Source organism: Cervus canadensis, chromosome 21 (genome assembly GCF_019320065.1).
Source record: "Cervus canadensis isolate Bull #8, Minnesota chromosome 21, ASM1932006v1, whole genome shotgun sequence".
Taxonomy (NCBI): domain Eukaryota; kingdom Metazoa; phylum Chordata; class Mammalia; order Artiodactyla; family Cervidae; genus Cervus; species Cervus canadensis.
The window spans coordinates 4425765-4707697 of record NC_057406.1 but is presented as its reverse complement, the minus strand read 5'-3'; the positions used below and the strand labels follow the sequence as shown (position 1 = coordinate 4707697).

At 55.9% G+C, this 281933-nt stretch overlaps 3 protein-coding genes and 1 pseudogene across 14 annotated transcripts; 3 read left to right on the top strand and 1 right to left on the bottom strand.

The window, feature by feature from the left end:
- The first annotated feature begins 53509 nt into the window (after positions 1–53509).
- Positions 53510–104383, top strand: PRR5 (proline rich 5). Of its 5 annotated transcripts, none has more exons than XM_043440638.1 (9): positions 53510–53562; positions 80131–80253; positions 88572–88652; positions 90528–90576; positions 92007–92064; positions 96720–96811; positions 97131–97271; positions 101827–101962; positions 103436–104383. In XM_043440638.1, exons 2-9 carry the CDS (start codon positions 80141–80143, stop codon positions 103912–103914), a joined length of 1149 nt encoding a protein of 382 aa, XP_043296573.1. In that variant the 5' UTR covers positions 53510–53562; positions 80131–80140; the 3' UTR covers positions 103915–104383. The 5 variants fall into 5 exon arrangements, with proteins under 5 accessions (XP_043296573.1, XP_043296576.1, XP_043296574.1 ...); XM_043440641.1 differs by lacking the exon at positions 53510–53562 and adding an exon at positions 59739–59878; XM_043440639.1 differs by lacking the exon at positions 53510–53562 and having other exon boundaries at positions 79833–80253; positions 96725–96811.
- Positions 104384–113924: 9541 nt separating this feature from the next.
- ARHGAP8 (Rho GTPase activating protein 8) lies at positions 113925–161556 on the top strand. 7 transcript variants are annotated; one of them, XM_043440633.1, is made up of 13 exons: positions 113925–114045; positions 127185–127304; positions 129315–129470; positions 132003–132090; positions 137485–137616; positions 141285–141371; positions 143474–143572; positions 144847–144957; positions 153409–153482; positions 156266–156343; positions 156988–157116; positions 160429–160532; positions 161155–161556. In XM_043440633.1, the coding sequence occupies exons 2-13, from the start codon at positions 127202–127204 to the stop codon at positions 161479–161481; spliced, it is 1488 nt and encodes a 495-aa protein (XP_043296568.1). In that variant the 5' UTR covers positions 113925–114045; positions 127185–127201; the 3' UTR covers positions 161482–161556. The 7 variants fall into 7 exon arrangements, with proteins under 7 accessions (XP_043296568.1, XP_043296567.1, XP_043296570.1 ...); XM_043440632.1 differs by having other exon boundaries at positions 114002–114071; XM_043440635.1 differs by lacking the exon at positions 113925–114045 and adding an exon at positions 114898–114992.
- A 12759-nt stretch (positions 161557–174315) lies between these two features.
- Positions 174316–255889, bottom strand: PHF21B (PHD finger protein 21B). Of its 2 annotated transcripts, none has more exons than XM_043441624.1 (13): positions 255414–255889; positions 254455–254520; positions 192575–192667; positions 191106–191456; positions 190131–190271; positions 186217–186268; positions 183879–183955; positions 181574–181628; positions 180466–180488; positions 179357–179515; positions 177777–177852; positions 177356–177459; positions 174316–176342 (listed from the first exon to the last, which is right to left on the bottom strand). In XM_043441624.1, the coding sequence occupies exons 1-13, from the start codon at positions 255465–255467 to the stop codon at positions 176124–176126; spliced, it is 1470 nt and encodes a 489-aa protein (XP_043297559.1). In that variant the 5' UTR covers positions 255468–255889; the 3' UTR covers positions 174316–176123. The 2 variants fall into 2 exon arrangements, with proteins under 2 accessions (XP_043297559.1, XP_043297560.1); XM_043441625.1 differs by lacking the exon at positions 255414–255889 and adding an exon at positions 254682–254863.
- Positions 255890–274133: 18244 nt separating this feature from the next.
- Positions 274134–274245, top strand: LOC122424131 (annotated as a pseudogene).
- The last annotated feature ends 7688 nt before the right edge of the window (positions 274246–281933 follow it).

The following is a 281933-nucleotide window of genomic DNA, read 5'->3' as shown; positions in this document are numbered from 1 at the left end:
CCAGTCCTGGATTTCTTGACACAAGAGAAGCCGTCTTAGGCCTAAGCTGTTCTGTGATCTAAGCTTAGACACAACGCCTGTCCTTGCAAAGGAACTGCCCTCAGGAGTTAATGATGGTAAAGGAATATAAGCACAAACAGCTATTACCAGGTCAGGGAGATAACCGTATCGGAGACAATAAATCAGAAGTCAAGACTCCAGTTCTGTTTCAAAGGTAAAGATTAGCCTCAAGCGCATTCTTGAGCTGCTTTGCAGGATCCAATGCCCCTTGAGCCCTCAACCACCCGGTCAACTGGAACCCAAGGAATGTCGGTGCTGACCTCTGCTCTCCCCCGTGACTTCAATCAACCAGAGCCTGGACTCTGTCAACCTTGCCCCAATTCTAGACTGCATTCTCCTCTGCTCAAGCCCGTTCATGAATGTGCATGTACCCTTAGCTTAAAACTTCCCCAATTTTGTTGTTCAAGGAGACACTGCTATGGGAATGATCCCTAGTTCCCAAGCTCTCCTTACTTACAAATAAGAAATCCTTTGTTTTCCCCATCCTTGGCTTCGATGTTATCTTGTGAAAGCTCAACAACCCCAAGAGATGAATCATTTTGGGAGAACAACGGGAGGCATCACTAAGTCCAATTTGTGGACTCAGTTAGACACCTATTCCAGAAATGTCCACTGAACCTTTCTGTGTGCCCACTAGAGCCTGCTGTCAGCACTGGGGACCCGGCAGGGAAGGCCCAGCCCAGCCCTCTGGGGGACAGAGATGACGCCCAGACACACAGCTCTGCTGTACCTAATGGAGGAGCCAGAGGAATAACCACAGAGCAACATGTGGCTAATATTTATTACAGACCAAGACCAGAGGAACCTCTGTGGCTCTCTGATCAAAGGTCTAGTAAAAGGAAGGAAAGAGGGCTTCCCTCGTGGCTCAGTGGTAAAGGATCTGCCTGCCAATGCAGGAGACACGGGTTCAATCCCTGATCCCGGAAGATCCCACAGCTTCAGGGCAGCTAAGCTGAGCCATAGTTGCATGCGCCACAACTACTGAGCCCACGAGCTGCAACTACTGGGCCTGTGGGCCCCGGAGCCCGTGCTCCGCAACAAGAGAAGCCAGCACAATGAAAAGTCTGCACACCCCAATCAGAGAGCAGCCGCTGCTCGTCACAACTAGAAAAAAAGCCTGAGCAGCAGTGAAGACCCAGCAGAGCCAAAAGTAAAAAGAAAGAAGCGTTTCTTTAAAAAGGTGGGGGAAGAAAGAGAAGGGAAGAGGAGGGAAAGAGGGGAGAAGGAGAGAGAGGGGAAAGAGGGAAAGAGCTCTCTGGTGAGAGGATGTGAGGGAAGTCCCTGACACAGCCAGTGCAAAGGCCCTGGGGTGACTGCCTGGCAGACAGCAAGGGCTGGGATGGAGCCAGCAAGGGGTGAGGGTCAGGGAGGGGAGGCCAGGAGCCGGGGGTCAGGCCGTGAAGGTCTCTGCAGGCCCCGGTGAGGACTTGGGAAGCCCCTGGAGAGGGCCGAGGTGATATGACCAGGTGTGTCTTGTGCGTCAGCAGACGGGCTCTGAGCACGCAGAACATGAGCAGCCGCTGCATTGGGGTGAAGTCAGAAGACAGGACCACGGGGTGGGCCCTGGCTGAGGACACTGAGGCCCCCGGGGATGAGCGGGGAGGGGAAATGTGGTTTCCTAAGCAACAGAACAGCAGACCCTCTGGCCCCAGACGCTCATTTCCGCATGAGTGGGAACCAGGCTGCAAACCCTGGCAGACACGATGATGCTCCTGGAGGCCTGATTTGCAAATCATGTTTTAATTACTTGGAAATGATCAGTTCTGTAGCTCTGAAGCCCAAGAGACTCGGACTCCCGCCTTCGGTGGAAAACCACAAAGTGGCCGTGACAAGGAGCAGGAAGGGAGAAAATTAGAGCCGGGAGCGCCCGGCCTGGACGGCTCCCGGGACTCGCATCCTCCAGCTGCCCCCAGAATTTGGTAGAACTTCTGCCCTTTGAAACACAATGCAAGCTGAAATAGGGGGTCCTGACAACCCAGGAGCTACATTTGTTCCCACAGACATTGACTGAGGCTCTTCTTTGCGCCAAGGACTGTTCCAGCCAGCCTGGCAAGCAGCCCAGCCCAGCCGCCAGCCTTATGGAGCTTGGCTCTAGCAGAGAAGACAGATAGTGGAGAATTCCAATCATGGTGGGGGCCACAAAGATAGACAGATCCTCGGGGAAGACTCTGTGAAGAGGCCAGCAGGCCAGGAGAGCTGAGGTCCAGTGAGGACATGGGAGGTGAGATCAGAGGGGTCAGCAGAGCCGATCCCATGGGTCATTCAGTTTGCGTTTTCTCATCCATTGCCAGGGAAGGGGCACTTTTATCCCCATTATACAGATAAAGTTGAGACTCTGAGAGATCACATGACCCTTCACAAATCTCAAAGCTGGTACTCACCCCTAGGACTGCTCACTCTATATCCAGCCAGCCCACTGTCTCTAGGGACCTAGAGGGGACTTTCTCTTTGTCCCCCTTGGCCACTTGGAGAAGGGCCAGACATGTCCCACCAGGGCCAGGAGAAGACTGGCATGGTCATCCATCACCTTCTCTCTCCTGGACAACCACAGTGGGCTCCTCCCTGGTGCCCGCGTGTGGGCAAGCCCCTGTCATCAGCGGTTATCATCCCCCGAGTGGCTGCAGGGCTCTTTCCCCTGCGTGAATCAGATCCTTCTCTACACCTTCCACCTGCCCCATTGCCCTTGGGGGCCTGGCAAGGACCATCTTCCAGTCCTGACCTTTGCTGACCTCTCCCTGGCCCCATCTCCCCCCTGCACTGGTCTCCTCTGCTGTAACAAGTTCCCACAAACTTGGCTCAAAGCAACACTTAAGAGCTCCCAACTGTGTAGGCTGAACATCAGGGTGGAGCAGTTGGGTTCCCAGCTCAGGATCTAACAAGACTAACATCAAGATGCTGGCCAGCTGTGCCCTCATCTGGAACTCAGGGGCTCCTTCCCAGCCCGCCCGATTGGAGCAGAATTCAGATCCTCACAGCTGTAGAACCAAGTGCCCATTTCCTCCATGGGCAGCCAGGGGCCTCTCTCTCCTGCATTCATCCATCATCAAAGCCACCCATGGAGAATCTCCCTTGTGTCAAATCCTTGTCTCACTCTGACTCTTTCTCACCAGGAGAGCCCAGTCTCCATGATGGACTCACCTGATTAGGTCTGGCCCACCAATGATACTTTTCTTAAAGTCAGATGATTAGGGGCCTTAATCACATCCACAAACCTCCTTCACAGCAGCACCTAGATTCATATTTGGCTAAATAACCAACAGAAGGTGTGCATGTCCCAGGGCTAGGAACTTGGAGGCCATGTCAGAATTCTGTCGTCCACATTGCCCCTCGAGGCAATGTAACCCCAAGCCCCACCCCTCAAGTGACCCTTGAGATGCTAAGAGAAGAGCCAGCTTCAGATCAGCTTGTGAAGCCTCCCTCGTGTCTGTGTTTCACTGCAGAATAAATCACAACACTTACAACCCTTCCTATTTCTCAGCTGCCGTGAACCTCCAGGGCATCCCTGGTGGCTTAGTCGCTAAAGAATCCACCTGCAATGCAGGAGCCGCAGGAGACACAAGTTTGATCCCTGGGGTGGGAAGATTCCCTGGAGAAGGAAATGGCAACCTGCCCCAGGATTCTTGCCTGGGAAATCCCAAGGACAGATGAGCCTGGCAGTCTACAGTCCATGGGGTCACAAAAGAGTCGGACACAACTTAATGACTAAACCACTACCCACCATGAGGCTCCAAGCCAGCCAAAAATGACCTCTCCCCTGCAGGCCAACAGTCATTACACAAACCAAGCAGAACCTTCCCCAAGCTGCGAACAATCTGCCCGAATGTTTCCTTGATGGTGGTGTACTAGTTTGCCGAGGCTGCCATCACAAAGTACCACACTCTGTGTGAGTCAAACAACAAAAACGTTCTCACCGTTCTGGAGGCTGTGTGTTCAAGGTCATGGGATCAGCCGGGTATGTTTGCCTGAGACCTCTCTCCTTGGCTGTCTGTCCTCACGAGGCCATCAATCTGTCTGTGTCTTAATCTCCTCTTCTCGTAAGGACACCAATCGTATTGGATAGAGCCTGCCGGTATAACCACATTTCACCTTGATTACCTCTGTAAAGGCCTGATCGCCAAGTGTAGTCACATTTTGAGGTTCTGGTGGTTGGAACTTCAACTAGGATTTGGGAAACACACAATTCAGCCCATAGTGCATGACATACGCCCCCTCATTGTTGTAGAAGTCTGTCTATGCTAGAAATCCCTAAAGTGCATATAAATCATCAATTTTTATCACCAGTTGATTTGCAATAGTTGTGAGAGAGAGCTATCACACAGGCCAAGATAGAAGAAGCGGGCTTACGTTATGAACAGACCATTGTAGAAGGCTAAGAATCTTCCTGTTGGGAGGAAGAAAAATACTTTTTTTATTCCACTTACACAGAGAGAGAACTTGCAGGCTTGATTTTACAACTTTAACTGTGCGTCAGAATTTTTGCAGAACAAAAACTCTCTGGTTAGTTACAGGAGCTCCATAAACAGGGAGGTGAGAGGTCCGGAGCCTGGAAAGGCTGCTGTCTGCTTCCATACCCACCCGTTCATTTCTGGAGTGACTTTATCTCATAGGGACAAGAAAACAAGATAAACCACATAGAAGGTTCCATCCATGACCAAGAAGACTGACGATGTATCAACACTTGGTATAGGGCTGTAACCCAGCAGGACCGTACGGGACCGCCTGGAGTAGACCCTTCCCCCACGTCCGCTGCCTGCCTCTTGTCTGTAGAAAACACTTAGCTTCCTAGGCCATCCCGGAGTCCCAAGAATACATTTAATAGAGAAGTGAGAAAACGCAGAAGCAAAGGAAAATATTCAAACAAGACAAGTTAGTAACAGTTAAGCCACTAAACGGGCTTCCCCAGTGGCCCAGCGATGAAGAATCTGCCTGCACTGCAGGGGCCGCAGGAGACCCAAGTTTGATCCCTGAGTCAGGAAGATCCCCTGGAGGAGGGCATGGCAACCCACTCCTGGAACAGAGGATTCTTGCCTGGAGAATTCCACAGACAGAGGAGCCTGGCGGGTTACAGTCGATAGGGTTGCAATAAGTCAGACGCAACTGAAGCGACTATGCACCCGTGCATGCAAGTCATTAAGCAAAGTCAAGAACTTTTTGTTCCTCCTCAGGGGCTATAGATAATATTCTGAGCCACATCCTCTGAGCTGTCGGGCATGTGAAAATCCCACCAGTAGGAAGAAATTGATTGTCTGCTGGCCACAGGCACGTTGGAACTAGAAGATTGTTGATGCTGGCACCTGATGACCTCACCACCAGCCAATCAGAAGGATGTCCACACACTGATCACACCCCCCACAACCCCCTTCCCTCTCTCTGTCTTTAAAAACCTTCCCCTGAAAACCTTCAGAGAGTTCAGGCCTTTTAAGCACAAGCTGCCTGGACTCCATGCTTGGCACCCACAATAAAAGCTGTACTTTCCTTCACCATGGCCTCCTGTCGGTTGAATGACTTTACCGCACACAGGTAAGTAGACCCAAGTTTGGTTCAATAACAGGACAAGACACAGGAATCCTCCCAAGCCCACCGCGGTGACTGACCGTCAGCCCAGTCACCCAACCGCATGGGACCTGGTGACGGAGTGGCAGGTGTCACAATGTCAGAACACGGCAGAACCCTCAAAGCAAACAGACAAATAGAAGTAAGAACATACCAAGATAACCAGACTGCCTGTCACTGCCACCCAGCAGAGAGCCAGGCAGGGCATTGACACCAGCTTCCCAACATCAAAATTCAGCAGCCAGGTACCAGTCAATACTATCAAAAACACACTCGTGCACACATACACACACACATGAGATGTGCTTCTGAAGCCTTGCATTGTCAGCATCCAGAGGGGAATTCTTGTGGCTTCTCCGTGGAAGCTCCAACGATTTAAAATACCCAAGAAATTGTTTATGTCCAAAGAAGTCTGCAGACTCAAGGGAGTCCAGACTTATGAAAGGTGGCTCACCAAATAAAAACCGCGACAGGTGTTTAAAAGAAAAACCAAGACCCAGGATTACCAAGCATGCTGGGTTCCCCTTTGGTAACGTAAACATCCCAATTTCCTTCCACGGTTATCAGGTCTGCAAAGGTTGTCACATACTTTCCTGTCCGAAAGTCAAGAGCAGCAGCAATTTATGTGAAAGACTCCATTTCATTTACTCGGGAGATTAGGAGTACACGGGTGGCTCTTTCTGTTGTCGTGGTTGTTCGATTGTGTTTCATCTCAGGGGCGAGCCACCGCGATTCCCTGTCCTGACAGTGAGCTGGGATGAGCACGCTTCCTCCAGCTGGAGGGAGGTGAGCTGTCAGCTTTGATTTCTGAGTGTCGAGCAAAATAACCAGCCCTGGAAGCTGCAAGATGCTGTGCATGGGGAAGCCATGGTTTATTTAACAACAAATATCCGCTGTCTCCTAAACACCAGGCACAGTTCTTGGGCCTGGGGATGTGGCAGGGAGCAAAATGATTCCACTGCTGTCCCTGGGGAGCTCATGTACCTGTGTGGGAGGCAGACCTTAAACTAGGGGCTGTCATGTGCTATCGAGAAGGAGTGAGCTCCAGGAAGGGGGAATGTAGCTCACAGAAGGGAGGGTGAGGTAGGGACTGCGTTCTTCGCCTTTAGTTTTTAACAATATAGACTTTTGTTTTGGCTGCCCCGGGTCTCGGGTTTTGCATGTGGGATCTTTGGGCTTCCCAGGTGGCACACAGTTCAGTTCAGTTCAGTCACTCGGTCGTGTCTGACTCTTTGCGACCCCACGGACTGCCGTACGCCAGGCCTCCCTGTCCATCACCAACTCCCGAAGCTTGCTCAAACTCATGTCCATCGAGTCGGTGATGCCATCCAACCATCTCATCCTCTGTCGTCCCCTTCTCCTCCCGCCTTCAATCTTTCCCAACATCAGGGTCTTTTCCAATGAGTTGGTTCTTCGCATCAGGTGGTCAAAGTATTGGAGTTTCAGCTTCAACATCAGTCCTTCCAATGAATATCAGGACTGATTTCCTTTAGGATGGACTGGTTTGATCTCCTTGCAGTCCAAGGGACTCTCGAGAGTCTTCTCCAACACCACAGTTCAAAAGCATCAATTCTTCAGCGCTCAGCTTTCTTTATAGTCCAACTCTCACATCCATACATGACTACTGGAAAAACCATAGCTTTGACTAGAGTGACCTTTTTTGGCAAAGTAATGTCTTTGCTTTTTAATATGCTGTCTGGGTTGGTCATACTGGAGAGGGGAATGGCAAACCACTTCAGTATTCTTGCCTTGAGAACCCCATGAACAGTATGAAAAGGCAGATGGCACTAGTGGTAAAGAATTCGCCTGCAATACAGGAGATAAAGGAGACACGGGTTTGATCCCTGGGTCAGGAAGATTCCCTGGAGGAGGGCATGGCAACCCACTCCATTATTCTTGCCCAGAGAATCCCCATGGACAGAGGAGCCTGGCGGGCTACAGTCCATGGGGTCGCAAAGAATCAGACATGACTGAAGTGACTGAGCATGCATGTAGGATCTTTAGTTGCTGCATGTGGGATCAAGCTCCTGAATCGGGGATTGAACCTGGACCCCCTGTATTGGGAGCTCAGGGTTTTAACCCCTGGACCACCAGAGACATCCCGGGGACTGTTTTAGATGGAGAGGATTTCACTTTCATGGATTTCTCAGGCAGCTTTGCATAGTACAGTCAAGGATTCTTGATGCAGGGCTTGACGGTGCGGTAACAAACTCAGAAACTCCTGGTCACCTCCCGGACTGCAGGAGTTGACAGTCCATCACCATCAAGTGTGGGGAAATTGGGTCCCAGAAGACAGGACTGAGCCCTCCCGCACTGGGGGAGCTGACCACAGAGGCCGAATGGGGTCGCCCAGCCCAGGCCCACTGGAGCCCTGGGTCTTGCTGTTCCTGGGGGTCCCTCCCTGGGCTGGGAGAATCACTCCCCCTCCCCTTCCCTCCCCCTTGGGAAGTGGATAGAGCTAAATTCCCACTTAACAGCGGGCTGCTTCTGGGCCTCATTACCATGATGCAAATTAATATTTATTATGCAATTATTCATCTTTATAATTGCTAGTATTTCAAAGGGAGCACGGAAGCCTTAATTAGACTACTTTGAATATTATTCAAGTGGAATGTCACAAGGAGCTGTGCCCCTGTCCCCGTTGGTGTCACGCTGCCATCTCCCGAAGGTTTTCAGAACCCGGGGCCACACACACTCCGCCTCCCTGCCTGGAAGCTGACTTGGTGTTTTGGGCCAGGTTTTGTATCCTGACTTCTGGCAACCTTCTGGGGGCATCTGAAGCCCCAAACAAGACTCAAGGGACTTGTGTTTGTGCAGGGCCCGTTTAAGACAGGCGCCGAGAGCCCCGGGGCAGAGTCACAGAACCAACCCCACCTCTGAGCCCTCACCCCTGCTGGTCCCGGGGCCTCCTTCCTTCCCTCCTCCCCTTCCGCTATGCAGCGAACATTTCTCAAGCCTCATGAAAGTGCCTCTTGCCCTCTTCGGTCCGCAGGACACTTTCAAATATTGGACTTCTGGGTGACGACCTAAGAGGATCATGGGGTGGAAACCCGTCTTTAAAAAGCCAGGTTTGGGAATCTGAGACAGCCCACCCAGCGGCCACTGAGCCCCCCGCCCACCTGCCATCTTGTCACGGTGGGCATCCAAGCAGACCACGACCATGGCCCTGGCCGTGCTTCTGATGTCAGTGGGAGAGGAGAAGCTTGCAGACCAGTCAGGAAACAGAGGCAGGGATCAAGGAAGATGGTGGTCCCTGAGCAACGAGTCTTCAGGGTCAGAGGACCAGGGAGGAGGGATGAAGGGAAGGGGGTGGGGGAGGAGGGAGCGGGAGGAGGGAGCGGGGAAGGTTGCACACGGTGCCTGGGTGCCTGGCTGGGGTGTCTGAAGCGACAACATGGGGACAGGCGGTAAGCTCAGCTCGGAAAACACAGAGGCGCCCACGGGCCTCCACGTGGGGAGGCTGGGTGATGGATGTGGGTCACGGGAGGGTCCCGGCCACGTGCCAGACTAGAGAGTCACCATGGCAGCAATGCCAGGAGGCCGGGGAGGGAGCCAGGGGAGCCCACAGAGAGGAAGGGGAGAGTGGCCAGGCCTCAACAACAGAATGAAAGGAGCTTCCAGCCAGGAGAGGAGCTCAGATGCAAATGCAGAAAGGAGGGGATTACACTGGAACCCGGTCCCCCAAAACAAGGATGTCTTCTAACCCCCAAGGCCTGTGAACGGACTCTGTGTGGAAGTAGGGTCTTTGCAGGGGATCCAGCGAAGATGAGGTCAGTAGCGTGGGCCCCGCGTCCTGACAAAAGCGGGGATCTGGACACAGAGGGATGACAACGTGAAGACCAGGGAGGGGCTGACCCTTGACAAGTCAAGGGACCCTGAGCCACCGGAAACGGGAAGAGGCCAGAGCAGATTGGCCCTCTCCAGCCTCAGAAGGACCAGCCTTCAGACAGCTGGCCTGGGCTGCTGGCCTCCAGGCTGTGCGACAACAGAGCCTGTTGTCAAGCAGCCCCAGGACGCTAACAGTGGGGGATCAGGTGTGATGCTGAGCGGCTGGACGGTGGAGGAGGGGGGTCGTGCCCACCTGCCACCAGGAGGCCACTCCGCACCTCTCCTGCAGGAAGAGTAGACAGCCTGGGGGTCACAGGAATTGCATCAGCAGGGGGTGAAGAGGCACCCCAGCCCAGGAGGGCACCCCCAGCAGCATCCCCACTGTGGCTTCCTACTGTATCTGCCCACAGCTCAGATAGCTCACATCCAAGGACCCCAGCACAGAAAACCACTAAACAGGATGCAGTTCATCTATCCTGCAGCCCTCAAGGCAAGGGAGCACCACCCCCAACACAACACATACACACACACACACACACACACAGAGGAGCCTCCCCAGGGAGAAACTGGGCCCTGGGACTCCCGGAGAGGGAGGGGGTGCGGTCCTGAGCCGGCCAGGATCTGGGCTCCGGCAGGGCCAGGAGGCCACCCTGGATTGAAACCCGGGTTCTCACAGCCAGCGGCTCTGGGACCGAAGCCAGCTGCCACCCACCCCCATCCCTGGCCTCAGATGCTCTATCTGCAAAGTGCGCGTTCGAACCCTCACTCTGAGCCTTCCCCTCCCTACAGTCCAGTGGTTAAGACTTCACCCTCCAGTGCAGGGCGTGCGGGTTCGATCCTGTCAGTGAGCTAAGCTCCCACATGCCTCTAAGGCCAAAAAACCAAGACATAAGACGGAAGCAACACTGCAACAAATACAGTAAAGACTTTCAAAAAACGATCCACATCCAAAAAAAAATAATCTTAAAAAGAAAACCCTTGCTCGCCCTCCTGGATCCCGGAGGCCAGCTCACACCGTCTCTCGGGCGGCCCCAGGTCTGTAATGTCGGGATCGCCCGCCTTCCCCCATCCTGGAGAGACTCCCTGCGGGATCCTGGTAAGCCTGCCTCATTTCTCGATATCTCCTGAGCTGCACTCGCCTGGGCCAGTGACACCTGGAGCAGGGTGTTCCCAATGCCACCTTGTTAAAGACTCTCGAGGCCAGCTGGGGCCACCCCAGCCCCGGGTTGCCTGCACACCTCAGTCACTGCCCTCTGCCCTCTACCCTGCCCTCTACACCTTTACGTCCCATCTCAGCGCACCGCCGGGGCACCCACCCGTGCCCATCCTCCCAGAGCTCCCACAGGCATCGGCACCTCACGCCTGGCAGGGCCCAGAGCATGACGTGTCCTTTGCTCCATCTCAGGGGCAGAGTCAGACAGCAGGAGCCTCTTCCACAACTCGCCAGGCTCCCAGATCAGCCCCAGGCAGCCTGCCACTGCAAGACCCAGACTACCGGCCTGTTCATATGCGTGTACAGTAATCTGCAAAGTCCGGCGATTCGCAGGACAATCAGAGGAAATGAGTCCCTTCTCCTAAAAGGCTTCCAAAAGCCAAGACTCAGGTCCTGGTTCCTTGAGGGCCAGTAGGGGAGGTCTTAGGCAGTATGGGGGTAGGGAGAGGAGGAGGAGGGGGTGTTCTCTGTACCCCCAAGTGCCAGACAGATGGCCTGGCCTCATCCTCGGTGCTTCACGCAAAGGGAGGGGAGGTGCCCTGTGAGATGCTCACCTGCCTCTCTTCTGAGCTGTTCGATCCCTGATCCAGGAAGATCCCACATGTCCTGGAGCAGCTAAAGCCCGTGAGCCACAGCTACTGAGCCCACGTGCCTAGAGCCCGCGCTCTGCAACAAGAGAAACCACTGCAAAGAGAAGCCCGTTCACCCCAGTGAAGATCCAGCACAGACAAAAAAATGAAAATATATCTAAAGAAAATCGGCCTCACTTCAGTTCAGTTCAGTCACTCAGTCATGTCCGGCTCTTTGCGACCCCACGGACTACAGCAGGCCAGGCCTCCCTGTCCATCACCAACTCCCGGAACTTACTCAAACTCATGTCCATCCATTCGGTGATATCATTCAACCATCTCATCCTCTGTCGTCCCCTTCTCCTTCTGCCTTCGATCTTTCCCAGCATCAGGGTCTTTTCAAACGAGTCAGTTCTTCGCATCAGGTGGCCAAAGTATTGGAGCTTCAGCTTCAGCATCAGTCCTTCCAATGAATATTTAGGACTGATTTCCTTTAGGATGGACTGGTTTGATCTCCTTGCAGTCCAAGGGACTCTCAAGAGTCTTCTCCAACACCACAGTTCAAAAGCATCAGTTCTTTGGCGCTCAGCTTTTTAGTCCAACTCTCACATCCATACATGACCACTGGAAAAGTCATAGCTTTGACTAGACAGACCTTTGTTGGCAAAGGAATGTCTCTGCTTTTTAATATGCTGTCAAGGTTTGTCATAGCTTTTCTTCCAAGGAGCAAGTGTTTTTAATTTCAAGGCTGCAGTCACCATCTGCAGTGATTTTGAAGCCCCCCAAAATAAAATCTGTCACTATTTCCACTGTTTCCCCATCTATTTGCCATAAAGTGATGGGACCGGATGCCATGATCTTAGTTTTCTGAATGTTGAATTTTAAGCCAACTTGTTCACCCTCCTCTTTCACTTTCATCAAGAGGCTCTTTAGTTCTTCACTTTCTGCCATAAGGGTGGTGTCATCTGCATATCTGAGGTTATTGATATTTCTCCTGGCAATCTTGATTCCAGCTTGTGCTTCGTCCAGCCCGGCATTTCACATGTTGTACTCTGCATATAAGTTAAATAAGTAGGGTGACAATATACAGCCTTGACATACTCCTTTCCCAATTTGGAACCAATCTGTTCTTTCATGTCCAATTCTGACTATTGTTTCTTGACCTGCATATAGGTTTCTCAAGAGGCAGGTCAGGTGGTCTGGTATTCCCATTTCTTTCAGAATTTTCCACAGTTTATTGTGATCCACACAAAGGCTTTGTCATAGTCAATAAAGCAGAAATAGATGTTTTTCTGGAACTCTTGTGCTTTTTCGATGAGCCAACGGATGTTGGCAATTTGATCTCTCTTTCCTCTGCCTTTTCTAAATCCAGCTTGAACATCTGAAAGTTCTTGGTTCACGTACTGTTGAAGCCTGGCTTGGAGGATTTTGAGCATGTCTTTGCTAGCGTGTGAGACCTGTGTAATTGTGCGATAGTTTGAACATTCTTTGGCACTGCCTTTCTTTGGGATTGGAATGAAAACTGACCTTTTCCAGTCCTGTGGCCACTGCTGAGTTTTCCAAATGTGCTGGCATATTGAGTGTAGCACTTTCACAGCATCATCTTTCAGGATTTGAAATAGCTCAACTGGAATTCCATTACCTCCACTAGCTTTGTTCGTAGTGATGTTTCACAAGGCCCACTTGACTTCACATTCCAGGACTTCTGGTTCTAGGTGAGTGATCACACCATCGTGATTATCTGGGTGGTGAAGATCTTTTTTGTACAGTTCTTCTGTGTACTCTTGCCACCTCTTCTTAATATCTTCTGCTTCTATTAGATCTCTACCATTTCTGTCCTTTATTGAGCCCGTCTTTGCATGAAATGTTCCCTTGGTATCTCTAATTTTCCTGAAGAGATCTCTAGTCTTTCCCACTCTGTTGTTTTCATCTATTTCTTTGCATTGATCGCTGAGGAAGGCCTTTTTATCTCTCCTTGCTATTCTTTGGAACTTGCATACAAATGGGTATATCTTTTCTCCTTTGCCTTTAGCTTCTCTTCTTTTCTCAGCTATTTGTAAGGCCTCCTCAGACAGCCATTTTGCCTTTTTGCATTTCTTTTCCTTGGGGATGGTCTTGATCCCTGCCTCCTGTACAGTGTCACAAACCTCCATCCATAGTTCATCAGGCTCTCTGTCTGCCAGATCTAATCCCTTGACTCTATTTCTCACTTCCACTGTATAATGGTAAGGGATTTGATTTAGGTCATACCTGAATGGTCTAGTGATTTTCCCTACTTTCTTCATTTTAATTCTGAATTTGGCAATAAGGAGTTCATGATCTGAGCCACAGTCAGCTCCTGCTTTTGTTTTTGCTGACTGTATAGAGCTTCTCCATCTTTGGCTGCAAAGAATATAATCAATCTGATTTCAGTATTAACCATCTGGTAATGTCTGTGTGTAGAGTCGTCTCTTGTGTTGTTGGGAGAGGGTGTTTGCTATGACCAGTGCATTCTCTTGGCAATATTCTATTAGCCTTTGCCCTGCTTCATTCTGTACTCCAAGGCCAAATTTGCCTGTTACTCTAGGTATCTCTTGACATCCTACTTTTGCACTCCAGTCCCCGATAATGAAAAGGATATCTTTTTTGGGTGTTAACTCTAGAAGGTCTTGTAGGTCTTCATAGAACTGTTCAACTTCAGCTTCTTCATCATTACTGGTCAGGGCATAGACTTGGATTACCATGATATTAAATGGTTTGCCTTGGAAATGAACAGAAATCATTCTGTCTTTTTTGAGATTGCACCCAAGCATTGAAAAAGCAAGAGAGTTCCAGAAAAACATCTATTTCTGCTTTATTGTCTATGCCAAAGCTTTTGACTGTGTGGATCACAATAAACTGTGGAAAATTCTGAAAGAAATAGGAATACCAGATCACCTGACCTGCCTCTTGAGAAACCTGTATGCAGGTCAGGAAGCAACAGTTAGAACTGGACATGGAACAACACGCTGTTTCCAAATAGGAAAAGGAGTATGTCAAGGCTGTATATTGTCACCCTGCTTATTAAACTTATATGCAGAGTACATCATGAGAAACACTGGGCTGGAAGGAGCACAAGCTGGAATCAAGATTGCTGGGAGAAATATCAATAACCTCAGATATGCAGATGACACCACCCTGATGGCAGAACGTGAAGAGGAACTAAAGAGCCTCTTGACAAAAGTGAAATAGGAGATTGAAAAAGTTGGCTTAAAACTCAACATTCAGAAAACTAAGATCATGGCATCTGACTCCATCACTTCATGACAAATAGATGGGGAAACAGTGGAAACAGTGAGAGATTTTATTTCCTTGGGGTCAAAAATCACTGAAGATGGCAACTACAGCCACAAAATTAAAAGACACTTGCTCCTTGGAAGGAAAGCTATGACAAACCTAGACAGCATGTTAAAAAGCAGAGACATTACTTTGTCAACAAAGGTCGATCTAGTCAAGACTATGGTTTTTCCAGTAGTCATGTATGGATGTGAGAGTTGGACTATAAAGAAAGCTAAGTGCCAAAAAATTGATGCTTTTGAACTGTGGTGTTGGAGAAGACTCTTAAGAGTCCCTTGGACTGCAAGGAGCTCCAACCAGTCCATCCTAAAGGAGATCAGTCCTGGGTGTTCAATGGAAGGACTGATGTTGAAGCTGAAACTCCAATCATTTGGCCACCTGATGCGAAGAGCTGACTCATTGGAAAAGACCCTGATGTTGGGAAAGATCGAAGGCAGGAGGAGAAGGGGACGACAGAGGATGAGATGATTGGATGGCATCACTGACTCAGTGGACATGAGTTTGGGTAAACTCCAGGAGCTGGTGATGGACAGGGAGGCCTGGCGTGCTGTGGTTCATGGGGTTGCAAAGAGTCAGACTCGACTGAGCAAATGAACTGAACTGAACTGAACTGAATTTTGGACTCTTTTGTTGACCATGATGGCTACTCCATTTCTTCTAAGGGATTCTTGCCCATCATAGTAGATATAATGGTCATCTGAATTAAATTCGCCCATTCCAGTCCATTTTAGTTCACTGATTCCTAGAATGTCGATGTTCACTCTTGCCATCTCCTGTTTGACCACTTCCAATTTGCCTTGATTCATGGACCTAACATTCCAGGTTCCTATGCATTATAGTTCTTCATAGCATCAAGCTTTACTTCCATCACCAGTCACATCCACAAGTGGGTGTTGTTTTTGCTTTGGTTCCATCTCTTCATTCTTTCTGGAATTATTTCTCCACTGGTCTCCAGTAGCATATAGGGTACCTACCGACCTGGGCAGTTCATCTTTCAGTGTCCTATCTTTTTGCCTTTTCATGCTGTTCATGGGGTTCTCAAGGCAAGAATACTGAAGTGGTTTGCCATTGCCTTCTCCATTGGACCACGTTTTGTCAGACCTCTCCACCATGGCCCGTCCATCTTGGGTGGCCCTCCACAGTGTAGCTCATGGTTTCATTGAATTAGACAAGGCTGTGGTCCATGTGATCAGTTTGGTTAGTTTTCTGTGATTGTGGTTTTCATTCTGTCTGCCCTCTGATGGATAAGGATAAGAGGTTCCTGATGGGAGAGACTGACTGAGGGGCAAACTGGGTCTTGTTCTGATGAGTGGGGCCATGTTCAGTAAATCTTGAATCCAATTTTCTGTTGATGGGCAGGGCTGTGTTCCCTCCCTGTTGTTTGACCTGAGGCCAAACTCTGGTGGAGGCGATGAAAATAATGGTGACTTCCTTCAAAAGGTCCCAAGCACACATTTCCACACTCAGTGCCCCTGACCTTGCAGCAGGCCACCACCGACCCACGCCTCCATGAAAGACTCATGGCCCCTCACAGGCAAGTCTGGGTCAGTCTCTTTTGGGGTCACTGCTCCTTTCTCCTGGGTCCTGGTGCACAAGGTTCTGTTTGTGCCTTCAGGAGTCTGTTTCCCCAGTCCTGTGTGAGTTCTGGCAGCTCCATGGTGGGGTTAATGGTCTTCTAGGAGGGCTTATGCCATGCCCAGGTCTGCTGCACCCAGCGCCCTGCCCCTGTGGCAGGCCTCTACTGACCCATACCTCCACAGGAGACACTCAGACACAGTTCTGTCTCAGTCTCTGTGGGGTCTCCTGGTGTGCACAAGGTTTTGTCTGAGCCCTCTGAGCGTCTCTGGCGGGTATGGGGTTTGATTCTAAAAGCAATTCGCCCCTCCTACCAACTTGCTGGGGCTTCTCCTTTGCCCTTGGACGTGGAGTATATTTTTTGTCTGGATCCAACACTCTCTTGTTGACAGTTGTTCAGCAGCAAGTTGTAATTTTGGAGTTCTCACAGGAGAAGATGAGCACACATCCTTCTACTCTGCCAGACAGTTTTAATCTGAAAATCTGCCTAAAATAATAATAGGTGAATCATAGAAAATTGCGGTTTTATAGGCCAAAAATGGTCATTATGTCAGCAATTTCATATAGACCAATTTAATAACAATAATAAAAGTATTTTGAGCACTTACGACATACCAGACATTATTTTAAGTTCTTGACCTGTATTCACATGTTAGGAACTCACAATAGCCCTGTCAGTTAACTTATGATGAGGAAATTTGACCCAGGGATGTCAGGTAAGTAACTTGGGACCACTCCTCTCACATACACCTATCAGAATGGCTAAAATTAAAAATACTGACAACTCCAAATGCTGGTGAGGATGTGAAGAAACTGGATCCCTCAGACACTGCTGGTGCAAACATCATAGTACCACTGCTCTGGAAAACAGTTGGGCAATTTCTTAAAAATCTAAAATGCAACTTGTGTATAACTCAGCATTTTCATTCCTGGGCATTTATCTCTGAGAAATGAAAAGTTACGTTTGCACAAAAACCTGTACATAAATGTTCCCAGCAGCCTTATTTGTAGTGACCAAAAAAAGCGGAATCAGCCCAGATGTTCTTCCACAGATGAAGGATCAAACAAACAGGTTCATCCGCCCCAGGGATTTCTATTCAGCATTAGAGAGGAAGGAACTAGTGGTGCAGGAAATGGCTAGGAAGGATCTCCAGAAAATTCTGCTGAGTGAACAAAAAAGAAGCAATCCCAAAAGTTTGCATGCCATGTGGCTCCATTTAAGCATGTTGAAATGACATAATTTTGGAACTAGATGACAAGGCAGCAAGTTCAGGGATCAGGGATCGGGGGAGGGGGCTGTGTCTGTAAAAGGGTGAACCTGGAATACCCCTGTGGTGCTAAGAATGTTTATCGGGTGTCCTGGCTCTGGCAGCAGTGCCGGCACCTACACAGATGATTCAACTGTACAGAACTTACATACACAAAAATGAGCGTGAGGAAAGTCGGGACATCCAAGTAAGATCAACGGAAGGGGACTTCCCTGGTGGTCCAGTGGTTGAAAATCCCTTGCAATGCTGGGAACTCAGGTTCAGTCCCTGGCCCAGGAACTAAGATCCCACATGCCTCAGAGTAACTAAGCCCTTGCTCCACAACTAGTGAAAGCCTATACACTGTAACAAAGACCCAGCACAGCAAAAAAAAAAAAATTCAATGGAGAAGATCAGCGCCCACATCCTCATTCTGGTATCTCGCTCTTGCAAAACGTTAACATTGGCAGAAACAGAGCAGAACGTAAACAGATCTCACTGTATTGCTCCTTACACGCAAATCTACAATTATCTCAACTTTTAAGCCAACACTTTCCAAAATGGCCAAAACAAAAGCTGCCACAGCCCAGAAGAGCCTAAGGAGACATGACGGCTGCACGTGACATCGCGTCCTGGATGAAGTCCTGGAACAGAAAGACATGAGGGAAAAACAAAGAAAACTGGAGTAAAGAATGGACTTAGTTAATGAGACCGTTACCAATGTGGGTTCGTTAATTGGAACAAATGCACCATGCTGCTGTAAGCCGCTAATTGTAGAGGAAATTGGATGCCAGGATCGTGGGAACTCTCTGGGCTACCTTCTTAATTTTACTGTAAATCAAAAAACGGCTCTGTAAAAATAAAGTCTAATTTTTAAAGATGCCAAATGATTACTTTACAAAAAGGTTTGGGGTATCTTCTAAAGCTAAATAGAATTCTACCCTATGGCCCAGCAATTCCACCCCTAAATATAGCCCCCAAAATGATGAGATCATATGCCCAGCAAACAGTATACATAAGAATGTTCACAGCCTCTTTTTTTCCAAAGGAGCCAAAAACTGAGAACAAGCGCAATGTCCATCCATGCGAGATGGACAAATAATCATGGTATATTCATGCCATAGATGACTACCACGAAGGGAAAAAAGAATCACTAGGTTACAGGAAAAGGGTAGATCTTTGGAACAGAGAGATGAACAAAGGAAACCACACAGAAAAGAGTCTGCATGACTGCGTGATTCCCGTTGTGTAAAGTGGGAACAGACAAAACCTTCCGCCGTAGCAGAACCGGTAGCCCCTCACCTAGGCAGGAAAGGCACTAAGTAGGGAGGAGACATTTGTGCAGCTTGTGCTTTAATAACAAAATGAATAAATGAGTGAAAATGAAATTAAACGAAGGAGATCTCAGCAGCACTACCTACAATAGCTTATGTACCATAGGACATGGAAGCCACCTAAATGTCCAGCCACAGAGGAACGGATCAAGAAGACGTGGCACACAGATGCAATGGAATTTTGTTCTTGCTGTTCTGTCGCCAAGTCGTGTCTGACTCTGTGACCCCATGGACTGCAGCACCCCAGGTTTCTCTGTCCTTCACCATCTCCTGGGTTTTACTCAAACTCATGTGCATTGAGTCGGGGAGGCCATCTAACCATCTCATCCTCTGTCGCCCCCTTCTCCTCCTGCCTTCAATCGTTCCCAGCATCAGGGTCTTTTCCAATGAGTTGACTCTTTCCATCAGTTGGTCAAAGTACTGGAGCTTCAGCTTCAGCATCAGTCCTTCCAATGAAAATTCAGGACTGATTTCCTTTAAGATGGACTGGTTTGATCTCCTTGTTGTCCAAGGGACTCTCAAGAGTCTTCTCCAGCATCACAATTCGAAAGCATCAATTCTTTGGTGCTCCGCCTTCTTTATGGTTGTAAGGGATTTGATTTAGGTCATACCTGAATGGTGTAGTGCTTTTCTCCACTTTCTTCAATTTCAGTCTGAATTTGGCAATACGGAGTTCATGATCTGAGCCACAGTCAGCTCCCGGTCTTGTTTTTGCTGACTGTGTAGAGCTTCTCCATCTTTGGCTGCAAAGAATATAATCAATCTGATTTCGGTGTCGACCATCTGGTGATGTCCATGTGTAGAGAGTTCTCTCGTGTTGTTGGAAGAGGGTGCATTCTCTTGGCAGAACTCTATTAGCCTTTGCCCTGCTTCATTCTGTACTCCAAGGCCAAATTTGCCTATTACTCCAGGTGTTTCTTGACTTTCTACTTTCGCATTCCAGTCCCCTATAATGAAAAGGACATCTTTTTTGGGTATTAGTTCTAGAAGGTCTTGTAGGTCTTCATAGAACTGTTCAACTTCAGCTTCTTCAGGGTTACTGGTTGGGGCATAGGCTTGGATTACCGTGATATTGAATGGTTTGCCTTGGAGACGAACAGAGATCATTCTGTCGTTTTTGAGATTGCATCCAAGTACTGCATTTGGGACTCTTTTGTTGACCATGATGGCTACTCCATTTCTTCTAAGGGATTCCTGCTGACAGTAGTAGATATAATGGTCATCTGAGTTAAATTCACCCATTCCAGTTCATCTTAGTTCACTGATTCCTAGAATGTCGATGTTCACTCTTGCCATCTCCTGTTTGACCACTTCCAATTTGCCTTGATTCATGGACCTAACATTCCAGGTTCCTATGCATTATAGTTCTTTATAGCATCGAACTTTACTTCCATCACCAGTCACATCCACAAGTGGGTGTTGTTTTTGCTTTGGCTCCATCCCTTCATTCTTTCTGGAGTTATTTCTCCACTGATTTCCAGTAGCATATTGGGCACCTACCGACATGGGGAGTTCCTCTTTCAGTGTTCTTTTTGCCTTTTCATGCTGTTCATGGGGGTTCTCAAGGCAAGAATACTGAAGTGGTTTGCCATTCCCTTCTCCAGTGGACCGCATTCTGTAAGACCTCTCCACCATGACCTGTCCATCTTGGGTGGCCCTACACAGCATGGCTTAGTTTCATTGAGTTAGACAAGGCTGTGGTCCATGTGATCAGATTGGCTAGTTGTCTGTGATTGTGGTTTCCGTCTGTCTGCCCTCTGATGCCCTCTCTCAGTGCCTACCATCTTACCTGGCTTTCTCTTACCTTGGACATGGGGTATCTCTTCACGGCTGCTCCAGCAAAGTGCAGCTGCTGCTTCTTACCTTGGACAGGGCATCTCCTCACAGCTGCCCCTCCTGACCTTGAACGTGGAGTAGCTCCTCTCGGCGGCACTTCTGCGCCATCCGTCACAGCCACCGCACTGCTGCGCCTCTTGACAAAAGTGAAAGAGGAGACTGAAAAAGTTGGCTTAAAACTCAACATTCAGAAAACTAAGATCATGGCATCTGATCCCATCACTTCATGGCAAATAGATGGGGAAACAGTGGAAACAGTGGCTGACTTTATTTTTCTGGGCTCCAGAATCACTGCAGATGGTGGTTGAAGCCATGAAATTAAAAGACGCTTTCTCCTTGGAAGGAAAGTTATGACCAACCTAGACAGCATATTAAAAAGCAGAGACATTCCTTTGCAAACAAAGGTCCATCTAGTCAAGGCTATGGTTTTTCCAGTAGTCATGCATGGACGTGAGAGTTGGACTATAAAGAAAGCTGAGCGCTGAAGAATTGATGCTTTTGAACTGTGGTGTTGGAGAAGACCCTTGAGAGTCCCTTGGACTGCAAGGAGCTCCAACCAGTCCATCCTAAAGGAGATCAGTCCTGGGTGTTCATTAGTAAGACTCATGTTGAAACTGAAACTCCAATCATTTGGCCACCTGATGCGAAGAGCTGACTCACTGGAAAAGACCCTGATGCTGGGAAAGATTGAAGCTGGAGGAGAAGGGGACGACAGAGGATGAGATGATTGGATGGCATCACTGACTCAATAAACATTGGTTTGGGTGAACTCCAGGAGTTGGTGATGGACAGGGAGGCCTGGCGTGCTGCGGTTCATGGGGTCGCAAAGAGTTGGGCACGACTGAGCAAATGTACTGAACTGAACTTCTTGATGGTCCAACTCTCACATCCATACGTGACCACTGGGAAACCCATAGCTTTGACGATACAGACCTTTGTCAGCAAAGTGATGTCTCTGCTTTTTAATATGCTGTCTAGGTTTGTCATAGCTTTCCTTCCAAGGAGCAAGCATCTTTTAATTTTGTGGCTGTAGTTGCCAGCTGCAGTGATTTTGGAACCCAAGAAAATAAAATCTGTCACTGTTTCCACTTTTTGTCCATCTACTTTCTGTGAAGTGATGGGACCAGATGCCGTGATCGTCGTTTTTTGAATGGTGAGTCTTAATCCAGCCTTTACTCTTCTCTTTCACCCTCACCAAGAGGCTCTTAAGTTCCTCTTCACTTTCTGCCATTAAAGTGGTATCATCTGCATATCTGAGGATGTTGATATTTCTTCCAGCAATCTTGATTCCAGCTGTGCTTCATCCAGCCCAGCATTTCACATGATGTACTCTGCATACCAGTTAAATAAGCATGTAAAAATATACAGCCTTGACATACTCCTTTCCCAATTTTGAACCAGTCTGTTGTTCCATGTCTGTTTCTAACCATTGTTTCTTAAACATACGACGGACTATTACTCAGCCATAAAAAGGAATGAAACTGTGCCATTTGCAGAGATGTGGATGAATCTAGAGACTGTCATACAGAGAGAAGTAAGTCAGAAAGAGAATAACAAATATTGTACATTAACTCATATACGTGGATATGTGTGGCTGATTTAGTGCTTCCAAGGTGGCACTAGTGGTAAACAACCCCCCATCCAATGCAGGAGATGTAAGAGACCCCTGGGTTGAGAAGATCCCCTGGAGGAGGAAATGGCAACCCACCTCAGTATTCTTCCCTGGAGAATCCCTGGACAGAGGAGCCTGGCAGGCTGCAGTCCATGGGGTCACAAAGAGTCAGACATGACTGAGGTGATCTAGAACCTATTGTGAGGAACTGGCCTGTGCGCTCACGCAGACTGGGCGGACCCAGGGTTTGCAAGCTGGAGGCCCAGGCCCGGGGGGCTGAGAACCAGCGATGCCATGTCCAAGGGCAGAAGGTGGGTGTCCAGCAGAGCGGATCTGCCCGTCCTCTGCCAGCCACTGGCGAGGCCACCGCCTCCACTCAGCCCACTGCTTCGAATCTTAACCTCCTCTGGACATGCCCAGAAGCAGAGTCTGTCGGCCACTGGGCCTCCCAGGACTCGGGCACTTTGACACATGAAATGAACCATCAGAACACAGCAGGAAGTGGCAAAGCTGAGCAGCAACCCAGACGTCCGGCCAAGGTGTCCAGAAAGGACTGGGGAGCCTGGCCCAGCCTCGCCGGCAAGCCAACACCCCATCTCCACTCTGCTCCAGATGGTTCCCTGCTGGGGGCTGCCCGATGCATCACAGGGCATCTGGCCGCTTTCCCAGCCCCTACATGGTAGTGCCCAGAGTCCCCTATCCGACTCGGACACCCAGAATGTCTCCAGACACTGCCAAGGGTCCCCTGGGGGCAAAGCGCCCCAGCTGAGCTCTCCTCTCTCTGGGAAGTCGGCACGCAGCCGGGGGGTAAATGCCAAAGAGGAATAATAATGAAAGCGGCACTGATCAATGCAACGGGGACCGCAGAAACAGTCGTTCTGAGACTCAGAACCGCGACAAGAGGCATCGCCGCGGTGGTCATAACAGCGCCGGCAGCCCTGCACCGAGGCCGCGGCGCTAAAGACAGCGTCGGGGGACGAGGGCCACGTGGGGACATCGCCGCCAGGAGTGGAGGCTCTGGGGTCCGCTTCCCAAGGGAGCCCGTCGGCATCACTTTCCTGCATAAAGGCCACCTCTCTAACGTCCCGGAGTGAAGACCCAGTGGAGCATCTCAGCACACTCCTGGGACTTCCCCGGGGCCACCGGGGGTGACGTCACGCAGCCTGGAGCATCTCAGGCACACGTCTGAGGGCCTCTCTGACCCTGCTTCCCCGAGGCCAGCCTGGGAAGAGCCCCTGAGACCCCGGCCCGGGCTGGCGGCTGTGGTACGTGCCCAGCCCTCCGAGGTCCGCGTTGCGCAGGGCAGGGGGCCACTCTCTCCTGAAGACTTGGAGGCCCTCAGACCTCCAGCCTCCCACCGCAGGCACAAGCCCGTGACCCCCAGGGCTCTGAGCTCACCCCCACCACCCCCCCACAAGCCAGCCAGTGCGTTCACTGATGGGAGGGTGCGGAAAGCAGTCCAGGCGCAGAGAACAGCGAGTTCAAGGCTGAAGAACAGTGGGAGATGGGCTGGACGCGGACAGAGGGGTCTCCCCAAGGCCACCAAATGCCAAGTGCAGGAGCAGGTGGGCACAACATGCCAAGGGCGCACGCACCCCACTTTCCGAAACCATCGGCCACGAGGACACACTCAGACCACCCCCAAGCTTTCGCCTCACCTACCCTCTCCCTTGGGCCAAAAAATAGGAGAAGAAAAGAACGGGCAGGGAAGGCTCTGACCTCTGGTTCCAGAATATTCCACCCTCCACACACTCCCCTGGAGGGGATAAAAACCAGGACAGGAACCACCAAGGCTCAACTGAGGTCAAGGAGGCGGTGTTTCCCCAGAGGCCTGGTCCACACGGTCACTTCCTGTTCTCATGGGCCTCGGACCTCTGCATCTCCTCTCACCTCTGACCCTGCCTCCACGCTCCACATGCATGCACGCTCATGCACACGTGCGCACACACACACCAGGTATGCACATGTGTGCTCACATGCACACACCACACTGAGACACAGACGCCTTCACACATTCACATGCGCTCACAGCCCAGATGCACAAACAAGGCATGTGCGGGGGTGTGTGCATGCGCGCGCGCACACACACACACACACATACACACACACGGTCACCCCAGGCTCATGGGTGCAGCCATGAGGAGGGGTCAGCAGCTGTACACGGCCGACAACTGACGTTACGGTGCTGGGATCCTGCCCTTTAAAGGACAGTGAGGGGAGCCCCGTCCTCGCAGCCCACCTGGGGCCAGCCCCCCAGGTTGCCACACCGGCCCCTTGCCCCAGGGTCCCCGGAGAGGCTCAGAGACAGCTCCCCACTAAGGCAGAGCTTCCTGGCCTGGCCACTGACCCGGCGTCCGAGGCCTCTCACGGCTCCTCTCAGTCCCTCAGCCCGAGCCCCCAGCTGCCTGCTCCCTCGGGCCCACGGGGAGGAGGGCAGGCCAGATGCTCGCCCACCACGAGTGCAGCCCCAGGGGCAGAGAGCAAGCATGGGGCTTGAGTCCCTGGGCACAGAGGGACCAGCCGGGACCAGCTGGGGGGCTCCCATGGGGGAGTGAGGTGAAGATGTGGGGAAGGGGGGCAAGGGATGGTCTTTCTCTATGGTTCCCGAGGAGTGGGGACTCCAATGGGCTGATGCCCTTCAGGCAGCCCGCCCACGAGTCCCTTTAAATGTTGGAATTCAGTGGGATTCCCGACGGAGAGGGGACCGTGAGAATGTGTGTCTGCGTGAATCTGTAGTGTGTGTGTGTGTCTGTGAGCTTACGTCTGTGTGCATGTCTGTGTGTGTGCATCTCTAGGCGTCTGTCTGAGGTCGTATTTCTGTGGGCTGTGTGTTTGTGTGTGTGTGTGAATGTGCGTGTGTGTACAGAGGTGCCACTTCCTCGGGACACCAAACGGAAAGGTCCGCGGAGATGGAGCCAGGATGGGGGATGGAGCCAGGGTGGGGGATGGAGCCAGGGTAGGGGATGGGGACTGGGTGGGACCCGGGGTGGACCTCAGGGGGTCAGGACCCGGTCAGTGGGGAGGAAGTGTGGGTCCCGGGAGGGAATCTGCTTCTCACGACTCAGGTCCTCACCCACAAGCCTCATGACACCCAATAAATGCCAAATGGCAGGAAGCAGGCTTGACCCCCACCCACGCAGGGGTCAGGCAGGGGTCAAGTGGGCCCATCCTGCCAAAACGGAGGTTCCCACAGCCCCCAGCGCTGCGGCGGGGAGGAGGCTCAAACGGAGTGAACGGAGGACCTGCCAGGCGGCCCCAGGGGTTTCTGTCATCAGCCAGGGACCCTTGGCTGCCCAAGCGACCCTGGCTGGCCGCATGACAGGGGCGCTGGGCTGGGGGGTGGGTGGGGCCTGTTTGAGTGGTTGCTAGGAGGTTTCCATGGCAACTGATGGGGGTGGGGAACCTGGCCGCTTCCCACATGCCCGTCCACTAGAGGGAGCTGGACCCAGGGAAGAGCCACCGGGATCGGCCACCCAAGAGGGGCTGGGGGCGGCCAGACCCCCCAGACCTATCGTGCCGTCGATGTGCAGGAACCCTGGATGAGCCGGAGGCAGCGGGGGGAGGACAGAGAGTTAACCCAGCGGGCAGGGCAGTGCGGGCCGGACAGGGGCCAGGGTGCTGACACCCTCGGAGGACACTGGCTCCACTGAGGGGTCCCCACGTGCCAGCACCGGGCTCAGCTGGCCCCGCCACCCTGTGATCTCGTGAGCAGGGGACTGGTTTCCCCTTGGGCCGCAGATGAGGAAACAGCCTGTGAGGTTAAGGGCGTCTATGTGCATGCTAAGTTGCTTCAGCAGCATCTGACTCTGTGACCCTGTGGACTGTAGCCCCCCAGGCCCCTCTGTCCATGGGATTCTCCAGGCAGGAATACTGGAGTGGGTTGCCGTGCCCTCCTCCAGGGGAGGTTCCCGACCCAGGGATCGAACCCGCGTCTCCTGCAGCTCCTGCATTGCAGGCAGATTCTTTACCTCTGAGCCGCCAGGGAAGCCCCGAGGGGTGATGGGGTGATGGGGTGATGGGGGCCGACCCCAGACAGAGCTGCTCATTTTGTCTCCAGTGTGCCCAGTGCTGGCTAGGCCGGGCGCCCCTCTCCTGCCGGCTGTCCTCCAGGAGTGAGCTCTGACCGCCCCCACCAGACACCAGAGTCAGAGGCACAGAGAGGCCAAGGGCCTGGTCCCAGGTCATGCAGCACGGCGGGCAGGGAGCGGGCAAGCTGTCAGGGTCCACCTGGTCCTGAGACACAGTCCAGGGGACACCTGGACAGAAAGTCGTGGAATTAACCCCTCAGAAACAAAGCTGGCGGAGGAGAAGCTGAATACAGGGGAGGAGGGAGCCCCGCAGAACAGGGGGGAGGGAGAAGAGCCGGTCCTCAGTTCCTGGGAGTAAGCCATGCCCCCTATGTCGCCCCCCTACCCAGGGTTACAGATCGTCTCTTTGCTGTCTCAAGAAGGCAGGCATAGAAAACTTATACCCATCCCACGGGGAAACTGAGGCCCAAAGGAGCCAAGAGACTGTCTGAGGTCACCCAGCTCGAGTGGCCGAACTGGCTCTCTCCCCAGCTCTCCTGCCTCCTGGCCCCTCCAGCTTCCATAACACCCTCATGACTCACCCCACCGTCTCTGTACGCCTAGCACCATGCCAGGCCAGAGGGGGTACCCAGCCAAGTGCAGGCCTTGACGGGGCAGACACTGTGAACGAGGAAGGAAGGCAGCTGTCACCACTGGCGGATGGGGAAACCGGGGCTCAGGGCGGGGGCACAAGGGAGGTGGCGGAGGAGGGAGGGGGCCAATCCCCTGGCAGAGCCCCTGGGCCACACGGGCCCCTCACCACCATGCAGGCTGCGGCTCATTCCAAAGCCCCTGCCTGGAGGAAGAGCCTGGCAAAGCAAGCGGCAAAGCAAAGCCCCAGGAGACGGCTGCCAGGTGGTCAGGGGAGAGCCCCTACCACTGCCTTCCCTTCCCCTCATCTGCAGGTGGGGGTGCTGAGGCTTCTGCTCCCTCCAAGGAGACAGTGTTGCTATGGTGACCACCGTTACCTGGCAACCAAGCTGCGTTGTCCTGGGCACCTGCTGTCTCTCCTCCTGCTCTGGGGACAGGCCTGTGTCCAGCAGCCCCCACATCTCGGAAAACGCACCTGGTGGGGACAAGCCAGGTAGACTGGGCAGCAGGGGACACGCAGAGACCCTCCCGGGTCTTCGAGAATCAGAAGTGGAACCATCTCACACAAGGCTTTGGTTGTTTTCAAAACTGGGAATAATTGTATTGATTTATGGAATAATAAAAATAACATTGTAAAAAACAAAAACCTTAACACAGAAGAAAAGTATCCCAAGAAAGGTAAGGTTCACCATCGTCTCATCTTGGTGGTCCTTCCCGGGCAGCCCTCCCTGCCTGCTATAGGAAGGGAGAGGTGGGCATGGTTTTAACAAGAGACCACGCACTGCACAGCTTACCCCGCCTGCCCACTCAGCGCCACTGGGGTGCCTGGGGCAATGTAACTGAACATTCCTACAACTCCCACTCTGGACCCAGCCTGGGCATTGAGCTCCCGAGAGCTGAGCCCCTGTGCCTGAGTGGGGCTCCCAGGCTCTGGGCAGGGAGACCCATGACCAGCACACCCACAACCCTGACATGAAGAAGGGAGTGCCCCCTCCACGCCTCTGTCCACACCTCTGCCTCTTCCTTGAGTTCCTTTCCTCTTCTCTTCCCACTTTACTGCCATTTCCTAATCCCTTTCATCTTCCTAATTTCAACCAAAATGCGGCTTCTTACAGGAAGCCCGCCCTGATTTCTTGGTTCAGTGTGCTTTCTCTTCCCTTTGAATCCGGACAGGCCGAGGGGAGAACAGGACTAGTCTGTCTATGGGTTCCCTAAGCAGGCCTTATGCTGCCAGTGCTGCCCCACGTCTGGGCTGGGGGAGGGCCCCAGAGCCCACTCACAGACCCTCAGAGTGGGGAGGGGCTCCAGAGAACAGGCTGGGCTGGGAAGCTGCCGGTGCTGATGGGGTGATGGACAGAGGCCCCCACACCTGGGGCCAGGTGGGACCCAAGAGGATGGAGCCCGGGGCTGGCCAGGGTCCTCCGCCCTGACTGGTGTGGGGACTGCAGTGGGTTGAGGTCTGGTTGGAGAAGCAGGTAGGGTGTCCACATCCTAAAGCCCGGAACCTGTGACCGTGACCTTATGTGGAAAATGCTTGCTAAGTCATGTCTGACTCTTTGATAACCCGTGGACTGCAGCACGCCAGGCTTCCCTATCCTTCACTATCTCCTGGAGTTTGCTCAAACGCATGTCCAGTGAGTCAGTGATGCCTTCCAACCACTTTATCTTCTGTCACCCACTTCTCCTCCTGCCCTCAATCTTTCCCAGCATCAGAGCCTTTTCCAATGAGTCTGCTCTTAGCATCAGGTGGCCAAGGTATTGGAGCTTCAGCTTCAGCATCAGGCTTTCCAATGAATATTCAGGACTGATTTCCTTTAGGATGGACTGGTTGGATGGATCTCCTTGTTGTCCAAGGACTCTGGCAGGAACCTATGACCATGACGTTATTGGGAAAGTACTTGCATCTTGGCTTATCTGGTGGGATATGAATCCCATGACAAGTGTCCTCGTAGGAGAAGACGACGCAGAGGAGGGACGTGTGAAGACAGAGGCAGAGACGAGGAGATGCAGCCACAAGCCAAGGAGAACCCTGGGCCACAGGAGCGGCAAGAGGCAGGATGGACCCTCCCCGGGAGCCTGGAGAGCAGGTGGGGCCCTGAGGCACCTTAATTCTGGACTTCTGACCTCCAGACCCTGAAAGAATGAATTTCTGTTGTTTGGTGGTGGTGGTTTAGTTGTTAAGTCATGTTCGATTCTTGCAATATCATGGACTGTAGCCCTGCAGGTTCCTCATCCATGGGATTCCCCAGGCCAGAGTACTGGAGGGGGTTGCCATTTCCTTTCTCCAAGGGATCTTCTCCACCCTTCACTCCACCCAGGAGTCGAACCCAGGTCTCCCGCACTGCAGGCAGATGCTTTACCAACTGAGCTATGAGGGAAGCCCCTTTTCTATTGTTTAAACCCACCCCACCCGCAGCCCCAGGACACCCACACAGGGTCCTTATGGGGCAGCAGCCTCCGTCCACCCACGCCCGGTGGCCAGCGCCTGCCCCAGCTCCACCCCTGCGAATAGCGGGAAGGCAGCGGGTGGGTGAGGGTGGGCAGGAGGGGTGTCCAGCCTGGCTGGGAGTGGGACAAGGAGGGACCGATGCTGCTCCTGAACAAACACCCCACTGCCTGACCCCCGCACGCATGGCCACCGCCAGGGCTGACACTCACCAGCACCCCCAGTTCATTCTGCGGTCTCACCCGGAACACGGGGCCCGTGGAAACCACAGATGAGTGACTCGACGCCTCCAAGGACACGTTGAGTCCCGGGGACGCTGGGGGCCCCGGGGGAGGCGGCGGCTCTCAGGGACACGGTCCCCACCACCACCACTGCCTGCCCAGGGCTGCAGCCAGAAGTCTGGGTCCGAAGTGCTCAATGCGTCAATGGGGCAGCAGCGTCCCCTGCTGGCTGAAGCGCCCTTCGCACGCCCTGCTTTGGCCGGAACAGAGGGCCCCAGTAACTCTGTCCGCCAGACCCCAGGGACCCCGTTCCCTGCGATGGGGACGTGTTCTGTGACAAATAGCAACATCACCGCACCTCCTCGTCAGTGTCTGGTGAATACGGAGTGCCGGAGCTTTCCTGGCCCTATCCATGGAGTCCTCCTGGCTCCACAGAAATGGGGACCTGAAGGCAGGAGTCGGGATGTGGGGTTCCCTGGACCTGTTCCCTCATCTCTAAAATGGTCTTGCCCCGTCTCCCACATCAGGGAGGCGCTGGGAGCACTCAGAGGGCAGCGGCTGAGGGCTTGGTGGGCGGGGGCTCTGCGCCTTCCGAGGCAGGGGTGCGAGCAGGCTGGCTTCCGGGTGGGCAGCCTGGGCATTCACGCAGGTCCCAGTGCTCAGAAGGGCCAGGCTGCTTCATGTTCTGCTGTCGCCATCTTTAAATGTAACCATTTCCGCACAAGAGGCCCTCACGCTCACGTCAAACCGGGCATCCACACGTGACTTCCTGGACCTGAGTGTGCGGGTGGTTTGGTCACTCAGTCGTGTCTGACTCTTTGGAACCCCATGGACTGTAGCCCGCCAGGCTCCTCATCTGTGGGATTTCCCAGGCGAGAATACTGGAGTGGGTTGCCATTCCCTTCTCCAGGGGATCTTCCCAACCCGGGGATCGAACTAGGGTCTCCTGCATTGGCAGGTGCATTCTTTACCACTGGAAGCCTCTGGGAAGCCCATGCCCTGAATGTAAGACCCACTCTTTGGCGCCCTTGGGCTGGTGGGGGCAGCCCTCCTCCACCAGAGGCTGCCGGCTAAGCTGGGGCCGCGCTGGGTCTCCCATGCTCCCCATAGAGATGGCTGCCCCCACAGGAGCCTCCCACCCATGGGACCGTGTCCAAGCGCCTGGGGTGCCTTTCTGGACCTCTGGGCTGGCAAGATGCTTCCCCTAGACTCACTCACCCTGGGCCTCCCTGGGGGCATTGCTGAGATGGTGCACGTGGGTGCCCAGCTCTGCCCCCAAGAGGCCCAAACCTGGGATTTCATCATCCACACCTATCCTGGATGGTGCCCCCCTGCCAGGCCCAGGTCTTGAGGAGCTCCCCCCCGCCCCCCTCCAGCCGGGATGGGTCGTCAGCTCCTGGGTCACTCGGCCACAGGGCGACTCAAGATGGGATCCGTGGGTCTCTGCTGCCACCTCCCGGCCGACAGAGGAAACACAGCACCAGCCGGGGCGGCGGGCGGCGGTTGGGACCCAGCAGCGAGGTGGACCCGGGACAGCAGGTGAGGAGGCCCGCCGAGGCAGGGGGGCGAGCGCCCCCTCCCGGAGTCACTCTCCACGTCACCGCTCTTTGTGCTCTCCAGTAGACAAGGGACCAAGGGGAAGGGAACGTGGCTGTGCCCCTGGCGAGTGGCAGAGACCCCTGGGACCCCCCCCCCAGGTGGGTGCCCAAAAGCCAAGCCCCAAGCCCCCCGTGGAGACTACTCAGAGGACAGTTTGGCTTGGACCTCAGCGTCCCCATCAGGTCCTTCCTCCAAGCAGACGATCCTCATCCTCTTTCCAAGGCTTTAGACACAGCTCCCAATCCTCCTTCCTACAGGGAGCCCTCCGGTACAGACAAACAGAGCCACCACGGGCAGAGACCCCCAACTCTGCCCTCAGGGATATCCGCAAGTGTCCGGGGGTCCTTAGAAGTGAAAATGGACCTCTAGTCCCACCCGTTCAATGTACAGATGGAAAAAAAAAAAAAAAAAGGTGACAAGGAGGGTCAGGAAGGCAGGGGAACGATGCTTAGCAAGCATTTTGCCCCCAGTTGTTTAATCGCTGAGTCGTGTCCGACTCTTCTGCGGCCCCGTGGACTGTAGCCCACCCGGCTCCTCTGCCCGTGGGGTTTCCCAGGCAAACCCAGATTCAAATCCCGGCCTGGCCACCTTCCATCCACCTGCCTTCGCCTCCATGCCCATGCCTGTAAGACAAGTGGAAGGTCCTACCTCTTAGGCTGACCTCGAGGATTAAAGAAGCTAATATTTACAAAGTGCTTGACTGAGTGAGTGTGTGTGCTCAGCTGCTGAGCTGTGTCCAACTCTTTGCAATCGTGTGGGCTATAGCCCGCCAGGCTCCTCTGTCCATGGGCTTTCCCAGGCAAGCATACTGGAGTGGGTTGCCATTTCTTTCTCCAGGGGAATCTTCCCGACCCAGGGATCAAACCCATGTCTCCTGATTGGCAGGCAGATTCTTTACCACTGAAGCCACTGGGAAGCCTATGCTTGAGTGAGACTCAGTGTCAAAGGCAAGCTCTGTCTGGCTACGCATGGTAGTCGGCGGCACAGTCTGTTGGGGGTGAGAATGGCCACAGCACCCTCTGCCCCCAGTGACACCCAAGCGAACACCCCCTTCAAGGCACATGTGCTGGTGGGGTGCCAGGGAGCATCTGAGACCAGCATCCATAACCCACAGGTCCACCCTGGAGACGGCGCTGAGCCCCCGTATCCCTGGGAGCCGCCTCCTGAATCCCTCTCCCTGCCTCCTCTTGCCTCCCAGCGCCCCACCCAAGGTCGGAGCATCTCCCTGTCCGACCTCAATTTTAAACTAGATAAGAGTCTGTGCTCTCAGCTTAAACACCCTGTGGTCGCTTCCCCCGTCCTGGGGTAGAACCTAAACCCTTCTCTGGGCTGCAAAGCCCGTGGGTGTTCCCGCTCCTTCACCCCACCCGGGTGCCCTGCTGCAGGGTCCCTCCCCAGGCCTTCACATGGGCGGTCCCTCTGCTGGGGCGGTCTTCTCCCCCTGCGCCATCACCTCCATCCGGCTTTAGCAGAGCCTCTGTGATCCCCACCTCTGCTACCCCCAACCCTGCAGGCCAGGCCCCCAAGGCAGAGCCACCAGCTTCCCGGGGAGAGGGGTCCTGTTGGCATTTGCCCAGTGGTGGCATCCGAGTGGTCATCTCCTTTACCCACCTTCTCTCAGCCACCCTCAGAGGCAGCCCCTCCTGTGAGCCCTGCTCTGGGGGTGTTGATGATGGGGAGGCTGTGCCCGTGTGGGGCAGTGAGTGTACAGGTGATCTCTTCCCACTCAGTTTTGCTGTGAACCCAAAACTGCTATAAAATGTAAAATCTGGGGATTCCCTGGCAGTCAGCGGTTAGGACTCCACGTTCTCATGGAGAAGGCCAGGGTCAATCCCTGCTAGGGAAGCTGAAGTCCCACAAGTCATATGGCCTGGCCTCCAAAAAAAATAAAATAAATAAAAAATAAAATCTACTAAAGTATTTAAAAAGTCAGACCAAGAAGTGCCATAAAGAAGACATAGTTCAGTTCAGTTCAGTTGCTCAGTCATGTCCGACTCTTTGCAACCCCAGGGACTGCAGCACGCCAGGCCTCCCTGTCCATCACCAACTCCCAGAGTTTACTCAAACTCATGTCCATTGAGTCAGTGATGCCGTCCAACTATCTCTGGGGTCCAAGAATGTGTGAGGGTCCCCATCCCACATTCGGGGCCACCCAATGACCTACCCATCCAGTGATGTCTGCATTGTAAGCAGGAACACCCCAGACGGAGTCTCAGGAGCGTCCTGGAAAGGGGAGGTCAAGGCAGGTCTGAGCCACAGGGGTGGGGTCTAGGTTCAAGTAGAGACTGGCTGGGTGGGGCCCCCATTCCTGCCATCCTAGATCAGGAGGGGCAGACACAGCAAGGGGGCAGCTTTCTGAGCACTTCCTGGGGAGCCAGCAGCCACTTCGGGATGAGGAATTTGCCCAGAGTTCAGATAAATGGGTTTTCAGGAAGTTCCTGGAAGAGTAAAGTGCTTGGCAATTTTATCTTCCTGGGCAAACGTCTGGCATGGTGGTACTAATGCCTTAGTTCTCCGTCTGATGGGCCATGTGCTTGCAGATAGTTTGTTCTCAAGGCCCAGGGAAAGGGCTCAGTGACCAACCGGCAAGAGCCAAAGCTGCAAAAAGCAGGAGTCGTGGGCGTGAGCCACACGAGGCCTCATTGTTCCCGTCTGCAAGATGGAGTGTGGGCCTTCACGGATCCCCAAGGCCGTTCCAGTTCTACTGGTGCCTCTGTTTAAAGATGGGGGAGTGTGGGGCCTGGGAAATTGTTCATGGCAGGCTATGGTGGGGCAGAGACAGGGGCAGAGTTGAATCCAGGGGTCCCAGCGCCCTGCCAAGCCCCCTCCCCATGTCCCTCCCCCACCAAGAACCCGTGCTGAGAAGAGCAGGAGTCCAGGAACCCAGGGGCAGGGCTGGGGAGTGGGGGCTGACTGCTGGAGAGGCGACCCCCCTCCCCTCCTCAGCCCACCCCCATCCCTGTCTGCTCTCCCTGCATCTTCTCGGACCTAACCCACTGCCCCAAATCCCTTCCCCACGCTGAGGTCAGTCTTCCCAAAACCCAAATCGTCCCTTGGCACTCACCAGCTCAGAACTCCCCTGTGGATTTCCACTGCCTGCCAGATAAGGGACCTCCACCTTCTCCAGACTAACTGCCTGTTTTGCAGACACTGATCCCAAAATTCATATGAAAAAGCAAGGGTCCCTGAAAAGCCAAATAATCTAGAAAAAGAAGAACAAAGTCAGAAAATTCCCACTTCCTCATTTCAAAGCTTACGACAAAGCTACAGGTATCAAGACAGTGTGGCAGGGACTTTGCTGGCAGCCCAGACTCAGGCCCCAGCTGAAGGCTGGATCCCTGTTTGCGGAACTAAGATCCCTCAGGCATGGTGTGGCCAGTGGAGTTCATCATTGCTAACACTCATGTGAGGAAGTCCACATGAGGAAGCCCCAGAAAATTTCGACAGTGGGGGCTCTGAGGAGCTTCCAGGTGGGCAAACACATCCAGGTACCAAGGGTGTGGTGCACCCCAACTCCGAGGGGACAGAAGCTCACAGACCCCGCCCTGCGTATCTCTTCTCCTGCCTGTCCATGTGTATCCTCTGCCATACCCGCTCATGACCTGGTCACTGTGTTCCCCTGAGCTCCGGGAGCTGTTCTAGCAGACCGTGAAATCCAAGGGGGAGGAGGTCGCAGCAGCCTCTGATTTATAGACTTGCAGCCAAGTCAGACACATGTCGTGGGCTGTAACCTGGGGACTGACAGCTGGTAATCAGCATCTGAAGGTGAGGGGCAGCCTCATGGGGCTGAGCCCTTGACCTGCGGGGTCTAACACCATCTCCACGTAGTGTCAGAATCGAGTTAAACTATAGGATGCCCAGGGGTGTCACATAATTGCCTGGTGTGGGGAAATCCTGCCACACACATCCACGCACAGTGTCAGGAGCAGTATGAATGCGTCAGTGGTGTGAGCGTAAAGGAGACACTTGGGAGGAAGCTGTGCGGAGGCAGGGGTCATTGTGCCCATTTCACAGAAAGGCAAACTGAGGCCCTGCAAGCTGAGTGGCTCCTTCTGGAGCCAGGATCCCTTGACCAGGACTGCCACTCACTCATCTACAAGAACCAAGGACCCCTCAGAGGGCACCCTGCTTGAATCACCACCGTTGGGTGTCTCTTTCCATCCATCAGTGGCTGCAAACTCATTTTCAGAGTGTTCCCAGGGCTCCTCCTGCAGATGTTTCCTGAGCACCTACTGTGTGCCTGACACCTCGCCCCACACGGAAGGGCCAAAGAGCAACCAAACCCATGCCGTGAGCTTGGATCCCCTGGCGGCCTGGGGAATAAGCCCACGGCTGAATGGCTTAGTTACATGAAAGTCACTTCCTTCTCACCACGAGGCCTGGAGGGAAATGCAGCTGATGACTCCATGAGGATGGGGAGGGGCGGGGAGGGCTTCCTCCCTCAGTGGAGGAGGGGATGTTTTTTCATCTGAAAGCCAGAAGGAAAAATGGGCACATCTAGCTAAGGGGAGCTGGGGCACGGCGGGGAGAGAGGGCAGGAGGAATAACACATGCTGGAAACCTGGAGAAGTGAGGAAAGGAAGGACTGGGATCAAAGCAGGGTCAAACCCGGGAGGTCTGAGCATCGGACCTGAGACGAGGGCCCCAGAAGACACTTGCTGAAAAGGCTGGCTTCGAAAGGATCAGAGTGTTATCTTAATTTTTTTTTTTTTAATGATTCCTTGTGACCAGGGTGTCAGGGCAAAATAAACACAACCGTTACAATTGTTTGCAAACTGCTCATCTCCCCCACCCAGACCTCTGAGCTTCCTTAGGCAGCAGAATCTGTGAAATGGACTGACAGACAGAAGCCGGAAAAGTTGGCTTGATTTGAGCGGAGCAGACCCAGCGGGGGAAGCCCAGAAGGGGCTCGGACCAGGGGGTGGGAGATGTAGGGAGGAGGAGAGGAAGCAGAGTCTTGGAGTGCCAGAGACAGCAGCAGATACTGAGCATGTGAGCGATGGGGAGAAAATTCTCAGATGTTTAGCTGTGACCATCTCCCTCCGCAGTGCGGCGCTTTGCCAGGAGACCGCAGTAGACAACCTGCTTCACAGTTACTTTGGTTATGACGCAAAACAGGTGCTTCTTTAATCAGTGGTGTCGCTGCCCCTGGTCCACTGAGTAACTGCGTGTATGTGGTCTCCCACAATCAAAGTAATACCCATTTCGTTCTCTCTCTCTCTTTTTTTTTTTGCCACAAAGCATGCACGCAACGCAGGGCTTGTGGAATCTTAGTTCCCTGACCAAGAACCAAACTAGCTAGCACCCCTGCAGTGAAAGCATAGATGCTTAACCACTGGACCACTAGGGAAGTCCAAGAATAGTACACATTACTTACCAGATGATGGGAACATGCTAATTTGGAAAACTAGCTAGAGCAGCAACTTCTCTCCTTGTCAGGACCCAAAGCCCACCGCGGAGAGCAATAGGACGTGCTACTCTGAGGCCTTTTCTCCATCTCTGCATTGCTTGCACACTCTCAGTGACGTCCCATACGATATTTTGAATCTGAGTGGGTTTTAATTTACTATGATCGCATAAGCACTTTTCCATGTCTTTAAACACCATAAACCGGCTTCTAATGGATGCGTCATATTCCAGAAAAGGGATGTGTAGTCACCTCATGATTCATTTTGCTGGGCTTTGACATGGCGCCTGTCTTCTCCTCTGATGAACAGGGTGAAGCTTTCCCTAAGTTTCAGAATATTTCCTTAGCGTGGGTTTCCAGACATGGAATTATTGAGTCAGCTCACTTCCTGAAACAGACAACCAAACAGGCCTCCAACAAGATTGTAGACGTTTACATTCTCTCCTGAGTACTCATTGGAAGGACTAATGCTGAAGCTGAAGCTCTAATACTTGGGTCAACTGATGCAAAGAGCTGACTCTTTGGAAAAGACCCTGATGCTAGGAAAGATCAAAGGCAAAAGGAGAAGGAGGCAGCAGAGGATGAGATGGTTGGGTAGTATCACTGATTCAATGGACCTGAACTTGGGCAAACTCTGGGAGATGGTGAGGAGCATGAGAGCAGTCCATGCTGCAGTCCCTGGTCCAAAGATTCGGACACGACTTAGCAACTAAACAACATTCTCCCCAGAGGTACCACGCTTCCCCTGTCAGCATCCCTCATATGCACACGTGTTATCACCTGTGATGTTGTCGACTTGAAACAGGAAGGAGGTCCTCCGGCCTGAGAGCCATTCCTCGGACAACCCAGGAGGATGCGCGTGTGTTTCTCTGCCCATGATACTCGCGCCCTGGGCATCATCTCCTCCTGGCCTGTCTGGGTCGGTGTCAGGGGGCTGCCTAGGGGCCTGCGGGTGCATGCTGCCTGTTCTAAGAAGTCCATAGATCCAGATCCACAGCTCTGGCTTCCTAGCCCATAAATGAGGGCACTGGGAGGACCACAAGAGGATACATGGACCACGGGCCCAGGCGCTGACTGGCCACCTCATGATTGCCTCTCACAGCCGGGTGCCCTGCAGGCCCGCCTTTGGGGGGATGCGCTGTTCCCTGGTCCAGAGCTCCTCCTGCCTCTTCCCAGAACAGCAGCAGATCAAACACGCTGGGCTCCTGGACTTCATTAGCATCATTTATTTCTCGGCGCCTGCAGAAGTTTCCACTTAACAAGAGAAACCTTTTTTAAATTACATGTCCCTTCCGGCAGCCACGTGGCTTGGAGGCTGAGGTCAGATGGGATTTGTCAGGGTCTATGGGTTTCAGAACCTCTCCCTACTTCGGAGGCCCAGGCCCCCCCCGGGGGAAGCCCAACTCCACTTCCAGATGGAAGGAGGCCAGGGCCAGAGCCCCGCGGCCAGTTCCAGGAGGCCGAGAGCTCCCCCAGCCCCGAGGAGAGCCGGGGGCCATCTCAGGGAGGCCCCAACCACTCATCCGCTCCGTCACTGGCCCTGTTTGCTTCATGTCCTCAGCACTGGGGCTGGCCTGGGGCTGGGGATGGAGAAAAAAGTCAGACAAAGTGACCTCTCGCCAGGCAACCATCAGGCTCTGGAAGACAGATGGGCCCCGGACCAGGTCATCACATTCAGAAAATCTGTTTCCTGAGCGCTTACTGTAGGTTACAAACTGCACAGGGAGAGTCACATGGTGAGAATTCTATGAGCTGGGGACAGGCAGGCGGGATGTTTCTGCTTCCGGGCTTCCCTCGGGGCGGCCCACAAAGGCCCTGAGCCCCTGCGGCAGGATCGGCCAGAGGAGTGTGTCTGCACCTGTCCTGGAGGCACCCAGGGGGCGGGGTTCCTGTAGGCGGCCTGGCAGGAAGCAGATGTGGGAAGCGGGCAGGGGCGGGGGCCACGGTGACCTCCGCAGCCCACCCGCCACGGAAGCCAGGGCGAGGACACTGCACCAGGGGCCTGGTGGGCCTCGCTGGTCAGTCTCTGCCCCCTTCTTGACCTGCTCCAGCCCAGTGGCCACGATGAGGCCACAGCTGGCGGACACAGAGGCTGCGGGCACCTTCCAGAAGCGGCCAGTCCTGGAGGACGAGATGGAGGTTTCTAAGTAGAGACGGGGTGCAGGACGCAAATAGACAAGCCCACCCCAGAAACACCAAGGCCAGCTTTTAAAGAAAATGAAGTAAGGAGACTTTCCTGGTGGTCCGGTGGTTCAGACTTTGCGCTTTCACTGCCGAGGGGCCAGGTCAAGCCCTGGCTCAGAGAAAGCCCAGACGCAGCATCCCAGAGACCTCAGGTCAGCCCCCCAGATTCAGAGGCTGTCATCTCAACCCTGAAAAGCCCACAGCCGGGGTCTCCTGGTTCCGTCATCCATCCCTACCCCCTCCCAGTGCCCCGGGATATGGTCCTGGGCCCTCGGGGAGCAGGGCTTGGCAGAAGCCCCTGCGCACAGACACCCCCTTCCCCCATGATGGACTCACCTTCTCCCATGTCTCCTCCGGGAGCTGGACACTGTCTGCCTGTCCCCATGTGCCCTGCTGCCTGGGGACAGGGGGATGGGAGGGAAGGGGGATGACCTTCAGGTCTTGAGAGTTGCGGGGGATGGGAGGCTTGAGTACAAGTTGCTTTGGCTTGATTAACTGATGTCCTCCTCACCACCATCCTATGAGTAGAAGGCCCCTGAGCGGCCACGGTCTACATCTTGCTGACCTGGACATGAGTCAGGCATTCATTTCATTCCCATTTCAAAGATGAGGCAACCGAGGCAGAATGAGAACCCACAGCTTCCACTGTGAGGCCCTGGCTCTTTGCACTTAGCCATGCCTCCTCCTGGCATTGGCTTTTCGTCTTCTGCATTAAATGTCTGTCAAAGTGTTTCACACCCAATAACTGGTCTAGGACAGGCTCAGCAACTATATAGAGTCAGTAAGGAAGTGAGTGGGAGGCTTGGGGCAAGGGCTGGTGCTGCAGCAGCCATCATTCCTGCCCCCAGGAGACTTTTTTGCTCAAAACCCAAAACATCGGGATCAGACAGAAGCTATTAGGTCCAAATCACGGAGCTCTGGAGGTCCCAAAGGTGGAGGGAGGGGAGAGGTATTGGGCCCACCCTGTAGCAAAACAGCTCCTCGGAGCCAGGTCACATGTAAGCAGAGGCCAGCTCTTCCCGGGTCCTCCAGACTTTGGGGGTTCACCCCACACCCACACCCACCCGGAAGTATGACTGTAGCACCTTCTCAGGCTTACCACCGCCCCTCCCTGCCCCCACCCCACCCCATCTACCCACACAGGGCACTGGTGAGAGTGGGAGCTTGACTGAGACTTGGGGGGCTCCCAGCGGGGCCGCTGCATTGCCCGCTGCTCAGCTACTGGGGTCCCTCCTTGGGTATCCAGTCCCGCAGGCCCTCCTGGGCAGATCTGCACCCAGGCATCCTCTGCTTTCTTCCTAGATTCTCACCACAGCGTCTGCACACTCCCCCACTCTGTGTTACGTGGAGTCATTCACTCAGCCAGAGGTTCCACCGCATCAGGATCTGGGACGGTTGGAGATGTCCCCTACCCACAAGCTCACAAGTGGAAGCCGCCACAGTTCCATGGATGCCGGCAAAGACACAAAATGCCTGGATCAGACACAAAGGATGGCCTACGACTCACGGCAGCAGCGGGAGCCAAGCGTCAGCATCGTCATGGGCCAGTTCCCCAAGTTCCAAGCTCCACAGAGGGCCACCTGCATGTTCCGTGGTTGTGTTCTAGGAGAAGAGCCCCGGCCTCAGGGAAGCTGAGTCTGGGGGCTGGAGGGGGCAGTAAGCATGCCTGGCTTTACTCTGGAAGGACAAAGGGGCTCTGTATTTCCAGGCTGTTCACTTAACGCTGTGTCGCATAGCATCCTCCCAAGATCCACTTCCACTGGGAACCTGCGAACACGGTAATGGTCTTATTTGGAAATATGGTCGTTGCAGACGTAATCAAGCTAAGATGAGGTCCTCCCCGACTGGTGAAGTGAAAGTGTCAGTCGCTCAGTCGTGTCCTGCTCTTGGCGACCCCATGGACTGCAGCCCATCAGGTTTCTCTGTCCATGGGATTCTCCACGCAAGAACACTGGAGTGGGTTGCCATTCCCTTCTCTAGGGGATCTTCCTGACACTGGGATCGAACCCAGGCCTCCTGAATTGGCAGGCGGAGTCTTTACAGTCTGAGCCACCAGGGATGAGTTCTTAATCCACCATGACTGGTGTCCTAGTAAGAAGAAGGAAGCCTGGACACAGGAACACAGAGGGAAGACAGAGGCAGGGGCTGGAGGCATTCTGCCACAAGCCAAGGCGGCTGGCCGTCACCAGAAGCTGGGAGAGGCAAGGAGGATTCTTCCCTAAAACTTTTGGAAGGAGTATGACACCTCTTGACACCTTGAATTTGGACTTACGGCTTCCAGAACTGTGAGAGAATAAATTTTTTTGTTTGTTTTTAGTCCACCCAATTTGTGGCCATTTATTATAGGAACCAGGGGAACTAATACATCACTACCTAAAAGCCTTGAAGAGATGGTCAGGAACCAAGGACAGTGGTGTCTTGCTCACAATACACACAGAACCACAGGGAGCCCACAGAAGGTCATGTCTAAGTCCCATGATGCTTTTGTTCATCAGAACTTAAGACCCACCCATCTTTTCTTGCACTTGGGATGAGCTGGGGGGTGGGCGGGGCGGGTGTCTCATCTCTGCCCCAATTGGTTCACCACGGCATTTTTCCCATCTTCATAAAGGAAATTTTTCACCACCTGATAAGAAAAATTGTAAATGCTTTTATTGTATCATTGCTACATACAGGATTTCCACCAAAGACTGTTTCAAGAAAAGCTGCTGTGGATTTCAACATTTTTAAAGCTGGAATGTCTGGGCCCAGCCCGCTTAACTGGCAGCTCAGAGAAGGGCAGGGGCTCGCCCAAGGCCAAGAGTGAGTCAGAAGCAGCGTTAGTCAGTTCCCCAAACGCCAGCCCTGAGCACAGCCTCCCGAGTTCGTCCCCAGTTTCCGCTGATCAAAGAGAGTTCAGAGCAGAAGACGGGAGGCGGGACAGAGCAGGAAGCGTGGACGTTGCTGGGGCCCCGGGCGAGTTGGGCAGGGCTCACGCCTCTGCCGCTGGGGACATAAGTGCCCTATTAACAGCATCATTCTGCCGTCTCCTCCCCTTTCTCCCTCTGACCACGGAAAACTCAGCCGCATCTGTAACACCCACCCCTCCCATCCACACCTCTTCTGTCAAGCTACGGAGCGTAGCCTCGAGCACTGTCGGGCCAAGGTGTTACCCTAAACGTCCTGCTGACAGGGGGCCACCTCTTCAGTGGGGAGGCAGGGACCTCACCCCTCTTCCTCCACAGACCGGCAGGTGCAGCACTCTGTGTGTGTGTGTGTGTGTGTGTGTGCGTGTGTGTGCGTGTGTGTGTGTGTGTGAGAGAGGCTGTGCCGGCCCCAGGGACCACCGCCTCTGCTCTCCTCCACAGACCGGCAGGTGCAGCACTCTGTGTGTGTGTGTGTGTGTGTGTGTGTGTGTGTGTGTGTGTGTGAGAGGCTGTGCCGGCCCCAGGGACCACCGCCTCTGCTCAGCCCACCCACCCGCTCATCCCACAGGCTCAGAGCCCCCACCGGGGGCCAGACACACTGTGCCAAAGGCTGCCCTGGGATCTGGGTTAATCCCCAGGTCAAGGGGATGTCTGCCCATTTTACACACAAGGAGCCAGAGGCTCAGAGGGGCAGGTCTACAGCCAGAAAGTAGGCACGCAGGTAAACTGGGGGTGGGTGGGGTGGGCGAAGGGTGGGGGGAGGAAGGAAGGGAGGGGGGAGTCACTAGACACCCTTTCAAGAGATAACTCAGCATATTCTAACACATCAGCGGATCCCATAAGGGTATGTATCTTTCCTGGCCTTCGGGCAAGTCCACAACTCTGTAAGTTGTAGAAAACTGACAGTAAAACAAAGATTCTTATCCATAAAGATGCAAATGAATTTCACAAGGTGGAAGGACACTGGATCCCCTACTCTGGGGAAGCAGCGAGCTTTGCATCTATTAGCAAATTCAGTTCTGCCTTCCGGATTGCTTACATGTGTCTGCTCTCGGCTTTTCCTCTGAACTGATTTTGTAACATCTTACTGATGGTTAGATAGCATCACTGACTCAGTGGACATGAATCTGAGCAAACTCCGGGAGATAGAGGAAGGCAGGGAAGCCTGGTGTGCTGCAGTCCAAGGGGTCACAAACAGTCAGACACAGCTCAGTGACAGAACATCTGATCCCCTCACAAACTGATCAAGTAAATACAATCACAGGTACATGTTCATTTAACATCTGTAGAGAATCATCAGCTTACACTTTAGCCCAGGGATCGCAGACTCCAAGTGTGCCTGGAGGGAGGACCCCTTACCTCCCAGGCAGTGGCCCCACTGGACTCTCCGGATTCCAAAAGCCAGATTCAGTGGGCCCTGAGAGTCTACACTTCTAACCACATCCCTGGTATTGGCGCCTCAGACTTTGAGGACCACAGTTCACCCCTGAGCTGACCCTGATTCCTCCATTTGACCCACCCCATCCTACTCTCTTCTCTAGGGTACACCTCTCAGCCCCCTGACAGGTCCTCGGAGAGCAGGCTGAGTTCCCGGGGTCCCCACACGCCCCCAGAGGCTCTCTGCGGTGGATGGAGCCCTGAGCCTGCTGTTGGCACTCAAGGCCCAATCTCACATCCAGGGCCTCACTCCATCTGGGGGTTTGGGGTGGGCAGTGACTAAGAGGCAGATAGGGCTCCCGTCCGGGGACGGGAGGTCACAGCAGGGCCCTCCCCAGGGCCCAGTCCCAGCAGAGGCGGCCCCGGGCGAGGTCCTCGGTGAGCAGGGCCGGGCCCCGAGGAGCAGGGGCCTCCCCACCGTTCTCGCAGCCTCAGACCCCTGAAGCCGTTCCCACGACCCCACCACAGCAGCACTAACCTCCCCAGATTCCTGAGACTCTGAGCCTGACCCCCAGGACTGGCTTGGAGGGGCCAGCCCCTCTCCCTATCCATACAAATAGGGTCGGGACCCCAGAACTCAAGCTGAAGTCCCCTCTTGTATTTAACTGTTATTCTGGCCACACCGCGAGACATGTGGTATCTTAGTCCCCTGACCAGAGATGCAACCTCTGCCCCCTGCAGTGGAAGCATGGAGTCCTAACCCTTGGACCACCAGGGAATTCCCATCCCCGCCCCGTCTTTTTAAAAAGTGCATTTTGTTTATTTATTTGGCTGTGCTGAGTCTTAGTTGTGGCATGTGGGATCTAGTTCCCTGACCCGGGATCGAACCTGGCCCCCTACAATGGGAGCTCAAAGTCTCAGCCAGTGGACCATCAGGGAAATCCCTGCACTCCCCTCTTAGAATTCTCCCGAGTGGCTTCTGCTGGTATCTACGAGGACCTTCCCATCTGCTGAGTGCAGAGGAGGACACGGGGGTCCCCAAGATGCAGCCCCCTGCAGGCTGAGTCTGGGTGGTTCGCTGGGCATCTCTGCCCTGGGTCTTGGGTTCCCCCAATCCTCCCAGACCCTCCCATCCCTCAGTAGGGGGACCCCCTCCTTAAGAGGTGAGTGATTTGCCCCAGGCCACCCCAAGGAGGACTGGCAGAGGAGAAACGATGCCCTCAAGTCGCCAACTCCTTCTGGACTGGACCACACCGCCTGGGCTCTCTCAGCAGACAAGCAGGCGTGCATGCGAGGGGACTGCCAGGAGCTGAAGGACATGTGCCAGCAGACAGACCGGGCACAGAGAACGTGCAAGGCCTCCGGCAGCCCAGGCACAGATGCCCAGTGGAGCTTCTGGGCTCACCCTTCCCTTCTCCAGGAGAACATGTGTCCACGGCCTGGGGACGGAAGCTGGGCCAGGAGGAAAGTGGAGCTAGATAAAAACGGAGGCAGAAAAGGAAGGCTCCTGGAGGGGCTCGCTGCCCACCTAAAACCCCCATAAGGCCCTTCAAGTGCTAAATAAGAAGACTGTGCTATTTGAATTAGAAAAGGAACACGTAAACCTCTACTCCGGTGTTCAGATACAATAACGTTAGATACAATAACTGAAAATAAGCTGAATAAAGCTTTACAAGTGCAGCCAGCTGGTCTGCCTAAAGGAAATGTTACCCACCGTGAAAAAGCACAAGCGCCTCTGCACCCACTGTGGGCATCTCAGCAAAGCCCCCTGGCTCCAGCCCCAGGAGCCTGCGCCTGCAGGGCACCAGGCCTGCACCCAGGCTGTTGCTCTGGGTGTCTCCCCAGGCACCCAGCCCAGGCTTCCCACCATCCTGGTTTACCGGGGACAGGACTCCTGCAAAGACTGACTCCCTGAGACAGGCTGCTTTGAGCCACGTTCCCCAGCAGGCCTCGCCTCTGGGCCCTGTTCTGGGCCTGAAGCCCGGCTGTAGCAGGAATCCCCCACCCTTGATGTCTCTTAGTGAGTTTCTGTCCACTCGTGCCCTTACCCCTTCCTCAGCTGTAAGTCCCCAGCCATCTGCTGCATTCAGACTTCAGCCTAGTCTCTCTTCCCTGTTGCAGTAGTCTTGGAAAAAATCTTCCCTGCTGGGAAGATTTCAACGTTTCACAAGTGTCAGAATCATTTCTCTTCAACACGGCCCACTCCCCAAGTCTGCCATTTCATGAGCGCTGAGACAGTGGACTCGGGGTAAAGGTCCATGGCCTCAAAGCCCGAGGTTGCTCATGCGCTGACCCTCCGTGTATCACCTTCCCAGGTCTCCCTGGTCCTGTTAGCTCAACTGCCTTGGCTTTCTCCCTCAATTCAGTAACCATTCTTTCATTCACTCTAAGCCTTGGCTAAGCTCCACCACGGGGCGAACGTCCACGTGGGTCATCTGGCTCTGCTCTCACTGAAATGCCACGAGACCAGTCTGTTGATCTGTTCTTGGCTTTGAACACTTGTTGTTGTTGTTTAGTCACTAAGTTGTGTCCAACTCTTTGCAACCCTGTAGACTGCCAAGATTCTCTGCCCATGAAATTTCCCAGGCAGAAATACCAGAGTGGGTTGCCATTTCCTTCTCCAGGGGATCTTCCCAAACCAAGGATTGAACCTGCATCTCCTGCATTGGCAGATGGACTCTTTACCACTGAGCCTCCTGGGAAGCCCTTGCACTCATTCATACTTTAAAACAAAACAAAACAAAAAAACTTATTTTAACAAGTTAGAATTATCATGCTAACAGAACTTGGCAAGCCCTTTATAAGAAAATGACAGGGACATCCCAGGCGATCCAGTGGTTAAGACTCTACGCTCCCAATGCAGGGGGCCTGGATGTGATCTCTGGTCAGGGAACTAAGATCCCGCATGCCCAATGGCACAACCAAAAAAGGAAAGAAAGAGCATTACAGACCAGGGTCACTCATGAACATACATGCAAAACTCTCAACACAATTTTAGCAAATCAAATCCAGCAATATATACAAATGATAATAAATTGTGACAAAGCAGGCTTTTTTTTCCAGAGATGCAAGGTTGGTTTAACAGTCAAAATCAATGATTCATATCATTAACAGAATAATTTTTTTTAATTGTATGATTTCAATTGATGCACAAAAGCATGGGCTCAAACTCCTTCATGATTTAAAAGAATTTAAAAGAATGTTTTTGATTCTTAGCAGTATAGTAATAGGAGGGAACTTCATCTACTGAATAAAGAAACTGCAAGAAAACTTCCAGCTAACGTCACAGGGGAAGTGGGGAGACTGAGGCTTCTCCTGAAAGGCCAGGAAAGAGACGAGGTATCCACGGTCACCACTTTCACTCCACGTTGTCCTAGAGGTCCCAGCCCGTCTGTGTGCCAGCAACACGCCCATCAGCCTGAAAACGCTGCATCATCTCCCAACACCCCCCAAACTGAGGCCTCTGCTCAGCTTCTTGCATTGGGGTGCGGGGCGGGGGCGGTCCCAGGAAGGCTGAACTGGGGAAAAAGGGCCACAGACACTGTTTCTGCAGAGTTTTTTCAAGGCAGATTTAAACTGGGTCTGGGTTTCCTGCAGAAGCCAGGCTTATTCTCTCTGGGAAATCAGAAAGCAGCGATTGAAGACAGACCCTTGGCAGGACTGTGGGGCTGCACTAAGCCCGCTCGCTGGCCCCGGGTGCTTGGCTGAGTGCGGGGGGGCGGGAGGGCTGCCAGTCTTCTCAGAGAGGGGCACAGATGGGGGGCTGGGTGCTTGTGAAAGGCCTCAGCCCAGACCCTTTCAGCCCCGAGTATTCCTTCTCACTCCCCACCCACATGGGGGAGGGCCAGCACCGCGGGTCAGAGCTGTTTCAGGGAGGGGTCCGGCCCACAAGGCTGGCAGCCCGGGTGCCCTGAGCCCACCTTCTCAGGAGCCCCTGCCTTGGTTCCATGCCTGGACTGAGCCCAAGACCCTCGAAGGCAGACACCAAGGCCTGTGTGATGTTCCAGGTGCCAGCCTGTGGGATGTGTTGGTCCCCGAGTCCCAAGCCTTGTTCTGCCCTGGGGCTGGGAGGACAGGGCTGGCAAGCTCTCACTGGACTCCCAGGAGGAGGTGGTACCCTATTTCCAGGACCCTTTCTGGGCTCCCACTATTACAGATGACTCATTGGAAAAGACCCTGATGCTGAGAAAGATTGAGAGCAACAGGAGAAGTGGGCGGCAGAGGATGAGATGGTTGGATGGCATCACCAACTCAACGGACATGAATCTGAGCAAACTCGGGGAGATGGGGAAGGATAGGGGAGCCTGGCATGCTGCAGCCCACGGGGTCACAAAGAGTCGGACATGACTGAGCGACTGAACAACATCAACAGTATTACAGTCCTCAGCCACCAGCTGGCAGGACTGATTTCCAGGTCTGGTTTGCCTGCCCCCACCTCAGATGTCCCCAGGGCTCCCCCCTGCATCCGGGCCCAAACTCAGAACCTAACGTGGACGAGGCACTTAGAGAACACTCCTTGACTTGACCCACGCTCAGCCCCTGTGACCGTGGCCGGCGGGCCAGCCCAAGTCTTCAGAGTGACCGAAGCCAGGCGGAGGGAGGCCTGGCTTTCAGCTGGGGCCAGGGCTGGGAGCAGATCGCTCCTCCAGGGCTGGAGCTGGAACCAGCGGGTGCAGAGCCAGGAGGCTGCAGCTCTCTGCTGGAGCCCCCACCCCCCGGCCACCTGGCAAGTCTGCCCACTGCCCAGGTCGGGTCATCTCCCCCAGCCAGCCTGGCCCGGTCATCACAGCTCCAGCTCGGCTCCTACGTCTCACATCTTGTCCCGCCCTGTCCCTCTCAGCCTGAAAATCGAAGAAGGGGGCTGTCAATGGTGACCCACGGAGAGGGTCCTCACTACCAAAGCCCCACCCCCCGACCAAGGTGGCCAGGAGCACCCCAGTGGGAAAACAGGGTGAGTGGCTCGCTTGTCGCCTAGAGGGAGGACGTGCCTGGGAGCCGTGGGTGCTCGTAAGAAAGGACTTCAGCGCGCTGGGCGTGTGCTGGGTGATGGGTGGCTCTGAGTCCCAGATTAGACCTTCTCAGGAAGGGTGGGTGGTGCTGTGATCAGGAAGCTTGGTCAACCTTCTCTGCAAGGAGGGGAGCCTGGCGCGAGGAGTCACTCCTGCAGCCGGGAAGGGAGAGGTTTGGTCATTTTGTGGCCTGGCCGATGTTCACACTGTCATCTGTGTTCAGTGATCATCGAGCTGTTTTTGATCAGCTTTGTCTGGTGCTGGTGTTCTGGGCAAGTTTATGTTCCGTGGGAGCGCAGGCTGTTTGTTCCGGAGAGGGAGGGGTCCGCAGAGAAAGGGGACAGCTGCATGGAGCACGGCCCCCTGAACATTCAGGAAAATTCCTGAGTACACCAGAGGCTTCAAAACTGCGGACACGCATGGTGTTTAATTTCCTCCATAGTATTTATGTGTATAATGGGCTTCCCTGGAGGCTCAGATGGTAAAGAATCTGCCTGCAATGCAGGAGACCCGGGTTTGATCCCTGGGTTGTGAAGATCCCCTGGAGAAGGGAATGGAAACCCACTCCGGTATTCTTGCCTGGAGAATCCTACGGACAGGAGCCCGGCAGGCTACAGTTTTATGTGTATAATATTCTTGTACCACTGTAAGCACCTCATGAGAGGAAGATTAATCCTGAAGCACCAAGCCAATCTCCCATCCAAGAGCCGCTGGACAGGGATCCAGGCCGGGGTAGAGCCAAACTCAGCTTCAGGAGACCTGACTTCCTGTCCTGGTCTCACTGCCTGTACTAGTTTCCTGTGGCTACAGATGGTCAGAGGCTTAAAACACAAATTTATTCTGTTATAGTTCCGGAGGCCAGAAGTCAACAGGGCCACATGCCTTCTGGGAAGAATTCATCTTGTTGTTACTTTTTCTAGCTTGTAGAGGCCTCCTGCATCCCATGACTGGTGGCCCCTTCCTCCGTCTTCAAAGCCACAGGGGAGCATCTTCCAATCTCTCTCTCTGTGCCTGTTGCCATAGCACCTTTCTCACTCCTGCCTCCTCATAGGGTCCTTGGGAGGGTATCAGGCCCACTGGGTAACCAGAATCATCTCCCCAGTTGAAGCTCCTGAATCACATCTTCAAAGTTCCTTTTGCCATGAAAGGTGATACCTGCACAGGGGTTAGGACATGGACCTCTTTGGGGGCCGTTACAAGCCTGGCACGTAGTGTGATGCAGGGCAAGTCACTGCACGATGCTGGCCTCCATCTCCCTGTCTGCCATCACTGGATAGGTGTCTCCAAGGGTCTTTCCCATGCAGAAGAGGCTTAGAGAGCCCTGGGAGTCCTTGGGCTCTTTCCACATCCCACAAAAGCCCAGACTCCCCTCTTGGCCAAGTGGGATGTGTCAGAAGACTCCAGAAGGGGCCCCAGATCCACAGGGGCAGTGTTGGAAATAGCAAGACTCACCCATCAGACAGCTAAGCTTTGCACAGGGCTTTAGCTTTTTTTTTTTTTTTTTTAGTATTGATTTTTATTTATTTATTTGACTGTGCTGGGTCTTAAGTGCCATGAGTGGGATCTTTGATCTTCGTTGCAACATGTGGGAGCTAGTTCCCCAACCAGGGCTCGAACATTGGGAGTGTGGAGTCTTAGCCACTGGCCCACCAAGGAAGTCCCAGGACTTTAGATCTGCTAAGTAGGTCTCTTCCAAGCCAGGCGGTGAGCAAAAGCTCACTAAATGATGTTCAGTGATTCAATCAGCCAATGAGTAAGTGAAAGAACAAACATGAAACTGACAAGTATGACCCTCCCCCACTGCACAGACAGGAGCCTGAGGCTCTGCAGAGTCTGTGTCCTTCCACACCAGGGCTGACCCGGCACACGGCAGGGCTGGCCTCCTTCGGAAGGCAGAGAAGGAAACGGAAGGTCGGCGGCCGCCGCAGGGCTGGGCCTCACCTGAGCCGCCTGCGGTTTCCCACGGCCTCACGTGACCTGCAGATTAGCTCAGAGGAGACGCGTGTGCGGGCTGGGGTTTCCTGCCAGGCGCAGGGACACATGCAGTTCTCACCCGGCAGCTGGAGGACGTGGATGGGGCTCTGGGGGTCGACTGCTTCTGGATAACCTGGGTCCCCTCCACGCTTACCCTCCAGTCCTGGGCCCCTCAAAGGAGAAGAGCTCAAAGTCCCCCAAAACCAGATACAGACTTTAAACCAGGGGGTCCTGGGTTGGGGCGACTGGCTCTGTCGTCACTTACTGACATGTGGTCCTGGATATCTTTTAAAGGCTTTATTTTTTTGGAGTAGTTTTAGGTTTACAGCAAAATTTAGGTACAGAGATTTCCCATGTACTCTCTGCCCCCACACTGCAGAGCCTCCCCTAATACCAACATCAGATGCCAGGGTGGTACATCTGTTATAATTTGTGAACCGACACTGACACCTCCTTATCATACGAAGTCTATAGTTGGCCTTAGGGACGGACATTCTTCGGGTTTGGACCAACCTGTAAGGACATGTATCCACTATGACAACATCATAGAGAAATTTCACTGAAGGAAAAATCCTCCGTGCTCCATCTGTTCATCCCTCCTCCCCTTAACCCTTGGTGACCTCTGATCGCACTGTCTCCATAGTTCTGCCTTTTCCAAAACGTCATCAAGTTGGACTCACACAGTATGTAGCCTTTTCGAACTGGCTTCTTTCACTTAGTAACATGCATTTATGTTTCCTGACTCTTAATGGCTTAATATTAATAGTTCCTTTCTTTTTAGCACTGAATAACATTCTACTGTATGGCTACACCACAGTTTATCCACTCACTGAAGGCCACCTTGGTTGCTTCCAAGTTTTGGCAAAATGACTAAAGCTGCTATAAACATCCGTATGCAGGTTTTGCACGGATTTAAGTTTCAGTTCCTCTGGGTAAATACCAAGGAGAGTGCTTGCTGGATTGTATGGTAAGAGTATGTTTAATTTTGTAAGAAATCTATAAACTGTCTTCCAGAGTGACTGCACCGTTCTGCGTTCCCACCTGCAATCAATGAGGACTCCTGTTGCTTCACGTCTTTGCCAGCATCGGGTGATGTCAGTGTTCTGGATTTTGGCCGTTCTAATAGGCATATAATGGTATCGCATTGTGGTATTGTATTTCCTTAATAATATTGGAGGCAAGGTGTGTTTCATCTGCTTACTTGCCATTTGTATATCTTCTCTGGTCAGGTATCTATTAGGATCTCTGGCTGGGCATGTTTTATAACCTCTATGTTCCTGATTCCACGTCCATAAAGTGGCAAAAATAATACCTATCTGTTCTAGTTCTGGCCCCAGGAGAAGATAGAATTTGCCCCAGGTGGTCCAAATAAGTACCGTGACTAAAGGGACTGCTTACAGAGGTGTGGCCGTTTCAGGAGCACCCAGAGACCGGTGATGGCAGGAAGCTGCTACCATCCTTGGGGCTGGAAGAACTATTAATAGCAGAGGAAATAATGTTTCCAGCAGAAGCTGGTGGGAGCTAGTCACAGAGGGCTTCCCAGCCAGAGTTGTGGTCATGGAGGTGAACAGATGGTGTCCATGTACAGCACATGGCAACAGGAGGAAAGGTCCCATCCTTTCTCCCTCCCCCTCTGATCTCCAGCTGTTGTCTCCACTGGCCAAACCCAAACAGGCATCAGCAGGGGATGCAGTCCACAGGACTGGCACGGAGTCTGGATCTAGGGGTGGCAAGGGATGCCACAAGTGACAAGTGACTGGCACTGCTCCTCGTGGGGTCATTCATCCACGCGTTCTTTCAACAAACATCTATCTGGCACCTTACAAGTGCCAAACACTGCCCTAACCACCAGGAACCCTTTGGAGGAAGAAAAGAGACAAATCCCCACCTTGGGGAATTTACATTCTACTATCAAACTATGGGCTTCCTTGGTGGCTCAGTTGTAAAAAATCTACCTGCCAAGGCAGGAGGGTTTGATCCCTGGGTCAGGAAGATCCCCTGGAGAAGCAAATGGCAACCCACTCCAGTATTCTTGCCTGGGAAATCCCATGGACAGAGGAGCCTGGTGGGCTACAGTCCATGGGGTCGCAAAACAGTCAAACACAACTTAGTGACTGAACAACAACAATCAAACTATATAATAAAGAAATAACCACTGCAGAATGTAATGCCAAGTGCAAGTACTAAGAAGTCAAAGGAAGCAAGGCAAAAGAAGAGAACGGTGGGGCAATGTTAGATAGTTCAGCAAACATGCTAGAAATTCCCAGGACACATTCCACGTGTTTGCTCCAGCTGGTCCCTCCGTCCCGATACCCCCTCCCACCTTTGGGGATGCCAGGGCCTGCTGCCCAGACAGAGGTGCTCATCCCAGGGCCCTGGAGCACCCCTTCAGCACACTTCCTCTCCCGGGCTTAGTCACTAGGAACGACTGCCATCCAACGGGCCCCGTTATGCCACTATTTCTGGGGGTTGGGTGGCTTAGCTGCAACCAGCACAATGATGGGAAAGATGTTTCAGTCCTGAACATGGACATAAATATTTGCATAACTGCATTTCAAAACTTCACAACAATCACTACAGGTTAAAACATACAAGAACCGGTACCCATCCTCTGCCAGCCCACCCCAGCCAGGCCGCCTGGGCCTGGCAGCACTCAGCTTCCAACTAGCACTGCCTGTTACTCTAACCCTGCCAGAGAATTCCTGGTGCAGGAGTCCCTCCCACCACCCAACACTGAAAGAGGAGACAGAGTGAGTGTCTTTAAGTGAAGGGTGAAAAGAAGCCCTTTCAGACACTCTGGGGTGTGGAGCTGGGGCGCTGGGTGTAGGGTGCTGGGTGTGGGGTATTGGGGTGTTGGCTATTTCCACCGGAAGGGAACTTTTCAAACGTCCTGGGAGCTGGGGAATCACCAGGAGGGCTTGCTAAATCCCAGGTTCCCAGGCTCCATCTCCAGTTTCTGTAGGTCTGGGTGAGGCCGAGAATTTCCAATTTCTATTAAGTTCCAGGGTGATGCCCACGAAGCAATCGGCCACTCTGTGACGACCGCAAGCCCTGGGATATTTAGATGCTGGAAGAGTTTGTCTGTCCCATCCTTCCCCTCTCTGCTCCACCCCACGCCCCCACTCCACCCCTAGCAAAACCCCAAGCCCCAAGGCAGGGACTGAATCTGAGCCTCTGATCTTTCCTCTCAGCTCCCGGTGCCCCGCGCACAGGTTGCGGCTTGGGGAGGGGGCGCTCAGTGGGCGTTCGAGAGCGCCAAGGAGAGACGGATTACTGGCCCGAGAGCCGATGGGGCCGCCCGGGTGGCCGGGGACGCCCCCTTCCCCGGCGGGCGCCGCCCACAGCCTGCGCAGTGCACCCGGATGGGGGGATCCGGGGAGGGCACCCCCGGCTCGCGGCTCCCAGCTCCGGCGGGTCCCGGCCCCCAGGCCACCGCAGTGGGTGGGCGTGCCCGCGGCCCAGGCGGCCGCCTCACGCCGGCCTCCGGCGGCCCCGGCGGCCCGGTGGCCGCGGCCGCGTCGGGCGCCCTGCGCGGGCCCGGGGGGCGGAGCGGGGCGGGGCCACCGCGGCCCCCTCCCCCGGCCCCGGGCTCCGGCTCTGCGCGGCGGCAGCGGCGGCGGAGGCGGCGCGGGGACCAAGGTGAGCGGCGGCGATGGGTCCGGGAGGCCCCCGCCGCGGGAGGGGGTCGAGGGAGGCGCGCGCGCCCCTCGGAGGGCTGGGGGGGCAGGCGTCGCCGCCGGGGTGGCGTGTGCGCGCGCGCGCGCGCGTGTCGCGTCGGGTGCGGGGACATGGGGTGGGGTGGGGGTCGGGCTGTCCCCTTGGTTGGGGGTCCAGCCTCTCCCACCCCGGTCTCCCGGGACCTCCGAGCTCATCTTCTCTCTCTCTGGACGCGCCCCCTCTCCACCTCGCCCCACTCCGCCCGGCTTCTCTGTCTCTGAGTTTCTCTCTGTCTCTGTGGGTGGGTCTCTGCGTGTCCGTCCAGCCGCTTGTCCAGCTGTCTCTTTCCTGATCGCCCTCCCCACCCCACCCCGTCACTGTCCCCTCCCCCTCGCAGCTCTCCCCTCTCTTTCCACTGCCCCCCCCCCTTAACAGAGCAAACAAAGATGGTCGAGGGAGGGAGACACCTCGTTTCTGAGCCCTGTCCTGGCTCAGCGTGGGGCCCCACCCCTCTGGCCTGTGGCCGGGGCCTGCCGCCACCTTCCTGCAGGGAGCTGGCCTGCAGAGCTGTGGGGGTGGGCTGGGGGCAGCAGGCACGTCTGAGGGCAGAGGCCACCCACCCCCCACAGCGGAGCATGTAGAACCTTGTGCCCACCACCTGGGGAGCCCCCTCCCATCCCTTGAGAGGTGGCACTTGAGGCAGACCTGCCCGATCACAGTCAGATCTGACTCTGGACCCTTTGCCCTCGGGCAAAATCAGATCATTCCCTGGACCCGGTTGGCATGAGCAGCGCCTGACAGCTTTCTAAGATTCTTTTTTTTCCAATGGAGCCGAGGTAGGGGAGAACTTGCTGGGGCGGGGGAGGGTCCCTGGTCCCCAGGTCCTAGGGTGTGGTCCAGCCCTGCTCAGCCAGGCCACTTCCTGAGGGCGACCTCCATTTCCCACTCCGTGGCTCGGGGCGGCAGTCAGAGCTGCAGGCAGCTGCCATGAGGACCCCGTGGGATGGCCATCGTGTCCCGGTGATTAGGTATGCTCGTGGCGAGAGCAGGGCTGCACCCCGGGATCCCAGAGGCCAGTCCCTGGACTGCATCTGGAGGGGGAGGGGAGCGCCCTGTGACCTCTTAGACCTGCTGCAAGGCCCAACCCAAGACTTTTCCTGGAGCTCTGGGAGGAGAGGCTGGCACCTCTAGACTGTCCCCTTTAACTACAGTGCCTGATACAATGCTGACTCCTGGGCTCCTGTCCTGACCTCTGATGGGGCACCAGGCATCTGCATTTTACAGTTCCCCTCCGCCCTTCTGATGCACCTTCAGGTGTGAGCGATGCTGGGTGGTGGCACTGGGTGATCAGACAAGGTCACGTGGCTCCCTCTGGCTGGCAGGCGGTGGGGCGGACCCAAGGGGAGCCCATCCTAAGGGCATGGCCTTGCTGTGTCCCTGGGCAAGCCACTTGCCCTCTTTGAGCCCAAGTCCGATCGATCAGAGGAGGTTCAGGCCTCCTCAGCGACTTTACTGCTGAATGGGCTGGGGTTCTGAGGCATTGTTTAAACGGAGGTGAGGGGGTGCGATAAACCCAAGCAGGCCTGGGTCAGCGTCCCAGGACCCCCGCTGGCTGGCTGTGTGGCCCTGGGCAAGTCACTCGGCTTCTCTGGGCTTCAGGTTCCTTATCTGGAAACTGGGAACCACAGCATTACCAACTCCTGGGGGGTGGTCGGGGTCCAGAGAGGCACCACGCCCTGGCACGGCAGAAGTCCACCTCGGATGGGGGGTTGTGGGGGGCTGGGCGCCCGTCGTGCCAGTGGCTGGGACTCCTTGTGTCTCAGCTGTCCTCCCTGTCTGGTGATGGGAACAGTCACATGGACGTAATTTCTCAGCAGCAAGAAAAGTGGTCTGTGCAGAAATGTTTGCTAGCTAATGGGGTTTTGGTTTCTAATGGGTGGCTTAAAGGGCCTGAGGATGGCCACACGGACTTGCCCGGACGGCACCAGGCAGCACTTGATGGCATCCAGCTGGGTGCCCGTGCCAGCTCTCTTGCTCAAGGCAGGCACTGGGAGACAGCACGTTTGTCTGCAGGGCGACCCCTGGCAGAGTCAGGAGAGCGGAAACCCAGACAGGCCAGGGCGGGGGAGGAAGGAGAAAGCCCTGAGCCTTCGCCTGCTGCCCCCAGTGGTGGGCATTCGTGGACGTGAACAAAATCATCTTCGGGACTTCTGTGAGGGGAGTGGAGCTCTCGAGATGCTCAGAGAGAGACAGGAAAAGTCATTCATTCATTCATTCATTCCCCAGAGCCTTCTCCAGGCCTGTTAGGTAGCGAGGGTCCCCAGGGAGGCAGAGAAACCTACCCAGAAAGGGGGAGGCCACAGACGCGAGCTGGCTGGGGATCTGTTGGGTCAGACGGGCTGTCAGTGGTCCTCCGGGTGAAAATCGGGGTCAGGACACCCTACGACAGGACTCACCCCAAGGCCCAGGGTGGCCCTCAGGGATACGGATACTGAGAAGAGCCAGGGTTAGAGTCAGGAGATGTGAATTAGGGCTGTGGGCTGTGATAAAGACCTGGGTTAGTGGGACAAGGAGGTGACTTCCTGGTGACAGTATAACCTTTTTTTTTTTTAACCACATCCCTCTTTTGTCTCAAAGTCAAACTTCAGTGGGGGTAGCACCTGGGGGGGCGGGGGCTTTGAATTCGGTGTGAGCAGAGTTCTGGTGACTCAGGAATCCTAATGTCTCAGGGGAGCAGCCTGGGGGGCACTGCCCACAAGACTTGGCTCTGACCCCAGAGCCCAGGTCCTGGGTGGCCTGGAGGAGGAGCCAGCAGGGGCCGGCGGAGGGCTGCAAAGGCTGGAGACCCGAGAGCCAGGTCCACCCGGCACAGTTTATAGCTGTGTGGCTGCGGGAAAGTTGCCTAACCTCTCTGAGCTTCAGTGCTCTCATCTGCGTAGCGTGGATTGGAACACTCAGCTCAGGTGAAGGCCTGGATTCTGGAGACAGGCTGCTTGGGTTCAAATCTCATCCTCTCTTCTCACCAGCTGTGTGACGTCTCTGTGTGCCTCAGTTTCTTCATCTGTGAAGTGGGGTGCCCGTGAGGACAACGTGGCTTCAGGAGAGGGCCCCAGAAAGACAGGGTGCCCTGTCCCGGGGTGGTCGAGTGGACAGTGACACGGTCCTGCAGTGACGGTGGCTTGTAGCCAGGCTGGCCCGGCCTTGGCCCTGGGCTTCCTATCAGTATCAGTGTGAATGTTGGCATTGGAACCCACTTCTGGGGTCACATGAGACATGTGCAGGGCCCCTCAGTACCCGGCGTGGGGAAGCCCTCAAGTGATGCCGGCCCCCATCTCTACCCTCTGGGGAGAGCAGAGGGGACCGAGGACACGTTTGCTATTGCGTTACTGCCGACCAAACCCAGAGGCAAGTGGGGAGGGGCTGGGGCCAAGTCCCTTCTGAAAGGGTTATCAAGAAAATCTATGTGGTTTGTTGCAGCGACAGGTTTTGCCCTCCGGGATTCTGACTCCAAAGCGTGGACTCGCCTCCAGAAGGAAGCAGGGGTTGACCCTTCCCTGAACACTTACCTGTGTGCCAGGCCCTGTGCGGAGTCTTCCCCAGGCACCATCCCAGCCACCATCCCAGCCAACTCAGAAGGCAGTCCTGGCCATGCCCAGTTAACAGATGGGCAGACTAAGGCTCACAGAGGCCAAGAGCTGCCCGGAGACCCTGGCAGCAAGAGGCAGGGCTGGGGCTCAAACCCCTGGGTCTCTGGCTTGAGGTATGCTTGCCGCTTTCCACGATGCTACATGCCTTAAGGCGAGGGAACATCACCAAGACGCCTCACCGTCAGGAGCTGCCACTATGGGTTCACCAACCCCAGCAGGGCTCCTGCTAATTTCTAGAAGGTTCTTGAAGTTTTGCTTTCTGTGCCTTTGGCTAGACTGGTTAAAGGCCTTCTTTGTGTTGCCAAAGCAGTCTCTCCAGCAAAATCAATCTTCCTAGAGCCACTTACACCCATTTCAGTCTGCAATGGCTTATTCTCTTTGCCTCAGTTTTCAAACCTGTAGAATGGGAATTTTTATATCTGCACTACTTAGCTTCCCCCAGTGAATAGGTAAAACCATGAAATAATAATAGTCAACATAGCCCTTGACAGGTATCTGGAAAGCATTTTCTGTATTTGCCCTCATTTAACCCTCTGAGACTTCATGAGGTCATTGTATCAGATGAGGACAGCAAACCAGAGAGGTCAGGATCTTGTCCAAGTTCACACAGGTGGTGAGGCTTTAGGTCTGATTAAGATGGACTGAAAACCAGCTATTGAGGCCACTCCTTGGTGGAGAGACATGAAGCTCCTTGCTTGGTTGTCCCCAGTGATGGGGAGCTCACTACCTCATGAGCTCCTGTTGATTGTCAGTGCAGGACTTCAGTAGGTGGTGGTGATGGTCCCTGCTACAGGAGACTCCACACGGGAGAAGAACCTGAGCTTGACTTTGGCCGTGCTGGGTTTGCTGGCGGACCCAACTGTGGAGAGGTGGAGAGGGTGTTTCCAGGTCCTTCTTCCCTCACGATGGTGTCCATCTCGTCCGTCCCACAGACCCGATCTGAGGCTGAGTGAGGAGCAAACTTTCAGCACGGGGCGGACACAGGTGCCCAATAAATTCTTGCAGTGGACCAGCCCTGTTTCTAAGGAAAATTTAAGTTATAAAACCCACATAGCCGTGTTGTACAAAGTCTGGAAAATAGGCCCCAGTTTTACACATAAACTCTGTCCCCTGAGCATCATCATTTTGTATATCATTTCCAGTCTGGTTTAAATAAACGCATCTTGACGTAGAACTATTTTCTCATGATGTCATCACACCACACGTAGCCCCGATCCTGTTCTTCTTCACTAACTATAATCCTACAAGTGTTTCCCCCCTCCCCATTCCTTCAAAAGTCCATTAGTTCTAAAGAGTGGCGATTTACTGGCTGCATGATATATCCTGTGGATATTCGTCGTCTGACTTGGACCGTCCCCCTTTCGGTGGCGTCTCCATGTGGACAGTGATGTGAAAAGCAGATGTGGACCCCGAGGTCACACCCCAGAGGTCCAGCAGGACGGCAGGTCGGCCCTGCCAAGCTGTGTGAGCTTGGGCAGAGTCCTGCCCCTCTGAGTCTCAGGTTCCTGCTCTGCTATGAAACAGGGGTGAGAACCTCACGTCACAGGGCCTCTGGGAGGCGTAAATGAAGGGCTGTGATGTCAGTTGCCTGGCAGTGGCAGGGTCTTGAAATATGATAGCTGTTATTCCAGTTGCTGTTATTATTATTATTATTATTTAGGCCCTATCTCCCCAGTTAAATTGTGGAGCCCTGCAAGCAGGAGCCGGGCTCCGTACTTTCCTGCCTCCCACTCCTAGACATACTCCTTCGTATCTACTGATTTCATTCCTGACATTCAGGCCCCTTCAAAAAGAATGAGTCTCCATGTGGGCCAAGAGCTGGGAGACGTTTCACTTACAGTCTCACCTGGTCCCCCATGAGTGGCGATCATCGGCCCCATTTTAGAAATGGCTCAGAGAGGGCGATGGCCCTGCCCAAGGCCACACTGGGGGAAGAAGAGAGCCAGGAGTACTTCCTGGAGGAGGTGGCAGCGGCACTCGGCCGGCAGCACCGGCCGTCTGACCAGGCCAAGGGGCAGAGTGCTGGTGTTCTGGGGGTGGTGCAGAGGGGCCTCGGAGCTCTCCAGGGCAGGGCGGAGCCCAGCACAGTGGGGGGCAGAGTGTGAGTGAGGCTCGGGGGCATCTGCTAAGCTGAGCTGAGCTGGCCTGACGGGACACCAGGGCAGGAATGAGCTAGCCTTCTGGGCTCCTGACCCCACCTGCACCCCCCACCCAGCCACGTCCTTCTGTCCGGGCAGGAACGGGTGCTCTGCAGGATCCGAAGCTGCAGGCACCTTCCTGGGGCCTGCTCTGTGAGCACTGATAAAATATTTATCAGAGATGCCGGCGGCCGGGCTTCCCTGCACAGGGTACCGCTGGGGGCGGCTCACCCCGGGCCTGCCGCCTCGTCGAGTTCCGCTGAGTCACGAGGGAGCCCGGTGAGCCGCCTGCCCGCGCCCTCCTCAGCCCCTCTGCCCTTTGGCCACACGCAGGCCTCATAATACGTAAGCCATTTGGCTGCCCACAGGGCCCCGGGCATCCAGCGAGGTTAGGGCTGAGAGTTTCAGAGCTCATTCGGCGGCCAGGGTCACGGGCAGAGGCCAGCCGGACGGGGTCCCCCTGCACCCACCCCTACGGGCCCCAGCTCCTCAGTCCCCACTGCACCTGGCAAGGTAGGTCCCCGGCACCCCCACTGAGTGAGAGACCCCGAGGCACAGGGCAGGTCTCCCGCGGTCAGTGGCCGAGCGCAGATACGGCCCTTGGCTGTTCGGTCTCTCCCCCGAGGCGCCGCGGCAGGGCCTGGGTGTCCCGCCCGCCCCGAGGTGACACCGGCCGTGACTTCGGGTTTGTGCTTTCCATCTGCAGAGTAACAGCACCAACAAAAAACAGTAGCAGATGGCTCCTTCTTGCTGTGGGCAGGACAGGGCTTTCGGATTCTTTTGTTCGCTCATTCATAAAATACATTCTGGGTGCAGTGGCCAGGCCTGGGGACCAGTGGGGTACACTGGTCCCCCACTCCCCCTTGGAGCCAGGGAGAGTTGGATTCTGGGCCTGGGCCCTTGTACTGCTTGCTTACATGCTGTGTGACCTCTGGCGGGTCGCTCCGCCTCTCTGAGCCTCCGTCTCCCATTTGTGAAGGGGGTGGGGGTAGCCCTGCTTTCTCAAGTGAGGATCGCACCCGTGTCCTTGTGCTCCATCACATCTTCGCGTCGGCCTGACGGCATCCATTGGTCTTTGGGATGGGTCTGGTTTCCAGAGAGATCCCGTCAGGCCTTGCAGCTGGTTCTCCCAGGAAATAGCCCATAGCCTGTGCCCCGGGGCCTTGCACATCTAATGGTTGAAGGTGGAAGATTCTTCCAAGCCCGGTTCTAAAGAATACTGGCCCCTGGAGCCACACTCACTGCCCGCAGCTGTGGGAGGGAGCCCTGTGGGTGGCTGGGGTCATATCCTGGGGTCACTCCTCCAGGGTCACTGCCTGGAGGTCACCTCATATTCTTACTTGCTGTCCACCTTTCCCTCCTCTAGACTGTCCTCCCGCCCTTCTTCTTTCTGGAATTCTTTTCCTCCCTTCTTCACCGGGGATTCTTCTTGGCTCTTTAAGCTCCTGCTGGAAGATGCCCTCCTCCTCCAGGAAGCCCTTCTGACTGCCCTGTGTCCACTCCAGGCAGAGTGGGTAGACACCCCTCCCCTGCTCCGGTGCCCTGGAATCTTTGCTCCTGTCTTTGATCCAGCACTGGACCTGTTCCCGAGTCTCCTTCCTGCCAGCCTGGGGCTCCAAGGGCAGAATTCTGCTTGATTCATCTCTGGGTCCCAGGGCTCAGCTTATGGCTGGCATAGCCCAGGAGTGTCTGAAAAACGAGGGAGTGAGTGACAGACATCACGGCAGGGGTTTTAGGAATGCGTTGTAAGAGACAGTAGGAAACCTGTAAGGTATGCTCTACGTGTGAACTCGCTGTGTTTCTGTGGGGGACCCCTGTTTTCCTGGTCTTCACAGATGATGGATGTTCCGCTAGAGAGCAGATAATAAGGACTTCAGGACCAAGACTCGTGGGGCAGGGTGTGCAGAGCCCTGGGGGTCAAGAGGGCTGGGCCCCTCCTGCTGGAGCTGCATGACCCCGAGAGACTCAGTCCCTCCGTCAGGCCTCAGGTCCATTCTGCAAGCCCAGCCTTTATTCATGGAAGAGAAGCAGGCAGGCTTGCGTTTATGGGGTGCTCGTGGTGGTATCCAACACAGCCCGGCAAAAAAATAAATAAATAAAGACTGGAAGGAAATGCGCCAAGATGAGGGCAGTAACTTTCTCTGGTGGTTTGTTTCCTCTTCCAACTATTCCGTGTTTTTTCTAGTTTTCTCAGGTTCTTCCAGGGACTTTACAAGTGTGTTGAGAACCTTGTGATGAGCCCTGCGGGGCGACAGAGCCCCTGCTGCTGGGACACTCGGTCTGATGGAGAATTAGTCCTTCGTCATCAGACTGACCTGACGCAGTCTGATGGCAGAGGCTGCCGGGACTCAGACCCAGGGTGTATGGACCTGTCACAAAGAGAAGCCCAGAGGAAGCTCTTGGCCCGCCCTGGGGTGGACGCAGGGCAGTCAGAAGGGCTTCCTGGAGGAGAAGGGCATCTTCCAGCAGGAGCTTAAAGAGCCTTGTGAAGCTGGGACCTTGCCAGGGGTGGTGGTGCAGGGGGAGTTGCTAGGGAGGCAGGTGTACTGGGGCTGGGAGGGCTGTTTGGCTGGAGACCTGGACGAGGGTGAGGTGAGGATGGTGAGAGATGCAGAGAGGGGCTAGACCAGATCCTGAGTGATGGGGGCAGGAGAGGGTGTGTGCCCCTGTTAGAGTCACAGTTGGCTGCATCCCCTGGGGGTCCACCCGCCAGCCCCCCCAGAGGGGAGGCTCGGTGTGCTAAGGAGCCCGTGTGACCCTTACCTCTACGGGGACCCTAGGGGGCTGGCCCGGCTGTGGCCCCACTTTACAGAATGGGGAAACTGAGGCCAAGTGCAGTAAGTGACCAAGTTTCAGATCCAGGTCTGTTTGTCCCCAGAGCCCACCTTGGAACGGCTGGCCTCTCACCTGCAGCCCTTGCTCTGGGCTTCCGATTTGTCATTTGTAGAGTGGGGATTAGAACATGACATCTTGGACCAAGTGAGCGCCCTTTGTAGAGCTGATTGTTAAGTCCAGCCCTTGACATTCACTGGGTCCACGATCTCTGTTGTCTGTGGTTGGAGCATCGCCCAGGGTGGCAAATTAGGGGGACAGACGTGAGCACGGGAGGCACCTTGGGGACAGGGCTCTCAGGAGAACCCTCAGAAACGGGACATGAGTTTGATGTCACAAGACTGACTGGAACGAGCTTCAAGCAGCCAAAAAGGACGTCAGCTCGGACCACCCCAGATGTGGACCGGAGGGAGTGTGGGCAGTGTGCCCTTGGGGGGCGGGAACAAGGCAGGCGGGTCAGAGAGGGAGCCGACTCTGCACGCTCTGGGTCTAGCCAGCTGAGGCACGGGGAACACGGGGGCCCACTGAATCACAGCGGGGGCCGGGCCCGTGCAGGTAGATGCCCTCTGCTCTACCTGAAGGTGCAGAGGAGAACCAGCCAATATGGAGAAAAGGCCTCCGTACCGATGGTCAGGGTCACCGGCCATCACCTCGGTCTTTCGGCTGCAGGCCTTGGTGCCGGGCAGGGTGGGTGTGAGGGTGTCACTGAGCTCCGATGAGTTTCCTCTCTGCGTGTTTGCTGATACAGGAGGCTCTGGCAGAGGCTGTCGGCACCTGTGGGTGGGCCAGACGGGAGAAGGGACGAGAGAGGCCTGCCCAGGCCCCAGCCAGGGCCCACCTTTTTCCTTCCATTGCTTCCGTCAGGAGAGGGTGAGGGTCCCCTGCTCCCTGTGGGTTTCAGTGGGGTGAACAAGGCAGGCAGAGGAGCCAGTGTAGGCTGCCGCCCCCTCCAGGGGCTTGGCCACGTGCCCAGTGTGGGCCTCAGTCCCCGCTGGAAGAGTGAGGATAACTTCCCTCCCTCCCCCACAGCCTAGCTTCCTCCCAGAGCAGTTACGAGGTCAAGTAGACGCTGAGGCCGCCACAGGGTACAAGATGTGGCCAGGGTCAGGTTCAGATCGCACGCTTAGCTCAGGGACTGGTATGTGTGTGTTAGATTCTCAAGAAGTACTTACTGACGGAAAGGAGGAAAGCGCAGACGGCCTTTGACAAGTTGTGTAACCCTCGCAGCCTCCATGTCCTCAGTGAAGAGGCTGCCAAAACCCCCCCTCAACCCAGGAATGTTATGCAGACAGGCCTGCTATGTGGAGAGTACTGAACTGCTAGCCAGGTTGGAACTGCAGGAGCCAGCTAAGGAAGGAGACAGGAGCATGTCCTTAATAGTGAGGGATCTCAAAAAAAAAATAGTGAGGGATCTTGCTCTCCGAGCCTCTGGGGAATGTGCCACTGCAGCAGGTGGCCTGGACAGTCCTGCCTTTGAAACGCACTTGTGTGTGGCGGGGCGGGGCTTGTGGAGAAGACGTTCGTAGGGGAGGTCACTCTGAGCAGGGTTTTGCGGGATGAATAGGAGTTGGCCAACCAGACCAGGCTTAGGGAAAGTTATCCCAAAGAGTAAAGGGCAAGCATATGGACATGCACTGGACCTGGCCTCTGAGGACTGCACCTTCCACCAGGACATTGACTGCTTCTTTCATTTGTTCGGGAGGCTGCAGGGAGGCTCTTGGCTCCCTTCCTCTGCCCTCGGCCAACCCATGAGCTGACAGCCTCCCTGGGAGGGGCTGGGAGCTTGTGACTGGCTGCTTCCCTGTTGTCTCATCTCTGTGGCAGAGCCCAGCAGAGCCCCCTCCTGCCCCCTGCCTCCGAGGCTGGGGAAATCCCGTGGGCCCAGCCAGTGCAGGAGGCGCCAGGCGGCGTGCGGTGGAGGCGGCAGTCTCCCTCCCAGACAGACTTCTCACCTCGGTCCCCACCCGCTCTGCCACCCGCACAAGGAACCTCAGAGAACGAGCCCGGGCCTCTGTGACTCAAAAACAGAAACTGCCAAGACCTGAGCGAGGAGCCGCTCGGGGGTCAGGCCGGGGGGCTGGGCAGGGCCGCCCTCCCACGCCCAGCACCCCACAGGAGGCTGCCAGGGGGCATAGATGCCAGGGCACTGTGTCCCTGCGCCCGCTCCAGCCCGGCCCCCTCGGGCTGTGCCCCCCTGCCTAGGTCTGGTCACTTGGGCGACCCTATGAAGGCCCGGGACCCCTGACGCTGCAGTTTCAATACACTCTCACCAAGGCAGCCAAGTCAACAAGATTCATTACTTACAGATCCCAGAAATGGGGTGGGAGCATAATGGGGGGGGGGCAGCCTGTCCCATGAGCAGGACAGAGGGGGCCGGAGGGCACCCCTGTGTCTCGGGGGGACACTGACTTTTCTCAAGCTCAACTCTAAGTGCCCCCCTCTCCCCGGTGAAAGCAGAGTAGGAACTTGGGGCAGGAATCCCGAGCTCAGGCCCTTATCGGATGGTCCAGATTTGGGGCATGAGCAGGGTGGTCACCCTATAGAATACCCAGGCCACAACTCAAGATCACCCGGGGCGCTTCCTGAAACCTTCCCCTCCCACCCCCCTCATGCACCCCGAGGCAGCACCGCGGTGCCCACGCTCCTCCCAGCCCCTGGAGCTCTGGCTCCCGCCTCCCCAGGCTGCATCTCCGGCCTCCGCTCTCTATGTTGCGTTCCCTCCCCTGTGAGGCCCCTCTGCCTCTGCCTGGAGAGAGACCTTGCCCATCGGAGCACCAGCCACGCCCCCCCAGAAGGCCACCTCCTGCCTTTGCCCTGCCCGTGGGGCCATGTGCTGTCCCCTCCAGAGCCCAGAGCCCCTCTGAGCACAGGGTCCTTCCCCTGTCGATGGCTCAGCCGGCGTTCTCATCGACGCCGTGGTCAGCCCAATTCCGGCCACCCACTCTGCACCCCAGCCTGGCCCTGCTGGGTGAGGTCATCCCTCCAGGCCTGTTTAAAATGTCACTGCCTCTGGCGGTTCGTTGGAGCTCCCCAAGGCCGTCAGGGTCCTCAGGGGTCCCAGAACCCTCCACCTGTTGCCTCCTCTGTTACTGGCCTCCTGTGACTCTCCAGGGAAGGGGGAACGTGGCAGCCTCTGGGGCCAGGCTCTGGCCAGCATTGGTGCTCATGATTACTAATGACTTGACGGAGGGGTGGGGGGTCCCCCCAGATTGACAGTGTGAGGTGTGTGGCCTCCAGGTCAGAACTGGGCTCAGTCTCAGCACTTCCACTTGCCTGCCAAGCAGCTGCCAGGTCCGTTCCCCTGGGACCGCAATTTCCTCCTTGGAAAAATGAGGGTGGAAATTCTGACCTGGGTGGGCTGCCCCAGGAGGCAGGGAGTAGGACCCAGTAGGACCTCAGTATTTGAGCCTTTTTGCCACACGTCAGGATGTCCCTGTTCTGTGAGTGACCCTGCATGCCCCACCCCCTTCTCGAGGCCTCAGTCTTTCCGTCTGTAAAATGGACAGATGGGCCACATAAACTCCGGGGACCTTTGGGCCTGGCTTCCTGGGGCCTTCCTTCCTGTGTGCAGAGGGCCTGGGAGGCAGCATTGGAGCCAGGTCACCCAGCATCCTTTCTCAGGAAGCCCCTTCTCTTACTTCCTCCTGTATTTACAGTATTGACCGGCTTTTCTTGCAGGCAAGGAGAGCCAGGTGGGTTTTGTTAAATGCCCTTTCTGAGCTGCTATGTCAGTTGCCAAACTTAAACTAAATTCATCGACCATAGGAACGTATAGGAACTGCAGACGCGGGAGGGGAATGTAAAGGAGGGCGGACGGCTCAGGGACCCCAGGGGCCTGGGACAAGTGTACCTTCCCTCCAGACACGTCTGGGAGTCCCTGCTCCCCTCCACCCCTACCCCCAGTCCCTCCCCAGGAAGCAGAGTCTGATGGCGGCTGCCACCCCGCTGTGCGGGCCACAGGGAAGACGCCCTGTGACGCCCCACTGCCCTGACCTCACCCCTCGTGTGTCACAGGGACCGTCAGCCCCCCTCCTGCAGCTTCGTCAGCCCTGTCCGTGAGGCAGGAGCGGCAGTGCCTGTGTGAGAGTGTCTCGGGACAGCGGGACTGTGCATGTACATCCTTCAGGCCCGTGCCTGGCTATTAGAAAATGTTGGTAGTGTAATACCCGTGGTTGTGTTATGGCTATCATCACTATCAAGATGTCCCTGCATTAAAAAACAAAACAAAACACATACCAACAGATCACATGTGAGGTATGGACTGATGTTTGTTTTTTGTTTTTGTTTTTTTTTGCCAAGCCCAGCAGCTTGCAGGGTCTTAGTTTCCTGACCAGGGGTCAAATCTGGGCCTCCTTCAACGAAAGCACTGAGTCCTAACCACTGGACCACCAAGGAAGTCCCTATATGAGCAGGGACTGTGAACTTTTTACTGTAGGATCAGTTACTAGTTTTATAACGCCCTTAAGATGAAAACAGAGCCTTTCTGGATAATGAAACCGAAGGGACAAGCCTAGAAACTCTTGCAAAGGGCTCCCTGTGTGATGTTGTGAGCAGAGTCTCAGTGCTCCTGTGGGCTGGCTGGGTCCAAGGACTGAGTGTCTGGAGCCGGACACTCAGGCTCTCCTAACTGCAGGGGAGATGGAGAGGGGCCCCCTCAGCTGGTCTGCAAGGAGGACTCAGTGAGGCCCATAACCGTGAGATGACTGAAGTTTCATGTGTTATCTTCAAAAGCCATGAGGATTTCACCTCAAGTCTGTAATGGAGCCATGCGGTGGTGGTGTTCAGTTGCTAAGTCGTGTCTGATTCTTTGTCACTCCATGGACTGCAGCACGCCAGGCTTCCCTGTCCTTTTTTTCAGGACACCCCTGGTGGCCCAGTGGCTAAGACTCTCGCACTTCCACTGCAGGGGTGCGGGTTCAATCCCTGGTCAGGGAACTAAGTTCCCACATGCCACACAGCCTGGTCCAAAAAAGAAAATAGTGTTTTCCTCCCTCCATTCCAAATCTTTGGGTAACGGAGATGCTCCATACGATGGGCCATGCTCACTCCTTGGCTTTGCCTTAAGAGGGGATCTCAGCCCTTTCAGAGAAGCCCGTGAAGCCTCTCTCCCCACACCCTTCCAGTAAAAGGTACACTCACATTCAGGAGTGATACAGTTTCAGGGCTTCACAGATCCTGGAAAGCTTCAGGACCCTTGTCAAGCTCCAGGACCCTGTCTTGACAAGCTCTGATCTGGGGTGACAGAGGGGAATGCATCTTCTGGACCAAGCTCATGCGAGAATATTATTTCTCGCAACTGGGCTTTTGTTAGGCATGGAGCAGCAGAAAGCTCAAATTTACCGTGAAGTTGCCTCTTCTGTACAGACCCAGATATTGTCAGCGTGACCCAGACAGGAGTAGGCCTTGGTATCTAATACCCTCCTAGACACGCCAGGCCCTTGAGTTGGTGGGCACTCTTACACAGACTGCGGAACGCATGGCAGGGCAGGGAAGTCAGCGCTGAGGTGGCGTGGGCGTCTCCATCCCATTTTACACCTGGGGAGGTGCCCAGTACGTGGGTTGCTGCTATTGTTGTTGTTCAGCTGCTGAGTTGTGTCTAATTCTTTGCGACCCCATGGACTCCAGCACGCCAGGCTCCTTTGTCCTCCACTATCTCCTGGAGTTTGCTCAAATTCACGTCCATTGAGTCGGTGATGCCATCTAACCATCTCATCCTCTGCCGCCCCCTTCTCCTTTGGCCTTCAGTCTTTCCCAGCATCAGGGTCTTTTCCAGTGAGTCGGCTCTTCACATCAGGTGGCAGAGTTTTGGAGCTTCAGCAACAGTCCCGGGTTTTATAACATCTTGTCTTATCCCTGCTTTCTTTTGTCTTTGATTATGTTAAATTCATGTTATGGTCTCTTTCCAATAGTCTCTTGGCTGAAGTGCTAGGGATTTCACCCCGACATTTGTCGTGTTTGCTTTCCTTGCCTCATGGTGGCCTGTTTCCCTGTGTGTTGTATAATTTGGATCGTGAGTTTATTTCCATCCAGGCCTTATCCGTGGAAACCCCGGGGGCCTGGCTTGTGCACCTGCCCCTGGAGAGCAGCTTTGTCGTTGCTCTGCCTGGAAGCCTAGGGCTAGCACAGCCTGGAGCCACTTCTGTGTTCATCAGTTTAGGCTCTCTACACTTGCCTAGCCCACCCCTGTCTGAAGGCAGACCCTTGACTACAGATTTTCAGGAGACATGCAGGCTTTTTCCTACCTCAGGTTCAGGTGGTCAGAGACAAGTTTTCTTGTCCTCTCTGTCACCAGGCAGATCTTTCTCCCAGTCGCCTTAGGGGTGCCGCCCTCGAGACCTCTGGCTTTCTGTGAAGGGCTCAGTTGCATCTTCCGTTATCCTGCTTGTTGGTGTCATATCTCTCAACTGCTGGTTTTAACCTCTCTGTCTCAGCATGTGTAAGTGTTAGTCGCTAGTCATGTCTGACTCTTTGTGACCCCGTGGACTGGAGCCCGCCAGGCTCCTCTGTCCATGGGATTCTCCAGGCAAGAGCACTGGAGTGGGTTGCCATTCCCTTCTCCAGGGGATCTTCCCAACCCAGGGATCCAGTCGGGGTCTCCTGCATTGCAGGCCGATTCTTTACCGTCTGAGCCACCAGGGAAGCAACCCCCTCCCTACCCCACAAGGCTGCCGCTCTTTCATTTAACATCTGGGTTTTTAGTTGACAGTCTTTTCCTGTGATCTAACTGTTATGCTAACTAGAGTACAACTCTCAGAGTATAATAGTCAAGAAAGCAGACCCTGGAGCCGGACTGCCTGGGCTTGAATCCCATCTCCACTGGCATGGGATGTATTCCGTTTCTTCACCTGTGAAATGGGGATAGCAGGGAGCTGGCGTTGCTGCAAGCGCTAGAGGGTGTTGACAGAAAACAGTAGAACACCTGTTGTTTTGCAAGCAAAAACAGGTGTATTCGGGAATGGTAAAGAATTGCAACTCAGGATGTGCAGCCTATGGCAAACCACAGGCAAGTCAGGGTACCATTCTTTTATAAGAGAGAAGGGGAGTTTGGAGGAGCTGTTATAAACAAAAGATTCCATTGGAGGAAACCGGGAGTTCCAAGTGTAGTGGCTTTTCATTGGCTGAATTGTCCCAGTTTCTCATTGGCTGGGCTGTTGCCAGGCAAGGAGAAATTCTTCCTTCCTCCAGCTGGGTCATAGAGTAGTAACCTTCCTGTTGGAGATGCAAAGCTGTGTCTCTTACTGTTTTGTCTGAGATTGACCGGGAGTGCTAGGGTGTGAGGGCTCCCCCTTCTGGCCTCCTAGCTGCATGTTAAATGAGGTTTCTGTTAAGATACTTGAGATCACTTCATATTGAATTATTGTATATTGCAAGCATTATGCTGGCCTTCAGTAAAATTAATATTGTTGTTGTTCAGTCGCTAAGTTGTGTCGGAATCTTTGCGACCCCACGGACTGCGGCATGCCAGGCTTCGCTGTCCTTCACTATCTCCCACTGTTTGCTCAAACTCACGTCCATTGAGTCAGTGATGCTATCTATTGTTTTAATTATATAATAATTATTAGATTAATTATGTAAATTAATATTAGATATTATATAAACATACTGATAAGGAATATCTTAATGATAATACTAATATTATTATCATTCTGGCCTGTGGTGATTATCCTCACTTGTTTACAAGCTCAGTTCTGTGTTTAGATGTGTATAATTTTTTATGTAGCATTTCTAGGGGATGTGTAGGGAGGAGTTTTCAGGTTGTGCAGTTCTCTAAATTGACTTTTAAGTGGTGAATGCAAAATAGTAACCATACTCTCCATGTATCACTACTTCTTCCCAGGGGCTTTCAGAGCCTGCATATACCTGTCTCTAGTTCTCCTACTAAGTTGCAGACCATCTTTGGAGTCTGATGGAATCTGGCTCAGCCACATACCTGACAGCTCTGACTCATCTTGCGTCTGTGCAAATCCCCCAGCCCTTATCTGGCCAACACCCTGAGGGCCAGATGTAACGGCGGAATTCCTGTTATTTTTGAATGATGACGCAGTCTGTTGCTGCCCTGTGGAAGGCATCCGGGAGGCATCCTGGGGAATGTTTTTGCACAAGATCTCCACCACGTTAGGTAGACAGAGACTCTAAATAGCCTCACTTCTGGTCAGATCAGGTTTTGTGGCTAAATAAGCCCTGACAAAAATCTGAGTTTTCAAAGTTCTTTGCATTTCTGAATCTCAGATGGAGTCTGGCAGAGGTGGGGGCGGCGACTGGACCTGACTCCCACTCCAACAAGTCTTCCCAGGTGGCTCAGTGGTCAAGAATCTACCTGCCAAGCAGGAGTCACGGGTTCGATCCCTGGGTCGGGAAGATCCCCTGGAGGAGGAAATGGCAACCCACTCCAGTATTCTTGCCTGGGAAATCCCATGGACAGAGGAGCCTGGCGGGCTGCAGTCCATGGGGTCGCAGAGACTTGGGCATGACTGAGCACCTGAGGACCGGGTAGCGTGAACAAGGACACGTGGGGATTTGTAGCCAAGGAGCGGGGGAGGGTGAGTGGATGGGAAAGCTGGAAGAGGAGACATCCAGGAAGGGGGACTCCTGTTGACCCGCTCCACTGAATTCTAGCTGAAGGCCCGCCAGGGTGGTGAGGCACGGGGAGCTCAGACAGCAGGGGTGGGGGTTTTCACTAAACTGACTCAGAATTCTTGCTCAAAGTGGATTCTGCAAGGACACAGTGGAGCTCAAGGTCAGCCCTCATCCAGCAGAGAGCTCCAAGGAGACTGATTAAAGCTAGGTCGAGAGGGAAGTCTTCGTCTGTGTCCGCTGGGCATTTCTTTTCACCTCTGCCTGGAGGAGCGTCAGCCTCGGGGGGCATCTGATGGAGGAGGCAGGCCCAGCCCCGAGATCCTCACAAGGACAGAGGGAGGGCAGCCTGGGGATTGTTGGCCAAGTTGGGCTGAAGGGAGAAAGGTCCTGGGGACCCGGGATCTAGGGGATGCTGGAGCAGTGGGTGTGGAGAGCAAGAGGCCAGCTGGTGATAATTGCTAAGGTTGATGAGCACCTACTGTGTGCCAGGCCCACCCGGAGCCTCTGACATCGCTGAATGCATTTACAGTCTTGGGATCCCTGGGGGGGAGGTGTTCTGATTCTCATCTTCTGAATGAGGAAACTGAGGCACAGTTAAACAGAGGAGAGGTGATCAGCCCAAGACAGTCAACTGTTAACTGGTAAAGCCACCGTCCAGCCCAGGCCAGCTGGCTCCAGAGTCCACGCCCCAAATCATGGCTCTCTCTTCCTTTTACTATTAATATCATCAGTGAACAAGAGACAAGTTTCAGGGAAGGGATGGGGCATCCAGGGCCAGGCAGAAGCTGGGTAGAGGCCCGGAGGTGGGAAGCGGGCAGAAAGACGGGAACAGTGGTCGCTTTGTCTCCTGGCGGGGGTGGGGGTGGGGGGGCTCCAGGAGGGGGTCTGGAGGGGTTTTGTAGGAGTTGCAGCAGAGACCAAGGAGCAGCAGCGGTGGTCTGCGGGAGTCTTGGCCACCTCGCTGGAAATTTGGAGCTCATCCCGCAGGCCGGGGCCTCCGCTGAAGCCTCGGAGCCGATGGGCAACTCACGTCTGGGTGGCAGAGTGGCTCTATCAGCCAGCAGCGGGGTGGAATCCTGTAGACTGAGAGGCCAGGAGGTCAGGTCAGGGGAAGGGGAGGTGGTGAAGTCTGGAGCCCTTGGGGCTTCGGGGCCCAGAGGTGGGCTGGTTCCAGGGGCAGGGCCTGGACCTGTGCTTGCTGAACCAGCAGGGGCTGAGGGGCAGCGGGGGCCCGGGGTCAGTGCGGGAGGGGCGCTACCTGCCTGGGCTTTGGGTGGGGAGGGTCCCAGCCTCCCCCAGGAGCGGGCCGGGGTTCAGTCCACAGCCCACCATGGAGGAAGCCAGGACTGGGACGGGGACCCCAGCCTCCATCCTGGCCTGTGACCGGCCAGGTGATGTCAGGACCTGGAGCCTCCACGTCCACTGCAGTGGGGGAATCAGGCCACCCTGCTGGCAGGGAATCAGGTCCCCAGGTGGGGACCGTGGGCCAGGCCAGCTGGGGCCAGCCCTCAGTAAGGGGTCCCTGTTGCTGGAGGAGGGGGCTCCCCTTCACACCTCCCAGCGAATCTCAGCAGCAGCTTCTCCTGCATTAAATGCGTCACCTGGTGGACGGAGCCACATCCTTGCAGAAGCAGGAGGATGGTGGTCGGGGGGATGCCCCCTCCTCTGGGAGCGAGGCCTTAGATTCGGCAGAGTCCAGCTTACCCACCGTCATCGCCTCCTCACTGGCTCTGTGGGCTTTATTTACAAAGTCAAGGATGCAGGCTCCCTCCACAACCCTCAAGCCCCTGGAACTAGTCATTCCTGGAAGAAATAAGTGAGGAGACCTTTCCGGGGCCCCCAGCTACCCCCGCTCCAGTCCACGATCACAGGCTCCTCTCCTGGGCTTCCCGTCGTCAGTCTGAGCTCTGGTGGCCTGCGCAGTCCTTGCTCTTTCCAAGGATTCTTCTAAGAAAAGGCTGCTGGCCAGGAAAGTGCCGGGAAGGAGAGAAAACTGGACGTCAAGCCCAGTCCACCCAGCTCTGCCTGGCGTGGCCCCGGTCCACCTGGCTGCACCGTGGGGATGCGGCTCGGAGCAGCATGTATCCAGGTCGGGAAAGGCAGAGTGGCCCCCCACTCTGTTGGCATTCAGGGGCCACGATGCCTTGGCCAGAAGTTACCTGTCACCTCCCGTCTCCTGGAGTCTCTGTGCTCCTGTTAGAGAATCCAGGAGTAGGGGACGAATGCGTCTCTGCTTTGCTGGGTGTTGGGCCCCGACCTTTCCAGATTTGTCTGTGAGGTTTCCCGGGTGCAGAGGTCAAAGGCAGGGTCTGGGTGGCCCGGGGTGCAGGCTCTGTCTGGAGAAGGCGATGCCCTGGTGTCTCAGGGCTGCCTTCACCAATTGCCACAGAGTGAATGGCTTAAAACAGAAACTGACTTTCTTATAGTTCTGAAGGCTCATTTAATCCTCACGCTCACCCTGGGAGGGACATTCTACTGGGGAGCCAGAGACTTGGGGGCATAGGGGCTTTCAGGGGAGGTGACTGAGCAGGGAGCAGACCCAGTTTGGAGGACTGGGAAGCCTGGAATCTCTCCTGCTCTGCTCCCCTAACTGTATCACTATAGACCAGAATCAGGGTTCCACAAAAAACCCAAAGCTCGAATGCTTTGTCCACCTGATGCGAAGAGCCCACTCATTGGAAAAGGCCCTGATGCTGGGATAGATGGAGGGCAAAAGGAGAAGGGGGCGGCAGAGGATGAGATGGTTGGATGGCATCACTGACACGACAGACAGGAGTTTGAGCAAACTCCGGGAGATACTGAAGGCCAGGGAAGCCTGGCGTGCTGCAGTCCATGGGGTCGCAAAGAGTTTGACACGACTGAGCAACTGAACAACAAGGATTGCACAACACTCGCCCGGGAGAGACCTTGAGAACCGATCGTTGAAGATGGGAAACTGAGGCTTGGCAGAGTCTCCAGTGGGTGCCGTTTTGGGATCTAAGAACGGGGACGTCTCCTGGTCAGAACCCCACCCCCACCCCACCCCAGGCCTGGGATCCAGAGCAGAAGGAGGAGGGGAGGGTTCTCAGGGCAGAGGACAAAGGCCACTGGTGTGCGAGGGGGCTCCAGGCGGGTCCTGGTGGCAGCGGTGTGGGGGCGGGAGCTCTGCTGGGAGAGAGAAGGCTTGAGGGGACCGTGAACATGTCAGGAGATGTCAGGTGGCAGAGCTCAGATGGATGGTGAGCTCCCCTCCTGACAGCAGAGACCCTGGTTTTTTTGCCCCCTGCTGTGTTCCCAACACCTAGTGCAGTGCCAGGCATGTAGGAGGTGCTCAATAAATGTCTTTTATTAAAGCACTGGGGAGGTGGGCTTTGTCCCTCCCAGCAGTACAGCATCCCTGTCCCCACAATTCTTAGCTGACAACTTAAGCAAGCAGCTCACCTCCACTCACCTTCACTGTCCCCATCTCTGAAACAGGGGTAATAATAGCCAGTACTGACTCTGAAACCACCAGAAGGGACACTTTCCCTGGAGCATCTTGGACTGCAAGGAGATCAAATCACTCCATCCTAAAGGAAATCAACCCTGAATATTCATTGGAAGGACTGAAGCTGAAGCTCCAATACTTTGGCTACCTGATGTGAAGAGCCAACTCACTGGAAAAGACCCTGATGCTGGGAAAGATTGAGGGCAGGAGGAGAAGGGGGCGACAGAAGATGAGATGGTTGGATGGCATCACCGACTCGATGGACATGAGTTTGAGCAAATTCTGGGAGACAGTGAATTACAGGAAAGCCTAGAGAGCTGCGGTCCACGGGGTCGCAAAGAATTGGACACAACTGAGTGACTGAACAGCGACAACAATGAAGCCAGAGAGAAAAGCTCCCCACGTCTGAAGACTGAAGGCGATAGGAGAAGTGGGCGGCACAGGGCGAGGTGGTCGGATCGCATCCCCGACTCAATGGACATGGATCTGAGCAAACTCCAGGACGTAGTGAAGGACAGGGGAGTCTGGCGTGCTGCAGTCCGTGGGGCCGCAAAGAGTCGGACACGACTTAGTGACCGAACATCAACAACCTTGAGGGCAGGACCCACCCCCACTCTGGTGGTGGTGCCCCCACCCCAGGCTGGGCACAGGGGCGCCTCCCCTCACCCATGAACTATAGTACATACTGCTTCTGATGGCCCGATGCCCATCCAGCCTGAGGACTGGTTGTCCAGCCTTGGGACAGTCACTGAGAACCGTCGCATGGCAAAGCCTTCGGAGATGGCCAGTCTAATCACAACTGAAGCTGGCCTCACCACGGGTGACGGGGGCTCAGCCCCGACTCCGGTCTCTGCAGTGCGGCTGTCACAGCCAGCAGGAAAGCCACCCTTTGGCGTGCACCCACGACTGTGTGAATGGTCTCGTCCCACCTCCCCTCATCATGGGAGGGCTTGCCCACCTCAGAGAAAGGAGACACGGGCCAGACACTCTCCTCAGGGCTCTCAGTGCCTGGATGAGGCCCCTCCGGGGTGTCCAGGCCCCCAGGGTGCAGAGCCCTTGGCCAGTGGGATTCCCCAGCGAACTGGAGGGATGTTCCCAGCCTGCTGTGGGGAGCACCAGCCTTCGCCACCAGGGGGCGGAAGTGCCCCTCCGAGTGGACTGGGTGCAGCCGGCTGAGGTCAGCGCCAGCAAGAGGGCGACAGAGCTGGTGGCTGGCTCTTCCCCGCTCCTGTCCTCACCCTGGTGGCCGAGAAGCCTGGAGGCCTGGGTTCCAGAGCCGCACGGACTTCCTGCCGTCCTGCTCCCAGGCGTCAGGCTGTCCATCTGTGAAGTGGGCACATGACTGAGCCATACCCAGGGGTTTGCAGAGTCCCTGAGATACTTCCGAGCAACCCCAGGCCTCACCCCCAAAGATCCTGGGAGGGCTTTCTGACTCCAAGTCCCAGTGCCTTGAGCCCATCCTAAAGGTCTTTGCCAGTGCTAGCACCTTGACCATGAAGACAAAACCTCCAGATCAGCCATACCTCAAGGATCAAAGACACCTGGGTCACCATCTCCTGCCACAGCTGCAGGGAGCATGTGGCCCCTGAAGGGCTTTGTTGTTGCTCAGTCACTAAGTTGTGTCCGACTCTTTGCAGCTCTGTGGACGGCAGCACGCCAGGCTTCCCTGCCCTTCACCGCCTCACGGAGCTGGCTCAAACTCATGTCCATTGAGCCGGTGATGCCATCCAACCATCTCATCCTCTGTCATCCCCTTCTCCTCCTGCCCTCAATCCTTCCTAGCCTTAGGTTCTTTTTCAATGAGTCGGCTCTTCGCATCAGGTGGTATTGGAGCTTCAGCATCAGTCCTAATGAATAGACAGGGTTGATCTCCTTGCAGGGGAAGGGTTTTATGGGGTCTCATTCCCACATCCCTAAACCCCATCCATCTTACCGATGGGCAGACCGAGACCTGAGAGGTCACCTGACTTGATGGCAGGTCCAGTGGACCCCAGTTCTGGCCCCCCAGCCCAGAGCCCCCTCCCCCAACAGAAAGAAAAGCCCTGTGGGTCCCCCTTAGTGACCGGGGTCCTGTACAGGGTACTGATCTCCTGCTGGTGGGGGAGGGGCTGGGATGAAGTTTGGCTCCTGAAGGAGGAGAGGACATGGTTGATGCCATCAGGCCTGGCACAGTTCTTGCAGCAAGGTTACTCTGACAGCCACAGGGGTACATGAATGGGTACCCCTGTCTCCCATTCCCTTGAACGGAGGGCGTTCCCGTCCCTAAGTCCCAGGCACACACGGGCGCAACCCAGCCCCACCGCACCATACAGTTGCTCAGTCCCCAAGCCCTTACCTGGCACGGAAGCCTCCATAAGTGAGTAGAGGGCCTGGTGGGCACCCAGAGACCCCGTGCCTGCCTGCAGGGTCAGCAGCCCAGCCAGAGCGGTCACATGGGGCCTCAGGCCCGGGAGGCCCGGTCATCTGACATTTCCCAGGAAGCCAGAAATCAGGGCTTCTATGTCAGTGTCTCCATTGTGAAACCCTGGCTGTGGGCAGTTTGGGTTTTTTGTTTTTCTCCCCCACACCGCGAACTGTGCAGAACATGTTTAGGGCCCGGATGTGGTCTTCGGCCTCCCGGTTGTCCCCTGCTTTGGGGGCTGGGATGGTTTGTCTCCTCCTAGCCTCTGCCTCAGATTCTGGCCCTGGGGGCTGCCTGCTGCCCTGGCTGTCCAGCCCCCACCCACCCCGGGCCCCTCCCTGCCCGTCACCAGCCCAAACACAGAAGACCCCTGGGTCTCCACTACACCCCCAGCACTGGGCTGTTGCAGACAGATGGAACAGAGGTCTGCTGCTAGGCTCGGGGGGAGGGGGGGCAGTTAAGGCACTTAGCACCGACGGGGCAGGGCTTTTAAATCCTTCAGCCAGCCAGCCCCACCTCCGGCATTTCTGGCTGGCCACTTTCCCCAGCCTCTCCTCTTCTAACCCCCCTCCTGCCCCGCTCCTTGGACTGCCCTTACCACCCACATCCAGAACCGTCCAGCCACCCTCTGCACGGAGCTGGCCCCTCGTGCCAGTGGCTGGGTTCTTCCCACCTGAGTGCACCGAGCAGACAAAGCCAGCCCCCTCCCCCGAGAGCCTGCCTTCAGCTTGGGAACCCGCCCTTCATCCTGTCCGCAGGGATGTGAACGGATCCTGGTGGTTCTCTGCGGCGTTTACACCAGGGGCAGTGGTTCTGCCCCTGTCCAGTGTGGCCACTTTGTTTTCGTGTATAATTTTATTCGTTTGTTTGCCTCTGCTGGGTCTTCCCTGCTGCACAGGCTCTTCTCCAGTTGCTGCCAGCAGGGACTCCTCTCTCGCGTGCACAGGCTTCTCATTGCGATGGCTTCTCTTGTTGCAGAGCCACGCTGTGGAGTGTGCGGGCTTCAGTAGTTGTGGCCCTTGGGCTCAGGAGTCGTGGATCCCCAGCTCTAGAGCACAGGCTTAATAGTTGTGACTCAGGAGCTTAGTTGCTCCGAGGCAGGTGGAATCTCCCCAAACCAGGGATCTACGTTGGCAGACACATTCTTTACCACTGAGCCACCAGGAAAGACCCAGTGTGGCAGTATTTACAATGCACTGAATCCCTTCCCACCTGTGAGACAGATGTTTATCCATCCATTTAACCAAATATTTACTGCATGCCTATTGTGTACTGGGTTCAGGAATGTAGTGGTGAACCAGTTATCACAGTCCTGGACCCCTGGCTTAAGGCATCACATGGAAAAGTCATCAGATGACCAGAGGGTAACCCCTGAGCCCAACCCAAGGTGAAGGCAGTCAGAAGCGGGAGCCAGGAGAGGCGGGACGGTCCTCCAAGGATTCCAGGCTCTGAACTTGATCCCCAGGGCAGTGGGAACCAGAAGGAGCTCTAAGTGCAGGAGGGCGCATGGTATGCCAAGGATCACCCCGGTCACCACCTGGAGGACAGGCTTGTCCAGTGACCTGGGTGGCCCCAGGCAGACCAGTCAGGGAGTGTCTGTTGTCCTGGGCTGGGGAGGTGATAGAGGTGGAAGGAGCAGACAGGGTTCACAGTTGTTTCTACAAGGGCGTGGAAACCACCAGCTCCTTCCTGGCCTGTCATTCACTCTGGGTCATGCAGGTCTCAGCCTTGGGGTTCATGGGCTCTGGGGGAGTCAGAGGTCTCTGATCCCTTGATTCTGAGCTCAGGACCAGGGGGTTTGCCGGGCAGGACTCTGCCTCCCGAGGATGAGGGTAATGTCTGGTGTGCAGTATGTGCTTGGGAAATGTTGGTTGATTTTTTCTGGACAGTGTCTCCTCCCCAGTCCATACACCTCATATGAGGCTCTCCTTGCTCCCGGAGCCACAAAAGACGCTCACTGGTTGCTCAGCCTGGGCCTGGCAAACCATCCCACCTGGGGCATTCAGCAGAAAGAGCCCCGGCCTTGGGGGGAGTTGAGCCAGATCTCCCCCAACCCCCGCCATCACCACCTCCTCCACACCAAGGTGCAGATTCCAGTCTCTGAGTGGGGACGGTAATGTGGACCTACACTGTGTCGGGCTGAATTACCAAGACCAGCTGGGTGGGGGGAGGGTGGCGACAGGGGCTTTGGCTCTCTCATTGAGTGGGGTATCTCATACAGAGAGCCTGGATAGGGGACCTGGGAGGCCCCCGGGCCTCTACAGCACCGGGGGGAGGAGGTCTGAGCACCCTTCCTTCCCATACTGAGGCTCTAGGCTCTGCCCCCCTCTCCCCCAGTGATGCACGCGGGACTCATTTATAGGAAGATGTGAGGCAGGGCCTCTGGTGATAAAGGCCTTGCTTCGGGAAAGGCCGTGGGGACACAGGAGGGCAGCGACACTGTCTTGCCCTGTCTGATGGAGAGGGAAAGGGCCAGGGAGCCCCATGGGCATCCCAGAAGCTGGAGGGATGTTGTGCCATGGGCTCAGGAGGCCTGAGTTAGGTCCAGCTTTGCCGTTTGTTCATTGTTTGGCGTCGGGCAGGTTCTTTCGCCTTCTGAGCTTTGGTTTTCTCAGCTGGAAAATGGGCTGAAGACCTCGACCTAGTTAACCTTCATGAGAACCAGGGAGGAGTCTGTGTCCACATGGCGGGGTCTTGAGAACTCTGTCTGGGAGCAGCCTTTAGTGGGGAGGGATGGCGAGGTAGGGGGCACTTGGTATACCAACTGCCGCAGGGGTCCAGGACCGCACACGAAGCTGAGCACCGTCGGGGTGTGGCCGCAGGGCCTGTCGCGGGGTGGACGATTGAGGTCGGATTGTGCAGTCGTGCGTGTTGGTTTCTGGTGGGCACTCGTGGCCCTTGGAAGAACAGAGGGGACCCAGAGCACGACCCCAGGAGGGCGGACTCAGGCGCTGAAACCTTTTACCGCTAAGGTTGTTGCGGAGGCGCCGGCCCCGCCCCTAACTTGTGGCCCCGCCTCTGAACACGCCCTCCCTTGAGGCCCCGCCCCCATGTCGGTCCCGCCTCTGCAACGCCCTCTCCGGAGGCCCCGCCCCAGCTCGAGGCCCCGCCTCTGTACACACCCTCTCACAGGCCACGCCCACGCCCCGCCCCCGGCCCTGCACCCCGCCCCCTCGGTCCGGCCCCGCCCCCGGGCCCCTTTTGCGCCGGGTCCGCGCCGTATCCGCCGAGCTCCGGGCGCTGCGCGCCGCGGCCGTTCGGAGAAATGATTAACCCGGCGCGGCGGCCGGCGCGGGGCCTGGGGCGGAGGCGCGGGGCCGGGGCGGGCCCCGGGAGGGCTGCCCGGCTTCCTGCTTTCGCCCAAGTTTCCTCGTAGAGGGCGCAGCGCCGGCCGGGGCCCGCGGCGCGGCGTGGCGCAGGGCGCGGCGCGGAGCGCGCGTGGGCGCTGAGCCCGCCGCCAGGGGAGGTCACCATGAGGACTCTCCGCAGGTTGAAGTTCATGAGTTCGCCCAGCCTCAGTGACCTGGGCAAGAGAGAGCCGGCCGCCGCCGCCGCCGCGGACGAGCGGGGCACGCAGCAGCGCCGGGCCTGCGCCAACGCCACCTGGAACAGGTAAGGCCGCGCCCTCCCCGCCGGCCCCCGAGGGTCCCAGAGCCGGGGGGCGGAGGGGGGCCTGGAGCTAGGGACTGTGCCCGGGGGACAGCTCTGCGCCCGCCAGTGTGCGGTGAAATCGCTCCGCCGGAGTTGTGCGAGCGGGGAGGGAAGTTTAGTGCAACGTGTTTCTAGAACGGAGGGACGAGACCGCGGGCCCGGGGCTGGTCCCAGGGGCATCCCCGCCCCACCCCGCAGCTGGTGGATGGTGGGGTGGGCCTGGATCCCGCAAGCCTGCCTTCCCCCGGGGGTCTTCCTACGTCTTCGCCCCCCGCTCCTGCTCATGGCAACCTGGGAGGTAAATAGAGCAGGAAGTATTTATCCCATTTCGCAGATGAGCTTCGCGGGCGCTGTCGGTGGGTTGCTGTGCTTCCTGTTTCTGCGTTTAGGTCCCTTCGGTCTGGAGTGGGGGCGGCTGGCTTTCCCTTGAGCGCGGGGGGAGGGCCCCCGCCCTCCCAGCTGTCAGCAGGGGTGCAGCAGCAGCTGCCTGGCATTCCTGAGACGACCCTCCCCCAGCGAGCCCTCCCCAGACGAGCAGGGGCCGTGGGAAGTCCCACCCCCACCCCACCAGCTTTGTTTGAAGAGCGAGGCTGAGGGAATCCGGAAAAAGAGACGATTTGTTTAGTGGGATTTCCCACCGTGTTTGCTCAGGGGCCCTTTTTAAAAACAGATAATTTCCACCGAAAGAAAAGTGGGAGGGGAGGAGAAGAGAGGGGTGCAGACTGTCCAGGGGGGGCTGTGGATGCGAGGGCCCCAGCAACACCACCACACGCGCCCTGCCAGATGCTCCACCGTCTGTGGTCTGGGCCACCAGGAGACCGACTGTCAGCGTGGACACTCGCCTATTCCTGAGCGTGGCGGGAAGCACAGGGCTGCCAGCCTGAGACCATCCTCTGTGCCCTTTGCTTCTGTCCTCTATCAGGTTGCGAACGGCTTGAGAGTTAGGGACCAGTCGGCCTCAGTTTCCCCATGGGTCAGCAGGCAACGGGCGTTTCTTCTTACAGGACTGGTGTGGGGACAGGGAGGGAGGGACTCCCCTCGGGGCATCTCCCGGTGACCGCGTGCAGCCCTAAGAGGCAGTTCCTCCACCCGCAGCTCTGAGAGAGAAACAGTCCCCCTTCTCGTCTCTCTGCCCTGATCCAGCCTGAGGAGACAGACAGACAGACAGTTCACATTCCAGGTCTGCCTCTTCCCTGCTGCGTGGTCTTGAGAGTCACTGAGCCTCCCTGGTCCTCAATTTCCTTGTCCTTAAAATGCCCACCTCCCAGGCCGTTGTAGAGATTAAAGGTGAAGATCTATATTCAAGCCCTCAGCATGTGTCTAGCACATAACAGGTCCTTGGTAACTCACGACTCAAGCTCCAATTCACGCTGGGGACATGTCAGGCTGGGCCTTGTAGGGATAGGTTTTGGGGGGCCTCTCACAGGTTCCCAGGTGGCCCTGGTGATAAAGAACCCGCCTGGCAATGCAGGAGACCTAAGAGACGCGGGTTCAGTCCCTTGGTCAGGAAGATGCCCTGGAGAAGGGAACGGCTACCCACTCCAGTATTCTTGCCTAGAGAATCCCCTGGACAGAGGAGCCTGGCTCCCGTCCGAGGGGTCACGGAGAGCCCGACACGACTGGAGCAACGGAGCACACGGGCGTGCTCAGGAGTTTGCTGCTTCCTGAGCTTTCACCACCAGCCGCTTTCTCCCGCAGTGGTCAGCGCTACTTGGGGGTCTCCAGGCAGAGATGGGGGCGCCTTAGAGTCGGCTCTGAGTCTTCCGGAGCTCGGGGCTGCCTGTAGGAAGAGGCCATGTGGGGCCCCCCACTGTTGTTGTTTTTTTTTTTTTACCTAAAGGAGCTTTAGGACCTCAGTGCCTTCCTGGGTCACGTCCCTGGTGGACTATGGGTGTGGCCCAGCCGGCAGCCAGCTTCCCCCAGGCTCCTAGCCACCCAGCCTTGGACCCCTGCAGCTCGGCCTGCCCCACCACACTCCTGCAGCCAGGCCCCTGGCTCACTTTGCCTGCCGCCATCCTAACCCAGCGAAGGAGATGTGATTACTACCCCCCCACCCCCATTTAGAGGGGCACACCCAGAGGACCAGGAGGCCTGCCCATGCTGATGCCGCAGAGCACAGCGCCTGCTGTCCTCCCCCTGGCAGAGAGAGCCCTGAGTCTGGGCGGGGCAGGGTCTTCCCCACCAGTGCTCCGCGGGGACCGCTGGGGGGTCAGGGCCTCTCTGACTGCGGCCTGCCTGCCAGCCCATCCTGATTCCTTGCACTGTTCCCCAGGACAACAGCCTCGGAGCACGGGGCAGTGTGGGACCTGCCTTGCTGAGCTGTGAATGCCTCATTTTGAGTCCAAAGTGAACCCCCTTTTTCTGTGTGGCCATGTTAGTTTCCCAGGACAACTGTAAAAAAAATGGCACACACTTGGTGGCTCAGAACAACAGAAAGTTCTCTCCCAGTCTGGAGCGCAGGAGTCCAGAATCAGGTGTCCGAGGGGCCTCGCTCCCTCCGCAGGCTGCAGGGGAGGGAGTGTCCTTCCTGTCTCTTACAGTTCCCCGTGGCTTCTTGGCCTCTGGCCACACCACTCCGTTCTCTGTGTCTGTCTCCACCTGCTCTTGTCCTCTGTGTCTCTACATCCAAACTTCCCTCTCTTTCCTCTTATACAGACACCAGTCGTTGGATGTAGCGCCCAGCCTAAATCCAGACCAGTTTTGTCTCAGAGTCCTTTACTAATTACGTCTGCAAAGACTCTGTTTACAAATAAGATCTAGGGCATTGGGAGGACATGAATTTCTAGGAGACCCACTGCAGTGACCTGGCCCAGTCCTCTGGCTTCCCTGGGTCCCTGTGCCCTCATCTGGTTGTGGGACAAAGCACAGAGCACGTGCCCATGACGGTGGCATCCACCTGGCTGTCCCTTCCTTCGTCCATTCATTCACCCACTGGTACTGTCCCAGCCCCAGGCGTGGAGTTGGAAGTCGAGGAAGGGAGTCAGGAGGTAAACAGGGCCGCAGGTAAACCCACGAGGCCCGAGCAGGTGGTGGTCAGTACTGGGAAGAGCATAACCATGGGGGAGTGTGAACGCTGACCACACATGGCGGAGGACCACGCTCCCTTCTCCCATGGGTGTGCAGGGGAGCGCTGGGTGCAGTGCTGGCCGACCGGGCCGCACTCACAAACCAGAAACTAGAACAGAACCATCGGAAGCTGTTTCCTAAGTCCCTGAGGCTGCTTTCCGGGGCAGGCTTGTGCCTGGTGCCTGGCCCAGGGCTGGCCCTGCAGAGGGGTGGGCGCCTCACCTGTCACCCCCACCCTCAGACTCGTCCCCTCCCCAGAGGCAGCATGCTGTGTCCCTCTCTGTCCCCGTGCTGGCCCCAGTTAGCGCCTCGCCCGGTCTGGACCCTTCTGTGTGTGCGGGGCCTCGAGCTGCACAAAGGTCATGTTCCTGAGCTAAGGGGCCAGCTGGGGGACAGGCAGAGCCCCCCAAACCCTGGCCTGACTCCTGCATTTGGGCCAGAGGGTATAGACCATTAAGGAGCCCTACTCCTCGCCCGAATGCCTGAGCCAGGCGCCTGCCTGCCTTCCGGCTGGGGTAGCCCATGCAATGCACAGGCGGGGCCCTCTCGCTCCTGCAGACCCATCTCCAAGGCTAGATGGTGGTCTTCAGAAAAACTGAGGCCAGAGAAGGAGAGGGACTTGACCAAGAGCCCCTGCTAACACTGGGTCTGAACCCTGGTCCAACTTGAAGCCAGGGCCCAGGGCTCATGTCCACTGGGGCCAGGCCGGGCAGGGGTTGGCGGTGAGAGCCCAGAGCCTGCAGCCCGCCCTGCTCCTCCGCCCATCCCTGGTCCTGGAGGGGCGAGGCGGGGGGCAGGGAGCGCAGAGCGTCCTGGGCCCTGCTCTCCTCCTGGGCCCTGAACACTGCGTCCCTCCGATGGGGGTGCCCACCCCCAACAGGTATCAGGCCCCGTCCCAACCCTAGGTGCGGAGGGGGCTGCCTTCCTTCCCTGCAGCAGCCTGCAAGGTGGGACTCCTGCCCCCATCTTCCAGATGAGGACACTGAGGCTCGGAGGCAAGGGCCTCCTGTCCAGTTCTAAGTCCAGTGCTCTTGCCACCACTTCATGGGGGTCTCTGGGGGGCCGAAGGAGGCTGGCTGAAGCCTCCAGGGTGACCGGTGGTTGGGAGGGGGAGGCCAGTGGGGGCTGGTGTTTGGCATCCCCTTCGCCCCCACCTACTCAGTCTGGGGCACCAGGTAGTTAGGAGGGTGAGGGGCACACCCGGTGGAGGCCTGAACTCCTCTCTTGTTTCCTGAGGCTCCAGAGGCGGGTCCAGAGCAGAGCAGGGCCCACGAAGGGGCAGGCCTCCACCTCCAGGCCTCGCCCGCGGCCCCAGCCTTTCCAGGAGTCCCTGGAGGCGTGTTGTGTGACCTGCCAGGGCTTTGTCGCCTGCTTACTCTCTGCCAGGGTTTCCTGCACGGACAGATGAGTGACCCTGAGAGGCGCGGCCAGGGTCCTGCCCTGCTGGGGTCCCCCTGCTTGCGGCCCCACAGCGGCACCCGCCCACGCCAGGGCAGCCACGGCAGGCCCCCCAGAGCCCCACAGTCAGCCCTTCCTGCCCCAGCCTGAGCACGGGGGCCGTGGAGCCTCACCCGGGGTCCTGGGCTTCTCCCCTCGCCCTGTGCTCCGGTGACAGGTGCTGAGACTGGTGCCTGCCGTCCTGTCTCCCTAGGTGGGCGGGAGGTCTGGCGAGGGCCTCCGGGCAAGAGGAGGTGATGGGTCAGCGTCCACACGGGCCCCTGGCCACCTGCGGTTTCCAGCGGGCCACTGCCCGTGTCCTCGCTGGGCCTGCACGCCTTCCTCAGGGAGGCCATGGGCTGGGGTTTCACTTCTGCTTTGGGGGAGAAGTCCCACAAGGGCCTTGCCTCTCCACTCCCCTCCTCTCTCCCCCCAACCCGCCGTCTCCTCTCTATCCCAGCAGGGCTTTATTCGTGAGCCAACTCAAAACTTTAGTAACACTGTGGAACGTCAGCTGCAGAGAAACGGGAAGGGGCAGGACCTTGCCTGGCCTCCACCCCCATTTGGAGCAGCCACGTGGGGTGGGAGGACCGTGGGCCCCGGGCTCCTTTCTGGCCCCACCAGGCATCAGGTTGTATGACGCTGGGCGTCCCCTGGCTTCTCTGAGCCTCACTGCTTCCTTCTGCAGCTTGGGCTGTCATAGTCCCCACCTCATGCCATGGTGAGAAGGAGATGGAGAAAAACCCGGGGCAGATGGTGGAGCTGCAGTGGATGCTTCTAGGGGCACCCCCTGCCCCCCGACCCCCACAGTCGATTCTGATGATGTTTGACACACATAACCCCACAGGGCGCTATCTGTTCCCCAGCGTCTCCTCCAGGGGCTGTGATTATATGAGTCCCATTGTATGGATGGGGAAACTGAGGCACGCGTGGTCCGGTGTTGGCAGAGGTGTGCAGCCGGGGAGCCCAGAGCTGGGGTGCAAACTGGGACCAGCCTGGGGGCTGGAGGTAGGCAGGGTAGGATCAGGGTCCACAGAGCCGGAGGCCGGGCTGGCTGGGGAGCTCAAGGGGGACCCCAGGGCTGGGCGGGGCGCTGCTCAGATACACACAGAGCCGTGTGAGGCCTGGGCTGCTGGCAGCAGGCGATAATCCAGACAGACCTCTCCTCTTGCAAAGAAGATAGGGTCAAATACACTCCCCACACATCTGGGAGGGGAGAGGGTCCTCACTTCATGGTGAGCCTGCAGGAGAGGGGACAGCAAGGACAAAGGCCTGAGGTGGACCAGGGGTGGCGGAACCAGCGGGTGCTGGACCCTCGAGGGCCTCGGGAAGACTTCTCCCAAGAGCCAGTCTTCCCATCCAAAGCCACGTGGTTAGGGTGGCCTCTGGGCGGCAGACCGGAGGGGGCTGGGGTCCCTCTGGAAGGTTCACTGGAGGAGGAAGAAGGACTTGGAGAGGCTGCTGAGAACAGCAGGACCAGGCCCGGGAGGCTGATGAGGCCTCCCCCAGGCCGTCCCCTCGGCCTGACAGAGGCCTGGGCCCCAGGGAGGACTCAGCCAGGCCCCATGGGGCCCCACGTGCCAGCGCCCCGGGCTCCCACCGCCGGCAGGACTGGGAGGGGCTGACCCCCCGCAGCCCGACCAGGCGCGAGTCCCCGGCTGTTCGGATTTCAGGGTGACAGCTGCAGTCCGGCTTCCTGCGGCCGTTCGACTTCCCATCAGACTCTTACTTTTTTTAGCCTGTAAATGGGGAACAGCCTGACTGTGTCAGAGCCGTAGGCCGGGTCCACACGGGCCTCCTGACGGAGGCGAGTGCAATCTGAGCCGGGTCCACACTGAGGCTCGGGCCTGGCCAGGCTTTCATCCTCCCGGCAGCCTGGGGGCAGGCACACTTGTGACCCCCATTTCTCAGGCAGGAAACAAGTGGGAGGGCGTGTGGCCCTGACCATGTGAATAAGCAGCATTCCAGCAGCAGGCCCCGGGGTGGTCGGGCCTCAGGTCAGGGGGCGAGTCACCTGGCCTGGTCCGTAGGCGTGTCCCTGCACTGCTCAGAGCCGCCTTCACCCACCCGGGGCATGTGGATCCTGCCCCTGCCCTGCCCCTTCCAGGGTGCGAGCCGGAAGCCGTGCCCACTGCTGGCTCCACAGAAAGCAGGGGCAGCTGTTGGGTGCGCTCGGTGGCCTCCTGGAACCTGGCCCCTCCGAACCTCCATTTCCTCATCTGCAAAATGGGTGGCCTGTCCACGTTACTAGGAGCGGCGGGGCTGGGAGAGCAGACAGGGGCCCCGGGAGCTTGGTGGCCACCGCCTGCCCCATGGTATGCACAGCAGCAGGCGTCCAACTGTCCCTGAACACCAAGAAGCGGTCTCTGGTGCTGAGCTTTACTGCAGCAACCGGATCCTGAGCTGGAGGGCGGTGGAGCCACCCAGACCTGGTTCTCTCCCTTGGGAGCTTATGGCCGTTGGCAGGAACTACAGAACTAACATGGAAGTAAATGACAAAGTGCCAGGACGTGAGTCTGCATGGGAAAGGGAGGATGTCAGGAGGGCTTCTTGGAGGTGCTGGCCTCTGAGCCAAAGCTCCAGGGTGAAGAGCTACTTGTCTAGTAGATAGCATAAGGACCCCACACACACACCCCAGGTAGGAGAAATGGATACAATGACCCTAAGGTTTGGCACCAGTACTTTGTCAGACTGGGGTGTGGGGTGCCTGGTGGGGAGGAACCATTCCAGACGAGCCTTGAATGCCACATTCAGGCCTTAGGCTGTATCTGCAGGGCCCTGGGTTGGGGCGGGTGCAGCGAGGAGGCCGACTGTGCAGTCAGAGGTCGGGTGGGTGTGGAGGAAAGACACGGTGCAGCAGAGATCTGGGGGTGGAGACGGGCAGGGCTTCAGGGCCAGCTGGATCTGGAGGGCCGAGGAGAGTCAGGATGAATGTCACTCGCCGACTCATGGAAAAGACCCTGATGCTGGGAAAGATTAAAGGCGAAAGGAGAAGGGGGCGGCAGAGACGAGGTGGCTGGATGGCGTCACCAGCTTAATGGACGTGAATCTGAGCAAACTCCGGGAGACGGTAAAGGACAGAGGAGCCTGGCACGCTGCAGTCCACGGGGTCGCAAAGAGTTGGCCACGACTTACGGACGGAGCAGCAGTTACAGGCTCTCCTTTGAGCCGGGTGAGAGCATGTAGTCACTAATGGTACAGGGCCCTCTGCTCTGAGGTTTGCAGATAGTGGTGGGAACCAGTCCATCAAACAAGTCCCGTATAAACACGTAGCTACACATTGATGGAATGTAAACACGGAGATCACCTGGGACCTGAAGGACACGTGCAAAGGCCCTGTGGTGAGGGCAGCCTGCCCAGGGGCCAGGTGCGGACGGCACAGATACCCAGGTCAGGGGCCAGCTCAAGGGCACCTGGATCACAAGGTGGTGACATTTGGGGGTGCAGAAGGCCATCAGAGGGTGTTACCTAGTCTCTGGCCTGGGTGCAGAGGGTTCGGAGATACGGGAAGGGAGGTAGAGTGTATAGAAGTACCCAGGAGCTCCAGGAGAGGTGACTGGTGACAGGCCTGGAGCTCGAGACGGGATCTGAGGCTCTGGGGCGCATGGGGTCCCCCAGGGGCAGCCGACCTGTGTGCTGCAGGCCTGCCTTCTCTGCCAGAGGCCGTTGCCCAGCTTCGAGCGGTGTGGGCGGGGCGCCACGGGAGAGGGAAGGCAGGCTGGGGCTCAGGGCCTCTGGTTGTCAACCCTCCTCTCCCCCTCCACCACCCCCCGCAGCATCCACAACGGGGTGATCGCCGTCTTCCAGCGTAAGGGGCTGCCCGACCAGGAGCTTTTCAGCCTGAACGAAGGTGTCCGGTGAGTGGCTGGCTGTCCCGTCGTCCGGGCCCGGGTCTGGGAGCCGTGAGAGGGCCGTGTTAGGAGGTAGGGGGGGAGGTCCCAGGCAGGCCCCCCGGTCCACCAGCCCCAGGTTCCGCCCTTAGAGCTGAGGTGGGCGGTGACCGCCCTGTAGGCTGTGACCCCAGTCATGTCCCGTGGCCTTCACACTGCCCCCCCAACTTGGCCCAGGACTGCTTTGCAGGGGAAACCGGGAGGGACTTGGGCAATGGCTCAAGATGACGCCCACATTCCCAGCTGCCGTTGAGCATCGTGAAGGATATTTATTCTGTTGAAAGAGGAAGGACCCACCTGCCTAATGACGGGAGTTTTGTTCCCAGAAAGGCCATTACAGCCCAGTTGAACACCGCTCATTTCCTGCCAACAGTTGAGACCTGAACCTGGGTGCAGGATCTGGGACAGACCAGTTCGAGGGCATCTGGGAAGGCCAAGGTGTTAGTCCTACGTTGTAGCAGAGGAGGCTGAAGCTCAGAGAGGTCGAGAGATTGCCCAGGGTCACACAGCTACTGCAAGGAGACATTTCCCACCTCTGTGCTCTTTCTCCCTCCTGCCCTGGCCTGTGCCACCCTGTCCCTGCAGCCAAAGAATGTCTGGGGAAAACAGGCAGCAAAGCTCCCCATCAGCTCAGGGCAGGCATAAACGACGGATTGGGACATGGTCAGCTCACCCCAACCCTGAAGGCCTAAGGTGGCCCTTCAAAGTGTTAGTCGTGTCTGACTCTTTGCAAACCCATGGACCGTAGCCCACCAGGCTCCTCTGTCCATGAGATTCTCCAGGGGATCTTCCCGACCCAGGGATCAAACCTGGGTCTCCTTCATTGCAGGCTATTTACTGTCTGAGGTACCAGGGAAGCCCATATATGTTCTTGTTTTTTTTTTTTAAGATACAATTTATCCTTTTACAGTGTACAGTTGAGTGGTTTTTAGTCCATTCAACAGCTTGTACAACTATCACCACTATTTAATTCCAGGACATTTTCATCACCCCTCCACCCCACCCCCCCCACCCTGCCACGAAAAAGCCCAGACCCCTTAACAGTGACTCCCTATCACCCGCCCGCACCACCAGCCTCTGGGAGGTTCAGTCCAGTTCATCTGCCTGGGTTTGCCCAGACGTTTCCTATAAATGGAGTCACACGATGATGCACGTGGCCTTGGCGTCTGCTTCTTGCCCTCAGTCCGATGCGCCTCCCCGCCTGGGGCTCCTCTGGGCTGGAGCGGGTAGCAGCGCCTCATTTCTTTTATGGCCAGATGATACCCCATTGTATGACAAACACGCCCTTTTGTCTGCCCAGTTCTGTCTTGAGGGGCGTTTGGGTGGTGCGCACCTTTCGGCCGCTGGGAGCATCCCCGTAGGAGGCCTTGCGTGGACCTCTGTTCTCATTGCTCCTGGGTCTGCACCTAAGGGTGGGGTTCGGGGTCTACACCGAACCTCGGGTCTACACTGAACCATTTGAGGAGCTGCCCAGCCGTTGCCCACAGCAGCTGCGCTGTCTTGCGTTCCTTCTTGCCATGTGCGAGGGATCGGTTTCCCCAGCTTCTCCCCGACACGTGTTACAGCCCAGGGCCTTGATTCTAACAGCGCTGGGGTGGGTGTTGGGGTCTGGGTTGAGTTCCCCTGGTGACTGACAGTGGTCAGTCTTCCCCTGACCTGCCCAATAACGTCTTCCCCGGCGTTATCTGTCACTCGTCTATCTTGGAGAAGCATCTAGCCACATCCTCTGGGCTCTGGGCCGAGGGGGTTGGTCCCCCGCTGCAGGCAGTCCCCACCCCACCCCCCACGCTCACCAGCACCGTGGGGTCTCTGACTCCTGCCCCCCACCCCCCACCCCCACAGGCAGCTGCTGAAGACGGAGCTGGGGTCCTTCTTCACGGAGTACCTGCAGGTGGGTGCGCTCTGCTTGCCGTCCGGCCCGGGGGCGCTTCCTGAGTGGGCCGGAAAGGACGGGGTAGGAAGGGGGTGTCTGCCTGGCCGTGACTCAGCTTCCCCAGCCAGCCAGCTCGGGTTGTCGGGGGCGGTTACGCGATCAGAGGCAGGTGAGGACTCAGAGCCCTGCCTGGCGAGGGGCTGAAGGTCACTTGTGTGGTGACTGGCCCGCCTCTTCCTGGAAGATCAGGGTTGGTCCCCAGAGTCCACGCTCGTCATCTACAAGCCCGGGGCCGTGTCACCCTGAGCCGCGGCGCCCGTGTCACCGAGGTCACCGTTTCCCAGGTGCCGCAGAAGCCACAGGCCTGCAAAGACAAGGAACACACTGGACCCCGGGGCCCCTGAGGTCGCACAGGCAGGAGGGCCGAGGTGGTGCAGGCAGGGGTCTGCTCTTGCAGGCTCAGGTGCTCAGCCCCACCGCCCCCAGGAGAGGGGAGGTGAGAACCAGCCTGGGCTCCTTCCCATCCTGTGGGCTTAGGGTTGGTTTTTTAGCTTAGCAGCTGTATTGAGGTGTAAAGTGATGCACTGCACGGCCTGTCCACTGAAAAGTGTGCAGTTCAGTGGTGGTCAGCATACTCACAGCTCTTCTCGGGGGGACAGACAGCTGTCCCCACTGTCTGATCCCAGGGCTTTTTTGTCACCACAAAGGGAGACCCTGTATTCACACGCCCTTCCCCTCTCCCCACAGCCCCAGGCCACCACTAATCTATTTTCTGTCTGGATTCGCCTGTGTGGACATTTCACATCAGTGGGATTGCATAGCCCGTGGCCTTTTACCCTGGCCTCTCTCACTGAGCACAGCGTTTTCGAGATTCAGCCACGTTGTGCCTGTGTCAGAACCTCGTCTTCCTTTTTTTTTTTTTTTTTCTCGTCTTCCTTTTTTACGGCCAAGTAATGTTCCCTCGTGGGCCGGGACTGTTCATTGGTCCTTGGCCCCGGATTGTTTCCGCTCTCTGGCTGCTCCAGCTGTTGCGAAGACCTCGTGGTGTCGTTGGAGGGAGGTTCAGGGGGCTGCCCTGTGAGCCTCAGGTGGACGGTGGCCACGCTCACTCAGTCCTTCAGTCACGGGGCCCCTCTTGCCTGAAAGACCCTCCTTCCACCTGGGGTTCAGGGGCGGCTACCTGCCCACCCACTCAGCCTGGAGCAGGAGCCCCCAGCCTGGCCCATCTTTGGGGGGCAGGTTGGGGGTTCCTTACCCCCTTCTGTCTCAGGACAACCTGGTTGGGTCAGTCACCCGTGTCCACTAGGAGAGCCGAGGTCCCAGCTCTGGAGCAGACAGGCTGTGGGTCGTCAGCCTACCCCTCTGGGCCTCGGCTGCCTGCTGGGAAGTGTTGGGGGCCCCAGGTCCCACTCCGGGGCGGTGACGGCATCTCCACATGTGCCTTGCAGAACCAGCTGCTGACGAAAGGCATGGTGATCCTGCGAGACAAGATCCGCTTCTACGAGGGTGAGTCTGGTGGCCTCGGGGCCAGGAGCGGGTGCCAGCTATGCTGCTTGAGGGCGTGACTCCTGGGCACCCTGGCTTCACCTGGGCACCACCTGGGGCTCTGGGGAGGTGGGGTGGCCCTCCCGGGCGAGGGGCTCAGTGGGGCAGGAGTGATGCCAAGATTGTGGCGCCAAGATCTGATCTTGGGAAGGAACCTTCATGGGGCCCCGTGGGAAGGAGCCTTCATGGGGGCCCTGGAGGTCTGAGGGATGTTGGGTAGAAGGTCTCTGCTTCACCTCACTGCCCACGAGGCCCTCTGACCCCTGTGAACCCCGTCCCAGCAGCCTGGGAGAACCCCCATCAGGATCTTTGAGGATCAGAGGGGGAGTGGTCTAGACCTGGGACGCAGCAGAGCGGGGAGCCCCCAGCTTGAGGAGCAGCTGACCTGGGCTCCCAGCCAAGGTTTGGGGCCCCTTGAGGCCTCTGGGTCATTGTACCCATTTCATAGCTGGGGTCAGGGCAGCAGTGGCCCTCAATTCACCCAGAACCACAGTGCAGGTAAGAGGTGGAGGTGGGATTGGAACCCAGGGCATCCAAGTCCAGGGATTGGAACCCAGGGCATCCAAGTCCAGCGCATATCCCCTTTTCCCTTTTAGGGATCAGGCCAGGAGTGACAGCTGGCCTCTCTGCCCACGGCGGCCCTCAGCGAGGAGAGGGAGGCTCCTGACCGGGCCCAGAGCTCTGGAAGGACAGGCCGAGTCCCAGAAACCTTGGGCTCCCCCATGTTTGTGGGCTGGCGGGTGACAAATGCAGTGCATGCCTCCCGGTAGGGGTGACTTGGCGTAGAGATAAATCGGGTTATGCAGGGAACCCAGCTCAGGCTGATTATGTGCTGTTGCGGGCCTGCTGTGTGCCCCGCCGCATGCGGGGCAGGCCCCTCTGTGCCAGACCCGAGCCCCACACGCACTCCCCTTTGCTGGACTCATCCCAGGAGATTCCATCGCCCAACTCCTGGGTCACCCAACAGACCCATGCAGAAGGTTCCATCGTTGTCACTGAACCTTGGGGACACTGAGTCACAGAGGGGCTGAGTCACTCGCCCGGGCTACACAGCGCCTCCCTGGCAGCCCGGCACCCAAATCGGCACTCCTCTCTCTGCTGCTCCGGGTTCCCCCTCGCATCCTCACTGACCCTGGAAAGCAAAGGCCTTAGCCCATTTCACAGAGGTGGAGACTGAGGCCTGGGGGGCTCAGCATTACCTCAGAGCTGTGTCCTGTGTTCCTTCTGCACCAGCTCTGCGTCTGTCGGGTGGAAGCGGCCAAGGCAGGAGCCTGAGAAGGGCCGTGAGAACCGCAGACGTGGGGACAGGAGGCACAGGCCACTGGGGATCGGGTCAGGCTTCCTGGAGGAGGTAGCACCTGAGCCGCCAGGAGGATTTGCTGGTGGAGGGGCCCTCCCACACGCCTCTCCTGACTCGGCACATTCCAGCAGTGCCTGCCCTCCCACCAGCTCTGGCCCAGGGGAGCCGGGCCCTTTGGAGAAGAGGCGCTTTGTGCAGCTTGGTGGAGTCTTGCCCATGGTGGCCGTGGCCGCCAGGCCACCCAGCAGGGAGCACTAACCCCATCCAACCTCCCCTGGCCTCGGGGACAGGCACAGAGCCCCAGGCTGGGGGCCAGAGGGCCTGGCCTCCAATCCCCAGCCAGCCACAGACACGTCGTTTCCCTCTGTCCCCACCTCGGCGCTGGGGGTCAGACGGGCTCCATCAGTGCCCTCACTACAGCTCAGGCCCCGGGGGGCCTCCGGGGAGCTGGAGGTGGACCTGGGCCCTGCCTGGCAGGGGCTCACAGCCCGGCTGGGCACACAGACGTGGGCCAGACAGCGACAGTCCAGTGTGATCGGTGTCAGGAGGAAGGCCCTGGGGAAGGGAGGGTTGGCTCTACCTGGCAGTCAGGGAGGGCTGCATGGAGTCAGGCCTTGAAACGTGGTCTTTTCAGGAGGACATGTGGCCTCCTTCAGCCCATGCAGCGGCAACAAGGGCCCAGCCACACCCCGAAGGGCAGCCTTGGGAACCCACCCCACCCCACCGCTTCTACCCCAGTTTAATCCCCAAAGACTGCTCCCTGTGGCCAGCCATGTCCGCAGCCCATGCCTCTGCTGGGAGGCCGGCACCCCACTCGGGGCAGCCCCATGACCTTGCCACCTACCCACTCCAGCCTCCAGTGAGGCCTTGAACGTTGTTCCCAAGCAGACTGATTCTGGAAATGTGGAAAGCCCGCAACAGCCTTGAAATGGCAGCCTCCCTCCAGGGAACACATTCAAGGTGACAGTTCCATGGGCTCAGCTGCAGCTGGGGTCATTTCTCAGCAGGCAGACACTCAGGGTCTCTGAGGGGTGCCCCGGGGTCTTGCGTAGGCTCCAGGCCTTGGACTCGACCTTGTCCTGCAGGAATCCTGGCCTGTTAGAGGTCAGGCCACCCACCTCCACTGCAGTGACCCTCACGTGCGCACCTCTGAGCCCCTGCGGTGGCCTTTCCAGCTGCCCTGGGGCCACTCGCTGCCTCCGGCTGAGACCCGAGCCAAGGTCAGCCTGGCCCATCTCTGTCTCAGGGCCCTGCACGATCAAACCAGAGGAAGGCAGGCAGGCTGACCAAACCCCCATCCCAGAACCGGCTCAAGGGCTGTCCAGGCCCTGCTGAGTGGTCACGAACCACACAGGCCCGCCAGTCAGCGTCAGGCTAACAGCGAGCGCCTGCTGCGTGGCAGCACTCAGCCTACTGAGCGCGGACGCATGGATCATGCCCATTTCACAGAGGACCACGCTGAGGCTTGGGCTGATGGGGCTCCCCCGGGGCCGGGCTTTAACGCCACGTGCTTGCCTCACCGCTGACAGCCCCAGTGCCCCCCGCCCCCAGCCCCCGGGCGGCAGAGTGCCCAGCCAAGAGTTGGGGCCGAGCCTCCTGACCCCTGATCTGCGTGCGGCTCCGCCCGGGCCCACGCTCGGTTTTAACAAGATATCCTTTCCGCTGCGTTTCCGCCAGACTCTCGCCTGGCGCACGCCCAGGGCCGCCCCACGGCCGCCAGGGAACTGAGCAGCCTTTCTTCTCGCCAGCGACGGCGGGGACCTCAAGGGACCTTTGTGTGCAGTCCAAGCTCCTCGGGGTGGGCACCCACCGTCCTGGGTTCCATGCAGCCCGCCGTGGGGCCCCCGGGGAAGACCAGGAGCTGGCCACCAGGCAGACGGGTCATATGCAGAGACCCCTCCTCCCCCTGGTCACCCTCCCCCCGCCAGGCTGCCCTCTCGGAGCCTGGCACCTCCACAGACCAGGGGACCTTACAGGTTGGGGGGAGACCCCCAGAATGCAGGGAAACGGAACCAAAAAGGCAAGGGCTCTTCACCAACCTGGTTCCCAGGGAAACCTCCAGGAGCCGGGCGTGGGTGGTGTGGTCTGGGAGGCTGGCCAACCTGCAGTCTGCGTCCCTGGCCACTCGGCTCCCAGGGACACCCACCCACCACGCCCGTGTGTCCCTAGCCGACAGCTGGTCTGGCTTCCCGGTGGGGGTCCCGGCCAGCAGCAGAGGCCTCAACGGCACACCTCGGCGGCCCGCTTGTCGTGAGCCGGCAGCCTTCACCCCAGCTATCCGCTTGTTCCAGGCAGAAGCGCTAAGGGTTCAGCATTTGGGCATTTCCTGGGGATGCCCAGAGCCAGCGCGGGGCACCTCAAAGTGTCCTCCCCTGAGGGTCTGTCCACCCTGTGGCTGGCGTCGCTCCTTCCCGTTGTCCAAATGTCTGCTTCCCGCACATCTGCCTCTGCGGTTTCTGTGCCGAGGGTGTCAGCGCACCAGGCAAAACCCTCCTGAATCAGCTCGGCTAGCACCTCCTCCAGGAACCCTCCCTGCCTGACTCCCTCCTACCTGGGACAGGTTTCAGCTGCTGAAGGCCGTCATCCTGGCTCCCCAGGTCCCACCCTAGGCAGCCCCAGGTGGCGGGGACGCGGGCCCTGGAGGGAGAGACCCTCTCCGAAGCCCAACTCTTCATCTGCCTGGTGGGGTCACTCCCCACCCCCCCGCCCCCCAGCCAGGATTGCTGCTGTTTGTGGTGGGACTCAGGCAGTTCAGGGCTCAGCTGAGTCCCTGGTGCCAGGCCTGGCACAGTGTAGGTGCCCTGAGAGTGTCTGTTGGGGGAGACAGACAGACAAGGTGTCGGGGGGCAGTGGATGAGACCAGGGTGTGAGTGGAGCACGCGGTGGCTTGTGTGTGGCGGAAACAGGAACACGCACCCCCCACCCCCTTACTCTCTCTGCTCCAGGCCCTGCTTTGGTTTCCTTCTATCAGCTCTGGGAGCAGAGTATTAACAGCTCCCCCATCCGGGCCTTTTTTTTTTTGGCTGCACCGTAGTTTGCAAATTTTAGTTCCTCAACCGGGGATCGAACCCACACCCCCTGCAGTGGGAACATGGCGTCCTATGCCCTGGGCCACAGGGAAGCCCCCAAGTCCCACTGTTTTCGTGGGAAGACTGAGGCACCAGGAGGAGAAGCAGGGGGTCCCGGCTCCAGAGCCCCGCGTCAACTCCAGGGACCGCGTCCTCCCCTGGGTGCGAGGAGGCGATGTGTGACCTGGGAAGACGGGAAGTGTCTGCCGGCGCCCTTGGGGTGGTGGTGACGGTCCCCATGCCCACAGGACAGAAGCTGCTGGACTCGCTGGCGGAGACCTGGGACTTCTTCTTCAGCGACGTGCTGCCCACCCTGCAGGCGGTCTTCTACCCCGTACAGGTCAGCGGCCCGGGCCTGGGGGTGGGCGCCCCTCCGCGCTCCTGGGCCGTCTGCGCCTGCGCACATCGAGATGGACGGAAAGCAGCCCCGTCCCCGGGACCCCAGGAAGCCCTGAGCGATGCTCAGCAGCCCACACGCAGGAGGGGTCTCTGTGTGTGTGACGGTCACCCCTCCCTCTCCCGAGGAAGCCACGTGGGGCCCTTTCTCCTTGGAACAAGAGTCATCTGGGGAGGAGGGCAGGGTGGACGGGGGCCTGGGGGTCCCGGGTCCACCCGGCGTCTGCGGGCTCTCGGTGACGGCGGCGGCCGCGTGTCTGCAGGGCAAGGAGCCGTCTGTGCGCCAGCTGGCCCTGCTGCACTTCCGGAACACCATCACCCTGGGCGTGAAGCTGGAGGACGCGCTGGCTCGGGCCCACGCCCGAGTGCCCCCCGCCATCGTGCAGATGCTGCTGGTGCTGCAGGTGGGTGGGGCCCCGGGCGCCGGGCAGGCTCCCCGGGGACAGCCCGGGTCTCTGACCTCATCCACGTGAGACCCCCCCAGCGGGGACCCTCAGGAAGAACCTGGGAGGGAGAGGAGGCGGCCAGGGCAGAGGGGGAGGCCGGCCTGGGACCCTGCGGGGAGCCGGGGTGTGTGGACAGTGTCCCCGGGGGGCAGCGGGGCCGGGCCTCAACAGGCCCCCATCCCGCGCTGGGGCTGGGGACCACCGCCTCCCGCTCCCCACAGCAATTCCAGACCTTCCTGTTGGACCTTTCTGCAGACCGCCGCACCCCGCGGTGAGCGCAGCTCCCTACAGTGAGCCGGCTGACCTCGCTGTCACAGGTCGGGGGGAGCACCGTCAGCCACCCCACCTGACAGGCTCCCAGGGAAAGGAGAGTCCTTGCTTGCCCGAGGCTGACGGGCTCCAAACCCAGCTCACTGTTCTGAACCCACACACGCACGTGCGAGCCTCCTAAATTAAGGCCTGTGAGGCTGGTCACTGGGGAGCCCCAGGGCAGCTGGTTGAAGACTGCAGAGCAAGGAAGGGGCTGATGAACCTGGAGGGCTGAAGGGTCCAGGGGCTGCTCTTGGTGGGAACTGGTGGTCTTCCTGGCAGTGAAGTAGGGTGCCAGGCCTGCAGTTGGGATTTCAGGGGGTTTTAGGTCCAACCTGGCTGGGTTTCTGTTGATGAGCGGGGCTGTTGATCTAATTTTCTGTTGAAGGCGGGAGAAGGGGGCAACAGAGGATGAGATGGTTGGGTGGCATCACCGACTTGATGAACATGAGTTTGAGCAAGCTCCGGGAGTTGGTGATGGGCAGGGAGGCCTGGCATGCCGCAGTCCGGGGGGGCACAAAGAGTGGGACACGACTGAGGGACTGAACTGAACTGGCGGGGATGCCCCGGGTGGGGGCGGGGCAGGGAGCAGCTGAAGGGACTTCGCATCTCTTGGCCTGTTTCCTCATCTGTGTGATGGAGTGGGACCACCTCCCTGGGGGGAAAGCTCAAGGATGATGGGAAGAAACCAGTGCCGTGTCCTCCATGGTGCTTGCTCTTGGGGGCAGGAAGTGACGACACTGGGATTTCCAGCCAAGGAATAGGGCATCACCTTGATCCCAGGCTTCCCTAGTGGCTCAGTTGGTAAAGAATCTGCTTGCAATGCAGGAGACCTGGGTTCGGTCCCTCGGTTGGGAAGATTCCCTGGAGAAGGGAACAGCAACCCACTCCAGTATTCTTGCCTGGAAAATCCCATGGACAAAGGAGCCAGGCGGGCTACAGTCTGTGGAATCGCAAAGAGTCAGACGTGACTGTGGGACTAACTTTCATGGATTTTTTGATCCTAGGAGGGCTTCCCTGGTGGCTCTGATGGTAAAGAGTCTGCCTGCAGAGCGGGAGACCCGGATTCAATTCCTGGGTTGGGGAGATCCCCTGGAGGAGGAAATGGCAACCCACTGCAGTATTCTTGCCTGGAGAATCCCATGGACAGAGAAGCTTGGCGGGCTATAGTCCACGGGGTGGCAAAGAGTCGAACAGGACTGAGCCACTTCCCTTGGACCCCAGGAGCAGCCCCTGGGTGGGGGCCGGGCCAGGGCAGCGCTGACCCCTGCTGGTCCCTATGCCATGTGCAGCTTCTGGGCTTGGGCCGGTTTTCCCCCAGCGTCATCCTGCCCCGCCTGGCTGCCATCCGCACGCCAGCCTCAGCCCTTTGCCCTTGCCTTGGCCTCTACTTTGAATGGCCTTGTCCCAGCCCCGTGGTGAACTTGACCCCAGTTTTCAAGCCTCAGCTGGACCTGGTCAGCATGTGTTGGGGGCCTACTGTGTTCTCTAAGCTCAGAGTTCCCCGGTCTACTGAGCTCCACGTGTAGAGTCACAGTTCCTTCTCACGGGGCCCCGGAAGCTGAAGAGCAGTCGTGTCTGACCCTTTGCAACCCCACGGACTGTAGCCTGCCAGGCCCCTCTGTCCATGGGGATTCTCCAGGCAAGAGTACTGGAGTGGGTTGCCGTGCCCTTCAGGAGATCTTCCCGACCCAGGGACTGAGCCCGGGTCTCCCACACGGCGGCAGATTCTTTACCGTCCGAGCCACCAGGGGAGAAGCCCTGCATCTGAGCTCACCCAAGTAACGCAGCCCCGGGGCCCCGTTTCCTCACTGTGCGGTGGGGAGCAGAGACCAGGCTTCACAAAAAAGTCCTGGGGATGAAGGGACACACAGTTTGTGCAATGGCCAGCATAGCTCAGCGGTTAACATCCTCACCCATGGCGCTGTGGTTGGGGGCGGGGACAGTTCCTCCATGTTCATCTGGATGACTTCTGGGGACATCCGTAGGGCTTCCCAGGCGGCTCAGTGGTGAAGAATCCGCCTGCCAATGCAGGTCCAATCCTTGAGTCGGGCTGTAGCCCGCCAGGCTCCTCTGTCCATGGGGTCGCAAAGAGTTGGACACAGCTGAACACACATCACTATGGCATCTGTGATAAGATGTTCCTTCTTTCATTTCTTTGTTTTGTCTGTTTATTTGTGGGGATTTTTGTTTGTTTGTTTTGGGTTGGGTTTTGCCATGCAGAACCTTAGTGCCCCAACCAAGGACTGAACCCATGCCTCCTGCTTTGAAAGCACAGCGTTTTAACCACTGGACCCACCAGGGGAGTCCTCCCCTCTTTCATTTCTGATATTAGTCATTTTTATCTTCTCTTTTGTTCTTCAGTAGCTTGGCTAGAGGCTGGTGGATTTTATTGATCTTTTCACAGCTTTTGGTTTTGTTGGTTTTCTCTACCCATTTTTGTTTTCCATTTCACTGACTTCTGCTCTATTTCTTTTTTCCTGCTTACCTTGCATTGAGCTTGTGCTTCTGTTTCTAGTTTCCTAGGGTGGAAGCGTAGACGATTGATTTTAGACTTTTAATTTTCTAATGTATCCATTCAGTATTTTCAGTTTCCCCCTAAGTGCTGCTTTTGATGCAGCCTATAAATTTGGATGTTACATTTTCATTTAATTCAAAATATTTAAGAAGAGGTCTTGAGATTTCTTCTTTGACCCATGTGTTATTTAGAAGTGAGTTGTTTAATCTTCGTGTATCTGGAGATTATCAGTTATTCTGTTTCTGGTTTAGTTCTTCTGTGGTCTGAGAGTAGACATTGATTTGTGTCGTTAGAGATGTGTCGAGGTGTGTTTTATGGCCCAGAGTATGGTCTGTTTTAGAGAATATTCCATGTGAGCTTGAGAAGAATGTGGATTCTGCTGTTGGACGAAGCTGTCCATAGATGCCGATTGTATTGGCTGACTGATGGTGTTGCTGAGTCCGTCTGAGTCCTTCCTGGTTTCCTCTGCTGGATCTATTTCCGAGAGCAGTGCTGGAGTCTCTAGCTGTGGGAATGGATTTCTCTGTTTCTCCTTGCAGCCCCATCACTTTTGGCCTCCGTAGTTTCCTGTTCTGTTGTTAGGTGTGTACACATTAGGGATTGTTGTATCAACTGGGAGAATCAACCTCTTTATTGTTAGCTAATGATCTTCCTTATACCTGCCAAATTTCTTTGGTCTGAAGTCGGTCCTGTCTGAAATGGCTTCTCCTGCTGTGGTCGGTGAGCTGTTAGCCCATATAATCTCCTGCATTCCCTCGCTTCTCGTCTGTGTGTGTCTTTGTCCTTTAAGTGGCTTTCTCATAGGCAGCGTAGAGCTGGTTCTGTTCCTGTTTGAACCGTCATTTAACGTTAACCTGGGTGTGTCTTGTTTCTTAACTGCTGCCAGTCCTTTGAGAATGATCCATTCATTCAGAAACATCCTGCATTTAGCAGCGCTCACTAAACCCTGCTGTGTGCCCAGCCCTCTGCCAGGGCTGCTGAGGACCCAGAGCTTGCCCCCCGACAGCTCACAGCTGGGTGGGCAAGACCAAGGCTGTCCTGTGGGCAGCCTCATTCCTCAGCCTTGGTTCCAATGAAACGGGAGCAGGTGGAGAGCCCTTGAAAGCTCCGAGTGAGGGGAGGTGTTGGGAGGAGCTGGATGGGACCCAGCAGTGCGGGAGGGGGATGGATGGTGCTATCAGATGGACGGGGCTTGACCGCCCAGCTCGGATGCAGACCTGAGCCTGGGCCTGGCCCCTGGGGGCAGCCTTGCCTGCCTGCAGTGCTCCGTGGGACAAGTGGGTGGGTGGCGGGGGTGGGGGGCAGCGATGAGCTTGGCCCCCGGGACTGCCCAGAGCCTCTGGGAAGCCAGCTCACAGAAGGGGATACGCAGCTGTCCAGGGTGGGGGTTCAGGGTACCTGGCCTGATTTGGCCTCAGAGCCTTTTCCACGGGCATCGCAGCCTCCCAAGCACATCGGCTGCTGTGTGCAGCGGGCCCCCACGAGGGCATTGAAGCAGGAAGCCGCTCAGAGGTTCCAGCTGGAGGGACGCCTGGAAAGGGAGGGTGTAGTGGCCCCTGCCGTGGGGGCCAGGACTGGAGAGGGGGTGGATCGGGCCGTTCGTGGTGGCCTCTGAGCTGCGCCCGGCTGGGCTGGGAGGCGGGGGACAGGCTGAGCAGTGACCTTGCCGCCCCCTCCCTCTCACAGGGCGTGCACGAGTCCCGGGGCGTGACAAAGGACTACCTGCGCCTGGAGACGCTGATCCAGAAGGTGGTGTCGCCCTACCTGGGCACCTACGGCCTCTACTCTGGCGAGGGGGCCTTCATGCACTCCTGCATCCTGGGTAGGGGTCGCCTGGGCCTGGGGTGGAGGGCGGGGTGGCCCCTGGCCCCATCCACACCTCTGCCTGGGAACCCGGCCTCTGGTGAAAGGCCACACTGAACCAGAGGTGCAGACGCAGCAGGTCTGCCCCGAGTACCCACCGGCCGTGTGACGAGCAGGTCACTGGGCACACGGGGTGGGTCGCCTGGGGGTCCCTCCTTTAAAGGCTGCACTGGTGGGCAGACAGCGTCCCTCCTTTAAAGGCTGCACTGGTGGGCAGACAGCATTAGTGGCGTTGCCGTGGCTCCTCTGAGAGCCCCCCAGAGGCCCGCAGATCCCCCACAGAAGTCACGTCCGTGCTCAGTCCTGAGGTCGGGGTTTTACAAGAACCCAGCACATGCAGTGGCCCAGAGCCCAAGAAATCCCAGCTTGTTTGGGGGCTCCCGGGGGGTGTGGAGGGGTTATGGGGTGGGCGTCCTGGGGCTGCCTGGCCCCGTTGGTTCAGGCAGCAGTGTCAGCTTGGCACCTGCTGGGTGCCAACTTCTGCTCTTGGTCCTGAGGTCCCGGGGGGACCACACCCCATTGTCAAGGGTGCTTGCCACCAGGGGAGGCAGAGCAGTGAGGAAACCATCCCCAGATGAGTGTCCAAGGTGACCCTTGCCAGGTGACATGAGGTGACCCACGCCATGCGCGAGGAGCTCAGGAAAGGCCAGGCCGGGGGCTCAAGGGCAGGAGGACCCAGGCCTGGGATGAGGAACGTCAGGAGGACCCCGGGGCCAGCTGTAGGAGGGTTCATCTCTCGTCCAGAGGGCCCACCCACCTGCAGGTGTGAAACCTGCCCAGCGGCATGCCTCCGCTTAGGTGGGCCCCAGCAGCTGGAGGAGAGCTTTGAGCCGCCCGGGACCCTGAGACCCCTGCCAGGCCAGGAGGGAGCCTGTCTCCTGTGGTCCAGGAACGGCCCCTGGGCCGCTGGCCACGCTCAGCCCTGCCCCCTGGCGGTCGCTGCGTGGAACCGCAGGCCCTGAGCCGGGCGGGGTGGGGGGAGAAGCCTGAGCCCCGGCCCCCATGGCCGTCCTCCCCCACCCCGGGGTCTCCCCCGCCCCGGCGCTCAGAATAAACCCCAGCCCTGCCCTCATCCGCTGCCCCAAAGGAGCATCTACCGCTGCCAGAGCCGTGGCCTCCCCCTCCCCACACGCAGACACACAGTAGGACTGCAGCTCTGAGGGTAGGGGCTCAGTCTGCCTAGGAAAGTGCTGGCTGCTTGGGCCTGGTGACTTCCCGCGGGTGGGGACGTGTGCAAACGGGCGATTCCGCCCCGCCCACCCCCCCACCCCCCGCCAAGGATGGCCACAGGGTCCGCTGGGGCGGAGCCCCGACTGCCCTGCCTGGAGCGGCCGCCGGGTGCAGAGCCCTGCGCGGTGGGTGCGGGAGCCCGGGCTGCCCCGCGCCTGGCCAGCCATGCCTGATGACGCCCTCTCCCTCCGTCTCTCCGCAGAGAAGCACTACCTGCGGCGCTCCCGCTCGGGGGACGTCCTAGCCAAGAACCCGGTGGTGCGCTCCAAGAGCTACAACACGCCGCTGCTGAACCCCGTGGCGGAGCACGAGGCCGAGGGCGCGGCGGCGGGCGGCGCGGGCATCCGGCGGCACTCGGTCTCCGAGATGACGTCCTGCCCCGAGCCCCAGGGCTTCGCCGACACGCCCGGCCCGGGGCCCGCCGGCGCCTTCGGAACCTCCCCGTCGTCGCCGCCGTCGGGGCCCTGCCCCAGCAGACTGTACCCACCAGCCCAGCCCCCCAAGCCCGGTCCGGGCGCGGCCCGCGGCTCCCCAGCCTCCTCCAGCCCCGAGAACCTGGTCGACCAGATCCTGGAGTCGGTCGACTCGGATTCGGAGGGGATCTTCATTGACTTTGGCCGGGGCGGCGGCTCGGGCACGTCTGAGTTTGAGGGAGCGGGGGGCCGGCAGAGCGTCGTGTGATTCCGGCCTCGCGATTCTACCGACCTGGTGTGTGTGTGCGGTGCGTGAGCGCGAGCGTTTTCTACTCTCCCGTCTGGACCCCTGTCGACCTCGGCCACTTTGGCCTTAATGTCTTTGTCAGAAAGACTTGCCACCTCCTAGGTTGCCCCCCAACCCCTGGCACCTTTGTTCTGGGGCATCGGGGGCCCAGCAGGTGCCTAGCCTTGCGTGCGTGTCTGGGCATGGCCCGCACCCCAGCCCTCCAGCGTCCACACCACGGAGACTGTGAACCCCTCTGCTTGGCCAGGCCCCTGGAGAGACCCCAGGGTGGGTAGCTGACCCACCTTCCCTCTGCCACTCGCCTGGGGCCACAGCGAGACCACCTGTACACCACCCTGCCCCGGACCCTCTGAGCAGCCTGCCCCTGCTCTGCCCTGGGCAGCCGTCGGCAGGGGTCGGGTGGAATAAAACCTGTCTACCTGTCTCCTGAGCTGTGTCTGCGACGCCTGGGCCAGCAAACTTCCTTGCAGGGTCCTCAGCCCCCGGCCACTCACCAGCTCACCAGGACCTCCCCTTCCTGTTCTTGGAGGGGGCAGGTTCCCCAGGTTGGGGTGAGGGGAGACCCGTGTCCCATTCCAAGGGCTCCCCTCTCGTGGAGTCAGTTTTTGGTTGGAGGTGAGGGCTGGGTGATGTACGAACAGATAACAGGATGGACCCAGAGCAGGTGTGATGGGTACTGCCACTTGGATCCTGGAGGCAAGCGTCAGCCCCTGAGGGTCTGCACGCAGAGCTCTAGGTGAGGATGAGTGTCTCCTGGTGGGAGAAACAAGCCAGGGGCCCCTGCTCCAGCCCAGGGGGCGGGCAGGGCAAGCGCTCAGCTTCACAGTCTGATCTGGGGACATCCTGACCACGCGGGGCCTCGTGACTGCTCCAGCACTGAGAAGGTCCCTGGAACAAGTGGCCGAGAGAGCAGCCTTGGGAAGCAGGTTTGGGAGATGGGGCCGGGAGCCTGTGCCTGGTCCGAGAACCAACCAGGATGTAGCCACCCAGCCCAGCTGGTGGGGATGAGATCGCTAGAGCAGCCCACTTGGCTCCCAGCTCCCGTACGGAACCCCGGGCTGGGCCTGGGACCTGCTTGGGATGGGGTGAGCGCATCATGGGCCGGGTCCCCTCTAGACCGAAGGACCAGGTGGAGGGCGGTGGTTGAGGTGGGGAGCTGGCTGCCTGTGGCGGGGAGGGCCCCTCAGGCCCTGTTCTGCCCTCACCTCCCCAGCGCTGGAGATCTGAGCGCCCCAGACCTGTCTGATCCCTGGGGGCTCTGACACCAGCTGGCACATGGCCCCACGGATCAGGTGTGACCTTTCTCTGTAGGAGCCTCTGAGCTGTTTGACAGGTCTCTCCACCCTGGGAGGAAGGGCACCCCCAGATACCTGCCAGACGCGGCAGTGGGGAAACGGAAGCCCAGGGTGTGTGGGTGCTGAGCCTAGGTCCCACAGCAGCTCAGGGGCACTCAGGCGGGGCCTCCAACCTGGGCTGCCCCCAACTCCCCCATTATGGGGCAGGCTGCCTAGGTGGGCTTTGAGTGTGTCCATGTTTTATAGCCAACCTTGTTGGGGAAAAGTTCGAGGTTCTCTGCATCAAAGCGTCTTGCTATGAATTGGTAAATTATAAATGAAAAATGAGGACCAGGGAACTCAGATTCGAAGACCAGGTATTCCTGGTGCCTCTAGATCCGCAGAACTATCATATGCAGACGTGTGGGCCATGGTCCAAGGTGAAACCCAGGTGGCCTTCCGAGAACCAAACCCGACACCCAAGGTAACACCACTGACCATGTATCACTTTGGCCTTCAGGGAGCTCAGGCCAGGCTTCGGCTAGCTGTGGCCAAGGCTGGCCTGTGGTCCTGTGTCTGCTCCATCACCTGCCCGCCTCCCACCCCCGAGCCATGGTCTCCTCTCCCACCTCTCCCCCACCACCCGTTTCCCCACCGATTCACAACACTGATCAGTCTGAAATTCAGGCCTAAAAACAGGGACTGCGGGATCAGAAGCTTCCACGTGGCTGTCATTAAGGGCAGAGTGGAGATAGACAGTGGAAAAACTATTAATATATCTGCCTGGAGCCTGAAAGAGGCGCAAAGGTCTTCATGAGCTCCTGGGAGATCCTCCTGCCGAAATGAGTTCATTGTTAACTTGTCTCCCCACGAGAAGGCAGCCCCGTGCGCAGGAAGGCCCCCTACCCTTTTCCCACTGAGTCCCCGGCCACAGCTCAGTGCCCGGCACATGTAGGTTCCATGGTTAACTGAAGGTTGGTTAGCAGGGGACCCTTCTTCAGTGGATCATCTGTCTGCATCTCCAGGGCTGGGGTTCAAGAGACCAGCGCACTGTTTTTGTGTTTTGTTGGTTGGTTGGTTGTAGGTTTTCCAGGGGACCCGCCTGACCACTCTCCCCTTTGCTCTCAGATGCAGAGTCTCAGACCGGCCCACACCTGCTGATGCTGGATCTGCGTTTCAGTCAGATCCTGGGGTCCGCGTGCCGTGAGCTACACTGGATACCAGCTGCACTTGGGTTCCAAGCACATAGAAGGCCCACACTTCCCCGTCTGGGTGGTGTGCTGTGACCAGCTCTGGCCAGCCAGTTCTGAGCCAAGGGGCCCTTTGGTGCTGGATCTTTTCATTGCCAGGCAGAGATCCTCCAGAACTCTGCTTTTCTCTCCGTGGAGATTGGCAGTATCCAGATGGGGCTGCTAGAGTAGGCTGGTTCTCAGGGGGTTGCGGATGGGCAGCGTGCATGAGAAGTAGACCCAGGTTGATGTAAGCCCCTGAGATGGGGGATGTTTGTTACTGCAGCATAACCTGGCGTGACTAACTGATACATTCCTCTTTCCCAAACACTCTAGAGGAGGGTGGTCTGTGGGTGGGGAGAAGGCTGATACTGGGTGATGGCATTTTATATATTTATGTGTGTTGCATACCCCTCGTGGGCAAAGCCAGGACCTGGGGTTCTGATCCTGAATTGGTCATGACCTTGCTATGTCATATGGGCCGAGTCACCCATCCTCAGATTCCCGATCTGTAGTGAGGGTCTTTCCAGATGTCATACCCTGTGACTGGCGATGTTTTTCTGCTCATCTGTGCACTGTGGACACACACACAGCAGGGGCTGTAAGATGATGAACCCCGAGTTCCCAGGCATCCTTCATGAAGAAGCTCTGTGCAGGGGACAGGGTGTGCAGCCCAACAAGCACTTAACGGGTTTTGACCTGAAGGCGATAATGGGTGAATGAACGGATGGTTTCAGCCCCGAGACCCCTTCCCCTCATTGACAAATGTGTTTGCAGAGAGCTCAGAATTGCTTTAACGGGCTGTAAAACACTATGAAAATGTAAGGTATCATCAACATCATCACAAAGAAATTTCTCATGCTGACATTACTCTTTTCACCGTGGGAATTTATGTCAGCCTGTGTTGGGCAGGGGAAGAGGGACAGGGTAGCCTGAAATAGGAGGGTGCAGGGCCAGGCAGGGCTCTTATTTGCAAGCCACGGAAGCAGATTCTGGCAGATTACACAGAGAAGGGGTTTGTTAAAGGATGTTGGGGGCTCCTGGAGTTGTCGGGGCTTCCCATGCAGCACCGTGGTAAAGACCCACCCACCAAGGCAGGAGATGCAAGAGACAGGGGTCCCGATCCCCGGGTTGGGAAGATCCCTTGGAGGAGGAAATGGTAACCCCTCCAGTATTCTTGCAGGGAGAACCCCATGGACAGAGGAGCCTGGCGGGCTACAGACTATGGGGTCGCAATGAGTCGGACTTGACTAAGCGACCGAGCGCACACATGTAGCTGCCAGGAGATGGGGAGGGCCAAGCTAGAGGCTTACTTTCCAGGAACAGTGCCTCAAACCATCGCATGTGACAGGCCTGATGGAAAAGCTGCCCCTACAGCGGCCACTGCACAGGGATGCTCACACCCCACAGAGATACTCCCATTGCAGAGGGAGGCTGCTAAGGCACAAGAGATGCTCCTACCGCTCAGAGATGCTGCTATCGCAGAGAGATGCTCCTACCGCTCAGAGATGCTCCTACCGCTCAGAGATGCTCCTATCGCAGAGAGATGCTCCTACCGCTCAGAGATGCTCCTTCCACACAGAGATGCTCCTATCATACAGAGATGCTCCTACCACTCAGAGATGCTCCTACCACTCAGATATGCTCCTATCACAGAGAGATGCTCCTACCGCTCAGAGATGCTCCTACCACAAAGAGATGCTCCTACCGCTCAGAGATGCTCCTACCACTCAGATATGCTCCTATCACAGAGAGATGCTCCTACCACTCAGATATGCTCCTATCACAGAGAGATGCTCCTACCGCTCAGAGATGCTCCTACCACACAGAGATGCTCCTACCACACAGAGATGCTCCTACCACTCAGAGATGCTCCTATTGCAGAGAGATGCTCCTACCCCTCAGAGATGCTCCTTCCACACGGAGATGCTTCTACCACAGGGAGATGCTCCTACCGCAGAGTGATGCTCCTACCACTCAGAGATGCTCCTACCACTCAGAGATGCTCTGACCACTTAGAGATGCTGCTGAGGCAGGAGATAGATGGGCCCTAGGCTGAATAGCTGGAGTTCGTCCCCTGTGGACAGATATTCCAAGATGAAGAGGAGGAGCTGAGCCCTGCCCAGATGAGAGACCACATATTTCTCATTCTCGAGGTCAAGGAGACATTCCCAACTGTTCATGTGCAGGAAGGCTTCTTGGAGATCAAAAGGGAGCGCTGTCAACCTATTCATAGGCTTCTTCGCTAGAATCTATCTTGGCTAAGAGATGTGTGTGCAGGCAAAGGAGGACACTGGGATAAACCGAATAAACGGAACCAAGCGAAGGAGATGCTTAAACGGAACCAAGCGAAGGAGATGCTTCCAGCTACCACGAGGGCGCTACTCTCTCTCTGAGCTCACCCATGTGTCTATCCACACGTACTCTTTTTTTTCCCCTTCTAGTAAACACTTTACTTGTTTCACTATTTTCCATTTCTTGGTGGAAATTCATTTTCTTTTTTTTTTTTTTATTCATTTATTTGGCTGCACCAGGTATTAGTTGCAGCATGTGAGATCTAGTTCCCTGACCAGGGATCGAACCTGGGCCCCCTGCATTGGGAGCTCAGAGTCTTAACCACTGGGCCAGTAGGGAAGTCCCGAAATTCATTTTCTGCAAAGCCATACGGCCGGGGCCTTGTCACTGGCCACCGGTCTAGTGGCTGGGACTCAGTGCTCTCACTGCTGCGGCCTGACTTCAGTCTCTGGCCAGAAACCAAAATCCTGCTTCAAGTTGCTGCAGGCTGAGGCCCCCCTGAAATCACTCCCACCATATGGAAATGCTCTCACCACATAACAATGCTCCAGTTATCCTGGGCCAAACCCACAACTGTCACCAGCACCAATAGCAATCATGTCCCGGGTACTTAACCTCGTATCCACTGCAGCACCCCCCGCCTCCCCACTCCCTGCCCGAGTGGAACATCTGAGGCTTCCCTTTCCCATAAAACATTGCAGGGCTGCCTTCTCTCTCACGGTGTAGCTCACATTGGTGGAGTCTAGTCAATGTCAGGGTCTTGGTTGCCAAGGACTCTGGGTAAGCCCCTAGGTCTGGCCCCCTCAGGTGGAGAGACTAATAAGGTGGGGAGTCCGCACACAGCAAAGGCATTTGAAAGGTGCAGGGTGTCAGAGGACACAACCAGCCTTCCACCCTGATACCGAAAGGCATCAGGAATGGGACCTGCTCAGTTGTAAATCCAAAGGGTTTCGAGAACTAGGTGCAGACAATGGCAGCAGACACAAGGGGCGTGTACTCAGCGTGCAGTCAATGCCAACAACCAAACGCATTTGCTTAAAGTTTGGACCAGGGCACGTGATAGGAGGGGAGGTGGTCGGGAAAGCTTGCTCGGGTTCCTGGCTGGGCTGCACAGCAGCAAATAAAGCCCCTCACCTCGCCCGGTCTGTGCCCACAAAGGGGAGGGTTGGGACACGAACCCCTGGATGCCTTTTGGCTCAACTTGGATATCATGCCCAAGCTCACACTTAGTGGGGAAACTTTGGTTTCATGGTTTTAGTAGGATTCAAAGCAGACCACATCTTGGCTCAAGCAGCTGGCAGGGAGAGTTAAATTTGGGAAAAAAACAAACGAGAAGCGCAAGACCACCTTCCTTTCAAGCTCCCATCCCCCCGCACTTATTAACGTGGAATTTGCAGCTCAGGGGAAAAGCAACTCTCCGACTTCATAAACATTTGTACAGAGCAAATTTAATAAAGCTGGGAATAATACCGTTCAGATGTAATTCCTTCATTTTGCATTATTATTCATTCTTTTCTATCGCAAAGCATTTGAAATGCAAGGAGACATTGTTACGGCTACAAAAGGGAATGACTAACTGGTGGGTGACTGATTAGACGTGCTGGGGGGAAAAAAAAATGAAGAAAGAACCAAAAAGGGAGGCACTGTGGGTCTCACAGTTTCTATTTCTTTTGCCTTTTATTATGAATGGCGGGATACACCTGCATTCTTTCCCCAGAATCATTCTGTATGATTGCTTTGTTGTATATGTTTTAATATCACTAAGCTGTGGTTGTGGAATTTGTATGAGATTTTCACAAAACACAGAAGCGAGGAGGGCAGCATTCCCCCCGACACATCTTAATACCATGAAATTACATTGCTAGTCATAGACCAGCTGGGGAGGGGAGGGGGGTGTTTTCTCTTACTTCTGTCCAAAGGCGCTTTTTGAACCAGAAAATTGTCCCCGTTTCTTGAGACTGATCTTACCTTGATAATAAAATATGCTTATATTCCATAAAAGGAAAAGAGAAGGCAGCATAAACACTAGCTGAAACCCATCAAGCATGTAAGTCATGGGGCATCTCCTCCATTTCCTTGTCATGTGTTGAGAGGGAAGAAGAGTTTTGATCTAGAAATAGACCCCCTTCCCAATCCATCCAGGGGCTCAGATGTGCACGTGACTTAGAGGTCAGGCAGCACCATGGACCCCTCCGTCTTCTCACCACCAAAGTCCTTTCGGAGCAAGGAAGGTACAAATAATAACATGCAAGTGTTTCCCTGGTGGCTCAAACGGGAAAGATTCCACCAGCAATGCAGGAGACCCAGTTTCAATCCCCAGGTCGGGAAGATCCCCTGGAGAAGGGAGAGGCTATCCACTTCAGTATTCTCGCCTGGAGGATCCCCACAGACAGAGGAGCCTGGCGGGCTACAGTCCATGGGGTCGCAAAGAGTCGGATACGCCCAAGCCACTAACATTTTCACTTTCACTTTTTGGTCTGTATGAGGTGAGCAAGCCCACATGCCAGGATGGCCACAGGTTCTTTGCACAGAAAAAGGAAGCTGCTTGGGGGACAATAGAGAGAAACTGTTGTCATTCATTCATTCATATTGACTGAGAACAGTGACTACCATGTGTTGGACGCCGGACTGGACACTTGGACTGTCAGCAAACAGCCTCCTAGTGCTGGCCTGCCTCAGAAAGGTAACAGCTAACGTTTAGAGCCAAGTACTGGTTCCCATTAAAATTAACCCGTATTCACTTATTTCATGCTTACCATTAGCACAACTGGCGCGAAGTTGTGTTTTGCCTTATATTAATTTCTATTTATTTGTCTGTGCTGGTTCTTAATTACAGCACATGGGGTCTTCATTGCCCCCACGCAGGGTCTTTTAGCTGTGGCATGCAAACTCTTAGTTGTGGCATGTGGGATCTAGTTCCCTGATCAGGGATGGAACCTGGGCCCCCTGCATTGGGAGCTTCTTAGCCACTGGACCCCCAGGGAATTCCCTAAGCGGTCTTGACCTTGGGGAGGATAAAGTTTTGGTCTGTCTAACCCCCTTCCTATCTCTGGAATGGTCATGTATCTCAGGCTCAGCCACCCAGGTCTTCCCTGGGTTTTGTTCTGCTATCGCTGTAAGGAGAGAAACTCTTTGCAATTTGGTTAAAAAGCATAACGATGTTTTATCAGAGGATACTTTTGGTCATAAGAAATAGAAAGTCCAAGCTAGTTTGAACAGTAAGAAAGTCTCTTGGTGCCCAAGGAAGTGTGGGCCTCAGCCAGGTTTGATCCAGGGGCTCTACAGGGTCGCCGAGAACCCAGTTCCCCGCCATCTCTGCTTTATCCCAAGCCTAGATCTCTTTGTGGCCCCAGGATAGCTGCTTGCTATCCCAGGAGCACCATGCTTCTTCATCTAGGGTGGGGGAGAGGAAAGGACAGAGCAGGATTCTTTTCTTCCCCAAACTTCCAGGCAAAGTCCAGCTCATCCCAACTGGAGTGTCCTAAACTGCTCGCTGAGCCCTGGGGAAGGCCCGCGTGATTGGACCCCGCACCAGCCTGTGGCAGGTGATACTACAGTGGGGCCTCTGCAGCCAGATCCCCCCGCCCCCTTGAATGGGGAGGATCAATACACCCGATCGTCTTGGCGGCTGTACACTGGCCACTGGGGACCACAGAGCCCCTACCTGCAACCCCAGAGCTGCCAGCAGCCACGCCACCTTCCATGCATGGCAGTCTGGGGCTGTGCCCATCCCCTCCCCTGAGAGGACGAGGGGAGGAGGAGGCAGGACAGCATCTCAGGAAGGACCACCCCCCACTCCCCCACCCCCCGCCCCGAGCTGCTGTGTTGATACAGAGGGAAGGGGACAAGGACAGAACCAGGACATGGGTCAGGAGCCTGCTGCCCTGGGCCACGTGAGAGATGCTGGCGGCCTGGGCCACTTGGACCAGTGTGGGTGGAGAGAAGTGGTGGCATTGTGACACGTCTTCAAGGAAGAGCTATGGGGGCTCACCCTAGGACCACTTGAGGAGGGTGAGGGAACAAGGGGAGCCAAGGATGCGCCCTCGGTTTGGAAGGGGCTGGTGGAGAAGGAGGTGGGACGCCTGGGAGAGGAGTCCAGATGGACATGTGGAGCTTGAGCTGCCTTCGAAGGCCTGCACGTGGAGACGTCAAGTGGGCGTCCAGAAACAGGAGTCTGGATTCAGGAGATTTAGCTGATCATCCGGTATTGGCTGTTTTGAAAACAGGAGGCTGGGGAGTGGGTACAGATGAAAAGAAAAGCAGACTCAACCCTGAGGTGGTGCTGACCTTCGGAAACCAGGGAGACTGTGGGGGAGGCGATGGAGACAGAGCTGCAGCCAGAAAGGTGGGCGACAGGCACCGGCCTGATAGAAAGATCCACCTTCAGAATGCCGCTCCTGAACTGCTCTCTGGATGAGAGTTGAAAGCGTTAGTCGCTCAGTCGTGTCCGACTCTTTGCAACCCCATGGGCTGTGATGAGGGTGAGCCCACCAGGCTCCTCTGTCCACAGAATTCTCCAGACAAGAATACTGGAGTGAGTTGCCATGCCCTTCTACAGGAATCTTTCCCACCCAGGATCGGAACTCGGGTCTCCAGCATTCCAGGCAGATTCTTGTCTGCCTGAGCCACCTCTGGATTCGAATGCAATCCTATCGGAAGACCAGTCCTCCCCTTGCCTGGGGCCCCAGACTCTTCAATGGCACCTCCAGGGATATGGGGGCTTTCCTTGAGTATGTGACACCTGCCTAAGGGGGTCAGTAGGGCTTCCCTGGTGGCTCAGACCGTAAAGCATCTGCCTGCGATGCGGCAGACCTAGGTTCCATCCCTGGGTCAAGAAGATCCCCTGAAGAAAGAAATGGCAACCCACTCCAGTACTCTTGCCTGGAAAATCCCATGGACGGAGGAGCCTGGTAGGCTACAGTCTATGGGGTCGCAAAGAGTCGGACACGACTGAGCGACTTCACTTTCACTTTAAGGGGGTCATGGCATCATCGACACGATGGACATGGGTTTGAGCAAACTCCGGGAGTTGGTGATGGACAGGGAGGCCTGGCGAGTTTGCAGTGCACGGGGTCGCAGAGTCGGACGCGACTGAGCGACCCAACACCGGCAAAGGGCTGAGGCAGAGGCTCTGCCCATGCGCAGAAATGCAGCCCTGGCTCGCGGTGACCCTGGGTCACTCCAGTCCGGAGCTCCAGGGAGACGGCGCCGGAGGGGCGGCGCGAGGGGCGCGGCCTCGCGGGAGCCACTTCCGGGGCGGGGCCAGGTGAGTCGCCGGGCCTCGCGGAGCCCAGGTGAGGCGCCCGTGGGGCTGCGTCAGGTAAGGCGGCGGGGTGCCCGCGGGAGGGAGCCCGCTTGGGCCCGGGCGGGCAGGCGGCGAGGCTCTGAGGCCCGGCCCATTGCTCCGACGGGCACGCCGAGGTGGGGCGCGGTACCCGGGGGGCCGCGATCGCCCCAACCCGGCCCGGCTCCCGGCCCCTCGCCCACACCCGCACACCCCACCTCCAGTTTTCCACGCGCGCGCGCTTCCCCCGCGCCCGCCCTTCTCCCCTCCCGACCCCGCCTCTCCTCCCAGCCCCCTCCTTCACCCCCGTCCCCCGCCTCCCTCCCTGCTCCGTCGCTTCTCCCGCCTTTTCTTGTTTGGGTTTGTTCTGGTTGCTTGTTTGGGTTTGTTCTGGTTGGGCCGTCTCAGCCCAAACTTTCGCCGACCTCCCCGTTTTTCCTCCCCTCATTCGGGGTCCCCGATCGCCCACACAGCAGCTCCCTCATCCCGAACTTGGGAGGCATGACCTGCTTCACAGATGAGAAGATTGAGGCAGAACATGTGGAGTCTCTTCAAGCTCAGGGGCTCCAGCTGGTCACAGGGGAGGGACCCCCCCCCCCAAGACTTAATACGCCCCGAAGTTAAATCAGCCTCCCAGTTTCGGAGAAAGCCCCTGGCTACCTTCCCTTTTCGCAAACCCTGGCCCAGGGCCACTGTCCAGGGCGCTGGCTTGGGGGTTCCCCAGGGCCTGGCCAGTTGTGTGGAGAGCTCCTGGGGAGAAGGCAGCAGGGTGGGCGGGGAGGAATTCCTGAGTCTAGGGCTGGGTGGGGACCTGATTCTGACTGCCTGGAGCTCCCAGACTGGAGGTTTTGTGGCAGAGGGCTGTGTGGATTCCAAGGAGTAAGGTGCCGCTTGTCCGTGAAATGCAGTGTTGACGTTTGTCCTGGTGAGAACTCGAAATCTAAGACTCACCACCAGGTATCTTTTGGTCGGTCTCTGTCGGCGGTTTTAGCCTCTTGTTTGTGAGTTTCTGCTTTAGCTCAGTGACTTTAAGCCATTTCTCAAGCCAGCGGCAGAGCAGGGGCTGAGGGCCTGAACCCATCTGGTCCTTGTGGATGGCCGCCTCCCCAGCCCCCGCCCTAGGGGAACTCAGAGTCAAGCCTCTGTGTGACATAGGGAAGCCAGAGGCTTGTGGGAGGTCTGGGAGGGCTTCCTGGAGGAGGTGACCATCGAGTTGGGAAATGGGTGAGAGGTAGGCAGGATAGAGTGCAGCACACGGAGGTCACACAGAAGCTGGGGGGCTGTGGCTGTCTGGCGATAAGTCACGTGCGAGGTGGGGCTAGACATACCTGGGCAGCATCTGACGGGTGGTCAGGTGCAGGCGGTAGGAATGCATTTATTTGGATGATATCACTGAGTCACTGAAATGCAGCCTCCATGAGATGCTTGTTCATTTGTTGTACTCGTTTGCTATTAGGTTCCACAAGTAAGTGAAAACAACGTATTTGTCTTTTGTTCTGATGTACTTCGCAAAGCAGAATGCCCTCCTGGTCCATCCGTATTGTGGCAAATGGCATTATTTCATTCTTTATGGCTGAGTGGTATTACATTGTGTATCTACACCACATCTTTAGCCAATGAGCACTCTAGTGAGATGTTTTGAGGTCTGGAAACTTGACTAAACATCCCATGGATCTTGGCATCTCCCTGACAAGCCAGTGCCATGTGAGGCTGTGCTGGGCACACCATGGATGGTGGCTTTCAGAAAGGCTTTCATGGATGGTTACAGAGAGGACAGCAAGAGCTCCACCACCCTGGAGGTGCCTGGCGGGCAGAGCCGCCTCCTGATCTTACCCTCTTTCACCAGTGGGGACGCCGAGGCACGGAAGCAGCTGGATGGGGACTCAGCCTTTTGACCTGTAAAGTGATGCCCTTGACCGTCCTTCCCTCAGAAGGTCACACTCACCTTTGCTGGGGCTCTCAGGCCCTCCCTGCGTGCTTTTCCTTTTTTTGGCTGCCTTTGGTCACGCGGGATCTCACTGCGGAGCACGGACTCTGCAGTTGTGGTGTGTGGACTTAGTTGCTTCACTACTTGCAGGATCTTAGGTTGTCAACCAGGGATCGAATCCACATCCCCTGAACTACAAGGCGGATTCTTAACCCCTGGACCACCAGGGAAGTCCCCTAACTGCACACTTAATTGCCTTATTCTTCACTCACACATGCCTCACAGGGGCTGTTACAGATGAGGAAACTGAGGCAGGGAGGTTCAGGTGACATTCTGAGGTCACATGGCCAGCCAGAAAGTGGAGAGCCAGGCCTACCATGCTGTGACAGAAGCGTCCACGCCCTCCCCAGCGGCAAGGGGATGGGAAGGGAGAGGAGGGGCACGTCCCAGGGCCCTGAGGTCTGCCTCCTGGGGTAAGACATTCCAAGCCTTCCAGTGACTTCCCCTCTAGTCCGCGTGAGAGTAGCTTGGAAAAGAAATGCTTTCAGTTTCCTTTCAGGTACGTTAACTTTTCCTTCAATTCTTTTGGTTGAAACTGATGCTCAAGGAAGTTGTGACGGGTGTATCCAGGGGCTTCCCCGGCCGCCTGGGGCACATCGCCGGTCCCCTTCTGGGCCCGGCACTGTGGGCAGGGGTGCCCTCAGACATACCCTGGGAGCCTCAGGCTGCTGGCAGCTGGATCGGGCCTCTGTCCAGTTTCCCAGGTCCCCGCCAGGCAGGAGACCTGGATGAGCCAGGCTCCCGTTTTCTCCCCTCCCAGGCGGGCAGGGTGTCCTAAGGCTCGGAACAGGCCGGCTGTGCTCTGGCCAACAGTTGCCGCTGGCGCCTGCCTCCCAGAGCCCTCATCCCGGCCGAGTGACCGAGAGTTGCTCGCCAGGAGCTGGTCACCCCGCGCCCTGGTTTCCCCATAAAATACAGGCAGTGCTGTCACCTACTCCTGGGGTTCCTGGGAGGAAGAAACAAATGTAAAACAGGGCGTGGCAGCTTTATCCATGTTTACCCCTCTAAGTCGCCTCCCTCCCCCCACACCCAGGGAAGACTGTAAGGACCGAGCTTGGTTGGAACGTGTTCCCCAGCCGTTCTTTCTGCAGTGATCCTGGTCAGAGCAGGGCGCAAGAAGTTGGATGGTTGGAGCCAGTGGCTGTTCCATAGAAGGAACTGGTTTGGCAGGTCAGGAGTCCAGAGCCTTCTGGGAACCTGCCCACTCCCTCCCCCTACCTGGTTATAAAATGAAAACAAAGGAAGCCTCCTGGGGACTGGGTCAGGCATTTACCATCCACAGAAAGGCTGCGGGTGGTTGAAGCCAGAGGGCGGAGGATTTGAACCTGTGGGGCATGTGTGGGGCTTCCGGAAAGCACCTCCTCAGGGGCCATGACCCCTTGGGGTCAAGTTCTAGGGGCCTCTGCGGGCCTTGGCCGCTGTGAGAGGCTCTGCCCCCACCTTTGTCCCTAGAGCTCCCAGGTCTGTGCTATTGTAACAGCTTGCATTGTAGGTGGGAGGGCTGATGGATTTACTGAAGAATTTGAGATGTTCCAAGGGCTTCCCTGATAGCTCAGTTGTAAAGAATCCGCCTGCAATGCAGGAGACCCCCGTCTGATTCCTAGATCGGGAAGATCTGCTGGAGAAGGGAAAGACTACCCACTCCATTATTCTTGGGCTTCCCTTGTGGCTCAGCTGGTAAAGAATCCACCCGCAATGCAGGAGACCTGTGTTCTGTCCCTGGGTTGGGAAGATCCCCTGGAGAAGGGGAAGACTACCCACTCCAGTATTCTGGCCTGGAGGATTCCATGGACTGAACAGTCCATGGGGTGACAAAGAGTCGGACATGACTGAGCGACTCTCACTTTCACTTTCATGAAATAGCAAGGAGAGATAAGAAAGCCTTCCTCAGTAATCAGTGCAAAGAAATAGAGGAAAACAGGAGAATGGGAAAGATTCGAGATCTTTTCAAAAATTACCAAGGGAACATTTCATGCAAAGATGGGCACAATAAAGCACAAAAATGATAAGGACCTAACAGAAGCAGAAGATATTAAGAAGCGGTGGCAAGAATACACAGAAGAACTGTACAAAAAAGATCTTCACGACCCAGATAATCACGATGGTGTGATCACTCACCTAGAGCCAGACATCCTGGAATGTGAAGTCAAGTGGGCCTTAGGAAGCATCACTACGAACAAAGCTAGTGGAGGTGATGGAATTCCAGATGAGCTATTTCAAATCCTGAAAGATGATGCTGTCAAAGTGCTGCACTCAATATGCCAGCAAATTTGGAAAACTCAGCAGTGGCCACAGGACTGGAAAAGGTCAGTTTTCATTTCAATCCCAAAGAAAGGCAATGCCAAAGAATGTTCAAGCTACCACACAATTGCACTCATCTCAGACGCTAGCAAAGTAACGCTCAAAATCATCCAAGCCAGGCTTCAATAGTACGTGAACCGAGAACTGCCAGATGTTCAAGCTGGATTTAGAAAAGGCAGAGGAACCAGAGATCAAATTGCCAACATCTGCTGGATCATTGAAAAAGGAAGAGAGTTCCAGAAAAATATCTACTTCTGCTTTATTGACTATGCCAAAGCCTTTGACTGTGTGGATAACAACAAACTGTGAAAAATTCTTCAAGAGATGGGAATACCAGACCACCTGACCTGCCTCTTGAGAAATTTGTATGCAGGTCAAAAAGCAACAGTTAGAACCAGACGTGGAACAATGGACTGGTTCCAAATTGGGAAAGGAGTCCATCAAGGCTGTATATTGTCACCCTGCCTATTTAACTTATATGCAGAATACATCATGCAAAATGCCAGGCTAGATGAAGCACAGGCTAGAATCAAGACTGTCAGGAGAAATATCAATAACCTCAGATATGCAGATGACACCACTCTTACGTCAGAAAGCAAAGAGAAACTGAAGAGCCTCTTAATGAAAGTGAAAGAGGAGAAGAGAAAAGCTGGCTTAAAACTCAACGTTCAAAAAACTAAAATCATTGCATCTGATCCCATCACTTCATGGCAAATAGATGGGGAAACAATGGAAACAGTGACAGACTTTATTTTTGGGGGGCTCCAAAATCACTGAAGATGGTGACTGCAGCCATGAAATTAAAAGATGCTTGTTCCTTGGAAGAAAAGCTATGACCAACCTAGACAGCATATTAAAAAGCAGACATTACTTTGCTGACAAAGGTCCATAGTCATGGACCATATTCATAGTCAAAGGTCCAGAGTCAAAGCTATGGTTTTTCCAGTAGTCATGTATGGATGTGAGAGGTGGACCGTAAATAAGTTCTTTTATTTTTTATCAGGATCTCAATAAGGTTAATCTTGTCTTCTGGTCACCACCTGGCTTGCACAGCCCTGGTGACCATTACCGAGCACCTGTCTCGAGTGCCCAGCCTCTCAGAGTGATGGCTCACGTGGACTTCATTTGCTCCTCACTGTGGCACTGGTGGGGGGCAGGGTTTGTGCCCATTTCACAGGTGGGGAAGTAGGCTCTGCGGGGGCCCCCTGATTGGGGTGAACCCATTCCCCGGCTCTTCCACTGTGCTGCTTGCTCATAGTGCCAGCGCAGGGGCTGGGGGTCAACACTGCAGGGTACAGAGGGGTCTCTGGATGGGACACAGAGAGGGCAGAACCAGGTCCCTGGCTCTGGAAAGTACGGGTGGCCTGATCGTCCACCAGGACGTGGGGAGCTTTTCTCTCTGGCTTCATTGTTCTTGTCATTCAGTTGCTCAGTCATGTCCAATTCTTTGCAACCCCGTGGACTGCAGCACTTCAGGCTTCCCTGCAATTCACCATCTCCCAGAGTTTGTTCACACTCATGTCCATTGAGTCAGTGATGCCATCCAACCATCTCATCCTCTGTCGTCCCCTTCTTCTCCTGCCTTCAAACTTTCCCAGCATCAGGATCTTTTCCAGTGAGTCGGCTCTTTGCATCAGGTGGCCAAAGTATTGGAGCTTCAGCTTCAGCATCAGCCCTTGCAGTGAATATTCAGAGTTGATTTCCTTTAGGATTGACTGGTTTGATCTCCTTGCTGTCCAAGGGACTCTCAACAGTCTTCTCCAGCACCATAATTTGAAAACATCAGTTCTTCAACACTCATCCTTCTTTTTGGTCCAACTCTCACATCTGTACATAAGTACTGGAAAAACCATAGATTTGACCTTTGTCAGCAAAGTGATGTCTCTGCTTTTTAGTACGCTGTCTACGTTTGTCATAGCTTCTCTTCCAAAGGGAAAGTCTTTATTTGACCTGGCTAAACTATAACCCGATCTTTCTATACAGAAGGATCTGAAGGTGGAGGGGAGGTTTATCCCTGTGGATCCCACCTCCAAGGGGACCAGTGAGGAGGCAGATTTGAATTCAGCCTGAATTATTGACTTGGACTTGAGCCAGTGGTCATAACAGGAATCATATGGATCACTCAGTCCCTGCAGTTGCCGTGTGTTGCAGGGAGAGGGGACAGCACGTGCAAAGGCCCTGAGGCAGGAACAGCCTGGCCTATTTGAGGCCCAAGCCTGAGGCCTGCGTGGCTGGAGCAGAGACAGCGGGGGCGGAGTGCAGAGGTATGAGCTGCGCTCCTGAGGGCCGTGCAGGTGAGAGGCGCACAGCTGAGCGAGCCCCTGGGTACCAAGGGCAGGGCCACAGGGATGCTGGGGAGGGGAGCGGCCCCCAGCCTTGAGGTTGGTGTCTGCAAGAACCACAGGAGGGGGTGGGCGGCCCCAGCAGCGCTCAGCAGACCCCCACCACCACCCCCACCTTGTCTTTTCAGCCCAGCACCCCTGGGACTTGCGGGCAGGCCTCTGACCACGTCATGCAGCAGGTCACAGCTCGTGTGGACCTTGCTGTTGCCACCTGTGGGTGTCCCACCCAGCTATCAGGCCGGGTCCCCGTGGCTTCAGGCCCTGCCGCCTGCGAGAATCGTCTACACCTGCCTTCTCCCCAACGTCTGGGACCCAGTGGTGTTTGTGATGAGCAGTGGGTCATGGGGATCTGTATCCGTAAATCTGTGACATTGCTGAGACAAAAGAGTGAAAACTGCTCTTGATGGGGTGTACCCCGAGACCCTGGGGTCCCAGCTTAGTGGTGGCCCCCTTCTCAGCCCCTCCCCTCACGCCTGGACTTGCACCCCTGCCTCGATGGGACCCTGCGCCAGCCCCTTTCTCTCTGGGTGCCCTCCCTGCAGATACGGGGTTAGAGCTGGATGGCCTCGAGCCCACCCCCGCCCTCCCCACAGAGCCTTTCATCAGCCCCCCACCATCCTGAGCGGAGAGCAGGGTTGTGCAAACATGGGGTGTCGGCTGTCACTCCATGCACCCCACAATCTGCGCCACTCACATTAAATCTGGTGCTAATTTGCCCGAGGTGAGTAGGTGATAATTTGTAACTACAGCATTAGGATAATTGCTGCGAGGGTCTATTTGTGTGATGTGCAAATACATTTTTATAGCAACGAGCCATTTTGCGTGAATTATGATCAGAGCCGCCAGGTGTTCAGAAGCCTCTCTGGCATGCTGGTGCCCCTGGTCTGCAGCTCTGGCTGGCACAGCCTCGCGATGCTGGCGGGACCTTGGCACCCATGTCCCCCAACCTCGGGCTGTGATGCCCGGCTCGGAGGGAAAGGGCTTGGCAGCGAGAGGCCCAGGGAGGAGATGAGGCATGTGTGGACTCAGGTGCAGGGTGAGGGGGCCGAGGGTGATGGAGCTGGTGCTCTGGAGCCTGCTACCAAGCAGAAAGGGTCCGTTTGTGAGGTTTGCTGTTCGGTCACCAAATCACGTCCGACTCTTTGTGACCCTTTGAACTGCAGCACGCTCGGCTCCCCTGTCCTTCACCATCTCCCAGAGTTTGCTTAAACTCATGTCTGTTGAGTCACTGTTGCTATCCAACCATGTCATCCTCCGTCACCCCCGTCTCCTCCTGCCCTCAATCTTTCCCAGCATCAGGGGCTTTTCCAGTGAGTCCACTCTTCGCATCAGGTGGCCGAAGTATTGGAGCTTCAGCTTCAGCATCAGTCCTTCCAATGAATATTCAGGGTTGATTTTCTTTTGGATGGACTGGTTGGATCTCCTTGCAGTCCAAGGGACTCTCAAGTCTTCTCCAGCACCACAGTTCAAAAACGTCAGTTCTTTGGTGCTCAGCCTTCTTTATGGTCCAACTCTCACATCTGTACTTGACTACTGGAAAAACTATTGCTTTGACTAGATGGACCTTTGTCAGCAAAGTGATGTCTCTGCTTTTTATTAAGCTGTCTAGGTTTGTCACAGCTTTTCTTCCAAGGAGCAAGGGTCTTTTAATTTCGTGGCTGCATTCACCATCTGTAGTGATTTTGGAGCCCAAGAAAATAAAATCTGTCACTGTTTCTACTTTTTCCCCATCTATTTGCCATGGAGTGATGGGACTGGATGCCGTGACCCTAGTTTTTTGAGTGCTGAGTTTTAAGCCAGCTTTTTCACTCTCCTGTGTCCCCTTCATCAAGAGACTCTTTAGCTCCTCCTCACTTTCTGCCATTACCGGTATCATCTGCATATCTGAGGTTGTCAGTATTTCTCCCGGCAGTCTTGATTCCAGCTTGTGATTCATCCAGCCTGGCATTTCGCATGACATACTCTACATAGAAGTTAAATAAGCAGGGTGATAGAAGTTAAATAAGCAGGGTGACAGTATACAGGCTCCTTTCCCGATTCTGGTTGTAAATGTTAATCATATCCACAAACACCTTCACAGCAACATCTAGGCTGGAGTTTGACCAAACAGCTGGGCACCGTAGACCAGCCAAGTTGACGTATAAAGCCAACCATCACAAGGCTGGCGCAGAACCCTCAGCTCCAGGGGCCTTCCCGACCCATCAGAGCCACCTGGGGCTCCTGGGCCTGGAGAGAAGCTGTGCAGGGCCTGGTGGGAGGAGGACGCTGGCCTCCCTGAGGATCGCCTGGGCAGCCTGGGGCGGGGTTGGGGGGGTCTTCCTCCCCACACAGGGTGGGGTCCCCCTGAGCACATGCAGCAGGCGGCCGAGGCAGGCCCCCGGGCCCTGATCCAAGCCCAGGGAGCAGCCCACAGCAGTAGGTGAGCCTTCTATTTCCCTCAACTACGGGCCTGCGGGGCCAGCTCACCCCGACTGTTACCCTCCCCCAGCCCTCCGTCACCACAACAAAGCACGGATTGTGTGTGACACGCTCAGGCCCCGGTGCACAGACTTCAAAACGGATAACGCTGCCTGTGCTGTTTGAGATAGGCGGCCGGGTGAAGGTTTTGAGCTTGAAAAGGGAAAAACAGGAGTGACGAGCACTCTGGGTGTTGCAACAGAGTCTGGAGGAAAAACAAAGCCTTCTTGGCCTCGGAGGGTCGGGGGCTTCAGGCTGCGCTCCCGGCTTGGCCGGAGCTCCCCCCACCCCACCGCGCGGGGGGCCGAGGGGGAGGCCTGGGGCCCCTTGGTGGCTCACCCTGGTGTCAGCGCCTCCCGCGAGGCTTTGAAGCTAGAATGTTCTGGATGTGTTTCCTCCCCTGGTGGGCGGGCCCCCAGGAAGTGGCCTGTGTGTTTCCAGTCAGGCGCCCCCGTCCCCGGCTCTCGCCCGCTGCCCTCAGCTGGCTGCTCTCAAGCTGTTGGTGACAGGCTGGCCTGCCGAGGCGGACACGCAGGGCTGGGAGCTCGGGCGCTCAGGGTGGGGTGCGGACAGGGTGCCCCCCTCCCATCTTCAAACCTCGGGAGGTGTCAGTGGAATGAGAGGGTGGCCCCGAGACCCCGCAGGGCCGGCTGCAGCCCCCCATGCCCCTGTGCTGGGGACCAGGTTTGTAGTTCTCCAGGCTCCCGCCAGGGCTCCCAGCACACCGCCCGCCTGGGCGGGTCCAGGGCTGTGGGTCTAGACGATTGAGTTTCTTTTCTCACTTTCACTGCAGCTGGTGTGTGTGGGGGGGATGCCTGCCCGGCCTGGGTGCAGGGGCTCAGGCCTAGGGTCACCCCCACTGCCCTCATAGGCCCCCCCAGCCTGGGGAAGGCAGGATTTGGAAGGTGGCCCCGTGCTCCCAACGTGGAGAAGGAGGGCGAGGGGCCCAGGTGGAGGCCTCCTCTGCCTGGTGCTCCATGCCCTGCATGATGCCAGGAGAAAACCCAATCCTGCGGGCACACTGCACCCGCAGCCCACCCCGCCTCCAGAGCCACGGCCTCTGAAGAAGGCATGCAAGGCAGGCCCCAGGCAGGGGTGCAGCGGGGGGCTACAGGCAGAGGTGGTGGCAGGCCCAATCGCTGGTGTAAGTGTGGGCTCTTGGTGGGGCTGGTCTAGCATCTGGACTGCTGGTGTTAAAAGAGGCATCACAGTGAGGGCCCACCTCCCCAGAACTGCAGGCACAGAGGCGCCAGGAGGTGTCGAGGGACGGGGCTTATAGAAGGGTGTGCCAGTGACCCGTGAGCCCTCACCCCTGTTCCTGGGGTCTCTGCCCCTCTTTCCCTCCCCTCCCCCTCTCACGGGCTCTCCGCCTGTGCCCTGCCCAGGGTCTTCCATCTGCAGGCAGCCGGGCTCTTGCAACACCTCGGCCCAGAGAGGGCGCCACCCTTGGCAAAGCCACACAGCCATCTGTGCCGGCAGAGCGCCCCCCGGGGAGCAGCTGGCGGGGTTCACAGCGGCAGGGGCGTGGCAGGGAGGAGGCTGGTTGAAACTGGACACCAGGAAACAGGCCCTGGTGATGTGGGTGACGTGGCCCCCAGATGGTGGAGAGCTCTCAGAAGGGAAACGCCAAAACCCCAGGCTCACCTGTGTCAGGAGAGAGAAACTCTGAGACAGGAGTCCTGGGAGGCGCCCTGTGTGACCTTGAGCCACTCTCTGCACCTCACGGGCCTCAGTTTTGCTCTCTGACAAATGGGGTGATGGAGCCAGGCAAGGGCTTTCTCCCTCCTGCCCTCCTCCCATCTCCAGCTGTTTTTAAGAAAATTGTTCCGAGTGCAGAAACATAAGAAAGCGTATGCTTTTCCCCTTGATCTGGAAATTGGTGCCATCTGCTGTGGGCTTTCTCTGTCTGCCTTTCTCTCTCTCTTAGCTGAACTCCTGGAAGGTGGTACAGCCCTCCTGCCTCCCCTGCTCAGATGCTGAGCGTAAAGACGTTCTCCGACCTAACCCGACACCATCCTCACCCCTGAGAAGCACCGTTCGCACCGACAGCTCCCTTCACCGTCTGTGGACACGGGTCGTTTCCAGTTTGGGGCTGTTTCAGCCTGCAGCTCAGAACCCTCCAGCCCGCATCCTTTGTCACACAGATATACACATTCTGCTGGGTGTGTGGAGCTGTGGAGTTTGGGGCATACAGATTTTTTTTTTTCATTTTAGATTAGATTGCAGTGTTTGGACATTGGCGCCTGTCGCAGACCAGCATGGACTCTGATGTCTCCCCCAGAGTGGGCAGGTGCGGCCTCGCTGAGCTGGCTCTGAGGGGTCCCCCTCAAAAGGGGGCTGGCCCCCCCTCCTTGCCCCCCACCCCGACCCTCTGCTCTTGGTATCTGTGGCCAGGGTCCTGAGTCCCTCAGCACTGCCCTTCAGGCGCTGGCTCCCTCATCTCTGCCTCACTTCTCCCATCTGTAAGATAAGGTGGAAAACGGCACTTAGCTACCAAGTGGGGATTTTTTTTTTTTTTAAGAAGTCAAGTTTAAAGCTTTTTTATATTCATAAAACATTATTTTAGTTCATATGACTTAACCTTATATTAAGGGTAATATAGGCTTTTGCAAAAATGAAAAAGGGACAAATGTGGGAAAATTAATGGATTTATAAATCCTAATTCTAGAACTCATTGAAACCAGCTATTTACAAACAAAGTTCTAGAGACTTCCCTGGCAGTCCAGTGGTTAGGACTTGCCAGTTTTCACCGCCGGGATCCTGGTTCAATCCCTGGTCAGGGAACCTAAGATCCCATAAGCCGTGAGGCACGGCAAAATATAAATAAATATAGCAATGTTCTGTTTCTTTTCACTACTCAAAAACTAGACCAAACTGTATGTGCCATTTTCACCTAGCATTGGTTCATTTTTAACAACACCTTTACTAAGATGTAATTCACAAAATATATAATTTACCAGTTTATAGCTCTGTGACTTTTAGTGTAATTACAGATATGGGCAGCCATCACCATAGTCAATTTTAGGACATTTTCTTTACCTCAAAAAGAGTCCATTCTGCTCTGCTATCACCTCCCTAATCTCTGCCCCCCACCCCACTTCCTAGTACCCAGTAATCTACTCTCTGTCTCTATGGATCTGCCTGCTCTAGACTTTTCTAGAATGAACTCATTCTGTGGACTCATGTCATCTTTTGTGGCCTGGCTTCTTTCATGCATGCTAAGTTGCTTCAGCCGTGTCCAACTCCATGTGACCCTACGGACTGTAGCCCGCCAGGCTCCTCTGTCCATGGGGACTCTCCAGGCAAGAATACTGGAGTGAGTTGCCGGGCCCTCCTTTCACTTAGCATAATATTTTCAGGAATCATCCATGTCGTAGCAGGTGTCCATACTTCATTCCTTTTTATGTACCATAATATTTAGTCGTTTGGATAGAAATGTAAAGATTTGCACATTTTGAATCAGCATCCGGGGCACAGAATAACCAGGTGAAACTCTTAGCTGGTGGTGATTACATGCTGTGCAGCCAGGCGCCGCTCTAAGTGATCTTTGCCGGCCTCAGTCGCCCCCTCTGTAAAGTGGGTACAGGAGTGAGTGTGTGAATCTGTGAGGCGGTGGTGAAGAAGGAAAGATGCTGTTCTCTCTCCACATCCCTTCCCCCCTCCACTGCCCTCTGCCCTGCTCTCCTGGGACGTGGGGCTGTTGGCCAGGGGGTGCCCCGTCCACGTGCACTCATCAGTGGGCAGGACCTGCAGAGGAGGAGGTCAGATACAGGAGCCCAAACACGGGGTGGATGCCACCATCCAAGGGTCCAGCTCCCAGGACCTCACGTGGTTCCTCGAGAGGCAAGTTTCCCACGGGCCGGGGGTGAGGGGGTGCGCTGGGCAGGCTGATCGCCGAACACTAAAGAGACCTGAGGTCCAGGCTAATCGGAGGTGGCTGCTTTTTCTTTGTCAAGGAGGGAAATTGAACAGCAAGCAGGCCATGTGAAGGGCGCTCCTTTATTCCTCACGCTCGGCGCCCTTGCGTTAAATGTTCACCGATTCCATGTGCTTCTCCCTCAGGGTGTCGGAAGGACTCCATGCCCAGATCCTCAGGAGGCGGCGTCCGGACAGTGCCTCCGGGCCGCCCTACGCCCCAGCAGAGCATGTCCAGGCTGGACCTGGAGGAGCTGGCCGAAATAGGTAAAGTATGTTCTCTTCCAGCCCCGTCCCGGGAGGAGATTGTCGGTTTCCTCTCTGGGTCTCTGTGTCCTTTCCTCTTCTTTTTTTTTTAAGATTTATTTATTTTGAGTTTTGGCTGTGCTGGGTCTTCACTGCGGCTCGCAGGCTTTCTCTACTTGCGGTGAGCGGGGGCCACGCCTCGTTACAGTGTGTGGGCCTCCCGCTGGGGTGGCTGCTCTCGTGTGGAGCACAGACTCTAGGCACGTGGGCCTCAGTAGTTGCGGTGCAGGGGCTCAGTAGCTGTGGGCACAGGCTTAATTGCCTGGAGGCACGTGGGATCTTCCTGGAGCAGGGACTGAACCTGTGTCCTCTGCATTGGCAGGAGGACTCTTAACCACTGCACCACCAGGGAAGCCCTTTTCCTCTTCTTGTAAGGACATGGCATTGGATTTAAGGTCCACCCTAATCCAGTGTGACCTCACTTTAACTCATTTCATCTCTAAAGACACTGTTTCCAAACGAGGTCATATCATGGGTTTCTGGGTAGACTTAAATTCTGTGGTCACACTATTCATCCAGTGTATCTGGAGACTGAAGTCTACCCTCACCCAAAATTTGAAGTTCCCGCTCTTTTTCCAACTGAAAACATTTCTGAAGGAACCTGGATTTTTTTGTATGAAGGAACCTTCTGTACTAAAACTAAACTTTGGAAGGCAGCCCTTTCTTCCTGCCTCATAGCACAGGGACCCCAGCTGCTGCCCTTCACCCCAGCCACGGCTTCCTGCCGGCCACCAGTGTCCGCATCTCTCAGGAAGGGCCTCAGTCAGAATTCAGAGCTGGGAAATCAGGCTCAGGGCCACACCTTGCTGCCAACTGGCAGTGTGACCCCAGGGTCGTTCTCTCCTCTGAGCCCCAGTCACCCCCGCTGCCAGTGCGGAGGACAGTGTCCAGCCCCCGGGGTCATTTTACTCTTTCCATGGTGCTGTGTACTGAGCACGGCAGAGGTGGGCACATAGTAGGGGCACAGCGAATGGGTGTGCAGTGGGTGGGTACATAGTGGGTACACAGCAGAGGCAGGCACATAATGCGGGCCCAGTGAGTGGGCGCATAGTGGGTGCACGGCAGAGATGGGCGTGTAGTGGGTCCACACAGTGAGCGCGTAGTGGGTGCACAGCAGAGATGGGCGCATAGTGGGTGCACGGCAGAGATGGGCGTGTAGTGGGTCCACACTGAGTGAGCGCGTAGTGGGTGCACAGCAGAGATGGGCACATAGTGGGTGCACGGCAGAGATGGGCGTGTAGTGGGTCCACACTGAGTGGCGCACATGGGCACATAGTGGGTGCACGGCAGAGATGGGCGTGTAGTGGGTCCACACTGAGTGGGCGCATAGTGGGTGCACGGCAGGGATGGGCACATAGTGGGTGCACAGCAGAGATGGGCGTGTAGTGGGTCCACACTGAGTGGGCGCATAGTGGGTGCACAGCAGGGATGGGCACATAGTGGGTGCACAGCAGAGATGGGCGTGTAGTGGGTACACAGCAGAGGTAGGCATGTAGTGGGTGCACATCAAGTGGGCATGTGGTGGGTGCACAGCGAGTGGATACATAGTGGGTGCACAGCGAGTGGGCGTGCAGTGGGTGGGTACATAGTGGGTACACAGCAGAGACAGGCACATAATGCGGGCCCAGTGAGTGGGCGCATAGTGGGTGCACGGCAGAGATGGGCGTGTAGTGGGTCCACACTGAGTGAGCGTGTAGTGGGTGCACAGCAGAGATGGGCGTGTAGTGGGTCCACACTGAGTGGGCGCATAGTGGGTGCACAGCAGAGGTAGGTATGTAGTGGGTGTACATCAAGTGGGCACGTGGTGGGTACACAGCAGAGATGGGTGCATAGTGGGTGCACAGGGTGGGCACATAGTGGGTGCACAGCAAGGCGAGGTTCACGTCCTGTTAAAAGGCTTCAGGCGGCTCCCTCGCTGTCCTCCTTCCTGGGGAACGCAGTGACCTCCCCTAACCCTGCCGTCTGTCGCAGAGCTGCAGAGAGATGAGGAGGAGGCCGCCGCCCTTCGTGCAGCGAGAAGGCCCTCGGCGGCCCCCTCCGTGGCACCCCCGGCTGGCCCGGACCCTGAGCTGAGCATGAACCACCCCTTCTATGACGTGGCCCGACACGGCATTCTGCAGGTGGCAGGTGAGGCCCCGCGGGGCGGCCGGAATCCGCTTTCACTCCCGGAGTAAAAGCTTAGCCACCTTAAAACTCAGACACGCCCCCGCGCTGGTCCCGGGAGGTCGCTGAGCCTTTACTATGCATTTTAACCGATGGATGGTGGAGGGCATGTCACGGTTCGCGGCACGGGACTCGTTTCTTTCTGCAGGAACGGGGCTTCTCCGTCTCAGAGACCGTGAGCGATGTTGTGTTGTGAACCAGCGAGGGGAGGACGGGGTCGTGAATTAAACTGGTCCCTTGTAGAGTTTGCGTTTTATTGATAGTTTTCATTTCCTCCCATATGACATCATTTTGAAGCCTGTTTTCCATACGCCGGCCTGTGTCGCTGGCGAGCGGGAGGGCCTTGACTCATCCTGATGGGGGTGGTTGACGCAGACGCCCGGCGGCTGCTCAGTGGGCGGGAGCCCGGGGGTCCTGGAGATTCCTCAGGGCTGCGGGGGCTTCAGGGCTGTGACGGCCTCCTTCATAGGAGGGAACGTTAGGGGCAGAGGAGGCCGGCCTGGGGGTGCTGCCCCGGAAGCCAGCCAGCTGTGAGCAGGAGCTCAACTCTGACACTCACCTGGTGTCTCTGGATCCCGGTTTTTCTCACCTGCCGATGAAACAGCACACCTGCACGCACCCACCATCCTTCTGGGCATGTGGTAATTAACGGGTCACCTTTATTGAGCACCTGCTGTGTGCCAGCTCAGCAAGGCTTTATTCCAATTATGGGTGCAGGTCTTCCTGTTCCCCCCAAAGTCAGGTCTCTTATCCCCATGTTGCCAAGGAGCAGAGAGGCTGGCCCAGGGCTGCCTGACTCCCCAGTGGGTCTCCCCTCTTGCCTGGTTCTGACTTGTATCCTTTATAATAAAGCTGATTAAAGTCCAGCACTTTCCAGAGTTCTGTGAGCCAATGAACAATCAGTTGTGAGGGGGGAAGTGGGAACCTCAGAATTTGTAGGCAGCTGGACAGAAGTACGGAGGCCTGGTGACCCCTGACGTATAGCTGGTGTCTGAAGTGAGGGCCAGTCTGTGGAGGAAGCGCCCTCCTCACCTGGGAAGTCCCTGCAGAGATGGATGTGGCTGCTGGAGCCCTTGAAGGTTTTCAGAGAGGGGATCGCAGAGCTGAGCTAAGACCCCCAGCACCCTGTCACTGACTGTCCTTTCCCCTCGACCGTGGACCATGGACCGTGGACCAGTGGGGACCATGTCTGGCCTTTTCTCTCTAGAGCTGGGCGCACAATGAGCCCGCAGTGAGTGTGTGTTGGCCTGGCCTCCCGTTGACCAATCACTCAGCACATCCCCGAGACTCTCCACTTGGTCTGGTGCCTATACTGACATCTCCGCGTGGAGGTCGACCTTCTCTTTCAGCACCAGGGGCATTAATTCCCTATTCCTCCAGTCGCCACACAAAACAGGTCACATCTTCAGGAGCAAAGTGGTCCCTTTCCTCCCTCTCGCAGGTGAGCACAGGCTCAGGTGAGCCGTGGAGCCTGGCCACCATGATGCTAGAAACATTGTTTGGAAAACACTCTGTACCTCCAGGCACAGCCATCGAAGGGTTTGTGCCCAGACGGAAATGCCCAGCTGGCAAGGGAAGCAGATAAATGCCTGGGCCCCCGACAGCCCTTTCAACAAGCGCCTTCTAAACAAACAGAAGCCATGACCAGAATTCTCAAGGAACCTGTGAAAAGGCTGCTGTCTTTGGCAACCAAAATGACTCTTGCATTCTGAAGGTCGGAGTGGCTCTCGGGCTCCTGGGAGAAGCGGATGTGCCCTAAATAACAAACAGCCATCCCGGCCGGGCGTGAGAGCTTGACGCGTTGCCTTTGAGAGCTGGGGCGGGGTGGTTGGAGGAAAGAAGATGCTCTGCTGTCATTTCTTCTTACTTTAAGTAAACATCTGACAGCAGCTGTAAATACTTGTTTACAGTGAGTTACAGTGAGTTCAGAGTCACGGACAGTTCTGGAAGGGCACCTTTCTGCTTTCTGACAACCTTCCTATGGGGCTTCCCGGGTGGCTCAGCGGTAAAGAATCCACCTGCCCATGCAGGAGATGCGGGTTCGATCCCCGAGTCGGGAAGATCCCCTGGAGGAGGACATGGCACTCCACCCCCCGTACTCTTGCCTGGAGGATTCCGGGGACAGAGGAGCCGGGCGGGCTACAGTCCATGGGTCGCAAAGAGGCGGACACGACTTGAGCACAGACGCACAGTCTTCCTGTAACCAGTCCTTCCGGCAGTCAGGAAATGACTGTGGGACCTTGTCTGAGCCCCGGGCTCAGCAAGTGTGTGCTCTGGGGCGCAGGCGGTGGTGACAGCGACTTTGGCCGAGGCACCCAGAGCCTCAAGTAGCAGCACCCACCTGGCAGGTGATGCCGCCCCCTCACCCCGGCTGCCCGCGCCTCTGACGGGCAGGCTGGACGGAGGCCGTCTTTGGTGATGGCTGGAGGGCGTGGCGGGAGACCTCGGCCTCTGGTGTCAGGCCAGGACCCGGGCTCACACCCGTCTGCCCCTCAGGGGAGGACCGCTTCGGAAGACGAGTCGTCACGTTCTGCTGCTGCCGGATGCCCCCCTCCCACGAGCTCAACCACAGGCGGCTGCTGGAGTAAGTCTGTCCTGTGCCCTGCATGCCCCCCCTTCCCCCCCGTCCCTCCTCCGTAGGCGCCACCCTCCCCTCCCCCACGTGCGTCCCTCTCCCTGGGCAGGTGCCTCTCCGTCACTCTCAGCACAGAGTGGATGCTCAGGGTCAAAGGCTAACAGACACTGACGGACTCTTGGGTCCCTGAGGGGGTGTCGTCAGTGCCAGGGGACAGTCCCCCCCGCAGGACCGATGCCTGACCCCCGTCCAAGCCACGCAGGCGGCCCTCTGTGTCCACTCGGGAGGCAGCCCCTCCCCACTGCCCCTGACCCGCGGTGGCCTCGTCCTGCATCCTGTCCCTGTTCTCTGTGCGGCCGCACTGGCCCCGGGGCCCCCTCCCTGGCTGGACCCCGAGAGCGTCGGGAGAGCTGGCGTGGTCCCCTTTGCAAAGCTCCTGCCCAGAGTCGCCCCAGTGAGCAGGCGACCTCGGGTCTGGTGAGAGGCTCCACCCGGGGAGGAGAAAGCTGAATGCTGAGGCCACCGAAGCTGCTTGAAATCGAGCGAAGTGCCCTCCCGCCCAGCGGGTCCTGCTGGGGGCCAAGTCCCCGCCCAGGTTACCTGCCAGGCCTGTGTGACTTTCCTGGACACCATGTCCCTGGCATTTTCTGCTCAGCCGTCAGATTCTCCTCTCCGGCCACGTGCCAATGGCTCTTCACTCACTTGGTCAAGCCCCGGCCCGGCGCTGGGCGTCCCTGGGAATGTCTGTGTCCCCTTGTGAGGGACAGAGGAGCGAAGTCTGGCCCAAGGCGGGCTCGCCCACTGCTGGGACGGCTCGGCGGCCTTAACTCCACCATCACTGCTTCCAGATCCACTTTTCTCTTGACTGAGAAAGCCCAGCCACAGCTCAAAGCCGCCACTGTGGCCTGGAGCCCCAAACTCCCAAGTGAACGAAGGCACAGTTGGATTGTAGACGAGTCCAGAAGCCTTTGGGCTGCTTGTTTCGTGAGAATTCCTGGGACCCCAGGCATCCACTAGTTTGTTAAAGGATCCTCCACCAGCTGCTGCAGATAGAACAGCCCCTGGGCTCTTTCAGGCTGTGTTTGCCAGGCTCCCAGGGAAGGCGGCTGTGGTCCCACCACCGGCTCAGAGAAGCCGTGCCTGAATTCCTGGAGCGCCGGGGCAGATTAATCACGGGCTATGCTTCTAGATGATGAATGTCTCAGACCACTCGAGGTGAGAGAACCTGGCCAAACCAGCTGGACGTCGCGAGGCAGATTGCTGACGGGGTCAGGAGCGCTCCATCTGCAGCTCCAGTGCAGGTGGCTGGACGAGGGCTTCTCAGGCAGGTCACGTGCGCAGGCCGGGAAGAGGCGCGCCCTGCAGCCTGGAGAGTGGTGGCGGGATTTGTAGAGCTTATCCTGTGGAGCGCGGTCAAAGGACAGAAGCGGGTCTGCTTTCCAGTGAAAAGAAAACGTCTGTCTGCATGTTCAGTGGTGTCCAACTCTCTGTGGCCCCGTGGACTGTAGCCTGCCAGGCTCCTCTGTCCATGGGATTCTCCAGGCAAGAATACTGGAGTGGGTGGCCACTTCCTCCTCCAGGGGATCTTCCTGACCCAGGGGATCTAACCCACGTCCCTTGCATTGGCAGATGGATTCTTTACCACTAGCACCACCTGGGAAGCCCAAGAGAAAGCGTGCTAGGAGCGAATCTGAAAAGGAGGAATCACTTGCTTCTAGACAGACAGCCGGACAGCAAGGAGTCTGAAGCGGAGGGGCTGAGTTAGTCCTGGGTTTGAATCCCAGTTCATCCACTGTGTCAGTTTCCTGTGGCCCTTGCAACAAATCACCAAACGCTGAGTGGTGTAAAGCAGCACACTGATTCTCCCCTAGTCGCGGGGGCCGGGAGTCTGAAGGCACGGTGTCCTGTCAGCGGGGCCGCAGGCCCCCCAGGGGAAGCTTCCAGCAGGCCCCCCAGGGGAAGCTTCGCCTCCAGCAGGGGAACATTTCTTGCCTCTTGCAGCTTCTGCTGGGGTGGCTCTCGGCGATTTCACACCCTCCCGGCCGCCAGGCCGCATTGCTCTCTGCTTTGCGTCTGTCTTCACGTGGCTCACTCCGCTCTGTGACTTTCCCTCTTTTGAGCCATCTTACCAGGATATGAGAGGTTGCATTTAGTGCCCCCCCAGTCCCCCACCACCCCCCCGGATAATCCACACAGTCAAAGTCTTTGGCAGTCAATAAAGCAGAAATAGATGTTTTTCTGGAACTCTCTTGCTTTTTCGATGATCCAGCAGATGTTGACAATTTGATCTCTGGTTCCTCTGCCTTTTCTAAGTCCAGCTTGAACATCTGGAAGTTCACGATTCACATATTATTGAAGCCTGGCTTGCAGAATTTTGAGCATTACTTTGCTAGCGTGTAAGATGAGTGCAATTGTGCAGTAGTTTGAGCATTCTTTGGCATTGCCCTTCTTAGGGATTGGAATGAAAACTGACCTTTTCCAGTCCTGTGGCCACTGCTGAGTTTTCCAAATTTGCTGGCATATTGAGTGCAGCACTTTCACAGCATCATCTATTAGAATTTGAAATAGCTCAACTGGAATTCCATCACCTCCACTAGCTTTGTTCGTAGTGATGCTTCCTAAGGCCCACTTGACTTTGCATTCCAGGATGTCTGGCTCTATGTGAGTGATCACACCATCGTGATTATCTGGGTCATGAAGATCTTTTTTGTACAGTTCTTCTGTGTATTCTTGCTACTCTCTTTTTATATCTTCTGCTTCTGTTAGGTCCATACCATTTCTGTCCTTTATTGAGCCCATGCTTGCATGAAATGTTCCCTTGGTATCTCTAATTTTCTTGAAGAGATCTCTAGTCTTTCCCATTCTATTGTTTTCCTCTATTTCTTTGCATTGATTGCTGAGGAAGGCTTTCTTATCTCTTTGTGCTATTCTTTGGAACTCTGCATACAAATGGGTATATCTTTCCTTTTCTCCTTTGCTTTTCTCTTCTCTTTTTTTCACAGCTATTTGTAAGGCCTCTTCAGACAGCCATTTTGCCTTTTTGCATTTCTTTTCCATGGGGATGGCCTTGCTCCCTGTCTCCTGTACAATGTCACAAACCTCTGTCCATAGTTCATCAGGTACTCTGTCTATCAGATCTAGTCCCTTAAATCTATTTCTCACTTCCACTGTATAATCCTTAGGGATTTGATTTAGGTCATACCTGAATGGTCTAGTGATTTTCCCCACTTTCTTCAATGTAAGTCTGAATTTGGCGATCAGGAGTTCATGATCTGAGCCACAGTCAGCTCCTGGTCTTGTTTTTGCTGACTGTATAGAGCTTCTCCATCTTTGGCTGCAAAGAATATAATCAATCTAATTTTGGTGTTGACCATCTGGTGATGTCCATGTGTAGAGTCTTCTCTTGTGTTGTTGGAAGAGGGTGTTTGCTATGACCAATGCATTCCCTTGGCAGAACTCTATTTTTTTTTTTTTTTTTTAATTTGCCCTGCTTCATTCTGTACTCCAAGGCCAAATTTGCCTGTTACTCCAGGTGTTTCTTGACTTCCTACTTTTGCATTCCAGTCCCCTATAATGAAAAGGACGTCTTTTCTGAGTGTTAATTCTAGAATGTCTTTGTAGGTCTGCATAGAACTGTTCAACTTCAGCTTCTTCAGCATTACTGGTGGGGCATAGACTTGGATTACCATGATATTGAATGGTTTGCCTTGGAGTCGAACAGAGATCATTCTGTCGTTTTTGAGACTGCATTCAAGTACTGCATTTCAGACTCTTGTTGGCTATGACAGCTACTCTATTTCTTCTAAGGGATTCTTGCTTTGACTGTGTAGAACACAATAAACTGTGGAAATTTCTGAAAGAGATGGGAATACCAGACCACCTGACCTGCCTCTTGAGAAATCTGTATGCAGGTCAGGAAGCAACAGTTAGAACTGGACATGGAACAGGCTGGTTCCAAATTGGAAAAGGAGTCGATCAAGGCTATATGTTGTCACCCTGCTTATTTAACTTATATGCAAAGTACATCATTAGAAACGCTGGGCTGGATGAAGCACAAGCTGGAATCAAGATTGCTGGGAGAAATATCAATAACCTCAGATATGCAGATGACACCACCCTTATGGCAGAAAGTAAAGAAGGACTAAAGAGTCTCTTGATGAAAGTGAAAAAAGTTGGCTTAAAGCTCAACATTCAGAAAACAAAGATCATGGCATCCAGTCCCATCACTTCATGGCAAAAGGATGGAGAAACAGTGGAAACAGTGGCAGACTTTATTTTGCGGGGACTCCAAAATCAGTGCAGATGGTGACTGCAGCCATGAAATAAAAAGACACTCCTTGGAAGAAAAGTTAAGACCAACCTAGAGAGCATATTAAAAAGCAGAGACATTACTTTGCAGACAAAGTTCTGTCTAGTCAAGGCTATGGTTTTTCCAGTAGTCATGTATGGATTTGAGAGTTGGACTATAAAGAAAGCTGAGTGCTGAAGAATTGATGCCTTTGAACTGTGGTGTTGGAGAAGGCTCTTGAGAGTCCCTTGGACAGCAAGGAGATCCAACCAGTCCATCCTAAAGGAAATCAGTCCTGGGTGTTCATTGGAAGGACTGATGCTGAAGCTGAAGCTCCAATACTTTGACCACTTGATGCGAAGAGCTCACTGATTTGAAAAGACCCTGATGCTGGGAAAAATTGAGGGCAGGAGGAGAAGGGGACGACAGAGGATGAGATGGTTGGATGGCCTCACCAACTCAATGGACATGAGTTTGAGTGAACTCCAGGAGTTGGTGATGGACAGAGAGGCCTGGCATGCTGAAGTCCATGAAGTCGCAAAGAGTCGGACACACCTGAGCAACTGAACTGATCTGGATAATCCAGGATTAACAGCTCTGATGAGCCTTGTCTTAATCACGTCTACTAAGAGCCTTTTCCAAGTAAGGCCACAATCGTGGGTTCTGGGGATTTGACATTGGAAGTCTTTTGGGGGCCACTTTCAAGCCATCACATCCACTCCCTGGCTGTGGAGGGAGGGAAAAGTTAGGTAAGCTACTTAACATCTCTGAGCTTTAGTTATCACCTAAGAAATGAGAAGAGGGGACTTCCCAGGCAGTTCAGTGGTTAAAACTCCATGCTCCCAATGCAGGGGCGTGTTTTCGATCCCTGGTCAGGGAACTAAGCTCCCAGATGACACACAAGAGCCCGCAAGCAGCACAGCAGAGCCAAACAAGAGCGAGGAAGGAATGAGGACCAGGCCCGCTGCAGGCGGATTCTCATCGTTGGCCTGGAAGCACGCCGCATGCCCCGGTGCTGGCACCCGCTGGGTGCCCACAGCTCCGTAACGGGGAAGGCATATTTGGTTTCCATCAATGTGAGATGTTCACAGCCATTTCCTGTGCTCCGTGCCCAGGTATTTGAAGTACACGCTGGACCAGTACGTGGAGAGCGATTACACCATCGTCTACTTCCACTACGGGCTGGCCAGCCAGAACAAGCCGTCCCTACGCTGGCTCCAGAGCGCCTACAAGGAGTTTGACAGGAGGTGGGTGCCCTCCAGCCTTGGGCGGGGTGAAGGGGAACCGCAGGTGTCCAGCTGAGTGAGGGGGAGGCTCAGGTGACAGGAGGGCTTCTGGCTGTGCAGTGGGTGAGGGCAGGACCCCGAGGGCCAGGCGGGGCACTGGGGTGCCCACCCCTCAGGGCCAGGGGCCTCTGTCCAGCACTGTCATCTAGGGCGGGGTGGGCAGCCACGCAAGACTGCTCAGTGGTGTCTGACTCTTTGTGACCCCATGGACTGTAGCCCACCGGACTCTTCAGTCCATGGAATTTCCCAGGCAGGAATACTGGAGTGGGTAGCCGTTCTCCTTCTCCAGGGGATCTTCCTGACCCAGGGGTCGAACCTGTGTCTCTTGCATCTCCTGCGTTGGCAGGTAGGTTCTTTACAACTAGCACCACCTGGGAAGCCCCGTGATTCTTGAGAAGAAGCAAATAGCATGTTCAAAGAGATCTTTTCCATAAGCTCAGGCTGACAGTGGAAGGATATGTGTGTATGACTGTCTTGAGCTAAAACAGATAAATTTTCAAATGAAAGGTAGTGAACTTCTTTCATTTCTCCCACTTCCCTCAAAGATGGACTGGGGGCAAGAGTGGAATTATAGATCTTGGCTTGATGGAAGCCAAAAGGAGGGGCATCCTAGGCTTCAAAGCCACCTAACAGTGGAGTGCCTGCTACAGGTAGTGAGTTCCCCATCAGTGGAGGTATGTAAGCTGAGCTCCAAATCGAATTGGATGCGAATATACAGCAGAGATTTTCCGTCCACCGTTACCAACATCACTACAAGGATACAGTGGGTTTCCTGCATCTTTTTCTATTCTCTCTGCTTTTGACTTCTCATCTTCCAAACTGTTCTGCCAGGTTGCTCCTTTAAGGAAGAACCATCCACCCAGGAATGTACATGACCCCCTTCTAGGGGTGCCGGTGCTCCTGGCGTGGGTGACACCTAAGAGAACCCACCTTCCTGTAGGGATGGACTTTGTAACAGCTGTGCTCTGGGCCCTTGGACCACCTGAGAGTCACTGCAACTTCCTCCTTCTGAATCACAAGACTGTTTTTTGTTTTTTTTTTTCTGGTAATTAATTAATATTCCTTCGGGAGATACTCTGAGACTGTATAAATATCCGTTTCATGTGCTAACTTTTGCCTCCCTTGCCATTTCTTGGCTTAATTATTATTAAGATGGGTGGCTAATGGTGACTGGGGCTCTTAGCTGGCATTTTACTGTATCGAGGAGCTTTCTCTTTTGGTTTATTTATATCCGTATGGACTTGGGATCTCCCATTTTATTCAATAGTTTATAATCCATGACTATATTTATCCTAACACTCAAATTGTTGAAACTTGGCCAGGTGAGCGTCAGCCTGGCTCCTGTGTCCCTCCGAGCGCCTCCTTTACTTTCTAGGACAATGAGATGCTCCGGGCACATTCCAGGTGGCTTCCCAGGTGGCGCTAGTGGTAAGGAACCCGCTTGCCACTGCAGGGGATGTAAGAGATGCAGGCTTGATCTCCGGGTCGGGAAGATTTCCTGGAGGAGGACATGGCAACCCACTCCAGTATTCTTGCCCGGAGAATCCCATGGACAGAGGAGCCAGGCGGGCTACAGTCCATGGGGTCACAGAGTCAGACATGACTAAAAGCAGCTTAGCACACGCGGGCACACCCAGCCCAGGAATCCGCCGTTTCTCTGGGCCTCGGTTCCGTTAAGGGCGGGCGGTCCTAGGAGCCCGGCCCTGGAAGCAGTGTGTTAGTTGCTGTTGGGCTGTCACGGCTTGCAGGCGAGTCAGTGGACAGTTGTGGTGTGTGTGTGTGCATATACACACACGTATATACATGCACACATCAACGTCGGTCATGTTTGCATTTACCTGTTTCTCCTGGTACCTGCGTGTTCACACCGACATCTATACTAGCTCCCGTACTTTCCCACCAGGGCTCATTCGAGTTTTCCCCTTCCTGCATTCGTAACATCTCTTCTCCACCAGTAAGAGCCTGGCTCCCACTGCCTCTGTGCGTGCTCGGGCGCTCAGTGGGGTCTGACTCTCTGCGACCCCACGGACTGTAGCCCGCCGGGCTCCTCTGTCCATGGGATTTCCCAGCAAGAATACTGGAGTGGGTTGCCATTTCCTCCTGCAGGGGATCTTCCAGACCCGGGGATTGAACCCACGTCTCTTTGTGTCTTCTGCACTGGCAGGAGGATTCTTTACCACTGTGCCACCTGGGAATCCACCGCTCTTACTTGGCCTGCCTGTGGCTAATTGCAAGGCCACCTCTCACTCGCTGAGGCTCTGTTACCGCTGGGGCTGCCCCGCCCCCACACAGCTCCTGCCCGTGTCCCCTGGACTGATGCCCACACCAGGCCGCCGTGGCTGCCCCCTGCTTGCTCCCACAGTTGGTTGGAAATGTCGGGTCCCTTCTCAGCCCCCACCGTCCTCCGCCTGCCTGGGCATAGACACCTCGTGCTGGACTTTCTGTCCACCCCCCTCGCTTGTGTCTGCCTTACTAATCAGCTCCCGGGGACTTGGGGAGACTGATGGGTAATGTTTGCAGATTCCCGTGGTGTCAGTCCTGCAACTGTGACCAGGTCCAAGTGGTCCACGTGGCCCCGCTGGACACGGAACTGGGAGGAGATGGGTGGCCATCCCTTCTTGTGGGTCCTCCCACCCCTGGGATGTAACAGGCGAAGGAGCCCAGGGGCACAGCAGATAGTAAATGTCATGGAGTGATCAGGAATCAGTGAGGTTGGACCATTTGTGTTGTGACCTTTGTGTTTCATATGATTTACTTAATTGTGAGTTGATGTTATTGAATAACGGCTGTTTTTCACAGCTGGCTCCCCGAATGGCTGAAATTCTGGCAGTCAGCTCTTTGAAAGGCGAAGAGCTGGCTTGAGGGTGTCCCTGGCCGACCCAAGTGTGGACGTCCTTCTCCCTCTAGGACACCCCCTCCCCACCAGGCTGCCAGCCCCTTACTGGCGTCACAGACCCCAGCGGGCCCACCCCCTCCCTCCAGCCCTGGGTGGACGCCAGCCTTCTTGGCTCTGCCTGATGGCTCTGGACTGAATTAATCACGAAAGAGGAAGGGAAGTCTGCTAAGAAGCGCCTCATTGAAGGGGATGCCTAGAGCTGTCGCATGATGGAGGTTGGGGGGTCGCGGCTCCACCCTCGCCCGGGTCCGTTCCCTACAGAGCGGGGGTTGTTGCCAAGTTGCCAGTGTGTCCCCGCCCCCAGCCCCGCTGTGAGCATCTATAAGTGGGGGGCTCTGATCTTGCAAACTGTCAAGTGCCATGTGCACACTGCCAGTGATGGGCATGGGGTCCTCATTTTCTCCGTCTATGTCCTTAAATCGACTGTCCAGAAACGCAAGGTTGGGACTGTCCTGGTGGTCCAGGGTTTAAGAATCCGCCTTCCAAGCTGAAGTTCTCGGGTTTGATTCCTGGTCGGGGAACTAAGATCCCACATGCCGTGGAGCAACTAAGCCTGCACGCTGCAACGAAGACCCAAGGCAGCCGAATAAGTAGATAAATAAAATATAAAAAAGGAAAAAAAAGGAATGGAAGGTTCTGAGACTTACCGTCGAGGCCACCGTGCTGCAGTTCGTTTTCCAGCCCAGGGTGTCTCCGTGTGCGTGCTCTGAGACCCCTCCGTCTCCCTCCTCAGGTACAAGAAGAACCTGAAGGCCCTGTATGTCGTGCACCCCACCAACTTCATCAAAATCCTGTGGACCATCCTGAAGCCCCTTGTCAGGTACGAGCCGCTCTCCGCGGGGGTCTCCCCGGGGTCAGACAGCCCGGCCTATCCGGGCACCCAGGCAGTCCTGCTCTGGGGTAACCACCCGCCCCCCGGCTGTGTCGGATCACAGGGCTGACGGTCATGAACAGGAGCCTCGGCTCGAGACCCCAGTGAGGTCAGCTCTGACCTTTTATAGCCCCCTTTTCCTGAGCACCCACATCATGTATCTGTGTCGGGGTCCTGAGACCGCCTCAGGTCAGGGACTCCCCATGAGCACTCCCAGAACTCGGGAAAGCTGTCATACTTGCGGTTCCAGTCTTTACAGGGAAAAGATGCGGGTAGGATCTGGAAAAGGCACGTGGCGTGCCGGCAGCCCGAGCCCAGCTCCCTGCTGTCTTCTCCGGGGCAGGGAGGGTTTGTGCAGGTCAGCTCGGTCCCCTGGCCTCGCTGTGCCGCTCAAGATGAGTGTCACTCACCCCAGAAGCTGGGCGGGTACGGCTGGGGGCCTGGGCACCTGATGGGCCTCCTCTTTCTCCTCCACTAGGGGGCAGCCGGTGCCCGCGGCTCGGCCTCCCGCGGGCTCCGGGCTCCGGTGGGTCTGGGATAAGACAGCTGCTTGGGTTATGGGAGGTGATACCCTGGGCTGATGGCGCAGTGTCTCCTACTGGAGAAGTCCTAGAGAGGGCTCACCTCAGGGCGAGTGTTCTCACCACGCACGTGCACACACGCACGCACAGCCAAGGGGCACACGGAAGCCTCTAGGGGCGATGGTCATGTTGTGACCTGCTTGTGGGATGGTCTCGCAGCGTACGACGTGTGCAAGCTCATTGACTCGTGCATGTGAAATCCGTCCAGCCGTGCAGGTGTCAGGGACACAGCGGTGAAGCTGTAAGCAGCGGAGCGGGCGGGTGGTGTCACAGGGGGTCGTCTGGGCCCAGCAGGGACCTTCTCACCCGGCCCAGCGTCCTCCGCTTCTCCTCACTTTGCGGTTGGGGAAACTGAAGCTCGGTCTTTTTTTTTTAATCAGTTACTTATTTTTGGCTGTGCTGGGCCTCCCTCGCTGCTCCAGCTCTCTCTGGCTGAGGCCGGTGGGGGTTGCTCTCTGTTGTGATGTGCGGGCTTCTCATTGCTGTGGCTTCTCTTGTTGCACAGGCTCTAGGGTGCTTGCGCTTTAGTAGGAGTTGCAGCTCCTGGGCTTTAGGGCACAGGCTCAATTGTCGTGGCGCCCGGGCCTAGTCGACCTGAGGCATGTGGGTTCCTCCCAGATTAGGGATTGAACCCGTGTCTCCTGCGTTAGAAGTCAGATTCCTTACCACTGAACCACCAGAGAAGTCCAATATATATTTTTTTTAATTTAAAAACTTTTTTTTGGCCAAGCCATGAGGCATGCAGGATCTTAGTTCCTGATCCAGGGATCGAACCTGCGCCCCCTGCAGTGGAAGCTCAGCATCCTAACCCCTGGACCGCCAGGGAAGTCCTGAGTCTTGTTGTTAGTAATGGTCCCAGGCTGCAACGTCCACCAGGCATCAGACAGTGGGCTGGTTCGTGTAGAGAGTCGCACTCTTTGCATCAGGGAACCCCACTTTCGACGGGAAGAAAGTGGCTTCAGCCAGGGCTTGTCTGCGTCGTCATCCTTACGCCATCATGGGCCCCAAGAGTGACTGTCCTAGATGGAAATGGGAGGGTGTCTTGCTTGGTCCCCACAGTTGCGGGGATGTGACTCTAGCTTCGTAGAGAGAAGCCTGGTGGGATGTTTGAAGCTGAAGCCGCCCCCGACCCCAGAAGCCCGGCGCCGGGACCCACTCTGCGTGTGGCCCGCAGGTTCCCAGCCACTCACCCTGGAGGCAGATACTGATTTTTATGCCAATGAGGCTCTCCAGCAGGCTGGGTGCATCTGAGGTCTGATGAAAGCAGAGCATCTGCCAGATGTGCGCTGCTTCCTCTCTGCTCTGTGTTTAGGTGGTGTCAGCATTTATGCTTCTTTAATATGAAAAATGCCACGCTGTTTGCTCCAGGGCTCCCGCCCGGCAGCCCGCTCCCCCAGGCCTCCCGGCCTCTTTCCTGCCTCCTAATCTTTTTTTTTTTCCCAACTTTCTTCTGTCTTTTTTCTTTTTTAGTCACAAGTTTGGGAAAAAAGTCACCTATTTCAACTATCTGAGCGAGCTCCGTGAACACCTCAAATACGACCAGCTGAGCATCCCCCAGGAGGTTCTGCGGTGAGTGAGACTGCTATGCCATCCACATCCGCCCGCCCCAGCCTCCCCTCACGTTGAGAGCTTCATTTCCATTCGTGTGCACGGCCAGATCCGGTTCCTGAATCCGCTGCCTCCACAAGGATGCGCCGTAAAAGATGCTGACTGCTGACTCAGAGAGGCGAGCGGGGATGGCTGTGTACATACGCGGATGAGATGTTTCTCTCACCCGCCGCTGCAAAACTGATTAAACAAATAAGCCGCGCTGGTAACTTCTGTTTGCTGCCGTGGTGTTGGCCGGTTTGGCTTCGGGGCAGAGAATGAGGGGGACTTTCTGGGGTGTGTGGATGACGCGCGTGAAACACTCCCAGGCCTGGGGCAGGTGTTCTCAGAACCGCCGGCCTGGTGCTTCTGGGTGGAAGTTTAGCTGATGGGTCCGCTGCTTTGTCTTCTAGGCAGCAGTCCCCTCCTCCGACAGGGGCTCAGGTTGCGGGAGGGAGCCCAGGAAGGCGTGTGGTCAGCCCAGGGCCCCTCCATCAGCCCAAATGGAGCCCAGTCTCTGAGCCCTGCCCCACGCCCTTCTGCCCTTTGCATCCCGCTCTCTGGGGGGCTCCTTTGAGGAAGCCCTGCAGGGAGAGTGGAGGTGGCTCCCTCCCTCTGGGCCCCAAGTCCCATGGCAGGCGCTGGGGATATAGAGCGCCGTAGGGAGTGCGTCCACCCTCAGGACACTCTCGGGTAATGGGGCCACAAGTCCCCGAAAGAGGTGCTGAACCCAGCTGGGGCGGGGACTTGTGAGGAAGGAATATCAGGGGAGGCTTCCAGGAGGAGGTGACTCCTGAAGTGAGTTTTGAAGGGACCATTGGCTAGATCGAGAGTTCAGGGAAGAATCCCTTTCCAGCAGAGGGAAGCTCTCGTGTAGACACGTGGGTAAAGTGTCAGCTAGGGGTTGGCAGGAGAGGATGGCTGTTTGACAGAGGTTGGATTGCTCTTGCTGGCTTTTGTGTGAATGCCCATGGCTACAGGGGCTTGTGAGGGCTCGTGTGTCTGTGCATGCGTGTGCAAGACTGAGATGTGGGCCTGGAAGGATGGGACGCCCAGGGTCCCATCCTGCAGATGCTTGAAGGGCGTGTGACCCAAGATGCTCCCTAGAGCATCAGGGAAGGCTTCCTGGAGGAGGTACCGCTGTGATGAGTCTTAAAAGGGATGAAGATGCTTGTGGGGCGTGTGACCCGGCAGCACCTTGGGGCCCGAGGCTGCACCCCTGCCGGCTGACAGCTGAGCTTCTGTTGTTTCCACAGATACGACGAGGAGCTTCGGAACCTGCACGCCGGCAGGCTGCCCCCTCCCACCAAGACGCCCCCACCGCGGCCCCCTCTGCCCACCCAGCAATTCGGCGTCAGTTTGCAATAGTAAGTGAGTGGGACGGGGTCTGCCTTGTTTCCTGGGACCGCGGGATGCATCCGTGTGCTGGCAGTGAGGGGTTCTCCCCAGACCTCGGCCTCTGCAGCTGAGCTTAAGCCTTCGGGGAAACTGACCTGTGAGCTTTCCACGAGGCCAGAGTGCCGCCACTGTGTATGTCTGTGTGCTTGTGTGCACAGCACCCAGCCGTGGGGCAGGAGGGACTGGGGGTGGGGATGGTGGGGTCCTTGCCTCTGTTTTCAGCATCACTGCTCAGCGGGCAGTTCTGGTTCTGTATCCCCAGGCCACAGCCCGGATGCCTCCCATCACTTCCCGCGTGAAGCTTGGCCACATGCTTTGCTCTGGCCAAGGGGTCAGGAGCGGCCGCGGGGCAGGTCACGTCCTGGAGGGAACTTTAGGGGCTGGTTTCCAGTTGGCCTCTCGTGGTGACGGAGGCAGGGTGGACACGATGTCTGGCTGGCCCGCTTCCTTGGGTGACCACAGAGCCCCTCCCACTGACGCCCATGGCATGGGGCTGCCCAAGTGGGGAGTGACCCCCTGTGGGGCTCAGCCACCGGGCTCTAAGGACTGTTGTTCCCGCAGTGTATCCTTCCTTTCCTGCCTCATCTCACCCTTATTAGCCACGTGAACCTTGAGCTCACACCCCCTCTCAGCTTGTTTCCCTATTTCTAAACTCAATGAGTTTTTTCACGATGTGATCTTTAATCTTTACTCCTTGGAGAGGATTCTGGGCCTCCCGTCCAGGCCAACTTCGTCCCTTTTAAGACTCATCAGAGTGGTGCCTCCTCCAGGAAGCCTTCCCGGATGCTCTAGACTGCATATAAGGCCTCCCTCCATTGCAGCCCAGCTCTGAGCAGGCGCCAGGGAGGAGTCCTTCAGGCTCTTTGCCCTGCTCAGAGGTGAGATCCTTGTCCTCCTGCTAGTCTCTGCTTCCGGCACCTGGCCAGGTGTGAGGCAGCTGAAATGACGGATGATGAAGGGGTTGTTTTAACCGTACGAGCCCCGTGGGGAGTTGGGTCTGAGCTGCACGACGTGTAGGAAAACCAGGGCTTGGAGGGTGGTGGATCCTGGGGAGCAGTCTGCCCAACTTCACTTGTTGTTTCTTGTTCGGAACATGCCGTGTGATCTGTCTGTATATAAAAATCCCCTGATCTTTAAGACCCGTGCTGGATGTTAAGACACTGAAAGGTCAGGAGCTGAGGAGGCTCTGGGCAGTGCCCAGGCCAGGTAAGGAGGCGGAAGTGGCACCTTGGGTGTGTCCCAGCAGCCAAAAGGGACCGTTGTTTTCCAGAACCTTCTACAATGGTGGCCATGGCCCGTACTGTCCACAGGTGACGGTTGAGCAGTGCAGGTGAGGCACCGAGTTTATCACTTCATTTACCTTGAACTGATTTCAGTTTAGGTGGCCGCTCGCCGCCTGGCGGGCAGGGTGGCCTTAGGCTGCGGGGTGTCAGTGCCCCCCCACAGTCAGACACACGCACACAGCGGTGCTCCCTCAAATCGGTTTTTTGTGAGCACTTAGTGACTGGGGAAGATTGAAGGCAAAAGGGGAAGAGGGCGGCAGAGAGTGAGACGGTTAGATGGCATCACCCACTCAATGCACGTGAGTTTGAGCAAATTTGGGAGATAGTGAAGGACAGGGAAGCCTGGCGCGCTGCAGTCCATGGGGTCGCAAAGGAGTCGGACACGACTCAGCACTGAACAACAAAAGGGAATATACCGTATGTTCATATACGATCTCCATAAATACATCTGGAGCAAAGTTTAGCGAACAGCACTTCCTTTTCCGCTTTTAAACATTGTAAAGATGTGCTGGTGTGACCCCTGCTACCCCCTAACTACCCCCAGGAAGGCAAGACCTGGAACACACCTGCTGTGACTCTGGCCCCCTCTCGGGGGAGCGCTGGTGAGAACTTGGCTCTCAGAGGAGGGCCCTAGTGACTGCTTTACCGAGGCTTCTGCCGTGGGCTCTGTGCTTTCAGCCCAGCCCTGAGTTTGCTGCCCTGGTCCTGAGCTGGGTGTGAGCTGATATCTGGGGTCCAGGGTGGGCGTGCAAGGCTGCCAGCATTGGCATCGTCAGCGCCTTGCCTGAGGACCAGCAGCACTCTCTGGGTTGCCCGTCTTGTTCAGAATCACTCCTTGAAAAGTGCAAGTGTCAAAGTCTCAATCACTCAGTCTTGTCCGACTCTTTGTAGCCCACCAGGGTCCTCCATCCGTGGTATTTTCTAGGCAAGAATACCTGGAGTGGGTTGCCATTCCCTTCAGGGGATCTTCCCGACCCCAGGATTGAACCCAAATCTCCTGCATTGCAGGTGGATTCTTTATACCGTCTGAGCCACCAGGGAAGTCTCCTTATCACCTGGGCTTCCCTTGTGGCTCAGAGGATAAAGCCTCTGCCTGCAATGCAGAAGATGGGGTTCGATCCTTGGGTCAGGAAGATCCCTGGAGATGCAAATGGCAACCCACTCCAGTATTCTTGCCTGGAAAATTCCACGGATGGAGGAGCCTGGTGGGCTACAGTCCATCAGATCGCAGAGTCACACATGACTGAGTCATACTATGCCCTCCTTCAGGAGATCTTCCCGACCCAGGGATTGAACCCAGTTCTCCTGCATTGCAGGCAGATTATACCGTCTGAGCTACCAGGGAAGTCTCCTTATCATCTAACAAAGCTTTAAAAATGAAAAGCAAAAACTCACCCAACTCGTGGACTTCTGAAGCCATCTGCTTGAGTACAGTGTGTGTGTGTGTGTGAGGTGTTTGTGATTTGAGCACCGCTCGGCCTGTGAAGTTCACCAGGGCACCTTGGCCTTACGTTTCAAGCAGGTGCCTTTTGGAAGGTGCCGATGCTGCGTTTCAGCCCCAGAGCTGCCGGCAGACGCTGGGGATATCCAGTATAAAGGCTGTGGTCCAGCCCTGCTCCAGAACCAGTTGTCTGTTCACGTCAGTTCGTTAACGTCTTTAGGGAATGAATGGTGACTATCGTTGGGCAACCTCTGAAAACCATTCTGCACGTGCTACTTTGAGAGCTAATCCATGCGATTGCCTCTTTAAATTAATATTTTATGCTGTTTCATTGCAAATGACTGTAATAAAATGGCAATAAACATATTAAATAAAGCACCAAATATGTAATTTGTTTGGACTGTGAATGAATGAAAGTCATTAAAATTCATAAGCAGATCCTATTCACAAGTGTTAATTCGCTGAGTTAAGTTAAAAAACACACAACAGAACGTAATCACCTTAGCACAAGCTAATTAAGTTAATATATTAAGGGGAAGTCAGAGATTCAAGAAGTCTTTGCCTGCCTTCCATTCCATCCCTGAGGAGGGACAATGGAAACAGCCCTGAACTGGGCAGTTGGGATGGAAAAAGGGATGGGTTCCGGGAGCAGGGGAGGGGAGGCAGGTCACATCCCAGCTCTGGCATTTTCCAGCTTTGGGAAGGCAAGCTTGTGATGTAACTTCTCACCCTAGCCTCTTCCCCTCTAACTGTAGGTGAAACCCTGCTCTCTACCCTCCAGGGTCATGGGGTCTTAATAGAATGTGCAGGCAACATCAGCAGTTCCTGAGGCCCAGTTCATTGCCTACTCTTTTTCCTTCTTCTCACCCCCTCCTCCAGGAAGCCTTCCCTGATACTCCACACAGGCAAGAATCATTTGTTGAGAAGACTATACTTGCCCCCATGGAACTGCCTTGACACACCTTGTAAAGAACTAATTGACCAGACATATGAGGGTATATTTCTGGGCTCCTGATTCTATTCCATTGATTTGTAAGCTGGTGCTACGTGATCTTTATTGTTGTAGATTTATAGTAAGTTTTGCAATTGGGAAGTGTGAGTCTTCCAGTTTTGTTTTTCTTTTTGAAGATTATTTCAGCTCTCCTGAGTCCCTTGAATTTCTTTTTTAATCTTAGAATCAGCTTGTCAGTTTCTGCAAAAAAGAAAAAAAAAGCAATTGGAATTTCAATAGGGACTGTGCCATGTCAGTAAGCTAATTTGGGGGTTATTGCCATTTTAACAGTGTGCTACAAGCTAAGTTGCTTCAGTTGTGTCCGACTCTGTGTGACCCCATGGACTGTAGCCTGCCAGGCTCCTCTGTCCATGGGATTCTCCAGGTAAGAATATGGAGTGGGTTGCCATGCCCTCCTTCAGGGGATCTTCCCAACCCAAGGATCAAACTTGAGTCTCTTATGTCTCCTGCATTGACAAGGCAGGTTCTTTCCAATTCAAAAGCAAGGATGTCTTACCATTTATTTGAATCTTTAAATTTCTTTGAAAAATGTTTTATAGTTTTCAGTGTAGCGGTTCTGTACTTTTTTATTAAATTTATTTAGCTCTTATTCTTTGTGATGCTACTGTAAATCAAATTGCTCTCTTAATTTCATTTTTAATTGTTCATTGCTAGTGTATAGAAATACCATTGATTTTTGTATGCTGATTCTATATCCTGCAATATAGTTGAACTCACTTATTCTAATAGGTTTTTTCGTGAATTTTTTTTTTTTTTTTTTAGTATTTTCCATATCTAGGATCATGCCATCTGCAAATAGAGATAGTTATACTTATTCTTTTCCAACTTGGATGCCTTTTATTTCCTTTTCTTGCCTGGTCGCACTGGCTATGCCCTCCAGTACAATGTTGAATAGAAGTGACGAGCATGGACATCCTTGTTTTGTTACCGATCTTAGGGGGCAGCTTTCAGTCTCTTTACCATTAAGTATAATGCTAGTTTTTCATAGATTCACTCGATCAGGTTGAGGAAAATCCCTTCTGTGGCTACTCTGTTGAGTGTTGGGTTTTTTTTCTTTCATGAAAGGGTGTTAGATTTTGTCAGATGCTTTTTTTGCTCTGTTGAGAGATCACATGACTTCTGTCATTTATTCCATTAATGTGACTTTACACTGATTGATTTGCATGTGTTGAACAAGCCTTGTATTCTTGGGATAGATCACATGTGCTCATGGTATGTCATCTTTTCACACGTTGCTGAATTTGCATGGCTAATATTTTGTTGAGGATTCTGTGTCTATTCACAAGCACACTGGGCCCAGTTCTCCATCCGTGAAATGGGCCCTCAGCGTCTGGCCTGGGACATCACCCAGCTCTCAGCATTGCAGTGATTTTAATTATCAGTGTTTTTGACTTACAGCTCAAAGCTTTTCCCGTCTTTCACTGTTTATGACTTGCAGCTCTCCCTGGAGGGAGGTTGTCAACATCTCTGTTTCCCATGTGGGGAAACTGAGGCTGGGGAGGCTCAGAGACAGGCTGTGGGTCACTCAGTTCCTAGGACTTGTGTAGATCTGTGTGGTTCCTGAAGTAAATGGAGGAGGAAGAGAGCCTGCAGCTTTGGAGTGTCCTGGGAGAAAAGGACCCATCCAGCACGCTCCTCCCCGGGGTGCAGCGGGGACACCTTCTGGACGCTACTTGAGCCCCAGGCCGCGTCCTCCCACTCAGAGGGGACACACAGGGAATCAAGTTAGGGAAGTGGTTCGGAGTGTCCAGCTTGCATCCGTGTGGTAGCATGACCTCATGAAAGCAGAGACCATCCTTTGGCCCCATTTGCCAACTGGATTGTTGTTCAGAGTCCTGGTGGGACAAGCTTCAGTGGAAGTGAAATCAGGAGTAAACCCAGCTTTCCGAGGAGATCAGGGCCTGCAAAGGCCTGTCGCAGCTGGTGATGCGGTTTTCCTTGTGCCCATGTTTGTGCTCACTCAGTTGTGTCCAGCTCTTCGTGGCCACATGGACTGTAGCCCACCAGGCTCCTCTGCCCACGGAATTTTCCAGGCAAGAACACTGGAGTAGGGTGCCACTTCCTCCTCCGGGGGATCTTCCTGACCAGGGATTGAACCCACGTCTGTTGTATCTCCTGCGTTGGCAGGTGGATTCTTTACCACCAGCGCCACCTGGGAAGCCCACGTGTTCATGCTTGGGTCCTCTGTAAATCTCAGAGTGAAATGGAAAGCAGGAAGGATATCACGTCCACCCGAAGAATCGCTACAGAAGGAGCATGCATCTGGGTCGTGGCCACTTTGCCTCCAGCTCTGCCATCTTTTGGCTATGGGACCTTAAGCTGGTCACTTGGACTTTCCCAGTGCCCATCTCCCATCTCTGACTGGGGCTAGCAAAAGTACAATAGAAATTAAGTAGATATTATTTACTTAATATTTAAGAGTGAGGGTTCCAGGCTCAGACTCGTGGGTCTGAGTCCCAGCTCTATCCACCTGTGACCATGTTTTCCCCTAATCTGTGGCTGCATCATAAGTTTCCCCAGCACTGAGCTTCAAACAACAACTGTTTTGTGGTGTATCCTGATTTCTGTGGTGTAGCGAGGAACATTTTGTAATAATAAAGAAGTTAATCTTAAGTAACAGCTTTAAAATACATGCAACAAAATCTGGGGGAACCAAAGGAGAAGCAGATACACAATCCTGGTAGGAGACCCCAGTACCCTGCTCGGTATAGTTGATGGAACAAGCAGACAGCAACAACAGTCTAGAAAGCTTGAGCAACACAATCAGTCAAATTAACCCAACTGACATTTAAAGAGCAGGCATCCTAGGAACAGCAAAACATATTCTGCCCAGTTAAAAAGTGGCAGGGCAGGATCCCAGCCAGGAATGTGTGACTTCAGAGCCCTGGCCCCTCAGTCTAGCCGGGGGCTTCCCTGGTGGCTCAGACGGTAAAGAAACCACCTGCAATGCAGGAGACTGGGTTTGATCCCTTGGTTGGGAAGATCCCCTGGAGGAGGAAATGGCAACCCACTCCAGCATTCTCGCCTGGAGAATTCCACGGACAGAGGAGCCTGGACCAACTTAGCCCAGTCTCTCAAATATGCTGCCTTTGGGGCAAGAAAATCCAGCAGATGAGGAAAGAGAAGGAAACATGTTTAGAGGGAGCCCAGGGGTCTGTAGAATGGGTCAGTGTAGGCGGCTGTGGCTTCAGATTTTTGACTCTGCCAGTTGAGCTGGGGTGTGAGAGGCTGGAAGGGCCATTCATATAATTGTATCTGTGTTTTGTTTTGGTTTTTTTCAATTTTTTTTGCCCAATTATTTTTATTAGTTGGAGGCTAATTACAATATTGTAATGGTTTTTGCCATACATTGACATGAATCAGCCATGGATTTACATGTGTTCCCCATCCTGAACCCCCCTTCCACCTCCCTCCCCATCCAATCCCTCTGAGTCTTCCCAGTGCACCAGCCCCAAGCACTTGTCTCATGCATCCAACCTGGGCTGGTGATCTGTTTCACACTTGAATACATGTTTTGATGCTGTTCTCTCAAAACATCCCACCCTCGGCTTCTCCCCTAGAGTCCAGAAGTCTGTTCTATACATCTGTGTCTCTTTTTCTGTCTTGCATATAGGGTTATCGTTACCATCTTTCTAAATTCCATATATATGCATTAGTATACTGTATTGGTGTTTTTCTTTCTGGCTTACTTCACTCTGTATAATGGGCTCCACTTTCATCCACCTCATTAGAACTGATTCAAATGTATTATTTTTAATGGCCGTGTAATATTCCATGGTGTATATGTACCACAGCTTCCTTATCCATTCGTCTGCTGATGGGCATCTAGGTTGCTTCCGTGTCCTGGCTATTATAAACAGTGCTGCGATGAACACTGGGGTACACGTGTCTCTTTCAGATCTGGTTTCCTCGGTGTGTGTGCCCAGCAGCGGGATTGCTGGGTCATATGGCAGTTCTATTTCCAGTTTTTTAAGGAATCTCCACACTGTTCTCCATAGTGGCTGTACTAGTTTGCCTTCCCACCAACAGTGTAAGAGGGTTCCCTTTTCTCCACACCCTCTCCAGTATTTATTGCTTGTAGACTTTTGGATAGCAGCTATCCTGACTGGTGTGTAATGATAATTGTACCTGTGTTTTAAAGTTTCCTTATCTTTAAAGCATTTAAAGTTTCCTGAGTCTCTGTATCAGATTACTACATAAGAGACTGAGTGTTAACAGCCTGTCTGGGGCAACGTGCTTGGTCTTCACAAAGCATCTCTTTTGATTGATTAGGTCTCCTGGTTCTGCTTCCACAGCCAGACCTTCTCACACCTCTGGGCCTTCTTCTGTGTGTTTCCTTCTTCCTGGAATGCCCTTTCCTCTTTTGTCCTCTGCAAGCTCCTACTCATCCCTCAAAACCCAGCTCAGAAGTTGCCCCATGTGGAGCCCTCCCCATCCGCAGAGCTCCTCCGTAGCACGTGCACCCTCCTGGTGGAGCGCTCAGATAACGCGCCATCATTTTTATTATTTCTGCCTCTCTTGGCCACCAGACCACTTACCTCCTTGGGGGCCAGGCCGCCTCTTTCTCTCTCTGCACGGCATCTCGGGCCCATGTTTTCTCAGAGGTGTGGTGAGGACCTCGTTCTTGTCACGGTCACCTATCACACCCAGGTGAAAACTGCTGTCTTCTTCTCTCTGCCCTCAGCCTCAAAGACAAAAATCAAGGTGAACTTATCCCCCCCGTGCTGAGGTACACAGTGACGTACCTGAGAGAGAAAGGTGAGTGCGAGCTGGCTCCAGCCAGGAGAGCTGAGGGTGCCAGGGACACCTCTCCTGGAGGCCTCTCTGGGGTCCTGAGCGCCCCACGGGCCAGAGGATGGGAGGAGCTAGAACCTGGGCACGGGGGGGATGACCAGGATGGGCAGGACTGGGGCACAGTGGCTCCAGCCACGGGCTCTGACCTGGACTCTCTGGATTTGAATCCTGGCTCTGCTGTGTGCTAGCTGTGTGGCCTCAGGTGAGTTACTGACCTTCTCTGGGCCTCTGCTTCCTCATCTGTCCCATGGGGTTAATGACAGTACCAGGTGCAAGGGGTTGTTGTGGAGCCTAAGTGAGGTGATGTGTGTGTGGTGCTTCACACAGCTCTGGTCCATGGGAACACCCCCATAAAAGGGACTCCTTTATCACGAGAGATGCACTGGGTTTGTAGACACCATTGCCAGTGGGGTGGGTGTGCTCAGTGATGTGGGGATGAGCCTTGTGGCTCCTCCGAGACTCCTGAGGCCAGAGCTCAGATCCACAGGAAAGGTGCATGGAGGTGTCTTTCACCTTAACGGGAGGAAGACCATTCTCGAGAGAAAGGGCTGCCAGTGAGGGGTGGTCGCCTGCAGGTTCAGATGCAGGAGCTGTGGGGGTCAGAGCGTCAGAGGGGAAGTGGGGTCCCTGGGGGTGGTTCCCAGCATGTCCCAGGAACTGCCTGCTCAAGGCGTGAAAACTTCTCTGAGACCTCAGCTCTCAGGCTGGAGGGTCTGTGGTTGACATTTGGAGCGGTCTCTCCTTCGACATTTGTTTCTACTCTGTCATGAGTAGCACTGCCCTTTCCGTTATGTATCTCAGGAATGGACAAAAAAAACTTGTGGATAAAAAAATTTCATAGAAGCTGTGGAAGGGAGTCTTCCTTTTTTAAAAAATGTATTAATTCCCTTATTTAAAAAAAAATTTAACAAACAGCCCACAGTAGGAACTCACTCTATGTTTGTTGAATGAATATGTGGATTAAACGTGTATTCATTGGACACTCAGCTGCATTCAGCCCTGGTCTAGGCACTAGGGTTGTCATGGTGACTGCAACACACGGCCTGTGTCCCTTCCAGGGGCTGTAACTATGACAACTACCGACTCACGACAGGGATGAGCCGGTCACAGAGGTCAGGGGAAGCTGAGCTCTGACCCGCGGGCAGCTGTGTAACAAATAGCCACAAATTTAGGGCTTAAAACAGCATGAATTTATTATTACAATGTCTGAGGTCAGAAGTCTGGCCACGGGCGTTGGGTTTTCTGCTCAGGGTCTCAGAGGGCTCAATTCAATGTGCTGGCCAGGCTGTGCTCTCTTCTGGAGGCTCTAGGCAAGACTCCACTTCCATGATCATCCAGTGCACCAGTCAAGTTCAGTCCTTGCGTTTGTAGTTCCAAGTTGCCTGCGTCTTTGCTGGCTGTCAGCCAGCGGTCTCTTTCTGTTCCTAGAGGTGGCCTGCTTTCCTTGCCGTGTGACCTCTCCCTGGAGAAACACCCACACCTTGAATCGTTGCCCCCCACGCTTTGAGTCTGCATTGCCAGGAGGAACCTGGGTCCTTCTTAAGAGACTCGCCTGATTAGGCCAGACCCACCCTAGATAATCTCCGTATCTTCAGGTCAACTACGTTGGACCTGAATTCTCTCTGCAGAGTCCCTTCACTGTAGCATCTAGATTCGTGTTTAAATGAATACCTGGGACTCCAGGGCCCAGGAGTCTGGAGGCCATGTCAGATTTCTGCCTATTACAATCACTCAGCAAGAAAGAGGAGAAGGGGCCCCTAAGCAAGGGGAACGGCAGGTACAGAGGGTGAAGGTAGGAAGGAGCGTGGAGCCAGTGGAGGCTGGACAGAGGGGTCAGAGGGGCAGGCGGGGGGCGCTGGGCAGGAGAGCAGGGCGGCAGTAGGCAGACCTGTAGGTCTATGGTATGCATTCACGGCAGCTCTCCCATGACTGATGGAGACAGGAAGAGCTCCGTGCCAGAGCCGATGAGGTTTGGATGTAGGTGTCAAATAGCTCACTCAGCTTCAGCGTGGAAAGAGGCTGGGGAGGGGGTGAGTGGCGAGCATGGGGGTCTGGGGCCCGGTGTTGTCCTGGCGAACGTGGACATGCTGTCTGCACTGTCCAGGACGGTAGCCACTGGCCACGTGTGGCCGTCGTCCAACGGAGCACAGTGTGTGTGGCTCGTGTGCTGAGCCTGGGTAACTTGATTTTTTACTTTATTTAATTTTAATTGCACAAATGTAAACCACCATGGGCAGCTAGTGGCCACCATATAGGCCAGGTCAGCTCTAGACACTGGGAAGAAAGGGGAGCAGCCTGTTCGGGGGCGTCCTGGGAGCTGGGCTCGGGCCATGAGTCACCCCATTCATCCTTCCCGCAGCCCCTGGAGGCAGGCCCTCCTGGCTTTCTTTGCAGACGAGGCAGCTGAGGCTCAGAGAGGCTGAGTGCTTTCTCTGAGGTCACACAGCTGGCCCGAGGCAGCGTCGTCGGGCAGACCCCAGCTGTCTGCCTGAAGCGTCAGCCTCTTCCACGCTCCCTTTCTGGGGTCTGCAGAGGTGGGGAATCAGGTGGGACTGGGGAATATGGAAAAGGCTTGATTTAAGAGGAATAAACACAGGTGGGTACGGGGCTAGCGGGGAGAAGACGAGCCAGGCTGGAGAGTGTCCCCTGCCAGCCGTGGTGGGGGGATGCGTGGGCAGGGGGTCACGGAATGTTCTAGAAACCTCAGGTGCTGGGCCCTGTGAGATGCCTGGGGACCCTCCCTACAGGACTCCACACCGAGGGCCTGTTCCGGAGATCGGCCAGTGTCCAGACGGTCCGCGAGATCCAGCGGCTCTACAACCAAGGTGAGTGGCTCCCCGAGACCCTCCCTGTCAGTCTCCGGCCCGGCCACCCTCACAGGGGCCTCCGGGGCCACAGAGCCCATCACTCGAGCCAGCGGAGCTCCCCCCACCCCCGACCCTGGAATAGCCCAGATTGGGGGGCAGCTGCCCCGGTGCATCTATGCCCGGACCCCAGCCTCCCCTCCCAATCCTGGGGACAGTGGAAGCCAGGCCTGACCTCAGGGCGCTCTCGTCCAGGCGGGACCGGGTCATATGGCAGAGAATCAATAGTGTCCCCCTGAAATTTCCCTGGTGGTCCAGCGGCGAAGACTCCACTCCTCATACAGGGGGCCTGGGTTCAATCCCTGGTCAGGGAACTAGATCCCACATGCCATAACAAAGATCAAAGACCCTGCATGCTGCCATGAAGATCCAGTGCCACCAAATTAATTCATTAAAATGTCCCAGTGTCCCCCAGCCTCAGCTGGGTGCCGTGGAGAGGCAGGGGAGGGCAGGTGACACCCCATCGGCAGGACGGGACAGTGCCGTGTCCTGGCGTCGGGCTCCTCCCCTCAGGAGGTTTCAAGCCATTTCGAGTCCGAGCCTGCTCGACAGCTGGAGTCTCCAGCCCAGCGTCAGAACTCAGATGCACGCCCTTCTGTGTCCAGGGAAGCCCGTGAACTTCGATGACTATGGGGACATCCACCTTCCGGCCGTGATCCTGAAGACCTTCCTGAGGGAGCTGCCCCAGCCGCTGCTGACCTTCGAGGCCTATGAGCAGATCCTCGAGATCACCAGTACGTACCCGCCGGGGTGCCAGCCAGAGGTGCCCGGGGTGCCAATAGAAGGCCGGGGAGGGTGGGGGGGCGGGGCTGCCCGGCCTCCTCCTGTTTCCCTCCAGAGCTGTGGGCCAGGAGAGGGGCTGTCCCCGCCTGGACCCCCACCGGCCTCAGCCAGGCCAGCCCTGCCCAGGGTCGGGGAACACGGGGTCAAGGGTTATCAGGTGCCCCTGGGCCCAGAGGCGGGATCTCGGAGGGCGTCTCTAGATCTGGGGTACATCTCCACAGTCAGAGTGCACCCCCCTGCACTGCTCTGGAGGATCTCTACTTCTAGCACCTCAACTTCCTCCTCTAGAAAGGGGGGTACCACCCCCGCCTGCTGTTAGACAAAGCTATGCGTGGCCCTTGTGAAAGCACAATGAGGCACCCCTTTGTGGGGCAGGGGGGGCATCATGAGAGGTGTGGGGACCACTGCAGTGGGGAGACAGACTGGGCTCAACTCCGAACACCGCAAGCAGGAGGAGGGGCTTTACAGCCAGGGAGCGGGTGGTCCGTGGATGGAAGATCACTCAGGGGAAACGGGGGTGGGGGTAGGCGGGGGCAGATTCTGACTACACTGATCCAAGGACTCTTGCTACCAGCAGACCAGGTGGTCCAACATCCCCTAGGGTTGGGGGACGGGGGGATGAGGACCCATCAGATGGCAAGGGTGATCAGGGTTCCTGTTACACTCACTTACAGCTCTTGGTAAAGCTGGACAGTGCAGAGGCAAAAAGAAGCCTGAAAGCAGAGGCTTTGTTAATAAAAGAACTCTACAAAGGCTGACTGGAATTTGAGGAGAGAGTCTCCCCAGATTGGTGGAGAACGCCAGGGAGGCGTGACGTGAGCTGCAGCTCTCGGGCGTGGTGATGTCGGCGTTCTGGAATGGACCAGGGGCACCGAGGGCCGGCCGTGGCACTGGTCACTCCTAACAGCCAGTGAGGGCATGTCAGGGCTTCCTAGTTGGCTCAGTGCTGAAGAATCCGCCTGCAAATGCGGGAGACGTGGGCTCTCTCCCTAGTCTAGGCGGGTCTTCCCCCTGGAGAAGGACATGGCAACACACTCCAGTATTCTTGCGCGGAGAATCTCATGGACAGAGGAGCCTGGCGGGCCATGGTCCATAGGGTCGTAAAGAGCCCGACACGACTGAGCAACTAAAGAACAACAAGGGCGAGTCAGGGATGCTGGAGGATGCTGAGAAAGCACGTGACCAAACACTGCTGCCGTCAAATGGGACGGCCTCTGCCCCCACTGCTCCCCCCAGACTGGATTTGACTCCTGGTGGGTCTCAAGCCATGAGACACACCAAGCCCCCACTTCCTCCCCGCACCGCCCCCCCCACATGCACACGCTGAGATTTGAACAGGCACTCTGCTTGTCTCTAACAATGAGAGTTAGAAGGCTCGAGGCTGTACCCCTAGGATGGTGACTCCAACCCAAATAAAATCCTGCCCAAGAAAGCACTTTTCGTTCCAGGCAAAACCTGATGATGGACAGAGCTGCCTGACCCCATCTTAGAGCAGTTTCTGTAGAAAGATTGCAATTATGAGCTAGTTATTTCCTCTTCATTTGCCATCTCTACTCGTTCTTTTTAATAGCTGCCTATCATTCTATCAGCTTAGTTATTCTGAAGGCTATGGACCCTGTCAGCTGTCATTCAACAACTCAGCTTGACTGAATCCTGACTCCGGCATAGGGTTGCCAGATTCAGCATTTAAAAAACACAGGACGTCCAGTCAAATGTGAATTTCAGATAAATAATGAACTCTTAGTATAAGCAGGTATCTATGTGTAAGTAAGTATACTAAACTCTTTAGTATATTATGTGCCAAATATTGAACAGGATGTACCTGCACTAAAAAAGAATTTGCTGTTTATCTTCAGTTCACATTTAACTGGATAGCCTCTATTGTATCTGGCAATCCCGCTCAGGTGGGGTGCATGTCTCCTTGAAGTGATGCAAGAAGTCCTTGCAGAGAACACTCTGGAGGAAATGGGCTTCCCAGGTGGCCTGTGGTGTCCAGGAAAAAAAGGAAACTGCCACGGGGATAGTTGCCCCAAGGTATTGCAAGGTTTAGAGCACCAACCCATAGCCGAACAGAATGGGACTCAAGTCTGGGCTTCAGCACAGCTTAGCTGTGTGACCTTGGGCAGGTCACTTAACCTCTCTGAGCTCACTTTCCTCATCTATATAAAAGCGGGGTTGCATTGAGATTGAAAGGCACATACACTGGTTGGCATGATTCCTGGCACACAGTAAGTGCTTGGTTCGTGGCAGCTTTGTGACAGCAAGCTGCTCCTTCCTGCTCACTAGGGAGTATTCTTTCTCGAAGGAACCACGGTAAAAGCCAGGGGTGGACAATGTACCATATCTATTCTGGGACCACAGCTCTTAGAAAGAAAGATATCAAGGCTGGAAAGCAGAGATCCAGGGCAACAAGACTTGTTGGTTCCTCGTAAATATTAATTCCGAGGGGATTCCTAGTCTGCTCAAATTACCCGGCAACAGCTTGAGTTCAGGGAAGAATGACTTTTGTTGAAAAACCAACAAGAATGTTCACAGCAGGGAATTCTGTGTCTTTCAGCAGAGGCTGTGTTAGTTCACAGTCACCGTGCCCTAGGTTTAGTGGGAGGAGATTTAGGGTGCTGGAAGCTCGAGGTGTGTCCATGTGTGCACACGTGTGTCCGCAGCAGGAGCTTGGCGGATGCGTGTGGAGTAGCACCTCTGCACTCGCAGTTTATGGAGCTCAGCGGGGTATGTGGGGGGGGGGGCGACCACTGGAGGTGCACAGTCTGCTTGGCTGCTTCCGGGCCCCGTTGGGTGTGGGGCCCTGAGCTGTGGATTGTAAACAGGTTGAGTTAGTCCAGAGCGGGGTCCATGTGTTTTTTCTATAGAGTCAGACCGTAAATGTTTTAGGCTGTGTGTACCAGACTCAGCCATCATGCAAAAGCAGCCATGGACAAATGAATGGATGTGGGTCTGTGCCAATAAAGCTTTATTGACAGAAGTAGGCCACCGACCCTCGGCCTGTCGTTTGTATCGACCATCCCATCCATAAGGTGATCTGGCTCCCGGGGGTCGTCTGGTGGGGAGCAGTCATGGTGCCCGAGGTAAAGAAGCAGGCAGAGCTTGGAGAAGCGGGGGGTTGCTGAGAACAGCCACATGACCGGGAAGGAAATGGGCCCGAGGCCCAGGCATGGGGCAGTCTGTCCCCCTCTCCCCACGCCCCTGCCCGTCCTGAGAGGGACGCAGGAAGGGGACGCTCAGGAAGGACCCTTGGGCCGTGGCAGGTGTGGAGAGCAGCCTGCGGGTGACCTGCTGCCGCCAGATCCTGCAGAACCTTCCAGAACACAACTACGCCGTCCTCAGCTACCTCATGGGCTTCCTGCACGAGGTGAGGGGGCCGAGCTGGTGCCCGGGCAGACCAGGCCTGGGTTCTCACTTCCCTTGGCCCTGGAGCCCACTCTGAGCCCGAAGGGCCTCCTGCAAGGCCTGACCAGGCCACACCTCTGCCCGACAGGTCACGGGGCAGGTCAGGGGCGGGGTGGGGTGTGGACAGGGGTGCTGTGTGTGCAGACCTGGGGTGCTCAGAGTCTGCCACCCGCGTGGGGCCTCAGCAGGACGTGTCATGAGTGTCCGGGGCCTGCTGCACCATGAGCCACACACCGGGGGCCCTAAGACAATAGAAATGTCTCCTTTCGCAGCGCTGGGGTTGCTCTGAGTGTTGGCCGAGATGAGCGGGCAGCCCCTTTCGGAGCCGGGCACTCTGTCCCCAGGGCCCCACCCCCTGAGTCCTGGGGTGGGGTGGGGAGGCTGCTAGGGACATTCCCATTCCGGAAGGAGATCAAGAGGTCAGAGCCAGTGGGCCCCCCGGGCTGTCAAGGCCCATCCCTTCCGTTTTACAGACGGGAAACTGAGGCCAGGACGGGTCACAGCGCGGGCAGGCGGCTCCAGCCCTCCTCCGGGCGCAGGGAACGCTCGGTCACACCCCTGTCTACCGCATGTTCTGGCCCCAGGTGTCCCAGGAGAGCATCTCCAACAAGATGAACAGCTCCAACCTGGCCTGCGTCTTCGGGCTGAATCTGATCTGGCCGTCCCAGGGGGCCTCCTCCCTGGGTGCCCTCGTGCCCCTGAACCTGTTCACCGAGCTGCTGATTGAGTACTACGAGAAGGTCTTCAGCCGCTGCCCGGAAGAGCGCGGGGCCCAGGCCGGCGAGCGGGGCGGTCCCCGCGCCAGAGGCCCCGCCCCCGACGGAGGCGCCGCAGGAGACAGACCCGCCTCCGGCCTCGCCCGGCCCCCGCTCCCTCCGCGCCCCCTGACCACGGGCTGGAGACTCCTCTAGGGCTGGAAATGTCAGTGGTGGTCTCCGCATCTGTGTTTTGTAAACTTGCCATTAAACGATCTTCTAGCGAAGCAACCCTCCAGTGAAAATTCCGTGCTTCTGATTCTTCAGCCCCTCTTGTTGGGTAAGGGCAGGCTGAGCCAAGATGATGGATCTGTTAGGATCAGAACTCAGCCTGGCCTCACCTAAAACGGGAATGTACTGGCTGGGCCTGGTACCAGGCGTCTCCTGCTGCCCTGATGCCACGTGACAAACCATGCGGACCCAGTGACTTAGAGCAGCGGCCTCTGGGGCCAAGGCCAGGGTCACAGCGGAAGGGCAAAGGGTGCGGATACGAGGAGGTGGAGAAATGGGGCCATCGGCTGCCCGAGGGCTCCAGGACGTGTCCTGGCCCTGCGGTCTCAGGCAGGCCGGCCCCTTGGTGTTGCAAGACGGTTCTGTGTTCCCAGCTCCACATACAGTGAGGAACCGTGAAAAGTCATGGCTCCACGTTCCCAGCAAAGAGCCCCCAGCATCCCTGACTGGCCGAGCCAAGGTCTCACCCTGGACGGGACACGTGTCCGGGGCAGGCACCGGTGGGCTGGCCAGGGTCAGGTGCCCCACACAGACCCGGCAGCAAAGGAGGGCTGGTGCCCGATGGGTCAGTCTGGGCAGGCCCCCACAACATACACCGCAGGCCAGAGTTTCAACAACAGGCCCTTGTTTTCCTGCCGTTGTGGAGGCCGGAAGCCCAGGGTCAGCGTGCCAGCAGCCTTTACCTCTGGCGAGGGCACTCCCCTGACGTGCAGATGGCCACCTCCTCTGTCCTCAGGAGACAAAAGGGCCAGCCCCCTGGTCTCTCTTCTCATAAGGACACACGACCTGTCGGGCCCGGGTCCCACACTCATGACTTCATTTAACTTTAACTACACTGTAAGGAGGGCTTCCTTGGTGGCTCAGACGGTAAAGAATCTGCCTACAATACAGGAGACCTGTGTTCTCTCCCTGGGTTGGGAAGATCCCCTGAAGAAAGGAATGGCTACCCACTCCAGTTATTCTGGCCTGGAGAATCCCATGAACAGAGGAGCCTGGCGAGCTACCGTTCATGGGATCGCAAAGACTTGGACACGACTGAGCAACTAACACCTTCACTTTATCTTCCCAGGTGGCGCTAGTGGTAACGGGCCTTCCTGCCATTGCAGGTGACACGAGAGATGTGAGTTCCATCCCTGGGTCGGGAAGATCCCCTGGAGGAGGGCATGGCAACCTGCTCTAGTATTCTTGCCTGGAGAGTCCCATGGACAGCTGGGGCTCCTTCCCGCATGCGGAGGGTGTGGGCACCGTGCTCACCTCCTGCCTCTTCTCACCTCCACATTCACTCCACTTCCACCTGTGGCTGCGGCCACCTGCCTGCCTATCCTCGTCTCTGTAAGGGAGGGGACGTATGCCCACTGAGCCGCCTCCCAGCGCCCAGCAGTGAGTGGGTGACCCCTTGTTTCAAGGACCTGGCAGACCGAGAGCAGGGGAGCATCCTCTTGTTTCTCTGATGCGGGTTCCCTGTTGTGACCAGGCCAGAGCACAGCATCCCCGAGTCCCGGCCATTCAGGTGGTAAGGACGTTGGTCCTCCTGTGGCTTCTGGGTGGAGGAGGTGGAGCTGGTGATGGGTGCTGGAGGGGAGACCCTCCCACTGACACAGCACGTCCTCCTGGGGAGAGGCAGGCCCAGCCCCAGCAGGGTGGGCTGTGGAGTCCCAGTCCAAGGTCACAGGTGCGAGGCCTTGCACCAAGGCAACAGACATGGAGCCCAGAACCAAGGTCACCTCTGGAACTGACTGAGTCCCTTTGTGCGTGCGTGCTGAGTCGCTTCAGTCGTGTCCGACTCTTTGCGACCCCATGGGCTGTAGCCTTCCAGGCTCCTCTGCCCATGGGATTCTCCAGGCAAGGATACTGACGTGGGTTGCCATTTCCTTCTCAACTGTTGCCAAAAGCCCCCCTGATCATCACCAGCCAGTTTCCTGACCCCGAGTTAGGCAAAAATGCCCACCCCATGCTCAATCTGTGGCCCCTAAACAATCACCTAATGCACCCTTCCAGCAGGAATTTTCTTTGTTTTGAGGCTGTAAAAATTGGCTGCTAACCCACAAAAGCTGTGACAAACCTGGACAGTGTATTAAAAAGCAGAGGCATCACTTTGCCGACAAAGGTCCGTCTAGTCAGAGCTATGGTTTTTCCAGTAGTCATGTATGGATGTCAGAGTTGGACCATAAAGAAGTCTGAGTACCAAAGAATTGATGCTTCCAAATTGGTATTGGAGAAGACTCTTGAGAGTCCCTTGGACAGCAAGGAGACCAAACCAGCCAATCCTAAAGGAAATCAATGCTGAATATTCATTGGAAGGACTGATGCTGAAGCTGAAGCTCCAATACTTTGGCCACCTGATGCGAAGAGCCGACTCATTGGAAAAGACCCTGGTGATGGGAAAGATTGAGGGCAGGAGGAGAAGGGAACGAAAGAGGGTGAGATGGTTGGGTAGCATCACCAATTCAATGGACATGAGTTTGAGCAAACTCAGCGAGATAGTGAAGGACAGGGAAGCCTGGCGTGCTGCAGTCCATGGATCGCAAAGATTCAGACACGACTTAGTGACTGAACAACAACTCATGAAAGCGTCTGCTCTCCCTGGAGCCGGCCCGCTGTTCCAACAGCATCCTATCGGCTCTCCCTGTTGGGTCAAGAGCTCGGCCTGCCATGCTCCCAGCGCCCACATTATCTCTTCTCTTTGTTATAATGAACTCACTCCCTCCTTCAATGCTCTGTGTCTGGAAATTCTTTTCCGACCTGCGCTCAGATGGCCACCACAAGGACATGGTCGGGGGCTGAGCCGGGTCCCTCCCATGGGGCTCTCAGGATGACACACGGCCACGCGGGCCACACGCCGGGAGGAGACTTTGCTGTCTTTGCTGGTCCCTGCAGTGTAGGGGCTGCTGCAGAACCACCTCCCACCTGCCTCTGCCTCCTGGGGGAGCCCAGCCAGGTGGGCGTTCATGGTTGGGGCTTGAGCGGCTTTAAGTAACAGCCATCTCCGTGCTCAGACTGAGAATATTGAGGAAAAGGCAGACTTTGACCCGGGAGTCAAAGTGCCTGCTTTGAGCTGGCCAGGGCCCTGCCTGCCTGGGCTCTGTCTGTGGCCAAGGGCGCTCACTAACTAGTCACCCTGATTTCGACAAACACCACCTGATCCCTGAGCCCGGGCAAGACGCGGGCCAGAGTCCACGTGTTCTGCAGGCAGTTGGCTCCAGACTTCCGGGTCCCACCTTCTTAATATTCCTTCCTCTTCCCACGGGAGGGGCAAGGGGGTGGGGAGAGAGGCCAGGAGGATTAATCCTCCCTGGTGAAGTCCCTCCCCGACCTGGGGCAGGTGGGCCTACATGTCTACTCCAATCGTCTCATTGCTGGTCTACAGACGAGGACCTGGAGGACCAGAGAGGTGGAGGAACTTACTCTAAGCCACACAGCTTGTACGTGGCAGAGCAGGGATTCAGCTCTGTGCAGCCCTGTGCTGTGGGGGCCAGAGAGAGGGGTCAGGGCCTCCGTCTCCCCACCTCACAGTGGAGGGGGCGTTCGCACTCCACACTCCCCTCCAGCTGCCAGGACAGCAGCTCAGAAACCACGAGACCTGAGACTCATCAGATGCAACCTCCTGGCCCAGCTTCCTGTCTGAACACATTGGAATGATTCAGTGTGGACATCAGGGTTTGTCTGCCCTGTGTTGGCAACAGCCACGACTTGGAAACAACCCACGTGTTTCTCGGTGGATGAATGGACCAAGAAGATGTGATTATTTATACAGTGGAAGATTATTCAGCCATAGAGACAAGGGAATCCTAACACTTTTGACAACATGGATAGATGTTGAGGATGCTATGCTAAGTGAAATAAGTCAGGCAGAGGAAACAAAAAACAACCCTAAGATCCAATTTAATATGTAGAACAAAATATAAACAAAAACCACCAATGTCATAGAAAAAGAGATCAGATTTGTGGTTACCAGAGATAGGAAGTGGGGAAGGAGGAATTGGAAGACAGTGATCAAAAGCTACAAACCTCAGCCGTAAGATAAATAATACTAGGAATATAACTAACATTTTGATGACTATAGCTACTAGCTACTCCTGCTGTCTGATACATAGGACAGTTGTTAGAGGGTAGATACTAAGTGTTCTCATTACAAGGAGAAATTGTTTTCTTTTTATTGTGTCTATATGAGATGATGAATGTCAACTGAACCTATTATGATAATCATTTCACGATACACGTACATCAGACCCACATGCTATATGCCTTAAACTTACCCAGTGGGTGGGAGGGGGGTTCAAGAGGGAGGGGACATATGTATACCTGTGGCCGATTCCTGCTGATGTATGGCAAAAATCATCACAATATTGTGAAGTAATTATCCTCAAGGGCTTCCTTTGTGGCTCAGCTGGTAAAGAATCCGCCCACAATGCGGGAAACCTGGGTTTGATCCCTGGGTTGGGACGTTCCCGTGGAGAAGGGAGAGGCTACCCACTCCAGTATTCTGGCCTGGAGAATTTCATGGACCGTACAGTCCATGGGGTTGCAAAGGGTCGGACACAACTAAGCGACATTTACATACACAATTATCCTCTAGTTAAAAATGAAATTTAAAAAAGAAAAAAAGCATCGTGATGTACATCAGTTAGTTCTCAATAAAACTGGAGGAAAAAAAAAAAAGGTTTGTCTGCTGCCAAATTGTATCTTGGACACTTCCTGGTTGGACCAGAATCATCTACATCTTTGGACTTAAGACAGGTCTTGGTCACCCGGTGGCTGTCCACGCTCCTCCCCACCCCCACCCAGCCCTGGGCACACCTCTCCAGCAGCTGCAGTCACCCTAAGTAGATGGCGGATGTTCACAGAGGCCGAGGGAGCTCAGACCTGCCAAGCCCGGCGGACTTCTGCACAGGATGGGCTCCACAGGCTGCAGGCCAGCCTCCCCAGCTGGGCGGTGGCAGCCTGTGCCCTCATGGCGCCGGGTTCTGGCCCTGTGTCCTGGGCCCCAGGAGCCCCTCAGGGCCCGCTGATCTGAGCGGCATAGCCTGTCTCCTCCCAGCCCCCTCTTTCTCACCTGTCTCTCCACAGCCCCCCTCCTGCTTCTGGTCTGACCCCCCACGCCCTCGTGGCTCAGACAGTAAAGCGTCTGCCTACAAGGCGGGAGACCCGGGTTCAATCCCTGGGGTGGGCAGAACCCCTGGAGAAGGAAATGGCAACCACTCCAGTATTCTTCCCTGGAGAGTCCCACGGATGGAGGAGCCTGGTGGGCTACACACAGTCCATGGGGTCACAAACAGTCAGACACGACTGAGAGACTTCACTTTCTCTTTTTCTTTCCCTCCATCCTTCTTCATCCATCTTTGCTGTTCCTTCCAGCTTTCCCTCTCTCACAGCCAAGCGCAGCCAGGACGGTGCTCTTGGACCACTTGAAAAGTATTATTGTTTCTTTTCTATTCCCCTACAAAGCTCTTTTTCTTTTCTCTTACATCCTTTTTTCTTTTTTTTAAAACTCCAGATCCAGCCAACCACAGTCAGGCATGGTGGGGGGCGGGGGGCGCTCGGACCAGCCTGAGTGGGCTCCCCCGCCCCCAAGGGGTTCAGTTCGGAGCCCGAGGCAAACCCACGGCCAGCCCCACTGGCCGCTGGAAGTGCGGCTGGCATCTGCGCCCCTCGCCCCCAGAAAGGCGTCTTGTTCTCATACACTTCAGAACAACCCGAAAACGGCCTCAGAGTTGTGCTGCCAGGAAAAGAAAAAAAAGTCTGAAATTAAAAAAATGATGGCTCCCTTAAGAGGACACCACTGTGAACACCAGAATTAACAACGACATTAAATCAAATCTCATGCATTATGCAGAAAGGTTTCCAGTGTGGCGCACATTTGTGAAATATATGTTTCAAATTTTCTGACTCTGAGAGGTGGCCCCGAGACGCTCTCCCGTGGCTGCTTTGATGGCAGCCTCCCTTTCACAAGCGATAATTGTGGAATCCCAGCGCCAGCGCCGCGTGGTCCTGTCACCCTTCCCTTGTATCAAAGCACCATTTCCACGGCAAGAGAAAGCGATTACGGTGATAATGTGTTGGAGACCCACGCGGCGCGTATCAGCCTGAAACAATGAAACGTGAGGCTGGAACCAGGGCCCCGGAGTGTCTCTATTGACAAGGACGTGTGAGATAAATTGCCCAAATATTCCCTTTTGCAGAAATGACAGAGATTTTAAGCGACTCCAGAGATTAGGCAGGCTGCCCAGGACTTGGAGCTGACATCTACCAGGAATTAATGAATCCTGCCCTGAGTAGACGCGTCTGTAGGCAGAGCAAGTGGCCAGTCCATTCCAAAGAGGCAGACTGCCATCACCGGGGGGCCAGGCACTAGGCTCCCCGATTCTGGTACAGCTCAGACTCAGACCTGTGAGCCTAGGTGAGTCATGTCGCCCAACACGGGGAGTTCAAAGTGAGGAGGCTCCACTTGGGTTTCTGTCCTGCACGTGGGAGTGTGGTTGGGGTAAGTTCTTGGAGCTTCTTCTCCTTTGCATAATGGGAAGAACAGTCTCCGCTCTGCGGGCCTCTGTGTGTTTCGCAGCATCTGTTTTGTCCCAGCAGTAACAGTCTCAGAATTATAGAGGTTTTGTGGGGGCATATACATCCTGCCTTCATGGGGCTTGCAGAAGAGCTGGGGAGAAAAGCAAATAAAAGCACAAAATATGCCTTTTTTAATTTTTTAAATTATTTTTCATTTACATTTTTTCTTCCAATACCTTAAAACATTTATTTACTTATTTTTATTTTTCCATTTTATTTATTTGGCTGCACTGGGTCTTAGCTGTGGCATGTGGGATCTTTAGTTGTAGCATGTGAACTCTTGGCTATGGCTTGTGGTATCTAGTTCCCTGAACAGGGATCGAACTGGGGCCCCTGACATTGGGAGCTCAAGGTATTCGCCACTGGACCGCCAAGTCCCCAGATACATCTTTTTAGAGCTACCGCAGTATGAACAAGACTCAGGCAGGAGTGGGAAAGATTGGGGAGATAGGGGAGGGTCCTGGCAGCTCCCAGGCTTGAGTGATTTGGGCCCCGAAGAGGGGTCCTCCCCGGATATAGATGGGGTGGAAGAGGCAGGGCAAGCCCTGCTGTTGGTTTGATAACAAAAAGCTTTCCTGTTTTGTTATCAGAGAAATAATTGCTCAGGGGAAAAAAAGTTCGCTGACAGAAAGTGCAAACAAAGGCAGTGAGCATCATTTAAAATTTTACCGCCCGGAGAGAAGCATTGTTCATATTTTGAGGAATTGGCACTTTCCTGCACTGCTGGTAGAGAGTTAAATTGGTACAATTACAATTTAGCAAGCTGGTGAAGTTAAAGCTGATCCAGCAATTGTGAGTCGAGAGAAATAAACCAAAAAAGGGAGGTACAGAGATTACTGCAGGGTTGTTGTCAGAGCAGACAATCAGATGCGACCTGAGTGTGCCCATCAATAGAAGAAAAGGCAGATGAAGGAAAGCGACTTCCATGAGAGTGAACAGTGTCCTGCAGGTAAAATGAATAAATTGGATCTGTACGTTTCCATGTGACTGAATCTCTAGTATTATGCGGAGAGGGGGAGAAGTTGCAGGATGATAAATACAGGGTGCTATTGCTTGTGTAAAGTTTTAAAATGCCCCACTCCTATATATAGTTTATGAATTGAAAATATTACACGTCTGGAACAACGTACAGAAGGCATTTTCAAATTTTATTTAATTTTTGTCTGCATGGGGTCTCCGTTGCTGGGCTCAGGCTTTCTCTAGTCACGGCGAGTGGGAGCTACTAGCCTCTAGTTGTGGGGCACAGGCTTCTCGCTGCGGTGCCTTCTTTTGTTTTTGGGGCACAGGCTCTAATGTGTGTGGGGTTCTAGAACTGCAGCACATGTGGGATCTTCCCAGAGCAGGGATCGAACTGGTGTGCCCTGCATTGGCAGGTGGATTCTTAACCACCGGACAACCAGAGAAGTCCCAGAAGGAATTTTTAAAAAATTGAATTGGAAAGTGGTCTTTCACTCTTACTTTAGCCTAAGTTTTTCTAAGCGGCTTCCCAGGTGGCTCAGCGGCAAAGAATCCACCCACCAAAGCAGGAGACACAAGAGACGAGGGTTCGATCCTTGGATTGGGAAGATCCCCAGAAAGAAGACATGGCAACCCACTCCAGTATCCTTGCCTGGAAAATCTCCACAGACAGAGGAACCTGGCAGGCTATAATTCATGGAGTCACAGAGAGCTGGACGCGACTAAACCTCTGAGCACACACACGTACATTCAAGTTTTCTAAGGATTCTTAGTATATCCAAGTGCTCTGCTTCCAGTGCGGCTGAATAACTCTCTTGGGACTTGACTTTTCCACAACAACGTCTGTTAACTCTAGACAAAATACAAAAGAACACAGGTAAGCAAACAGGAAATCAACAATGTGAAGGCCCTGGAGATTGAGTGAGGACAGACTTGAGGGAGGTCTACACTTGGAGAAGTGACTGGCGCCGGATGGGCTTCCATTATGTGGCTTTTAATCTGATCTGGGCCGAAGTTGGCAATTCTGTTAGAATGGTTGTGTCGACAGTAGGAAACAACAGTCTTTTTGGCTTAAAGAGCAGAGGGTAGAGTTTGGGACGGTCACTAGGAGATGGGTCGGGAGTTCTGGACGGGAGAGACTCAGACAGGGAGAGGCTGTATTTTGAGCATTTAAACCCCATTTCAAGTTCTGTCTGATCGCTGAGTCTCAAATGGAGGACAGACACCAGCTAATGATAAAAGAACTGAACCGGGGTCTGAGCCACCTGCTGACAGAGTTTGCAGTTAGGGCCCAAGTTCAATGCCTGCTAAAACAAGCAAAAACCAGCACTCTTCAAAGGAACATAACAGAACCCAGGGTCTCTACAACATAATACCCACAACATCCAAGACGTAGTTAAAAATTATTCATCATACAAAGAAACAGGAAAATGCAATCCAGTCTAATATAATCAATGATGCGTGCACAGTAGGTCACTTCAATCGTGTCTGACTCTTTGTGACCGCATGAACTGTAGCCCGCCAGTTTCCTCTGTTCCTGGGATTCCCCAGGCAAGAATACCTGAGTGGGTTGCCATACCCTCTTCCAGGCGATCTTCCTGACCCAGGGATCGAACCCACGTCTCTTATGTCTCCTGTATTGGCAGGCGGGCTCTTTACCACTAGCGCCACCTCGAGAAACAATCAATGGAGACCAACCTGAAAATAATGCAGGTGTTGAAAATAGCAGTCAAGGATGTTAAAGCAGTTATTATACACACTCTCGAGTTCATAAAGGAAAATATGCTTAAAGTAAATGAAAAGAGAGGAAATCACAGTGAAAAACAAAAATAGAAATCTTTAAAAACAGGGGAATTCTGTAAGAGTGAAATACAGTATTTAAAACTATTTTTTACAAACAGGAAAGAAAAAGAAACCCATTGGATAAGTTTCGTAGGAGAATGGAGATGATAATAAAGGAACTTTATTATTTTTTTGAGGAACTTCCCTGGTGGTCCAGTGGTTAGGACTCTGTGCTTCCTCTGCAGAGGGGGCAAGTTCGATCCCTGGTTGGGCAACCAGGATCCCGCATGCCACGTAGCGTGGTCAGGAAATAAACGTGAAGTTAGTGACTGTGGATTTGGAAGTGACGCACACAGTGATTCTCTGGGCTGATACGAGCCTGCTCTGACACCACTGCCATGCTTCCAGAGGAGGCCCAGCCCAGGCTGCCCCTGCCCCCCGCTTTCTGGGCAATGCCTCCACTTCAAAGAGCCCAGCAGTGGAGGTGGTGGGGACCCCTCCTCCTTCTGACTTAACACCGGGGGGTTGGGGAAGCTGGGGGTGGAAGCGCCTCCGCACACACCCTCCCGGAGCCAGCCTTCCCCCGCCTGGCTTCCCGACCCCACAGGAACCTGCCTGCTGCTAGCTACTGCAACCAATGGGTCTCTGCCACCCGACGACAACAGGGACCCGAGCAGAGCTGCCTGCGGGTGGGTGGGAGTCCTTCCGTTCTGTTTGGAAACCAGAGATTCTTGGAGTGGGTGCTGGGGCCTCGCCAAGCAGAAGGTAGCCAGTGAGGGTAGCAGAAGCCACGGCCAGCACCTAGCTCTCTGCAGCCTGGTGTGGGGTCCTCCCGGGGGACCAGAGGCAGGGGATGGGGGTGGGGTGAGCAGCGGCCGCCAGAAGCAGGACAGGCTGAGGGTGGGGTGGCCTGAAGGTGGTCTCACAGTCTCAGATTGCAGCCACCTGCCCAGACTTCTCCCTGGGGTGTGCCTGGGGGTCCCTGGGGAGCCCCCCCAAACACAACTTGAGCTGCTGCTCAGGGGAGGGCAGGACATCAAGGTGGGGACCAGGACCCCCCAAGCGGCATCACCAGACACTGCAGGCGCTGTTCTTGGGGAGCCCCAGGGGGTCTGGGAGATGGTGGGGGCACAGCAGAGTCTAGTTTAAGGAGCGCTGCCCCCCCATGGGACACGCAGTATGGGCTGAAAGGGTAGGGAGGGGCAGCGTGTGGTCAGGAGCACTTGGCCAGCCTGTGCCCCTTCGTCTGTCCCCTCACGCTCGGTGGAGTCACCCAGGGGCCAGGTCGCCATCTGCAGCCCCCGACTGGCCAGCTAGCCGGGTCCGGAGTGCGCGTACCTGCGACTTGGTTAGGGCAGCTTCCAGCCATCCACACGGGCCCCACATGACCAGTGTCCAGCGTCCAGAGAGGCAGAGTGTCCAGGAACCACGGACTGGGATAGAGCCACCTGCTGGCCGTGTGACCTGGGTGTGTCCCCCTTTAGGTCCTGGCATTTCAAGTCCCCTGGGAGAGGCTGACGTGTCAGAGCAGGTCCCAGGAAGGAACCAGGTGGGGCGGGCACACAGTTGGCCGTCAGGGAACGGGGTCTTGGGCAGGATGACACTACGTGGGCTGTGCAGGGGAAGGCGAGGCCAAGGAGGGCAGCCCTGGATGGTCCTGGGCGAAGAAACCTAGAGAAGCAGATCTCAGAGGACCCACGGAAGGTGTCTGTTATAGGTTGTGTCCCCCACAAAAGATGTTTAAGTCCCAAGCTCCCCAGGATCTGTGAATGTGACCTGATTCGGAAGCAGGGTGACACAGTTTATGTGTGATCACTGGGGTGGAGCCTCATCCTATACAACTTGTCCTGATGAGAAAGGAAGACAAGGACACAGACACCCACAGGGAGAAGTGTCAGGCGGAGCAGGGACGGGTGATGAGTCTACGGCGGCCAGAAGCAGAGTCTGTCCCGCAGCCTCAGGAGGAATCAGCCCTGCCGCTGACACCTTCATCTCAGATGTCCAGCCTCTGAACTCCCTGCCTCTGTGAAGCGGACAAAACCATACGAAGGTGACCAACGGCAGGTCATGAATGTCCCAAGAGTCAGAGCCAGGAAGGAGAGGAAACGCTGGGTCTTGGTCAGGGGGCCTGGGGTCGGCTGTCCTGGGAGGGGACTGTGGTCAAGACCCCAAGTGGGGGAGATGCTCAGGGAGACGATGGGGGGCAGGGGCACATGGGTGAGCCCACTGCATGTGCAGAGGCCTGTGGCAGGCGCAGGCCCAGGGGGTTCCAGGCGGTGCAGAGAGGCAAGTGGCCAGAACAGAGCCGTGAAGGTGGAGTGAAGTGGGAGGAGATGCTGAAGGGGCGGGAGGAGGCAGGACCTGTGGCCTTGAGCTTTTGCTGAGGGAGGAGGGAAAGCAGGGGTCTAACAGAGGCGCTGTCACACGGGCCGCGCGGGGCGGAGGAGGTGGCTGTGCGGAGACGGTGGCGGCGGTGGTCCAGGTTGAGGATGGTGAGACCGAGGCCGCGGTGTGGGTGGTGAGACGGTGATCGACACATCCTGCGACAGTTCTGAAAGCTCACCTGACAGACGGCGCTGACCGCGGTGGAGGCCGGCCCACGTCATTAGGAGGCTGAACCCCCCCGGGTCAGAGGGGCTGGCTTGGGGAGACCAGGCCGTCTGAGACGCCCGCTGACGTCAGTGGGCTGGCCGTGGGCAGCGGGAGTCCATGGCAGAGGTCTGGGCTGGAGAAGAAGACTGGGGAGATACCAGCACAGACACACGGAAAGCCAGGAGGTGGGACAAGGCAGGTGAGAACTCAGGAGGAGTGGGGCCACACACGGACCCAAAAGCGGAGCCAAAGCCGTCTGACTCCGGTACCTGGGCCCAGGCAGGGGAGGGGGGTGGGGGCGGGGAACACACAGCGCTGGCTGCAGCAGACCCCGCTGGGGACTCCAGCGGACAGTCGCTGTGTCCTCCACCCACTCTCTGGCCACAGCTGACTGTCCATCGATGGGTTCCTCACCCAGCTGGACCAACCAGAGGCCTCTACATCACGTCTGGAGCAAGGATGCAGGCGGTCTGGCTTCCCAGTGTGACTGAGACCAGGGCAGTTGTGGGACCCTGGGGCCACGCTGCCCGGGAGGCAGAGACAGCGGTCACGTGGATCCTGAGAGGAGGAGCAGGGGGAGGAGGGGCGGAGCAGTGTACACATGGCCCCTGGGCTCCGCACGGCGCCTGGTCTGAGCTTCTGTTACTTGCCATCGTCAATCCTGGCTCTAAAGGGGTGCCTGCACCCCCCGGGGTTGGGGGATCTGTGCGTGGTGGCCCCCCTCAGGGTTCTCTCTTCCCTCCCTCCCTTTGGGGTTGGCTGATGGCAGGACCCTGACCTTTACCCCCTCCAATCCCCTCCTCCCTGCCTCCCCCACCCCCGTACTCCCCGAGGCCTCTCTGTTGAAGGCAAGGAAACAAACCACAGGGCTCTGAAACCATCCATCGAGTTTAATGCATCGTAAGAAGGAAACTACATCGGCATATTTAAGACAAACACTGTTTCTCTATCCTCACTAGCCATCGGACGGTCCTCCCTGGTCCAAAAAAAACTAAGTCTCAGGACACATCGGCAGCTACCCCTCCCGGGTCCAACCTTTCACATCCTCCCATTAACAATTTCTTTAAAAACGTAATTCAATGCATCCGAGAAGAAAAACCAACCAATTAAAAAAAAAAAAAGGAACCTGAAGACATTTACATCGCAAGCCACGCGGTAATGCATAATTGGCATCTAGAGTAACCAATATATAAGACGTGTGTCTCACAGTTCACTTTGTTCATCAATAAAAGAATATAAAAATCTTGTTCAACCCAGTGTTGAGTGTATTAAAATAGATTTGTATCGTACAGCACAGTTTCTCCCGGAGTCGTGGAAATGACAGGAGGGACCGCTAGCGGGCTGTGTGGGGTGCCGGCCAGCCTCCTCGCCGGGCACCTGGCATCGTGCGTGCGTGTGTGCGTGTCTGGGGCCACGTGTGCGCATGCACACGCGTGCACTGCGGTCGGCACCGTGTGATATGCTGGGGGTGGGAGCCCCATGGCTCCCAGATGCTCATCCTGTTGTGCTAAGTTCTAAGTCCCTCGGGGACTGGAGAAGCCGAAAGGCGTGACCAGCCTGCACAGCCCACCCCAGGCGCAGGAGCCCTTTTACAATGGTGGGCACCCTCCCTCCGCTTTTGAGGAGACTGCGAGAAGAGGGACCCTCCAGTCTCCCGAGGCCACTGGTCTCTCTCCCTCCCCCCTCTCCCCACTTCTTAAAAGCCGCTCTGGGTCTCTCCAGTTTGGCAGCCTCCCCCTCCACCCGAGGGGGCTTCCGTTCATCCCTGGCAGCGGAGACCCTGGTGAGCGGGAAGCGAAGTCACCAAGTCCCCTTCACATTAAATTATCTCACAATAAAAACGCCGTACAAAAATGTAAAGTTATTTTTTTGGCATAGTGTCTGTACTGGCAAGAAAAGAGGAACGGAATATCTTATCGGCTCTTCGAAAGGAGAAAAGAAAAGGCTTCGGTCGTTAGGGTGAACGATTCAACCCCAGATGGAAAACCTGCCAAACGCCTCCCCAGCATGGCTGCAGCTCCATCTCGCCCAGAGACACCGAGGGCAAGACGAATCCAAAGTCAGCAGAGGCGGGAGGAGGCGCGAGGTGAGGGGGCCCCGCGATCAGGGCCCAGACAGAGGCAGGCTGGGCGACAGCAGCGTCCGGCCCTCGGAGCATCCTTCCAGTTAAACAGCTGCGATTCTGAACGCTAATAACACTGACGATGGGGCGGGCGTCTGGAAGGCCTGGCGCGCGCCTGGTGGCCCCGTGAGGGCGGGCGGATGGCGGAGTCTACCTAGATTTGCTACCCACCTCTCGCTCCAACTAGCTCTACTACTCAGCTACGCCGTGTCCTCGGCTCCCCTCCCGCAAGCACGTAGGGCGCCTCGGCCCTGCTCTCCGGAGCAGGGGTGACTCAAGGCCGAGGAGACAGCTGTGCCCAGAAACCAGAGGCCTGGACAAGCCCCCCCAGCAGCGGGGAGCTGACTCTGCGCCCCCAGCTGGCTTCCGGGTGTCCTGTCTGACAGGAAGTGGGCAGGACTCCATCCTGGCTCTCATTCAGCTCCTCCTCCCTTCTTTCCTGGTCTTAGTTTTGTCTGAAATTCATAGTGTGTATGAATTAAGGCTGACAGAACCCTCAGGTCTTGCGAGCAGGGTCCCAGTGACTTTCCAAGAATGAAGACGGGTCCCTCGGGGGTCAGTTGTGCCCCTGGGGGTGCTGGAGGGCAGAGTGTATGGCTGCTGTTGAGGGCTTGGTCCAGGGCCCTGCCAGCAGTGGGGCGGGGCTGGTGGTCGTCATGGTGACCTGGAGCATCTGCTCACCCTGTATCAGTCTAAGGAGGGCCCGCAGGCGGTCCAAGGACGACTGGGTGCCCCTCTGCCGGGCCAGCAGGCTCGTCTTGAGCTCCAGGCATTTCTGTTCGGGGAAGGTGTCAGAGAGAAAGGTCTCAGCATTTAGTAATGCAGGCCCCTGGGGTAGCCACCACTTAACCCCTTCTCCCAAAGCCCCTCCCTTTCCTCGCAGAGGCTGAAAGAAACCAGGAAGAGGGCCTCACACACCAGCCAGAAGTGAAAAAAGGAATTAAATGGCAGCCAGATCCACAGGAGAAGTTGGTTTAAAATTCAGGGCTGGAAATGGTGTGTGTGTGCAGGGATGTGGGAATGTGCTCCCTTGTGGGTGGGGGGCTCCCAGCTGACCACGCCGCTCCCTCCTCCTGCTGGAGGAGGCACGGAGCCTGCTCTGGCTCAACTGCAGCCCCTCGGAAAGACCTTGAGCTTGCTGGCCAGTTCTCTGCTCTTTCTCTTGCCTGCTGTGTTCACGGCTTTTTCTAGCCTTTTAGGTTTCATGGCATCACAGTAAAGTGGTTAGAATTTGAATCATTTGCTGCTCAGGCAAATAACTTCAACTTCCTGAGGTTGTGTCCAAAACTCCAACATAGGAATAATCATAGGGCCTCTTCACAGAGTTATTGAGAGGATTAAATGAAATATGATGTTTAAGGAGTTTTACCAGGGCCTGACACTGCTGCCACCATCATCACCACCAAATTCATCACCATCACCACCACCATCACCACCATCACACCATCACCACCATCATCACTACAACCACCATCACCATCCCCGCCATCATCACCATTCACCACCACTCTACAGAGAAGAAACCACCATGTCCCCTTTATACAAGAAGAAATGGAGGTTCAGAGATGGGGCCTTGCCGAGGTCACAGAGCTGAGAAGGAGCAGAGCCAGATGCCCAGCTGCTTGATAACGATGTGTCTACTGAGTCACAGAGCTGCCCTCTCCACCTGCTGACCCCCTGTATGACTCTGCTGAGTCCGACCCCTTCTGGGGCCTCAGTGACCAGAGAGTAACGCTTTGATCTGCGACACCCCGTGGTCCCCAGGGCAGACCCGCCCGCCCCGCACACCTTCACGGCCGAGGCCAGGCGCCGGTCCCGCTCCTCCAGCTGCTGGTGCTCGCTCTGGAGCTCGCTGCCCCTCTGCAACAGCTTCTGCTTCTCCTCTTCTTTGACTAGGAAAGAGGGAGGACTAGGCAAGGGCCTGGGTCCCAGGCCCCACGGGGAACGGCAGGTCAGCCGGGGCTGCGCCGTGGCTGAGCAGGAGAGGCAAGAAGAATCCTAGGTCCGTCCCTAGAGGTCACTCTGGCCACATCCTCCTGAACGAGCCAGAGGCTCTTGCCGGGTCCACTCAGGATTAGTCCCAGGCTCCCTCTTTCCAGAGCTTTGGATCAGAACAGCCTCTGCTGGGCCCAAAGTGAGTCCAGCAGTCCGAGGGCGGGGTTGAACAGAAGGGCGTCACTGCCCCTTCCCGGTTGCCCGGGTGTCTCACCTGTCTTGTGGGTGACGTAGGAGTGCACGACGGCCAGCATCCCGGTCCAGGGCACACCTCCGTCTTTCTTTAAGGCCTGGAGGGCAGATGGGGGCTGAGCCAGCGGACAGCCCAGGGCCTGCCGCGCTCCGGCTGAGGAACCTGGGGCGGGCGGACGGGGGGGACAGGGGCACGGGCACGAGCTCTCTGGGCTGCCACACCCCCATCTCCTCAGGTCCCCACAAAACCCGGTACAATGGGAACTCAACGAGAGTGTTCTCTGAAATAAAGAGGATTCCCCGTGGAAATAAAGAGGCTTCCTCATTGAAATAAAGAGGATTTCCCCAATGATTTTACAAGTAACACACTCTATAGAAAAGCGTACTGTTAGAACAGCATTGAAACTTCCCACCACCCTGCCACACACAATATTAACACCTGAAAGCATTTTCGCCCAGGTTTTCTATTCTGCACCCTGTTTTTCTCAGTCGGATGGCTAATGATCAAACTAAACAGCAGTTACAAAACCTGTATTCTTTTTATTTTAATTTTTTAAAAACGTAATCCCACATAGTGAACAAGTCCCAAAGAATCCCTAAATCCTTGTAAAAAAATATAATTTTCAGTGACCCCATAATATCTCACTGAGGAAAGTGCCAGAATCTATTTCACCAACTCTTTGCGGGGAAGCCAGGCTGTTCCTATTTTCTTCCCTTTTATAAAGAAAAGCTGAGGGACTTCTTTCTGCATAGAACTTTATGTGTATTGAACTATTCCATAGGTTCTACTCCTCAAAGCAAGGCACCAGGTTTAAAAGGTATACACATTATTAAGGCAAAGTCTAAGAGTGCTCATTTCACCACATCATTGCCAGAAGGGAATGTTATCATTTTTGCTAATTTGATGGTTTTTCATTTGCATGTTGCTATCAGTAAGATCTGGGCTTCCCTTGTAGCTCAGCTGGTAAAGAATCCGCCTGCAATGTAGGAGACCCGCGTTTGATCCCTGGGTTGGGAAGATCCCCTGGAGGAGGGAAAAGCTACCCACTCCAGCATCCTGGCCTGGAGAATTCCAAGGACTGTATAGTCCATGGGGTCACAAAGAGTCAGACACAACTGAGCGACTTTCTAACTTGTTACCTGGTGCTATTTTTTGTGGTTTGTGTTATCAGTACACTAAGTTGGAATCGCTAAGTCAGCTGCAGAGGGACACCTCTGCTCACTGTACACCCATGGTCCTCAACCGGCAGTGTCTGAGATGGCCATGACGGGGGCTATGATTGGCATCTACTGGGCAGAGGCCAGGGACACCACCGAACACCCTATGGTGCACAGGACAGCCCCCCACAACGATCATCCCATCCCAAAGGTCAGTTGTGCTGAGGTTGCAAAGCCTGGTTCTCTACCCAGCCCCCCTTCTCACCCCCTGCCCCTCACCCTGCCCCAGCCTGGCCCTCCCCGTCTCTGCTCACGGTGGGGATGATCCAGGAAGCAGGGATGGTTTGAGCAGCCTTAGATGTTGTGCCCGGTGAGGGAGGGCTCTGCAGTTCAGGGAGAGGGGTGAGGGTTGGGTCGCCCACACACGGACACAGCCTCTCATACCTTCTGCTGGCATCTGGGGCACACCCACACGCCCTTGGGCACCGTCTTCAGGGGCGGGTCCAGGCAGCTGAGGTGGTAGGCCCCCGGGCACGTGCCACAGGGCTGCAGGTTGGCCCCTCGCTTGCAGGCAGCACAGAGTTCATCGTGGGTGATCTCATTCTGGAAGACATGGGAGGGTGGGAGGCAGGTCAGCGGACTAGGAGTAGGGGCGGCGGGCAGGCAGCTGCCACCCCGACCTGCCTGGGACCCAGCTCTTCCGCCAGGGTTTTCAGCAGCTCTGGGAGAGAGGACTAAGCCCCGAGGACAGGGGATAGTTAGGTGAGCGCGGGCCCGCAAACCAGGACGAGCGTCCCCGTCTCCTGCCTCAAAGCCAAGGCCCCCAGCCTGTGGGCTCCACGCAGCAGGACTCAGGCTCACGGCACCTCTGGTCCCCATGCCCTGGCCGTCCAGGCACAGGGTGGCTGTGGACAAACGTTACCCCCGCCGGCATGGACCCACGACACCACAGGGTTAGGGCTGCAAACAACATGGTCTAATGGAAATGTCATCACATGTTGCTTTTTAGTGGCTTACTGTGGCACAAAGGGACTGGAAATTTAGAATTAGATCTGAAACTTAGTAAAGAAAAACACTGAATAAACTCTGAAGAACTCAGCAAACACCCTGGGAAGCAGGGGCGTGGTGTGTGTGTGCTGGGTGGGGTTTCAAAGGGTCACGGAAATGTAGGTGTATGGGGTGGGACCCTGAGACCTGAGTCCAGTCCCTAATGAGGTGGGGAATGAGGACCAGAGAGGGCCAGACAACCCCCCAGCCCTCAGCATCAGCTGCTGCCATGTGGGCTGTTGCAGCTCCAGGGGCCCCTGTGTCTGGAGAGCTCCTGCTTGAACTGTGGGCTGAGCCCTGTGGTGATGCCCGACTCTGTGGGGCAGGCTGGAAAGTGGACTGGTGCTGTACAAAGCCCTCAGCACCAAGGGTGGGGCCCAGACCCACCGCTCCATTTCACAGCAGCAGGACACTGGGGCCCCAGTCCCTTGCCAGGAGTGACCCTACCTGGGCTCTATGGAAAGCATGTCCCACCCACCCAGGTGTGAAGACCAAGGGACACATACCTTCCAGCAGGGGTCCTCATTGGCTAGCACAGGGAAGAAGGGCGGAGAACATGTTAGTGGCCATGGGGAGCACCGATCAGGACTAGAGTCCACAAAGCCCAGTGTGTAAGGGGTATGATGGAGTATCAAAGGCCCCAGTGACTCCTGGGTCCTCACCAGGGGCATGCTGGGAGTATCACAGGCCCCGGTGACTCCTGGGTCCTCACCCAGGGCATGCTGGGAGTATCTCAGGTCCCAATGACTCCTGGGCCCTCACCAGGGGCATGCTGGGAGTATCACAGGGTCTGGTGACTCCTGGGTCCTCACCCGGGGCATGCTGGGAGTATCTCAGGCCCCAGTGACTCCTGGGCCCTCACTAGGGGCATACTGGGATATCTCAGGCCCCACTGACTCCTGGGTCCTCGGGGCATTCTGGGAGTATCACAGGCCCTAGTGACTCCTGGGTCCTCACCAGGGCATGCTGGGAGTATCTCAGGCCCCACTGACTCCTGGGTCCTCACCCAGGGCATCATGGGAGTAAAGTCTCTGCCCTGGTCATGGCCAGAACCCATCAAGAAAGAGGTTCATCATGGCCCCCTAAGCTCCCTGAGGAACATGACAGCAGTGAGCTGTCCAGTGGAGAAAACATTGCTCCAGGGATCCCTCAAAGTGACTCACTGTCAATTCATTTCCAACCATAACCCACTTCCATTCCAGTGAAGGATGGCCAAACCACATAATTTAATGATCTCAAAAATAGTTTTCCTTCTAATTTCTGGAAATTATACTGTCTAGTGGGAAGAACAGCTCCTGTGTGTGCACCGCACTCGACAGTCACACAGTGCTGTCACGTTCACCCTGCTGTCCCCGGCCCAGCTCTGAGAGGCCAGCGCTGTCAAGGGCTGGTTTTACACAGACCAGCAAACCGAGGCTCAGGGAGGTAATGAGCCAGGTGAGGGTGAGGGCAGCGGTGTGCAGAGGGCCCAGGGAGCTGTGATGTGCTGCCCGCTGGAGAGCAGCTGTCCAGCCGTGGCTGCGGACGGGGCAGGCCGGGTAGCCAGGCGGCGGCCCGCGCAAGGAGGTGCGGCCCAGCCCAGCCCCACAGCAGCCCTGCAGGAGAAGCGCTTACCTCTTGCTGTGAGGAACAGGGGTGTGTTGAGATAGTTGGACGCCAGTCGCTTCCTCTGCAGAGACAGAAAACCGAACTGAATGACAGGGGGCCCTCCTCGGTTGACACTAACCCGGCCCAGGACTCACCTGGGATGGGCTTCCCACCCTGGGCTCTGGACTCCAGCTGGACACCCGAGATCAGGGGCAGAAACAGGGACAAACGTGGGTGTGGGGGAGGGGAGAGGCAGGTCAGCCAGGGCAAAAGCCAGCAAAGGCTCTGCCCTACAGGGGCATCGCGGCTCCCGTGGGCACTCCTGCCTCTTTCAGGAAGGACGGCTAGAGATATCCAGGTGGGGCAAATCAGTAAGAAAGCAGACATCTGGCCATCCATCTGTCTGCCTCCTGAGCCTTCTTTCTCAGCAGCTTCTGGGCTCAGATGGGGAAACGAGGCATAAGAGGGACTGGCTCCCCAAACCCCACTTCTTAGCATGACGTCCAGGAACCTGACAACAAAGAGTGGCCCTTGGCTCATCACGTGTAAATGGAAGAAGTTTCCAGTACATTCCATAAGGTGACTTCAGTCCTGGGTTTTAGCAACGACAGGCCACGTGGGTTCAGACCTTGGTGGTTCAAGGCAGCTTTGGCTGTGGCAAGACGATGGCTGTAGACTTGAATGACGGGTTGTAAATCCGTCTCTCTCAACATGTTTGGGTCGCGTTCAGGTCAAGAGAGATCCACAGAACCACATGTGTGTCAGGACTCAAGGTCACAGGGCTTTGCATCAGCTCCTGATTCGCTAATCAGGTCATTTCCGGTCAAGGCCACAGATTTCGGAGACGAGGTTATGGCCTGGCCCCCAGAGCAGGGGCCGCATCCATCGTGAGCACAAGCAAGGGGACGGTGCCCATCCTGCACAGAGGACATGCTGTTTCCATGGCTGGAGATGGAGGAACAGCTCGGTGCCTCTCACAAATGGGGCCCAGCGCTCGGGGCACTGTCTCAGGAGACAGCGTGCTCAGCAAGTCAGGGAGGAAGTGAGCGGGTGTGAACATGCATGTGTGCTGAGCGGGAGTCGGGAGGGTCCCAGCGAGGACAGGCAGGTGGGCTAGGGAGCAGGCGACAGAGACACAGGGCGCTCTCCCCACAGGGCACCCACGGGCGTCCCCTCCCAGTGAGGTCCAGCTTGTGAGCTGCAGACGTGGGACAACTGGCCCCAACTCAAGAATTCCCCAAGGGAAGCAAGCGCAACATCTTCCTGTCCTCCGGGCCCCACAGGGCCTCACTGGTCTCCCCGATGTGCCAGGGCCTGGGGCTCTGCAAACTTGGCTCCACTTCAGGGGGGCCGCCCGACTCCAGGGCCCTCATGAAACAGCTTCCCTTTCAGGGCAAGATTCCAGGGCGTTTTTTGCAGGAAAGCCCAGAGCATCTGTAGCCCCAGCAGACCTGGTTTTTAGGAGATGACATCTGGATTCAAGCTGAGAATTCTGGACTCTGATGTGCACGGGCAAGGCGATCCCATTCTGGATTCAGTTCCTCCCTGGGAACGCGATGCTGGGAGGGGCTAGGTGCTCCCTGGGTTGCGCCCTTAAACGGCATCACCGACTGGCATTTGGTGACTCTCATCACCTCCTAGTAGAGCTGCAGCCGACCTCGGGTTGGGGGTGGGTGGTGTGTTGGATGGGATTTGGATGAAGGGGGCATTCCCTCCCTTGGAATTAACTGTCACACCCTATTTGGCCAGTTTCAGCTATCTGAGCTGAGTGCACACTGCCCATCATGGAGAAGCAGTCTTAGAGCTACATGAAGGGAACTGGGGCTCAGGGGCCGGGGGGTGGGGTGGGCATGCTAGGCGCGGTCTCTCCTCGCCCACAGAGGGAGCTCAGTGAAGTCACGGCCACTCCCTCCCCTCCTCCAGCCAACCCTTCTCCCCAGTCTCGCTCAGCCCCAGCTCCGCCCAGGCCCTCCTCTTTGTGGTCTCTCTTGAGTCAGGAGCTTGGGCTGAGCCGGCCGGGCTCCGGTTGGGCCCGAGGGGTCCCAGGAGGACCAGGGGCCAGCACTCCTGCAACCAGACCTCATGCCAGATCATCTGGATGAAGAAAGGGAGCTGGCCGCGACCCGCATCCAGCCCCAGCCCCGGGGCAGCCCGCCTGAAAAGCTACTGACACGGCGGTCCTCTGCCTGTCTCTCACCAGATTCTGAACCCAGGAGGTCAGGGCTGTTCACTGTCACGCCCTGAGCACTAATCTGGAAGGGCAGGTGAGGAGGCCGGCCCCGGGGAGCCTCCCCCCACCCCTCGCCAGGTGTGCGGGTGGCGGGCCCCTCACCTCTGTCTCCAGGAGGCCGCTGTAGGCAGGGTTGGCTGTGCTTCTCCGCTTTCGCTCCTGGCGTTTGCTCTGGATCTCTGGAAAGGCCCAGATGCAGCAGTTACGGGAGTCTTCCTGCCCTGGGGACCCTGGATGCTTCCCCTACGAACCCTGGGCACCGCCTCCTGCCCCGTAGCCCCTCTGCCCAGCATCTGGGCCCCAGAGTGGCCCTGAGTGGGCTGGGGGCTCCAGAATTGTTCACTCTGAGGCAGGACGGAGCTGCTGGCCTCAGGACGAAGGACTGACTGGGCGGAGGGTGGGGGACGCTCAGAGTCCAGGCACCCGCTCTCAGCATGGCCCCATGTGCCATCCTCCGGTACCATCCTCCGGCCTGGGGACGTCTCTCTTGGGACCCTTAGGACAGCTGGTGCCTGACGGTCAGACTGTGGCCAGACTGAGCTTCAGACTGAGGCTGAGGGCTCCTGGGAAGGCAGGTGCCCGCTCTGCTCAGCCAGCCCGGCCCTCTTGACAACAAACACGGTCCTCCCTGTGGGGCCTGGCATGGTGAGCCTCCTGCAGGTTGAGAACCAGGTTTTCCCTCCTTTTCCTTTCTCCCTTTTGCTTTGACTGCCAGGTGGGCCCTGTCTCTCTGTCTGTAGCTATTTTGACTTTATATCCTAGTCTCTGTTTCTCGGATCTGATTTCTCCTTTGAAACTGTCCCAATATTATTCATGTGTGTCCCATAAGACATCTCAGACCCTCTGCGGAACAAGTTAGGGTCCAAATAAACACATACAAAAATATTTGGGGTATCGTAGGCAGGAGGGAGCAGAGTTTGCAAAATGAGGACTGTTTATACAAATTATAACACTCACAAATGGATTCGCAGAGTGCTTTTAGCTCAGTCGCCACGACAACCCTGCAAAGTCCGAGGAAGTGGTTTTCCTCATGTCATAGATGAAGAGACTGAGGTTCCGAGTGGGGAAGGAGTTGGTGCAAGGTCGCCCAGCTCTAAGCAGCATGGCCAGGACTTGAACAGGGGACTTCCGACATGACTGTTGGGGCCAATTCCACCAGCCCAGGCTGCCTCCACGGCCCCAAAGACAGAGCAGAAACAGCTCTCAAAGGCCGCCACTCACAGTCGGATTCCCTACACTCAAGTTCAAGCAGGAGGATTCAGACATTCACAGAACTCCTTCCAAGAAGGCAAGAGGGGCCATGAGAGGAGGGGTCCTCGGATGGGACATTCCCACCGGGGTCAGGTCCATGTAGCAGGGTATCTGAGTGGCCAGGCCATGCCCCTGTACCTTCCCACCACCTACACCCCAGCTACCATGGAAAGGCCTGGACCAACCCACCTAGACTCGGCCGGGCACAGGGTGGCCTGGCCAAGGCCCTTCCCTCCCCCTGGCTTCATGTGCTGTCCTGGAGAGAACCTTCCCCTGAGATGAGAGCTGGTCAGTGCCTCGGGCGCTGGGGTATTCAGTTCACTCCCTTCCGTCCCTCAATTTTAAGAAGGAAGAGCAATCTAGTTTTCCTTCCTGAATCCAGGTCTCCCTGGGGTGTGGGGGTGTTCTCATTTTATAAAATGTCTTTAGCAGTGAGGTTGGAATTGTGGAAAAACACTCTGGGTTGCGAGTCAGGAGACCTGGATGCCATCCTGGGCCTGATAGTGACTAGTTGTGTGACCCTGAGCAAGTGAATCAACTTCTCTGGCCTCCGCTTCCCCACACGTGCCACGAGAAGGTTGGTTTTCTGCTTCCTAGGCCCCGAGATTCTACGACGATGCCCAGAGCTCATCTGTAGCTGCTCTCATCGGTAGAGTCAGACAGCACCTGCAGTATAATGCCGACCTGTCTACTCAATGTGCCGATATCCACTGACCGGTCTGGGGGCGGACATGAGCCCACAGGCCAACTTGACAGAAGGGGAGGTGGCTGCTGCTCCTCTTGGTTCTATCCAACAATCCCAGGAGGAAGAGTTGGCTATTATCCCATTTTATAGATGGAGAAACTAAGACCCAGAGGAGCTGGGTGACTCGCCCAAGCTTGAGCTGTCAGTCATGGCAGAGCTGGGCACCCCGATCTTATCACTTCATGGTGCTGCCTCCAACTGGGGGGCAGGGAACCCACAAAGTCCCTCCAATGACACACAGAGGGTTCTGTGCAGAGTCAAGCCAGGAGAGCAGGTGGGCTCCTTGGTCTCGGTGATGACAACCAGGCACTCGGCACCGACCTCACGGAAGGTGGGTCACATCTGACTGGGAACCTGAGACCCACTGCTTCTGTCTGATGCCAAGTCAGCCAGCTGACCCACCCACCCCGCAGCCAGGCCCAGCCCCACCTCGAGGGTCCTCACCTTCCAGGTGTTCCGTCGTCACCAGGCCCAGTGCAACCATGAAGGCGATTTTCTGAGGGAAGGCAACAGAGAAGGGTTAGCCCAGCTTTTCTATTTGGGGGTTTCCTTAATTTTTATCTAATGCTCTTTTGCTGTTCCAGGATCCCACAAGACATGAGTCATCCTGTCTCCTTTGCTCCTCTGGGCTGTGACGGTGATCACAAACTACAAATTTCCAGTTTTACAATAAATAATGTACAGCATTGTGACTAAAGCCAACAGTACCGTACTGTAAATGTGAAGGCTGCTGAGAGTAGATTTGAAAAGTAAGTGCTCATCACACAAAAATAAATAACCGTGGAGGTAACAATGGATAACATAACAATGGATATGCTAACTGCAATTACGGTGGTGCTCCTGTTGCAACATACACGTATCTCAAATCATTATGTTGTGCACTTAAACTTTTGCAAGGTTATATGCCAATTACCTCTCGATAAAGCTGGAAAACATTTTTTAAAAACAAGGGCGGGTGACTTGGTTATTTCTAGTGAATTGTAGAAAGATCCTTCTGGCTGCAGAGAGGAACTGTCTGGGGGCTGGGAGCCTGGGCAGAGGGGAGGCAGGGACGGGGGCTGTGGCAGCAGGAGTGGCAGGGAAGGAAGGAGCATCCAAGTGCATGGGTCTTGCCCAGACAGGTGGCTCAGCTGTGGCTGGGGGTGTGGCTTGGGCTCGGGCTGGGGGTGTGGCCATGGCTGTGGCTGGGGGTGTGGCCTAGGCTGTGGTTAGGGGTGTGGCCTAGGCTGCGGCTGAAGGTGTGGCCTAGGCTGGGTCTGGGGGTGTGGCCGCGGCTGGGGCTGGGGGTGTGGCCTGGGGTGTGGTTTGGGGCTGGGGTTGTGGCCGGGGCGGTGGTCTGGCTGAGATTGAGTCTAGGGCCAGGACTGTGGCTGTGACTGGGGTTTGGCCAGGGCTGGGGTTGAGGCTGGGGCCAGGCTGGAACAGGGCCAGAACTCCTGCTTTAGCTGCCATTCCATGGGGCACAGACTAATCTAAGAGTGACCAGTTTGGTCAGATGCTGCCCAGGGCCAGGGAAACGAGTAGCACAGAAAAGGCCAGGCTCTGTCCTGAGGAAGCCAGGGGCTCTGGGACAGGATGGAACCGGCTGAGCCTGGGGCAGGAGCCAGGCGTCCAGGGTCCGTCCCGGCTGAGCACACAGCCCGGTGACCGCGGACACGCCGACCTCTCTGAGCCTGTCTCCTCATCTGTACAGTGAACGCTGTCACTTCTGCCCCATCCACCTCGCAGAGCAGCTGGGAGGATGCGGGCGAGCAGGGGAGGAAGCATAGTTAGTGATGGAGGGTCGCTCGGCAGGGAAGCGGGGGGTTACTGCCCCGGGTCCCTTCAATGCCTTGTGTGGGTGCTGTCGCGTCGTGTGCCCGAGCCCAGCTTACCTCACAGGCAGCCGTGGGCTCCAAAGACAGTGTGTGTGCGGGTGTGCAGACCCTGGGACCTCAACAGCCACTGCCCTGGAAGCCACCACACAGCTGAGCCTTACCAGCCCCAGTCGGTGTCTCTTTAGCCCCATTCCACACCCACCCCCGGCCCCCCCGAGTCCATGACTGGCGCATCCAGGGACATTTCTGGGGCAGCTGCTGCTCTGGCCTCCAGCACTCTTGACTTAAGTTCTTCACAAACAGGTTCAAAGGCCTCTGGGAAGCCTGCGTCTGTGCAACACAACAGCTCCAGCCTTCTTCTAAAAGCAACTTTAATAAGGATTTTTACACCAGGACGTGTTGTAATTGCAAGTTCTATTTAAGTCATTACATGTATTTACGCTAATTATGTAGTTAGATGTAATTATACTAATTGTATAAATGCACAATAATTGACTAAGATATACTTTGAAAGAACAAAGAGATGCCACCCAGAAAACCTTCCTGAATATGAAGGGTGCAGAGAACCCCATCGGAGGACAGAGGGTGCTCATGGGAACTTGAGCTATGACCTGGCCCCTCAGCCCCACCTCCCATACAGTAGGTGCACATTCATTGCCACCAAACAGAACGGACTGTCTCTCTCGAGACAAGATTGGGCCTGCAGCCACAGAGCAGACTGGCTGCATCTCAACCGTGGTGAGGAGTCCACTCTACCAATTCCCAGCAGGCTTTCTGGGTGTGTCCCAGGATGATAACCAAGTCACTCTCCTGCTCAAAGACATTCCATGGCTCCCTACTACCCAAGGAATGAAGTTCCTCCTTGGCCACCTGCATCCGGGTCTTCCAGAATCAGCCTCCGATGTCCATCTTTAACCCCATGTCGAGAAGTTCTCCGTAGCATCATTGACTCAGCGGACATGAGTTTGAGCAAACTCCGGGAGATAGAGAGGGACAGGGAAGCCTGGCCTGCTGCAGTCCATGGGGTCGCAAAGAGTCGGACACAACTGAGTGACTGAAGAACATTCTCAGAAATTCTCACCCACATGTGCTACCCAGGGTCCAAAGAGACTGGCTGATTTTCCAGGGTGTGCTGAGTCCTTTCCGCATGTCCACGTGACTGCCTGGGCAGCGCCCTCCAGCGCCCTCCAGCCACTCGTCCTTCTCCTGAAACCCTATCTGTTCCCAGCCCGGTGATCATACCCCTTCCCTCCAAGGCCTTCTCCCTCTCCCTGTGTGTTAAGTCTTTTCAGTCGTGTCTGACTCTGCGATCTCACAGACTGTAGCCCGCCAGGCTCCTCTGTCCATGGGATCCTCCACACAAGAATACTGGAGTGGGTTGCCATGCCCTCTTCCAGGGGATCTTCCCGACCCAGGGATCGAACTTGCAGTTATTGACTTCTCATGCATTGGCAGGAGGGTTGTTTACCACTAGCACCACCTGGGAAGCCCTCCTTCTCCCTGGATCTCCCACAGCTCAGAATTTGTAATTCTCTGACAACACCTGCCATTTATTCTAACCCAGGTTCAAGTCCGAACGGCCGTGCCTGTGTCTGGCGGTAGGAGTGAGCGTCCCTCATGCTCGGACTAACTACGTCTGCCCTGTCTCACTGTGCCCACCCTCAGCCCAGAGCCTGGCTTGCAGCAAAGGCTGAGATGTGACTGACAGACAAATGACTGGATGAATGACTTCTTTAGATGTCAGCGCTCTGATAAAAAGAATCACAAGGATCTGGAGGAGCCCAGAGGGATCTTCTGGTGGTAGGTGATCAGGGAAGGCTGCCTGGAGGAGATGGTTTCTGAAGGTGATCTTGTAAGACAACACAGTCAGTAGGGAGAGGAACGGGGGCCAGGTAGGGGCAGTCACAAGGAAAAACATCCAGAGTGGGTGATTTTGGCCCAGGACGGCTGAGGATGCCAGCAGGAACAAAAGGACGCCATCTGCTGTGACTAAAAGTTCAATAAACAGCTGACTTCTAAGGCCTGCAGGGTCCTCCTGGGCTGCCTTCAGTCGTTCGGTGAACAGTGGGATGGAGGGAGGAGCAGGACTGCTTCAGGGTCACGTGCTGCCAAGAGCAGGGCTGTCCCCTGGACGGGGGGTCCTGAGGACAGGGGGACGGGATGGGGGGACAGCCAGGCTCGGGGGTGCGGGGTAACAGCCAGAAGTGCCCAGGCATGCTTCCAGGACCTCAGCGGACACAGACCATGGGACACAGACTGTGGGATCCTCCCAACAGTGCTGCCGGGAAGGCAGACTCACCCCTCCCATCTCACAGATGAGGAAATGGACGTGATGCCCTACACCCACAGCACTCCCAGGCTGGGAGGCCAAGCCAGGCGGTCTGGTCCAGGGTCGGAGCTCACCACTGCCCCACACGGCCCCTCAGCCTCAGCCAGCAAGACTGGGACATGCAACAGCAGGACCTTGGCTCACAGGGCCAGTTCCTGCCCCAGCCCCTGCGGGGCACGTCCTACAGCGGCCCCCAGACCACCGCCACCCACCTCGGGGTTCTCCTGGCTCGGGGGCCGCTCCTCCTTCCTCTTGCTGCTGGCCTGAGCCCCCCGAGACAGCTCCTCCGTGGGCGCCCGCGACTCTGTGGTGTTCTCAGGCTGCGGCTGCACTTGAGACTGAATGATGATGACCTGGAAGACGCGGTGGAGGGGTGAGGAGGAGCTGGAGGGGCCCCCGCGGGCAGGGACTACGGGATGGAGGGTGGAGGGGAGCTGGAGGGGTCCCCGTGGGCAGGGACTGTGGGGTGGAGGGGTGAGGGGAAGCTGGAGGGGCCCCCGCGGGCAGGGCTGCAGAAATAGGGGCCAGGTATGTCCACCCACTTCGGGAACAGGGCCTGGAATTGCAGGATCATAGAGGAATGAGGAGGAGGGAATCACAGAGGAGGCAACCGGGGCCTAAAAAGTCCTCGACTCCCTCCCTCCATCAGCAGGGACTCTTCCAGCCACCCACTCAGCCACACATTTTATTAGGCAGTTAATTATTCCAATGAATGAAATACTTCATCCGTCGAGGCATTATTCTTTTCCCATGGATATTGATTCATTCAGCCACACGGTCCTCTTTTTCCTTTTTTTGGGGGGGGGGTGCGGCGTACACCGCAATGCATGCGGGATCTTAGATTCTGACCAGGGTTCGAACCTGTGCCCCCCGCAGTAGAGCCCCCAGGACCACCTGTAAAGTCCCTAGCCACATAGTCTTCCACTCACGTCCCTTGCACCCCAGCTTCTTCCAGCACCGATTCATTCACTTGATCCCTCATTCATACACCACTCATCCTTCCCCCACTCATTCATTCATTTATAACCCCACCCCCATCCATTCCCTTACTGATTGGTTCAGTCTCACCGTTCCCTCACTCCTCCGCTCTCCCTCCATCCATTCACTCGGCCACTGATCGTTCCGCCATCCGGTCACTCACGCTGCCCGGGCCCCGTCACCTGGCCCCGCGGGGAGCCCACCCTCACCTTGTTGTCCGCGCTGATGAGGAGGGGCTGGACTTTGACGCTGTCGCTGACCACGGACACGGCGGTGCTGGGGGCCATGGCTGCGGCATTGCTGGGGGCGGTGGAGATGATGGCGTAGGCCACCCCGGCGCCGCTCAGAGGAGAGCTGACGGCGGCGGGCTCGGGCAGGGCCCGGGGCTGGCTGCCGGGCGCTGGCACATGGCTCACGGTGTTGTTGGCGGTGGGGAGCGCGGGGCTGGGGTTCTTGATACTGACCACGGTGGCCTTCTGGAATGTTGGGGGCTGCTTGGGTGGCCGGTCCCGGCCCGGGGTGACGGGGAGGCTGTCTGGGATCAGAGTCTTTGGCCTAACCTGGGGAAGGGAGGGACGGGGACACAGTCAGACAGATACACACAGTCAGACAGACAGTCCTGAGCAAAGCCAGGACTTGGGGAAGACTCCAGAGCAGGGGCAGGGACGTGACCTGGCTCAGAGACCCCAGTGTTAGAGGAGAGGGGATGGCGGTGTAGAGACCTGGGACCTGCTTCCGGCACCACCTCCTCCAGGAAGCCCACCCTGACCTTCAGGCAGGCTATGAGGTGCTATTCCCACAGCACCCCGGGAATCCTCCTGACTCAGGTCAATCATTCTGGGTTCACAGCGTCTTGACTCCTTGTCTGTCCCCCTCCTGGAATCCGAGCCTGCTAGGGACAGGATCCCGGTGAATTCAGCACAGGTGGGCATTCAGAGGGGCTGCCACGAGGACAAGAGGGCCCGGGGCCCCTGCCCCTCACTGGGCTCCGGCTGAGGGCGTCTGTGCAGCCTGCAGCCCGAGGACAGCCAGGAGCTGGCATCACCTAGGCAGCCGGCAGCCCCTCGCAGCTCAGCAGCAGGTGCCCCACTAAGCTGAGTCCCCACTGGCAGGCTGCTCCAGACCTGGCCCAGCTACAAAGGCTTTTGTGTCCCGATTCAGCCCTCAAGGCTGGGGAGGCACCGGCACCCACTTTGCAGAAGAGGAGACTCTGCCCAGGAAGGTTACAGGTCAGTCGACTCGTCCAAACTGCAGAGCCCAGTCTTGGGGGCCCCAGACTGGAGCCGGGGGCAACTGGCCCAGTGTCTCCCAAATGCACCTGCTCGTCCAGAGTTCCTCACACCGTGGTCCATACTCAAGAGTCTTCATTACATCGTGATCCAGTCTGGAAACAAACTCTGCCCACAAAACAGTGTTTCTGATGCATCTGCTCTGTTCTAGTCAAGCAGAGTTTATTCCATTAAAAAAAAAAAATTCCTAGTCATGACCCACTAAACTGACTTCTCAGTTCTTCCCTGTGTGAAAAGTGGGGTCTAGTCCAAACGTCTGCTCTGGAGGGTGGGCAGAGGAGGCGCGAGAGGAAAGGGACTCCCTTGTGGTTGCACCTAAAACCTCAGTGCTGAGGGGCTGTGGACAGACAGACAGACAGACACCCCAGGGCCCGCTGCAGGCCGCTCACCTGAGGTAGCACTGCTGCTCCTTGCCCGGCCAACCTCTGCAAGGAGCTGACCTGAGGACCGGTGACAGGCACTGCAGTGATGGTTCCCAAAGCCTGGAAGACAGCGGAGGGCAGCGCTCAGGAGGGACGGGGTGCTGGGACGCAGCACGCGAGGAAATTTGGGGGGCTGTGGGTCAGGCACAGGGTCTTGGATACAACACCAAAGATATAGTCCACGTAAGAAGAAGTTAACCAACTGAACTTCAAAAACAACTGAAGTTGGAAAGACAGTAAGAGAATGAAAAAATGGGCCACGGACAAGGGGAAAAAACATTTTGCCCATCACCTGTCTGATAAAAAGACTTGTACCCAGAATATATAAAAGAACTGCCAAAATCCACTAATCAGAAAACAACCCAGTTAAAAACTGATTCAAACAGAACAGATCACTAAAGCGATATGCTGATGGCAAATAAGTTAAGCTAATGAAAAGATACTAAATACCCTGAGTTACTAGAGAAATGTGAATTAAACGATAGTAAGATACCACTACACACCCATTCAGAGAGCGACGATAAGAAGAGCTGACCGCGTCCAGGGTTGGTGAGGACGTGGAGCAGCCCGTCCACCTCTCTTGGGAACATAAACTGGTGTAACCACACTGGAACAATTTGGCAGTTTCATAAAAAGTTTAAGTATATGTGTATTGCTATGGACTGAAGGTTGGTGTCCCCCAGAACGTGCGTGTCGAAACACTAATCCTCAGCGTGAAGCTTTTGTGTGGAGCTTTTGTGAGTGACCAAGTCATGAACGTGGAGCCCTCTCGATGGGATTGTGCATGCTCAGTCAGTTATACCTGACTCTCTGTGACCCCAGGGACGGCAGCCCGCCAGGCTCCTCTGTCCATGGGATTCTCCAGGCAAGAATACTGGAGAGGGCTGTGATCACCTCCTCCAGGGGATCTTTCCAACCCAGGGATCAAACCCATACCTCCTGCGTCTCCTGCATTGTCAGGCAGATACTTTACCACTGAGCCACCTGGGAAGCCCTTCAGACAGACACAACGAAAGACCTAGCTTCTTTTCTAAACCTAGTCTTGAATCAGATGTCACAACATAAAACTAATTGTAAATAACAATTGAAATAACTTTTTAAAAGGCTTCGTTCCCTTCCCCCGCCTCCTCAGTTTCAGGAATTAGAGACGGTCTAGATAAGCGCTCCAGAATTAGTGCCCTCGTAAGGAGATATTTGAGAGGGTTTCCTTCCCCTCTCTGCCTGTGAGGACACAGCAAGAGAATGTTGAAAGTGAAAGTGTTAGTCACTCAGTCTGTATCTGACTATTTGCGACCCCATGGACTGAAGTCTGGAAGGCTCCTCTGTTCATGGGATTCTCCAGGCAAGAATATGGGAGTGGGTAGCTATTCCCTTCTCCAGGGGTCTTCTCAACTCAGGGATCGAACCCCTGTCTCCTGCATTGCAGGTAGATTCTTTACCGTCTGAGACACCAAGGAAGACCTTTGAATGTTAGCGTCCCCTTAAAATTCACTTGTTCAAATTCTAATGCTAGAAGTGATGGTGTTAGAAGGCAAGGCCTTTGGGAGGTGCTTCAGCCAGGAGGGTGGAATCCTGATGAAATGAATGGGATTCGTGCCTATAAAAGAGGCTGTGCCGACTCTAGCCCCTTCCCCCAGGGGAGAAGTCTGAAGCTGGAAAAAGCCCTCACCTGGCCATGCTGGCACTCTCATTTCCAACTACCAACCTCTAGAACTGTGAGCAATAAGCTTTTCTTTCTTTTTTTAAAATATCATCTCTGCTGGATGTCTCAAAGGCACTTGGTAAAGTTTAATACTCATTCATAAAAACACTTTTTTTTTCCCCAGTTTTGGCTGCACTGTGTATCATGTGGGATCTTACTTCCCTGACCAGCGATGGAACGCAAGCCTCCCGCATTGGAAGGGCAGAGTCTTAACCACTGGACCGCCAAGGAAGTCCCAGTAAGTTTCTGTGTACGATACCACCCGGTCTGTGGCATTTTGTTCTAACAGCCAAAATGGACAAAGGTAGCATCCATCTACAAATCAGGAAGAGGGTTTGCACCGCAAACCAGATCAGCCAGCACCTTGATCTGGGACTTCCCAGCCTCCAGAGCTCTGAGAAATACGTGTCTGTTGTTTAAGCCCCAGGTTGATGGTGTTTTTGTTGTAGCAGTCCCAACTAAAACATCCTGCCTCTAGACACTGCTCAAGGGAAATGAAAGCACATGTCCATACAGAGGCTTGTTCAAGAATGTTCCCAGCGGCTCTACTGGAAACAGCCCAGGTGTTCGTCAACGGGTCCACAACAGGTCCACAGATGAGCAAGCTGTGGCATATCCACCCAACGGAATATTATTCAGCAATGAAAAAGGAACGCGGAATGAGCAACTGATACACACAGCACGGATAAGTCTCAAAGTGGTCTTGCTGGATGAAAGGAGCCAGTCAGAAAAGGGGATACATGTTATTGTATGATGTCATTTACATGAAATTCGAGATGGGAGAACGAAAGGAAGGGACTATAAAGGCCTAGGGAAACGTTTGAGGGTCAAGGGTGTGTTTTCTATCTTGATTCTAGTGGTGGTTTCACAGATGGACACTTATGTCAAACATCTTGAACTTTTTAATTATAACACTTTATTGTATATATTATTCTAACAAAGCTGCTAAAAATAAACTCCCTCCCTATTTCCCCCCTTAAAGCTCTCTCTGTCCGTGGAAGGAGTATCATCCTTCCCCAGATCAGACGACAGAGGCCCCGAAACCCACAGAGCTGCTTCTCCTGGTTACGATGGGGTGGTCCCTCCCTCCTCTGGAATTTCCCACCTGCCCCAAGTGGACAAAGCCCTGAGGTTCATGTCCTTCCAGCCAGCTGCCTGCCTCTCTGCATGGAGCCAAATTATCCACATTTAACTGGAAATTCACCATGGACACTTGCTGGAATAGAGCTTTATACGCAATGCAGAAAGAGTTCAAGCAAACACGGTCACTCTGAGGAAGTGTCTCAATCCACCATGCCGTTTTCCCCTCTCCAGCACCATGCCCTGCGAGCCCTGCCGAATGCCCATGTTTTAAAGATTCTGCCCGCCTTTCGCAAAGGGATGCATGTAGGAGGCAGTGCCCCTGGACCTGCTGCTGCATCCAGCATCACCCCTGGACCTGCTGCTGCATCCAGCATCACCAGTGGCCTGTCTGCTGTCAACCGCCGGGCCCCGGCCCAGAGCTGCACAGGTGAGCGGCAGGCACCAAGGGAGAACCATTTCATTAAATAAACTCCCAGGCGATTCTGCCAACCTGGGGACTGCGGGCCGAGAGGAAACCAGCCTGTCCCTCCAGCAGGTTCTGTGGCAAAAGGCCCACATGGGCACTTGGCTCCATCCGTGGGTGGGGCCGTGCTGCGCCCTGGAAGCAGGGGTTCCTGCACAGAAGGCCCCAGGGCTGCAGGACCGCAAGGGCAAATCCATGCCCAGCTCCCACAGAGGCCAGAGAACAGGCACAACGCTGCTTTCCCCGGGGACTCCCTTCTGGCTACGATCCCCGAACAAGCCCTCCAGGCGAGTGCTGCACGCCATCTGTATGTTTTTCCAGTCCTTGCGTATCTGCATGGAAAGGCGTGAGGGTTGCCGTGCATCCGACTCTGGGTGTGTTACTGCACCAGCTATTTGATTCTCTGGTGCCCACTTGGGCACATGCGTCCTGTGTTTCCATGTGAATTCCTCTCTGGGTTCCTCTTCTGCCCTGTGTCCGTGTGTCTCGCACGCACCACCGTCCGTGGTCCTACGCCTTCACTGCAGGTCGGTTCTCAGCCCCCTCTCCTGACCTGAGACATGCCGGTGACTTCTGTCCACGCAAAGAAACTCACAGCCAGGGAGGAGAAGGGAGGGACCACGAGGGGAGGCATGGGCAGAAGCTGGAGGGGCAGAGCCCCCGAGCTTGGGGTGACTCAGAGGGTGGGGGAGACGGGGGAGCTTTACTTTGACCTCACTCTCAGACACTCGGTGACCAAGAAAGAAACACGACCCGCCACGGGGGAAACAGTGAACACCTGCAGGATGATCACGGAATAATCATCCACTCGCTGACTCCACGAACTACAATACTGCCTGACCCCAACCGACGGCATTGATGCCACTGCCTGGGACTCAGAGCGCCTGCTGACTCTTTAGGGAGCACTCTGCAGGGTGCCCTGTGTGCCAGGGGGGCAGAAGAGGCATGGCTGACTCCCTAAGTCAAAGCCCGAGGTCCTAGCCTTTGGGGAGGAGTTTATCAAACAGGCTGCTGAGCAGGTTTCCGGGAACCGCGGGTTTCCTCCAGGATCACCAGAGCCCCCTTCCTCCCCAGTCCATCCTCCCATCGCCAGGTATCTGTTCCCCTTCACTCCAAGGCTTATCCCAGAGCACATTCTTCCACGTCCTTATAAACCTTTAATTAACAAGCTGAAGAGACATTTTATCTGGCAGGGACTGACCTTTCTGCTCCATGTCGGAATTTATCGATAGATGAAACAATCATCTCAGAGGCTATTCCACCAGCCCCGGATAGTTTATGGCCGCACTCTGGTCAAGATAAATGAGCTCCTTATGACGACAGTTACAGCTTTAAGCATTTTAATAGGGGAAAGGGGGCCATAAAAGTCAAAGATAACTTCATGTTTTTTCCCGCATCGGTGGCGTCCCCGGGGGCAGCCTGGGAAACCTCGGACGAGCTTGGTGCCGGCCGAGGCGGGTGGGAGGCGCCCAGCAGACAGGTGTGTCTGACGGTACCCGGGCTGGGACAGACTGGGCTCGGGTTCTGGCACCCTGCTTGGTGCACGTGGCCCCCTTGCTCTCTGCGCCCGGTCTTCTCGTCCATGACGGGGAGAGTTTCTGCAGCAGGGGGCTAACGGGAGTGGGCACCCAGGGTCCACACAGAGCCTGGTGCATGCTTGGCTCTGCGAGCGCCAGGTGAAGGGAGTGGGTCAGACCCGGCCGGGTCCGTGCCTGGACCCAGGACACAGAGCGTGGGAGGGAGGGAGGGAGGTACAGCCTGGTACCCCAGCAGGGATGGCCTCGGGGTCAGCTCGTCCGGGAGCCAGTCCTGCAGAGGCCCCTCTCTGGCTGGGCCGACCTGCGGAAGTCTGCTCTGCTCTCCAGCATCCGTCTCTCCGTCTCACACACGGGGCACACACGCTCGTCTCCCCGCAACGACGAGAGTCAAGTGCACGAACGTGAAAAGTGTGAGGATGCAGAAAAGGACACCAGCGCCTGGGGTTCCGGGCTTCCTGCTGTGTTCACTTCAACAGCTCTTCCTCTGCGTCAGGGGACAGACCTGGAGTGTCTGGGGACAGTCTGCATCCGGGGGTCCCATTGAACCCCAGGCAGCCTGCACGGCCTGGGAACTGGGGTGCTGGGCAGGACGGGAAGCTCTCACCCAGACTCTGACCGGATGGATCAGAACTGGCCTTTCTCAGCTCTGCACTCCTGCTGGACGGCGGCTCTGGGAGGCCGCGGTCAGGCTGAGACCCCTCTGGGTGCTGGAGGCCAGCCCCAGCCTGGCCCAGGCACCAGCTGGCTTAGATGTCTGATGGACGTCATTAGACGGCCCTGCCAGGAGATACTCAGGGGGCCGCCGAGGGCCGGGGAGCAGGATCCTTGAATCCGGCACACCCAGAGCCCCCGCTCCACGAGGCGGGCCTGCGCCCACCACCCCAGGGGCAAACCTGACCCCTGACCCCTGGGCTTGGTTCTAGCTCCTGCACCAGAGTGAGTGACGCCAGACCTCACCCAGCCGCCCTCCCAGCGGGACCCTCGGTGTGGGTGCGGACAGGCCCAGGGGTGGTGAAGCAGCCCCGTCCTGTCTATATTAACTTGTTCCTGAGGAAGACAGAAAGCCAGCGTGGGGACCAGCCCGTCTCCGGGGCTGGATAGGACAACCCCATGCGGCTCCCCAGCCAGAGTCCACCCTGGTCTTCATCAGCCACGTCTCTGGCACTGTTTGTGGGCCTCTGCCCGGGGCTTTCCCAACGGGCCTGCCGAGCTCCAAGTCCCAGGGCCCCGCATCCTGCATGGTGACGGCAAGGACAGGCAGTCCCAGCCAGCAGGACAGAAAGCCCCAGGACGAGGGCACGCAGTGACCCCGGGACGCATGGCAGGTCAGGGAACCCAGTCCTCTTTCCTGGCGGCAGGAGGGCGGGAGCAGGCTGGGGGTCACCGCGAGCCCCGCGGCGGGACAGAGTGTGCGCAGCGTGGGGCTGAGGAAAGAGGGGCGTGCACCCTCTAAGCCTCACGTCCTCTAAGACCCCACCTGGACGCCCTTTGCCAGAACTTGCTCCACACACACGACTCAACTCAGGCCTGACCTTGCCCCTGAATTCAACCTCTGACTGAGCACCGTGGGAGTGCTCCCAAGCCCCTCTGTGCCTCAGTTTCCACAATGGCCAACCAAAGACAACCTCCCGCCACCCCCACCAGGACTATCGGCATGTCACAGCGAGAGACCCAGGTTCGATCCCAGGGTCAGGAAGATCCCCCGGAGAAGAAATGGCCATGCATTCCGGTGTATTCTTGCCCGGAGAATCCCATGGACCGAGGAGCCTGACGGGCGGCAGCTCTCGGGACCGCAAAGAGTCAGACACGACTGAGCAACTAACACACATGTGGGTCCCAGGGCCCCTCCGTGCGGGGGCAGTACCAGCATGGCCGTGGTGATCAAGCCACCAAAACCGGCCCCCCGGTCCTGGGGGGGGAACGGACTGGTCAGGCGACCACAGCTCAGCGTCCCTGGTCCCCAGAGCACCCCACCCAGGCCGCCGCCATGGGACACTCAGGACAGCTGGGCTTCTCTGCATCTGTATGGAGACCATGTTGAGGTCCATACGAATGGACATGATGGAGCTCTAGAAAGGGGAGCCTTCCTAAAGAAATGACACCCACATAACGTGTTTCTTGTTGAGAACAAGGTGGACACGGCTCCTTAGAGGCTCACCCACCGCCACCCCGGGGCAGCCCGCGGGGCATCTGTCCACCGAGGCCCCGGGGCTGGACAGGGCACCGCGGCCCCACTGCTGACCCAGAGCATTTACCCTTTACCAAGGAGTTAAGAGAAAGTCCTCTGTGTCCCCAGGGTCAGCCCAGGACGCGGCTCCCGGTTCCTCCGGGAAAGCCCGCACTTCAGGCCCCGGAAAGCAACCGTCCCGCTGGCCGCCTTCAGCCACCTCCCACCTAGACTTCCGGAAGCTCAGTCCCAAATCAGTGCCCATGAGAGGTCTGCAAGCTGAGCGGCTGGGGATACGGTTGTGTGTCTGGGAGCGGCTTGTCGCTGGGTACAGGCAGCAGCGTTTTTGTCCAAGCTCGGCCCGGGCAGGTGCTGGGCTGGGGCTTCCGTCTCCTCGTCACTCACCAGGAAAGAGAAGCAGAAGCTCCTTTGGCTACAGGGAGCCATGCAGGTGTTGCCAGTTCCCTTCCCAGTTGCCAGAACATTCCGCTGGGCGCCCCCATCCCCCCACACCGAGGGATGAGATGGGGGCTGGTGCCACGCGGCCAGCCTACGGCGGGACCCGGCTCTCACCACTGCCTGAGCCCTTGGCCGCCACGTGCGAAGCCAGACGTCTTGCGGGGCTGGGGGTGGATTTCTGGGGCCACTGTGTCCTGAGCCCCTAAACATCCCCAGAGACCCGTCTGCTGGCTTCATCCTGGGGGCTGCCGCCCCTGCCTCACGTCGCACCTGCTCAGATGACCACACACACCCTTGTGTGGCGAGCTGAGTCCTGAGCTGAGACTCTGAGCCAGAGGGGAGGGCTTGGACATAGGAGGGGCCGGCAAGCATGGCCTGGGAGCCGGGTGCCCACAGCCTGACCGGCAGCCACTGGCGGGTCTCAGGCTGGGCAGGGAGAGCCCGACCTTACGGGGCTCAGACCCCAGCACTGCAGTGGTGATCCCCGAGGAAGGAGGCTACCCTATTTATAAGCACACGTCCATCCGTCCATCCCCTCTGTCTGACCCGGGTGGCTGGGCTCCAGCCAGCGCCGGAGACACAGAAGAGGAGTCGCCTGAGAGCCGGGCTCCTGGCAGGAAGAGGAAGTGCCTTCTGTCCAGGCAGTCCCTGTGACCTTGATGAACCTTGTCTGGGAGGCTCATGGGGGGCCCTGGGGTCAGGGCAGGGCAGCTGTGGCCCCAGACACTCTCCGGACGCTTGCCGTTCTCTGCGGGGGCTTCAAGAACTGCGTGGAAGGCAGCATCCGCTTCCCCAGCCCCTCCTCCCAGCCGGGAAAGTGTGCCCTGAGCTGATCAGAGTGGGGGCCCCTGCTTTCTGCACCCCGTGAAGCTCCCACCTGAAAGGGGAGCGGCAGCCCCAGGCCCCCGAGAAGCACCCTGGAGAAGGTGGCCAACTGCCCGCTCTGCAGCGGCCAAGCAGCTTCCCAACTTGCCATTTTCCTCTTGTCTTTTTGGAACCGCTGTGATGTGGAGCAAAGATAACAACGGAGCTCCAACATCGGTGCCAATAAACATCAACGTAACCGAAGCACCACTTTCACGGTCGTGCAAAACCAGCTTGTTATTCGCAGATAAAATCCGACTGCCGCCTCCATCACCGTCGGGAATGCTGGAGACGTCCTTCCCTGTGCTGAGGCAAGCTCTGCCAGCCCCGATCAGCGCCCCTGAGCCCGCGGCCCGCCTCTCCTAACCCCGAACTCACCCACACAGGACCGCCAGGGGGCCTTCGGGGGTGGGTGCCTGTGAAAACCCAGGGAAGGCACACCACCTCTGTCTCCTCCCAGCCCACGTCCCGTGTCTATGGCTGGGACCCAACACATACGCAGAGCTCCAGTTACTGGGCGGGGGGCCAACCAACCTGCACTCGAATTCCACTCCCCTGCTGGCCTGGATCACATCAAGCACCCTGTCCTCACCCCCGAAGCTGGGGCATCGAGAACCGCCTTCCCTGCTCCCGGGACCAGAGGGTCAGGCACTGGGAGGCACCTGGCACTGAGCCGCCGGTGTGAGTCACACCATGGGTCCCCCGGTTCACACACACACATCAGGGACCAAGTGTGGGGACAGGGCTGGCGGGAGGGCAGCGGGGCTCCCGGTGCAGTGAGGATCAGCAGGTCCCCGTCGGGGCGTGCCCGGGACAACCGGGCCCACAAGTGCGGGCACCAGCCAGCGCCTCTGATGGGCAAGACTGGGGAGAGCCGACGGTCGATCTGCAGGGGACGGATGGACGGGAATGTTCAGAGGACGGGAAGCCTCCCGGCCGCCCGCGTGCGTGAACCACCGCACGCGTGTCCCCGTGCGAGCAGGGCCTTGGACCCCCACCTGGAGCTTGGCTGTTCCCTGAGACCGACCGGGAGCCTAGGAGGGCTCTTGGCTGCTGTAGCCAGCCAACCGGAGCTGCTGTGTGCCGGCAGGACCCGGGGTGCCCACTGTGGGCCAGGCGGGGAGCCCTCTGGGGGTGGATTCTCGCCTCTTGAGATGTGCCAGCTGCCTCCTGGAGGGGCAGGGGGTCCAAGCGGCCCACGTGCCGCAGCAGCCGGGGTGATCTTCCCTCCTGGGGCTGGCCCAAGCCTCAAGGCTCTTGCCCACAGGCACCCACACCCGCTGGTTGCCCTGCCCTGAGCATCCTGCTCCCTCCTGGGCTCCAAGGGCCGGTCCCCAGGGCACTGCTGCTCCCGGGGAAGGGGAGGCCATACTCCGGGGTCTCTCAGGAGACCACAACACTGGTTCTTTAAAACAAGAACCCTCTTCCTAAACCTGCGTCCTCACGCCCCACGAGGGGAGTCGTTTCCTGAAGCCCGGGTGCTGTGAGGAGGCTCTGCACACGCCCACCTGGAGGCAGAGCTGTTGACCGCGTGCTCCCGGGGAGATCAGCTGCCAGCCCAGGTGCTCCGGCCAGGCTGGGTCCCGGTGACCCCGACCGCGAGGGGCTGGCCGAGGCGGGCTGCCCGGGGCCACTTAACCAATGCAGAGGTCTACACGGGGGAGGCCATCCTTAACCAGAGAGGCCCAGAGAACACACGCGGCTGGCTACTCCACGCTGACATTTAAAACACCCTTTCAGCAGCCCCCAGCGTGGCAAAGTGGTTTAATTAACTTGAAAGGCTGTAATTTTATGCTATTTAGTAGGAAATACACACGCTAAATGGCATCGTGGACTAAGTGTCGGGGGCTGTGATCTTGAGAGTGCAGGGAAGGAACGGCCCCGAGGCCCGGCAACCACAGGTGTGGGGTGGGCGTGCGGGCGGCCGGGGAGCGGGCACACTAGCCATGTGCCCGCAGACGGCGGCGTCTGAAGCCACATGGGATCCGGGGTGGGGGGCGGTGTCCACAAGGCCAGCGAGAACGGCCACCTTCCATCATCTCAACTGAGAAACCAGCGTTGTGTCTGAGAACCGAACGTGGGGGAGGCTGGAGCTGGTCAGGGCCCCTGTTCCTCCTACTCAGGTGCTCTGGGTACCTGCACCCCGAGAAGGAGGCACCCCTGTGCTGCCCGGCTCTGCCTGTGGACACATCCAGAGTCACAGGGAGGGGGCAGTCCTGGATGGCCGCCCCCTGGCTGGAAGCTTCCCCCCCCCGCCACCGTCCCCAGTGAAGGGGTTGCCTCTTCTAACGAGGCGCCTTAGGGAGGAGACCAACCCCTCAGCCCTGAGGACAGTGCAGAGGACCAGAGGCTCCGGCTGCCGCCTCGCGGGCACCCTGGGAAGACACTGCACCAGCTCTCCTTCCCCTGCCCATCCCCTGGAACGATGGAGCAAATCCTGTAGGGAAGGATGTGGGCTCGTGTCCAGGGTGGCAGGAAGGGCGTGGGCCCATGTCCAGCGCTGCAGGAGGCAGGCATGGGGTCACTTCCCTCCCAGCGCAGAGGGGCCGCCTCCCAGGCCTGGGCTGAGAAGCAGGCAGCATGCTGGGCTCCTGCTTTCCCCAACCCTCGACCCCCACGGACCATCTGGCCCCATCGCCTCACACTCCCCGGCTCCCCCCAGACTTGGGGCGCAGTAGTGTCTGTCCCCCCGACAGAAGGCCCCAGAGTTGCTCCCCAGCCCCCCGGGTCCAGAGGCCACCACCAACCGCTGTGCACCTTCAATACCAACCTCAGTGACAGGAAGACGCCATCCACGGGCGTGTCCTAACTGCCTCCCGCCACTGACCCCAGGCCTCCGGAAAATAAACGGTCACTTAGGAAATCTAATTTCCATGTGTGATTGGCGGGCGCCCGCACCCACTGGCCCCGGCCTCATCAGCCTGCCACCTCCGACTCCCTGGAATCTAATTTAAGGGGGGCATGTCTGCACGGCACCCCAGGGAGCCTGCTGGCGGCCAGGACACGCTCCCTATGGGGAGAGGTCCCCTGCGGTGAGCCTCTCATGGGTGGTGGTGGGCAGGGGTGAGCCCCAGGCCCCCAGAGGCGCCTGGCACGCCAGAGACCACCCCCCGCCGACCCAGTAAGACTGAGAAACAGGCTACTTACAGTGAGCACAAGAACTCAGTGTATGGCTTGATGATTTCAACAAATGTCTACACCCAAGTCACCACCACTCAGGCCAAGATACAGAACACTCTAGCAACTGCAGAGGCTCCCAAGATCCCCTCAAAGAGGGTCTGGCTGGGGGAGCAGGGTCCTGCTCTTGGCAATGGGCTCCTGGCTTGATTTCCTGACCTTGCAGCCAATAAGAAAACAGGATTAACCCCCCACTACCTTTCTGACCAGGTAGTCCTACTGGTAAAGAGCCCACCTGCCAATGCAGAAGACGTTAAGAGACCCAGGATCGATCCCTGGGTGGGGAAGATCCCCTCGAGAAGGAAATGGCAACCCACTGCAGTCGTCTTGCCGGGAGGATCCCAGGGACAGAGGAGCCCGGCGGGCTACAGTCCATGGGGTCGCAAAGAGTCGGACACGACTGAAGCGACTTAGCAGGCATCTACCTTTCTGACCCGTGGGCAGTAACTGGGCTCAAGCACCGTCTATCGAGAGCCGCTCCGTGCCAGGCCCCGTGTGGACACAAGCAAGCAAGGCATGGTGGCTGTGCCTGTCTTAAGGGTCAGGCTCTGATCAAGTGCAGGGCCAGGACGTGAGGATGTGAGCCGGGACCTGACGCTGCTCAGACAGCAGAGATGCAGGTCCCGCCAACACAGAGGGGCCGGGGGTGGAGTGCTGACCGTCACTGACAAAGCGCCGCTGTGTCTAGGCAGCTTCCGTGCTTCTGGGAGGTGAGTTCAGGACCCCAGCGTGGACAACGGAAGTGACCTGCCCCAGGGGAGCAGCTGGGGAGATGCCAGTGGGAGGGGACCCGAGGGCGGCCCTGTCCTGTGGGAAGAGACGCAGCCACGGTGGTGGGGGGCATAGAGAGAGGCATACCGGGTCCCCGCGGGGCTCGGCATGGCCGAGTGGGGCCCCGCTGTGTCCCAGCCCACACTGCCCGGCGCGCAGGGGGCGCTTGAAGTCCATCCAGAGCAGGGCAGAGGGGACTGTGATGCCCGGCAGTGCCTTGGGACCTGGGAGCCGGCAGCGTGGTGGGTCCCGGGGATCCCTCCTCTGCACGTGGTCCTGTGCGGGGGAACCACACTCAGCTCCCGAGGGGAGGGGTCCAGCCCCAGGCGGCCCCCACTCCCGCCTGCGTGCCAAAGAAACAACTCCAGACTCTGGACCAGCGCCTTCATCTCTGGACTCAGTGTCCCCACTTCTAGGACGGGGCCGCCAGCACCCGTGGAGGGAGACGGTCAGGCAGGTCCCTAGAAGTTATCTTCTGAACGTGACGCCGAGATGAGCCAGGCGCAGGGCAGCGAGCGTGGAGGCGGCCACAGGAGGCTTGGCCGCAGGGCGCCCCGCGTGGCAGGTGCTGTGCCGACGCGCCCATTCTGCAGGACAGAAACCTGGGGATGCTCAGTATTCCCCACGAGCTTGCTGGGCGCCAGACCCACCTTATGCTGGGGGGAGGGGGTGGCGGGGTTTGAGAGCTCGCCTCTGGGAAGCGTCCCGGCCTGGCTGCGATTCGCGCAGAGCGGAGACGAGAGGACACGGGCGAGGCTGGCCACGGTGGAGCCGCGTGGATGGACGCTGGCTGGCTCTCGCCAGAGCCCGCCTCCACATCCTCAGGATGACCGTCTGCCCGGGGCAGCTATGTCACGTGGCCACAGGCACACGTGGGAGGAGACGCCTCTCAGGGAGCTTCACCGGGGCCAGAGGCCCTGCGGCCAAGCTCCCTTGAGGTGCTGCCTAACAGAGCCCGGCCCAGAGGGCATCCCGGGAGCGCTAATGACTCCTGCAGCCCTGCAGACAGGGCCAGAGGCCACCTCTGCACAGACAGACACGCGCCCGGACACAACGCACTTTCCTGAATGGCTCCTTCCCCCACCCCCGGGTGGACAGCTGAGCAGACGTTTCAGAACCTTCCCTCTGTCGTGCACACCCTGATTCACCGTGGCCAGGCTCCACAATGCCCCCCAGGGATGGCAGTCTGCTCCATCCCAGTGTAAGTTACCTGTGTGTATAAACTATCAAAACTCATCAAACAGTACAATCAAGATCAGTGAATTTCAATGCATGTAAATTATATCTCAAAACAAAAAAAATTATATGTTAAAAAAATGGCAAGAGCTGCAGCTCCAGCCCTTATGGTAAGAAAGGAAAAGGGGGGGAGGGCCACTGGAGGGTTGCCTGCAGGAGCCCAGACTCACCACCCACAGAGGGGGAGAACCTGGGTCAACACCCCATCCCCCCGCCACCTTTTGGCAGCTTCACAATCAGCGTGCTGCTTTGGGACGGGAATCTGCAGTCCTTGCTATGTCAGTTAAGGCCTGAAGAGCGTGTCCCAACTCCAAGGGGCTTGGGGAGTTGGGGGAAGGACTGAGACTGGGAGAGAAATCAGTATGATCTCTGGGTAGCACTGAGGAAAGTCCTGGAGTGGACAAGGTCATTTATGGAAGTAAAATGTACACAGGCCTCAGCATCGTGGACAGGGTTTGTTACTGTCCTGTTACAGATTTCTGTCCTCACATCTCTGAAAAGCACCTGGAACTGCAGGGAAGGGGTGGCCCGCTGAGGGCTATGAGGGACAGAGGACGTTCGCTCACCTCGGTCAGGCTCCTGGACCTGGCGCCACGACACCTGCAGTAAATGGACAGAGCTACACCCGTCGACGGTGGTGGGTGACGGGCGGACAGCCTGGAGATTCGAGAGGGACCAGAAGCTGCACTAGTGGAGGCAGGGAGGCCAGGCAGGAAGTGCAGGGGGCTCCGGGGAGGCCACGTGATACGAGTGACAAGGCATGAAGACCGGGGCGGGGGGAGGGGTGGTTTAACCAGGAGGAGACACGAGCCATGAAAAATCCCAGTAAAAGCCCAGAGTACACTGGTGGGGAAAGCTATGTTAAAAGTGGGGCTTCCCTGGTAATCCAGCGGTTAAGAGTCTGCCTGCCAGTGCAGAGGACATGTGTTCAATCCCTGGTCCGGCAAGATCCCACATGCCACAGAGCAACTAAGTCTGTGCAAAAACTACTGAGTCCGCGTGCCTAGAGCCTCTGCTCCACAACAAGAGAAGCCACTGCAGTGAGAAGCCCGTGCACCCAACTAGAGAGAAGCCCCCAGTCGCCACAACCAGAGAAAGCGCGCCCACTGCGACCCAGAGCAGCCAAAAGTAAATAAATAAACAAAACTTTAAAAAGGAAAGAGGTGAACTCCTTGTCCTCAGAAGCCACATAACCAGGGGCTGGGAGATACAGAGCCTGGACAAACTCCCACTGCTCAGAGCCTCAGTCTTCCCGTCTGCAAAAGGGAGCCATCACGGTAAAAATGCACCGCCAGCCTCTACCAGACACAGTGACATAAGATCATGAGGAGATTCACAACTCCTCATGGCAAGACGGCCTGATCCTGCAGCCGGCCTCTGGGCAGGCCTGCTCTAGGCCCACCGGTTGGTCGGCTGCGTTATTTCCATACTCCAAACAGGAAACTCAGCCTTTAAATTCCAAGGGAGCCTGCGTCCCCGTGTGAGCTTAGCTGCTCAGACGTGTCCAACTCTTCGAGAGCCCATGGACGGTAGCCCACCAGGCTCCTCTGTCCACGGGAATTCTCCAGGAAAGAATACTGCAGTGGGTTGCCATGCCCTCCTCCAGGGGATCTTCCTGACCCAGGGATCGAATCCAGGTCTCCCGCACTGCAGGCAGATTCTTTACCGTCTGAGCCACCAGGGAAGCCCCTGCGTCCCCAGTGCAGTTCTAACTAACAGCATTACCACTGCTGACACCCGCCTGCTGGGAGCGACTTCCCAGGCCGCGTGGTCCGGACCACATCCCAGCGTTAGTAAGCCGCAACAGTGAGGCGTATGAGGTCTCACCGAGAAGCAGGGCCCACAGGATAAGAAAGATGTTCAGATCTGGGGTCTCGAGTTATGATGGACGACCAGAGGAGGAGCAGGACACCCCCTGGGGGCCGGAGCAGGAGGCTGAGATGCTGCCCGGGTCAGTCAGGCTGCAGAGGACCGTGTGGACCAGGATGGGATGCGGGCAGGGCTCTCAGGGTGGGGTGGGGGGCGCTTCTGTTCAAGCCGCACAGGCATGTGGGTCCCTCACCCACTCCTGCCCCGGGTTTGCCAGAGGGGCACGGCTCACAGGGAGCCCATCTCATTGGCCCTCACTTGGCAGGGAGAAGGAGGGCAGGTTTCAGCCATGAGCCCCCACCCTGGGCCAGGAACCCCTCTGAGTACACCCACACCTGTCCCCAGTGCAGACGGGGGTGGGGTGCCCTGAAGTCCCCTGGAGTGCTGAGAATAAAAACAAGGAACAAGCAGCACCTGAGGAAGGAACATGTCGGAAGGGAGACCAGGGTGGAACAGACAAACCCCCACGTGAGGCCTCCGAGCACCTGGACACCTGCTGAGGAGGCCCTGGCTGGGCAGGGGCAGCTGCAGACACATGGGGCTCCCTGCCCGCAGGGGTCATGGGCCTCCGCCCACTCACACCAGCCAGGCCAAGGGTGGGGTGGGACAAACCAGGGGCTGCATCCTCCAGGGAGGATGACTCGTGGGTCACCCGAGGGCCACAGGCACAGAGGGATGGCGGGGTGGGGGAGAGTGGAAGGTGTCCACCTGAGCGATGAAGTGGGGACTGGCCAGCTTACTGCCATTCATGGAATTTAATTTCCAGCATTAGGATGTCTTCCCTGGTGGCTCAGATGGTAAAGAACCTGTCTGCACTGCAGGAGAAGCAGGTTCAATCCTCGGACCAGGAAGACCTCCTTGGAGAAGGGAACAGCAGCCCACTCCAGTATTCTTGCCTGGGAAATCCCATGGACAGAGGAGCCTAGCAGGCTACAGTCCATGGGGTCACAAAGGCTTGGACACGACCGAGCCATTAACACTTTTCACTTTCACATGCCAACTTCTAAACATTCCAGCTCGTTCCAGTTTTTAAAAGCTCAGCAAATATGTGTTGGATGAGTAGAGGGATTAGAGAATGATGACTCCAGCATTATCGAGCCCCTGCCACGTTGCCACGCGGGCCTGACTTTAATTGACTGCTTCAGCACCCTGGACAGAGCTCACAGCTCCTATTCCCTTTCATGCAGGACTAAAGGGCTGAGTGACCTGCCCAAGGTCAGTCAGGGCACTGGGGGCCGTATTGGGTGGGGAGGAGGCCCCACCCAGCCTTTGGAGCTGCACTCACTGCTTTATCTATTCCTTCCTTCCTCCACTCAGCATTTTGTTCCAGGTATGAATCTGTGCGGCCCATCTTAGGGAGCTCCCAGTTCAGTGGGGACAGACCATCTGCCCTGTTTGTGGAGGAGGGGGGTCAAAGGGTGCAGGTCACCTTCCCAGAGAGGGTGACCCTGAGCCCGACCACAGAAGAGAAGGGCACAGGTGAGCACAGGCTTGGCCAGGAGAAGGGGCCTTGGGGACGCGGCCTGACGGAGCCAGAAGGGCCACAGGTGCTCTGGCACCGCCCGAGGGTTCACACCCCTTCCTAGGTGGGCTCAGCAAAGAGGCCGATGCTCACCTGAAGCTGGCCACGGGACCTGATCGCACAGAGCCAGCACCACCCAGCAGGGGCAGCGGGCCGCCCCCACAGGCGCCCTCAGCCCAGCACCACGGAACACAGAACTGGGGGCACAACAGCCACAGGACAGCAGGCCCAACAGTGCCCACGGGACACTCGGGCCGCAGTGGGCATGGCTGGCCTCACACCGACAGCCCCGTGAGAAGGCAGACTCTTCCCCACGCGACACACGGGACACTGGGCTGGGTGACTTGTCCAGGCTGGGAGGGGAAGGGGCGGGGTCCGAGCCTGCGCCTGGCCACAAGGCCTGGGCTCCGACTACCATGAGGAGCGTGGGGCCCAGAGAACACGCAGCTCATGTCTCCGCCGGCCGCCCGCAGCTCAGCAGGGCCCGGCCTTTGAGCTGAGACCTGGGCAGCAGCAGGCAAGCTGCGAGGAGGGCAGAAGTGCCCAAGCTTCCGGGGAGGTTCAAGTACATCTTCAGAGAACACCCAGGGAGGAGGTAGGCATGCAGGGACCCAGTTCGCATCTAGCAAAGCCCTGGACTTGGCTGGACCTCAGGTGCCCTGTCTATATGATGGGTGTGGGGCTGGAGGTGCCCTGTCTATATGATGGGTGTGAGGTCCAACGTGAAGGCTCAACACAAGATGGGAGTGTGCCGGGCTCCCCCTCCACCCCCTGTCCCCCACTATTTCACCGTCGGGGACAGCCTGAGACCCTTCGAGCCCCAATTTTCCCATCTGTGAACTGGAAATGAGTGACACCACCACCCGCTGGCAGGAATCACATGGAGATGGGGTTTGTGAGGATGTTCTGTAGCCTGTGAAGGGCTGTGTACCCAGGACGCTTCCACGTACTGCTTGCATCACTGGGCTGCAAAAACCCAGCGACGTGCTCGGAAACCACATCTCTGTAAGGGGAACTCAGGGAGGAGCTGGGCTTCGTTTCCACGTGGATCTCACTCCAGGCCTTGGTGGCGTCATGGACACCCATACCGTGGCGGGTGGGGAGGGCTGTGACTCCAGCCAGTGTGTTTGCCTCTAAAATCCACCTGAAGCTGTTCTTCCTCCTCCCCAGTCACTGAGAGGCTCTCTAGATGCTGAGAGTGGCCGTGGCTTAGTGACAGCCACCAGGAGGCCCTGACATGCGCCTGGCCATCAGGAACACGTCTGCGTTCTTGCCTCGGCTCGGGGACAACCTGGGGACCTGCAACAGGCACCAGCAGAGCTGGAAGATGTACCGTCCACCACCCAGGAGGCCCAGCCAGGCCCTGCCTGCTCCACACCCCCCCTGCTAACCAGCAAGCTGACCCGGCGCCGGGTTCAGCTGGTACACCTGGCTCCCCATCGGGGCCGTGGGCGTGGGGACACGGCCTGCCAGGGGATGTCCACGTCAGGAGAGCATCCTTGGGGCGGGGGAGAAAGACGTGGGCAGGGCTCCTGAGAGCAAGTGACTGAGGGATGACGCCCTCTGAAGCCAGAAATAAAGCTGTGGACCCGGAAAGAAGCGTGCTTCAGGCTTGGGGGCAAGCAGAGCGGGACCCTCGCTCACTCACTTTCTGCCTCCCGGAGCCTCAGTTTCCTCTGCCGTAAGCTGAAGCAAGACGCTCACCTCACAGGATGACAGGTTTCTGCATCAAGGGCCGTCTGTGTGTCTAGAACCTGCTTACGAGTGGCCTGCTCCCTCCTCCTGCCTTAATTCCCGTAAACTGCCAGTGACAACGCTTGAATAGACATAATAAGTGCACAAACCCTCAGTGCGTGGAAAGAGCTGCGGGAGGAGGGCTTTTATCAAGCTCTAGTTCACAAGCAAATTCATATTTCTCCTGCATCTTAGGAGGCCCGTGGGCTCCATGTTTCCCCGAGAAGAACAGGCAACCTGGTTTTCGTAGGAGCCAGTAGCTAGAGAGAGGGAGAGAGACAGGGGTCTGACCCAGTTTCTTACCCCACCACCCCCTGAAACAGGGTGACTTCATTCCAGCCAGATGAAATGGTATCTGGCACGTTCCACGCAGACACACGCCTAGATTAGGCAGAGACATGCCTAAATCCGCACCCTTTCCACTCCTGAGAGGGAACCCAGAGTTCGCGAAGCTTCTGCTTTCTGCGAATCCCCTGCTCCACGAGTGAACGCAGGCTGGGTCCCAGGGCAGCGGCCAGCAGCCCGGGCGTGTCTCCTGCCCGTGACCCAGGCCCCTGACCTTTGCTATACTCATGGCTCCTCCACCTCAGCTGAGGCCGAAGGCCCCGGGAGGGCGGGAGCGGGGACACAGCCAGTGATGGGGGTTCCGGGCATCCTCTTGTCTCCTGCCCACCCAGCAAGGCTCCCCCCAGATACTGATGGCAGGATGGGGGTGGGTAATCAGTTCTTGCTTACTGGACCTTGGCAGGCAGCTGTGGGCAGGCACACACCCGAACCCTGGCCCTCTACCGAGGGCTGACGGTCCAGGCGGGACCAGGACTCTCCAGGTCCCAGCAGCGAGCTGGTGGGGGGTAGGATGCCGTAGCCCCCTCTGGAGTCACAGATGTCTTCTGCCCCTTCACTCCGTCCTCCCCCTTGGCCTATGTTACCCATCGATTCAGTCCACGAGGTGGTGGGCTTGGGCTTGGGGACCCTGCACCTCTCAGGGCCCCCTTGGTCAGCCCTCGGGAAAGCTGAGCAGATGGTGCTCAGCCTACTGACCTGGAACCCACCCCGCCCGCCATTCTGGAGATCGTGGGGTTTCTTCTGTAGCAGCTCAGGGAGGCTGGGGGGTGGGTGGGTTGGGGGTCAGGAGCCCACCGTCCAGGCCTGGCTCTGAGCTCTGGAACCAGAAGAGACAGGCCCCACCTTGCCCTCCACAGGGACCGTAAGGACCCCCACTAGGGAGAGACGCTGCTCCCCACCCCGGACAGGAGGCACTTGCTGGTCTGGGTGTGGTTTCCCAGTTTGTTTTAGGCAGAAGCTCAACCAGTTTGACGTGTGACATTTCCAGTTTGACGCTGGAAACTATAAAGCGCAGCGGCTCCACCGTGGAAGCTCCGGTGGCCGGCCCGTCACCCCCAAGTCTCTGCAGACCGGACCAGTCACAGGCGCCGCGGGCTCTCGTGGTGTGACCACGCCTCGCTTTCCCATGTTCCATTTCACTGTATTTCTCTTGCTCCAAGTTATTAATTAGCCTCTGCTCACAACACAATCCCGGCCCTGGAGTGGCCCTTCTAACCCAGCCGTGGTCTCTGAACATGTTCTCGTCCAGTGTGTCCTGGAGGGGGCGGGGGAGTGGAGAGGGGGGCTTCCTGCTATGATGGAGCCTCCCCAGGGGAACCCCACCCCGCTCCTGAGACCCGCAGCTCCCAGGGGTTACACTGCCTCTGAGCTCTGACTTTATCGTATCTGGTCTGGAACAAAGGTTCTAACGGTGCCCCTCCCCCATCAGCTGGGGTTCCCCACCGGAGCCGCCCCCCCACTCCCCCCACCTCTTCTCGGGGACTGGCCCTCCTGCCCACCCTCCTCCCAGGAGTCAGGCTGGGTCCTCCAGCTTCAGTCCATCTTCCGAAGGAGCCTCCCCCAGCTCAAGACCCTACCCCAGTGGGCGTGAGCCGCAGCTTGCTCAGCCCTGAAGGGTCCACGCTTTTGCCAAGCGACAACGCTAAAGCAGTGGGTCAAGGTCTTCTCTGAACGCACCGAACAGCTACAGGTTCTTTCTTTTCAAATCCCCTTGGAAGACACGCTCACAAGCGGGCAGCACCATTCAGCACTTTCCAGCCCCTGGGAGAATCCGCAGCCACGGGGACACGCCGATCGCTGCCCGCTCCCCTGGACCCGAACACCTTCATGTTGAGACCCCACTGGCTCCCTGAGCCCCTCCTCCTGTGTGAGAGCGACTATCTTTCCCTCGAGCCCCGCACGTGCCGGATACTTGCTGAATTCTTTCCTCCCATCCTAGGAAGATGCCGGTTATACGGTGTCAGTGAATGAGGTTGCCCGCTCCCCAGCAGAGTCTCTGGGGCCAAGGGTCTCTGGCTCCGACCCAGCCAACCTGAGCCACATGGGCTGTATCTCTGTGTCAGGTACCAGCTTTCATCCGGTCACACCTGAGTCCCTGCGGGCACCTGTCTGCCCTCTCTGGGGACATTCAGGTCTCCACATGACCTGAGCAGCAGTAACTCCCCACAAAACCATCCCTGCACCAACAGCAACATCTTTCCATCGAGTTTATCCCTGGTCAGGTTCAAGCCCTCCCGCAGTTCACCTGCAGACCACACCCAGAAGAGCGAGGGACCCTCAGTCTGACTCTGCTCCTTCCGTCTTTAACAAGAGGGTCCGGCTCCCCGGAAGGCCAGTGGGCTTCTACGGCTCACTGGCCAAATCCAGCCTATTGCCAATTTCTGTACAGCCCACCAGGAGCGGAGATCAAATAGAGAATAGCATTTTGTGTCATGTGGAAATCACATGACAGTCACACATCAGTGTCCACGAGCGAAGTCACACTGCAACACGGCCATGTCCGCTCCCTCTGCACCGTCCACTGCTGCCGGACAGCAGCAGCGCTGGGTGGTTACAGCAGACACCCCACGAGCCACAAGGCCCAGAAGACGCACCATCTAGCCCTCTCCAGGAAGCCTGTCGAGCCCCCAGCTAAGCGACGACGAAGGCCGTGTCCGGATCCAAGCGCGTATATACACGTGTGGATGGTGCGTTTCTTCCTAGGCCTGCCGGTGTCCCCAGAGGACACTCAGAGGCCACATGGGGCTAAAGCTGACGTCACTAAAGCTCACTGTCCACCCCAGGAAGGAGGAAGGGCCTGGACTGGACCAAGGGCCCCAGAGGGGGCTCCCAGAGGGACAGCTCGCCCACAGCACAGGTGCAGTTACGCAAAACCCAGCTGCTCGGAACCCAGGGCGCTGGGTGTCGGGGAGGGACGTGAGGGGCGCGTTTCGAAGGCAAACCTCAACACGGCTGATGAAGCTGGAAGCAGAGGCGGCTCCAGGGCAGAGGCGGGTGGTGGTCTATTCACACAACGAGAGCAGCCCAGACCAAGAGGTGAGGCGGGCTCAGGTCCCGGGCTAAGCATCCCCTGGGCCCAGGTCTGAATCCCAGCTCTGTCCTTTGATACCTGTGAGGCTGGCGGGGGGGGAGGGCACATACCGTCTGAACCTCATCTCCCCCAGCATCCACTCTGAGGGCTCCAGTCAGGAAAAGAGATAAGGTTCGAGAAGCAGCCGGCGCTAACTCCAACGCGGGTCACGTGCTCAGGACGTTGTGAGCTGGGTAATTATTTGCCACCAAAATAGAACTGACATGTGACGTTACATTAGCTTCAGGTGAGCAACAGAACGACTTGATGCTTGTCTATATGGTGGAGGGATCCCCAAATGCCTAGTGAACGTCTATCACTACACAGTCACAGTCTCTTTTCTTGTATCTTAAAAGTCATCCCCGTCTTTCCTGCTCGGCTCCTCTCCAGGCCGACTGGCGAAGCCTGGTCCTCCTCGTCCCAGGAGACGGCACCTCAGTGTTTCCCCAAGAGGAGCTTGGATCTCCAGCCCTTGGGGCCAGCCTGCTGGGAGTTGCTTTGGGACATACACGGAGCCTCTGCTCCCGTTTCCACTTTTAAGATCCACTTTTGAGATTCACTCCATTGGCATCTTTCATGTATACCATACGGTATCAACATCTTTTCAAACAGACGCAGAGAGGTAACGTGACCTGCCCAAGGTCACCCAGCAAAATGCAGCCGACCTGAACAGACCTGGGCCTTCTGACACCAGATCCATTCACGTGTGTGCCCTGGGGAGGGGCCCTTCCACCCCCACCGTACGGGCGGTGGCAGAGCCGGCCTCCTGGAGGGTGGGCACCAGATGGGGCACTCCAGTCGGGCTTTTAGAAGGGGCTGATCTTGGCAGAAGGTGCGGGGGCAACCCTCCAGGGACAGGCAGAGGGCAAGGAGATGTGAGCGGCACGGGGGGACAGCAGCCACGGGGGAGCTTCCAGCCCGGCAGCCTCGGTCACACTAAGCTCAGAGCAACCGCTGGATGGACCGGCGACCAGCTGGGGGTCAGGCCCGCCTGGGCACAGGGTGGAGACACGGGCCCTGCTCAGGAGCAGGGGGGGCTCAGGGCTCAGACGGCCTGGCCCGGAGTCCTGTCCACTCCTCCTCGGCTGTGTGACCTCGGCAAGGTCCAAACCTTCCTCTCCAGGCTTCAGATCTGGGTAATCACGACCTGTGACCATGGGCGGTTGTGACCACGAAGTGCAATGATACAGGTATGTCCCGAAGCAACGTCCCAACAGGCTGGCCCCGAGGGCCAGAGATCCAGGCTCCTCTGGGGGAAACACTGAGGTGCCGTCTCCTGGGAGGAGGAGGACCAGGCTTAGCCAGTCGGCCTGGAGAGGAGCCGAGTAGGAAACACAGAGGCGGGGGCTGTGCAGACAGAGAGCGGCCCCAACCAGCCCGGGCACCAGATTGATGGGGCGGAGGCCTGACCCAGGGCTGCGGAGTTGGGACGTGTCAGGATCACGAGTGCATCTTTTCCTCATCACTCAACTCCTAACGGGATGACAGCTGGGATTCAATACTAAGTCATCTCCAGCCCCATTACAGCCCCAGCAAGATGGCTCCAAATTAAATCTAACAGTCAATGAAATCGTCAATATTTAATTTACTCATTGCAGGTGGCAATTCAGCCCTCGCGACGCTATTGTTTAATGGCAGAAACATTGGGATTTATCACGCATTACGGGACTCGGAATTGCCGGGCTCTCTCAGTGAAGCTGCCGCCGCCGCTGCCGCCCAGGGGGTGGAGCCCGGGGGGATCCTCCACGCAGGGCCACTGCTGGACCCTCCCAGGGCAGGGCTTCTCACTCCCAAACCCACTGGGCCCTATTTTTGGAAACAGGAAACTTGGCAAGAATAAGGGGTGGGTGGTCCCTCCTGATCGTCTCACCCCCCCCAACCCCCGCGCCCCCCGCCCCCCGGCCTGGTCTCCCTAGAGCTGGGAGTGATGGGAGGAAGTGCTCTCCTGAGGGCAGCATCCCAGGTGCTTGGAGCATCACTTCATCACCCCGCACTCTGCTTCCCCGGGTGGGAGCTGTACCTGGAGGCGCTGCCCTCCCCACCCAGCGCCCTCCCCTACATCCTTCCTGCCCCCTCCCTCCCTGGGCTTCCTCCCGCCCTGCCCACCACCCAGGCCGCTTCCCTGGACCTACAGTCACCTCCAGGCCCACCTCTGCCCTTCCACAGAGGGACCACATCCCACTTCCCTGGGCTGCAAGCACAACCAGGTCCCCATCAGCCCGTTCGTGGGTCAAGCGCAGGACTGAGTTCTTTACAAGGATTAAAGTGAAAGTGAAGTCGCGCAATCGTGTCCGACTCTTTGTGACCCCATGGATTGTAGCCCACCAGGCTCCTCCATCCATGGGATTTTCCAGGCAAGAGTACTGGAGTGGGTTGCCGTTTCCTTCTCCAGGAACTCTTCCGGACCCAGGGATCAAACCTGGGTCTCCCGCATTGCAGGCAGACACTTTACTGTCTGAGCCACCAGGGGAGTAACTCTCTTTAAAAAGTTTTTCCCCCCGCTGATTGAGTGCGTGCAAGCTCAGTCGCTTCAGTCATGTCTGACTCTCACGTGACCTCATAGACTGTAGCCCACCAGGCTCTGCTGTCCACAGGATTATCCTGGCAAGAATACTGGAGTGGGTTGTCACTTCCTCCTCCAGGGGATCTTCCCAACCCAGCGATCAAACCCGAGCCCCGTCGCTCCTGCATTGGCAGGTGGATTCTTCACCACTGAGCCACATGGGAAGCCCTTCCCCTGATTACGTGCACGAAAAACCTTATGAGCCAAAAGCAGGTTCACGCAGGGAGTGATGGGAGTCCGGGGAAGGGCTGGTGTGCAAGGCCCCAGCACTTTGCTCCTGCTCCTTCATGCCGCCTCCAGGGGGAGCGTCTAAATTAACATCTGTCGTGGTCTCGTCGCTAGGCGGTGTCTGACTCTTTGCCACCCCATTGGCTGTGGCCTGTCAAGCTCCTCCGTCCATCGAATTTTCCAGGCAAGAGTACTGGTCCAGGTTGCCACTCCCTTCTCCTGCTTCGGTAAGAGGATTCCCTACCACTGAGCCACCTGTGACATCCCCCAAATAAACCTGTATTCGCACTTAAATAATGCGTGTCCGTAATCAACAGTCAACTCTCCCTCTCTCACAACTGCTTTTTTCCTGCCTTGAGTTTTCACTGATGTGGTTTTCTATGATCCTCTTGCTACTTTTTCCTAAATTCCCCGACTGAATTAGAAAGCCCTTCTCTGTACAACCAGGTGCCAGTTCCTCTTTTTTTTCTTCTGGAAGCTTCTGTCTCCTGTTCCAACCAAAATGGGCTTCTTTCTCCCCAGGTTACGGGGCCCCTCTCCTGCACTTAGATGTCCTGAAGATGAGGGACCTGAGTTCTCTGGTTGCAAGTTGCTCACTCCAGGCCTCACCTCATCACAGAATCGAGGTTTTGCTCGAAGCCAAGCGCCCCCTCCTCAGGGACCCTCTGCCAGCCCCTGCTTCATCTGAGGACGAGGAGGGAAGGGTCTGGTCAGCCGGGACGGCCCAGGGAGCGAGGCAGCTGCTGACAAGCAGAGGGTGGAGGTCACAAGGGAACACGGCCACGCAGGGCGCTCTGAATACAGCGACTCGTTCCAGCGCCGACAGATTCGTTTGCTTCCAGCAGCAAAGTAACTGGTACAAAAGCGCCTGCAGGGAGCTGGTCTGGTGGCCCCGAGGTGGCTTGACGGGGGTTTCTCTAAGCCTTTCCCGGCAATCATAGTCATCATCACCACAGCCGCCGTCGTCCTGGGTCAAAAGGGTGGCTCAAGGAAAGAGGGATACCAAGGTGCTTCCTAAGCAGCCAGGCAGAGTTCAGTCGCTACCTGCTTGCGAAGCACAGATTTCACTTTAATTTCAGTGCCCAAGGCCTTTCCCTGACGTCAGGACCATCGCAGGGGGCGGGGCGGGGGCGCAGAGGGGGGCTTCTGACTGATGTCCCTCCAGGCCCGGGCCCCAGAAACAAGTACGGGGGCAAACACCCCCAAAGTTCAAAGAGGGCCCCCCCACAAGCCCTCTGCTCGGGACTTCCCTCTCCACGTGGAGTAGGACTCAGAGGATGAGCCCCACAAGGCATTTTTAGAGATTAGTTTTGTGAACGTGTGACCTGCCCTCAGCTCAACTCTCTGGATCCCTGGTGATGGAGAAAGGCCTGGCAGACAGAGGGCATCACGGTTTTTCTCTGAAAGGGCACTAGCCCCAGACAGCCGGCCTGGGCTCCCACCTCGAGCCCTGCCATGTCCGGCTGTGAGTGTCAGAACCCGGAGGCCCCAGCTTCTCTTTAGCACCAGGAAGTCAACGAGGAGACATCTGGCCAGACTGTGGCTGTATTCTATGATTCCTGATGGAGGTCCCAGCCCCTTGTCCTCCCTACAAGGTGTTTACTGTTATTTTCCTTAAAACACAGACCGACCCCTCGCCCTGGCCCCTGAGACACGCTCCACAGTCAAGCCCCGCCTCTAACACAGCACTTCTGCCCCGAGAGAAGGTAAGGACTCTGTGTGGCCCACCTGCAGGCCCATGTACTGCCCACCCTCCCCACCATCCCAGTCCTTCTCATGGGGGGCTCAGGCCTGACCCCTGGGCGTCCCTCCCATACCCCCTTCCCCAGCAGGAAGACAACGACCCCCATCCCACAGAAGAGCCCCGTTCACTGTGCCCACATTTAAACGAACCCATTATGCTAATGTCAGCCTTGATGATTAATAACTACATTTTAAAGGGAGATACCTCCCAGGGTGAGATCTTTGGGGGACAGTTCTTGCCTGCAGGCAAAGCTCTAATGTGGCTTTAGACAAGAAACGGGTCTTCTTGATTTATTTATTTGTGTGGGAGCAGGGGGGATAAAAGCCTCCGGCATCCCCGGGTTTGGGCTTGAGTCACCTGCGGCCCCCAGGGAAAGACCCGCCGCTGGGCCTTTTGGAGACGCACCACACGCTGAGCTTGAAGCTGCCTCTCTGGATGGGTCTCACAGAACAGCCTGTCATGTGCACTCGCTGCTTTCCGCTGTGTGAGTCCGGACAAGCGCCTTCACCTCTCTGATCTGTTTCCTATCCGTATGCTGGAGGTGAGGAGACTGGGAAAGGATGCACCCACACCCCACCCTCCGCTGCCCCCCACCTCACACACAACCCTTCCTCCCACGGGAGCGGGAGCCCCAGCCGGGAATCTAATTTCCAAGGGCCTCGGTTCCACGGGCCCGTCCACCTGCCCATCAGGAAGGCAGAGCCGTCTTCAATGGAGCCAAGCTGCAAGGGGCAGGGCTGGGCGATTCCAGAAATAACTTCACACGGCCTTTGAGGACGACCGGGCCGGTGTTTTGTAGGAGGCTCTTTGTCTGGGGTTTTCTCTCTCTCTCTTCTTTAGATTGGGGTCCCCGGTATTGGGGGGACGAACAGAGATGAGGCGCCCTTCGCATCGCCTCCCAACAGGCACGTGCTGTCAGCCTGACCCAGCTCTGTGACGCTGGCCTCGCTTACCTGGCTGGGGCGCGACTGTCCGGCGTCCACGCTGCAGAATCAGGAAGGGTCAGGACACCTAGAGCTCCCACTGTTAGGGGGTGGCGGTGGGGCCCACCGCCTCCAGGGCAAGTATCGAGGTAATGTACTTGGCGTTCTTCTGCCTGGGGCAGAGTTGGCTCTTCTCGTTCATGTTTTTAATCTTTCTTTATTTGGCTGCATTGGGTCTTCGGTGTGGGGCACAGGCTCTAGATACGAGTGTGGGCTCAGAAGCTGTGGCTCTCGGGCTTACTTGCCCCGAGGCACGGGGGATCTTCCCAGATCGGGATCAAACCCACATCCCCTGCATTGGCAGGTGGATTCTTAACCACTGGACCACCAAGCAAGTCCCTCTCCTTCATTCACTTATTTAGTCACTTATTAACATTAGCATGGACTGACATTTATTTCACACTGAGGTTTATGATCCCCAAACCATATTTTGTTGTTCAAACTGCCCCAGCCGTAGCCCCGGGACGCTCTGAATCCTGCATCCCCTGGACACACCCCCATCGTGACGCTGTTTCCAGGACAACACGAGGCTCAGCTGCCAGGCACCCTTCACCAGATGCTCTGAAGGTCAAGGAGACTCGCTGTGGTTGCAGTCACGCCCGGCTTCATGGAGGCAACGGACAAGGGTCCGAGCCACACGGGCTCCACGCGACGGTTGTGTGGTCTGGCCCGGCTCCCGTCAGGTAGCCGGAGACCTCTAGGCACCAGGTGTCTCCAGCACCAAGGACAGCCTACAGGCAGTGGCCCCAACTAACGACTGAGGGGTTCCTGCCCCTCGGATCCCCCACTGCCCACAGCGCCTGCTCCATCACAGGCCGGACATGGCACATGAGCCGTGGAGTCAGGGGGTCCAGGCTTGAACCTCCGGACCTCTGCTCACCAACCGGCCGACGGAGCTGCGTGAGGCTGACAAGAGGTCAGCGTGTGATGGCCGGGAAGCCAGAAGGAGCTCGATGAGAGTAAAGTCAAGTGTTTGCTTGCCATGTGCCCCTGTATGGGATCAATCTCCACTGCCTCCTTTGTTCCTTGCCACAGTCCTACAGAGCAGGGGTCCCCAACATCTGGGGTCTAACACCTGATGATCTGAGGCGGAGCTGCTGAAATAATAGAAATAAAGTGCACAATAAATGTAATGCACTTGAATCACCCCCAAATCAACAACCCCCCATATCCGGTCCATGGGAAAACCGTCTTCCACGAAACTGGCCCCTGGTGCCAAAAGGGTGGGGACCAATGTGACAGAGGCCAAGGTACAGATAAGAAAAGAGAGACACAGGGAGGCTAATTAACTGGCCCAAGGGCATCCCGCTGCTGAACGTCAGAGCTGAGACCTGAACCCTGCCTCGTGTCTCCGTGAGCTCCGGAAACCGTTGGGGTCACGACTCTGTGATCCTCACATACCCTGGCAGCACAAGCATCTCAAGGAATTGCAGGAAGTGAGCTCCGCAAAGGCCCAGAAACCAGAGCACCTTCCCAGTGTCTGATACTCGGGAGCGCAGAGACACTGTGCGGCCAGCCCGAGGGCACCCAGCCAGCACAGCAGAAAGCTGAGAGTGCACGCCTGCTCACCGCTCAGCAGAGGGAAGATTGAAAGGGTCCTAATGGCAAAAAAATCAGCAAATCCTGACCCACCCCCTGTTCGAGCCCCTGGACTCCTTTCCTGCACTCTATATTCTCAGAATGGACTCCAGCAGTCCCCAGTCCACTCTGCAAGGCTACTGGGCAGATGCTGGTACAGCTCCAGAGGAAGCACCTGGGACAGGTGAGGGTGGGGCTGGGCAGGGCCAGGTGTGTGGGAAGGCAGCCCCCCCGACCCCCGCCCCGGCTGCATAACCATCAATGACTCACCAACGCTGACCCCTCGGGTCAACTCAGGACGGCACCTGCAGGCCACCTCCCTGCACAGACAAGTGACCTCTGCACCGCTGCCACGCTCAACAGCGGCAATTGCCCCCCCACCCCCGCCTGCGGACTCACCCGCCCTCCCTGCAGCTGTGGACTCAACAGGTAAAGGTGGGCAAGGTTCCTCCGGATGCTCGGATACACCCACTCTCAGAGCAGCTCTGGGGACCACGCCCGACATCTGAGCTCTGCCTCTGCTTTAAGCGTTCCCTCCCTTGCCCTGGGGGTGAGTCAGGATGGAAGGGGCTCCTAACACACCCTGGGAGACCTTCAGTCACTGTGTTTTCTCATTCAGCACCCCCACTCCAGGCCCCAAGGCCCATTCACTGTGGGTGCCTCTCAAGTCCCTGGGAAATGGCTCCCCTCCCCACACTGAGGCTGATTTCAGGACTTCAGCCTCGTGCAGGGGCCAGTGAGGACTGGCCGGCCTGGGGGCGGTGCTGGAGGCAGTGTGCCCGAGGTACCTTGCGCCCAAGGCAGACCCTCCAGAGTCAGCAAGATGGAAAGAAGGGGTGAGCCACCCTGGGTGTGTCCACTGGGTGTCCACCACTGCCCCCCGGAACCCTTGGAGGCCTCCAGGACCCAATATAGCCCTGATCACCTCCAGGACGCTCAGTGTCTTTGGGGAATCTGCTCCCCCCCTGCTGGAGAAAACAGGCCTGCCCGTGTCTCTCTCGAGGAACCTGCCCCTCCGCCACCATACACCCAGTAGAAGCTCTGTTCCCTGGGGCGCTGTCCCTTGCATCTGCGCTGACCCTTCCCACACGGGGGCTGGGTCTGTCCCCTGCTGGACCAAGGGCGCCCTAAGAGGTGCTCCATCCTACACGCCTCGCGCCCCACCTGGGCCCTGGACAGGCGCCCCACAGCTGCTGACACACAGAATCTGCGACGCTAAGCATTGCCAGGTGAGGGTGGGGTGGGGGGTGAGGGGGAGGGTCCGGTGGGCTCGCGAAGGGGGCTCCCACGCTGTGTTAGCGACTGCCTCAGAGCGCCGATGCCATGTCGTCACGTCCTCCAGCTCCCTGAAGGACTGGGGCAGGCAGTGGGGCCTTAGGGGAGCCCTCAGAGCAGAAAACATTAATGAGAGAGAAAGCCTGGGCTTTGAAATTCAAATGCCTCTGCATTCTTCATCAACTTCTTCCAAGATGACTATGATTCCGATTGCTTTTTCCAGACCTAATCTCTTTGATGCTGTTAATGAAAATATGAAAAGGTGATTAAGGAGAACTCTATTTTTTTTTCCCTCTTGTTCTTTTTTTTTTTTTTTTACTTTGGGAAAATGTATAATGAGTGCTCGATGTGGGCATATTTTGGTCTATTATGCATTTTATCATTTTGTTAAGGGGTGGGGGAAAACAACCTTGAAAAGCCAAAGAAGTGTGGAATCTAGTCCTGGCTGAGCTGACTGTCTGAGTGGAGGGAGGAAACGGGCGGGGGCTCTTAGACCCACCTGGTTGAACCCAAACTCCTCCACGTGGCTCAGCTCAGTCAGGCCAGAGCCGGCACAGAGCTGGCCTGTGCGAGCCTTCAGCCAGTCAGTCAACAAACACTGGAGGAGCTCTTCCTTGGTGCCCGGCCCTGGTGGAGCTGACCCCCGGGGCTCACATGATCCCAGCCCTTTCCCTCTCCATCAATGCACACCAGAGCTGTGTGGGTGTTTGTTTGCTCCGACAGACAGGAAACTCCTTACTCAGCAGTGATGTTGTCTTTGCTGCCAGACAACTGGGGCACCAGGAGAGGCTGAGTCTTAACAAGTCAAAGGAGGCCAGGCAGAGGACGGAGGCAGGAGGCTGCCTGGACAGAAAGACAGGTGGCTCCAGAGACTCATGGCTTACCAGGAGCAGAAGATGGGCAATTTGTCATTGGCAGGAACGCTTAAATGGTAACTTCAACAAATTGCTGCAGTCCCAGTGGAGAAGAGCTTGAGAGTTAAAAACTCTTAGGGGCCAGTCTAAAGGGCGGGCCCATATTTTGGGGTTCTACCGCCAGGAACCCCATCAGGTTCTCACAGTGAACATGAAGAAAAATCCTCTCACGCCTGGCAAGGGAAGGGAAAAAGTAACTATCCTGAAATACAACATTACAACATATATCGAGCACCTACTGTCTTCCCAGCTTTGGCAAGGCATCTCAAGAGGGATAGAGCATCATGGGAGGAAGATGTGGCCCCTGCTCCTAGACCCATGCAACCAGCTGGAGAAGACCTAGCCCAGCACGGTGAAGGCAGGGAAGACTTCTTGGAGGAGGTGCCAAAGTCAGTTTTTAAAGGATTAGCAGGAATGCTGGAGGAGGAAGGAAAGGACGACACAGGCAGAATGAGCAGAAACACCACCGGGTGCGTATGTTTTGGACGCTGATGACCCATCCGAGGCTATGGCTTGGCAGGGGGAGTTGTGTCCCTGGAGCCCTGGCCTAAGTTGACCCCTTCTTGCCCAGAAGCACGGTAAGCATTGGGTTGGGGTCACAGCAGGTGTGAGAGCAGACAGGCGTGAAACATCAGTTCCACCCTTGGCCCCACAGTGCTGGTGTGCGATGGTGTAAACACGCGTGTGTAAGGACACGGGGCCTCGTGAACATGCCTCATGTGACCCACGCCTACCCTCTCACAGACACAAGCCACACACCCAGATGTGCCGGTCCCACGCAGGACTGACCCCCACAGCCCTGGACTCAGGCTGAGTTTTGTCTCTAGACAAATGCACCGTCCCCACAGCTGGTCACTTCCAGCCCTGGTCACCACCTCCCCAGCTTTGACTCCAGTGTATGTCACGTCAGGCTAGAAATCAAGGAGAAAGAAGGCTAGTTCTTCAAACAGCGGGAATCCTTCCACCCACGCTGGGCTCACAGCGCGAAACAGAGCTGCCCAGTGTGAGTGTGACTGAGACTTAATAAGGCTGGGGTGGATATGGAGACGTAGATGCCAACCCATCTGTTTCAATTAATGGGATGTGTTCCCTGTTACTGAGAGTTTAGATCATGTAACACTCCCAGTACCCAACTGAACAAACGCTGAACAAACGAAAAAGAAACATATGTTAACAAACGGGTGTGCCTGTTAACTATAAGCAAATGCCCCAGAATTCTTTTTTTTAACTTTTTGGCCACACCACGCAGCATGCAGGATCCCCCAACCAGGGATCGAACCCATACCCCCTGCAGTGGAAACGCAGAGTTTTAACCGCTGGACTGGCCAGGGAAGTCCCAAGTGCCCCAGAATTTAAAACTGAGAGAATCCTCTCCTCTCCAGACTTCCCACCCTCACCTCTGTCCTCAGGCCTCCTCCCAGCCACACGCGGGACAGAGAGCTTGCTTCCCCCTTCACTAAGAAAAACAGAGCTTTTCAGAAGCTGCTGCCTCCAGCACCACATGCATCAAGCCAACCTCTCCAGAGTCTGAGGGTCAAGTGTCCAAGCTCCTGGCTGAGACCCCTCTGCTCTCTGCACCTACCCCACCCCTGGGACAAGCCCGAGGTGATCCTGCCACCTGCTTGGCCTTGCCCTCCCCTGGCCACCCCGAAGCTGGTCCTGAGCAGGAAGTGCAGGTGATGGACGGGCTGCAGTGGGGTTCCTGTCCGCCCGGCCCGCTGTGCCAGCAGCCTAGGAAGCCTGTGACGGGCCTGGTGACACCGGCCACCACTCATGGCGCCCGCTCCCCCCGTGACATGAGCCCCACAAGCAGGACGAGCCTGGCCTCTCTCACTCTGCAGCCCCCCTTCACCACCCTGCAGCCTTGACCACCCCCAGAGCACATGCTGGGGACCGCGGCAGCAGGCGCCCTGCTCACAGCCCCCACCAGGAAGACAGGAGGGAACTGAGGCTCCAGGGCCTCACTTGAGAATGTGCCCGAGCCCACACAGCTAAGAATTCCAAGAGGCAGGATTCCAACCCGGGTCTCCAGGCTCCAGCCGTCCAGGGGCCGCGCGAGCGCTGTCCGCGGTGCTGAACCGGCGCAGGCACGGCCGCCCTCCTACCGGGCTTGCAAAGGTTCCTTCCCATCTTGCCCAGGAGGGGGCGATAATCAGTTTTGCTTCATTTCCAGAATTCCTGTTGGTTAAAAACAAAGCGTCTAATTTGTGGGCTTCAGGCTACTTTAGGGGAAGAAAGCAAATTTATGACTTATGTACCACCACAGGGCAGGCGCCCCACAGCTGGCTTCGTACACTTTTGACCATTCTGTCTTATTTCCAAAGTTACACAATGCTTTTCCTCTAGTAACCTGGAGCTGCCCTGTTCCCCAAGGTTTTATGGCCAAGGACAGCCCTGACCCCTGTCTGCCTAAGCTCAAAATCTCACAGTGGGTTTGAGGTAGGATGCCCCATATGGCAGTTCACGTTGAGAACATGTGTGTGTTTTTATTAAGCACTGAAGAGACATTAGAAATAATGAAACGTGTGGCATTTAAAGAATAACAGTATCATCTATGTACAACATCCCAGCTTAAGAAAAGGAACACTAGTTTTGAAATACCCCTGCCTACCCTCCCTACTTTCTCTCACATCTGAGTGCTTACTATTTCATATTTATCCTTCCCTGACTTTTCTTTAGAGTTGAACAAATACATTTATTTAAACATACAGATATTGTTTTGCACGTTTTGAACTTTCTATAAATGGACTCATACCAAAGCATTTTTCTGCAACTTCCTTTCTGGACTCAGGTACAAATGTGACCTCAAGTACAAATGTATTCTTGCCTGGAGAATCCCATGGGTGGAGGAGCCTGGCAGAGCAAAGAGTCAGACACGACTGAGCAACTGAACTGACTGAAACATACATGGTTTTGCCCGTCTTGAACTTTCTATAAATGGACTCAAACCAAAGCAGTCTTCTGCAACTTCCTTTTCGGACTCAAGTATAAATGGTACAAAAGTATTGTTGCCTGGAGAATCCCTTGGACAGAGGAGTTCGGTGGAGCCTGCTACAGTCCACGGGGTCACAGAGTCGGACACGACTGAGCATGCGCATTCCTTAGTTCACTGTTGTCACTGATGGCCCGTGGGCCCCGGGGGACAGGAAGGAGCTGCCGTCTGGGGGCTGCCCACCGCCCCACCCCCCGCCCGAGAAGCATGGGTGGATGCTGCTGCTGAGGCCGAGTCCACCTGTGATGCCAGGGAGACGGGGCCCCACTCAACAGGCTGCCGTGTCCTCCAACATGCCCGGGCAGCCTGGGGGCATCAGGGCAGCCTCCCCCAGGACACACAGATGGCACACACGGTGCCCCTCCCCCGTCCCTGGAGAGCAGCCACAGGCAGGCAGGAGGCGTGGTCTCACCTCTGCCCACTTTCTCTCCACCTCTTCTTCACCATCCCCCAAGGGATGTCCTGTACCCGAGTCTGGGTCTTCACCTCGTCCCGGGCATCACAGACACGCCTCTCCCCTCCTCACCCTTCCGCCTCTTTCCAGACTCAGAGGCAGACTCAGCATCCAGGATCATCTCCGTTTACCAGCTTTGAGTTTTCAGAAACTTTACCTCACTACAGGCAAACTTATTTCACTAAATTCTCTGAGATGCACCCAGTTTACAGTGTCTGGGCTTCCAAACTCTCTCTTAGCACTTTGCTTTTTTAAAAAATTGAGGTGAAACTGATATAACATAAAAATAACCATTTTAAAGTGAACAATTCAGTGGCATTTAGTCAGTTCACAGAGCTGGGCAACCACCACCTCCCTCCAGTTCTGAAACATTCTCATTGTTCACCACGATGCCCTCGGCTACATCTGCAGGATGGATGCTTGTCTGGTGTCCCCAGCGAAGTCTGGAAACTCCTGGAGGATGAAGAGTATCAATCATTCCCATCCCATCCTCCATCCTGGTTCAAAATCACTGACAACACACATTCAAGTCAACTGACTTGCAGCACGTGGTCACATAGTTTCGAGTGTCTCCTGAGTCTATGCCAACACCTTAAAGCACTATCGGCGTGCACCACCCATTAGCAAAGTACCCCAGGGGTCCTCGCTGCAGCCCTGGCTGGGCACTGGTCTTGGGGAGCGAGGCCACAAGAAAACCTCAATGAACAGGGTTGGGAGGGGTTGTGCTAAATCAAGGACCTGTAGAGAGACTGAGGTGTACAAAGCCAGCCACTGCTGATGTCATCAGAGGGTGTCGACTCAGGGCAGGCTGGGAGGGGCTCGGGCTCCCCGAAAGTCAAGCCCGCTGCCCCCCAACACCACAAAGTCACTTTACACAGTACCAGCAGGACTCACACACACGTCTCTCTGATCCGACTAATCAGCTATCACTCAAGACTTGCTGACAATAGGGCCGGGGTCTTGGGCACCACTCCGCCTCCCCATCTCTGCCCTGGAGCTGAGTCTCTTCACAAGGGTGAAAGTACCCTCTCCGTCTAACCCGGGACCAGGAAGCAACATCTGTCACCCGGCGCTGCCACCCAGAGTCATCAGCACAGCTAATTACCACTAATTGTAATATCGTTTCTGTCTCGCTGCTAATACATTTAGACTTGCTAATCAAATCAAACCATTCCACCTTGCTGCGTTGCTTGCCAATAAACATTTCTGCAAAGCAAGAAATAAATAACTCCCAAGCTTTGTTCTCTCCTCTCTGTAGCCACTCTCTGCAGAGACATGATTCAACAGAGTCATTTATTTATCTCTGGGACCAAAGGCACAGAAGGAATCTGAAGTGGAGCCAGCCTTTACTGTCCAGAGCTTCCAAAGAGAGAGGGAGACAGGGGAAGGGATACCTGGGGACTTGGAAGAGAAGGCGGGAAGTGGACACGGAGAGAGGGCGGGGGGAGGAGAGAAACTCACACGGGAGCCGCATGGTCTGTTCCCGTGTCACCTCCTCCCTCGCGGGGACGCACTCTCCTGCCATCGCTGGCTGGACCGGTGGCTCCTTCTCAGGACCCCCTCAGATGTCTAAGCCCCCCACCTGCACTCTCCAAGTTGGGGAGCTCTGATCTGCCAGCAGGCCTGCCCGTGAGTCTGTCGAGGGCAGGGGCTCTGTGCTGTGGGTCTGTTTCCCCAGCATCTCGCATCTCAGGAAACACTCCCAAACACTCAACACGTGGCCTCACGAGGAGACGGTACCACTCTCCTCGAGGCGACCGAGGCTCAGAGGATGCTAAGCACCCACCGAGCCACCTGTGGCCAGTACAAAGCACGACCTAAGAGTCAGTCCTGGCCTGTGCGCCTCCAGGAAGCGGGCTGGGGAGGGGCCTAAACACGAGCTACACGGGCAGCCACGAGGAAACGTGAAGGCCACAGAGCGCTCCACTCAAGGACACGCCGGAGTCAGTCTGAGAATTCTGGAACGGAAGCCTACAAAAGGTTGACCGTGAATGCAACTTATAAATGCGCCTAGTTACTATAGCAATCATGCAGAAGAATTTCCTCGCCCTACACACTGCCCCGGGGCTGAGAGAGGGGCTTGCTTCAGGAGGGCAGGCGATCAGAAGCTCGGCCAGCACCCTTCGCCCTGTTTGCCTCAAGAGCACAGGGGTGGTGGAGACGTGGAGACAGCCCTCATCCGGGTCTGCAGGCCTGGACCAAGTCGCCTCCCCATCCCCAGGCCGGTGCTTTTGCCCAGATGACAGGAAGTGCCTGGTGTCCCTGCCCTCTCTGCTTCCTGCCTGCTTCTGTTTATCTGGCAGCAGCAGTGAGGGAGGGAGGGAATGAATGAAGCAACAGAACTCGAGCAAGGCCGCTTTGTGGAACGGAGAGCGAGGGGGAAGACGGAGGGAATAACAAACCCCGAGTGCTGACTTCGAGCCAGCACATCCGCACCATCACGACCAGAGACTCTGGGAGGTGGCTGTTGTTAATAATGGGGTTTCCCGGTGGCTCTGCTGGTAGAGAACCCGCCTGCCAACGCAAGAGACGCAAGAGAGGTGGGTTCGATCCCTGGGTCAGGAAGATCCCCTGGAGAAGGAAAGGGCAACCCACTCTGGTATTTTTGCCTGGAAAAATCCATGGACAGAGGAGCCTGGTGGGCTACAGTCCATGGGGTCACAAAGAGTCAGATATGACTGAGTGCACACACATGCACACCGCTCAGTTCAGTTCAGTCGCTCAGTCGTGTCCGACTCTTTGCGACCCCATGAACCGCAGCACGCCAGGCCTCCCTGTCCATCACCAACTCCCAGAATTTACTCAAACTCATGGCCATTGAGTCGGTGATGCCATCCAGCCATCTCATCCTCTCTCGTCCCCTTCTCCTCCTGCCCTCAATCTTCCCCAGCATCAAGGTCTTTTCCAATGAGTCAGTTCTTTGCATCAGGTGGCCAAAGTATTGGGAGTTTCAGCTTCAGCATCAGTCCTTCCAGTGAACACCCAGGACTGATCTCCTTTAGGATGGACTGGTTGGATCTCCTTGCAGTCCAAGGGACTCTCAAGAGTCTTCTCCAACACCACAGTTCAAAAGCATCAATTCTTCAGTGCTCAGCTTTCTTTATAGTCCAACTCTCACATCCATACACGACTACTGGAAAAACCATAGCTTTGACTAGATGGACCTTTGTTGGCAAAGTAATGTCTCTGCTTTTTAATATGCTGTCTAGGTTGGTCGTAACTTTTCTTCCAAAGAGCAAGTGTCTTTTAATTTCATAGCTGCAGTCACCATCTACAGTGATTTTAGAGCCCCCAAAAATAAAGTTTGTCACTGTTTGCCCTGTTTCCCCATCTATTTGCCATCAAGTGATGGAACCGGATGATCCTAGTTTTCTGAATGTTGCGTTTTAAGCCAACTTTTTCACTTTCACTTTCATCAAGGGGCTCTTTAGTTCCTCTCCGCTTTCCACCATCAGGGTGGTGTCATCTGCATATCTGAGGTTATTGAGGCACAGTTACTAAACCCATTTCACACATGAGGAGCCTGAGGCTGGGAAGGTCATCCACCAACCAAAAGAGGGGGCGGGGCTGCCAGCCAGGTTCTTTCCTTCCGCTGCAGCCCAGCGTCCTCCAGCAACCCCCTTCCTCCTCCCGCCTGGATTCTCCGAGCCACAGCTTCAGCCCAAACGACATCCACACACAGGCTCAGACACATAACTAAAAAAATGAGACGCACATCCTGCATCCAATGAGGCTGTCGATTTTAATTAATTTCAGACTTTATGTGTTTCTGGCAATTATTTGTAACAAGGTTTACAGAGGGCATTTAAAATTAATTGTGATTTTTATCTAGAAATCAATGCTGATTTTTTTGAGTATCTCATTAGGGGTGAGTATGCACTACTAGAGCAGCAGGCTCGGTGGCAGGAAGGAGGCACCTGGGGTGAAGGGGGAGCCGGCAGCGGAAGACACCACAACTGCAACGACAAGATCAAAGCCAGGGGAGGCAGCAGATGAGGTTCTGGTGGACAAAACAGAATCGGGTTCAGACGGGGCCAGGTGGGAGGAAACCCACTTAATAACCTAAAATGGGGAAAGAGAGCCAGGCCCCTTCTACTCCGTGGCCTCGGCTGGGGACTCGGGGGCAGGCGCAGCCACCCAGGCCGCTCAGCCCGGGGAGCTCGGCGACCCTGTGGACACCAGCGGGAAGCCTGGGAGAGCCAGGACAGGGGACCAGGGACCCGGGCCACAGGGCAGGTGATGAGGACTCGAGATTATCTTCTGCCCTTTCTGGGATTCTTTTTTTTTTTTAAGTTTTAAAAGACATGTGCATTAAAATTCATCCTGAAAGGACCAATGCAGATGAACAGAAATGTCTAAATACATCAAAAATAGGTGAAAACAGCCTGACACCAGACTATTCACCAACTGTTAGCCCTCCTTCCACCTGGAATAGAGAAGTCACGGGACTAGAATCCAGCATCGTCTTCTGGGTTTAAATAATAAAACCGCTGATACTTGCAGAAGCCTTACAGCTAGTAAAGGTATTTGCTGCCTCCACTTTGCAGGCCAGGAAAGCGAGGTTCAGGAAGTTTCCGTGCCTTCCCCAAGCGTGTGAGGTGAGTGATCGGGGCCGAGCCTCTCCCTCCAGGCTCCAACATCCCCAGTCTTTCCCTGAGGTCAGCAAGGGCTGACAGCCATCACCAGCATCACCACAAAATCACCACCACCACCATCATCATCACCATCATCTCCAACACCATCATCTCCATCATCTCCAACACCACAAGAACCACCATCACCACCACCGCAAAGAAGACAAGATTCAATAAGGGCTGAAGAAGCATGCCGTCCATACCTTTCTGCTCGATCAGGTGGCCAGGGAAAGGGTGGCCCTCACCCAGAGCCCTGGTTCTCGAGCTCCAGGGGCCCCAGAATCTTGTGGGGAGTGTGCCTTGGGCCCAGTGGTGGAGCTCCTGGTTCCATAATGTGGGGTGACACCAGGTTTCTGCTGGCAAACGAGCTCCTGGGAGATGCAGACGCAGATGGTCAAGGGGCAGCCTCTGAGGACCCCGAGTGAAGGTGCAAGCCGGGCCTGAGTCTCTGCAAAGCCTGAAATTACTAGTGGAGAGGAGAGGGCCACCTGAGAGTTAAAAAAACGTACGTTACGTGGCCATTACATCAGTGGAGGTACTTCACACATACACGTATCTGTGTTAAAGCTTGCTCCACAATTTATCAAGTACATTTTTAAGGTGGCAAGATTACTATCTTGTTTTTCATTGAAAGTCTTAAATTCCAAGAAAAATCATGTATCATTTCCGGCACCTGTGATTTCCTTCCCGAACATCAGTGGAACCCGCTGGAGGCCAACAGAACATAAGAGGAGCAGACAGCTTCCAAGAGCCGACCCGGAATGCTCAGACCTATTGAGTGACATCAGATGTCACAAAAATAACTGCCTGGAAAGATATGCTTGCACCAAAACGTGGAATCTAAGCCTCACAGTTTTTAAAAGTAACGTCAGCAGCATTTTGTGCCACCTTCTTATCAACTCTGTGTGAGTTCCCGGCTGGGACACAAGGGGCTCTGTTGTTTGGGTGCCCATTTCAGGAACTTCAAAACTTTTCAAGCTTTTTGCTTTTTCTTTACACAAGCATCTTGTCTTCTTGTCTTTAGGATGTAACAGCAAGAGCATGTCCATCACATTTACAGTTTCTAAGGCACATCCACTGTCTAGTAATTCACACGTCACTGCTGTGAGCCTGTGTGTGAGGCAGAGATACTTCTGAGCAGCCCTGGCACCTGATACACGCCTTTGCTCCTCCAGTGTGTAGCGGGGACGACGCTTCCTCATGGAGATGTGTTGTGACGGTAAGTTACACTGGAAACACTCAGACCTGCCACAGGAAGTGGCTGATAGTGAAAAGCACGATCATCACTGATGTCATCATTATTACCATTATTACCATTATTATCACCATAATCACCACCACCTTTACCAGCATTAGCATCATTACATTAGCATCCTCACCATCCACTTTATCACCATCATCATCACCATCGTCACCACCAACATCACCATCTTTGACATGACCTTCACCACCATCCTCACCACCCCTATTTTCCCCATCATCATCATCATCACCACCACCACCATTACCTCCAACCCAAATGAAGCCAGAGGTATCTTTCTAGAGGGTAAGGAGCTGACCTGGGCTTTGGGGGATGAGCAGTGTCTTATTCAAGAGAAAAGGGTTTAGTCCAGGGAGGAGCAATGGCCTAGGCTAAGAGCAGTGACCCACAGGCATTTAGTATGTCTGGGAAACAGTCAACAGCTTTGTGTCAAGAGATGAGGTTGAAGAAGTGATCTGAAACCAGAAAATGAAAGGGCCAGTCCGTTGACTACAAAGACTTTCTGAATCTTCTTCCTTAGGCACTGACTTACAGACTGTGTTCCCTGGTGCCCAGGGTGTCTCCCACCTGTCAGTGGTCCTGGAGTTGGGGCCAGAGGCAGACTGTAGGCTGGGGCTCCAGGCCTGACCCCAGCTTCAGCACAGCGGCTCCTCAGACTCAACTCACTGGGGCAAGAGGCTAAGGCAGACGTGAAGCTCTTGCTGTGGGCGGTGGGGACCAGGAGATGGTTTTTAAGCACAGAAACGTCATGTAAGGGCTAAACTTTAAAAAGACAACCTTAGTCATGGTATGGAAGACAGACCCAAGAGGCAGTCAGGAGGCTGCTGACAAGCAGAGGTGGAGAAAAGTGAGGGAAATATTTAGGAGGCGAAACGGGCAAGATGATGGTAGGAAGCTGGGGGTGGGGATGAGAGCTGAGGCCAGGAGACCCAGAGAGATGGGTGTCTTGGAAGCTTCACGGTGGAGCATGATGGCCTGGTCTCAAGACACAGGGGGAGAACTCGCCTCTCTGGACCCCCCACCACGCACCAAGCTCTCTGCTGAGCGCCTACCACCCTCCACTCAGCCTCATCCTTCAAGTTCTACAAGCAAGTGTTCGGATCACCTCCACTTCTCAGGTGAGTAACAGGAAGCTAAGGATCGTCAGTAACTCGCTCAAGATCATAGGATGAACAAGAGTCAGAGATGGGATCTGAGAGCTGAAACCACAAAGAAGTTTTCAGGGTCAGAAAACAGAAACTACAGTTATCTGCACGCACACACACACACACACACAAACCAAACGGAACACTGGCAGACATCCTCCTTAATCTTCAAAATAATCACAGCCAACTGCACATTTCTGTCCGCTACTCCTTATGTCATTCTGTCCTCTGTGAGAGCCCAGACAACAAAAGTTTAAGAAATAGTGATACCCATGCCAGAAGCCGGTTCACTGAGAAGAGTCCGCGGGTTACTACTCTTCTCTGCACCTCGGGAGGAGCCTGGGTTGATGCTGGCAATGGGGACCTCACCTGGGCCAGGCCAGACCAGCAAAGAACGGGAACCTAGCCCGAGGAACTACTCAGAGAGCTGCTTAATGAGCAGGCTGGGGGAGACTTTCAACAGAAATCCTTGAGCCCTTTTGGTCTGGGGATGGGGAAGACCTGGCTGTGGTGGGCGGGTGGATGACAATGGCTCCAAGAAGCAGCCTCCCGAGCCCACGGGACCTCCTGTCCTCCGGTTCCGTGGACACGGCTTTTTCACCCATGAAACATGACCTTCCAATGGGTTAACGTACATGGCAATACCGGATACACAAAAATGCCGCTATGTAACGTGAGTTGTTAATGAGTGAAAAGACTCCGGGGAATTGGTGCCACATCTGCATTGACTGATCATCATAAGAGACAAAATGAAAAATAAATAACACACTATACCACTGCACAAACTACCATAAGCAGGTTACATCGTGAATGTCCATGTTTTTAACGTCAGCACAGAACTCTAGTGAGAGAAAGTCTTGCAGCTGTGCCCGCCCCTTTGTGAAGTGTGTATATGAAAGCCAACAGGCTTGGTGGATGCTTCTGCTGCATCCACGTGACCCACACCCACGTCCACTCATGCCCACACCCATGGGGCAGAGATCTGTCAGGAGCTGGGAAGCCAGCAGGGACACCCCAAGTTCCCTGGAAGGTGATGATGTCAAAACTAGGCATTCCAGGATCACGGGATGTCAGTCTGACGGAGGGGGCTAACCCTAGACTGTCTCCAGTCGGGGACGACCTGGGAAACCCCACAGGCTTCTCTCTGCCACAGGCCTGTCTAGGGTGTAAAGCAAACATCCAACCCAGTAATTCCACTTCTGGATATGTGTTCAAAATAAGTGAAACCAAAGACTCAAACAGACATCTGTCACCCCACGTTCACAGCAGCTTTATTCACATGAGCCAAAAGGTGGAAATGACTACACTGTTGATCAAGGGGTGAATGGATAAGGAATGGGTGGCATATTCACAGGTTGGAATGTTATCCAGCCACGGAAAGGAATGAAGCCCCAACACAGGCTGCAACACGGACGGACCTCAAGGACACTGCTCAGTGAAGTCAGGTACAAAAGGACAAACACTGTATGATCCCACTTGGATGAGGGACCAAACAAGGGTCATCCATTTCAGAGACAGAAAGTAAAGTGGTTGTTGGCAGGGGCTGGGGGAGGGAAACAAGGAGTTAGTGTTTGTTTAGTAGGGACAGAGTTTCAGTTCCAGAGGAGAAGAGGGTGATGGCTGTAATGTACTGAATACCACTGAATCGTCCACTTAAAAATGGCTGAGATGGTAAATTTTATGTAATACGTACTTTACCACAATAGAAAATTCAGTGTTACTTAACAAATCTATGCTGTGTTAAGAAAAGAACACACAAAAGCCCTCTAAGTGTTCATCCAAGATGAGCTCTGTGTGCCCCCGAATGGAAGCTGCAACGGTCAACGATGAGGCCGACACGGGTCCCCGCTTACGTCCAGGCTGGGCCTGTCACAGGGGACCTGCCCCCGCAGGCCGGGGACAGCCTCGGCCACTGTCCAGAGCAATGCAGCCAGGCTTTACCGCAGCCAGGGCACAACTCAGTCAGGAATGCTCGGGATTTTCACCTCTATGCACCGAGGAGGTGAAGTGAGAATGAATAAGCCTTCCCAGAGAAGGAGAGAGCTTTCCAGGGGCCGTGTTCTGGCTGGCGGCTCTGTGCCGCCGCTCACCACTTCCCCCACCTCCACGACCTCCCTGACCTCCTCCACCTCCATCACCTCTCCCACCTCCATCGCTTCCCCCATATCCTCCACTTCCATCACCTTCCCCAGCTCCATCACTTCTATCAACCCCCCACCTTTACCACCTCCTCCCCCTCCTCCATCACCTCCCCCTCCTCCATCACCTCCCCCCACCTCAGCTGGGCCCCATTTGGCCCCTCCTGCAGCCTGCCTCTGGGCTCTGCTGGCCTCTACCCCGGCGCACAGCAGGAAGACTCATCTGGGGACACGGGACAGCACCCCATGGGTTTTTTCCGTGCTGGCCAGGGGGTCAGCGGGGTCTGGATGGGGAAGGGGCTGCCAGAACCCTGAGCTTCACCTCCCTCGGGCCCTCTCTTCCAAAATGCACTTTGTAAACGTGTCAGTGAGCAACCTAAAAGAGGGAGCCGTGGTCAGGTCATAGGGCAGACTGCTGGGCCGAGTTAAAGAGGCCGACTCCTAGGCAGAGGGGACCCCACCTGGCCTGGTGTAACCCCCCACGTGCAAACACCCCCCGGACCCCTCACTCCCGACGGGAGCTTGTCACCTCCTGGGGCAGTGGGCTCTGTCCACACACTCTCTCCTGATCCTTAGAAAGTGCTGGAGGTTAAGCCAAAATTCAGCTCCATGTAACTCCCTCCAGCCCCACACCCTCTGAGGTCTTAGGAAGCACCCACTCCAGGGGAGGATTCCACAAGAGTTTGGACAGGACAGCGCTGCCCTGCCTGCCGAGCCAGAGCAGAGGCTCAGTAGGACGGTGGCGATGGGAGCAGAGCAACGCGAACGAGCCAGGGCCTGGACTGGGCTCTGCGAGCTGGGAGGGGACGGGGCCACAGGAGGGGAAGGAGATGGGCAGTGGGACCCCCACACGTAACTCAAGGAAGGCGTGACTAGGTCCAATGGTAGACGCCGTGGGTTAGCGTCCACCCAGAACCTCAGAGTGTGACCTTCTTTGGGAATCAGGTCTTTGCACATATAATTAGTTGAGATCATACTGGATGGAGGGTCCCAAAATGTAATAAGTGGGGTCCTTGTAAGAAAGTGAAAGGCGCTCAGTCGTGTCCAACTCTTTGAGACCCCATGGACTATACAGTCCATGGAATTCTCCAAGCCAGAATACTGGAGTGTGGATCCCCTTCTCCAGGGGATCTTCCCAAGCCAGGGATCGAACCCAGGTCTCCCACATTGCAGGTGGATTCTTTACCAGCTGAGCCACAAAGGAAGCCCCCTTGTAAGAAGGGAGGACCCAGACTCAAAGAGAACACGGCCACGGGGAGACAGACAGAGACCAGAGGGATGCCGTCACAAGTCCAGAAACACCTGGAGCCCCCAGAACCTAGAAGGGGCAGGAAGGACCCTCCCCTGGACCCTGGAGGGAGCACAGCCGTGCTGGTGCCTTGATTTCAGACTTCTGGCCTCCACATCGGGACAGAGTATGTTTGATCTGCCCGCCGTAGGGCGCTCTGTTACAGCGGCTGCAGGAGCCTCACCCAGCAGACAGGAGAGTTAAGACTCGGAAGGGAAGTAGCCAGCCAAGGTCCCCGGGCTCAGGAGCAGCCAGGCTGGAAGGTCCCTGCCCTGGCCCTGCTTCTGCTCCTTGCCGACCCTCCCCCTCACCCCCCGCCCCAACTCCCCGCATCTAGAACACTTCCCACCTCCACTCACAGGCCTGCTGATTACGAGGAAAGATCTGTAAATGTCCCCACTTCCGCCGCAGCCAAATTAGTGTCATTACAGGAAAGAAGTCCAGATAAAAATACCCAAACCCAGGGCGCATTAGGGAGAGCTTCAGCCCATCCCCAGGGCAGCCTGCAGCACCCCATAGACCTAGGCAGCCGCCCACCTTTCAGACCGGGGCGCCCATCCCCCTCCTGCCGGCCAGCACGGTGCCCTGCGCCGGGCACCCCGTTTGCCTTTTCCATCAACTAAACAAAGCAGAAGAGATGTGAACACAGCCTTGGAAAATCGGGTCAGCACATTCCTCCCTCCAGTCGCCAAAGAAAGTCAGTGTGGGGGGTGGGGGAGAGCTGGGGGTGGATAAATTACTGTGCCCGAGTCCAGCTGCACCAGGATGTAATAAAATGTGTTGCTAAGATACAAGTGCCAAAGAAGTTCATTAAAGGACACTTTAAACCGAGCTGCCAGACTCTTCTCCCTTTAAATGCTGCTTATTTGGTACCGTCCCTCGTGTTTATAATTAGATCCGCAATATGAGAGCGTGGCCTCCATTCAGGCCCACTCAGCAGACTCATTAATAAACTAACTTCAACAAGCCACTGGCTTCGGCCAGGGCTTGGGGTGAGGGGGGGCGGGACTGTTTTTATTTACAGAAATAGATTTGAGGGCCACTTCTTTATCTAAATAAGAAACGAAGGCTCCTAAGGAACCTCAACGGCCCTCCAGCCCCACTATCAACTGTTTAGTTCTAACAGCGCTGGGGGCTCCAGGGTGGGGGTGTTGGGGGGAGCAGGCGGCTCAGGGGGCGCCAGGGCGGCGGGCTCACTGGACCTCAGGGCTCACCATCAGACTCCTACAAGCCCGGGAGCTCTGAATGTCAGCATCACGCAGGAAATGACTAGGTCACGACCCAACCTGATGGAGCCGGCGGACGGACACCGGACCCCACTGGGAGGTCAGCACAAGTGCCTGCTTCCGCTGGGCCTGGACGATGAGGGGGAAGCCAGGTGTCCAGGGCCTGGGGAGGGGCTGTGGAAGGGCAGTCGGAAGAGGTGGGTTTGGTCCGGGCTGTAGGGGTGTCCTTCCGGCCAGTGCATTTAGAAAAAGCCTGAATGTTCTGCCCACATCTAAACTGCAGATTTCTCCTTAGCAGGGGTTTCTGCCTCTCTTGGGGAGAAGGAAACGGCAACCCACTCCAGTATTCTTGCCTGGAGAATCCTGTGGACAAGGGAGCCTGGGGGGCTGCCATCTATGGGGTCGCACAGAGTCAGACACGACTGAAGTGACTTAGCAGCAGCAGCTGCTGCTGCCTCTCTTGAAAAAAAAAATTTAAAAAGCAGGCTGCCTGGGGTCCATGCCGCATGACAGGGGTGCTGCCGGGCCTGGCTGCCCCTGGGCCCAGGGCATGTCTCCCCAGCAGGCCCACCCGCAGGGTCAGGGTCTTCAGTCCTGCAAGAGGCAGGGCATCCCAGGCGGTGATTGGGCCAGGACGGAACCCCAGATGAGCCTGGGCGTTTCTGAACCACAAAACCTCAGTGCAGGGCCCGCCAGCCCAGCCTCCCATCCAGCCGCCGCTGGTACGCCCTCCCCTTTACCATGAGGTGCTGGACGGGTGGTTGAAGGTCCCAGAACAACCATTTCGATCCCCAGGCAGAGCCCTCAGAAAAAGAATTCGCCAGCCTGGGAGCTGAAATCTGCCTTCTGGTACCTTCCGACTTCTGTACTACATTCTGCCCCTTGAAAGGGCCGCTTTGGGACTTCTCTGGTGGTCCAGTGCCTAAGACTCCACGATCCCCGTACGGGGGGCACAGGTTCCATTCCTAGTCAGGGAACTAGATCCCACATGTTGCAACTAAGACCTGGGGCAACCAAACAAACAAATTTTTTTTAAAAAAAAGAAAGAACTATTTCTTGTTCTTCATGGCGACCAGTCGGTGATTTAAAGGCAGGGGCAAGCCGTCTGGAGAGGTCGGTCCCCGCCCTGTTCCATCCGCTCCAGGACTTCCTTGCTTAGCTGTCACGGACTCTCCTGGGCACACTGGCCTCCCCGAGAAACGCCCGGCACAACCCGTCTCAAGGCCTTTGCACCGGCTGTTCCCTCTGCCCAGGACACTCTTCCTGCAGGGAGTCACAAGGGTCCGTTCTCCAACTTCTTCTGTAGGCCTTGAGCCACACCTGAGGGCCCTCTCGACCACCCTATTTAAAACAGCTACCTGCCTACCCCCCTACCTCCCCCATGCTACCTCTGCCGGAGCCCCCATCACCTTCCCACCAACTCTGGGACTCATTTATGAGGTTTCTTGCCCGTTATCTGTTTCCCTTCTGGGACTGTGAGCACGCCTCTGTCCACCGCCATGTCCCCAGCGCCCAGCGCCGAGTGGGTGCCCCATAGCATGTGCCAGATTGTCACCACTTGGCCGCCCTCACCATCTGAGTGTTCTCTTCTGCACGTGCCGGTGGGCATGCCCCGGAAGAAAACGTCCAAGAGCCCGAGACACAGGGCTCTCTGCCCCGCTGCTCCCTTCCAGCCCCAAACACCACACCTGCCTGGCCCCCAGGTCCAGCTCCTACTCCCAGCCCCAGGCAGGGGCTCCCTGCAACGTGCCCGCCGCCCAGCGCCTGCGGCTGTAACAATGTCCAGGGCCCCCCAACCTCTGTCCACAGCAACACGTGTGACTGCTCTGCCCGCTGTCTTGTCCATCCCCATCAGGAAGGGGACGAACCTTCCTGAGCCCGTGTCCCCTTCGCAGTGACAGCTGGGAGAAGGAGGTGGGTGATATGAGCAGATAAGGCTTGGTGAAGGCTGTCAAACTAGCTTAAGGAATAATCCTGCGTTCATCTGGGTGCATTTATCACTCTGAGACGCATTCATCACAGAGGAGAGTTGGTACCACTGATTGCAGGGAAGGCGGCTTGTTACTGGGTAACCTGCATCTCACATTAAATTCTGGATCACAGTCTCTAATATGTATATATTTTTAATTGCATTTTCAAGTTCATTTACATGTGCAGATTGGCTTTCCGCCTGAGTGACATCAAAGGGAAACAGCGCCCTCCCTCCCTTCCTCCCCACCCCCCCATCCCTGCCTTGTTTTCTTTCCTGGGGCAAAAAGCTTCTCCCCAAATTGATGATGGCGTCCCCCACGGACAGCCTGCTGGGATGCAGCCACCAGGGGGGCCCCCAGAGACACCCCACATCTGCCATTTCAAGAAACTTTCTGCTGCCTCCACCCAAGAGATCGAAAGGCAGCCATGATTTCTCCTGAAGATTGAGCTACACCCACCCTCTCCGAATTACTGTCTTTTATCATCACCTTTTCTATGTTGGAGGGTGACTTTGCAAAATCCGTCAGATACTTTCCTGTCTGTGATGTGTAGGTTACAACCTTGGCCATACACACACCCACCACCAATCTTTACTTCCAAGAGTGGACTCATGTGCAGGCATGGACCTTTCTGCAATTTACCTCCACCTACAGATCAAAGGTCAATCTGATGGAATACGTCCCATAAAACAGACAGTTCCAGAATGCACCATGGCCTGCGGAGTAACTGCTCTGAAAGTCTGATCACTGTCTGAATACCACCGCGTCGAGCCCACTTTGGCCCTGCTGTTGGCATAGGACATCATGTGTGGGACCCCAGAACATCAATGTGTGGGACCCCAGAACATGTCACCCAGCAGCCACTCATGTGGGCAAGCCACCTGTGAAACAGCAGCGAACAGAATTCAGTGGCTTAAACAAAACCAGCGGCCTTCCTGCTGCGCTGCGGTCAGGAAGACAGGGGCCCTGAGGCCCCCGAGCGCCATCACCCCCCTGACTCGGGGCTGATGTTTCAGCTGGGAGAAGGGGGCTTCGGGAGGCACCCTGGAAAGGCCCCCTAGTCTCACCTACCCTACGCTTTACACAGGCAGACAACATCTGGGGGACTCCTGCCCTCAGTCTCTACCGAATCCCAAGCTTCAGGCCCAGTCCCAGCTGTGGACACACACAAATCCCAGCTTCGTCCATGGAGACAAAGAGGAACTCAGGGCTTTGGTGCCAACAAAAAGCCACAGGTGCCAGGCTACTTACCCAGGCAGCGGCATCCCGGGGACACCACCAGATCCCTGCTTCTCATGTGACTGTTAATACCCTGTTGATAACATCTCCCTCTAACGGCTGTCCCACTACAGGCGAGAATCGCACCCAGCATGCAAGACACGTGCCCTCACGACCCTCAGGACAGCCCTGCCCGGGAAGCAGCATCGTCCCCACTTTAAACCAAGGACCCAGACAACCGGCCCCTCCTAGGCTACTGGGGGCTGAGGACCACTCAACCCTGAACAAAAAAAAAGAAAAATATCCCCCATGGATGTACTTCTTTCTGCTGCACTTTGACAAGACCAACACAGGTGCCAAGCCAAAAAAAAAAGAAAGCAAAACGCAGCCCATCTGAGACTTCAGGGACGCCCGCTGGTGGCGCTCAGAGGTCATCACGGGAAGGAAGCCACATCAGCAATTTCTCACCACACTCAGGAAACTGCAACACTCGGGAAACAATAAGTAATGAACCCAAAGAAGGGGGAAAAAACCAAACTCAAGGAAGCATGTTTATTCCCTTGGAGAACAGAGGCCATTTCAAAATGAAAAGATGCCTCCCCCGTACAAAACAACAGCAATAATAGTAAGAAGAAAAACTGAAGCAGCCACGCAGGGAGGGGCTCAGGCCCTAGCAGGATGAGAGAGCGAGGCTGGAGGTGCATTTGCTTCGGGGGTCAAAGCCAAACCTCCTGCCGTGGACTCAGCTTCTCCACTGCGGAGACCCCTCTCTGCACCCAGCCTGCCCCACGCTCCCCCCCGCCCCGGGTACCCGGCCCCTCCAACGTTCCACGACCTTCCAACTCAGCGTGAAGCTCCCACTCGTCATCACAAATGGCTGAGAACTCACGGGTGGTTCCCTCTGACATCCTAACCCCGTTTTCTTTTACTGGGACCTGCGCCCAGGCATGGCATGACTCCGAACTCTTCGGACACAGAGCCAGAAGGGCCGTCATGTCTCCCCTGCGGGGTCCAGCACAGGGCTGAGACTGTGAGGCCACCGTGACCCCGAGCTGGCCCGCGGCTCCTCCACTTACCAGCTGTGTGACCTCGACAGGCCGCTCAACCTCTCTGGGCTTCCGCCACCCCCCAAACAAAAAGGCAGCCCCCACCCCCACAAAGGGCAGGGCCAATAGGGACCCACTTGGTCCGTGGAGACCACTGGCAGGGCCTCGCCCAGGGTCAGCATCGGGTGGGAAAGCTGCGACCTGTGACGCCCAGGTCCCACTTGTTGAGGACTCGCCGTGGCCAGAGCTTCACGTCTCGTCTCATTTAATCCTGGCGGGTGCCGCGTTGGGTCTTTGGAGCGCTTCCCATGGGCCGGCACGTGGCTGCCTCACGCACCGCGCTGTTGGTTACTTTATTTTACAGCCCTTGAAGCACGAAGCTGAGTTTACAACTCCAGCCCGTCGTAGAGCCTGCGCTCAACCCGTTTCTTACACGCCTCTCGGAGACAAGAGCCGAAAGCCTTGTGAGGACTTCCCTGGCAGTCCAGTGCTTAAGACTCCGAGCTTCCACTGCAGGGGGCACAGGTTTGATCCCTGGTTAGAGAACTAAGATCCCGCAGGCCACCCGGTGGCCAAAAAAACACAAACCAAAGCCTCCTTAGTGGGACTAAGGAAACTCAAGAGACCGCAAGGAAAATCAAATCCAGGCTCCTATTTCCTTAAAAGCTATAAATTCCAAACAGGGTGGGGGAGGTGAATAGTAGCTGTCCCCCTCCCCAGAAAGCTACCTGTATCCCCAAAGTCCTCCCGTGTCTGGGGCAGGGGCCTCGGAGCGCGAGCCAACACACAACCCTCAAGCTCCCCTTGTGTGGCCAGGGCATGCCTGAGACACTGCCCCCGCAGAAGGGCCCCCACCACGAGCACGGCCCCGTGATGGGTTTCAGTAGGCAGATCGGGCGGCGGCCACGTTCAGCATCACTCACATGAGTGGGGTGACAACCCGCAGCAAGCCTGCGATTCAGTCCTGGAAAGACAAAGGCGCTGGAGAAAAAAACTTGCTAAACCACAGAGCTGATCATCGTAGCCAGCAGCTCTAATGAGGCATCGTGGGATTACCAAAGTTATTATCAGAGTCATCGCAGTGAAAAAAACTCCAAGTTAATTGAAATCAATGGTACCATTCCGACAGCAGGTGTTTTAAGAGGCTCACGCATCAAAGTCGACTCCTTGGACTGGGAGAGAAGACGGCACCGCCACCGTACCGGCAGTCATGAGCAGCAACGCCCCGAAGCGGGACCAGCAACAGAGCAAATGTTCCAGCCCCGCAGGCCCAGGGCAGGGTGTGGCAGGCGTGTGCTGGGGGCACCAAGGCAGCCAACGCGTCCTAAGTCATTTCAGTTGTGTCCAACTCTCTGCGACCCCTTGGACTGTTAACTCTCTAGGCTCCTCTGTCCATGCGATTCTCCAGGCAAGACCACCAGAGTGGTTTGCCATGCCCTTCTCCAGGGGATCTTCCCCACCCAAGGATCAAACCCAGGTCTCCTGGCAAGAACACTGGAGCGGGCTGTCATTTCCTTCTTCAGGGGATCTTCCGGACCCAGAGATGGAACCCATGTCCCTTACGCCTCCCTGCATCAGCAGGTGGGTTAAAGAACTAGCACCCCCGCAGTCAACACAATTCTCTTCTAATCAACCCCTTCGCTCTGCTTGGTAGTTTAGATACACTTGCTCATCTATGATCTGGATTCATCTCAACAACCCGGTGAGGCAGTTTTAACCACTACACCCGCTTTATAGAGGACGCACAAGGACTTGCTGGAAGCTACTCCGCCAGAGGCAGGGGGCCGGCTAGAGGTGGGGCAGGGGCTGAAACAGAGGGCACCCTCTCGGGGCCCTGAGCCGTCTGACCTTGGGGAGCTGCCCTTCTCTGACCTGCCCTGCAGGGAAGACCCACCCACCCAGCCTGAGTCAAGTCATGAGACGACCCCGACAAATCACATCGTGTACATCAAAGAGGTGTCGGAACAGGCTTGCCGGAGAACATGGGTGCTGGACATAGCCGGGCGCTGGGTGTGCAATCAGAATCTTGCTTCTCACACACTCGGATGTCACCTCCTCAGGGCGACCCCGGGCACCTCCTCACAGCACATTGCCGTGGGCTGAGTCCGCTGCAAAACCTCTCCCATGCAGAGAGCTCACGGGACAGGTCACAAGGGTTACACCTGTCTCCCCCACTACCTGTGAAACTTGGAGTGAGCAGAGACCCGGTGAAACCACTTTGGAAGGGTGAAGCCTCACACCATGAGATGTTGTTGTTACCAACAACATCACCCCCGCACCCCCCACCAGGCAGGGGCTCATGAAATGCTTGTGGAATTAAACCGAGTTGTTTCCAAGAGGTGCCCAGCACACAATGTCAAGGGTAACAAGCAAGTGTAGTGGCAGCATGCTCAGGAGCGTGCCCACAAGGCATGTTTCTCCAAGTTACACACACTGCGTGTACAGACCGCAGCCTACGAACACCCCAGGGCCAGGGCTGCTCTGGGCCACGTGCCCGGAGCGGGCACAAGAGGGGTCACGGTCCACGACCCTCACACCTGCGCTGCGGAAGTCTTCCCCCAACAAGCAGGTGTTGCTTTCACACTAAAAACTTTGTGAAAAACAGAATTCTCCCTGAGCTCCTAATGCTACAGAAATGATAGGAAGCATGTTAACCGCTGCCTTCCTCAATAAGGTTCTACTTAAGCTGGAGAAAGGTAAATTATTTTTCTTCAACAAATCCTTCTTTTCATGTGCATAATATAACCCTGGACAAATGATCAACTGATTTTATATATACGGCATAGACACCGTGCATATGTACTGGCACAGATCAATATACAGTTGACCCCTGAACAATGCAGGCTTGAACTGCATGGGTCTACATCTTTTTCAGTAGTAAATACTGCAGTCCTACGTGATCCACGGCTGGTTGAGCCCAAGGATACCGAGTCCCTGCCTTATATGGAGGACCAACTGTATGCACAGTGTCTGCATGGAGGGTCATCACCTCTGACCCCCCTGTTGTTCAAGGGTCAACTGTACTATTTGTTATTATACAATTTATAAAGAGTCTAAACAAAATCAGTAATAAAAGCGCAACCATGTGTCATGTACAGACATGCACACTTTTCTTCCTTAAACCAACCGAGCAGAGTTGCCCCGAGTCACCTTCCAGAAGCTTCTAGAAACGTCCCCCACTCATTTCTCAGCGGTAAGGAGCTCTGCTGAAGGCAGGAGGAGGAGGGTCAGCACACTGCCCCCTGCCCTCAAGCCTGTCATGTGCTGGTCACCCAAGTCCAACAGCCTCCTCTCCACATCACACACGGGGGTCACTGTCCCTGCAAGGGCCTCCCACACAGGTGACAGACGCCAGGGCGCACGTTCAGCTGCCTGGGCCACACAAGGAGTGAGTTCAGCCCTCCTTCACCCTCCTCCGGACTTCCCTGGTGGCTCAGAGGGTAAAGTATCTGCCCACAATGCAGAAGACCCGGGTTTGATCCCTGGGTCAGGATGATTCCCTGGAGAAGTGATCAGCTACCCACTCCAGCATTCTTGCCTGGAGAATCCCATGCACCGAGGAGCCTGGCGGGCTACAGTCCGTGGGGTCGCAAAGAGTCGGACCCGACTCAGCAACTAACACACCTGCTCCCTCCTCCTCCTCCTAAGCTGCCCTCAACAACTAAAGCCCCAGGTCGCCTCCCAGACCTGGCACAAAACCCAGGCCTTTGCTCAGCTTTCAGTGTCTTCCTGGTTCCAGCCCCAGCCTGCCTTCTCTGCTGTCTGTCTGTCTGTCTCTCTTCCACGGTTCAACTGCTAGAAACTCGCCAGCACCTCCCGGTTTCCTTGGGCCATTAGCCCTCAGCTTGGGCACCAGCTCCTCCCAGCACGACCCCAGGCATCCTGGAAGCCCCTTCTCCACCAGGAAGGTGTCTCTCATCTCCAGGGGCCTACACAGCACGGTTTTCACAGAATTTTCTGGAATTCCCTTGACACATGGTCATCCATACCTCACTCCCTTGTGAGGTTTCCAAGACCAGGCGAGCTGCTAGTCTTATCTCTGTGCGGCTCATTCCAAACACAGGATTTTAAAAATCTGTTTACTGCATGCCTACAGAGGACAACTCCCGGGGACTCCTCTGGGGCTGGCTGCTTGACCCGCCAAGCCGCACATCCATCTTCTTAGTCATTTGCCTGTTCCACCAACATGCATGCAGCACCACGAGGCACTGCCCTCGGAACCCGGGGGAGGGGGCAGAGAGCACAGCCCCCGCCCCTCAGGGAGCTTAGGGTTTAGCAGGGACAGTGGACTTCCATGAAAAGATGAAGACAGTGATGGTCGGCGGTCTCCAGAGTGGAAGATGTTTGTGGTACCCGAGGCCAAGGAGCAGCACTGTGCCGGGGGTCGGGGGGCGCAGGTGAGGATCCCAGCGCAGAGGCCGAGCAAGGCCAGCCCCCACAGAGCATCGGGAAACCACCAGAAGGGCTTCCACAAGGAGCACTGTCATCTCGATCTGGTTTCAAGACGCTCACGCTAATGGAAGATGAACCGCAGAGGCCCAAGGAAATGTGGTGCGCTCTTCCGAGAGCCTGGGGCGGGGGCGGGGGGGGAAGCATCCGAGTGCCCATCAGCTGGTGAACGGGTGCAGGACGCGGTCTCCCGTACGACGGAGGGCACTCAGACATAACGAGGAGCCAAGTACGACACGCCACAACCTGGGTGGGCCTTGAAACCTTCTGCTCAGTGAAAGCAGCCCAACAGATAAAACCACACGATACGATTCCACTCGTGCACGTGCAGAACGGGTAACTCTACAGCGACAGAAAGCAGACCTGCAGACAGAAAGTAAATGAGTGGATGCTTGGGGCCTGGTGCGGGGATGGGACGGGTGAGACCCAAAGGGTTTCTTACTGAGAGGATGAAAATGTTCTCAACGTTTTTTCTTAATTTTTATTAGAGTATAGTTGATCTACGATGTTCTGTTAGCCTCTGTTGTACAGCAGAGTGAATCAGTTATGTTGATTTTGCGGTTTAGTCATCGCTAAGTCGTCTGCGACTCTTGTGAGCCCATGGACTGTAGCCCGCCAGGCTCCTCTGTCCATGGGATTTCCCAGGCTAGAATACTGGAGTGGGTTGCCATTTCCTTCTCCAGGGGGTCTTCCCAACCCAGGGATGGAACTCACGTCTCCTGCGTTGGCAGGCGGATTCTGTACCACTGAGCCACCTAGGGTGACAGAGGATGAGATGGTTGGATGGCATGACCGACTCGATGGACATGAGTTTGAGTAAACTCTGGGAGCTGGTGATGGACAGGGAGGCCTGGTCTGCTGCAGTCCATGGGGTCATGGGGAGTCGGACACGACTGAGGGAATGGACTGAACTGAACTGAGCCACCTGGGAATCAGTTATATATATATCTCTCTCTCCACTCTTTTTTAGATTCTTTTCTCACATAGGTCACCACAGAGTACTGAGTAGAATTCCCTGTGCTATACAGTAGGTCCTTAATGGTTATCTATTTCATCACAGTACTCTGTACATGTCAGTCCCAATCTCCCAGTTTACCCCACCCCTCTGCCCCCACTTCCCTCTCTGGTAACCATAAGTTTGCTTTCTACATCTGTGACTCTACTTCTGTTCTGTAAAGAACTTCATTTGCACCAATTTTTTAGATTCCACATATAAGCAATATCACACATTTGTCTTTTTTACTGATTTTTCAGTATGATGATCTCCATTGCTGCAAGTGGAATTATTTTGTTCTTAGAGACATCACTTCACCAACAAAGGTCCACCTAGTCAAAGCTATGGTTTTTCCAGTAGTCATGTATGGATGTGAGAGTTGGACCATAAAGAAGGCTGAGCGCCAAAGAATCGATGCTTTTGAACTGTGGTGCCAGAGAAGATCTTGAGAGTGCCTTGGACTGCAAGGAGCTCCAACCAGTCCATCCTAAAGGAAATCAACCCTGAAAATTCACTGGAAGGACTGATGCTGAGGCTGAAGCGCCAATACTTTGGCCACCTGATGCGAACAGCCAACTTACTGGAAAAGACCCTGATGATGGGAAAGACTGAGGGCAGGAGGAGAAAGTAGCAACAGAGGATGAGATGGTTGGATGGCACCGCTGACTCAATGGACATGAGTTTGAGCAAGCTTCGGGTGAAGGGGATGGACAGGGAGGCCTGGCGTGCTGCAGTCCGTGGGGTCAAAGAGAGTCAGACACAACTTGGCAACTGAACAACAACAATGGCTGGGTAATACTCTGAAGTAGTATTCTGGCCACCTGATACAAAGAGCTGGCTCAGTGGGAATGACCCTGATGCTGGGTAAGACTGAACGCAAAAGGAGAAGCGGGTGGCAGAGGATTAGCTGGTTAGATAGCAACACCAACTCAATGGACATGAATCTGAGCAAACTCTGGGAGATAGTCAAGGACAGAGGAGGCTGGTGTGCTGCAGTCCATGGGGTCGAAAGAATCTGACACAACTGAGCGACTGAATGATAACAATATTCTGAAAATATTCTAAAACTGATGGTGGTGATTGGTTGCAAATATCTGTGAAGGTATAAAAAATACTTGACTGTACACTTTAAATGGGTGAAGTATGCAATACCTGAATTCTATTTCAATAATGCTTTTAAAGTGGATGCAGTGAGAAGGCTACTGCAATCTTCCAGCTAAGAGATAATGGGGGAGGGACCAGAGGGGTGGAAAGATGGAGGGGAAGAAGACTCCAGGAAAACAGCGCCTTGGATAAAAGTGTGGGTCCTAGAGACTGGCTATGGCGGGGGTTGGCGGGGGGAGTAACGGGTCACGGCCAAGCAGGGGGCACTTGGGGAAAGCCAGGACTGAGCCCCTGCTGTCTCAACCCTACGCTCATTTCCAGACTATGAAAGATGGAGAAAGCATCAGTTTTCTCCTTCCCCTGTAAAGGTGCTGTTTGAAGAATGACATCTTGCACTCTAGGTGAGAAAGATTGACATTTAGCCTCCTGGATTCGTGCAGACACAGGGTCGGAGCCTGGAGAATGGAATGTCCTTTAATGGAAGGGCTGAAAACAACTGGGGAGTGTTCAGAACAGACCCACCCTGCAGTTCTGTTCAGTGAACGCTTCCACCGTGGGACCCCTTGGGTGTCCACCGTAGCTAGTGAATCACAGTGAAGACATGATTCAGTGCCTGAGCAAATGCCACATACATAATACCTTTCAAGAAGACGTATTTTTATTGCTGTACTTGAGGACAGCCCCTCAGAATCCAGAGTTCATCAAATCGATGCATCGGGCAGCATGCAAGGCCCCAAGTTCATTGGGCGGTGGGGTGGGGAGGAGGGGGGTCTCTCTGCCAGACCAGCACGGCCTGCAGTTCATACCAGAGGTCCTCTCACTCCAAGGTGAAGCTGAACTTGCGTGAAGATGCCTGCTTCACATGGCATTTAAGTGTTGTGCTGAGAACTCCGAAGAGGAAGGAAAGGAAAAAAAAAAACCCTGCAGTATTTATGATGGGCCTGTTATTTACACGGAAGTGCTTGTTGCTTGACAATTTAGATAAAAATGTTACTGCCTCTCTGCATGTGCTGCAAATTCATGGCGTAAAACCACTGGAGCAACTAATGGAGTCTTCACACATCATATCTTGTTAAAGACGAGGGGTCCTTCCTCCATCCGGGTCACAGCCCAGTGGTGGTGGGGGGCCACCCAGGAATGCAACCTGGCCATTGAAGGCTGCTGACCAACTGCCCACAGCTCCTGCTTTTTTTAAAAAAAAAGAAAAAACACGAACTCTGTTTTCAAACAGCCTGGCCACCACGGGCTACTGACCAACTACCTGCAGCTTCCTCTTTTTTTTTTGAACAAAAAAAAAGTGAACTCTGTTTTCAAACTGCAAGGTCCTACAGATGCTGGTTTCCCAGTTACCCCCTAGTACAGCAATGGTGGAAGAAATGCTGGACACTCACACACAATTTGTATCTCTCTACTTCTGACCAACGAACAACCTATCTACTCCTAGGAGTCCTGGAAAAACATCTTCAGGCCCTCGATCATGCTTCCAGAAGTAACTGAAAAAAATTCCAGTGCCAAGGGCACAAATGGGAAATTGACGGCTAGGCACCAAAAAGATAATACTCGTTGCTATTGTATTTCTAACAAATGTGGATAATGAGGTCATCCATCCGTTTTACTAACCAGTTCATCACCTTCATGTGCACTTTTAATTGAAACTTAACCTTTATATGCCATCGTCCAAGCGACAGCAGGACAGAAATACATACATCTCCAGAGGGGAAGATGGTGTGAGTTTTTCTCCAAGTAAATCTCTCAAACGACACTACCCTTACTTTTCTGTTGAGTTGAAAGCAAACTCTGAAACGCTACTGGCTTTTTCAGCTCTGATCGTCCATTCCAGCTCCTTGGGCCGGTGCGGGGATAACCAAGCAGAGCCCATCACCCCTCTTCGAGAGACCCCCGGTGCAGCCCTTAATCCCCTCCAAGGGCTCATCCCTCCGACCCTTTCCCCAGCCAAGCTGCCAATCTCCACCAAACTCTCCCAAGGAGACAGAGGTGAGTAAATGTTAAGTCTACCAACTCATTTCATAGGTGACCTCTGAAAGATTCCACCGCGGAGCTCGGGAGAGCCGAGGCAGCTTTATTAGCATGCTGCACCACGGCCCCAGCTCCCTCCCTCCCTCTTTTATGAGCCCCTGGTATATAAAATGCCACAAAGGAAAAAGGAAAAACAACACGCTCACAGCGACAAACACAAGTTCCAATGGCCAGGACAAACGCTGGCCGCTTCCCAGACGTTATTTTTAGTCATTTCAGAGAGAAATATTTTTAAAAGGTCAGGGAACAAAAGTTTTCCTTGTTCTCTTTCTTCCTTTTTTTAAACACACACTCACACACACAAAAAAGATGGAGGTACATTCCGTTCAGCAGCATCCTTCTCCGAGTTCAGATTTAAAGGCAAAGGCAGACCGGAGTAGGACGGCCCCTCCCCCCCCCCCGCCCCCACCAGCGGCACCCGCAACCTTCAAACACGATTTTCAAATGTTTCTCTCCCCGGCCTCATCTAAATTCAGGCATGACAGATAATAAATAGCTACTCATTTACTATCATCATAAAAATTTAAACAGCCTGGAAATAGTTGCTACAATACAGAACGGAGCAAACCTAAGCTCCGAAAACCACTCCAAATAGTAAAACTATTCCCACGTATTGTAGAAGCACACATAAAGGGACATTGTTGCGAAGAAAGCTGCCGGCTTAGTGGAATTTTCTCTTTTAAATCTTCTACTCCGAGCAGAAGAGTCAACAACTTGCCGTTTTACCCAGTTGGGGGTGGGGGGGGGAAGGGAGCTTAGGAACCCTCAGCTATCACACGGTACCAGATTTGGTGATGGATTTTTTTTTTTTTTAAGTATCTGATTTGATTTCACACAGTGATTAAACATCTTTGTGCTCAGCGGAGAAGGGTCTCCCAACCCCTCCCCCTCCAAAAATGGCATCAAAGCAATCAAAATGGTAATGCCCAGCCTGGGTCCCCTCCCCGCTCCCCCACCCCCCCGCGAACTCCCCGACTTCGCCCGAGCCGCGCGCCAGGCGCCCCCCCCTCCTCCGGCGGGAATGGAAGCTTCCACTCCCGGGCGGGGGCGCGCGGCCGGGGAGGGGGGCCGCGGCACCGCGGGAAAGGGGTTAACGCGTTCGTCCCCACCCGTGCGTCCAGCCCAACGCCCCCGACCAGGCGCCGACCCGCGGCCACAGCCGTCTTTCTTTCCGCAGCCCCCGGCCCCCTCCTTCTCTTCTGCACGCCCCCCTTCCACCACTTTGCAACTTTAAAAAGACTCGAAACGCACACCCGGCCTCCGAGTTCTCCTTCGCCGGGGTCGTCACCACCCCCCGCCAGCCACGTCCACCTCTCTCCCCTACACCGACCATCCCCCCGGGGAGAGGGGGGGCCTTCGGATCCGGCCCGCCCCCGACCCGGAGTTAAGGGAGCGAGAAGGGGACCGGATCGGGGGGCGGGGGCGGGGGCGGGGGCGGGTGCGGTCCAAGTTTGAGGCTGACGCCGGCTGCCGGCATTCCGAAGGAAGCGCGATCGAAGGCCCGGGGGGCTGGAGGGGGGGCTCGGCGAGGCGGGGCGGGGGCAGCGGGCCCGCGGGGCGGACGGAGGGAGGGGGAGGAGGGGGAGGAGGGGGCCGCGGGGACGGAGCCGGCGCCCCAGCCCCCGCCAGTCTCGGAGCCCGAGAGCGCCATTGGCTGCGCTGCTCAAAGTTCTCGGCTTGGGGAAGGGGCGGGGGTGCGAGTGCGGGGAGGGGGCGTGGGGGGAGGGGCGCGGAGGGGGAGGGGAGGGGCGGGGGGCGGAGAGGGAGAGGGGGCGGGGCGCGCGGCCGGCCGCGCTCCGGCGGCGGCGGCGGCGGCGGCCTCTGTTCGCGGTGCTGAAACCCCTCTAGCGCTGAGCTCCGCGCAACTAAGTCACAATGGACAACTTTTCCTCGCCGAGGGGGCCGGGAGGGGTTGGCGGCCGGGCCCCCCGTCCCCCGTCCCCACGGCAAGCAGCTCCTCGCGGGCCCCAGTGGACACCCGGTACCCGGAGACCCAAAGTTGGGCAGAACCGAGGGGTCCCGGGGGCGCCTTTCTTTTGTTCCCCGGGAGCTGGCTGGCGTCAGGTTCCGAGAATAAAAGTGATGCCGGAGAAGTGGGAGGGGAGGGGGGAGCCCGGGGGAAGAACGATTTCTTTAAATTAAGATTTGCGGCGTAAACCCCCCCCAAAAAAATCCACTTCCAAGGAGTTTGGTGTCCAGGCCCGAATGACCGCCCCCTCTTTCCGCACCCTAACGCCCGCGGGAGGCCGGGGACGGGGGCTGTTGAGGTGGGGACACCGACCCGGGAGAATTGTCCACATTCCAAAAACATGTCCACCAACTCAAAATGGACGCCGGGCTGCTCGCCGCCTTTTAAGGGCAGCTTCTCTCCTTCGGCCACTGCGGGAGCCGCGCTGCCCCCCGCCTCGGCCTCCAAGACCCTGGCCCCTTCTTCCCAGAAGCAGGGGGTGGGCGGGTAACTTTGAAGACCGCAGAGACTCCTTTGGGAGTCTGAGTGCGCGGCGCCGAGGCCAGCACTTTTTAGGGTGCTACCCAAGTGCCCGGCGACCCCTCCTAGGCCCCCCACCCCGCCACCCCGGGCGGGGGGCCGGCTCCGGCCCGCTTACTTGTTTGTCGCTGAGCGCGGCGATCCGCGGCTGCCGCTCGTGCAGCTGTTTCTTGAGGTCGCCGTTCTGCGGAAACACGGAGGCGCGGGCTCAGGCCGGCCGCCCCGGGGTGGGGGGTCCAGTGCGCCCGGGGCCCCGCGGGGCCGCCGCCCCCCTCCCCCGCCCGAGTTCCCCGGGCCGCGTCCCGCACGCGCGGCGGCCGGGCAGTGCCGCGTGGGGCCGCTTACCTGTGGCTGCCGCCTCATCGGGGCAGCTCGCGGGGCGGGGCGGGGGCCGCGGCCACCCGGCGGCGCGCCCCGAGCCGTGCAAGTTTGCAGGCCCGGGTGCGTGTGCGAGGGAGTGTGAGTGTGTGCCGGGGGGAGGGGGGAGGAACAAAGAGCCAAGTAAACACGGCGAGTCCGTGTCGAGCAAAGCTCATAAATATTCAAGTCGCGTCCTAATCTCCCCAACACACACATACACACACACGCGCGCGCGCGCGCACGCCGCAACACCGCCCGGGCTCCGGCCGCCGCACCGCTGCTCGCCCAAGCAACAATCGCCAAAACTACTTTTGCAAACTGTGCAGGATTGCACCTGGGGGGTGGGGGCGGAGGGGGTGGGCGTACCCCCCACACACAGACACACACCGGGCAAGCGCAAGCAGGGGGCCCTCTCCCGGGACCCTAGTCCTGCAGATCCTGCCCGAGAAAGAGAAGACACTGGGTTCGGGTCCCACGCGTCCCCGATCCCTCAAACTGTGCAGGATTGCACGAAACGGGGGGGAGGGGTGCGGCGCAGAGGGGAAGCCCAAAGGGGAGTCCGTTCATGTACACACTTCCCCCATCCCTGGGGCAGCAGGCTCAAAGGAGGGGGCCTCTCCAGCTCTGCGCGCCCTGCGACGGAGAAGAGGACGCGGGGCTCCGCAGCCCGGACCCCGGACCCCGGGCTCCCGAAGCCAGCAGCCCCCGACCGCCTACCTGGTGGCGCGCGAGTTCCACGGCGAGCGCCTCGGGCCGGCTCTGCAGCTCCATCTCGGCAACTTGGGCAGCACTTTGCGCTCACTTTGGCCCCGGCTCCCGGGGAGTTGCGCGGCTCCGCGGGAGTCGGGGCTGACGCGGGCGGATCGGGTCTCCCTGGATGGTGCGGGGGGCGCGGGGGTTGGACACGAGCCCCCTCCCCCACGACCGAAAAGGGAGGGAGGGGGTCTGGAGATGGGGGGGAAAGAAAGGCGGCCGCGCGCCCCCCCAACTCCTCAGGCAGCCCGGCAAGTTGCGCCGGGTCCCTGGGCTGCAGGCGCGGCCCGGCGCATGGCCCCCCCCACCCCCGGCCCCGGCGCCGGGAGCCCCAGCGCAGCCCCCGCGCGAGCTGCCAGGAGGCAGGGACTATATTTCCTCCGGCGCGCGCCTGGATCTCGCTGGGGCCTCGGCAAAGTTGTGCCTCGGCACGATGCTTATTCAGGCAGTGCCCGGATGCAGCGGGCCGGGGCGGCGGGGGGCGGGGCCCGAGCGCGAGCCCGCCCCGGCCAGGCCCCGCCCCCGGCCCGGCCCCGCCCCATGCGCCCCTCCCCCGTCCTGCCCGCGCGTGCGCATTGCCGCCCCGCCGCGACCCGGCGCCCGAAGCGCAGAACAAAAGTGGCTCCTGGCGGCTCCCCCGGCCACTTCTCTTCTTCTCCGCCCCCACCTCCAGCCAAACCCTCGGGAAACGGGACGCCCACCGCATCAGCCCGGGGTCGGGACACTTTCCGATGGGACGGGAGATGGCCCACTTTCCCATTCCTAGTCTCCTCTGGCTCTCGCCTCATCCCTGTTTGCCCGTCTTCTACTTATTTTAAGTTGTCTTCCATCCACTCCTGCCCCCTGCACACTCGGCGCTGCCACTCAGGAGATTAACTTAGTCAGGTCGCCAGATTCCTCCACCGCCTGATGGCCACCGTGTTGTTTAAACAGTCTGAAAATTGATCTCTTGACTGTGCCTTTAATGATTTTTTTTCTTTTTTTTTTTTACACTCACAATTAAATTCTCAACAGATGTCATTGGAATTTTTTAAGACTGGTGTTAAACATCGTAGACGTGCCGGGTCAATGTGACATGAAACAATTATAACCACAGCTGCGGACATCGCATTTTAGAACTCCCAGCCCCACAGCCAGGAGGTTGACGTCTCTGGGTGGATATAGCATCGTGGAGTTACCATCTTCATCAATTAACGTTGGAAAGCTTTGTGCCCTGTTGGTAGCATCCTACTATGTTTGAGAGAAGCTGGGGAGAAATGGTGCAACCATATTACTCAAGCTAAACTGTTAAATGTTTACACTGATAAATTACTATAGGTTCAGATTCCTCTGCAGCACACAAAATACCCCAGTGAACGCAGGCAACAAATGCCCCTTTCAGCATATGCCAACATGCCGCTCCCTTGCTTCTACTGTCTGCAGAAGTTTTTGGAATTTTTTTTCAGGTCGGGACCCTAATGTCCTTCTGGCCTCCTATTCAGGGCATTTGGCGGTGACTTCTGTGTTTGTTGGGCCTCGAAAGACTGGGGGCTTCTTCTCCCCAACCCCAGCACTAGCCTTTAGGAGGCCCTTAAGTGAGGAATCGCTGTGATTTCTCTGCGAGCTTTGCTGAAGACTCACAAAACCATGGCCTGTCCTAAGTACCGTCATGGGTTTGGTCGAGCAGGGCTCACCAAATGCAGTAAAAAAAAGGCTAGCTCTGGCTCCTTCCATTCCAGGTTCAGCCCAGCTTGAATGGGGTCCCCTCTACCTAGCGCTTTATCTGGGCAGCCAGGTAAAGTGGACTGCCCACGCATCTGTGTTCCCAGAGCCAGAGTGACAGGGTTCCCACTGTAATCTGTAAATGTCACTGGGTTTTAGTAAAATTTCACAATAAGTTCATTGACCATGTATGTAATTGAATCAACAGAGAGGATGTTCAAGTTGTCCGTAACCTGCACAGAGTCAGGGAGATGCTGACCAGGGCCAGCCCTGTTTACAAGTTTACATTATTTAATCTGAGTTACCGTGATGATCCTGTACATGCCCCACTGTCGTTTTCAGAGTTACCCGGATCCTGAGCCCGCAACAAATGCCAGGGGCTGGGTGCTCTCTGACAGAGAGGGAATTGGTTATGTGGAGGGAGAGAAACTTACCAGGAATCCTTGGCTGCTGCTGCAGACGCACTTTACCCTGTAAGTGACCGGCACACCAGCCCATCCTCCCTGGGCCCATGTTACGCTCTCCATCAGAATGCCCTTTCTCTCAGAACCCGCTTTTTAAAGTCCTCTTGGCCCTCCAAGATTGACTTCAAACGCCGCCTTTTCTGGGAACTTCTAATTTCTGCACATCAGTTCTTTACTCCTCCCTCTAGAGACTCACCATGAAGAACTTATGTTCAAGGGGGACTTCTGCCCCATAATCGAGGCCATGGCTTCCCTGCTGTGGCCTGAGCTGAACTGGAGCCTGGCTTGTGTGCAGGACACAGTACAATAAGCCCCTCCTTAAGAACCTTCACGGTGTCAACTTTCAAAGAGGTGACCATGCGTTCCGTCAACATCAGGTATGAGCAGAATGGCAGCTTGCCCTCTGTCTGCTCTCCCAGGTGGCTCAGTGGTAAAGAATCCACCTGCTGATGCAAGGGACACAAGAGACTTGGGTTTGATCCCTGGGTCGGGAAGCGTCCCTGGAGGAGGAAATGGCAGCCCTTTCCAGTGTTCTTGCCTGGGAAATCCCATAGACAGAAGGGCCTGGTGGGCAACAGTCCATGGGCTCTCAAAGAGTTGGACATGACTGAGCAGGCACACAAGCCTCTGTCTCCTATTGCTGACGATCCTTCAGCTCCACCATCTTACTCTTCTTTTTTTTTCATCTTCCTCTTCTTGACTGTTCAATGCCAGCCCCTGTGTGCCAGCTATTGTACTGTGCTACTGTGCTTTTCAAGGTACTGTACTGTAAGGTTAAAACTGCTTTCTTTAGTTTTTCAGTTTGTTTTTTATGTATTATTTGTTTGGTAAATATTATCAACCTATTACAGTACAGTATAGTACAGTACAGAATTATGTAGCCGATTGTGTTAGCTGGGTACCTAGGCTAACTTTGTTCGACTTACAAACAAACTGGACTTACGAATGTGCTCTTGGAACATAACCCATTCATGTGTAAAGGACTGACTGTGGATATTGAAGGGAGGAACAGAGTAGGGGCTAAAGCCAAGTAGATGCTTACCTGATGAATAAGTGAGTGAGGGGATGGGAGAATGAATGAATGCTAAAAGGGAGATGTGCTTAGTTGCTCAGTCATGTCTGACTCTTGCGACCCCATGGACTATAGCCTACCAGGCTCCTCCGTCCATGGGATTCTCCAGGCAAGAGTACTGGAGTGGGTTGCCATTTCCTTCCCCAAAAGGGAGATACATTTCATTTTTGGAAAGGTGGGCTGTTAACCATGACCACAGACGTGAGCAGTGTTGGCAGTTCATCCCGGCGTCCAGATGTCTCTTCACTTGCATTGTGATCAGGCGTACTGAGCCTGGGTTTGGATATCTGGGTTTGAGACTTGGGTCTACCCCTTAAGAGCCTCCAATCTTGGGCAAGTTTCTCAACATCTCCTAGCCTTCGTAACCACAGGTTACCCCCAGACCCACTCAGTTCCTCCTGGCCCTGGACGTTGGCTGCTTGCTCATTGGAGAGTCCCAGTCACAGCCCCTGCCCCTTAACTGGCCTTAAAGTGAGGGCCGGCCTTCAGCACAGCCTCCTCCGTCCCATGCCGACCCCAGGACAAGCTGCAGTGGCTCCATCACCATGTGGTCCAGCCCTGGGGACCCTGCAGCTCCTGCCTCTTCTGGCTTTCCTTTTTTTTTTTCAGTTTCAAACAATTTATTAAAACACAAAAACATTTCCAGGAAAAGATCTAATTTGGAGAATGAAAAATTAACCCATGGTAAGGAAAATACAAGTCATACACTGAACAGAGGAGAACAGACAAGGCAACCACGCTTTGTAGAACTCAGGACAACACTCTAGGCTTGTGAAAGCTTCCTAAACATGTCCAGAGTTATCATGTGTAGAAAACTGTAATTAAAGTAAGGTAGTTTTTATTAGTTGTATAATCTAAAAGTATGGGTCAATTTTGGACTTTATCTCCAAAAAGGCCTCACGGTTCTCCCTGGAATACATGTTCCTTGAGATGCCGACTAGAGTTCCCATTTATGGGAAATATGTTCTTTTTCCACACAGTGAAACTAGAAAAATTATATCAAAGAGAAATCTTTTTCTCTAATCTCCTTCAATAGCTCAGAAATGCAATACTTGGGAAATGTAATTTTTCAACTCAGACTTCAAAAAGCTTATGGCTTGGCATCAGATTTTTCGAAAAGTGAAGAACTGTCTGAACCACCATACTCTCCTCAAATCCTGTTTCAAACTTTTTCACGTAGCGCTACTTTTATTTTGTGAAGGTAGACTTCAATCTAATGACAGTCTAGACTGAGCCCTGCACGATGCACAAGCAAGTCACAGCACGCTTCAAGCCAAAAGAAGTGATCGATCTTCTGTTTTTGTCAAAATCGTATGACAATTGTCTGTAAAAAATTAACTAGGATTTATATGTGCCCAGTGAAGAACCCACAGAATGTTGTCTTACGGCACTCTGTGCAAAGTCTTGGTTCTTCCCTTGCTTTTGGCTTCCTCTTCTGAATTTTTCTGGCCACACTGCATGGCATGTGGGGTCTTAGATCCCCCACCAAGTGTCGAAACTGGACCCCTGCAGTGGAAGCACGGAGTCCTAACCACCAGAGCACCAGGGACGTTCCGAAATCTCCCCTTTTCATGAGAACATCAGTCATGTTGGATGAGGGCCTTCCCCAATGACACCCTTTAAACCTGCTCACTTCTGTAAAGACTCCATTTCCAAGTAAGGCCACATTTTGAGGTTAAGACTCCAAGGTGGGAACGTGGGGACACAGTTCCACCCACGGCAGCATGTCTGGAGCTCTGCTCTCTGAGATGGCCAACTGCATGCTGGCTCGGGGACACTCTGCTCATTCATTCACAGCGATTTATTAGGTCCCTGTGTCTGGTACACTCATTAACCTCACCTTAGTTCTTAGTCTTCATGCCTGAGTTTGTGTCTGGTCCCATGGATCGTGCCCAGGAAGTGCAAATGTGCTTCTGTTTGGACCTTTTGCTGATTTCAGTTGGAATCTGCTCCCTGACCTCCCACCCCCCTTCTCCCACTTCCTTCTATTCTGAAGCAATGCATTTCACATGATTTATAACAATAATTTCCATGGTGGCTCAGTGGTAAAGAACCCATCTGCAATGTAGGAGCCTCAGGAGACACGGGTTCAATCCCTGGGTTGGAAAGAAGTATTCTTGCCTGGAGAATCCCATGAACAGAGGAACCTGGCGAGCTACAGTCCATGGGATGCAGAGTCAGACACAACTGAAGTGACTGAGCACTGATAACAGTGAATGGAAGCCAAGACACTCATAAAGAAGGCTGAGCACCGAAGAACTGGTGCCTTTGAACTGTGGTGTTGGAGAAGACTCTTGAGAGTTCCTTGGACAGCAGGGAGATAAAACCGGTCAATCCTATAAGAAATCAGTCCTGAATATTCACTGGAAGGACTAATCCTAAAGCTGAAGCTCCAGTACATTGGCCACCTGATGCGAAGAACTGACTCTTTAGAAAAGACCTTGATGCTGGGAAAGATGGAAGGCAGGAGAAGGGGATGATAGACAATGAGATGGTTAGATGGCATCACCAACTTGATGACATGAGTTTGAGCAAGCTCTGGGAGTCGGTGATGGACAGGGAAGCCTGGTGTGCTGCATGCAGTCCATGGGGTTGCAGTGTCGGACACGACTGAGTGACTGAACTGGCTGACTGAAGGTAATTGTCAGAGCCCCCGAGGCACTGAGGCCAGGATGACGCCTTGAAGGCTCTGTCTTGCACAAAGTCTCTAGGGATCCTTGAGTGATTATCCTCTGAACTGTAAGGGTCCTTCCTTCACCAGCTCTCAAAGGAAACCCTCGCTCAAGGTCAGGGGAGCTGGCCCGGAGCTCCGTCCTCCTGGGTTCCCCTCTTAGATCTCAGCCAGACATTGATTGACTACAGTTTGACATTTTTGTTTCAAATACAGTTATTCCAAGAAGTCTCAAAGCTTTTGCCTGCAGAAACTTTTGCTGATCCACAACGCATTTCTAAACTACACACTTATTGACAAGTTGGCTAAAGAGTAAGGATGGGCTTCCCTGATTGCTCAAACAGTAGAGAATCCACCTGCAATGCAGGAGACCCGGATTCAATCCCTGGGTTGGGAAGATCCCCTGGAGGAGGAAATGGCAACCCGCTCCAGTATTCTTGCCTGGGAAATCCCACGGACAGAGGAGCCTGGTGGGCTACAGTCCGTGGGGTCGCAAAGAGTCGAACACGACTGAGTGACTTTTGCTTTCACTTTCATTTATTTGGTTATGCTGGGTCTTGGTTCCAGCATGCAGGATCTAGTTCCCTGAAAGTGAAAAGTGAAAGTCTCTCAGTTGTGTCAGACTCTTTAGACCCCAGGGACCATACAGTCCATGGAACTCTCCAGGCCAGAATCCTGGAATGGGTAACGTTTCCCTTCTCCAGGGGATCTTCCCAACCCACGGATCGAACCCAGGTCTCCTGCACTGCAGGCAGATTCTTCACCAGCTGAGCCACAGGGGAGGCGCCTGCCCAGGGATCAGACCTGGGCCCCTTGCATTGAGAACATGGAGTCTTAGCCACTGGACCACCAGAAAAGGCCCTCACCTTGTCTCCCTTATTAAAAGCATATTTTTCATTTACTTTTTTCTTTTGTGGTGAGGACACGTGGCAGGAGATCTACCCTGTTGGCAGAACTTTGTTCTCAACGCAGCATTGCCAGCTCTAGGTCCTAGGTTCCACTGCAGAGCTCACGTCGGTTCCTCTGTCTCAGCCCCAGCGAACACCTCTGTTTCACTGAAAGGAATGTCCACTGGGCTACAGTAGAGAATTGGAACCAGGAAGGTGGTGCTTGGGAGACCAGAATTAGTGCTTGCAGAGGGCTTTCAAGTGCCTGCCCTGACTGGGTGTGTTAGGTACATTATTTGATTGTCTCTTCACAGTAGCCCAGGGAAATTAGGACATGATGCCCCATTTACAGATGGGAAAGTGAGGTGCAGTGATGTGAACTCACCCAGTCACCTCTCTTGGGTGCTGGGAGCCCTGTATTTGAACCCGGTCTGCTGGATCCCAAGATACCAGCTCTCAGTAATTCAAGATAAGGAAGCCCTGAAGGAAGGCTTTCAGGACCCCCAACAGGAGGAACGGGCGCTGAGCAGTGGGAACCGGCGAGCCTGTGGTGGTCTGGGCAGTGTGGCCCCATCTCCATGTCCCCAGTGGAGCATCTCTGCACCACCTCCCAGCACGAAGTTCTCTGGGAAGGACAGAGTGGGGAGGTGATAACTGGCCATCTAAGAAACCAGTGTCAAGGCCTGGCAGGTGGCCACAGGCTCCTGGTTTCACCTCTGGGAGTTTGGGGGGCTTCCCTATTGGCTCAGATGGTAAAGAATCTGCCTGCAATGCAGGAAACCTGAGTTTCGTCCCTGGGTCGGGAAGATCCCCTGGAGAAGGAAATGGCAGCCCACTCCAGTACTCTTGCCTGGAGAATCCCATGGACAGAGGAGCCTGGCGGGCTACAGTCTGTGGGGTCACAAAGAGTCAGACATGACTGAGCAAATTTTATGCCACACTTCACTTGTTAAAAGTGGTTGAGGCGGCATCAAATGAGAAAGTGGCCAGGGATGGACAGAGTCCCCCGCCCCCGGGTGGGTCCCTGATGGCCCGGAGCCTCACTGTGGGTGCCCCAAGGGCAAATTCCACCGCACAACGGGAGTCGAGTCTCAGCCCCACCTGAGAGTGCTTCTGTCCCAGAGCTTCTGTCATTGGTGTCCATCTAATTAGTACTTTCACACCCACATCCTCAGAGGCTCTAAGTCAGCTGTGAGGTTCCTGTTGGAGACCCCGTGGGTGCGCTGCCCGTGCATGAAGGATGCCCTTTACAAGGAGGGAGGGAACACACAGCATGGGGGGCGGCAGGAAGGGGGACAAGCCCCTGGTCTCTCTCACCTGTGCGCCCGGAAGACCCAACAAACCCAAGGGTGGAATTGGTCCTCTGGTTTCCTCTCACATTTGGTGATGGCTTTTGAAAATTATTTGTTTACGGTTGCATGCAGTCTTTCTCCAGTGGTGAAGAGCAGGGCACACTCTCTAGCTGCAATGCAAGCGTTCCTCACCGCAGTGGCTTCTCTTGTGGCGGAGCACAGGCTCTAGAGTGGAGGCTCGGTACTTGAGGCTTAGTTGTCCCGTGTGCCCTGCACTGGCGGTGGATTCTTAACCACTGGACCGCCAGGGACGTCCCTGGTGATGGTTTTACTTCCAGACTTCCAAGCCAGCAGTGATTCGGAGCCTGGAACCTTTCTGCAGAGCAAGAGTGGAAGTTATTTTTCACTTGTCTGACCCCGAGTCTGGTTCCTCTCTCCGTGTGCAAGCCAAAGCGCACCCAGGGGAGTGAGGGGTGATTACTGGGGAACAGGGTGAGAAAGGGCTGGGTCCTGCTCCACATGACAGATGGCGTGCGGGAGGGACGACACCGTCAGCCCGCCACCGCACAGGAGGTTCCAGAAGAGATGCTGGAGGAGATGTACCCAAGGTGGGGAGCGCCGAGGAGGGAGCCCCCCTCCCCACTGCTGGGTTTCACACTCTGTCATCCCATTGGCCCTCACGAGACCCTGGGGTGGGGGTGGGGAGATTGCTATCACCTCCACTATACCTGGGGATGTTCAGTTCAGTTCAGTTCAGTTCAGTTCTGTCGCTCAGTCGTGTCTGACTCTTTGCGACCCCATGGACTGCAGCACGCCAGGCTTCCCTGTCCATCACCAACTCTTGAAGCTTGCTCAAACTCGGGTCCATTGAGTTGGTGATGCCATCCAACCATCTTATCGTCTGTCGTCCCCTTCTTCTCCCGCCTTCAATCTTTCCCAGCATCAGGGTCTTTTCCAGTGAGTCAGTTCTTTGAATTAAGTGGCCAAAGTGTTGGAGTTTCAGCTTCAGTATCAGTCCTTCCAATGAATACTCAGGACTGATCTCCTTTAGGATGGAGTGGTTGGATCTCCTTGCAGTCCAAGGGACTCTGAAGAGTCTTCTCCAACACCACAGTCCAAAAGCATGGGGAATACATGGGGAAGCTGAGGCTCACAGCAATTGGATCCTTTACAAGTCACCTAATTGGTAGCTGAGGATTGAGATTGTGGAGTTCCGGGCTTGAGTCAGCTCTGTTGCTTTCTGGTTGCAGCCCTGGGGGCAGGGCCTCGCAGGGCAAGGTCCCCAGAGAGCCCTGGAGCGGAGGCAGGGGTGCGCAGGTGTGTGGACACGGGTGTGCCGGGAGAGGGGGGAGGTGGTAGCTTAGCTTGGGTTTGAGCCAGAAGCTGACCCTGAACTAGGATGCCCGTGAAGGAGTTGAGCCGGGAGGTGATCCCTGGGGGGTGACCCCCCAGGGATGATCCCAGGAAGTGTCTGTGGGTTGTGGGAAGGAAGCCCAAACATGGTGACTTAAGAAGCAGGTTACCGTGAAGGGTCACAGGGCTCCCAGTTGTGAGAGCTCAGGGCGAGCCCACAGCTCCTGAGACCGGGGCCTCCCAGATGATCACAGAAGCCTCGGGTGCAGCAGAGGAACACAGCAGGGACTCACCACTGGTGAGGATGCTGCCCCAGGAGGACAGGCCAGTCCCAGCCCTGCCCAAGGGGAGGAGCAGGCGGGCTGAGGACCAGGTGGGGGTTAGGGCGAAGCCCACCCAGGCAGGACTGCTAGGACAGATAGGACTCCCCAAGACTTCTGTGCGTCCAACCTGTGAGCCTGGTCGAACAGCGATTGTGAGACAAACCAGGCTGACGGGCCGAGGGGCAGGTCTGGGAGGGACTGGGGCCGAGGGGGGACCCAGGGGGGACCCGGAGCAGCAGCTGCAGGGCTGAGCACATGGAGAGGAGCTCAGCGCATCTCCATGGCCCCTGAAGTGCTGCCCCAAGTCTGCCCGGACGCTGGCTCTTGGAGGCTGATGATGGGACCCCACGATGACCCTTTGGGGTCCCTTGTTTGTCTTTCCTGAGCAGGAAAGGGAGTTGGGTAGCCCAGCTGGTTGAGGTTGGGTTTTTGTTGTGGGTTTTTTCAGTAAGTCTTTTTTTTAAGAAGAATATTTTTTTGGTGTGGACTATTTTTAAAGTCTTTACTGAACTTGTCATAATATTGCTTCTGCTTTATGTTTTGGTTTTGTGGCCTCAAGGCATGTGGGATCTTAGCACCCAGACCAGAAATTGAACCTGCACTCCCCTGCATTGAAAGGCGAAGTCTTAACCTCTGGAGTCCCCTGAGGTTAGGTATTTGGGGGCTTGGCTGTCACCCACTGGCTGCATGGCGTAGTGGAAGCTATTGCTCTGAGTCTCCCCCTCCATATAAAACGGGGCTCGTCCACTCGTAGACAGTTCCGAAGTGCTACGTGCCAGCTGGAGTGAGTGGAAAGTGAGTGAACTTCCTCCCTATTGGCAACACGTGTGAGCCACGTGGCGGGTGCTGGGACAGACGAGTGCCCGGAGTGCCATGGCGGGGTCAGAACCTGGCCCTCTGGAACTGCCAGTGCTGGGTTCAGCTGGGTCCCCAACACCCACAGGACACCCTGGCAAAGCGGCCGCCTGGAAGAGGTCCTGGCATCAGGCGCCAAGAGGAGGGGCCTTGGAGGTTTGGGGCGAGGAGCGGCGGATCATCAGCAGTCACACAGCCGCCACTGGATGGAGGGTCTCAGCCCCCGACCCTGGAGCCTGGGACGGTGAGCCAGGGTGGAGCCAAGCAGCGGGACCCTCGGGGCGGGAAAAGTGATCGTAATGCAGGTGGACAGGGGAGGGGAGGGGAGTGAGAGAGAGGAGGGCGTCCAGGGCAGCCTTGGGTTTCCGGCCTGGGGGACTGGGTGCTGGAGTGGGGTAGGGTGAGCCAGAGAGGGGAGGTTGGGGACATGACAAGGTCGGGGGTGTCAAGGCCCTACCTTCCCCGAAGCATGTTCTGGGGATGCTTTGTGAACCCTAAACGGCCAGGTCCAGTGCAGGGGCAGGCAGGGGGAGCGAGGTTTGTCGTCAGCCCCTCTTGATCTGTCTCCCTTCACTTTCCTTCCTATATGGGGTTGGATACATCCTCACAAAATTCGCAACCTCCCCAGAACCTCAGAAGGTGACCTTATTTGGAAATAGGGTCATTGCCCATCTCACTAAGCTAAGACGATGTCATCCCAGGGTCGGGTGGGCCCTTCATAGGAGAAATGAAAGTGGGAGAGACGCAGAGACACATGCAGAGAATGTCACGTGACCACGGACCTGGGACTGCTGGCCACACGGAAGCCAAGGGGAGGCGTGGAGCAGATTCCCACCTGGAGCCTTCAGAGGGAGCACGGCCCTGCCAGTGCCTTGATCTTGCATGTCTGGCTCCCAGAACCTTGAGAGGACACGTTTCTGCTGTTTAAAGCTGCCCAACCTGGGACTCTGTTATGGCCACCCCAGGACACCAATGCGCTCCCCATCTTTCCTTCCTCAGCCAGGCCTCATCCTACTGTGAATTCCACCTCTTTCTCGGGGCCACCCCAACTCAAGTCCTGAATCTCCTTGATTGGAGGATTGAGGCTGGATCTAACTCTCCTAATTGGTAGCACCCCAGACTGACTCCGTTTTCCCTGGAGGCTCAGGTGCTAAAGAATCTGCCTGCAGTGCAAAAGACCGTGGTTTGATCCCTGGGTTGGGAAGATCCCCTGGAGAAGGGAACGGCTACCCACTCCAGTATTCTTGCCTGGAGAATCCCATGGACAGAGAAGCCTGGCGAGCTGCAGTCCACGGGGTCGCAAAGAGTCGGACACGACTGAGCAGCTAACACACACAGCCTGGCTTTATCAGATGGCGCTTCACTTATTCCCCAGCAAGCTGAGTTTCACATTCTGCCTCTGGTCCTGATGGGGGAGAAACCGTCTTCAACCTTGGCACTCCACTGTCCTCGAATCCGACTTCCTCTGCCTTCAGTGGCTGGTGTCTGCAGAAGTAGATGGTGAGCTCAATTATTATTCGCATGTTCAGCCCAGATTTTTTCCCATAGTTCATTGAAAACTTTCAAGCACTTTTGAAACAAACCTCTTTTATTCCCCACCCATTCGGTTAGCTGAATGCCACAGCAGCAGCGGCAGAGCGCCTCGCTTCCCGTTGCACCCACCCTGCCTCCCCGCATCTCACTTGAGCCAAATCAGACAGTCCTTGTCAGCATCCTGCACGCCCCAGGTACCCGACAGGCGTTTCAAGTGATAATAACCGGGGGCTTGTTGAGCAAGCGCAGGTTAAATGGCAGGCATCATGATAGGGACTTCCTGTGTGGTCTCATTTTAACCCTTCACCCTCCAACCCCATTATATAGATGAGGAAACTGAGGCCAACTCATCTAATGACTTAGCCAAGGAAGTACGTAATGGTTTCTAACCGAAACTAGACCAGGTCCAAGCTTGGTGTCCGACCGCCCACGTCACAGCTCTGCTGGGCTCACAAAAGATCCCCAATAATGACCTATGTGGGAAGAGAATCTAAGAGTGGATGTGTGTGTGTGTTTAACTGACACACTTTGCCGTACACCTGAAACTCATGCAACATTGCAAGTCAACTAGACTTCAGTAAAAATTAATAAAAAATAAAGAGATGCTTTCCCTCACAGAACAGCCCCAACAAATACTGGCTGGGAGACCGACCACTGTTGCCAGTGGAAAACGCTGTTGGCTGGGAGACAGGGGTACAGGCCCCTAGTCCGGCTGTGTCACCCTCTGCGGAGGACACAGGTAAAAAAATCTTTCAACTGCCATGTGGCTGTCCCTGGCAAAATAGTAGTTATGGAATTACGAGTTATTAATAACATTTCTAATGATGAAATGAGCATCATTACTATTGCAATGAGAGAGGCCAAGAACTAGTGTTAACGGCAATAATGACTCATTTATTGGGGAATTAGAAAACACTTCAAAGTTCGTAAATCGGGGAGGAGTGAGAAAGCTAAGTATATAAGAAAAATGTGAATTTGAAAGTTCTGAAGATTTGCCTGATAGCGGCCAGAGAAGAATTTGAACACAGTTGTTGACCCAGGGCTAGACAGCTGCTGATGTATCCCATCTCCTAAAAACGCAGAACAGGGCTTCCCTGGTGGCTCAGTGGTGAAGCATCCACCTGCCCACACAGGAGACATGGGTTCGATCCCTGGTTTGGGAAGATCCCACACGCCACAGGGCAACTAAGCCCGTACACCCCAATACTGAGCCTGTCTCTGGAGCCGGGGAGCCACAACTACCGAAGCCCATGCACCTACGGCCCGTGCTCCAAAACAAGAGAAGCCAGCGTGATAGAAGCCACGCGTTGCAACTAGAGAGTAGCCCCCACCCTCTGCAACTACAGAAAAAGCCCACGCAGCAATGAAGACCCAACACAGCCAAAAATTAAATACATTAATTAATCAATTAAAAAAAAAAAAAGAATACTGGAGCAGGTTGCCATTTCCTACTCCAGCAGATCTTCCCAACCCGCATCCAGATCAAACCTGCATCTCCGGCGTCTCCTGTGTTGGCAGACGGGTTCTTTACCACTGAGCCACCTGGAAAGCCCTTATTTTCACTTGAGACTCTCAGCATTCTCTGAGGTAGGGCGTCTGGAATTCTTTCCTTCTACCCTCTCCCCTCATCCAAAGGCACCGAGATCCTGGGAGTTTGACACCTCCTCTAAGTGAGCGGACTGTGGAGCTGGGGCCGGGGTCTGGCCTCCCCTGACCCCACACCCGTGTCCTCCCCTTGGACCTGCCCCCTACCAACATCAGCCTTCCCAGCCCCAGTGTCCACTCCTTCAAAATGAAGTCAGTGGGCAGGGGGCCTGTTGCATAAGAGGGTCTCATCAAAATGTTAGTTTCGTCTCCCTTTTGGGGGAGGGAGGGGTGCTGAACCCCATGGCGCTCAAAGATGTGGAGCAGGCGCTGAATTCGCATCCTGATGCCCAGTAAGGGGGGAAGAAGAGCTGGGAGCTGAGCCAGGGCATTTCAGGAGCCCATGTTCACGGCATCTGTAGGCACTTCTCTCACCCAGCCATAGTGGGGTCTCACCTGGGGGCCGGGGCTCCCAGCTGCCCAGGACGCTGCGGGAACTGGAACGGGAGCCTCTTCACCAGGAGCCCCCTTGTTAGGAGCTCTTTCTGCTTGGTGCACAGAAGGAAAGTCAGCTCCATCCACATTCTGCAAATTTCTTCCAAGGAAGCCGGATCGCTAGCCGCACACCCCGTCCTTCTCCAGTCCCAGCGCCAAGAACACTCCACAGCAGGTTCACGCCGACCCCCGTTCCAGGCCCTGTAGAGAATGACCTTGATCTGGGCCGTGTGTCGAGGCCGTTTTCCTTGGCGGCCACAGAATGCGCGTCACACCTGCAACTTGCGGGGCGGCTCATCCTGGGTCTCCTTGACCTGTGGTTTGCAAGCAGAAGAGAGCGCTCTGGTTTGCCAGGGACACCCGTCTCCCTCGGGAACAAGCGTTTGCATTCTCTCTTGTTCGATTGCTTCTAATGGAGGACACGGCCAGTCCCCTAGTCCTGGCTGAGTGGGCCAGAAGCCAGCCCCTGAGCAGAGGACTGGATGGGTTGGTCTGGAAGAGGCGCCCCATCTGGTCTGATCCTCGCGTGACCCTGTGAGGGCGGCGGAGCTGGAGGGGCCTCTGAGCCTTGCTGAGCAGGTGAGAGAACCAAGGCTCAAGAGACGAAAGCGACTGCCAAGGTCCTTGCCGATAAGAGGTGCGGGGTGGAACCATGTCCAGTTTCTGCCGGCTCAAGGCCACCGTACCTCCCACGGCAGGACGCGGCTGAGGATGGAGGGGCTCACCCTGGGCTCGAGCGCCCCCTCAGGTCCCTGCACCCTCCTTGCTCCGTTCTCCCCAAGCCAGGCTCCCGTCTGTAAAATGAAGGGGAAGGGGTCTTGGCCACCACCAGAGACCCTCCCCTTGTCTGCAGCCATCCTGCCTTATTTTCCCAGACCAACCTACCCCCCAAACCCATCTGCTCTCCGAAAATCACTGGCTGCCCCTCCCCAGTCCCGCAGGCCAGCCCTTTATTTCTCTCACTGCCTAGCTAATGACGGGGAGGCTGAGCTTGGGAACCACTAGGGGATACCCCGTGCTGGCCCAGTGGGACCCACAATAGATTTTAAAAGATTTTAAAATCTTTTTTAAAATGTATTATTCAATTCCATTTTTACAGAAATCATTGACTTCTTTTTTAAAAAATGTATTTATTTTTAATTGGAGGATAATTGCTTTACAACATTTTGTTGGTTTCTGCCACACGTCAGCATGAATGAACCATAGGTAAACATGCTCCCTCCCTCTTGAACCCCCCTCCCACCTCCCACCCCATCCCATGCCTCCAGGTTGTCACAGAGCACCGGTTTGAGCAAATTGCCACTGGCGATCTATTTCACAGATGGTGATGTGTGTGTTTCCATGCCACTCTCTCTGTGCGTCCCACCCTCTCCTTCCCCACTGTGTCCCCAAGTCTGTTCTCTGAGTCTGCATCCCTATTCCTGCCCTTGCACATAGGCTCATCAGTACCATTTTTCTAGATTCCATGTATATGCACTAATACATGATAGTTGTTCACTGATTTCTTATACCAAATTCTGGCCGCCCTGAGTTTGTTTTAAGTAGCTAATTATTTGGGGCTGCACTGGGTCTTCATTGGTGAGTGGGTTTTTCTCTAGTTGGGATGAGCAGGGGCTTCTCATTGCAGTGGCTTCTCTTCTTGCAGAGCGTGGCCTCTAGGGCTTGCAGGCTCAGCCGACACAGTGCTCAGGCCTCCTCACCCTGTGGCTCGTGGAGTCCTCCTGGTCCAGGGATCAAACCAGTGCCCCCTGCATTGGCAGGTGGACTCTCAACCACTGGACCCTCAGGGAAGTCCAGCAGCTATTTCTGAATGAAAAAGAAAAGGGAAGGGACACCACACACCAGGCTGCCCCCGGGGCCAAGGAGGACAGCGCTGCTCCTGCCCTCCTGCGTCTCTGATGATGGACGGGCCGCGTGGCCAGGTGTGGTCCTGCCCACCCAGGTGAAGAGATGCCCCTGCTTGTCCCCTGGCGCCTGAGGGTCCCACCCTATATGGTCTCCCTGGGGATCCTCTGTGAAGCTGAGGCGTCAATGGTCAGCCGCATGCCAACATCCCTCCAATCCCCAGAGATTCTGCTGCTAACCATCTCTGTGTGGATGTCCTATACAAGTTTCAAGGCCAACCCGTCCTAAGGAACCTCTTTTCCCTTTGTGTCCGTTCCTTTGTGCCGGGGTTCCATTGGCAAGTGATGTTTCATTCATGGGTGGTACCTGTCCATGGGTGGGTGCCAGTGATCTTCTGGGGTAGGTGACAGTGTTACCTGGGGGCTGTGGTCCAGTGGTGCTGGCAGAAGTGCCCAGTGCTGGGAAGGACCCTGGGTGGCCCTGAATTGGACGGGCTCAGCCTGAAGTCCCACTTACCCCATGTGACTGCGGATGAGTGACCCAGCTCCCTGGCCTTTTACATGCAGATGGTGATGCCACCTCACCCAGGTGATGATGGGACCTCAACAGTGGAGTGTCAGCAGGGCAGAGAGAAGTTCCTGTGGCTGGGCCTTCTGCTGAACAGTGCTCTGGCCTGGCCGACGGGGGCGCGGCCCCAGGAGCTACCCTGGATGCAGAGATGACACGGGCGGCAGCCTGCACCCCAGCTAATACAGGAGTCCCAACGGGGCCATCAAACGGGCACCTGCTGAGGGGCACTGAGCAGCCCTGCCGCGCAAGAGCCGTGGCTTTTAAACTGGTCTCTTCCTCTTTTCTTTAATTTTTAATTTTTTTTCTGGCCACATCACAAGGCTTTCAGGATCTCAGCTCCCCAGTCAGGGATTGAACTCAGGCCATGGCAGTGGTAGCGAGGAGTCCTAACCACTGGGCCCCCAGGGAGCTCCCAGGCTGGTGTCTTCTACTGTCACTGCCATGGGCTTCTCGCTGACCTTGACCGCGGACTGTGCTCCAACCTCCGTCCCTCCCCAGCCTCACTTCCCGTCTCCCCGAAGTGCATCAGTGGCCACAAACCTCCCTCCCTCCAGGGCTCTGCTCCTGGCCTGCAGTGTCTGAGAGCAGCCTCCACGCCTCGCTCACCTGAGCTGGTCCATTCCCCGCCACCAGCCCACCTGCCTCAGCCCGTCCCTCCTGCCGCCAGGATCACCCGGTTTCACATTTAACTTTTCTCTCCTCGCCTTCTTCCCGAGTAGTGTCTCCTGCCCCCACGCTGGAAGCGTCCAGCAGAATCAGCTCTCAGAAGCCTCCTGGGCCTGGCCGGGTCTCTCTCCCAGATCCTTGTGTCTGCACCTGGTCCAAGAAGACTTGCCTACACATCCAGCCGTAGACCTTCCCTCCAGCTTGGATTTGGAGTAGGAAATGGTAGGACCCACTCCAGTCTTCTTGCCTGGGAAAGCTCGTGGACAGAGGAGCCTGGTGGGCTACGGTCCGTGGAGTCGCAAGGGTCAGACATGGCCAAGTTACAAATGGGTAACCTTTCTCAGGGCACCTCCCGCCCCCGAGCCTCCCCCTGTTCCAGCTTTGGTGCCCTTTGTGAATCATGTGCCCCCCTCCCACCCCAGGGCCTCTGTCTGCCCAGGGCCACTGCTCTGCTGTCTGACGGCGGTTACAGCGCCTCTCTGCCGCCCGCAGCTCCGGGATCCCCGAGCTCTGATCTGCCTTCCTGCGGGCAGTGATCTTCCCCCCTCGTGGCTCCGGGCCTGGCATTCCTCTCTCCTCTCTTCCCTAGGCCTGGCTCCTCAGACCAGCAGGAGGGCCCTTGTGCTGCCAACCAGGCCTCTCCCCTGGGGACCCTCCCTCAGATGCAATGCCCGGGGTCTTCCCAGAGTCCCGCCCACCTGCCCACCTGCAAACCTCAGCCCCTTCAAGGGTCTTCCTGTCCCTGGAATTCCCATTCCTGCTGCTGCTCCAGGGCATCCTACCGGATCCTGTCTGTCTGCATCGTCACTGCTTTGGGTGACCCACCCCCATCCCCAGCAGGCAGAGCTCCTCCGAGAGCGACCACCTCCCCCCACCCTGCCAGACGCAGTCCCTCCTGAACCCTGCGGGGCCGCACAGGGCACAGGGCACTCAGGGAGCGCTGGTTCTACACCCAGACCTGAGAAGCCTGCGTGTAAATAATTTTTAATATGTTGAAACACATTAAAAATGCATTAGGAAAGCCGGCTATTTAAAGAATCCCATACGGAATCCTTTTCTGAAAACAAGAACCTCTTCTTAATGGGAATAATCACTCCCTAATTCAAACAGTGCCTGTGTTTGAATCTTCATCGACCATATTGCCTCTCTTAAGAACATCTTACGAGGACCCAGAAACTTTATTCCCGGGGCAGTAATAATGCCTATGAATGGTTAGACCAGAAAAATACCATGGGATATTACCTAAAATTATGTCAAGTGTTCAAAAAAACTATGAAGTCCATTTCTAGGTGTCTTTGCTGGAGCTAAGAGGTTAGGGCTGAGTCAGAACCAGCTGCATAATTTACAGAGCTTGGGACAAAATGAAAATGTGAGCTGCTTGTTCAAAGATAATAAAGATTTACAACACACTCAACAGGAATCTGGGTTCATTGTAACAAGGGGCACAAAATTTGTGGGCTTCCTACGAACAAATATCCAACATGTTTCCCTCTGCCCCTCCACATGGCTGCTAGGTGGGGCCAGTGGGACAGCGCTCAATATTGGAAGTGTTAAGTGGGGGAACTTGCCACTTGGAGCCTGTCTGGTGGCGTGGGTGCACCAGGAGTGCTCTTGTAAAGGATTTGTTCCTTTGTGGCTCAGAAAAAAATAGGTTCTAACTATATTCCATTCTGGAAAAGGCAAGACTATGAAAACAATGAAAAGACCGGTGGTTGCCAGAAGTTTGCAGGGAGATAATACACAGAGTATAGAAGTTTTTATGAGCAATGAAAATACTTCGAATGACATTATAATGAATATATGTCATTACACTTTTGTCCAAATCGATAGGAATGTGCATCATTATCATCTTCATTAAAGTGAACCCTAAGATGAAAAAAACCGATAAAGAGTTTCAAGACGGTGAGAGCAGAGAGTTCAGTCCAGGGTGGACTCATTCTGTGTGCCAAAGCCCGTGCCACTGTCCAGGGCATGTACCCATGAGGCTGGCCATTGACCAAGAAAGGAAGAGATTTTTTAAAAAGTCTTTATTGAATATGTTACAATATTGTATCTGGGTGGTTTTTTTTTTTTTTTTATGTCTTGATTTTTTGGCCACAAGGTATGTAGGATCTCAGCTCCCCAACCGGGAATTGAACCCAACCCTGTGCATTGGACTGGACCACTAGAAAGTCCCAGGAAGAGATTTCTTCCAGGGCCCCACATAGGGGAGTCCTGCCATGGCTGGGAAGCTGCCGTAGGCACTCTTCCGTGGCTCTCAACCCTAGGTTGTGACGATGGTGAATGTCATTTGCCTTGAGATGAGAGAGGAGTCCGAGAGGACAGCCTTGCCAACGCCTTGCCTCTACCCAGTGAAACTGGTTTGATGTGTGACCTTCAGACCTGTAAGAGCATACGTTTGTGCTATTTTAAGCCACTATTTTGGATAATATGTTACAGCAACCATGCTGGTGTTGTTCAGTGGCTCAGTCGTGTCCAACTCTTTGCGACCCCACGGACTACAACACGCCCGGCTTCCCTGTCCTTCACCATCTCCTGGAGTTTGTTCAAACTCATGTCCGTTGAGTCGGTGATGCCATCCAACCATCTCATCCTCTGTCGCCCCCTTCTCCTCCTGCCCTTAGTCTTTCCCAGCATCAGGGTCTTTGCCAAACAGTCAGCTCTTCGAATCAGGTAGCCGAAGTACAGCAGCCAGAGGAGCTGGGGTCAGGGCTGGACACCGGCTGTGTGGGCCCATCTTGATCTTAGGGTCACTCAGGCAGCTTCTCCCTTCTCGATCGCCCCCCTCTGCCTTTGCATGCCAAAGCGGCTCTTCTGTCCCAAGGTTGCCAAATGATCGTTTGCCGCCAAATCTCTGTCTCTGTGCAGGTGGCCTCCCTCACCTGCACTGTCCAGGTGCCAATCTGTGAGGTCATCCGCCAAGAGAAGCGAACAGAACAGAATCCCACCCCCACGCCCTCTCCTCCCCCAGGTCTGGGGGCCTGGGTGGATGGCCCCCGCCCGTGCGGCTCTCACGCCCACAGACAGTCTGTCCCTGGGCCCCACCGCGAAGTGGCTCTCCATGTGTCCACCACTACCCGGGCACTTACCTCCCCTGGAGACCTCCCGTGGCCCTGCTGCCCGGGCCCCCCTCCTTTCAGCTCGTTTATCAAACAGGCACCTGTCCCTCCCCAGCTCAAAGTCGGCGGCCCCGGGATGGAGAGCTCCTGAGAGCTGACGCCCCCCCTCCCAGCCTCCAATCACTCCAGCCACGTGGCCCACCAGCGGTCCCTCATGGTCCCCAAGCTCACCCGTGCTCACCCCCAGGCCTCTGCACTGCCCCTCTCCCTCCCCCTCCTCCTGCCTGCCTGGCCGCTTCTATTTTTTGATTTCTGGCTAAAGGGGTGGTTTTCTGGCAGAGCACGCAGCGTGGGAATCCACCGGAATCTATTCTGCCTGCTGGAAGAGCTGTGAGCACCCGTGACATCACGGTGGAGGAGACGTCAGGTGGTCAGCAGGGGCGCAGTGTGGTGGCAGGAGCTTCGGGTGTGATGCTTGTGGCCCTGGTCGGCCTGCTCCTTCTGCAGACCCGCCTGGCTGCAGTCTGTCCCCTTCCAGGCATAGTCCTTTTTCCCTGACACGCCCAGCACTTAGGTCCCTGGCTGGCAGAGGTCTAGCCTGTTTCCAGCTGCTGGTCGCCCCCTCGGTCCCCCGTCCGCCCCCACCAGAGCACAGACAGCCCCCATCCTCATTTATCCCACACAGCACCCCTCCCCCAGGACCCTGAATTCTGCAGATGTTCTCAGCTTCCCTCAGGCCGGGCACGTCCTCACCTGCAGGTGGTGGGGAGGGGAGGATAGATGCAGAAGCTAAAAAGAAATGGTACAAATGAACTTATTTACAACACAGAAACAGTCTCACAGACTTAGAGAATGAAATTATGGTTACCAGTGGGCAAGGGTGGAGGAGAGGGACAGTTAGGGAGTTTGGGATGGACATGCACACACAGCTATATGTAAAATGGATCACCAGCAGGGACTACTGTAAAGCACGTGGAACTCTGCTCAACGTTATGTGGCAGCCTGGATGGGAGGGGAGTTTGGAGGAGAACGCATACATGAATATGTACGACTGAGTCCCTTTGCTGCTCACCTGAAACTACAAAATCATTAATTGGCTATTCAGTTCAGTTCAGTCGCTCATTTGCGCAGTCAGAAAGGATGACAGCATGCCAGGCCTCCCTGTCCACCAACACCCAGAGCTTGCTCAAACTCGTGTCCATCGAGTCAGTGATACCATCCAAGCATCTCATCCTCTGTTGTCCCCTTCTCCTTCTGCCTTCAATCTTTCCCAGCATCAGGGTCTTTTCCAATGAGTCAGTTCTTCACATCAAGTGGCCAAAGTATTGGAGTTTCAGCTTCAGCATCAGTCCTTCCAATGAATATTCAGGACTGATTTCCTTTAGGATTGACTGATTTGATCCTATATTCCAATATAAAATAAAAAGTTTTTTTTTAAAAAGCAAAATAGTGAGGATGTGATTAAGATCCTTCCCAGCTCTGAGGTCCTTGAATCAGAGCCTCACTGGGGGACGAAGGAAGCATGGGCTGACAGGTTTAGTTCAGATCCATTCAGCTGTGGGACCTTAAGTAAATTACTTAACCTCTCTGAGATATCCATCCCCAATCCCTCTCAATCTCCCCCTACCCCAGGAATAATAATCCCTGGCTGGCAGAGGAGTTCTGGGAAGCAGAGAGAATGGCTGTGAAGAGTCTAGGAGATTACTGGTACTAACTAAACAGCAGCTATAATTACAATCATTATGAGAATTCTGAGCTATTTCAACTCCACAGTTAAAGGGGGACATTTTAAAAGTTCAAAGCCATTTAAGATGAATCAGGTACAGTGCACACGGTCACTGTCTCCCAGGGTGAATTATTTGTCCTGAAAGGGGTGATCGATAGAGATTACTGGCTTGCAGAAGGAAATAAGTTTCAAAGAACCCCATCAGCACGTCTACTTTTAATTAGGTACCATTTTTCTCTGTTCACCTAGAAAGAACTAACGCCTGGGTTTGCAGGGGTGAGGTGGATTGCGAGGGGGGTGACAGCTTAGAGGATTCCTGCAGATTACAGAGTGGGGGAGAGGATCAGTGGGGGAGTCAGGAGGAAACACTGATCTCCTCCAGGGGTGGGTGCTCCAGCCAGGCCAGCGGCGTCCTCCCGAGTCACCTGTGTTCAGAGTAACCTCTGTTTTGGGCATCACTGTGTTTCAGACTCAGGACCAAGCTCCGTGACGTGCACAGTTTGCAAGCCCTTTGTTGACTGCCAACTGGCCTCCGAGGTGAGGGGCACCCAGAGCCTGGGTAAGCTGCTGGCACGGCGGTCAGGTAGCTCCGAGCAGGAGCTGGTGGAAGCGTGTGGACAGGAGGGGCTTCTGTCTCCCACCGACACCTGGCCCCTCCACTTTCGGGGCCATTCTTCAGCACCTCCCCATCCGTCTCTTCGGGTTGCCTTGATGTCCTCCCAGGAAAGGGGTGCGCCCCCTTTTCAGCCTGTGCCTCCCTGTGTAGGGGGGGTCTCCCCTGCTGTCCTGTCATCACTGCAGCTCCGTCGGCCACACCAGGCTGTGGACCCCTGGAGCCCAGGCACTGTGTCTGCACCCCCTGGCCCAAGGGTCAGAGAGGGTTTCCCCAGGGGAGCGGCATGGAAATTGAGAATTGAAATATAAGAAATCTGGGAGAGAAATTCTGAGCAAAAGAACAGAAAAGGAGGACTTTCCTAGGGGTCCAGGAGTTAAGACTCAGCTCCCAATGCAGGGGGCATGGATGCCATCGCTGGTTGGGGAACTTAAAAAAGAAAAGGAACATAAAAATGAAATTCCGAAGTGAAATTGAGAATGAGGGTTTAGCAGGGAAAAACACTGTGGGTGGTGGGGATAGCGGTGGGGCTGGGAGAAAGGAGAGCCTGGACCCTCGTCCCAAGGCTGTGGACAGACCCTGTAGGGGACAGAGGCTCGATCTGTTCAGAAAGGGGGACGCTGGGAGCATCAGAGGCCAGCGGGGGGCTGGCTTTCCAGCAGGCGAGAGACAGGACCATCCCTGCCTCCTGAGTCTAAGATTTGACAAGTTCAGATCCCTTTACACACCTGGCTGTGACCCAGACTCATCCTGGGGGCCCCTTGTCACATGAGGAGAGCCCCCTGGGAGGATATACTGGGTTGAGGGTGCTGGGGGCTTCAGAAAATCCCAGAGGAGTCTGTGGACCAGGACCACCCGCGGCTCTGGGCCAGCAGGGCCTTTGCTCAAAGGGTAACGTTGGAAGCACATCCTTCACCTGAAACAAAACCTCAGATGCCCCAGCGCCTCTCCCCACAGGTGTCCCCTGGGGCATCTCAGTAGATCCACATGGAGTTTTTATCTCTCCTGTCTCTCCCTGCGACTCACCTGTCAGGTCAACCCTCAGGTGCTGGAGTCCTTGAGTTAAGACCACTGACTTTGCCATATTTAAAAAGAAATGAAATTGGTTTTCAAATAACAGTTATGGGTTTTATGAAGATCGCACGCTACAGCACACATTAGTTCTCTCGGCTTCCAGGGGAATAAAAACACCCCAGGGGGCTGTGCTTCGCCAGCTCCCCAAGGTGGGGGTGGGGGCGGGGGGAGCGGAGGGAGCGTAGAGGACAGCGGGGAATGCTTGCACAGCGTTAGGCGCGAGGACAGCACGCTGACTCCAGCCCGGCTGCTCTGAGCAAGCAGCAGCTGGGCGTGCGGGGCTCTGGCATTCAGGCCTTCCTGTGACCCACAGGGGAACTTCCCAGCTGGCTCAGTGGTGGTAAAGGCAGTGATATAATAAGATATAGTATCTTTGTGCAGTGGTAAAGAATCCACCTGCCAATGCTGGAGACGCTGGTTCGGTCCCTGGATCAGGAAGATCCCCAGCGGAGGAAACGGGGTTTTGCCTGAAAAGTCCCAAGGACAGAGGAACCTGGCGGGCCCACAGTCCATAGGGTGGCAAAGAGTCAGACAAGGCTGAGCAACTGAGCACACACGTGACCCGCGGGAGCTGCGCAGGCGATCAGGCTGCCAAGGGCCTGGGGCGGCCGCTGCCTGGGAGGCTGCCAGCCTCGTGGGGAGGTCAGATGCTGCCCTGCGCCGAGTGTGCCATGCGGGGCCCTGCCTCTCTGCACACACAGCGCCCCTCCCCGCCGCCAGCATCCTGGGAGGTTCACTCTTCTTCCTTTCTCCATCTTCTGTCCTCTAAGGCCCAGCAAGCACATCACTTGCTCAGCTGCAGGCCCCCTGCAGGACTGTGGAGCAAAGGGCCAGTGGTGACCAGACCCAGAGGGAAAGGGGGTAACTGGGGTGAAAGGTCACTGCTTGGACCCGTCTGGGGTGACCAGGGAGGCAGGTCACAGGACACACTCTCAAGGCCCAGGGAACACCCTAGTGTGTCCGGGTTATCGCCAGAAGGGAGCCCCAGCGAAGCAGGGGACCACTCAACCTACCGATGTTCAGATGGATGAAGGTACCACCCAGCCGAGAGTCTGGACAGGTTCATTGATTGACCTGCTCCTAGAACCTTTCACAAAGACACACGTGGCAGTATTGTGTGTGTGCTTAGACGCCAGGCGGGGGACGTTTCCTCCTCTAGTCCTGAAATTTCCACCGCATTGTAAATACATAATCAAGACATGAAAGGACCAACAGCGTTTTCTTTGCAAGCCCTTGGACCTTCACCTTGGCAGTCACCTGAAGCTTGTAACACCTGAACACCTGGGTTTTTCTGCAGGAGATTCTAGCCATTGGCAGAAGCACAAAGACATTTTATCAGCAAAGAAAGAAGGACTCCAAGCTGTCTGAGGCCACCAGGAGGCAACCTAGTGGACCGGTGTGGGCCTGGCCGTGACCGCCTGTTCACCGCTGTGCAGACTGTCTCACAACGAGCCTTTGAGCACCCTGGCAATCGATCCACAGCAGGAGGCTTGCCCGGCGGCTGGTCTCTGCGTGCCAAGCGCTGATCAAAGATTCACGACAATCGTGACAACAACCATCTTATGTAAAGAGGTCCTCTGTGGTCTTCCCTGGTGGTTCAGGGTGGTTCAGCGGTTGAGAAGCCGCCTTCTGGTGTAGGGGACACAGGTTTGATCCCTGATCTGGGAAGAGCCCATATGTCAAAGGGCCACTAAGCCCGTGTGTCACAAACACCGAGCCTGTGTGCCCTAGAGCCTGTGCCCAGCGAGGAGAGGAGCCCCCGCAGTGAGGAGCCTGTGCGCCCAACAAAGAGCAGCCCCCTCTCTCTGCAAACAGAGGAAGCCCTTGCGGAGCAGTGAAGACTCAGCACAACCAAAAACGAAATGCAAAGAGGTCCTCTGTCCCAGCAGCACCACACAGATGCAGAGATGACCCCAGCGACGGTAGGAAGCCAAGCGCCAGAGAGGTTTAGCAATTACCCAGGGACACAGAGTGAATAAGACAGTGCAAGCCCAGGAGTGAATGTTCAGTGTCTTTAACTCTCCACGCCTCTGCTGTGCGGCCCTTTCTGCCAAGATGCTCCACTGGGAGGGAGGGGAGAGGAGGGAGAAGAGGAACACAGTTAAAACCTCCGGGATGGGAGGGGGCGGCAAGGCTATGTGAGAATGCTACTTCACAGCTGGGAGACACAGTGGAGAGATTCTGCAGGTGCACCTGGACGTCAAAATAAAACTCGCAGAAATGTAAATGAAAGCTGCTCAGTTGTGTCTGGCTCTTTGTGACCCCATGGACTGCAGCCCGCCAGGCTCCTCTGTCCATGGGATTCTCCAGGCCAAGGATACTGGAGTGGGCTGCCATGCCCTTCTCCAGGGGATCTTTCCAACTCAGGGATTGAACCTATGCCTCCCGCATTACAGGCGGATTCTTTACCCATTGAGCTACCAGCGAAGCCCAAGAATACTGGAGTGGGTAGCCTATCCCTTCTCCAGGGAATCTTCCGACCCAGGAATCGAACCGGGGTCTCCTGCATTGCAGGCAGATTCTTTACCAGCTGAGCTACCAGGGAAGCCCAGAAACATAGGTCTCCTTATCTCCTAAAGAAACTATTTAGAGGGCTTTCCCTAAGGGAAATTCAAAGAAATAAAAGAAAAAAAATCAAGGAAGACATAAGCTGCAGGATTTTCACCATGGCACCATCCTGGGAGCTGAGGGAAATGCCATC

Bases quoted from the DNA above. Each gene is read 5' to 3' on its own strand.
- ARHGAP8 (XM_043440630.1), top strand. From the start codon at position 117,147: ATGGTTGGAGCCAGTGGCTGTTCCATAGAAGGAACTGGTTTGGCAG. The intron at 117,193-127,184 runs GTCAGGAGTCCA...CTTCTCCCTCAG, and splicing joins AGAAGGAACTGGTTTGGCAG to GGTGTCGGAAGGACTCCATG. The intron at 127,305-129,314 runs GTAAAGTATGTT...CGTCTGTCGCAG, and splicing joins GGAGGAGCTGGCCGAAATAG to AGCTGCAGAGAGATGAGGAG.
- PRR5 (XM_043440637.1), top strand. From the start codon at position 80,114: ATGAGGACTCTCCGCAGGTTGAAGTTCATGAGTTCGCCCAGCCTCAGT. The intron at 92,065-96,719 runs GTGAGTCTGGTG...CCATGCCCACAG, and splicing joins CAAGATCCGCTTCTACGAGG to GACAGAAGCTGCTGGACTCG. The intron at 101,963-103,435 runs GTAGGGGTCGCC...GTCTCTCCGCAG, and splicing joins CATGCACTCCTGCATCCTGG to AGAAGCACTACCTGCGGCGC.
- PHF21B (XM_043441624.1), bottom strand. From the start codon at position 255,467: ATGGAGCTGCAGAGCCGGCCCGAGGCGCTCGCCGTGGAACTCGCGCGC. The intron at 191,457-192,574 runs GTGAGCGGCCTG...TCCCTTCCCCAG, and splicing joins GAGCAGCAGTGCTACCTCAG to GTTAGGCCAAAGACTCTGAT. The intron at 190,272-191,105 runs GTGAGGGTGGGC...CGCGTCTTCCAG, and splicing joins TCATCAGCGCGGACAACAAG to GTCATCATCATTCAGTCTCA.